This window comes from Pithys albifrons, chromosome 12 (genome assembly GCF_047495875.1).
Source record: "Pithys albifrons albifrons isolate INPA30051 chromosome 12, PitAlb_v1, whole genome shotgun sequence".
NCBI lineage: Eukaryota > Metazoa > Chordata > Aves > Passeriformes > Thamnophilidae > Pithys > Pithys albifrons.
In genome coordinates this window covers 21,963,768-22,239,440 of record NC_092469.1, presented here as the reverse complement: position 1 = coordinate 22,239,440, position 275,673 = coordinate 21,963,768, and the positions used below count along the sequence as shown (strand labels likewise).

General features: G+C 48.4%; 18 protein-coding genes, 4 long non-coding RNA genes and 1 other non-coding gene across 44 annotated transcripts in view; 7 read left to right on the top strand and 16 right to left on the bottom strand.

Annotated features, from left to right (window-relative positions):
- The window catches only part of LOC139677351 (uncharacterized), a 3,099-nt gene extending 2,588 nt beyond the window's left edge, over positions 1–511 (bottom strand). Inside the window, exon 1 of the mRNA XM_071567225.1 lies at positions 1–511. This exon is cut by the window's left edge and continues 167 nt beyond it. Coding sequence (XP_071423326.1) covers positions 1–511 — 511 coding nt within the window.
- Positions 512–6,620: 6,109 nt separating this feature from the next.
- On the bottom strand, positions 6,621–8,028 carry LOC139677713 (uncharacterized). Its single transcript, XR_011698913.1, has 2 exons — positions 7,760–8,028; positions 6,621–6,974 (listed from the first exon to the last, which is right to left on the bottom strand). It is a non-coding gene; the product is annotated as an uncharacterized lncRNA (long non-coding RNA).
- Positions 8,029–9,233: 1,205 nt separating this feature from the next.
- LOC139677712 (uncharacterized) lies at positions 9,234–10,313 on the bottom strand. The gene is made up of 3 exons (XR_011698912.1): positions 10,079–10,313; positions 9,493–9,590; positions 9,234–9,313 (listed from the first exon to the last, which is right to left on the bottom strand). It is a non-coding gene; the product is annotated as an uncharacterized lncRNA (long non-coding RNA).
- Positions 10,314–15,893: 5,580 nt separating this feature from the next.
- On the bottom strand, positions 15,894–19,605 carry LOC139677711 (uncharacterized). Of its 2 annotated transcripts, XR_011698911.1 has the most exons (5): positions 19,396–19,605; positions 18,802–18,899; positions 18,506–18,591; positions 17,039–17,186; positions 15,894–16,247 (listed from the first exon to the last, which is right to left on the bottom strand). It is a non-coding gene; the product is annotated as an uncharacterized lncRNA (long non-coding RNA). The 2 variants fall into 2 exon arrangements; XR_011698910.1 differs by lacking the exon at positions 15,894–16,247 and having other exon boundaries at positions 16,930–17,186.
- Positions 19,606–20,196: 591 nt separating this feature from the next.
- LOC139677708 (carbohydrate sulfotransferase 5-like) lies at positions 20,197–31,373 on the bottom strand. Of its 3 annotated transcripts, none has more exons than XM_071567912.1 (2): positions 31,283–31,373; positions 20,197–21,853 (listed from the first exon to the last, which is right to left on the bottom strand). In XM_071567912.1, the coding sequence occupies exon 2, from the start codon at positions 21,828–21,830 to the stop codon at positions 20,721–20,723; it is 1,110 nt and encodes a 369-aa protein (XP_071424013.1). In that variant the 5' UTR covers positions 21,831–21,853; positions 31,283–31,373; the 3' UTR covers positions 20,197–20,720. The 3 variants fall into 3 exon arrangements, with proteins under 3 accessions (XP_071424013.1, XP_071424009.1, XP_071424012.1); XM_071567908.1 differs by having other exon boundaries at positions 20,197–21,930; positions 31,283–31,371; XM_071567911.1 differs by lacking the exon at positions 31,283–31,373 and adding an exon at positions 28,583–28,683 and having other exon boundaries at positions 20,197–21,930.
- TMEM231 (transmembrane protein 231) lies at positions 31,372–36,065 on the bottom strand. Of its 3 annotated transcripts, none has more exons than XM_071567913.1 (7): positions 35,869–36,065; positions 35,623–35,792; positions 34,481–34,609; positions 33,034–33,177; positions 32,667–32,748; positions 32,431–32,536; positions 31,372–31,561 (listed from the first exon to the last, which is right to left on the bottom strand). In XM_071567913.1, the coding sequence occupies exons 1-7, from the start codon at positions 36,008–36,010 to the stop codon at positions 31,372–31,374; spliced, it is 963 nt and encodes a 320-aa protein (XP_071424014.1). In that variant the 5' UTR covers positions 36,011–36,065. The 3 variants fall into 3 exon arrangements, 2 of the variants coding, with proteins under 2 accessions (XP_071424014.1, XP_071424015.1); XR_011698909.1 differs by having other exon boundaries at positions 31,472–31,901; positions 32,359–32,536; XM_071567914.1 differs by lacking the exon at positions 34,481–34,609.
- A 149-nt stretch (positions 36,066–36,214) lies between these two features.
- GABARAPL2 (GABA type A receptor associated protein like 2) lies at positions 36,215–43,331 on the top strand. Of its 2 annotated transcripts, XM_071567674.1 has the most exons (5): positions 36,215–36,544; positions 36,856–36,911; positions 38,776–38,948; positions 40,961–41,054; positions 43,153–43,331. In XM_071567674.1, the coding sequence occupies exons 1-4, from the start codon at positions 36,511–36,513 to the stop codon at positions 41,049–41,051; spliced, it is 354 nt and encodes a 117-aa protein (XP_071423775.1). In that variant the 5' UTR covers positions 36,215–36,510; the 3' UTR covers positions 41,052–41,054; positions 43,153–43,331. The 2 variants fall into 2 exon arrangements, with proteins under 2 accessions (XP_071423775.1, XP_071423774.1); XM_071567673.1 differs by lacking the exon at positions 43,153–43,331 and having other exon boundaries at positions 36,217–36,544; positions 40,961–41,551.
- ADAT1 (adenosine deaminase tRNA specific 1) lies at positions 42,986–67,181 on the bottom strand. 3 transcript variants are annotated; one of them, XM_071567670.1, is made up of 9 exons: positions 66,852–67,064; positions 66,021–66,089; positions 64,311–64,365; positions 63,319–63,449; positions 61,211–61,823; positions 58,610–58,755; positions 56,608–56,707; positions 53,041–53,127; positions 42,986–48,014 (listed from the first exon to the last, which is right to left on the bottom strand). In XM_071567670.1, exons 1-9 carry the CDS (start codon positions 67,018–67,020, stop codon positions 47,882–47,884), a joined length of 1,503 nt encoding a protein of 500 aa, XP_071423771.1. In that variant the 5' UTR covers positions 67,021–67,064; the 3' UTR covers positions 42,986–47,881. The 3 variants fall into 3 exon arrangements, with proteins under 3 accessions (XP_071423771.1, XP_071423773.1, XP_071423772.1); XM_071567672.1 differs by lacking the exon at positions 53,041–53,127 and having other exon boundaries at positions 66,852–67,181; XM_071567671.1 differs by lacking the exon at positions 66,021–66,089 and having other exon boundaries at positions 66,852–67,181.
- A 379-nt stretch (positions 67,182–67,560) lies between these two features.
- On the bottom strand, positions 67,561–77,545 carry KARS1 (lysyl-tRNA synthetase 1). 3 transcript variants are annotated; one of them, XM_071567952.1, is made up of 14 exons: positions 77,157–77,545; positions 75,453–75,597; positions 75,101–75,266; positions 74,617–74,710; positions 74,182–74,368; positions 73,802–73,927; positions 72,957–73,076; positions 72,582–72,744; positions 72,311–72,484; positions 71,561–71,646; positions 70,825–70,910; positions 70,380–70,506; positions 68,642–68,785; positions 67,561–68,399 (listed from the first exon to the last, which is right to left on the bottom strand). In XM_071567952.1, exons 1-14 carry the CDS (start codon positions 77,528–77,530, stop codon positions 68,313–68,315), a joined length of 2,079 nt encoding a protein of 692 aa, XP_071424053.1. In that variant the 5' UTR covers positions 77,531–77,545; the 3' UTR covers positions 67,561–68,312. The 3 variants fall into 3 exon arrangements, with proteins under 3 accessions (XP_071424053.1, XP_071424051.1, XP_071424052.1); XM_071567950.1 differs by lacking the exon at positions 77,157–77,545 and adding an exon at positions 76,276–76,391; XM_071567951.1 differs by lacking the exon at positions 77,157–77,545 and adding an exon at positions 76,081–76,253.
- A 4,607-nt stretch (positions 77,546–82,152) lies between these two features.
- On the bottom strand, positions 82,153–83,985 carry CHST4 (carbohydrate sulfotransferase 4). Its single transcript, XM_071567953.1, has one exon. The coding sequence runs from the start codon at positions 83,970–83,972 to the stop codon at positions 82,794–82,796; it is 1,179 nt and encodes a 392-aa protein (XP_071424054.1). The 5' UTR covers positions 83,973–83,985; the 3' UTR covers positions 82,153–82,793.
- An 8,310-nt stretch (positions 83,986–92,295) lies between these two features.
- TAT (tyrosine aminotransferase) lies at positions 92,296–101,952 on the bottom strand. The gene is made up of 12 exons (XM_071567396.1): positions 101,843–101,952; positions 99,973–100,215; positions 99,687–99,791; positions 98,829–98,896; positions 98,290–98,448; positions 97,976–98,114; positions 97,398–97,450; positions 96,879–97,031; positions 95,850–95,978; positions 95,357–95,440; positions 93,694–93,792; positions 92,296–92,955 (listed from the first exon to the last, which is right to left on the bottom strand). The coding sequence occupies exons 2-12, from the start codon at positions 100,205–100,207 to the stop codon at positions 92,812–92,814; spliced, it is 1,368 nt and encodes a 455-aa protein (XP_071423497.1). The 5' UTR covers positions 100,208–100,215; positions 101,843–101,952; the 3' UTR covers positions 92,296–92,811.
- Positions 101,953–108,974: 7,022 nt separating this feature from the next.
- MARVELD3 (MARVEL domain containing 3) lies at positions 108,975–112,626 on the top strand. The gene is made up of 3 exons (XM_071567223.1): positions 108,975–109,097; positions 109,145–109,314; positions 110,269–112,626. Exons 1-3 carry the CDS (start codon positions 108,975–108,977, stop codon positions 111,014–111,016), a joined length of 1,041 nt encoding a protein of 346 aa, XP_071423324.1. The 3' UTR covers positions 111,017–112,626.
- Positions 111,704–146,622, bottom strand: PHLPP2 (PH domain and leucine rich repeat protein phosphatase 2). Of its 4 annotated transcripts, none has more exons than XM_071567928.1 (19): positions 146,450–146,622; positions 146,023–146,264; positions 139,918–140,051; positions 134,936–135,126; positions 134,394–134,519; positions 133,012–133,166; positions 128,924–129,070; positions 127,286–127,516; positions 126,374–126,576; positions 125,808–125,868; positions 125,115–125,210; positions 123,705–123,860; positions 122,763–122,963; positions 122,145–122,307; positions 120,855–120,985; positions 120,211–120,321; positions 119,568–119,756; positions 119,206–119,437; positions 111,704–117,870 (listed from the first exon to the last, which is right to left on the bottom strand). In XM_071567928.1, exons 1-19 carry the CDS (start codon positions 146,567–146,569, stop codon positions 116,731–116,733), a joined length of 4,029 nt encoding a protein of 1,342 aa, XP_071424029.1. In that variant the 5' UTR covers positions 146,570–146,622; the 3' UTR covers positions 111,704–116,730. The 4 variants fall into 4 exon arrangements, 3 of the variants coding, with proteins under 3 accessions (XP_071424029.1, XP_071424030.1, XP_071424031.1); XM_071567929.1 differs by having other exon boundaries at positions 126,446–126,576; XR_011698914.1 differs by having other exon boundaries at positions 117,782–117,870; positions 119,206–119,339.
- A 3,802-nt stretch (positions 146,623–150,424) lies between these two features.
- AP1G1 (adaptor related protein complex 1 subunit gamma 1) lies at positions 150,425–187,966 on the bottom strand. Of its 2 annotated transcripts, none has more exons than XM_071567934.1 (23): positions 187,945–187,966; positions 178,854–179,057; positions 174,470–174,594; positions 172,138–172,279; positions 170,820–170,916; positions 169,902–169,978; positions 167,631–167,726; positions 167,090–167,170; positions 166,745–166,843; positions 166,295–166,350; positions 165,344–165,457; positions 162,098–162,238; positions 161,739–161,793; positions 161,110–161,232; positions 160,687–160,776; positions 160,057–160,184; positions 159,367–159,471; positions 156,525–156,666; positions 155,841–155,967; positions 155,297–155,392; positions 154,900–155,060; positions 153,817–153,915; positions 150,425–151,672 (listed from the first exon to the last, which is right to left on the bottom strand). In XM_071567934.1, exons 2-23 carry the CDS (start codon positions 179,052–179,054, stop codon positions 151,571–151,573), a joined length of 2,457 nt encoding a protein of 818 aa, XP_071424035.1. In that variant the 5' UTR covers positions 179,055–179,057; positions 187,945–187,966; the 3' UTR covers positions 150,425–151,570. The 2 variants fall into 2 exon arrangements, with proteins under 2 accessions (XP_071424035.1, XP_071424034.1); XM_071567933.1 differs by lacking the exon at positions 187,945–187,966 and adding an exon at positions 187,392–187,501.
- LOC139677739 (small nucleolar RNA SNORD71) lies at positions 163,687–163,777 on the bottom strand. Its single transcript, XR_011698920.1, has one exon. It is a non-coding gene; the product is annotated as a small nucleolar RNA SNORD71 (small nucleolar RNA).
- Positions 187,967–188,360: 394 nt separating the features above from the next.
- ATXN1L (ataxin 1 like) lies at positions 188,361–195,073 on the top strand. Its single transcript, XM_071567935.1, has 2 exons — positions 188,361–188,444; positions 188,642–195,073. The coding sequence occupies exon 2, from the start codon at positions 188,752–188,754 to the stop codon at positions 190,738–190,740; it is 1,989 nt and encodes a 662-aa protein (XP_071424036.1). The 5' UTR covers positions 188,361–188,444; positions 188,642–188,751; the 3' UTR covers positions 190,741–195,073.
- Positions 195,074–196,860: 1,787 nt separating this feature from the next.
- On the bottom strand, positions 196,861–208,697 carry ZNF821 (zinc finger protein 821). Of its 7 annotated transcripts, XM_071567942.1 has the most exons (9): positions 205,322–205,342; positions 204,047–204,087; positions 200,958–201,068; positions 200,737–200,862; positions 200,109–200,251; positions 199,479–199,577; positions 198,864–199,032; positions 198,467–198,633; positions 197,119–197,767 (listed from the first exon to the last, which is right to left on the bottom strand). In XM_071567942.1, the coding sequence occupies exons 4-9, from the start codon at positions 200,816–200,818 to the stop codon at positions 197,210–197,212; spliced, it is 1,218 nt and encodes a 405-aa protein (XP_071424043.1). In that variant the 5' UTR covers positions 200,819–200,862; positions 200,958–201,068; positions 204,047–204,087; positions 205,322–205,342; the 3' UTR covers positions 197,119–197,209. The 7 variants fall into 7 exon arrangements, with proteins under 7 accessions (XP_071424041.1, XP_071424043.1, XP_071424037.1 ...); XM_071567936.1 differs by lacking the exons at positions 200,958–201,068; positions 204,047–204,087; positions 205,322–205,342 and adding exons at positions 207,574–207,663; positions 208,610–208,697; XM_071567941.1 differs by having other exon boundaries at positions 204,047–205,400.
- Positions 208,698–209,129: 432 nt separating this feature from the next.
- IST1 (IST1 factor associated with ESCRT-III) lies at positions 209,130–215,780 on the top strand. Its single transcript, XM_071567947.1, has 10 exons — positions 209,130–209,410; positions 210,351–210,447; positions 211,046–211,226; positions 211,459–211,546; positions 211,847–211,930; positions 212,311–212,421; positions 212,730–212,936; positions 213,999–214,091; positions 215,245–215,290; positions 215,455–215,780. Exons 2-10 carry the CDS (start codon positions 210,357–210,359, stop codon positions 215,652–215,654), a joined length of 1,101 nt encoding a protein of 366 aa, XP_071424048.1. The 5' UTR covers positions 209,130–209,410; positions 210,351–210,356; the 3' UTR covers positions 215,655–215,780.
- Positions 215,781–216,843: 1,063 nt separating this feature from the next.
- Positions 216,844–220,499, top strand: DHODH (dihydroorotate dehydrogenase (quinone)). The gene is made up of 8 exons (XM_071567944.1): positions 216,844–217,189; positions 217,445–217,644; positions 217,952–218,034; positions 218,558–218,745; positions 219,196–219,309; positions 219,658–219,811; positions 219,885–220,044; positions 220,179–220,499. Exons 1-8 carry the CDS (start codon positions 216,917–216,919, stop codon positions 220,231–220,233), a joined length of 1,227 nt encoding a protein of 408 aa, XP_071424045.1. The 5' UTR covers positions 216,844–216,916; the 3' UTR covers positions 220,234–220,499.
- A 1,832-nt stretch (positions 220,500–222,331) lies between these two features.
- LOC139677724 (haptoglobin-like) lies at positions 222,332–224,277 on the top strand. 2 transcript variants are annotated; one of them, XM_071567946.1, is made up of 5 exons: positions 222,332–222,436; positions 222,755–222,816; positions 222,985–223,089; positions 223,243–223,317; positions 223,477–224,277. In XM_071567946.1, exons 1-5 carry the CDS (start codon positions 222,432–222,434, stop codon positions 224,238–224,240), a joined length of 1,011 nt encoding a protein of 336 aa, XP_071424047.1. In that variant the 5' UTR covers positions 222,332–222,431; the 3' UTR covers positions 224,241–224,277. The 2 variants fall into 2 exon arrangements, with proteins under 2 accessions (XP_071424047.1, XP_071424046.1); XM_071567945.1 differs by having other exon boundaries at positions 222,755–222,828.
- Positions 224,278–225,182: 905 nt separating this feature from the next.
- DHX38 (DEAH-box helicase 38) lies at positions 225,183–234,635 on the top strand. Its single transcript, XM_071567932.1, has 26 exons — positions 225,183–225,584; positions 225,792–225,979; positions 226,136–226,240; positions 226,643–226,808; positions 226,919–227,037; positions 227,155–227,231; positions 227,317–227,472; positions 228,094–228,255; positions 228,332–228,439; positions 229,280–229,392; positions 229,495–229,632; positions 229,841–230,027; positions 230,118–230,303; positions 230,727–230,867; positions 231,041–231,151; positions 231,224–231,340; positions 231,560–231,667; positions 231,763–231,875; positions 232,379–232,587; positions 232,673–232,827; positions 232,902–233,057; positions 233,133–233,267; positions 233,347–233,472; positions 233,868–233,963; positions 234,127–234,248; positions 234,369–234,635. The coding sequence occupies exons 1-26, from the start codon at positions 225,259–225,261 to the stop codon at positions 234,451–234,453; spliced, it is 3,705 nt and encodes a 1,234-aa protein (XP_071424033.1). The 5' UTR covers positions 225,183–225,258; the 3' UTR covers positions 234,454–234,635.
- A 17-nt stretch (positions 234,636–234,652) lies between these two features.
- PMFBP1 (polyamine modulated factor 1 binding protein 1) lies at positions 234,653–238,558 on the bottom strand. The gene is made up of 8 exons (XM_071567949.1): positions 238,475–238,558; positions 237,413–237,573; positions 236,697–236,945; positions 235,940–236,065; positions 235,495–235,659; positions 235,277–235,381; positions 234,939–235,199; positions 234,653–234,753 (listed from the first exon to the last, which is right to left on the bottom strand). Exons 3-7 carry the CDS (start codon positions 236,844–236,846, stop codon positions 234,969–234,971), a joined length of 777 nt encoding a protein of 258 aa, XP_071424050.1. The 5' UTR covers positions 236,847–236,945; positions 237,413–237,573; positions 238,475–238,558; the 3' UTR covers positions 234,653–234,753; positions 234,939–234,968.
- Positions 238,559–242,762: 4,204 nt separating this feature from the next.
- On the bottom strand, positions 242,763–261,463 carry LOC139677727 (uncharacterized). Its single transcript, XR_011698915.1, has 4 exons — positions 259,039–261,463; positions 256,257–256,412; positions 250,588–250,732; positions 242,763–243,959 (listed from the first exon to the last, which is right to left on the bottom strand). It is a non-coding gene; the product is annotated as an uncharacterized lncRNA (long non-coding RNA).
- Between the last annotated feature and the right edge of the window lie 14,210 nt (positions 261,464–275,673).

Sequence of the window (275,673 nt, the reverse complement as noted above, 5' to 3'; positions counted from 1 at the left end):
GGAGAGACAGAGAGGCGGACTCCGGGCGAGCACAGGAGGGACGGCGCGCTGTGCTCCGCGCATGCGCAATAGCGACGCCGCTCTGTACTCCGCGCGTGCGCAGTAGGGACGGCGCGCTGTACTCCGCGCATGCGCAGTAGCGACGGCGCGCTGCACTCCGCGCGTGCGCAGTAGCGACGGCGCTGTGTACTCCGCGCATGCGCAGCAGCGACACCGCTCTGTACTCCGCGCGTGCGCAGTTGGGACGGCGCGCTGTAGTCCGCGCGTGCGCAGTAGGGACGGCGCGCTGTACTCCGCGCGTGCGCAGTTGGGACGGCGCGCTGTACTCCGCGCATGAGCAGTACCGACGGCGCTCCGTACTCCGCGCTTGCGCAGTACCGCCGAAGCTCTCTAATCCGCACGTGCGCAGTAGCGATGCAGATACCGCTGCCCAAACGCCGGTTCGAATCCCGCCCTCGCCGGCCCTTCTCCCTCGCTGGCGCCGCCTGCCGGACATGTCCAAGAACTGCATCGTAGTCCAGCCCCCACCACCTCCAATGCCCGCCGGGGGTCCCCAAGGAGGGGCGTGACGAGGGGCGACACCTCGGTCGCTGGGGGTCCGCAAGGCGAGGTTGCCGAGGGCCGACACCTCGGGCGCCGAGAGTCATCGGGTTGAGGTTGCGGCGGGGCGACACCTCGGGCGCCGGGACTCCCCAAGGGGGGATGGCAGAGGGACGACAGTTTTGGGCACCGGGGGTCCCCAAGGGGGTTCCCGGAGGGACGACATTTTGGGCACCGGGGGTCCCCAAGGGGGTTCCCCGAGGGACGACATTTTGGGCACCGGGGGTCCCCAAGGGGGTTCCCCGACGGACGACATTTTGGGCACCGGGGGTCCCCAAGGGGGTTCCCCGACGGACGACATTTTGGGCACCGGGGGTCCCCAAGGGGGTTCCCCGACGGACGACATTTTGGGCACCGGGGGTCCCCAAGGGGGTTCCCCGACGGACGACATTTTGGGCACCGGGGGTCCCCAAGGGGGTTCCCCGACGGACGACATTTTGGGCACCGGGGGTCCCCAAGGGGGTTCCCCGAGGGACGACATTTCGGGCATCGGGGATCCCCAAGGGGGTTCTCCGAGGGACGACATTTTGGGCACCGGGGATCTCTGTGGGGGTCTCTGGGGTGTCTCTGGAGCATCTCTGGTGGTCTCTGGGATTCTCTGGAGGTCTCTGTGGGATCTATGGGGGTCTCTGGTGGATCTATGAGGGGTTCCTGTGGGTCCCTGGGGTCCTCTGGGGGTCCCAAGGTGGGTCCCTGGGGGTCTCTGGAGGTCCCTGGGGGTCTCGGAGGGGTTTCTCGTGATCCCTGGAGGGGTCTCTGGAGGTCCCTGGGGGGCATCTCGTGATCTCTGGGCGGTCTATGGGGGTCCCTGGGGGGTCCCTGAGGGTCTCTGGGGGTCTCTGGGAGTCTCTGGGGGTGTCTGGGGATTTCTGGGGGGTCCCAGGGGATCCCCAGGGGAGTTCTTTGGGGGTCACAGGGGGGGGTCTCTGGTGGATCTTTGAGGCGTTCCTGTGGGTCCCTGGGGGATCTCTGAGAGTCTCTGGGGGTCTCTATGAGTCTCTGGGGGTGTCTGAGGGTCCCTGGGGGGTCTCTGGGAGTCTCTGGGGGTGTCTGGGGGTTTCTGGGGGGTCCCAGGAGATCCCCAGGGTAGTTCTTTGGGGGTCACAGGGGGGGTCTCTGGGGATCTGTGGGGATCCCTAGGGGGTCCTTGGGGGTCCCTGGGGGATCTCTGAGAGTCTCTGGGGGTCTCTGGAGGGTCTGCAGGGGTCCCTGGGGGTCTCTGGGGGTGTCTGGGGGTCTCTGGGGATCTCTGGGGGTCTCTGGGGGCATCTGAGGGTCCCTGGCGAGTGTCTGGGGGTCTCTGGGGGTCCCTGGGGGGTCTCGGCGTGTGTCTGGGAGTCCCTGGAGGTCTCTGAGAGTCTCTGGGGGGTCTCTGGGGGTGCCTGGGGGTCCCTGCGGGTCTCTGGGGGTCCCTGGAGGGGTCTGGGGGTCTCTGGGGGCATCTGAGGGTTCCTGGCGGGTGTCTGGGAGTCTCTGGGGGTCCCTCAGGGGTCTCTGCGGGTCCCTCAGGGGTCTCTGGGAGTTTATGGGGGCCCCTGGGAGTCTCTGGGGGTGTCTGGGGGTCTGTGGGGGTCCTTGGGCGGTCCCTGGTGATCTATGGAGGGTCTCTGGGGGTCCCTGGGGGGTCTCGGCGGGTGTCTGGGAGTCCCTGGAGGTCTCTGAGAATCTCTGGGGGGTCTCTGGTGGTCCCTGGGGGGTCTCTGGGGCTTTCTGGTGGTCCCTGGGGGGTCCGTGGGGGTCTCTGGGGTTCTCTGGGGTGTCTGGGAGTCTCTGGGGGTCCCTGAGGGGTCTCTGCGGGTCCCTGAGGGAGCTCTGGGAGTTTCTGGGGGTCCCTGGGAGTCTCTGGGGGTGTCTGGGGGGTCTGCGGGGGTCCTTGGGTGGTCCCCGGTGATCTATGGGGAGTCTCTGGGGGTCCCTGGGGAGTCCCAGTGGGCTCTCTGGGGGTCCTTCGGGGGTCTCTGAGAGTCTCTGGGGGTCTCTGGGGGGTCCTTGGGGGGTCCGTGGGGGCGTCTGGGAGTCCCTGGGGGGTGTCTGGAGGTCTAGGGGGGTCCCTGGGGTGTCTGGGGGTCTCTGACAGTCTCTGGGGGGTCTCTGGGGGAAACTGGGGGTTCTCTGGGAGATTTCTGTAGCTTCCTGGGGGACCCTGGGGGTCCCTGGGAGTGTCTAGGAATCTCTGGGGTCTCTGGGGGTCCCTGGGGGGTCCCTGGGTGGGTCTCTGGGGGTCTCTGGGGTCCCCAAGGAGGTTGTCCATGGGGCAACACCTCGGGCGCCGGGGCTCCCCAAGGGCGTGCTGGCCAAGGTGCGACACCTCGGGCGCCGGGGCTCCCCAAGGGCGTGCTGGCCGAGGGGCGACACCTCGGGCGCCGGGGTTCCCCAAGGGGGTGTTGCCGAGGGGCGACACCTCGGGCGCTGGGGCTCCTCGAAGGGGGGGTTCCCGAGGGACGACATTTCGGGCACCCGGGGTCCCCAAGGGAGGTTCCCGAGGGCCGACATTGCTGGGCTGTGGGCAATGGGGGTCCCTGAGTTCCCCAGGCACCCCCTGACCACTCTTACCTCCCCTTACCTCCCTGTGACTCCTCTGAGACCCACGATCCACTGTGAGACCCCCCTCATTTCTCTCTGACTTCTCCTGGATCGCTTTGGACCCTCCTGAACTCCCCTGGATCCCCCTGAATCCCCCTTGGACTTTCCTCAACTCTCTTGGACCACCTTGCACCACCCCCCAGCCCCCCTTGACACTCTCAAAAACCTTGGACCCTCTTGAATCACACTTGGACTCCCCTGGACCCCTCCAAACCCCCTGAAGCCCCCTGGACCCCTCTCAAACCCGCCTGGGACCCCTTGGACCCTCCTTAGACCCTTCTGGACCCCTTCGAACCTTTCTGGACACCTCTGAGACTCCCCTGGACACTCCTGGACCCCCCCCAAAACCCCCTGGACTCTCCGAATCTCTCCTGGACCCCCCTTGGACCACTGTGAAATCCCCTTCCACTCCCTTAAAACCCCCTGAACCCTCCTGAACATTCCTGGACCACCTTGAATCCTCCTAGGGCCCCCATGGACCACCCCCTCATACCCCCAGGGAAAACCCCTGGACCCTCCTGGACCAACTTGAACTCTCCTGGACCCCCCAAAACGCTTTGGACCCCTCTGGACCCGCCTGGGCCCTCTCGGACTTCCCTGGACGTCCCATGTCCCCTGCATGTCCCCCCATAGCCTTCCCATGTCCCCAATGTTCCCCCCATGTTTCCTCCATGTCCCCTGCGTCCCCCATGTCCACCCCATCTCCCTCATGTCCTCCCCATGTCCCCTCGATGTACCCCCATGTCCCCCTGATGTCTTCCCATGTCCCCCTAATGTCCCCCCATGTCCTCCCCGTGTCCTCCCCCCGTGTCCCCCCAATGTATGTCACTCCATGGCCTCCCAAGACACGCAGCTGCCAGCACAGGACACACACAAATCCCTCCGAAATTCTGGAACACGACATTCCTCTGCAGGGCTGAAAACAAGACGGGGAGGCTTTTTTCCTTTCCGTAGGTGGACTAATGCCCCCAAAACCAGGGAGCTGGGACAGTGGCTGCTCCCTGCACTCTGCTGCACTTTCCACAGCTCCTTCGTTGACTTCCTGGTGGATTTGTGCATCCTCTGAAGGTGGCACTTCTCTGCAAAGCAACTCAGCAAATCCCTTCAGTTTGATTTGTTTCCAGATTTTTCTCCCTAGCACCACAGAGCTCAAAAAGGAAATCAGAAAACCAGGAAAAAAACCCAAAGAACAAAAAATCGCACCGTGCCAACCCCCAGCTCCTCCCACAAAGCTCAAGGGGTCCCATGTGTGTCCTCACCACCTCCAGCTGGCCACCAGGCCCCCAGAGCTGAGGGAAATCTGAGCAGATACTGAGAAACCTCCTTTGCTGAGCACACTCATCACTGCAGTCCTTCAGGCTTTGCAAGAGTCTGTAGGGATCAGACCCCAATTCCAATCCCTGACTACCTTTCTAACAGGTTTTGTTAGACACACACTGGGTGGTCACTCCAAGAACAGCACACAGAGACTGCACAAGGCATTACAGGATTGCCACGAAGAACAGAAGTACCTTTTCTATCGCATGGTTTTTCCTCTGCAATAACTATCGACTGGTCTGGTTCCTACTGGACATTTCCCTTGAGGATTCAGGGCCCTCTGGTGAGGTGGGGTTGTTTAGGGCTGATCCTCACAGGCCCAGACCAAACCCAGCCACCCCATCACTGCTGCACGTGGGAGCAGATGGAAATCTCAATACAGCATATAAATGCTCCCCTTCCCTACTACTCAGTCTTTCCTTACAGATGCAAGGAGCAGATTTACCCCATCCTTTGCAGGGACTTGCTTAACTCCTGGCACTGTCCCTGTCCCAGGGAAGCTGCACTAGGACTGTGGGTCTGGGTCCTCTCCAGGCACAATGCAGCTGCTCATATTAACAGCATCAGCAATGCCCTCATTTTAGCAGGTCAAACTGCCGAGATACAAACCCAAGAAAAGCAATTCTTTTCCAGACTGTCACTGCATTCAGGCTGGTGCTCACCATGCACAGAACCTGCAGCACAGACACAGCAGAGGGCTCAGGGACACTCAGCATGCACAGACAGAGCAGCACAGACACAGCAGAGGGCTCAGGGACACTCAGCATGCACAGACAGAGCAGCACAGACACAGCAGAGGGCTCAGGGACACTCAGCATGCACAGAACCTGCAGCACAGACACAGCAGAGGGCTCAGGGACACTCAGCATGCACAGAACCTGCAGCACAGACACAGCAGAGGGCTCAGGGACACTCAGCATGCACAGACAGAGCAGCACAGACACAGCAGAGGGCTCAGGGACACTCAGCATGCACAGAACCTGCAGCACAGACACAGCAGAGGGCTCAGGGACACTCAGCATGCACAGAACCTGCAGCACAGACACAGCAGAGGGCTCAGGGACACTCAGCATCCACAGAACCTGCAGCACAGACACAGCAGAGGGCTCAGGGACACTCAGCATGCACAGAACCTGCAGCACAGACACAGCAGAGGGCTCAGGGACACTCAGGAGGCACAGAACCTGCAGCACAGACACAGCAGAGGGCTCAGGGACACTCAGCATGCACAGAACCTGCAGCACAGACACAGCAGAGGGCTCAGGGACACTCAGGAGGCACAGAACCTGCAGCACAGACACAGCAGAGGGCTCAGGGACACTCAGCATGCACAGACAGAGCAGCACAGACACAGCAGAGGGCTCAGGGACACTCAGCATGCACAGAACCTGCAGCACAGACACAGCTGAGGGCTCAGGGACACTCAGCATGCACAGACAGAGCAGCACAGACACAGCAGAGGGCTCAGGGACACTCAGCATGCACAGAACCTGCAGCACAGACACAGCAGAGGGCTCAGGGACACTCAGCATGCACAGAACCTGCAGCACAGACACAGCAGAGGGCTCAGGGACACTCAGGAGGCACAGAACCTGCAGCACAGACACAGCAGAGGGCTCAGGGACACTCAGCATGCACAGACAGAGCAGCACAGACACAGCAGAGGGCTCAGGGACACTCAGCATCCACAGAACCTGCAGCACAGACACAGCAGAGGGCTCAGGGACACTCAGCCACTGCCATGGCTCTTCATGCACAGGACACAAGCTCAGACACTCTGAGAGCAGCAGTTATTGAGGGTGAAACAGCTCATCTCTCAGACAATCTTTACTTACCCAAATCTTGAACAAAACAAACACTATCTGGGGTAAGAGTTAGCTGTGCACTCAAAATGTCTAATTTTACATGAGCTGCCTGAATCTCCCAAGTCCATGCAACTGAACAGGAGACAACCATTACTTATAGGCCATCAAGGGGATAAATCTTCATCTTTAAAATAGCATATATTTGAGCTGATTGCTAAACTAAGTGCTGTGAAAAATAAGGCCTTTCTGAGGTTACCAGGAAAACCTTACAAAAGCCAAGTTCCAATGAACAATAAGACACAGCAAGATCTTGCCTTCTGCCTACAACACACTTCATTTTGCTGATTATCAAACCTTAGCAAGAGACCATTCTCACAGAGGCATTTCTTCTCTGCTGAATGCAGCCCAGGGATGCAGAGCCCAAGCCACCTACCCTGCCTGGGCACGCTGTGAACAGTTTGTGCAGAGACTGAGCCAGCTGGATCCTGGGATTGTTCACCATTTGCCCCACAGGATCATGTTCTTCCTTCCCAGCAAAGGCCAGCTGGGAGAATGCAGTCTGATAGCCTGGAGTATCCTCTGTGTCAATGAAGTGCTCCTTGTCAGGGGTCGTGTCATCCTCAGGCAGCTCGAACAAGCCAAGGAGGGAGGGCCTGCAGCAAAGGAATCCTGGGGGGAGAGGGGAGGGGAACAGTGAACAGGTGAGGACAGCCTGTGCTTCACAAGAACGCTCAGATTACCTGGAACCCCTTTGCAGGGACTTGCTTAACTCCTGGCACTGTCCCTGTCCCAGGGAAGCTGCACTAGGACTGTGGGTCTGGGTCCTTTCCAGGCACAATGCAGCTGCTCATATTAACAGCATCAGCAATGCCCTCATTTTTTAGCACCTCAAATTGCTGTGATACAAACCCAAGAATAGCAATTCTTTTCCAGATTACAGCTTTTCTCTAAGTACATTCAAAAAGAGTTCTAGTCCAGGACCCGGTTACTGTCATTCAGTTCAGGCTACCTGAGCCCCCAGACTGCTGGACTGCCTTTCAGTCTCCAGAGAGCTTTCCCCCAGATTCCACTTTCAGGCTCAGACACTACAGCCTGTCAGGTTGTGAGTATTCTCAGGCCTCCTGACTATGACAGTTACAAGTCAAAAGTGGGCCCAGCTTTCCAGAAGGAATGCAAGCTGACAGTAGCCTAATTCCCTTCAGTGGAGCTCTGCTCAGCCAAATCCAGGCTCAAACACATCTCAAACCAGCTCTGCCATTTGCTTTGAAAACACACTTCCCTTTGTGGACTGAAGGATGAAAAGGTATGAAAAGCCTCAAGCTGAGTCTCACCACAACAGTGGGCCTGAAGAAATGCCAAAGGAGTTTATTGGAGGGGCCTATTCTGGTGAAAGCTCCTACTTTCCAGACCTCCAACAGCATCACCAGCAGACCCTGAAGAAGTGTGGCACCTACCACAGCTTGGGGTACTCAGTGTCCATCACGGGAGGACATTCTGTTAATGTCTTGGTGATGCCAACAGCACGGATCTGCTTTTCAACTTCTCCAAGACGCTTTCTGGATTTCAGGAATCATCATTTTCTCCAAGCCCGTTTCAAACATCCTAGTATGACAGTTAGAGAAAAAGTATCAGAACGATTTATCACCCTATGGTGACCAAAGAAAAGCAGAAACCACACAAAGCACCAGGAAACAGAGAACACAAGACAATTTGTTAAGGTGCTGCCCTCTTACATAGATGTTTGCACATACAAACTTGTTACAAAGGATAAAAACCAGAGACAGCAATGATTCCCTTTTATGACCCGCTCAGGAGATCAGTAACTTGAACTATCAGTGAGGAACTGTGGGCAGAAAATCAGAAATGAACCCCAAAAGGAGAGGCACCCGGGCAGTCAGATTAGCGCCAAACCTCCTTTGCCATTTCAGCCAGAGAGACAACTCTTTCCTGCTTCAAAGGCAAAAACTGCACAGCAGCCTGAAATACAACCCAAGCCAACAGAACACACTCCCTTTGGCTGTATGCTGCCAAGTATTTCCTGCAGAGCTCATGCCCCATTTCCTGTGCCATACTAGTTAATGAAGAGGAGAAAGCAACGAGAAAAAGGATGAAGTAAAACTCCAGATGAAAACAAGAGAATTGCTTTAGAGTCAGCAGCAAAATGCATTCTAAGAAGGAGACAGAAAGGGCAGCCTTCATAAATGTTCCCTTTTACTGAAGGGCATTAACTTGCTGCTCCAAAGTTTGCCTAAAAACTGCTCATCTTCTCGGGCACCACAACACTGAAACGTGGAACGCTGGAAGCACCACTTCCATTTGGTTGGTGGAACACCACTGGAAGAACCCTGTAATTCTTGCTCCTCTACAGGAGGCATCAAGCAGATTTTAAAGGATTAATAACAGACCTTGTGTGATCTGTGTAGAGATAACATCACGAATTTCATCAGCATGGCCATCTGCCTGGGGATGATTTCAACAATGTGTCACAGCTTTGACAGAGGAACGTAAACCCTTCCTCATAACTTTATTCCCATGAAGGCCAAAATGACACAAAAGCATGGAATGTTTCCCAGCATGAACACAAACTGCAGAGAGCAGTGGTCAGAATGGCTGTGCTGTGTGGCAGGGCAAGTGTGTTGCTATTAGCTGGAGATTAAATGGAGACACTTTCAGACAAGTAACGACATCACACACACCAGGAAAGGAGGAGAACTACACAAGTCCTTTAGTTCCATTCCCTCAGTTTTCATGGAGTGTCACCTGCTGTGGCCACTGCCCTTTATGTCCCCTTGACTACAGAGCATTTGGAGCAAGTCCCTGGAGCCACCAGAGTCCCACCCATGTACAGGATGCCTGATCTGTGCAACTGCACACTCTGAACCACTCGTGTCACACTGGAGCTTTTCAGAGCAAGGAACTTACTTTTGGTAAGTTTTGTTGGTTTGGAACTTGGAAGTCTTTGGAATAGCAGAATGAAGACCTGTTTCCTGTACCAGTCAACTGATTCACTGGAAATTTAAAAGAACAGTTATTCAGTTCATAGTGGGCTTTGACTGGTGCTGTCACTTTACAGAAAACACAGATAAAGTTGTTTTGCTCCTGAAGTGTTAACCTTTGGCATGACTGCACACTGCAGAACCAAAGCCCACAGAAGTCAGTTTTGAATGCAATTTGAGCTCATACTCACGGGGGCATATGCTCCATGATGCTGTTTAGCAGGTCAAAGCCTTGGGGATCACTGGCTTTAGAGGCAATCAGCTTCAGGAATCCCCCCAACACTCCAGGCTGCAAGGAAAGCAAACATGAAGCTCCAGGCAACTGTTCTTCCTAAGTGGCCCAGCAGAAAGTTGGCTCTGACCATCGAAGACACACACCAGTGCAAAAGCATCCCTAACCTAAACCAGGATTCTGATCCTGCAGTGCAGGACAAGGAAGACACGGTGTGGCTCCTTCTCACTCACTCACTCACTCACTCACTCACTCACTCACTCACTCTCCTCAAGCCTGTTCTGAACACAAGCCCTGAGAGTTCTGCTGGTCCACATGTTCCACAGGAAGCAAACAAGGCAAGAAAATTCTGGGAAACTGCCACTTGCCAAAACCAAGTGCAGGAATTTTCCATCTCGGCTGACAAAAGCAGAGGAGCCCAGGATTCACCTCACCCCCAGGACGGGAAAGCACCCACCGAGCTGCATGCACAGTATTTGTCCGTGCATGGAGTGCCACTGAGGCCCAGCCCAGCCCAGCCCCTGCCCCGCGGCCCCGGCACTCACGATCTTGGCGGCGGCGCTGCGGGCGATGGTGCCGGCGCCGCGCTCCAGGAACGCATCTGCAGCAGCCGCACCGGCGGCGGGATGTTCCCCGCGCGCTCCCGCGGCACCGGCTGCGGCAGGTGCGGGAAAACAGCGCCATGAACGAACACGGGATGTGGCATCGAGCAGGAGAGACAGAGAGGCGGACTCCGGGCGAGCACAGGAGGGACGGCGCGCTGTGCTCCGCGCATGCGCAATAGCGACGCCGCTCTGTACTCCGCGCGTGCGCAGTAGGGACGGCGCGCTGTACTCCGCGCATGCGCAGTAGCGACGGCGCGCTGCACTCCGCGCGTGCGCAGTAGCGACGGCGCTCTGTACTCCGCGCATGCGCAGCAGCGACACCGCTCTGTACTCCGCGCGTGCGCAGTTGGGACGGCGCGCTGTAGTCCGCGCGTGCGCAGTAGGGACGGCGCGCTGTACTCCGCGCGTGCGCAGTTGGGACGGCGCGCTGTACTCCGCGCATGAGCAGTACCGACGGCGCTCCGTACTCCGCGCTTGCGCAGTACCGCCGAAGCTCTCTAATCCGCACGTGCGCAGTAGCGATGCAGATACCGCTGCCCAAACGCCGGTTCGAATCCCGCCCTCGCCGGCCCTTCTCCCTCGCTGGCGCCGCCTGCCGGACATGTCCAAGAACTGCATCGTAGTCCAGCCCCCACCACCTCCAATGCCCGCCGGGGGTCCCCAAGGAGGGGCGTGACGAGGGGCGACACCTCGGTCGCCGGGGGTCCGCAAGGCGAGGTTGCCGAGGGCCGACACCTCGGGCGCCGAGAGTCATCGGGTTGAGGTTGCGGCGGGGCGACACCTCGGGCGCCGGGACTCCCCAAGGGGGGATTGCCGAGGGACGACAGTTTTGGGCACCGGGGGTCCCCAAGGGGGTTCCCGGAGGGACGACATTTTGGGCACCGGGGGTCCCCAAGGGGGTTCCCCGACGGACGACATTTTGGGCACCGGGGGTCCCCAAGGGGGTTCCCCGACGGACGACATTTTGGGCACCGGGGGTCCCCAAGGGGGTTCCCCGACGGACGACATTTTGGGCACCGGGGGTCCCCAAGGGGGTTCCCCGAGGGACGATATTTTGGGCACCGGGGGTCCCCAAGGGGGTTCCCCGACGGACGACATTTCGGGCACCGGGGGTCCCCAAGGGGGTTCCCCGAGGGACGACATTTCGGGCATCGGGGATCCCCAAGGGGGTTCTCCGAGGGACGACATTTCGGGCACCGGGGATCTCTGTGGGGGTCTCTGGGGTGTCTCTGGAGCATCTCTGGTGGTCTCTGGGATTCTCTGGAGGTCTCTGTGGGATCTATGGGGGTCTCTGGTGGATCTATGAGGGGTTCCTGTGGGTCCCTGGGGTCCTCTGGGGGTCCCAAGGTGGGTCCCTGGGGGTCTCTGGAGGTCCCTGGGGATCTCGGAGGGGTTTCTCGTGATCCCTGGAGGGGTCTCTGGAGGTCCCTGGGGGGCATCTCGTGATCTCTGGGCGGTCTATGGGGGTCCCTGGGGGGTCCCTGAGGGTCTCTGGGGGTCTCTGGGAGTCTCTGGGGGTGTCTGGGGATTTCTGGGGGGTCCCAGGGGATCCCCAGGGGAGTTCTTTGGGGGTCACAGGGGGGGGTCTCTGGTGGATCTTTGAGGCGTTCCTGTGGGTCCCTGGGGGATCTCTGAGAGTCTCTGGGGGTCTCTATGAGTCTCTGGGGGTGTCTGAGGGTCCCTGGGGGGTCTCTGGGAGTCTCTGGGGGTGTCTGGGGGTTTCTGGGGGGTCCCAGGAGATCCCCAGGGTAGTTCTTTGGGGGTCACAGGGGGGGTCTCTGGGGATCTGTGGGGATCCCTAGGGGGTCCTTGGGGGTCCCTGGGGGATCTCTGAGAGTCTCTGGGGGTCTCTGGAGGGTCTGCAGGGGTCCCTGGGGGTCTCTGGGGGTGTCTGGGGGTCTCTGGGGATCTCTGGGGGTCTCTGGGGGCATCTGAGGGTCCCTGGCGAGTGTCTGGGGGTCTCTGGGGGTCCCTGGGGGGTCTCGGCGTGTGTCTGGGAGTCCCTGGAGGTCTCTGAGAGTCTCTGGGGGGTCTCTGGGGGTGCCTGGGGGTCCCTGCGGGTCTCTGGGGGTCCCTGGAGGGGTCTGGGGGTCTCTGGGGGCATCTGAGGGTTCCTGGCGGGTGTCTGGGAGTCTCTGGGGGTCCCTCAGGGGTCTCTGCGGGTCCCTCAGGGGTCTCTGGGAGTTTATGGGGGCCCCTGGGAGTCTCCGGGGGTGTCTGGGGGTCTGTGGGGGTCCTTGGGCGGTCCCTGGTGATCTATGGAGGGTCTCTGGGGGTCCCTGGGGGGTCTCGGCGGGTGTCTGGGAGTCCCTGGAGGTCTCTGAAAATCTCTGGGGGGTCTCTGGTGGTCCCTGGGGGGTCTCTGGGGCTTTCTGGTGGTCCCTGGGGGGTCCGTGGGGGTCTCTGGGGTTCTCTGGGGTGTCTGGGAGTCTCTGGGGGTCCCTGAGGGGTCTCTGCGGGTCCCTGAGGGAGCTCTGGGAGTTTCTGGGGGTCCCTGGGAGTCTCTGGGGGTGTCTGGGGGGTCTGCGGGGGTCCTTGGGTGGTCCCCGGTGATCTATGGGGAGTCTCTGGGGGTCCCTGGGGAGTCCCAGTGGGCTCTCTGGGGGTCCTTCGGGGGTCTCTGAGAGTCTCTGGGGGTCTCTGGGGGGTCCTTGGGGGGTCCGTGGGGGCGTCTGGGAGTCCCTGGGGGGTGTCTGGAGGTCTAGGGGGTCCCTGGGGTGTCTGGGGGTCTCTGACAGTCTCTGGGGGGTCTCTGGGGGAAACTGGGGGTTCTCTGGGAGATTTCTGTAGCTTCCTGGGGGACCCTGGGGGTCCCTGGGAGTGTCTGGGAATCTCTGGGGTCTCTGGGGGTCCCTGGGGGGTCCCTGGGTGGGTCTCTGGGGGTCTCTGGGGTCCCCAAGGAGGTTGTCCATGGGGCAACACCTCGGGCGCCGGGGCTCCCCAAGGGCGTGCTGGCCAAGGTGCGACACCTCGGGCGCCGGGGTTCCCCAAGGGCGTGCTGGCCGAGGGGCGACACCTCGGGCGCCGGGGTTCCCCAAGGGGGTGTTGCCGAGGGGCGACACCTCGGGCGCTGGGGCTCCTCGAAGGGGGGGTTCCCGAGGGACGACATTTCGGGCACCCGGGGTCCCCAAGGGAGGTTCCCGAGGGCCGACATTGCTGGGCTGTGGGCAATGGGGGTCCCTGAGTTCCCCAGGCACCCCCTGACCACTCTTACCTCCCTGTGACTCCTCTGAGACCCACGATCCACTGTGAGACCCCCCTCATTTCTCTCTGACTTCTCCTGGATCGCTTTGGACCCTCCTGAACTCCCCTGGATCCCCCTGAATCCCCCTTGGACTTTCCTCAACTCTCTTGGACCACCTTGCACCACCCCCCAGCCCCCCTTGACACTCTCAAAAACCTTGGACCCTCTTGAATCACACTTGGACTCCCCTGGACCCCTCCAAACCCCCTGAAGCCCCCTGGACCCCTCTCAAACCCGCCTGGGACCCCTTGGACCCTCCTTAGACCCTTCTGGACCCCTTCGAACCTTTCTGGACACCTCTGAGACTCCCCTGGACACTCCTGGACCCCCCCCAAAACCCCCTGGACTCTCCGAATCTCTCCTGGACCCCCCTTGGACCACTGTGAAATCCCCTTCCACTCCCTTAAAACCCCCTGAACCCTCCTGAACATTCCTGGACCACCTTGAATCCTCCTAGGGCCCCCATGGACCACCCCCTCATACCCCCAGGGAAAACCCCTGGACCCTCCTGGACCAACTTGAACTCTCCTGGACCCCCCAAAACGCTTTGGACCCCTCTGGACCCGCCTGGGCCCTCTCGGACTTCCCTGGACGTCCCATGTCCCCTGCATGTCCCCCCATAGCCTTCCCATGTCCCCAATGTTCCCCCCATGTTTCCTCCATGTCCCCTGCGTCCCCCATGTCCACCCCATCTCCCTCATGTCCTCCCCATGTCCCCTCGATGTACCCCCATGTCCCCCTGATGTCTTCCCATGTCCCCCTAATGTCCCCCCATGTCCTCCCCGTGTCCTCCCCCCGTGTCCCCCCAATGTATGTCACTCCATGGCCTCCCAAGACACGCAGCTGCCAGCACAGGACACACACAAATCCCTCCGAAATTCTGGAACACGACATTCCTCTGCAGGGCTGAAAACAAGACGGGGAGGCTTTTTTCCTTTCCGTAGGTGGACTAATGCCCCCAAAACCAGGGAGCTGGGACAGTGGCTGCTCCCTGCACTCTGCTGCACTTTCCACAGCTCCTTCGTTGACTTCCTGGTGGATTTGTGCATCCTCTGAAGGTGGCACTTCTCTGCAAAGCAACTCAGCAAATCCCTTCAGTTTGATTTGTTTCCAGATTTTTCTCCCTAGCACCACAGAGCTCAAAAAGGAAATCAGAAAACCAGGAAAAAAACCCAAAGAACAAAAAATCGCACCGTGCCAACCCCCAGCTCCTCCCACAAAGCTCAAGGGGTCCCATGTGTGTCCTCGCCACCTCCAGCTGGCCACCAGGCCCCCAGAGCTGAGGGAAATCTGAGCAGATACTGAGAAACCTCCTTTGCTGAGCACACTCATCACTGCAGTCCTTCAGGCTTTGCAAGAGTCTGTAGGGATCAGACCCCAATTCCAATCCCTGACTACCTTTCTAACAGGTTTTGTTAGACACGCACTGGGTGGTCACTCCAAGAACAGCACACAGAGACTGCACAAGGCATTACAGGATTGCCACGAAGAACAGAAGTACCTTTTCTTTCGCATGGTTTTTCCTCTGCAATAACTATCGACTGGTCTGGTTCCTACTGGACATTTCCCTTGAGGATTCAGGGCCCTCTGGTGAGGTGGGGTTGTTTAGGGCTGATCCTCACAGGCCCAGACCAAACCCAGCCACCCCATCACTGCTGCACGTGGGAGCAGATGGAAATCTCAATACAGCATATAAATGCTCCCCTTCCCTACTACTCAGTCTTTCCTTACAGATGCAAGGAGCAGATTTACTCCATCCTTTGCAGGGACTTGCTTAACTCCTGGCACTGTCCCTGTCCCAGGGAAGCTGCACTAGGACTGTGGGTCTGGGTCCTCTCCAGGCACAATGCAGCTGCTCATATTAACAGCATCAGCAATGCCCTCATTTTTTAGCAGGTCAAACTGCCGAGATACAAACCCAAGAAAAGCAATTCTTTTCCAGATTGTCACTGCGTTCAGGCTGGTGCTCACCATGCACATAATCTGCAGCACAGACACAGCAGAGGGCTCAGGGACACTCAGCATGCACAGACAGAGCAGCACAGACACAGCAGAGGGCTCAGGGACACTCAGCATGCACAGAACCTGCAGCACAGACACAGCAGAGGGCTCAGGGACACTCAGCCACTGCCATGGCTCTTCATGCACAGGACACAAGCTCAGACACTCTGAGAGCAGCAGTTATTGAGGGTGAAACAGCTCATCTCTCAGACAATCTTTACTTACCCAAATCTTGAACAAAACAAACACTATCTGGGGTAAGAGTTAGCTGTGCACTCAAAATGTCTAATTTTACATGAGCTGCCTGAATCTCCCAAGTCCATGCAACTGAACAGGAGACAACCATTACTTATAGGCCATCAAGGGGATAAATCTTCATCTTTAAAATAGCATATATTTGAGCTGATTGCTAAACTAAGTGCTGTGAAAAATAAGGCCTTTCTGAGGTTACCAGGAAAACCTTACAAAAGCCAAGTTCCAATGAACAATAAGACACAGCAAGATCTTGCCTTCTGCCTACAACACACTTCATTTTGCTGATTATCAAACCTTAGCAAGAGACCATTCTCACAGAGGCATTTCTTCTCTGCTGAATGCAGCCCAGGGATGCAGAGCCCAAGCCACCTACCCTGCCTGGGCACGCTGTGAACAGTTTGTGCAGAGACTGGGCCAGCTGGATCCTGGGATTGTTCACCATTTGCCCCACAGGATCATGTTCTTCCTTCCCAGCAAAGGCCAGCTGGGAGAATGCAGTCTGATAGCCTGGAGTATCCTCTGTGTCAATGAAGTGCTCCTTGTCAGGGGTCGTGTCATCCTCAGGCAGCTCGAACAAGCCAAGGAGGGAGGGCCTGCAGCAAAGGAATCCTGGGGGGAGAGGGGAGGGGAACAGTGAACAGGTGAGGACAGCCTGTGCTTCACAAGAACGCTCAGATTACCTGGAACCCCTTTGCAGGGACTTGCTTAACTCCTGGCACTGTCCCTGTCCCAGGGAAGCTGCACTAGGACTGTGGGTCTGGGTCCTTTCCAGGCACAATGCAGCTGCTCATATTAACAGCATCAGCAATGCCCTCATTTTTTAGCACCTCAAATTGCTGTGATACAAACCCAAGAATAGCAATTCTTTTCCAGATTACAGCTTTTCTCTAAGTACATTCAAAAAGAGTTCTAGTCCAGGACCCGGTTACTGTCATTCAGTTCAGGCTACCTGAGCCCCCAGACTGCTGGACTGCCTTTCAGTCTCCAGAGCTTTCCCCCAGATTCCACTTTCAGGCTAAGACACTACAGCCTGTCAGGTTGTGAGTATTCTCAGGCCTCCTGACTATGACAGTTACAAGTCAAAAGTGGGCCCAGCTTTCCAGAAGGAATGCAAGCTGACAGTAGCCTAATTCCCTTCAGTGGAGCTCTACTCAGCCAAATCCAGGCTACCCCCATAAAACACATCTCAAACCAGCTCTGCCATTTGCTTTGAAAACACACTTTCCTTTGTGGACTGAAGGATGAAAAGGTATGAAAAGCCTCAAGCTGAGTCTCACCACAACAGTGGGCCTGAAGAAATGCCAAAGGAGTTTATTGGAGGGGCCTATTCTGGTGAAAGCTCCTACTTTCCAGACCTCCAACAGCATCACCAGCAGACCCTGAAGAAGTGTGGCACCTACCACAGCTTGGGGTACTCAGTGTCCATCACGGGAGGACATTCTGTTAATGTCTTGGTGATGCCAACAGCACGGATCTGCTTTTCAACTTCTCCAAGACACTCTCTGGATTTCAGGAATCATCATTTTCTCCAAGCCCGTTTCAAACATCCTAGTATGACAGTTAGAGAAAAAGTATCAGAACGATTTATCACCCTATGGTGACCAAAGAAAAGGAGAAACCACACAAAGCACCAGGAAACAGAGAACACAAGACAATTTGTTAAGGTGCTGCCCTCTTACATAGATGTTTGCACATACAAACTTGTTACAAAGGATAAAAACCAGAGACAGCAATGATTCCCTTTTATGACCCGCTCAGGAGATCAGTAACTTGAACTATCAGTGAGGAACTGTGGGCAGAAAATCAGAAATGAACCCCAAAAGGAGAGGCACCCGGGCAGTCAGATTAGCGCCAAACCTCCTTTGCCATTTCAGCCAGAGAGACAACTCTTTCCTGCTTCAAAGGCAAAAACTGCACAGCAGCCTGAAATACAACCCAAGCCAACAGAACACACTCCCTTTGGCTGTATGCTGCCAAGTATTTCCTGCAGAGCTCATGCCCCATTTCCTGTGCCATACTAGTTAATGAAGAGGAGAAAGCAACGAGAAAAAGGATGAAGTAAAACTCCAGATGAAAACAAGAGAATTGCTTTAGAGTCAGCAGCAAAATGCATTCTAAGAAGGAGACAGGAAGGGCAGCCTTCATAAATGTTCCCTTTTACTGAAGGGCATTAACTTGCTGCTCCAAAGTTTGCCTAAAACTGCTCATCTTCTCGGGCACCACAACACTGAAACGTGGAACGCTGGAAGCACCACTTCCATTTGGTTGGTGGAACACCATTGGAAGAACCCTGTAATTCTTGCTCCTCTACAGGAGGCATCAAGCAGATTTTAAAGGATTAATAACAGACCTTGTGTGATCTGTGTAGAGATAACATCACGAATTTCATCAGCATGGCCATCTGCCTGGGGATGATTTCAACAATGTGTCACAGCTTTGACAGAGGAACGTAAACCCTTCCTCATAACTTTATTCCCATGAAGGCCAAAATGACACAAAAGCATGGAATGTTTCCCAGCATGAACACAAACTGCAGAGAGCAGTGGTCAGAATGGCTGTGCTGTGTGACAGGGCAAGTGTGTTGCTATTAGCTGGAGATTAAATGGAGACACTTTCAGACAAGTAACGACATCACACACACCAGGAAAGGAGGAGAACTACACAAGTCCTTTAGTTCCATTCCCTCAGTTTTCATGGAGTGTCACCTGCTGTGGCCACTGCCCTTTATGCCCCCTTGACTCCAGAGCATTTGGAGCAAGTCCCTGGAGCCACCAGAGTCCCACCCATGTACAGGATGCCTGATCTGTGCAACTGCACACTCTGAACCACTCGTGTCACACTGGAGCTTTTCAGAGCAAGGAACTTACTTTTGGTAAGTTTTGTTGGTTTGGAACTTGGAAGTCTTTGGAATAGCAGAATGAAGACCTGTTTCCTGTACCAGTCAACTGATTCACTGGAAATTTAAAAGAACAGTTATTCAGTTCACAGTGGGCTTTGACTGGTGCTGTCACTTTACAGAAAACACAGAGAAAGTTGTTCCCATCTCTTTAACTGATAAATGTGACATTTTTGCTCCTGAAGTGTTAACCTTTGGCATGACTGCACACTGCAGAACCAAAGCCCACAGAAGTCAGTTTTGAATGCAATTTGAGCTCATACTCACGGGGGCATATGCTCCATGATGCTGTTTAGCAGGTCAAAGCCTTGGGGATCACTGGCTTTCAAGGCAATCAGCTTCAGGAATCCCCCCAACACTCCAGGCTGCAAGGAAAGCAAACATGAAGCTCTAGGCAACTGTTCTTCCTAAGTGGCCCAGCAGAAAGTTGGCTCTGACCATCGAAGACACACACCAGTGCAAAAGCATCCCTAACCTAAACCAGGATTCTGATCCTGCAGTGCAGGACAAGGAAGACACGGTGTGGCTCCTTCTCACTCACTCACTCACTCACTCACTCACTCACTCACTCACTCACTCACTCTCCTCAAGCCTGTTCTGAACACAAGCCCTGAGAGTTCTGCTGGTCCACATGTTCCACAGGAAGCAAACAAGGCAAGAAAATTCTGGGAAACTGCCACTTGCCAAAACCAAGCGCAGGAATTTTCCATCTCGGCTGACAAAAGCAGAGGAGCCCAGGATTCACCTCACCCCCAGGACGGGAAAGCACCCACCGAGCTGCATGCAGAGTATTTATCCGTGCATGGAGTGCCACTGCGGCCCAGCCCAGCCCAGCCCCTGCCCCGCGGCCCCGGCACTCACGATCTTGGCGGCGGCAGTGCGGGGGCCGGCTCAGGGTCAGGCAAAAGGGTAAAGCCCCTATCAGAGGCGAAGGGGGTCTGCGGGGGCCTCCGAACGCCATCTTGAGTGTGGCTGTCATCATTTCCGTCCCGGGAGGCGGCCATCACGAATGAGTGGCGGCCACTTCCGGTCCGGGCGGCCGTCTTTAGTGTAGTCAGGAAGTGACGGCCAAGGCCTCCAAGACCATCGAGAGAAAACCGGAACCACCGAGTCCTGACCAGGAAGTGACGGCTTCGCGGGCCCCCGTACAAGTCCCTGAGCGGCTGCCTGTACTGCGCACGCGCGGTCCCTGAAAACATTGGAGGGGGAACGTTAATGGGATTCCCCCCGCCACACCCGCCCCCCCATTTTAGGGGTCACTACCCACTGGTTTTTGACAGGGTCCCCGAGCCTCTGTTTGCAGCGCGCCAGCGGCCGTGGCCGTGCCCGCGGGGCCCCCGCGCTGTCCCGGGCCGGGCCGCGCTGTCCCCCGCGCACGCGCACACCGGGGGCTGCCGCGCCCGTGCCTCGGCCCCTCTCCGGGCCTTGCGATTGCGCATGCGCGGCTGTCTCTGCTGCAGTAACTCACTTTGGTCAGCAGGAGTCACCCGCGAGTCCTGGCGCACGTGCAGTACCTCGTGCTCACCACCAGGCGGCAGCAGCGGCGAGCGGAACCTGTGCCCGGCGGAGATCCTCTCGCTAGTTTGGTTCTCTGGTTTTGGTTTTCATTTTCTATGTATTCTATTTATATTTTATTTTTCTTGTTTTTCTTTTTATTGTATTTTTTATTTAATGATTTTTAATTCTGCCGTTTTATTTATAATTCTGCTTTATTTTTTAATTTTTAACACATCTAAAGAAGTCTAAAAAAATACACAACTGCACAACAAAACTTTAAAGAAGAAAGTCAGGGGAAGGAATTTAGTATCTACTTTGTTCCATTTATACAAATAAAGAACTGTGATTCTTAAATATTTAAAGCATGAAAACAGAAGTGAACTATTATCAGTAAACAAAGACATCTTTGAGATTTCATCTTTTTACAGAAAGTACCTATATTTTTAAAACAACGCTATGAGCAGCACAGCTCAGCTGCATATTTGCAATCTGACCATTATCTTGCTGCCTTTTTTTTTAAGTGTAAGAAACTCAGGGGAAAAAAACTCCTTCCATTAATAATGGAAAAACAACACACAAATAGTTAAAGTCATGAGCCAAATATTTTCCAGCTCCTATATGCTGCACAGTAGAGAAACATTCAAACATCTACCCTGCCCCACCCCCCTAGACCTCTCAAAGATAATGTTTCAGTGCTTTGGATTAAATGATAACCAACTGAATTGATTTTGTCGTCTTGGCAACACTAAATCCAGTGTCAGATCTCTTTGTTCTTTTTCAGAATCTACCAGCTGATAGCCAAGCATGTCTATAGCACCTTTGCAAACTTCCTGTACTTTCTTAACTTTCTGAAAGGGAAGAACGTTTCTCCAGGCCTGTGAAACACTAACTGCATCTCGAGATGTGATTTTGAAGGCTTCTTTTTTTTTCCCCGGTCCCTGTCCATGAGTGATATTATAGATCCAGCTTTTGAGCCTAGGGGTCAAATTAAGATCTGCAAATTTATACATTTCTGAGATTTCTGATAATGGATCTCTTACCAGATCTTCAAAACGGATCATTAAATAGCGATCTTTAAGGAAATTTGGTGGTTTTAGAGTAGCTGTTTCATAAATCTGAACATGACTTCTACAAACTTCTTGCATTACTTTGTATTTGCTGTCTTCCACTTTAGTGCCATTGGTACTCAAGACAATTCCATTGTCACGGGCTAATGCTTTGACCGATTGTTCCCGTGACTTAACAACTGCCCTAGGGTCACGGACCAGGTGAATAATTTTGAGATTCAGAGATGGATCAGTGAGAAGAGGAAAGAGGACCTTCAGGTCAAAGAATCGAACTTCCTTGATGACAACGTGGCTGTAAGTTTTACAGGCTTCCTCCACCTTGCTGAACGGATACCGCCCACAAAGAGTCTTGCAAGCCATTTCACTGGTAATGTCAGTACGTTGAAAAGAGTCACAAGCAGGAGCTGAACACAAAGCCCGACTCGCTGCCCACTGGAAAAGATCAGATAAGTTTCTTTTCCAAGGCATGTAAGCATCAAACACAGACATGTCACACAGAAAGATCGACCTGACTAAGTCCCGCACTGCCATGTGTAAGACTTTGGCACTGTTGTGAGACATCGTAACCCACACATGCCACGCAGGCTCCATCAGGTAGAAGACACTGGGGTGCTGGCTGAAAAGCTGGCCGACGAAAGAAGATCCCGACCGCCATGAGGACAGAATGAGGACGTGGACTTGCGATGGTTTCTCCTCAGATTGAGGCATGAGGCTACTATACCGGGCATACATGAAGAGTAAGAATCCAGTCTGAACTGTAACAAAAAGTATAATGATTGTGCTAGGAATCCGAATCCTTGCCATTTTCACCGAGGAAGAGCAATAAGAAGAGCTGAAAAAGAGAAGGAAAATGCTGGTGAACCATTGCTCCTGTGGCACAATAATGATAAAACTTACACAATAGAAGCTTTTGCATTAGTAAAACCTTTCTTCAAATATGCAGGTATGTATGTGGCACTGTTTCCTTAACCTGTTACATTTGGAGATGATCATCTGCAGATGACAGCTGTCCCAAACAGCAGAGATAAGCAAGTAAGTAAATGTTTGATGTTGATGAAAACCTTGCGCTGATGCAGCTCAACACTCAGATTTTCAAAAAAAAATCTATAAAGTACACAAAGCCTTCATGTTGAATACCAGTAAATGCTGCCAAGGGGGACAAAAAGTCTTTCTGAATTGCTCCAGTGTATTTCTGTTTCAGTTTGACACTACAAGAACTTCTATCCCCTAAAAGAAGTAAACCGAAACATCAGTAACTGTGACTGCTGAAATAAAAATCATCTTATTTAATGTGAATGCTGTACCCTGCAGTGGTTACGTCAGTTGATACTTATGCACAACCCTCTATTTTCCAAACTGCAGAAGATGGGTGAAAAATCACAACCTGAAGCCACATCCGGCCACAGATGATAAAATGAAAAAGCAGCTGGACACGTGTCTTTGGTCTGGAGCACATATACCCCAAGACTGAATACCTGGAGTTTGCATTTAAGGAACTACCTATTTGGGAGTTATAAATGTCTGCATGTAACTCCTAGAAAATTTTAGGCATGTCAAACCCAAATGGAATTGTTTTACTCTGAAGTCAAAGTTCAAGCCATACGTGATCCTCACAGCTTTCTACGAAAGGTCTTTTGCACCTACCCCTTTGTGTCCTCACTCATGCAGATTCCACTTGTAAGCAATCAGTATATGTTAGCAGGCAAGGTATTAGAAAAGCACGAGTCCTTGTGTATGCAGATTATCTCCAAAGTTTCACATATTTGATATCTTGCATTTACAGATTTCTTTTCTTGTTACAGTGAGAGAGACATATACCAACACACTCTGGACTCTTAAAAAGAAACCATGAAGACTAGCAAATGTAGATACACATTCATTTGATATAATAAATGCATTAAGTTCTTAGAGCTGATGTGCCCACAAGAATTCTTCAAGACAATATAGCTGAATACAGTAAAGGTGTGAAGATCAAGCACAAGGACAGTCAATGACTTCTGTAAAAATGATACTGAAGTGACTATTGCTCCTCAACACAGAAAAGAGGCTTTCTAGTGAGGGAAATCACAACTGGCCTGGAGAGAACCACTGCAAAAACACCTTTCATGACTGCTCAAAACAGGAAAATTGGGAGAATTGAATTAATGGTCACTCATCACAAAACCTTTTAGTATGCTCCATCTTAAAAATATGAAACTCTGCCTCAAAATGCTGTGACAGCAAAAGTATGCAAGAGTTCAACAAACAAATACATTGTTTGAAACTAAGTAATGGAAGAAGAGCCTCTCAAGGTCTGTGAAAGACAAAGATGAGGCTACAGCCCATAGCTTAGCAATTCCCTAACCTCTGGGTCACCCATGGTATCTGCCTATATTCTGCAGTAGGAGAAGTCAAGTTTACTCTATTACTTAACTTTTCCTTAACAATCCACTCCTTTCCACTGCCAGGCATAAGAGCAGATAGATAAACCTTGAACTGAATTCAGCATGGCCATCCTTCACAGATAAAATCTGCCTTGTTCAAATACTGAATTTTTGCATATTGTGTCTCCAGAAGCATCAACAAGTTTCTCTATGCTGTGATGATCACCAGCAATCCAGCAGCCTGCACTGACACTTCACCAATCAGAGGTGATGGAAGAATCCAAGCCAAAGTCGAAATGCAGTTGCATTTGCTAGTCGAAGGATTTTTCCTGAAACAGATTCTATGCTTGAAAGTTAGACAGCCATAACTACCTCAGATCTTTTTCTTGAGTGCAAACCCTGAATCATTAGTTGCAATAAGACTGCATCCTACAGCTCCTCACAGTCTCACCCATTATGTTCTAGAGACTTGATGGTAATTTTTAAAGAATTAATGTTTCTATTCTAGCTACACAGAGCTTCTGCTCCACTCTAAGAACTGCAAACTCCACTAACTGGGTGGTGGAGTGAGGAATAAAACCCAAAAGCTGTTTTTTTAAAATTCACTTCTTCCTTGACTGTCTTTCAGATCCCTCCTCTCTCCAATTCTCACACAAGTACTGTTGCAGACAATATTGTGCCAACGAAAAAAGAGCTAACATGAGTATCAGTCCACAATTTGTCTCAACTAGTCTAACACAAGCACTACAAATACATAAAATTACTGCAGCTGAAGTATTTTCCTACTCTTCAGTATCATATAAACTGCAAGAAAAAGTGAAATATCACAGTAGAGCACTATGTAGATACCCATTTTCCATATTTCAGGTTAATCTTCTACCCTTTGGGGAAAGTTGGGGTGTTTCTAAGGAATATACACATATGCAGACACCACACACACAAAAAAAGCATAATTACACAACAAAATGTACCATCTGTAAGAGTATTCTCTTGGGTGGTTGCCTGTGCATGAGGCCAAATACAACACTTTCTCTGTCAACAGTGCTTTTAATTTCTGCACTTCTCATGTTGGGCATGTGTAATTCTATTGTCATGTAAACAGTCGTTTACCATTTGCAATTTCTTTCTGCAGTTAAGGTGATTTCAGCCCAGATTAAACTTGCATCTCTATAATATACAGTTTTTTTTAACCCACCAGCTCTTCTTTGGTTTTTGAGAAATGTTAGCTGAGGCAGAAAGCAGCTGTTGAATAACTTGAGGAATAACCTTCTCATAGGGTTGCTGAAGATCTAAGTATGTATTGACATATATACATATTTATAAATCTCCTGAACAGATTACATGATATTATTGCCTTAGTGGCAGACTTGGCAGTGCTGGATTAACAGTTGAACTTAATGATCTTAAAGGTCTTTTCCAACCTAAATGATACCATGATATCAATTGCGGAGGGCAGGACCTTGTGATCCAGCCACATCTGATCCTGTCTGTATTCCACTGCAGGACTCACCAGAGGGCGCTGTTAGGCCGGCTCTTTCTGTTCAGCACAGACAGGCAACACGCCAAACCGCACTGGTTACCAGGTGAACACTAGTCGGTGACTCGCCCTGCAGTGCCCCACCTTTCCTTCTGCCAGTGCCCTCCTCCTCCGACAACAGCTCAGCGGTACCACCTGCCCATCCCAAGCTCCCCTCAGGAGAGCTAAAGACGGTCGTTCTGCATACCTTTTTCCTTCTTTGCTTCACAGCGGTGCTTCCTCGGCTGCATCTGCCTGACCAGAGCAGGCCTGCTGAGCGCAGGGAAAGGGCAGCAGAGGGGCCAGATGTCCTTACCTGCCACTCGAGCTGCCACCTCAGTGACAAAACTCTAGCAAGCACCTCCTCATAGACTCATGCAATCACTGACCCTAAGTGGCAAAGGAGCTACAACAGGCAGAAAAACACTGTGACACACAAGCATATAGCACTCCAACACCTCTCACATCTCTCACCTGAGGTGCATGAAATATTGCAATACTTGGTGGCATCACATTACGTGCTTTTGTAAATAATGAATACTGCTAAGCATAAATTATTTTAATAAAAGGTACACTGTTATTCCTTTTCTGTGATAGCAGCAATAGTCCTTCTTTTGTGATACTGTTTCTTCAGGGAGAGCTCTGGCAAAGAGCAGAATAATCAGAAGTCTAACTCTCAGAAATCCCTGAGGCACAATCATCTCTTCACAGGCCAATGCAAATGTTCAAAATGTGATCTTAAAAGCATCTGCTCAAAGAGTTTAGTTGACAGTCCTAAGTCAAGCTCTGTCACTGGACTTGCCTGCTAACAGCTACTAATGAAAACAAGATCCTGGACTAGATGAACCCTGCCAGAGTCCCAGAATACAATTCTCACATATAGTCCAAAGGAAATTATACAAACTGTCCAACAGAGCAATCATTTTCTTCATAACTTAAAAAGCAGTCTCTGATAGACTGCTGAGCTGCAGGGCCACAAGCATCTGCCATTGCTTGCCAAGGAACTAGATACATTACAGAAAGCTATCCAGTTTTACCAGCAGGGTAAAAATACAGCCAGTGGTAGCACTGCTCCCAAAAGGCTTATTTTCTAAAGAGAGCATTTTTCACATCCCGAATGGTACAAAAGAAATAAAGAAATTGTATAGTGGATGATCACTTAGCTCTTGCATTCAGGGACTTTTATTCATTTGTCGCCTAAGTCATGTAATGTTGGATTTGAGTAATGAGATCTTTGCAGGTCAGCTATGAAAGGAGTACAGTTTCTAAGTAACTTCCTTCCAGCACAGAATTCAACAAGAAGAGACCTACTAAATTATCAACAATAAGCTCTATAGTAAAAAAAACCAAAAGACCCTAATATGACACTGCTCAATTTTTTTTTTCTGGGATACTAAAGACAGTAGAAATACAGAAAGTGCCCCACATTAGAGCTGTAAAAAACATGCTCTCTCTTTGAGCTTGGGACAAAAGGCTGGGAGGAAAGACTCCCTCAGAACAAACAGGTCTACGTCTGTTTTGGGAAGACTGAAAAACCTGGCTGTAATAAAGCAAAATATCTGAGTGAAGAATTATAAACAACTGCTCCCTTACAATAACTTCCAAGGAACTGAATTTTAACTGTCCTTGTCAAAGTCTTCCCTGGCCATTTTGGGTCTGAGAAAATGTCCAGCACACTTTAATTTAAAATGGTTTATGCATCACTTTTAAAACCAAAAACTTTACAGATTATACAGAAATTACTTCAAATAATGTTCTCAATTAACTTCCCAGATTGATCTCTTCCACTGAAAAATTAGTACCTAATGCTGCATTATGAGCTCAATCTTTTGTTAGCCAAAAATGATTGTCCTGTATGCTTGTCATAGGCTAAATGCTGACCTTTCAGACCAATCGTGTAAGATGAATGTAAGTATCACTTATGTACTTACAATTCACCAGACGCAGCAATACTGACTGTAAAAAGAATGATAATGGTAAATATCATCACAGATTTTATAGAATTAAAAGGAAAATGTTTGAGCATGGCATGATAAATACAGCAAAGATCACCTGAAGTTGTACTATCCCTCATGGAGAAGTTTACTCACTGCACACTTCACCTACAAGACATCACACCAATGCAATCACCAACAGAATTGCTTCTGTGGGCTAAACATTAGGAACACACTTTGCTGCTCAAAAAAGTGAAATGCAGGAACCTGACAAAACTGGTCAAAATCAAATGCACAACAATATTATTAGTAATTCTTGCTGTAAATCATCCAGCTGACGAAACATCACTTTCCAGTGTTGTTCTGCTGCTAGAAATCACACACCTTCATAAGGCAAAAGGTTACTGTATCGCCAACAATACGCAGACTAAGCATTGACTGGGGGAAAGAAAAAGTTTGTTTGGAGGGTGCCCTCTATAACCACCGGTTCCTAAAAAAGTTAAGTGTCTTTCTAACAGCTGGTCAATACTAAGTAGTCAAAATTCAAAACCCTGCTTATTTTTTAATAGAACAGTGAAACTGCAAATAATATGAGTACAGTAAATGTACTGTAATAATTCTGAATTACAACAATATATTAGAATTCCAGCTAATGTTAATTTAGCTTTTGGAATGTACTTCTTTTCACAATCCAGGGGAAAGTGAAATTGGAACAACAGCTTCCAAGAAATCGTTAGACTTAAATAATTTATAGCACAATGAAAGATACCATAGATTTAACTATATGACCATTAAAGTTCTATTTTTAAAAATGTACCGTTTCCTTTGGAGGTTTATTTAAAATTTTGGAGTCAGATAAAAGTTGTCCAGCCTGAACACAAGTCAGTGTTGAGGCACAGCCCTACACCATCTATTTCTGCATGCAATGCAGCTGAAGATCATAAACTGTTTACAGCTACTAGAATTACTGGTGTTCAAGAAATGAGGTTTGCTTAGCTGCAATATTTGTAAGTCAGTGGCAAAACTGGGCTGACAAAGAGACATCTGCACTGACTCAATGCCGTTCACTTACTTGAGACTCTCTCTGCAACAATACAGTAAGTGTCCTGAAATTCAAACAGTCCCAGGACGAACTGGCTGAGGTGTGCCCTGTGTGCCCCACTGAAGCAACTATTGCAACTAAGAAATAAAGACGAATCTTTCGACCAGTAGGACACCTTCACCTACAAAGACGGGCTAGACACAGGAGAAAAACGGGATTTCCCCTAATGACGGAAAATGCTCTCTAAAGCACCTTATTTAATGACCTAACTCTAGCAAACGAAACCACCTTAACGCGAATCAGCCATGTTCTCCAGGGAGAAGGAAAAATGAAGGAAAAAAACTCTAACAAAAAAACAAAGGTCCGATTTTTGACAGCTTTACCTCTCTCAACAACCGACTATACCTCAAGCAACGGCCGGCTCGGGACGTGCGACACCGGCTCCGCCGCACCCGCCGTTACCGCTACTTCACCGCCACGGGCAGGGGCGAGTGCGGACGGCTCGAAAACATCCCTCGAAACGTAGTGCGAGTGACTGTAAGCACCGTTCAGACCGGAAAAAAAGGTCTGACCGGGACGACGAGTCCTGTGAACACCCGCCACCCCCACCCGCACCAGCCCGCCCGTACCTTCCCGCCGCCTCCCGCCACCGCCGCGGCTCCGAGCTGCCGACAGAGACAATGAGCCGCTTTCAGACGTGGCTGAGGCGCCGGGGCAGCGGGAGGAGCCCGGGAAGGAGCCGATCCGCCCCGCTGCCGGAGCATCCCCGGGCAAAGGCGCAGCCTGGCAGAGGCGGCCCGCTCGCCCGCCCCGCCCCGGCTGCGCAACGCCCGACGGCTCGAGCGGCTCCGGCCGTGAGGGGCAGCGGCGCCCGCCTCCCATCTAGCCACGAGCGTTCTGCGAGCGCCCGGCCCCGGCCCCGGCCCCGGTTCGGGCGCTGCAGCAGCCAGAGGCGGCTCGGGACGGCGCCCCGCGTGCCTATGCACCCTCCTCTTCCTCTCCCTTTTCCTCCTCCTTTTCCTTCTGTCCCCCAGCCGGGCCAGCCTTAGACGCACAAGGCTCGACGCAGCCGTGTCCCGCTCCCCTCATGCGAGCAGAACCGGAGGGACCTGCTGCTGCAAACGGGCTGCTCGGCCAGTTAACGGGCACCGAAGGTAGCTCCTTTTATCCCAGCTCCAGCCGTTAAAAGACTCCTGAAGCATGGCTCTTACACGGCCACATTCCTACTTCAATTTATGCACAGGACCTTTAACCAGATGCTTACTTTTTCTTCTTATGAAAAACACAGAATTTGATTAATCCCAGTAAGCTGCCGTGTCCTTCCTCAGTGAACAGCATTTAGGTTGTTCTCTGGCATATGTGTACACAGAAGACCTGGGGGTGGATGGCAGTGGTTTCAGAGTTTTTCTGTCTTTTTGTGTCACTTAGAAAGCTAAAGGAAGAGTCAGCCTTCTAAGAAAGGCTTTGCCTTCCTAAATCTCCTTTAATGCCAGTTGCAGTGGACCATCGGGTTTATTTTCTCCCTGTAGTTCAATTTATTGCTACAGCCATAAAATCTTACCTTTTTTCTGTTGCTTGTTAACTTACTTTAAGCTTGAGAAGGGAGTCAGAACTATGAACCAAGAACCACTTTCAGTATGTAAGTGATTCAGGAAGTCACCACAGCAGAGGTATCACAAACAAGTGGGGTTTTTCCCCCCCTATGGTCACATTTGCCTTTACAGCCCCTTTTGCCCTGCATTCACTTATTAGTCACAGTCATGAAACACACCTCTTTGAAAAGAAATGGAGGGATTGTTTCAGGTCATACTAAACAGGTACATGCCACCTGCAAGCAAGTAACTTTTTGCTTTCCTCCTTTTAAATTATATAGTCTCTACTTAAATTACTGTAGAGGATTTTTTAAAGTTTTCTCTTTCTAAAGGAAAAGACAACTTAAGGATATTTTTCGCTGTATTTACCAAACCAGACCTATTCTCCATTTCTTATTTCACATGCATTCACTGAACTGTTGCTCTGAGCAGCATCACTTGTCATTACTTAATGTGAAAGGCTACAGTAGGAGAGAAAAGAGATAGGGATTAATGGAATTTCCCAGTACTGTTGTTTTCTGGCACTAGTCTCTTCCATGTTCCTGTTGCTACCTTAAACAGGTTTCTGTTCAGCTTGGAGAAAGACTGTTGCACATTCCATTTTTGTGAGAGTACAGCATTCAAACACTTAAAATCTAAGTCCTGTAGTATCTTCAGAGATTTCTACCCCTTGCTTATGCCCACCCTAATGCCTGGGCAGACACATACCAAGTTCATTCAGGGAACTGACTAATCTGAAGAAGTGATTATATTTGCTAAATATCTTCTTCAGCGTAATGAACTCCCTGAATTAACTCATGCAGTCATGTGATCATCACCACTGCAAGGGAAAAAAGCTGGGACTAGAGCATACCAAATGTACACTAGCTTGTGATAGTGGGAAACAAGCTCACAGACCCCTTCGATCATCCTGTGGAGTGCCTAGAAACACTACAAAGCAGTAGACGGTTGCTTTGACTCTGAAGATGCTGATATGAAGCCAATTACCCGTAGTTCTAGGCTGCCACATACAGAGTTCAGAGAGCAAACTGGAGATTTCTGGAAGAGGTAGGTCTTCCAACTGCCAGGATGCTGAATTGTAGAGGACAACATCCAAAAGGTGGAGTACTGTTAGTTTTCTTTCAATAATACCAGGCTTCTCTGTTTTACTAGTCACAATTCACAGTCAGTGGTCTAGTGCTACAGTTACAATGCCAATAGTAAATGGTTGTGCAAACCTTGCACACACTATCACCCACAACCTTGTTTCTCACATCAACCTTGAATTTATCCATGATCCAATCTAATAACTAAATTGCTGAGCATGTATAGCCACGCAGCTGTGGCTATACTGTGACAGAAGTGTATCTCTGACCTTAACTCATCCATACATTTTTTCCAATTCCTCATTTTTTTTCATTTCATAGTGCACATAAATGCATGTGCAAATTGCTCTGGACAGAACCCTAAGTCAGCAGTGAATTAATTTACAAGACAGCAAAAGCAGCTTATATTGTTACTTTTAGCATGTTATTTTCAGTCTTCCAGATAGAGCAAAATTAAGATCATGCAAAAACAAACTTACTACTTCTTACTGGCTTTTAAAGCATGTTTCAGTTGCAAAAAAGGCTCTTCTTTAACTGTTAACTGTCAAAAAGATTAAAATGTTCAGTTCCAAAGCAGTGTTCCCAGAGAAATTAGATGAAAGAACATACATTTAAAAAGGAAGAACAAACAGCATACTTGGAACATACTTACAAAATTCTGATCTTCGGTAAAAAGCACATAGAGACTAAAAAGAGGTAACTGGTTTTGAACTGCGTTTCTTTAAAGTGTTAGACATCTCCTCAAAACTGGTGCTGTTTGTAGGGTAGTCCTGAAGATACTGGCAGAACGGATGATACTGGAATTGTAGTCAACACCTGATTCTGGAACAAAAACATCTTAATCCTACCAAACACCCAAAGAAAGATAAGGAGGATGCTGACATACTGGATCCAGGCAAATTTAATAATTTCCCAAAATCCTGGCTGATATTTAAAGAAAGTCAAGGAGTGTTAATGAAGGAAGCTTCTGATGCTATAACTAAACAAAGGAATTCAGAGGCAGAAAGGCACAAAACCTGTTAAGGCATCAGTTTGTGTGGCAAAAACAAAGCCTGTGAGCCACAGAAACATCTAAAAGCCTTTTACCATAGTAGGTAACAAAAGCTGCAGGGAATGTCTGTCCTAGAAAGCATTGAAACTAATTCTGGGTAAAGTACCTATTTTGTGCCTGACTCACCAGAAAGTTGTTATTGATAATAGGCAGGCAGGTAAACAAACCTCATAAGTAGTATGCTCCATATAGATTCTTTTAAACACAGGCTTGTTCTTGTCTGAGAAGAGGAGCAAAAACATTAGGAACACAGAATTATTTTGCTAAAAATAAATTTTGAAGTCTCTCTGCACATGTAAGAGATGTAACCTCTCCACTGTGGGGGTTATTATTTGATGAGATCATCTTGCATATATATTTCTAATTATTTGCTTTAGGTCACAGATTACAGTATCCTGTTTTCCTAGTGGCATCCATGCCAGATTGGGACAGTAGGTGCTGCAAGAATAAAGCAAGATTCACTAAGAATATTCACTGAAAATGGCTAAGAAACTGCCTGTTTAGTAAAGCTGAAAAGCAACATGAGTTCCCAGTAGAGAAAACCAGAAAGTGGTCATTCAAGTAGAACCATCGGGAGGAATGGACAAATAGGTATTTCATTAACTCCAGAACTTAAGCATTTACTTAGCTAACAAAGAAAAAGTTTAGCAACAAATCTAGAAGAAAACAGTTCTCACTTGGCCTGTAGGTGAAAGCCCAAATAATGCAACCCCAATTATGTCACAGTTTATGCAGTTTTCAAAGGATATAAGATAACTTCCACTGGATAGTGAATAGTGGCATTAATGATGAATGGTGTATCTGTTGATCTTCCAGTCATCCAAACAGGGCTGGGATCTGAAAAGACTGTTGTCACTAAAATGGGGAAAGGAAACATCCAGGTTAAGAGGCTTTTAAGTCTTAATACAGAACCCAAATGCTTCACAAAACAGCTGCCAATATGCTACTACTTGCCCATAGTTGACAGCTCTACATTCAGGCTTACCATTTCTATCCCAGTATGCTGCAATGATGTTTGTTAGATCATAGTCACTTGCAAAAGGACTTGTGCCATTGACCACAGATACCTGTTACAACAAGGAGACACTTGCATTATTTGTCCAGTGGTCAGGACAGTAATTCTACTGAGTTTCTCACACAAAGTAACCATGTCCTTGAAGGAATGCACATAAACATGAGACTGAACATCTTGGCAGAATAACCTCTTCCCCCTTTTAGCCTAAGAATAAAACACAGTTCCAAAGTTTTACAGTTCACTCTGTGCAGGACTACAAATAATCAGGGTGTCAGGTATGATACCAGGAGGATAAACAGGGGGAGAATTGATGGGGAAGGGAAAAACATTTCCTCACATTGTATCTGGTATCCAGTCCACAATGGTTAAGTAACTGCCTCTGGTTCAATTTCAGGTCTCCATTCATGTAGAGCTGAGACCCTGGCACAGGAGAAAAAAACTGAAGAAAAGCCATGCTCTGCATCACAAATGTTGACATTCTCTGAAATGGTGAACACAAGAAAAGAGAATTTAGGCAGAGAAGGGGCATGGGGGGCAGGAGAAACACAAAATATTATTCTACCTCTTTTTATCACATGGATTTGATATTTTTCTGACTCTCAAGTTTCAGATCATTTCATTAGTCTAAACAAGGGAACACCAGATAAAAAGTATTACTTTTTTATAAAGTGAACTACCTTAGTTATACCATAACCAGTTCCACAGGAAATTCAATCCAGCAGTCTGTAGCTAATGACAGAATGACATGTAAAAAGCAAGATGACTAAACACATTCATTGTAGATACACTTCAAAAAACTCGGCAATCAAAATCAAGGACTCTCGCTCTGCAATAAGGACCAAATAAAAAAGTTCCTTAGCTCTTATCAACTACTTGACCTGAAGGAAAATTTTCGCATTTAAGTGGAATAGAAGTGTTGTGAAAATTGTAACTCTCTGTGATACTAAGCACTGGCCTAATAGTTCAGCCCAAATTTCGGAGTGTTGCACCTTTATTCTGGGCCTCACAGGCTTAAGAATGTTTTCTACACCACATGTTTATGCTTGCTAAGCTTGTCCATCTGCAATCAGAGAGAGTCTTTGGATAAACTAAGCCTAATTTCCCCAGTAAAACAACTTTGTGTGGTGGCACCAAACACAGCTCTATAATATTGCTCCTTTCAGATGTATCCATGGTTCTCTGTGCACTGGAGTTTTACTTCTGGCTTTAGGTATTAATTGCACTGCCACCCGAGATACAATGCCAGCAAAATTATATTGTCTTGTCTTCCTGTAACACTTTCTTTTTCCTCCCAGTTACAAGATACAGAAGATCCTGGCAGATGATTAGCAGTGCTTCAAGAGCTGTTAAGTAAGCAAACTCTCTGGAGTTCTAGGCTGCTGCAATAGCCTGCCTCTCCACCCCAGAAAACTAACTGGTTATGTCAAGACAAAGAAGAATGCACGTCCTTCTGCCTACTGCAAGACTCTCAGTTATTTCCTGGTGCCACCTGCACTGATACTCACTGTTGTGTATTTCTGTCCTATATGCTGCACTACAGCCCCAAAGAATATAGAGCTTAAAAAAATGTAAAAAAACCCAACTCTAACAAGTGTATCAAAATACGCAACAGAGCTACACTAGGAATGACTCAGCAGAGAAGGAGCAAATTAAGCAGGTTAGTAAAATAAATAGTTTAAATAGGAATTTCAAATGTGGAAAGTTTCTTTTCATCCTTTGTATAATCACTACTGGAATATTACACGGGGTCTATATGTCACAACAACATAACTGAAAATTCTCACATAAAGCTGGTAGGAAAAGAGTAGAATCAGCTGAATGCCAACTACATGCTCCGTAGGTTGTAGTGGAAGTTCCAATTCAAAATGCAACTGATCCATTTTGCCATCTTGATTTTTGTCTTCTTCTCTAGTCTAAAAAATATGGGGCTTTTTTAGACACAGTAATTTCTGTCAGAAAGAAAACCAGAAAATGCAAAATCCCAGGGGACCTCCACAATTACAGCATGCAGAATCAAAGGAAGAAAATAAGCTGCAGCATTAGGAAAGCAATACAAAGCTGCTTGATTTGATAGACAGAGGACTAGAGATAAGAAGCCTGCAATGTTGTCGATTATACAATGTCTCATATGCCCTCCTGGAAGGGGAAGCTCACTGGACCCTCCAAGGTCTTTTCTGCCCTACTCCATTCTGACCATCTCCCCTGCAGGCTACGAAGCATGCCTTAGCCCCGGATCTTCTGTCAGAGCCTATGCAAACATGACTGGAGGTCAGGCTTTTGTCTTCTGCCACTACAGCGTGCCTCTTACTGGCCTCTGTACCCCAACTCCTGGCTTGTCCACCTCTCTGCCACTAATGCCCTGTAAGTACCTCAGCTATGTGCAAACATAACAGAACTTGTAACAGAGGCAGACAGAAAAATAACTGCCACTATGGAATCCCAGAAAAAATTGTGACTGCAAGGCAAAGGCTATATGCTTTAGAAAGCTTGCATCTGCTTCCAAACCTAGGGGCTACCACACAACCCATGGTAAATCATGTGGGCAGGGGAGGAGGGCACAACTGATTTGAGAAAAGTAAACTTATGTGTTCATGCAAACCACCAGTGGTGCTTAGGGATATGGTTTAGTGGTGAAAGTGGTAGTATGGCTGATGTTAGAACTTCATGACCTTAAGGGTCTTTTCCAACCTAAAGAATTCTATGATTCAATAGCACTGAGAGGGAGGGAAACTGGACTCGTTAGAAATCACTTGTCCCAAGCGAATTATTCTGATGTGAGGCACGAGGTTATGCACGAAGCTGCTGCTGCTACTGGAAGGCAGCAGTGCCAGACAGTCTCCTGCCCTGAGCCGGCTGCCACCTCGCTGGCCCCACTGTGCAGCCCAGCTTCTCGCCCCTGCTGTCGGGCCGCCCCGGACAGGCCTACCGACAGAAGCGGGACTCGGAGCCGGTCCTCCTGGAGCCTGTTGAACGCTGGGAACGTGCTCCACGCCAAGAAGCTGCCCGGGCCGGGCCCGATGGTGGCGACGAGGAGAACCTCGTACCGGAACCGCACAGTGGGCTGCTCTAAGTACGTGCTCTGCTTCAGCCAGAAACCTAAGGGCAGAGACAGCACGAGGTTTCAGGCCTGCGCCGAGTCCGGCCGGGCCGCGTGGGGTCGAGTGGCGCTCACCGTGGGTCCGGTAGGCCACCAGCAGCGGCGGCACATAGGTAAGCGCGGTGATGAGCAACAGCGCAACTGCCGCAGCGGAGCAGAGCCCGGCCCGGTAGCGCGTGTAGAGCGCTGGATGGGAGAAGAGCTCCACGCCAGCCATGGTAAGCGCCCCTCAGCTCCCGCCGCCCTCCCCGGCCGGGATGGCCCGCCCGGGATGGCCCGCCCCCAGCGCAGCCCCGGCCTAGCGACGGACTGACGGGGCGGCGCGCCAATCAGCGCCGAAGGGACGGGCGTGCCAGCCAATGAGCGCGCAGCGCTGCGTCCCGCGGCCGCTGTGAGGCGGGACAGAGCGCGCAGCCGGGGGCACCCGCCGCTGCCCATGGCGCCGTTCCGAGCGCCCGGGAGCGCTGCGGGCAGGGCCGGCGGCGGCCTCGCACACGTCCGGTGACTCCGTGCCGGATGGCCCAGCCCCGCCCCGCGATCTCTGGCCGGAAGCGCGGCCGCTCGGGCCGTTGCCGGGGAACGGGCGAGCCGGAAGTCCCGCCTGCCGAGCCGCGGCTGTTGTTGTTGTGACAAGGGGCTGTGTCAGCGACAGGCCCGGCACGAGCCCCCGCACACGGGCCCCGCCGCTGCCGGCTCTGCTTCCCGCTCGCCCGCACCATGAAGTGGATGTTCAAGGAGGACCACGCGCTGGGTAAGGGTGGGCTCGGGCCAGGCGCTGCCCGCCCATGGCCCCGCCGCCCTCCGTCTGCTGTTTCGCCATCTGTCCCGGGCGGCTCCCCCAGCCGCTCGTCCTGTCTGTGCGCGGACAGGCGCGTGCGGCCCTCGCCGAAGGGCGGGGCGGTGCCCGGGGCGACCTCCCCGAAAAGCGGGAGGCCTCCTCGGAGGGTGGGGACGTGGCCGCGACCCTCGCAGGCTCTCGGCCCCGCGGGCGCTGCTCTCTCGGTCTAGGACACCGGCCGTGCTATTACTATGCAGTGACTAATTACGAGTGTTTGTTCACAGAGCACCGATGTGTCGAGTCGGCAAAAATCCGAGCCAAATACCCCGACCGTGTCCCGGTGAGTAACCGAGCCAGCTTCATCAGAGTACTTAAGAGGCAGAGGTGGATAAGCTGTTTCCATCCTGCACACTCTTTGATCAGTTCCTGCTAAGTAAATTCATGTTCCTTCTTGTGTTCTTAGATGTGTTTAAGAAGCCAGAAACACATCTAACTAATCCATCGTTCCGTGTTCTGCCCCAGTGCCTATTGACAAATAAGCAAGAGTGCCTAACGTTCTAAATACTTTCCAGGCATGTTTATGATTTATCAGGGTCCTGGTTTCTTCTAATGACAATTATATCCCAGCAAACATCTTCATTATCTTGAGGATTCATTCTGTGCCTAATCCTAAGAAAGATTATGAATTCTTTAAACCTTGACAATCTTCCATCCTGGCTGTGAGTTAGATGATGATATTCCCTCGTGTATCCCATGCCTATAACTAGTCACCATGGTGAATCTCTCCATGCAGACCCTGCTGTTTGAAGAGCAGATACAAGTGATGACCCCTCCTTTCTGGGTTAATACCTACCAATCTGCTAAGTAGTGAATGACCTCTCTTCTTCACAATCCCTTTAATAATCTTTCAGTCTGTGAAATGACCATAGTTTTCACATCCTTAGGTATCAGCTAGCAACATGTAATGTCCCACATCCCATCTGATCATGTGCCAGTTAGTGCCACTTGTGCCTCACCTTTTGGTAACTTCATTAGCACAGCCCAGAAAAGGACTCTGTTCCCATTGACTTTCTCTGCCAGTCAGTTGCACCCAGTCATCACGACATTTTTCTCCAGTTGCAATCTGGTAAACTGGTATGATCCTTGCCATTCTCTCTTGGCTAACTATCCCCTCATACATGGACTGCAGCATCCTTAATGACCAGACATCTCCACAGATACCCATTTGGCCATTTCACAAATATCCTTCTTAACCAGAGGGGAAAAGACATAGAAATTCATAGTGTGAGACAGAATTACATGCTGCTGTATCAGGAATGGACAAAAATGTATATGTAGATACAGGAATTAAATCTTGAATTGCATTGTAGTGCTTTGTCTGGACAGATACATGTTTTCTGCTTAATGATTCAGATTAAGCCATGTACCTTTCACAAAACAGTTGGTACCAATTTAATAGGCAAAGTGTTTGTCAAACAATGTTTTAAGGGACACTGGAAACTCTTGTAAACCTTATTTCCCCACCTGCTGCATTTTTCCTTCAAAAACTAGCCTGTGTGGAGTAATAAGCTTCAGCTCTTCACCACAAGTAAGGCTTAATTCTCTTTTCCCCTTGTATCTGCTGCTTTTTGTTTCATTTTATTTGTGGCCATCTTGGTGTCTTTCCTTCCTGTAGTCAATTTGTGATTTCCCAAGGTATGATGAAAGATGTTCTAATGTCAGTTCAGCATAATACAAAGGTACCCTCCCCAGTACCAGTACAGGGGAAGGATCATCTCCCAGTACTTTGACTAATGCGGCCCAGGACACCATTAGCCTTATTTGCTGTCAGGGCACCCTGCTGGCTTATTTTCAGCTTTGGGTCCACATTGCAACGATTTCATATCATCAGGGTACAGTTAAATGACATGTGTACTTCCCTTTCATGGGATTCTTTTGGGCATAATGCAGCTTTTTACCTCATGACTGTCAATCTCAGATACAGGAAGTTTTGAGCCATTGTTTTTATGAATGTAAGTTTCAGTGTAGCTGTAAAACCAGGTTTTACAATGCTGAGCCAGTTCTACCTCATTTGGTTGCAGTCAAGAAAGCTTTTTGTTTCTCCTCTCTGCTCGCTGTTGCAAGCCTCTACCAGGAAGAGATTACCCAAGCTGTCTGTTCTTACCAGTCCTGAACAGCCTGACCTTCACATCTGCACTTTACAGGTCATAGTGGAGAAGGTCTCAGGATCTCAGATTGTTGATATTGACAAGAGGAAGTACTTAGTCCCATCTGACATCACCGTGGCCCAATTCATGTGGATCATCAGGAAGAGGATTCAACTGCCATCTGAGAAAGCAATATTCCTCTTTGTAGACAAGACTGTCCCACAATCCAGGTGAGAGGCTATTCACTTGGTATTCAGAACCATTTCAGCAATCCTGTGCATATCAGAGGGTCAGAAACACCATTTTTGAGGCTCACTTGGTGATTTTAGGAGGTGTTTGGTTACATCTTAATCTCCCTGTGAAAAGCTTTTTTCCTCATGAGTTTGATAAACATCTTACTTCTTGCACTAGACTTAAAGGAAAGGTGACTGACTGTATTGTAACTTACTTCCATGGCAAAAGGGTGAGCTTTGCAGTTATGATATCCTTGGTTGAGTGCAAGTACACATACATCATAAATCTCAAAAAAAAGTAATTCTCAATGTAACAAAAAAGTTGCATATTAAATATTTAATAGCAAATTTAATAAATTATTCTAAAAAAATCAGTAACTTGTCAGTTTATAAAGAAATTATGATGTTACAGGCTAATTGTGGTTACTGTCTTTTAAAATTACTTTCATCTATAAACAAAAAAAAATGCACAATTGCTATAGAAAGGTTTTTATACAGGAGTAAGTTTCGCTGTTGTCTGCTACATACACAATATAGCAGAAACAGCTACTGCAACTGCTTTCTACACAAGATTCTTTAATAACATTTGAAGAAACAGTATGTCATGTTGTTACATGGTTTAGATGTGGTATTAGTCTCATTACTTACTTGTTGTAAGAGTAACAGTCCCTCCAGGTAAGGCATCCAGACTCAGTCAGGAATGGTTTCATTTACTTTGTGATACACAGTAGCGAGAACCGTGAGAACCATATTTTTCTTCTTGTTTTCTTTTAAGAGTAATAGGAATGCCTGTATGTCGTCTTCATAATAGCACTGTAGAACTGCTATGAATATGACAGACAGACACATTGTTTCATCTCACATGTTCGCCATGAAGTGTCACATCTAAACTGGAAAAACAGGGCCTTGAACCTTCAATATTAATGTAAAATGTGTGACTTCTTAACCGATAAAATATTCTGTTAATGGCTCTGCTCATCTCATAGGCTGGGTTTATTACATAAACTTCTGGACAAGGAGAGAAGGATGTCAAGGGTTAGTGATCTATCTGCTACTCACCAATTCTTTTCCATTTCAAGTCCTGCCTACAAATCCTCCCAGCTCCTCTCCTGTGTAGAACGACACGGTCGTTCTCCCTGTCACTCCCATCCGATAGTCTCCATCTTTCAGTTTGTGAGCCTCTTCTCAGTCTTGGGAAGGCAGAAAAAGGGGAGCTGAGGAGGAATCATTTGTGCACCTGACTGATGTCAACTGCCTGTTCCATCTGTAGAGAAATGGTTCGAACAGTTGTACTGGCCAAGTAATTGCTTGGGTTTCTTTTTGTTTTCAAAATATAGACACTGCCCGAAAGACTACAACTGCTTAGACTGTGAAGGGCCATCTGCCTATTAAGTTTTAAGAAATTTTTTTATTTGATCAAATGTTCAAAACCCCAGCCATTGAAAAAGCACTAGTTTCCAGCTGAATTGTAATTTATTGCCCACATATTTTGGTGTTAGCACTATCTGAAGTCATCACTTTTTGACAATACAGAAAACAAAGCTTTTGCTGCCCAAAACAACCTGGACCCCAAAGAAACAGTCCAAAAAAAGACCAGCTGAACATTCACAACTATGCCAGGTGGAGGGAGAAATGAAGTTCCTTACACAAGAAGCAAGATATTAATGCAGCTGCATTCAAGGTGCTACTAGGTGATTGTTCCTGGTATTAGTTAGGGCACCTAATGCCTGATTCAGAACCTGAAATACATTCAGTGACTTATTTCCAATAAAATGAGGAAGTATTCTGACAAACACATTTGTGAAGAATTATGAAAAATTTATTCTGCAGAGCACCCAGGATCATTGCTAACTCAGGAGTCAACTACTTTTCATATAGCCTCATTTTTGTATTTTATATATACAAGTTCCAGCTTTTATTAATCCTTGTTTATGTAAGGTTCTTCTAACTGTTAACATTTGCAACTGTCATGAGCCAAGCAAACCACTTATCTTTTTTTCCCCTTCAAGCTTAACTATGGGACAACTTTACGAAAAGGAAAAGGATGAGGATGGATTCCTGTATGTTGCCTACAGTGGAGAGAACACATTTGGGTTCTGAATGGTGGGTCTTGGATATTATATGATCCTGCTGTGTATCTTGTAAATAGCTGATCATTTTCTGTTCTGACATCCACAAAAGTTCCTTCTATATACATGCATTTGTAACTGGATTTATTTCTTAATATATTGATAGGTCTTGTTCTATTAGACTCTTAAATTATACAAAAAAAGTTTTGTTGGTTTTTGTGCATATTTGTTTTTTTCTCATGGCTATGAATTCCCAGAGCCTCATTTTTTTGGGGGAGATACATCTGATGACATTGATAAAATAATAAAGCAAAGTAGTTGGGCTACTGAAACATGAAGAGAACAACACACATTTATTCTGGTTTGAGGTGTTGGTTTAATTAAAATAAACCCAATAAATTAGTATTGGCAACACTGGATTTGCTGGCACATCCTAAGCAGGAGCAAGATGCTGTTTGTGTTGAATTGAGCTAGTATGTTCCTCTTTCTCAATTAACAAGTACAATAAAAATTCCTGTCACAAACAGGCAATGCTGTAATTTCTTTACCTTAATTTTGGCCAGAACGTTACACATCACCTTTGCTAGATGCTATACAGCTGCTTGTATCACTTACTAGACACTGTACAGCTTCTCAGACTTTAGTGTAGCTGTTGGCGCAAGAAGAAACAAGGAGCTCTTTGTAGGTTTCAAAACCAAGAGCTTCAGATCTGCTACATCTCATCAGAAAAAGAGCTGTGCTGGCCCACAGGCTATCAATGGATGAGTAAATACCATTGACTTTGGAGAACAGGACCCAGGTGTCAAAAGCACAGCACATAAGGAAGGGGCACCTAGTAGAAGGAACTATATAAACAGGAGACTCAGAGAGCTGAAGAAGTGGAAGGTAAAATTTTTACATGAGTTATTGGAGAACAAGAAATAATTGCGACAGAGTTCAGATTAAAGCAGCTGCTGAAGCAGCCCTTAAAAACAAAAACAAAACCAAACTCACCCTCATGCTAAAAAGTAGTTGTGTTACAGATAGTTATATAAATACACATCCTTTCAAAGTCAGAATTCTGTGGATATTTTAAGGACATTACAGAACCAATATGTGAAAGAACAGCTTTACTGTACAGCTGAGTGGTTCGGGGGACACCAGAGTGAGGGCTCCATTCAGAAGGACTTGGACAAGCTCAAGAGGTGGGCCCATGTGAACCTTGTGAGGTTCAACACGGTCAAGTGCAAGGTGCTGCAGCTGAGCCAGGGCAACCCCAGTATCAGTACAGGCTGGGACTGAAGGGAATGACAGCAGCCTTGAGAAGGACTTCGGCGTACTGGAAGATGAAAAACTGGACATGAGCTGGCAATGTGGACTCACAGGTCAGAAAACCAGCTGCAGCCTGGGCTGCATCGAAAAAAGCATGGCCAACAGGTTAAAGGAGAGGATTCTGTCCCTCTCCTCTGCTCAGGTGAGACTGAAGCACAGCTCAGGGGTCCTCAGCACAGGAAAGACACAGTGCTGTTGGAGTAGGTCACAAAAATTACCAGAGGGCTGTACCAATTCTCCTATGAAGACAGGCTAAGAGAGCTGAGGTTGCCCAGAAAAGGCTCCAGAGAGACATTGCAGCCTTTCAGCGCTTAAAAAGAGGACCTGTAAGAAAGATGGGGCAGATGTTTCAATGGTTTTAAACTGTGAGGGTAGACTCTGACTAGATTTAAGGAAGAATTTTTTTTTATGAGGATGATAAAAACACTGAACAGGGTGCCCAGTGAGGTTCTACATGCCCCATCCCCGGAAACATTCAAGGTTAGATTGAATGAGGCTCTGGGCACCCTGTTCTAGTGAAAGGTGTCCCTGCTTATTGCAGGAGGGTTGGACTAGATGACCTTTAGAGGTCCCTAACTATCCAAACCATTCTATGATTCTGCTTTGTTGAGACACACAGCTAAGAATTAGAAATGCTACATGCACAATGAAGAATTCAAAATCAGTTCCTCCAGTTTATTGAGCGCTGTTGCCAAAGCATATACACAGTACAGCAAAAGTGAAGAGGCTTAGTCAGAAACCAAAAAAAGTTGTTACTCACGATGCTGTCAACCTCTCTTCAAGTGGGCTTTGCAGAGTTACACAGCTGCTTGTACTTGCAGGCAAAGAAGCAAACCCGTGGATCGCCCAGGAGAGGAGGGTGGAAAACCCACCTTATTGACCCGATTGTACTGAAGTTCATGCCTTGATATGAAAGGATACTACTGGCTCGTAAAAGTAGCATCATTTTGACCTTCCTAAGCCAGCAAGGAAACACTAAATACAGTTTAAATTCCTAATAAAAATTTTACTTCATTTTGACACTACATGGTGCGTAAGAATTTAATTTTTAAAATGTTTCCATTTACAATGGGAATTTATCACTTTCCAAACTTAAATCAAGTTCATACTAACTCAAAGTTCCACGAGGAAACAATATGCCTAGAATTATGTTTGGTTACACATTCATTCACAAGTACTGGCAGAAAGACTCCAAAATGTGAAGGCAGGAGCCCTGTGAAATGTTGCCACTATTATTAGAGCCTTGTCACAGTAACTGTGCTCCATGCGCTGGCTGCACCTGAAAATGCTCTGTTCTTCTCAGTAAGCCTTTCATTATTCACAAAAGCACTGCACTGCATAGCACTACTTTAGTAAACATTCCATCACTGCTTCTGCCCTGAATTCCTTCTAACTTCCTTTCCATGCATTAATTACTCTTTACAGAATTCTTGGTTCAGAATGAAGAAAAGTGGTTTCATCTGTCTTTTTTTTAATTTTTACTGGAAAGTCTTTTTTCCTTTTTCTATAGTTATCAAGTAGTATTTTTTCTTAGCTGTTAATAGGAGAGTAAGAAACAAAACTGCTAGATAAAAGTAATTACATGCTAGCAAACATATATCTAAAAGCAAGGGAAGATTATGACTGAGGTGACCTTTTGATTACCCTTCATAACCCTCTTAGAATGCCACACTGACTGCTCTCTTTAGCATCTCCGTATTTATTAGTTCAGGTTTAGGAATCCAGATATGCAAGTAATTCCCGAGACTGCAAGGATAAAAGTTCTACTGCAGTAACTTTACTTTTCAGCTGCAGATGCACTTAAAATGGCAGTAAAACATCACAAGGTTTCCTTTTGAAATGCATAGATGAAATGCATCCCTTCAGATAGTACAGTCACTCTTGTAAAAGTATTAAAAGCATTTGGGTCCCATATGATCTTCACTTGCTGTTAACCCTTTAGGACTGGAAAGGCATTTCAATTTACAGACTGAATAGAAAACTAAGAAATACCTCATTACTGTGATGGCAACGCTTCTGTATCACCTGTCTATGCTAAATTGAAATGTCACCTCTGGTATAAATAGACCAGTACTGGATGAATTTAGTATTGAGTAAATATTTAGTATTCAGACCATTTAGATGGTCTGCTCCCCAAAATTATCTTGGTTCTACCTGTAAATCATTACTGCACAAACCACTTACACCATTATTGGATACTATGAGAGAAAGAACACCAAAACCTTTCCTTCCTTCTTACCAATAGATTTCTGCCCTCAGCAGGGCAGCCCAATATCTTTCCTCTAGTGCTTACTGGATATATTGCAAAGCTCATTTAACTCCTCCCAGTGAAAGGCTACACCTTGCTTTGGATTCATGGTTTGTTTTTCTACAAATACAGTAATTTAAATAGTCTTCAATTTACTCTGGATGTACTAAGATCAGTAAGCCTTCCAGCCTGTGTAAGGTGAACAGTGGAAGCATGCTGTGAAGGTCAAGGTCTTGCTTTTTCAAAGTTAGTGGGATGAGAGCATCTTGTCTCATGGAACCACAGCCTCAAGGTCAAACAGATTGGTTATCCCTACCCTTGGACAAAACCACTTGCTTCTTTCTGTGCTCTGGTTCTGACTTCCTTAAAGATGAGCAGGCAGTCTGCCCTGCCTTCTTACTGTAATTGAAAACAGAATGATGTCTCCAATAGTGAGGCTGGTAAAGACATCCCACTCAATGATTACAGTTTCTTTGTTCTGGCAATTAGGGACCATTGGTTCCCATACTAGTTTGAGAAAGTCAAGGACCTACCTGAGTAATAAACATATGCTCTGTAGAGCATTTTACACATACTGTGGGAGTCTTGGCATACTCCTACGCTCTGCTGCTCCCTCTAGGAATTGTTTGGTTGTCTTCATTAACCATGAACTGTAAGCAGTTCATTCCTGCCACTTCACTGCCCCCAGCTCTGCTCCCCCGTGGCAGAGCCTGCATTGCACTGTCCACCCTGTGCCTTGCCTGTTTCTCAGGGTGTCAGCAACCCCAGCGTAAAGCTGTGATACAAGCCTGGAACACATGAACTACTTTCCAGGAGCAATTCTTCCAAAGATCTGCTGACAAGGATCAAAGTTTAGTTTGCTACCTCTTAAAACAGCAGAGACTGTATTCTCTCCTATCTCTGCATCTCTCTCTTCTGAGTTTTAGAGCAGTTTCACAGGACTGCCTACAGCATTTCCTGACGTTTTGGAATTAAACAAATGGTGCATTTGAATACTTATTTTCCATCACTGAAATGCCATCCAGTTGAGTGTAAGATCCCACGCAGAGAGCCCCTCAGCCTTCTAAATGCTGTTTTGTTTTAGCTCTTTCCCTCTCTTTGTATATTCATTGACCTGCTCTAGCTCAAGTCCTCAACTCCACCCAAAAAGTGAGGTTAGTATCAGTGTTCAGCACCCCCAGAACTGCTTTTAAATCTGACAAGTAACAGAAAAGTAGCAGTCTACAGTTCAGAAGTATTTTACAAATGCACAGCAATATCTTACCAGGAATAATCCTAACAGCCAGGGTCAAATTTTTGAAGAGCTGTAAGAATTTAAATCATGTAACTACTCATCCGAAAACTAGTCTGACGCCAAGACTACAGAACTAGTCTTACATAACCCATTTTAATACTGCAGCTGGATAGGAAATGGGAACATTCCAGTCTGGTCAGCAGGTTCACTACAGACATTGTTGATTAACAAAGGGAAACCAGGTATGGTAAGTTAATAGTTTCCACAAGGGATTTCAGGGATTTCAAGATTTCAGGGAAAGACAAAGGTAAATTTCAGGAACCTGGAAATTTACTGGTAGCTCTTTAGGTACACTCCAGGACTCTGCCTTTGGAATGCTATTTGCTCAGCTACAGTAACTGCTACCATTTATCTTCAGCACTTCACCCTGTAGCCCATGTGCAATGGCATCTGGCCATTTTTTATCCTCTGATGACTAAAGCAAGTCACCCATCTCCATAATCCCTGCCCTCTACAAACATGTACAATGACTTCCCCCTCACCAGTACAACTGGTCTTTCTGCATTTTAGTGCGGGATTTGAGAGAACAGGCTTATACACACAGAATTCAAGTTATTTGTTATTTCTTTGACAAGAGAGAACTATTCTTACTTGACAAATCAATCTAAGTGTGAAGTGAAAGGATTTGCTGAAATCATTCTCAGAATGTGATGTGATGTGGACTGTTCGGTCCTGTACCCAGCTCAGCAAGTTGACAGCAAGGCTGTTTTGAGAACTGCTGTGCCTGTTTTTCAAATCCAAAACTGTAAAATACCGAAGAACATAAATTCAGATCACTGAAGAATTCTGAAGTTCTAAATTACCCATTTCTTTCATCCTGCCATTGCCTTGTCCAAATATTTTTATGATTTGTGGTTTACAAGAGAAAAAATATGAAGGGGGAGTGTGCTGCATAGCAGTTACACAGTCCTGAACTTGGTCATAGGAGGCAACTGGGACAGAAAGTTTTGGAAGGATTATCCACTGCTTCCCCCACAACTGCTTTCAGTGTTGACTGCTTTCCCATGCAGATGTTGGTTGGTAATAAAGCATGATGATGAGAGACTGCAAGAGAAGTGCTAGAAACTATTTTCAGTTCCCCCCCCAAAGCATCTCCATCTTTGCCAGGCTATTAATGAACACTTGCCAGGAAATAGTGACATAAATGGTTATGGCATTTCTGCTTTTAATTAACCATGTTCCATGGGTGGATGGGGATGCACAGTGCTTGAAACACTGAAAAGTAGGTAAATGTTTGCCTGTAGTTACACAGGATTGACAGATTTCAACCAAGTAATCCAGATTTCCTTCCTTCCTACAGAAGCAATGCAGTTGAAGGGTTATCTGTCAAAGTCCTGAAATTAAGAGAGATGCATGGGATATGCTAAGTGGTATTATTTGACACAGACTCCCCTCGTGCTCTTTTGCTTCTGCTGGGGCTATATTTAGTATACAGCAGTATATATGACAGATTCCTAGAAAAAATGATGCTTTAACAGAACTAGAATTTCCAGTTAGAAGCAATGGGGCTGGGGGACATGGAAAATTCTTCCAAGCACCAGACAAGGAGAGCCAAGAGTTATAAAAATATTACTTACTATACATTTGTGTTGTCCCAGCAACAGAAAAACAACCTTAACATTATGAGGAGTGGAAGAAAAAAGCAGCGCTAAAATTTTACAGTGACAGTCCTTCTTCCATAGCACTGCTTCAATTTCACTGCAATAATTATGGCAGACTGATCATGTCCTCATATAACAGGGGACAGCACATCACTGCTTCCTTTCTTTTGGAGGCATATTGTTTCATGCAGCTCAGAACTTTAAGTCAGCAATGATCCTTTTCTGTATTTCAATAAAAAGGGGGCTTCAACTCAATCAAAATAAAAACTTCTCTAAACTGCTTTCCTTTTCACTCCTGTCTCTTTACGGCACATGAACTAGAGGACGTCTTTTCTTGGCCCTTGAACTACAGAGGTATCTGCTACGGGGCAGAGCTTATTGCTGGATTTACACAGCCACATGGATTCTCATGTGAAGTGCAGATACTCCTTGGCATTCTTGACCCAACCAAGCAGGGCTTGGTTACGCAGCACTTTCCAGGCTTCTTGATAATTTAATGCAGCTTCCTTGTAGTCCCAGTAGGTTTTTAGAGTCTTCATCCTGACAGGAAATGCACAAAATTTGAAACAATTCTATGATCCTATTGAATGTGATGTCACAAAATGAAAAAAAGCAATCAAGTGTCTAAGAACATGATGATGCCCTAAGAGTTCTTTCATGCTACTAGGTGAAATTCTCTTCTAGGAAAACTTGGAGAGGCCCAGGCCCTGAAGCCAGACATTTTCAGCAGTCTTATAAAAGGAAGCAAAACAACTCTTCCACCATGCTTCATACACACTCTCCAGAAACAGAAGGGTCAGTGTCTGGCTGTGACCACAGGTTACAGAAAATTTCCATGATAGCAAAAAATGCTGAAAGCAAGCTAAAAAGGTGGCTAGAGTTGCTTTGAACTGGGTAGAGGTAACCTTAGCTTGCTACAAGAATAGATATGCTTGCTGGCCGAAAGGTAAAGGGACAGAACAAACAGAACAGCTCTTTTCCAGCATAAAACTAATGAGGAAGTGAGAAAAAAAAGGAATTTTTTTTTCTTCCCCTAAAGCAAAAGAGACTCAGTGGTTTTGATGCTCTGTTTCCCTTCCTGGAGTAGCACCTACTTCCCACAGTCTCAACAGAACTATTGGTTACTCTGCTGAGCACATAATACCATTGATTTTCAAAACACTGAAATTCAGGTCAGGAGTATGTGAACACAAGTGCCTCTAAGACAATTTTATCCAGATTTGTTTCCTTTCTTTGCATTCCTTTCCCAGTCTCTTTCATCTCTCTCTGCAAAAAAGTCAGTCAGACACATGGTATGCAATGTTTTTACACATTAAACCCAGTATGAAGGCAAGATGATAGGCAACCTTCACCAAGAAAGAGGAAGAGCCAAACTACTACAGGACCCCTGATCTAAAAACTCTGAGAACCACTGCACTAACTTCTAAAACAGGCTTTAATGCTCAAAGGCAATAATGCTCACCCATCACCCCCCAGAAACAACCCCACAACCCCTGCATAGCTGCAGATATCAGAAGTGTTTCAGCCATACAGCATTCTGCTATAAATTTATTTCTAAAACATTGTGACATGCCTACCAAGCCACATTATCTGTCCTACAGACCTTATGTTCCAAAGTGCAAGAGTGGAGAACCTACCTATGCCTTAGATAGGGCAAGTTTCAATAGTAGTATGAGGTTCTGCAGCATTTGGAAGATTGTTACTCCATTTCTGCGTTCTAGCTTGGGAGACTAGATTTTCAAAACATTATTGAAAAATTGGGAAATGAGCTTTGTGTGGCTTTTTCCAGTGTCATCTGAGATGTGGAAAAACTGAATCGCACAGTATAATAGAAAAAAAATCAAATCTTGGGGTAATTATGATGGCTAATCATGGGCAGAATATGCTACTTAATAACAGGCTCTTCATCTGGCAAGGACCTAACAAATATCTGTGACCTGCGATACATAAAAGACTTTCTTAGATGAGAGGACCTCACTGTCTCACAGGCCTCTATGCAGGACCACTGCAGGAATTATATAATGTGCAAGCTTTACAGACAAAACTGAAAAGGAATTAGAAAATTGCAACAAAATTCTTGCCAAATGTGTTTGCGTTGTATTGTAGTTGCTTTTAATTGGAGAACAGCAGTGCCACCAGTGACAGTTACTTTCATTAGGCTGACACTTCCTTACAATCATCCTTAGTCACTCCATCAGAAAATATTTAGCAGACACCTTTTGTTTCTCACTGGCAAAAACTTTCAAATATGAAGCCCAAGCAAAGGTTCTATACTTTAGCCTATTTAAAATCTCGGAGGCATCTGAAAGTCCTTGCACTCCTCTGGACAACAGCCCACCCTCCTTCCAATCATGTATCACTGGAACTGGAATCATCTATCCTGCAGAATGAACAGGAAGAAGGAGTAATAGCACAGTCTTAATTGTGATGGCTTCTGTCTATAATTTCAGAGAAAAGCAGATTAGTCATCCATTTAACCAGCCCAGCAAGAAAGGCAGGGCAGGTTTATTTTACAAAGTCTCCCTTAGATTTAGACAAAGGGTCACACAGCCAGACACAACTTGTTCAAACACCAGTGCCTGATGACTCTGTATGGTGGGAGCCACTTGACAAAAGAAGGCTTTCACTTCCTCAGGTGATGAACAAGGTATGTTTTTTTCTCTAGGAGTGGGAAAAAAAAACCCAATAATGCAAAAAACTTGCTTTGCTATATTACTACTAAATAAACCACAAAAAATACTACAGAAGATTTCACATAACAATTCAGATTAGCAAAGGCACAACACTGTCCAACTGTGTGTCATCATTCCCTGGACAGTGAGAGTAGAAAACATGAAAAGGGGGGGGGGGGGAATAGATGGATTTATGCATCAGTTGTTTCAAAACACTAACGTGAGAGGGAGTCAACTGAGAAGAATGAAGTATGGCAGGTGGAGGTAAGAGGAAATAAAGAAACAACATTTTAGTTAGTCTAGCTAGAGAGGTGAGTGAGAATTTAAGTAAGGCACAGAAGGCAGATCACATAAATTAGCAGAAAGGAAGAAAGAAAGTGAGACAACATAATACAGCACTATCTGGCTCCCGGTGAAGAAGTAGCACACGCCAGCCAAACACCACCTCCTTCTCAGTCTCAGCTAAAAGCAAATAAACCAAATCCTGAAAAAAAAAATATTGCTGAATGATGCTTAACATCTTAGATAAACCACACTACTACAAATACCTAACCTTGCCTTCTAGGAGAGCCAGCAAAGTTCTGGCCAAAGTGGCCTCTCTACCTATTCCAATTTAACAGTGTCCACACCGATCCTCTGGACAGAAGCAAAGAATGAAAGAGAAAGGAAGATGCAAAAAGCAGGAGAAGCAGCTTTAAATACACAAAAAACCCAACAAAACATCAGAATCAGTATAAAGCTTTAACTTTCCTGGTTCCTAGGCTTAACAGTAGACAACAGTGAAGCTGGAAGGAAGGGTTAAGTGAAGAATGATCCTTGTCCTAATATACCCTGCAACTACAAAACAAGCTGTTCAGCAAATTTCAAAGTAGTACAGAGCGAGTTTCTCCTGATGGAGCAGAAAGGATGGGAGGCAAGAGACCAAAAAGTAGACTAGAAGAGGCAGGGCAGGAACTTAGGGTCAAAGTGTGAAAAGGAAAATGGGTGACAGCACAGCATTAGAGTCAACAATTTGTAGGAAGCGGTAACAGGATATATTTAAATGGAAAGAAAATACAAAACTGGGTAACTGTTAAAAACACAGAAGTTTACAGGATACAATTTGAGATTGTGGGGTTTCTTATTGGAAGTTCAGATTTCTTATCAGAAGTTCACTCAAACTCAGACTCCAAGGAAGAAAAACGAAACTATGTCAGAATATTGTGTAGAAAAGGAAAGGGAAGACAAAGGAAACAGCAACATTAAGACATTTTTTATTTTGCTTTTTAAGTGAAGAGAAGGAAAAACAAGACTTCAAAAGGGAATCAGCTGCACAAGCTTACTGGTGAGCTAGCACCTCTACTGTATAAATAGAGTTTGTGCAGCCTGAAAACAGTGTCACATCTGCGAATCAGCTGGACTTTGTCAGGAGCAGTCCAGACAGGAAAAAAACAGTAGAGGACAAAAAAGTCAAAGGAAATGACAAAGCCACTAAAGTCTAGAAAAGCCCTGAGGTAAAGTGACTTTATGTAAGCAGCACATGATCAGCACAATGAGTCATCTACCCAACAGTGCAACAGTTCACAGTCTGTTTTGAGGATGTTATGATGGCTAAACAAGTGAGGACAAACTCCCATGCAAAAGAGGCTAATACTTATATATTTAAAACTGGTTTAAGAAGAAAGTGCATCTCTACTTTAGAATGAATTGAAAGCATCTCAACAATAGCATGGTTTATGCTCACATCAGAACTTTGAAATAGATACACACTAGGAGACACTTCTACAGAACACAGAAGGTAACTGCAATCTTTAATTCAACAAAACTCAAAACCAAGCAGGATGTAGCAATTAAAGATCCAAAGTGGACTTACTTTGGCTAAGTTCACTGCATCTACTGTCATGGTATCATGAAAGGCTGACATTGGCTATCTTCTCTGCTTCCAGCCACACATGAGCCAATTCAGCTCATTTGTCCAAGAGAAAACACCGAAGATGACAAAATTGTTTTCAGCCACATTAACTAGTTGAACTGACTCACCATGAGAAGTGCTACTGATACAAGAGAGAAAACAGGAATCTACAGCCAGTAGCAGCAGAGACTGCAGTGGGACCATCCCAATCAGCAGCTACAAGCAGTTAAATTGGCTCAAGAGCTGGTCTAACTGCATCCTAGAGCTGGTGAAATCATACCTAGAAATAAGTCTAAAATAAAATAAACCTTCCATAGCAATGGATTTGGAACCTTCTATATCTCTCAGAATCTCTAAGCCAAAGAGAGAGCTTTCTGTGCATGTGAAACTGTGCCTTACTTTATGGCAGCTATTTGGGCTGGAATACCAACAAATACATAATGAATGTAATGCTATGCCAGAGTGGATGATTACTGCAAGGAATTAACTCCAGTTTGATAAATCAAACTTGATTCTAATAATGTCAAGGAAAATTCCAAGTATGGCCTTCTCAGTTCTTTCCAGAAAGTCTCCACCCATGTAACATAAGCACTGCATCGTGAGCCCTACGCACTATCGCACCCTACTAGTTCTTACTCCACCATACACTGAGAAAAGATTTTAGCCTAGACTTATCAAAAAAAAAAAGCTGAAACACTTTCTTGTTGTGAAACAAAGAAATGCATTTGATAGAATTACTAAACACCAACTAGATATCAATAACCTCGCAATTTTGGGAAGGGCGATTTGAGCAACACGAAGGGCAGGCAGCTGATCTAATAGTGCATGTTTTCAGAGGAGATACTGCTGCCTCATCTCGTGTCTCTTCGCATTTTTTAAGTATCAAATTTTAACAATGTACGTATCTGAAGTGAGATTCATGAGCAGATTTGGTATCATCACAGTATTCTTCAGTTTCATTAAGATAAACTCACTCTTCTAAATGCAACAATATTATCTTTACCGGAGAGTGTCTGGTAGATCCTCTTGTTTAATACTTGCCACCAGCTTTTGGAATTTATGGAAGAGTTCCACTTTACAGATCTTGGATCTGGTATTAAAAGAAATACATTAGAAATTCTGCTGGAAAAAAGAAATCAGAAGTTTCACTTCCCTGTACAGCTCAAGTAGCACATCTCAGCTAAATATTTTTTATAAAAAGGATTATGTTCACTTCTCAAAGAATGTAAAAAGTTCTCCACCATTTAACTTTTCCTACCCCATCCAAGCTGCCTACTTGCCTTTTCCCTTTGTTTTGAATGTTATATTGACAAGGAGCTGCATTGCCTTCATTGTCCCAGCCAGCACTCCTCAGTTTGCAGAGAGAACATTTTAGTATCACCACATTGTTATCAGCATGAGACTGCACTGTCATCAGCCCACAACTGCAGCAACATTTAGCCAGAAGGACCAGTCCCAGAACAGATTAGGCAAGCACAGAAAGGCTTGTTCAAACTGGCAAATTTTGTGTTATTGAGAACAAATACAAGAAGTAGCAGAAATATCTGGAACAATGCTGTCCTTTTCACAATGGTGATGAGGACACATTCAGCAACAGCTGCAGGGTAGTTAAATATAAAGAGACTCATCAAAAAATAAAGGGAGTCAAAGTTTAAAGGGTCTTTAGAAGACATCATATGCATCTGTCAGCTTTAAGCACTTCTATTTCCCCAAAAGATGGCAAGAAACACTGTTTATAAAGCACAGTTTGTTCTTCAAAGCCCAAGCTATTTTCTCAATTAAATTATCTTTATACACTTGTCTTCACAATGATTCAGTTCTCTAAAAAGTGCAAGCTAATTTTCCAGAAGCACTAAAAGAAACACCAATCAAAAAAACCCTTCCTACATTGCTAGAATGTATTTTAAGAACCCTCAAAATGGCAAAGAATCACAGAATCTCCACAAGGATCATTGAGTCCAACTCCTGCCCAAGAAAACCCCAGGAATCCTGTCATGTACCTGCAAGAGTTATCCAAATGCACTTTTGAGCTCTACAGGCTTGGTGCTGTGACCACGGCCCTGGGAAGCCTGTTCCAGTACCTGACCACTCTCAGGGGGAAGAACCTTTTTCTAATATTCAGCCTAAACCTCCCCTGACACAGTTCCAGCCGTTCCCTCAGACTCTGTCACTGGTCACAGAGAGCAGAGATCAGTGTCTGCCCCTCCACATCCCCTCATGAAGAAGTTGTAGACAAGGATGAGGTCTCCCCTCATTCTCTGCTTTTCCAGGCTAAACAAACCAAGTGACCTCAACCACTCCTCATATGGCTTCTCCTGCAGACCGTTCATTATCTTGATGGCCCTTCCTTTGGATGCTAATACCTTTATCACAGGTGAGGCCACCCCAGTGCAGGACAATCCCCTCCCTCCTCCCCCAGGACAGGGATGGCCCTCTTGGCTGCCAGGGCACTGCTGACTCATGTCAAACTGGCCATCGACCAGGATCCCTATGTCCCTTTTCACAGCACTGCTCTCTGGCTTCCCATTTCCCAGTCTGTACATTCATCCAGGTTTGCCCCATCCCAGGTGCAGAACCAGCACTTCTCTTGTTTAAACTTCATAGTGGTTGGCGATTGCCCAGTCCTCTAAGCTGTCGAGGTCTCTGCAGGGCCTCTCTGCCTTCCCCAACTCCTCCCAGTTTAGTATCATTGGCAAGCTTACTTAGTGTACCTTTGAGTCCTACATCCAAGGCACTTATGAAGATACTGAAAAGCACTGGCCCTAAAACAGAGCCCTGTTGAAGCCCACTGGTGACTGGGGCATGCAAAGACACTATAAAATCTAATCTTCAACTTAATCTGTCAAAGGTTCATATTGTAGTTTTTGGTGGTGTAGTTAATTAAGCATTAACAGAAGCACATACCAGACATTTACCTACAAATTCCTTTCAGTCAGTCATCTTTACCTTCCTTGATAGTGTTATCTAGCATATTGAAGATGGGGAAAAAACCCTCAAACAACACTCCCCAGCAATCACCATGACATTCCTTGAGAGAAAAAAAGGTGTAGAAATACTTGTCATGTTTATTATTAACCACCAATAAGGCTGTAAATTCCTTGTTTTCATCATAAAAGGTCCTTTTGTGACTGTTTCTCACAAAAGTGTAACAGTTTACTTGCTCCTTGACATTGTTTTTAATCCTGATTTCCTAAGGAAATGAGATGTTTGTAATCACAGTCTTGTAGGCTCTCTCTAATAACTTTTGAATGTTTTAGTGAATTTTGAGCACATATTGAGAGGAGGCTCTCTCAACACTAATTAAGTTCTAACACTTCTGGGATAACTGGCAGCTTAGCAGATGGCTCTCAAGTTTTAGAGCTGATACACAAACACTGTGTAACAAATTTAAGCCTAGTGAGATAAAGGGGTTGATTTGTTGCTTTGATCTTTCACATCTTCTGGAATACCTTACACACCACATAGTGAAAACTACTATTCTACAGTGCACACAAACCCTGTCTCAAAAGACACGCTAAATGATCCAGGTCACTCCTGTTAGCAATACTCCAGACACCAATGCTGGTCACAAAACACAAAGTTCCCAGTTCTCTTCTTTCCATAGAAAATTTGAAAATGCCAGGATATACCAGTATAAACTTCAGTCAAGTCAGGCCTAACTTCAAGAAGCTTAGAATATGCAACTTAGAGGCATGTGAATAAATTATGCACAAGAATTGTCTAGAATTGTCTAGGCTCCACTTATTATGCTATTCACTACTGAGGATTATTGTCATTCTCCCAGAAAGTCTGAGAAAAATTAACATAAGAATATGATAAATTGGTAGTATAAGCAGCCAACAACTAAAACACAAACCCTAATGCTCAGGCTGAATTTCTACAGAGCACTGAAAATTTTGGTCACCTCACCTAAAGAGAAGATAATACAGAGATGGAGAAATTTGTCTGCAGATGTTACAAGTCATTGCTCTCAACCACAAGAAAAATACGCAACTGTTTTCTTAAGCATTAACTGTTGATAGACGATTATGACATTTTTAAAGAGCACAGTGCCAAAACCTCAGTTGGAAAGGTGATATGTTTCATATTAGGAATGTACTGCAAGCTTTTCAATACATTTTCAAACTTGAAGGCCGAAAGTCATGTTTCAAAGCAACACTTCACACAATCACACACCTAACTCAGATGGCTTGACTCTTAAAGAAAAAGAAATCTGCAAAAAGAGAATCTGCTATGCACACATTTCTATCATCAACCCCCCAAAAATATAAAGCAAAAATTCTATTAATTTAACCAGTAAATATCTTGTTAATAAAAATTTATCATAGTCACCTACCATTATCTATCATGCTCTCAACAGTGACAAAGAAATAGGACAAACTTGTTAACTCTCATTTAACTTTCATTATTCCAAGTGCCCTCTCCCCTTTCCACCACTCCCTACCTTCCCTCTTTTTCCCCACTCCCTAGATTTCCTTCTGCTGACAATGCACTACACATCATGTGAGCTGACAGAGGCATGTATGCTAACAAATAAAACATGTGTTCAGGTATTCCAACATTCTCACACCTGCTCTGATGGCTTCCAATCCCCTTCTTTGTTGTTCCCTGGCGGAAGCCATTTGAGGTGACATCCAACGGTTGCTCAGGGACTGCACTCCAACTGATAGCTGTAGAAGAAAGGATTAGGAACAAGGGAGATGCTCTTATCACAAAAAATATCTGGCCTCCAACTTTGTAATTCTCCCTTTCTTAGGAGGATTCTACTTTCTTTTGTGCATCCTGTTTGGACAAAGCATGAAGAGATTTCCAAGTCAGATGACTTATTTTCACATCAGGTAGTGAAATACTCCCTCACGCTACTTGCTCCAGTCACTCTGCGTTTTCCTTATTAACTTATTGTATACTTGAAATAGCTCTGTTTGCTAACTGATGTACATCAAATGTCTGTAGACTTTACTTGAAAAATAGTACTAGCTAGGAGTCAAAAGTAGTTTGTTGAAAGAGATAGCAAATGCCAAAAACCTTATCCTTTACCCCAATTCTGGGAACTTTGTAATCATCTTAGACTGTAAACTTCTTAATTCTGAAACTCTGCATAGGATACCTTCTCTGTGTTCCTAACAGGCAAAACACCTGCATGTTCATCAACTCTAAATACCATCTTGCCATTCAAGATGCTCAGAGACCAATGATTATGTTGCTCACCCTTGTGTTATGATTCAGCTGCAAGTGGCATACTCCGCTGTCAGTTGTACTTGCACTGTGATTTAAGTACAATGTTGTATCACTCTATTCAATTACAGTCTTGTGTAACATGGAATAACATTAAATACATATGATTGGTATTAAACCCTCCACATGTACAGTGTCTAAAAATCACCTGGTTAGAAGGTACCAGATTCTGACAAGCAGATATAAAGTTACGTTAAAATGAAAACACTTTCTGTTATTTCTCTTCTTTGTAATTATCTCAAACTTCAAAATATTAAACAGAACGCGTTTTTCTTTCTTAACAATACCAGCTGGAATGTTCCTATCAAGCATATTTCAATGTTCAGGGTTAACAGACCAGAATTTAGAGTTTATTCTGATTTTCACTCCTTCAAGAAAACAATCAACCCAGCATAATTAATATGTGCAAAAAACCTGTGACAAAGCATCATTCATCTTCATTTAACAGAATGACATGAAAAGTGTACAGAAAGACAGACATACACTGAATTTAGTCACAGGTGGTTTCAGACCTTTTTTGCTAACTGAAGCAACACTATTTTTCAACGATGAATTTTGCTTCCTATCTCACAAAATCAAAATAGTTTCCTTCCTGGCACTTATAAATAACCCCAATGTAATGAAACTGAATTCCATTAAGGAACCCTTTGTTTCCATTCTATTTTATCATCAGCTCTACTGTAACAGAAAAACTTCCAGTTCTGGTTCAGACAGAAAAGTATACAACTGCAGAAGGCAGGCATGTCCAAGTTGAAAAAAACTGCTTAACCACATACATTGGCAGCTCCATCTTTTCCCCCCCAAATGAGACCAAGTGGCTAAATCATGATGAGATTTGCATATTCATTCATCACCATGACAAAAATGCCAAGTCCAAAATCTCTATCAATTAAACCTTTACACTATAGTACTCTGTATTCCTTCTTCGTTCACAGAATTCTGGAGCAGTTACAAGCATAACCCAGCATGGCAATTCTTCTTTTTATTACCAAGGAGAATGCAAAATTAACTGAAACAAGACGTCTTTTGAAATTTTTGCTTTCTTCTTGACCTAGGAACTTTTGTTTTCCCCAGTTATTTTCTGTCTGTGTTTAGATTAGAAATAATGTCACCACTAAGTGTTTATTCAATCTGAAAACTCCCTACAGGAAACTAGAACCTGAGTGGAGTAATATTAATTATTAACAATTAAATTATGACCTGCAATTAATTTTCTGCTGTTCATACTTTGCCTCTAGCACTGGAAATGAGTGATGTTCTGTTCCAAACAACCAAAACCGCCTCATTTCTATTTGGAGTTTTGCAGACAGTTATGCAACTGGCCCAAGTTAACTCACCTGCACTACACGGAACAAGTTTTGTCTTGCTCTTAATTTGAACTTCCTGAACTGCCTCACGACTGTGTTCAAATCGAAGATCTGACTGCAGCAGCTTAACTTCCTGAGCCAGAAAACCATCTGGTAAAGATGAGATGTGCTGACACCTAAAGTAAACATGGGAAAATGCAAACAATTTTCAGTCTTTTCTTCCCAAACAAGCATACTTTGTATAATTTTCATTATTTAAAATATGTTCCTTTTACAATAAAACTGAATTGAACATGAGTTATAAAGGAGAGACAAGGAGGCTTGGAGGCATTTTTCCCTTCAAAAATTATTTGTTAAAAAAACAGAAAACAAACAAAGCTACCTTAGTTTATTAAGACCTTGGCCATCCTAGAAAAAACTGCGGTGAATAGATTTTTAAAAAGGTCTAGTTAAAAGCTAGTATGATCGATGAAGTATCAGGATAAAAACTGCAATGCACTTCTGCAATCACAAATAAAAATAATAATCATAAAGTATTTATATAGTCAACCACATTACATTAGCAATTGCTTTATGAACCTAAATGTCCATAATCAAAGCCTAAACAGACACAAAATAAACCTACAGTTCTATGTATAATCCCATCTTTGTTACTTTAAATTAGCATTGCGTACTGGATGAGATTAGGGTCATATGACCAAAAAAGGACATTTAACATCATAATAGTTACAAAGAGTAGGAGCAAATGAACACTGAAGCTCATATTGTCAGATGCAACAGTCTGAAAAAGTGCCCGACTTTGCAACCTAAGAATAATAAGCCAAGGCAAATTCGTGTCACGTGTGTTCCAGAGCGCACCACTGGACAGGTTGTTAAGAGCTTTCCCATTAACAGACTACGGCCTCTTTTATAATCACCCTAGAAGGATGCAAGGCTATAGAGAAAAGTCACTAAAGAAAGTTAAACCTTTCATATGCACTGGTCCAGCAACTGCCTCTTAAAGAGAATGGTTCAGCTCCCTGGTTTCTTACTTGCTCTCCTTGCCCTCCACTCTGTTTGGATCCATTTACTCTTCTCTACTACTTGCAGATTCCTTTGTTGCACTCATTTAGCATCCCAAGTAAGAAAAATATCCACTTCCTATCCTTTTATTGCTGAGATAGTTTTCATCAACTTAAGAATCTGAGGAGAAACTAAGTCAGTGCACAACAGATGATTTGCCTCATTTAGCAGCACTGTATTTCATCTCCCACAGAAATTTCCATTAGGGAGAAAAATCAAATCTTTGATGTAATTCAAATTAAAGAAGCAGACAAATTTTTACCACCATGGAAATTCATATAAGCTTTGTCTTTCCAGTGTAACACACCTCTCTCTTCTTCCAGCTGACCAGTACAAGCTGTCACATGCTAGTCCTGAACCATTTCAGTAAATCAGAGAACAGCTGAGGGGGGAAGAGTCCTCTTGTAGGTCATCTGGTCCAACCGCCCCTGCTCCAGAAGAGCCACCTACTGCTCAGGACAGTGTCCAGATGGCTTTTGAATTACTCTAAGATGAGAAACTCCACAACCTCTCTGGGCAGTGTCTGCCAGTGCTCCATCACACTACAGTAAAAAAGCATTTCCTGATGTTCCAAGGGAACCTCCTGTGCTTCAGTTTGTGCCCCATTGCCTTTTGTCCTATCACTGCCTAGTTCCATCTTCTCTGCACTCTCTCTCTTCAGGTATGTATAAAAATTGATAAGATCCCCACAGCCTTCTTTTCTCCAGGCTGAAGAGTTCCAGCTCTCCCAGCCTTTCCCTACATGAGAAGTGCTCCAAATCCCTTACACGTCTTCAAGGTCCTTTGTTGGACTCTCTCCAGCATGTCCATGTCTATCTTGTACTGAGAGGCCCTGAACTAGACACAGCCCTCCAGCTGTGGCCTCACCTGTGCCAGAGTACAGGGGAAGGATCTTTCTCCCTGGACCTGCTGCAATACTTTACCTAATGTGGCCCAGGTCTCCGTTAGTCTTGATCCCAGAGCACAGTGCGTGCTCATTTTCAACTTCAGGTCTAGCAGGACCCCCTAGTCCTTTTCTGTGAAGCTTTTTTCCAGCTAGGCAGCCCCCAGCACATATTGGGGCATGGGGCTGTTCTTTCCCATGTGCAGGAGGTGCACTTTTCCTTGCTGAACTTCAGGAGGTTCCTACCTTTCTCCTGCCTGCTAAGGTCCCTCTGGATGGCAGCAAAACATCCTGGCATATCAGCCACTTTTCTTCATTTTGAGTCTTCAGCAAACTTGCTGGCATACACTCTGCACCATGATCCAGATGATTAATGAAGACATTAGACAGGACTGAACCTCGTATTGACTCCTCAGGTACACACTTACTTAGGACCTTCAACGACACTTTGCCCAGTGATCACTACCCTCTGGCTCTGATTCTGAATGACTCTGGGCCCAGTCATTCAGACAGTTTTCAATCCAAATGTTTGCTCATCCAGCTCATACTTTAACAGATTCTTAATGAGAATCTTACAAAACAGTGTCAAAAGCTTACTGAAGTTCTGGTGTTTGTGTGACCCACGTTGTCTTTCGAAACCCACTGTCTCCATACACATCATGTGATTTCCAGAAGAGAGCACTTACCTTTCAATAATTGCTCTCCGCATAGCTTCATGGCTATATGGGCACTTCCCCACTACAACTGCGAACAGATACACTGGGTACTGCAGAAAATGCATCAGAAGAGCTCCTTGACACCCTAACACATTCCACCGAGCCAGTTTATCACTGCAGGACATAGAACATGTTCTGTCTCCACGACCTGGCTTCACTCGTAATAATCCCACACAGTGGTACCCCAGCCCAGGTGCTCGGGCATCATCCAGCTCTCCAGGTACGCATTTTGCTCCAGTTCTGTGAACATCTACTACCTTTGGCCTAACTAAGCCAGTTTCCTTTTTAGCTGTTTGCACCTCTGCAGAACATTCACAGCACCTCTGACTCGTGTCTTCTTCTCGTTTTACAGATTCTTGCTGAACAGGCAGGTCTTCAGTGATTGTGGAAAAAACCCCATCATCTTCAGTTTTCATTTTCTTGATTATATAATTACTTGCCACATTCTCTGCTTTCCTTTTGTCTTCTGGACACCAATGATAGTGGTTACTTCTGCACTCTTCAGATTGTGCAGCTGCATCACTTCCAGTCACTGGCTTAGAAAGCTCTGGTTCACTGATTGGAATAATGGAAGCATCTCCACCTAGAACAAAAGAAATAACATACAACTGCCAAAAACACATGTCATGACTGGAACACATCAGACCAGTAGTATTACAACTACTATTAGCTTTCACAGAGTTGCACTCAGGAAAATTTAACTGTGAGAACACATTTTTAAAACAACATTTTCCTGTGCAACAAGGAATCAGATTTCACCTAAATTTTAGCCAATATATGCTTCATTTTGAGTTTTGCACTCTGCATAAGAAACAAGCAAATAAGACAAATTAAAAAAAATCTATAAAGCAAAAGGTAACAAAGGCATTTGACAGACTACAAGCAGTGCTGAAGACTCACAGGAAAACCAATCTGATCTAACCAAACAACATGAACCTCGAAAGAGTAACTGACGAATAATCTGACAGATAAGGGTGAAAACTTTAATCTGTACCACTGAAACAAACTCAAAACCAAAATTCTGAAGCTCGGTTCACAGCAAAGCAGGCCTGACAGACCTGGTTGATGAATGTGAGAAATTTCTCACATGTGAGAAAAAGGAAGCAGAAAATTATTCTTGCTAATAAATTTGAAGATTCTATTCTCAAATGCATTGATGAAGAAAATAATATTGCATATTCCAGCAATGACATCAAAATCCTGAAAATATATGAGCAACTAACCCACTGGACAAAGCAGTGGTGAGGCACATTTTGAGAGACTCCTTTGCTCTGTGACAGAGGAACAGTTGAAGAATACAGTCCTGAGAGAGCACAGTACCATTGAGACACCTGGTATGCTGGTATGACAAGAGGCTGCATTCTTTTATTTTGCCAACAGATCTTCATCTTTGTGGTGCTGGTTTTTTTAAAACACAGAGTGTTTTCCATGACAGAAGTCACATTGCATTATGCAAGAAGTTTTGGGTTGGGAAGCTGGTGATGTTTTGTCAGTGGAGCTTTTTTTGTTGTTTTTCAGGAGTCTGGGTTTGGCTGAGGCGGAGGGAGGGCGGTTTGTGGGTTGTTTCTGTTTAGCGTTTTTTTGTTTGATTTTGGTTTGTTTGTTGGTTGGAGGGTTTTTTGTGTTTGGGTTTTTTTGTTTGTTTGTTTCACTGGGGTGGGGGGGATATTTTTTGTTTGGTTGTTTTTAGTAACTGTGGTAAATGTCAGTACTTTCTATTAATGTGTTAAGCCAGGGAGATTGTTTAAAGCAAAGCAATGGCAATATGACAGAACTTCTGACAAGTATGCTAGTTTCTGGAAGAGAAAATAGTATCTATCGTTGTTTAAAGTGAAACATTCAATTATATAACATGAGGAGTATATTGGATTTACTGAGTTTTCATCCATCACATCCAGTGAGACAAAATTCCAAATCTATCGGTAAAGGACCAGTCAAGTACATCTTCAGGCACATACTGGGAACAACAATTACTGCCACACTTTCACTTCAGATCAAAGAGAGACCAAAAAAAAGCAAGGGGCAGAAAAGATTCTACAAGTGGAAGCAATGTGATTGGTTCAATAGAGCATACTCACATGGGGTATGACTGCAGAAGAAAACAAATAAAATATTTGGTCTGAGTTTCCATTTTCCAGTTTCAGTTCCTGGACTAAAGATACTACACTGCTGATGGGAAGCTGCCAGCCACATCTGATGGAGAAGGTATCTGTCAGGCAGAAGGTTTTCATGAAACATTTACTTCATTTTCAATGCATGGAAAAACAGCAAAACTTGGATGCCCTCTAGTGCCTGTTCTTTCCTGATGGAGTCTATGAGGAGCCAATCAGTTATGCTTCCACAGATAGACAGGATCCAACATACTCCATAAACAAAAACACATCACTGGAACTTCAATAACAGACCTCAAAGGGCTGGATTGAGTGGAGTTACCTATCTCTTCAAATTGTATATATAAGCCACTCTCCTCCCACTGTGTTTGTTTACCAGCACTGGTACTCATCTGATTCTCTAAGACTCATATTAGCGACATCAAACTGCCAGGAATGTACTTATTTCTTCAGAATTACTATTCTCCTGGCTCAGTTCCCTGCACCAGCGTATCATATGTTGTAAATAAGAGGACTGTACATGGGAAACAGCAAAAATTCTACCCTTGACCAGTAGTCATCAGACCTGAAATGATGTCACATGAAATCAGATCTTAATACTTCATAAAGAGGCTCTAAAAGAACACAAATGAAAGAGGCTCTAAAAGAACACAAATGAAAGAGGCTCTAAAAGAACACAAATGAAAGAGGCTCTAAAAGAACACAAATGAAAGAGGCTCTAAAAGAACACAAAAGAAACAAGCTTTTGTGAAAGGGTATTAACACCATCTAGAAGTGTAGAAATTAGGCTAAAATCCTGCTAACAGTGAGAAAAAGTGTTGCCTACAGAGAAGTAATGCAGAGTACATTCTCCTATCTGAAGCTGCAAACTATGGCTATTTCAGGAATAGATCAAAACCATTTGTATCACAAGCACTTCAAGGGGCATTGAGTAACAGAACATGAACTTCATGCCTCACCTCTGGAAACTCCTCTTGGCCACAACTTCAGCATGACTGTCATTCAGAACGTCTCCTAAAGCAAAAACCGAGTGAGAATACAAATCATGACTGAAAAGGAGACAAACAAAGCAAACAGAACTTCACACCCGACAGTTCTCCAGATTTCTTAGCATTTGAAGGTTTAACATTAGTATTAGGTTAAAGCAAGGTATTTAAACTTCCAATCACCACTAAAGGAGGCCAATAGCCTACGCAAATGAAGGATAAAAGTCTTCAACTGCAGCAACTCAGAGACTTGTTTGAACACCAAATTTTAACTCTTCCCATACTGGAAATCTTTGAGTAGAAAAAACCTTAAAAACCTTCCTGACTTTCATTCTTAAATCTTGATACTCTCAGACTAAGCATGACATCCAGAAAATTTCAAGTGTTTAAGCTTTTGGTTGAAGTTCTTTTTTGCACTGTGTCCTACAATTTAAATGAGTTTTCTTGTAAATAATTCTGATATTTACGAAGTTTACACATCTCATCTTCCACCTTGTTGCAGTATCTGCCTACTGCAGTATCTTATTTCAGGAATAAAAGGCCAGGTGATGAGTCCTCTTTAACAGTTCCGAAAGTTTAGAAGGGATCTAATAGAGAACAATTAACGTGACCTACCACCAAGTTAATCTAAAAATAAATTAGGGTCATCTTAAGAGGAAAATATGTTCTAAACTTAAGATCACTGAAGACAGACAACAGCAAGACAAACTAGTTTTAATTCTTCCAAATCAACTTTCTATTTTGACCCATAATACCTGAATTGTAAATAGTACCACAGTTTAACCAGAAATCATTTTTTCCCTAAACTGATCAGAAAAATGTCTGTATTAATACTCTTCTAAAATGGCTAAATCAGAAGAAACATTCACAAAAACCTAAGATAAATTTAGTTTCTTCTCTTTTGATCCACTAATTCATTTCAAAATGAAAGACATTACACAGAACATGAAGCAGCCTAAAGCTGATACATGCAAACCCCGTATCTTAATCTATTCCTCCTCTGAAGTCTAAAGATGACAGAAAGACCTGTACCTACATACTCATGATCCCTTTTCCCTTAGCCACTTTTTAGCATTCATCATCACTATGGCTCCTCCTCTCTCCTAGCAGCAGAGACAGATACGTTACGACTTAAAAAATGGACATGCAGAGCAAGGAAAGCTCTACAATAAACAGTAGGAAATGGTAGTCATGAGAAGTCATGTATCTAACCCATAGATTTTTTGTACAAACACTTAAAACTATCTAGTTGCAGAATATGCAGTGAGGGAGAAAAAGCCTTTTAGAGCCTTCCTGGTATCGCCCCTATCCAAACTCAGGAATGGCATCTTTTGCATCAGACCACAACAAAACTAGACTGTAACAGGTAACCAAAATACAATTATTTTGGTTATGTTTTGCTTTGCTTTCAGTTATAATGTCTTTGAGTATGCAGACTCGGGGCCTAAGCCATACATTTCTACACATAAAAAGTTCATTCATCTTTAAGGCAGCAAGTGCAGCAAACCTTCAGGGCTGCCTAAGCTCCTCTCTCCTTGGGAAGGTGAGGCCTGCCTTACACTTCTGGCTTCAATCCATAGTAAGTCTGAGCAGAATGCCTTGGACATTCTTATTAATTCTATAACACTAGCAAGAGAGAAGTTAGCATAGGTAGTCTGTTCTTGAATTTTACACCAGACTTACCAGTTTTTCTCATTTTGTTGTGGCCAATACATTTTGTTCCAGTTCCCATAGCAACAACTTCCTTAGTTACTGAAAAAGAAATGTTGGCTGAACAAATTATCACCAACTATTGCCAGAAGCATTGCTCCTCAAACAGTCAGTCTTGTACAACAACACACAGAATGGTGTGCAGAAGGGACTTAGAGAGAGACAAGCCATGCAACAACCTTACAGAAAGGAAACGGCATCAGATCCAGAAGCGAATACAGAAGGCAAGAACCACCAGCGTGAAGGAAAGTCTATGACAGCATAGCAGGGAAGACCAACACAGGCCTGAGGTGCCAGGCAGCACAACAGAAACTGGCACAGCATTCCCCAAACACATAATAAATCAACATGGGATACAATATGCCTGACAACACTAAAGTGCCAGTAAGGGACAGGAAGATGAGCACAAATGCAAAATGCAGTAAGACAGTTTGTTAAAGGAGAGCAAACTGAGATCTGCGATCTACGAGTCTTTCAAATAGTAGCTAAACACTTTTGCAAGCGTTTGCATCAGGAATGAGGATTCTGCCTAGACTTTCACGACCTACTGAACAGCCAAATGCAGGCTTTCATCTTCCTGATTACAGTCTGTGAAGAGCAGCATTTCGCTATAACCATCTCCTTTCAGACAGAAGTTGTAAAAGCTTTTATAATCACAAAGGATAAAGAATTTGGGTGAAGATAGAAATGCGGCAGGAAGAGGTGTATGTTTAAGTCACCCTCGGGGGAAGTAAAAAAAAAGGCAAGCATCAAGGACTGCCACCTCCACTCCCCTTCACCCTCATCCCCACAACTCGTTCTTACCCTGGAGGTTCCCTGGACTAGCACGAACCTCCCTCTGGGCTGCAAACTCCACTTTGACAACAGCTGCCAGTGAAGTCCATTCCCTGTTTGGATCTGGTTTTCCCTGCTTAGGGAGTCTCGTCCTATAATGAAGGTAACACAACTCAGCGATTTCATCAGCCGACCACATGGCTGCTGATGCAAGTGCGGGTTCCACACGGAAAGGGGATGCCATCACAACACTTGAATAACAACCCTCATCTCTTCAAACACCACCATCTTGCTCTGCATGACGCGTTCCTGCATCAGATTCCAACATCCACGGCCTGTCTTCATCACCCCTTCCACGATTACTTATAGCAAACAACTTTTTCCGAATGGCTAGAAAGACAGAACTAGAACCCTGAAGTGCAGCAGCGGGTTGGGCCGTTGGGTTCCCGCGGCTCCCGCTGTGCAGTCACCCGCATGCCTCACGCTGCCGCTCCGGTGTGGCGGGGCCAGCGCCGCACCCCTGAGGCGCCCGACACTGCCCGCGCCTCCCGAAGCTCACGGGCCCCGCTCCTGCCGAGCTCCGCAGGCCGCGCTCGGGCCGCGCCCGCCGCCCCAGGCCCCGCCCCGGACACGCACGGCGGCCGGTACGTCCCCGCCGCGCACGCGCAGCTGCTGCTCGGGAGCCCCGTCCGCCGGGAGGGGCGGCTGCTGCGCAGGCGCACAGAGACACAGACAGGGGTGCGAACAGCGCTGCCTTTATTATGTCCGGCGCCATCCCGTGCTCGCACCGAGGTGCTGAAAAAGCTGATAAATCGTGTACATTCCAAATTAACCCTGGATGTATTAGTATGGATAAATTTTTAAAAGTTTTAATTTTTAATAATTTGATATACTAACAAAAAGTTAATAGAATTATTTTAGGCTAAAGTTATATGTGCTTCTAATAGAACAATCTTGTATTTTTGCTTAACTTGCGGAGAATTTTCTAACCTTTAAGCTAAGGGATATAGATTTTCTAAGTAAGGAGGGACTGGGAAAAGAACTTAACTTTTGCACATAGGTATCTTCAAACTGACAAGTAACCACTCAAGTATCCAACATTCAAGGTTGTGAAACAAGACATCCGAAGCGAAAAGGATACAGCAATACAAAGGCCCAACTTATGGACTGAGAACAAAAGATTTTAAAAGTTTTTTAAAGCCCTGAAAGAGGATTGTAATTGTAATAAAGGGACGCTAGATGGCAGCAAAGACCGCGAAGTAATTACTGTGGCCCTACATAGCCCGAAGGCGCAGACAGGCAGGACTGACCATGAATGTTGTAACTCTTGAAAACACATAGTTTGCTTTTGAAATTTCATCGGACGCACCTAGGGAGGACTTGTCCACTGCTCCCCAGAGCCCTCAATAAAAAGGAGTGCAACTTAACATTGATCAAATTTAAGTGTTGAGCAGAATTTCTTTGAATCAGTGCCCACGGCGGTCTGGGGCCTCACACAGAGGTGCCCTCGGCAGGGGGCTCGGGCTGCGCCTCCTTCTTGCTGTCCTCCGGTTTCATGGCAGGGAAGAGCAGCACCTCCTGTGGACAGCAACAGCATCAGCACCCTGCCCAGGGCTTGCCAGAGCTGCCCCAGCCCCAGCACAGCCTCCCCAGAGCTGAGCAGGTGCAGCCAAGGAGCTCTTTCTAGTGGGACTGTGCAGCTCCAGGACCCTCAAACAAGCTGCACTGTGTGCCACTGCTGAGATGGCCAGCTTTGCAGAATCCCATTCCCTGCTCCCTGACAAAGCCAGCAGCAGTCCCTTACCACTGCCACCGCTTACCTTGATGTTATTGGAGTCTGTAAGGAACATGGTCAAGCGATCAATGCCCATGCCCCAGCCGGCTGTAGGAGGAAGACCATACTCCAGTGCAGTGCAGAAGTTTTCATCAATAAACATGGCTTCATCATCACCTGCAGCTTTTGCCTAAATGAGGAAATTAATAGTAAAAAGTGGGTTGTACAGAGCTGGTTAGCACCACTTCTGCTACCAAAAAGGAGGAATACCAGCATTTGTAGCAGCCATGTAGCTGATGAAACCAAAGCCCTGTACAGCTGTGGAACAAATGAAGGAGAACCTCAGCACTGGGCCAACTGTGGAGGTCACTTGCACAGGTGCTCCCAAAACAGCTCTAGGCTCAGTTCCTTTCTGACCTGTCAGTTTCCTTTCTTGGCAAAGGCCCAGGCTCTTCACTTCAGCAGCTAATGACAGCAGAATTAATTGCTTTTAAAAGCTTCTCAGATTCTTTATTGCTTGCAGCCCACCCTTTAATGTTTGCAGAAAGAACTAAGAAGCATAACTGTTTGAATCATCAGTAGCTGCTCCACAAAACTAAGTTTACGTACTGCATTTTTCCTTTCAAAAAGAAAGATTAAAAAGCCCTACACTGAGACAGTAACTAATGCACGTGACCCTCTCTAAGTGACAAAAGTCATAATAATAAAAACGCAGACTAGCCACCTCAAATTTAGAAAATGCCAAATGTCCAAACAACAGCAAACATTTTTGCCCCCAGTTTCAAGGAAGACTTAGCAAAAGACTTCTAGCAACCTTTTCTACCAGAAATCTGGAAATGCCAACTGCCATCCTTCATCTCAGTCTCCACCTTAACATTTAATTTTCAGGCAAATTTTTGTTCAATATATACAATTCTATTTCTGCCAAGTCTGGCTATAATCATGAGACAACTGCAGTAAATGTATATACAACAGACTAAAGATAAAAGACATCTGTAATACTATTCATTCGGACTTAACATTTTGAAATTTACTGACAGGTAAATTAGTTAATATTGTCCTGACTTTGACAATTGTTTAATTCTCTCAGGTACTGTGAAGTGATTAGAAAGGGTATGAAGAACAGGAGGTTTGTTTCTGCAGACCAAATCATCTGACCTCAATCACTTGTGGACAAGCATGCATTCATGGATGTGTATACCTAACTAATAACAGTGAGTTTCAGTCCCTTCATTACAAGGCTTATTTAGAGGAACCTAGTACCATAGATTTGCATGCTAATAATTTCCAATCTGCAGCTCTATTCTGTGAGTTGACTTAATATATTAATAACTCAGTTCAGGACATTAAGCTATTTCTTACACAGCATTTAAACTCTTACTGGACATGAAAATTCATTTAAGAACTTAAAGTATAATGTTGTATGAGTACATAAATACTTAGTTGAGGAAAAGTAACTTCCAACCTAGGCAAGACACAGAAAACACTTTGCACATTTGCTTTTTTCCAGTTTAGTACTTTGGGTAGAATAAAAGGAAGATACTCCAAAACAAAGTTGCACTAAAAATACCTAACCAACAGCAGTGTTTGGACTTGTTTATCTTAGAAAGCAAGATCTTAAAGAGTAATTAAATTTTAATGACAGGCTTTCACCTAAAAAAGAAACACTCCTTCAAAGTATTAACAACTCTTTTCAGCAGTAGGTACCCATGACAGATTTGGAAGAGCCATACTCTTTGTTTACATGTCTGTATCACTAATTCACTATCGGCAGGACATCATACCTTGGCCTGATCCTCAAAGAGCTGCCGCTGTCGGAAGGGGTCGTTGAGCTCTGTGTATGCATTGCACACTTCCTTCTTCATCACAAAGAGTTCAAAGCGTTCAGTCAGTCCCGGATGGGAGCGATGCCTGTGTGAAGAAGGCAAAACAGCCATATCTTAAAATAAACGTATTTATAAAAGCAAAGAGCACATATATTAGTCTGGGCAATCGTGCACCCTTAGCACTAAGAGTGGTCAAAACTTCAAACTAGTAAGCATGGACACACTTTTCCCCTGGATGATAGGTTTCACAACTCAGGAACCAATGTCCATCTCTATTTGTGTCAGAATTCAAAAACCAGTACCCAACATAAAAATCTCTATTTTCACATACTTGACTTTTGTTTTTTTTTAGTAAGTAAAAGATTTAAAAGAATTACATACTGACCGTGTCTCATAATCTTACCATTTGGCAAGAGGACTCATGACTTGTGGGTGATCACAGATGAATGTAGGGTTGATACAAGTGACTTCCAGGAATTCACCAACTAACTGGAAAAACAAAAGCGAAACAATTATATAGAGTACAATAACAGTATCACTTTCCTAGCACTGCCTTCACTAATCACCCTGATTTCCTCTCTTCGCTACTGAAGAAGGAACCATAAATCTGAAGTTTCCCAAGTAATAATTTCTGATCATGGTAATGTCTTCAGTAAGAGAGAATGTCTGTCCTAATCAGGTAAGAAAAATGACATAGCAAAAACTGTATAATTCACTTTGTACATTACAGCAAAGACCAAAAGGAAAAGCCTTAGAAGAACAGCCATGAGACAACGTTTGGGTACAAAGGAATACAGCTTGATGGAATTACGTGGTAAGCCAACCTGTTTGGTAAGGTACATAGAGATACACAGATCTTGCAGACAAAACTGACATAAGATAAAGCTGATCTCCTTTAACAAGAGGCCAGTTATCAAACTAAGATTCTCTAGCACTCAAGCAGATGTAACTAAGCTATTAGTGTAGACAACACAAAAAAGGATTTTGACACAGCAAGTTTTCTCACTCTAATACAGCAATAGCTGAAATGCACTTCAGCCTGTTTCCACAGGTGCAGCTAAACTTCTCTCAAGACACTTCTGTTGATACAGAGAGGGCCTCAAAGACATTAGTATTATAAAATCAGCAACCTTACTTACCTTGTCAAGAAGCCTGGCTGTTGTCCTGGGAGGTGGACATTCAATGTCCCTCTCTACACAAAGGTTATCAAAGAACTTGCGAGTTTCTGAAATTGTAGACAAAAAATTAGAAAAGTCACCCCAGCAACCATTTTTTGTTCTTACTAGACCCTTCAACATGTCATAGAGCGATTTAGAAGATCTTAATGGTAGACATCATGGAAAACATGAACTTAAACGTCAATCTACAAAAATAGTGTTTGGTTTTAATAATTTATAGTAAAATATAAGTTATGTTATACTTCAGAAATTTGACAACACTGAAGTACAACACCAAATAACTGCTAGGCATTATTATTTAGGGAAGGGTGTAATAGCACATACATGCATTTTGAAGAAAGCCCCTAATAATCATTCGCCTAAGTAATGATTGCAGGCATGGAAACTCAACAGCACAGAAGAAATAAGAAGTGAAAAGTTGGACCTCTTCAACAGATAAGGAACTCCCCACATCACACACCTCTTGAGTACATTCTTTCACAAATACTCAACAAAGGAAGAGGCAAAAGAGTCAGATCCCGCCAAAGACTGCAGGACATGAAGGCTTCTTTCTGGACAGTTGGATAAACTGACAAAACCACAGAAAAGTACTCCCATGCATTACTACTACCTCAAAAAATGCAGCTGACAAACTGCAGGCTGAGAACTTGATACCTTTTGCACACTTACTCTTAAGGATGAATTACAGGACATTCATACTCAGCATCTAACCTTCAGTTTCAAAATCCTCAGTTGATGGAAATTTCACTCCCAGGGCCTTTTCCAGATCATATACCATGCTGATTCGACGGAAGGGAGGGGTAAAATCTATCTCATAGGCCTGTCCATCTGGACCATCTGGATGATAAGTGATCTTGTAACTCCCAGTAATATGTTTCACCATCCCTACAAAAGGAACCTTAAGTTTAGAAGAAGCGTATGCCACATAATAAGCAATTCTTCCAGAGATTCTTACTCTTTTGTTATTAATTGCATACATCACCTGAAAGCAACTTCTCTGTAATGTCCATCAAGTCATGGTAGTCTGCATAAGCCATATAGAATTCACAAGTTGTGAACTCGGGATTGTGAGTCAGATCAATTCCTTCATTCCGGAACTGACGCCCAATTTCATATACTCTGTCCAGACCTCCAACCACCAACATCTGAACAAAATGGAATTTTAGTAAATACACTAACTTTTTCAAAAGAACTGAAAGAGAGCTCAAACACACACAACTGCAACACAACCTTACAAATCTCATTCAAAGTGAGACATGTCCACCTTTCTTCAATAACTACTCTAATTTGAGCTACATTTACTTTTTTAAAACTGTTTGAAGAATATAGGCTTAGCCCTGAGAGGGTTGCATTCTACCTTATGGTAAAGCTCTGGAGCAATTCTCATATATAAATTCATTTCGAGTTCATTGTGGTAGGTGATAAAAGGTTTTGCCACAGCTCCACCCGGAATTACATTCATCATAGGAGTTTCAATCTGTAAAACAAAACAAAAATTGTCCTGTTTGCATCAAATCTGTTTCTAAAACAGAACTGTGTAGATCAAGCAAACAAATCACACCTAGTTTTGATGAAAAATCTCTGTATTTCACTTACTGACATTTCAGTAAATGAAAGCAATTCTGAAGTGCATGTCTTTCATACAGTCAGTCAAAACAAATTACATCATTTATATGATGCTATCACGAGTCATTCGTATTTACTACAAACACCAACTTTCTGGGTTCATGTTACCAAAGCCAGGAACGGCGGCATGATGTTATCACAAATCCTCTCTCTACACTGCAGAAAAGGAAGTTCAACAAGGCCAAGTGCAAGCTCCTGCACCTGGGTCAGGGCAATCCAATTTTACCTACAGGAAGTAAAACCTGCTTTTATCTCCAGATGCAAAACACCGTTTCAGAGATGCTGTTTCCATTTAATTTACTGAAATAAGGAAAAAATAGCATTAGTTTGGAGTACTGCCTTGGTAAAAGTTTCCTGAGTCATAACCTCACCAACTGATGAATAGTCAAAACTTTTTTAAAAAGAGAGGAAAGGAATGGCTCCCATTACATTAAACTGGTAAAACTAACCATGCTAAGGTAATTATTGTCACTTCTGTAAGTACTTTGCATATGAGCCTGAATATAAAGCACCCTTGAACCTGAGAAGTTCTAAACACTCTCAGTATGGGGAGAGAAATCAACACTGAAACCTTACCTCAAGGAAGCCCAACTCATCTAGAAAGCTCCGAAGGTAAGTGATGATCTTTGCACGGGTTATAAATTTTTGCCTCACATAATCATTAAGAATTAAATCCAAGTATCTCTGACGATATCTGGTTTCCTGAAAAGAACATATATCTTTAGAACAAGCTAGACAAAATGTGACACGAAAGGAAAAAAGCATCAAACAAAACTAATGTTTCTCTGTTCATTGATAACACCAGCAGGTACCAAAGGTCATCCATTCAGACTTATCTGTGACACTCCTGCCCATGGCAGGGGTGTTGGAACTAAATGATCTGTAAGGTCCCTTCCAACCCAAATCCTTCTATCATCTGTCAAATTGCCTCCAAGACTGACAAGTATGACAAGTACCTTATCTTTGAGGCCAAAATGAAGATGAGGCAACATGTGAAGGCATGGAGACAGCAGTGTGATTTCACGAGGAATAATGCTCAGTTCCCCTTTCTTTGTTTTCCCAGGATTCCCCTCTACACCAATAATGTCCCCACGACGCAACTTGTTGTTAACATGGAAATAGTCTTCCTCAGATTTGTAGAAGCTGTAATTACAAAACAAATGTACGAACATTTGTTTAAAATTAAATCTTCCCAGCTGTCCTCGAGTCTCCCCAAGACCAAATCCTTAAAAAAGGATTACTCTAACAGGGAAGACAACCACAACATCGTAAGCATAACATTATCTGCCTGCCTAAGCCAACCCATAGACCAAAAATACTACTCAAATACAGATTTCTAGGCCCCAAAATATAGTGCACTTTAGAATGCTACTGGGAATACCTTTCCTTACCTGGAGTTTGCCATGACTTGCAACTTGACTCCTTCTCCACGAAGATCATAGAAAATCAGTTTCCCTCCAGAGGCACGCTTTGCATGGATCCGACCTAAAAATCAAAGTATGCAGGACATCAGAAAAGACTTCAGCAGAAAGGATACAGGGACAAAAGCCACGTTATTATCACTTAGACAAAGAATCATCATCTCTGAACTAACCACTAACTGTTGAAAGAGAAGAAGTTAAGTCTCACAGTTAATACCAGAGCACAAAAGACCATCTGCATTTTGGGTCCTGGAGCCCACATTATAATCTAATCTTCCAGTTGTAAGGGCTGTTGCACAGGTGCACTCAGTCTGAAGGGACACGTTCCAAACAGTTTAACACCGGTACAGACTTCACGACAGAGTAACAGGTGATCAGCAAAATCCAAACAGAGACCCATCAATAAAAGCAGCTAAGACTTTAACATCTTTCTGTATCTCATGTAAGGTTTTACCTGCCACTCTCACTGTAATGTCTGTCAGATGATCTCCTGGCTGCAGGTGACCGTATTTGTCTATAAAATCTGAGAGAGATAAGTCTACATGGAACTTGTGGGGATAGGGATCTTCATTGGTGCCCTTCAGCTGCTGGATTGCATGGCTACGAATCTTGTAGTATTGCTGTCACCAGAAACAAAAGAACCAAATAACTTTATTAGAATCTGAAAATACATTACAGGCTGTAAATTAAGCTGCAGCTGCCCTTATGTAAGAAAAACCGTTTCATTACCCATGAATTAAAAAATAAAATGTAAGTCAGTAAGATTTATTCACAGAACAGCAATAAGGATGAGGCCAGATGCTCACATTTGGATCCAAGCTCTCCTCATCAGCTCCAGCATTATTCTCGGAAGTCAAGGAAGGCTTATTTGACTGCTTTTCACTCTGCTCTTTCTGCTTTGCCTCTTTCTCAGCTATTTTTCTCTCAGCCTTTAAACGTCTCTTCAGCTCACTACAAAAGAGAAACCAGATGTAGCAGGTACTCTGATACTTCGTCAGGGAAACGATTGGTAGGGTTCTACCAAAATCTTCCAGTACAAATAACCCTGTCACTTCTCTTAGTCTGCACAAAAGTCAAGATACTCCTTAAGCACGTTTAAACATTTTCTGCTTTGAACTCTTTCTTAGTTAATCTCCTAAGATACAAATACTGAGAGAAAGCGAAAGCGAAATTGAACAGTGTAGACAGCGTCTGCTTTCCTAGGGACTTTCCGCACTCCATTTTATTCCAAGAGTCTGGCAACCCCACGCAGTGTGCAAGTGAAACAACGCAAACTCCTCACTGCAAAAAGTCAGGCAAACGCAGGGTTCTCGAAGCTACTTTCCCGGCCCGGCCCGTTGCGCTCCGGCACTCCGGCTCCTGCCGCCCTCCCAACCCCGCCGTCCGGGACTCCGTGCGTACAGAAACGGGCCAAGCCAGACGCAAAGCACCGACCTGCTTTGGTCATGAAGCGCCTGCCGCCACCGGAGCGCTGGCGCGGCCCTCCAGACCCAGCCGCGGAGCCGCGCGGCGCCGGGGCTCAGCATGGGTGTCCGCCAGGTGCCTTGGCAGAGACACGCACCGGGGCAGCCGGACACTCGTCTCACCTTCACCTCCCCGGCCCGGCCCCGCCTGCCCGCCCACCCTCACTTTTTGCTGAGGTGCGGCTCGTTCTCCGCCGCTTCGCACGCGTGCTCCGCCGCTGGTGCCGCCATCTCCCGCCGCCGCCGCCCTTCCGGCCTGCCGCGCATGCGCGCGGGCCGAGGGCAGGGCCGATGGCGGGGCCGGTGGCGGGCGGTGCGGCAGGGGCGGGGCCGAGGGCAGGGCCGATGGCGGGGCCGGTGGCGGGCGGCGCGGCAAGGGAGGCAGGCGCGGCAGGGGCGGGGCCGGGGGCGGGGCCGGGGGCGGGCGGTGCGGCAGGGGCGGGGCCGGTGGCGGGGCCGGTGGCGGGGCCGGTGGCGGACGGTGCGGCAGGGGCGGGGCCGGGGGCGGGGCCGGGGGCGGACGGTGCTGCAGGGGCGGGGCCGGGGGCGGGGCAGGGGGCGGGGCCGATGGCGGGCGGCGCGGCAGGGGCGGGGCCGGTGGCGGGCGGCGCGGCAGGGGCGGGGCCGATGGCGGGCGGTGCGGCAGGGGCGGGGCCGGGGGCGGGCGGTGCGGCAGGGGCGGGGCCGGTGGCGGGGCCGGTGGCGGGGCCGATGGCGGGGCCGGTGGCGGGCGGTGCGGCAGGGGCGGGGCCGGTGGCGGGCGGTGCGGCAGGGGCGGGGCCGGGGGCGGGCGGTGCGGCAGGGGCGGGGCCGGGGGCGGGGCCGATGGCGGGGCCGGTGGCGGGGCCGGTGGCGGGCGGTGCGGCAGGGGCGGGGCCGGTGGCGGGGCCGATGGCGGGGCCGGTGGCGGGGCCGGTGGCGGGGCCGGTGGCGGGCGGTGCGGCAGGGGCGGGGCCGGTGGCGGGGCCGATGGCGGGCGGTGCGGCAGGCGCGGTGCGGTCCCGGTCGCTGTTTCTGTGGGACGACGGGCGCCCAATGCGGTTCTACGTGAGGCCCGGGCAGGCCAAGTTGCGCATAGCGCCGCTGGTGCTGGCGGGCGGCGGGCGGCTGTGCCGCGTGCAGGAGCCGGGGGCAGTGCTCCTGGCGGAGCCCGGCGAGGCGGCTGCCGCCAGGGCCGTGTCCACCGAGTACGTGACCGAGTGCGTGCAGCGCAACCAGCGGCTGCCGCTGGAGCCCTTCGTGCTGCCCGCGCCGCCCGCCGCGCCGCCCGCCTCCCCGTGCGGCCTCCGGGGCTTCACGGAGGCGGAGGACGAGGCGCTGCTGCGGGCGGTGCGCGAGCGGGGCCCGGAGCGGGCGGCCGGCCGCGCGATGTGGGTAAAGCTGGAGCGGAGGGCCCTGACCCGACACAGCTGGCGGGCCATGCGCCAGCGCTACCTGCTCCACCTGCGGCCGCAGATCGAGGGTGAGCGGGGCGGAGGGCGGGGGTGGCGGCGGCGGGCCCCGCTGAGGCCCGGCTGACGGTGCCCGCGTGTTTCCGCAGAGCCGCCGCAGACCGAGGAGGCCGCGCTCAGGGGTCTTTTCGCGGCCGCCAGGCGGGAGTTCGAGAGCTCGGAGGTGAGTGGTGGGGCAGACCCTCCCCGGTGTCCGGCGGCACAAGCAATACTCGTTAAATGGAATGACTTTGCGCCGCGACATCTCTTCTGTGGCCGAACGGGAGATGCCCGCGAGCTGTCAGCTACGTGGGCTTGTGATGAGTGGGGCCTCGCTGCAGCACGTTACTGATTCCCTGCCCAAGTCAACATGAGGTTTCTGTGATGGGGTTGTGTTCAAACGTGAATTGGCAAATAGAAATCATCCTTTCGCTTCAGGCGTAAAACGTGCCTGCAGCTCCATCAACACTTTTGCCTTTTATGCTTAGTTTGTTCAAAATCTCCCTTGTATTTAATGCTTTTCTATGATCGAATATATCTTCTTTAACACAGTTTGACTTCAGTCATTGAATTTTATTATACCTAGTACTTTCTGAGGTTTTTATATACTGTAGAGTCACAGTGGAAGGTAGTTGGTAGCTGTGGTAAAAGAAGCTTGCCGGAAAATACCATGTTTAATTGGAGACTCCACTTCTCTTACTTTTAGTCAGAAAGTGACACTTCAGACATTTCAGAAGAGCTTTCTACAAAAGATGGAGCAGGAAGTTCCCCAGGAGAAACAGCATCTGATTTGAAAACTGGACTGGAGGACTCTGCTTTCCGTGACACTCAGTTACAAAGGGAAGAAAGACCAAGTTCTTCCAGTGTGGTGGGAGAAGTAGTAAAAACTATGCAGCAGTTCATGGAGAAGTTCAATGTGGACCTGCTCACTGTTACACAGGCCTTTCTGAAAAACAGTGGTGAAGTGGAGGCTACTTTGTACTTTCTGCAGACGGGGCAGCGCTTGGATGGGTACCCTGTATGGAGCAGAGAGGATGATTTAGAATTGCAAAAGGATGATGAACATGTCAGAAATAAATTGATAGCAAAATTTGGAGCTGAAAATGTAGCAAAGCGGATAGCATTTAGGAAGAGTTAGCAAGAGGAGGACGACTGATCTAGGACTGTGGCAGGAACTTTATAGTCTTTTCAGAAATATGATGGAAAATTGGATCAATATTATGAAGTTTCAGAAATGTTCTAAAGTAATTACTTTAATAAAAGGCCCATTTTGCATCTCTACAGGTGAAAGTGTTGCAGCTTTAATCCAGGCAAATTAGCACATGTACCAAACCGTATGTTCTAGTTGGAAAAAGCACACCAGCGTCCAGGGCCACGTGTGATGGTTGAAGTAGGAAAGACAAGAAAGAGTGCTCAAAGTTAAGGTATCACCTAAGTTGTGTTTAAGAGAGAACACCATTGCTAGTATACAGTCACAATCTGAAAAACTTGGTACTTTTAGCATGTTGTGCTCTAGTCACTTATTTTAATGTTATTTGAAGTGATTCCTACAAATCTGGAGTTTATGGTGAAATAAATGGGCTGGTAAAAGCAGATCTTTTTTTTTCTTAAAGAGTTATCTTTGGTGTTTTTTGTTTATTGCACTTTGGCACTCAAAAAAATAAAGGTGGATTAGGAAATTGCTGATTTTAAGGCAAATTCAAATTATATCGAAAGTAAGTAACACCTTGATGTAATGAAACTGCTATTTCAGAAACACCAACTGATTGTTAGGGGGGTTAACCAGTGTAACCAAATAAATGCTAAAACTGCACTGTGCATTGTTTCACTGGACAGGTCATTCCTGCTGAAAAGTGAGAATTATTTGGCACATTTGTACTGTTCACACTGGTAATTGGAGACTTGTGTGGAAGGCCAGGCAAGCACTTAAAAAGGGAGTGCAAGACAACACAGCAAACAAAATAGGTTGTTTTTTTAAATTAGAAACTTTACCAGTTGGATTTGAAATCCAAGTACTTCTGATGCCAGGTTCATGAACAGGAGACCTGTCACCTCTCACAGCAAAAAACTCCTGTTCTAGCCTGGGTGGTGTACACATCTCAGCAGCACCATAATGTTGCAATTCAATGGTCTCGTTTAACAAAACTGCTCTAGAATTCAAAATTAGAGGCAGAACACAATCAGTAGCTGCAATATAAAATGATCAGACTTACTATATCTTTTTATAATTGTAATTTTAATTCTTATTTTAAAAGCGAGTTTGTCTTTTTCAGGGCAATTAGTGGAAAATGCAGTGCAAACTTCCAAGTCCACATACAGTGCTTTTGCTTTTGCAGAACCACACAAGCACATTGTCTAACACCAAGAATCTTTCCATATGCACTTCATGCAATCCAGTGTAGGAACTAAGACACACAGAGCACAGCTTACTCCAGGTTATCCTTTTTCATCTGTTCAGAACTCCTGAAAGGCACTGATTGTCCACAGGGACACTTGCTTGTACAGACACATGGGTCTAGGTCTCCTTTCACTTCCCCATTAAAACCTGAAGATGTCACCATACCTTATGGTTCTGCCTCAGGGCATTTTGGTTCTGCCTTCTTCCATTATAAAAAACCTTGTTCTCTGTGCTTTGTCTTATGACACAGTTACACTCCTTCCATTACGCTGGAGACAGTTTGGTTTTCCATGTTTCTATCAGGTTCCTGTACTGTCAAGGAGGGTCAAGAAGGCTCTTTTTGTAGCACAAAGGTGAATACAAGTTTCTTCTTTGTATTATTGCCAGGAGCAGCAATATTCATATACCTGGAAAAGAGGGCAAAGTGGCAATACACATGCCAGAGCTTTGAGTTAAAGACGATTCCAGAGGCAGAAATTCTGCAAGCTATTATCTGGAATTTGGGTATTTCCTATTTGCTTTCTTTTAGAGTTAGCCAGCATTCATCAATGTCAATGAACTTCTGCCCTTTCATAAGTAAAGTTACCAGTGAAAAACTGATCACATGCATCACGTTGAAGAGCAACCAACAGGAATACCAGAATCAGCTTTTAAAAGTTGTTTTGATTGGAAACTTCACCATCTTAATCACTTTTATTGATATAAAAATAGTTTGTTTTTCTAAACTTGTACAATGTAATCTTGATGTTTGTTTCTAAACAGACTTGCATGACCTTTACTTTATGCGTGTGCCAAAGGGTGTAATCATAGTTTTACACATTATCATCACTATCTTGAAAGCTGGGGCTTTTTTGTTCTTTTCTTCCTCCTCTGAAAAGTATTTTAAGTCATCTTTTGTTGCATTAAGACAACTTTAAATTTGCGTGTGGCCATACTGTGTGGCTTTGTTGCTTCCAGAAAAAAAAGAAGGTCTTACAATTGTGGTATTGAGAAAACTTACCTAAAGGACTGTAGTAAAGATACAATGAAATCACTGATCCTGCTTTTTCTCTGATGAGGCTTAGGAAGCAGAAGTTAAAGTAATTTTCAAAAAAGTACATTAAGAAAATGCATTATGTATTACTTTTATATAAGTCATTTGTTTACTGACTGGAAACACTATGAAGGTTTTTGTTCAGGTAAACATTTGATACACAGCATTGAGTCCACTGAAAACAAGTATTCATAATAAAACTTAGGCCACTCAAGCTGATATTGGTTAATGTAGAGATATAATTAGCAATGTATTGAAAACACTCAGAATCAGGCTTCTTGGCACTTCAAGTAGGAAGCTCTTTACTATAATTTCACTAAGAAGGGGCTTCTGAGACCCCCTGCTTTTAGCTGAATGTGTTTAGCTCTATTTTAAAGGGACTTGCAAAGAAAAACTGGCTGCGTGCTTCTCTGGCATGGTGCAAGTCCCATTTCTCTCTGTTAGCCTGCCTGCCCAAGTTTGCATAAACACTGTGTAAAGGAAGATATCTTGCTTTCAGTGCTGCCTTCTCAGCATGGATTTTGTCATTCAACAAGATCCCTAGTAATAAAGTTATTATTTCCATAATACAACATCCTGCCCTTTGCAGGGATTAGGGGTGCAGCTGTAGGGATAGAGGTATCCACGTTGCTAAGGTAGCAAGCTCTCCATAGATGTGTGTTAAAGGGCCTCTGCAATTTCCATGGGAAAGAGATGCTTAGAAAGAAGTATTTGTAGGCGTTTCACTCCTCCCCAACTCTCGTAACAACTTTTTCTCCTTGTCTTCTGGAACACTGTTAAAACCAGGTAAAAATAATTCTGTTCTGGTTTGAGCTACGTATTCCCATTGGAGGTGGGAGAATGGCATGTCCAATTGAGATGGTGGAGAATGACATAGTCCATTAAACATCTGTTTTTTATGCTCTAAGACAAGAAATACTCTCACCAAATGGTTCAATAGGATAACTTCCTGTTTTTGTTTCTTCAGTCTGTTCCCATAAACCTATCTTCCCAGTTCCAGTATTTATACCAGTGCCATCTGTGTCCTTACCTTGTCTTTAGGATCTCAACCTTAGCATGAATTCTACTGTCACACATGTGGACTGTGAGAACTCCCAAGGATACAACTATACTTGGGTTTGAAATCTAGAAGACAGAACTATTTCAGCTAAAAACATAAATGCATTCATATAATCCCAGAAATGGATCCCAACATGCAAATCCAAGAGTTTTTATTTTCAACAACAGCAGCTTTATTCCATTTTCCCCTTATACAGTAAGTGAACACAAACATCTCCCCAACATTGCCAGCAACGCTGGATACCCAGGCACGGGAATGGAACAAAAGGAAAATTGGCCTTGAAAACTCAACCATTCAGAAAAAAATCATCTTTCCAGAAACCAAATGTCTTGTCATCCTTGCATCTTTTCTGACATTACATATCCTGTGTGGCAGCATGACAAATAATGTTCTCTCTATTCAGCTTCCTTTTCTATTTTCTTTTGCAGTGCAATTGCTCCATGTGGTTTCCCTGGTACTTAACTGTGATTTGTGGTGGAGGTTGAGCTCTGCTGTCTGGTCCCAACTCCTTTGGTATTCTGTATGCTCCAATCTCAACATACTTTATTCAGAAAACAAACTTGCATTACTTCAGCCTCCATTGTGGCTGAGTCTCCAGGGGCCTTAGAGAGCGACCCTGTGCTGGTTAGAGCTCTCATGAATGCAGTTGGGGTTCTGTTACTTGTCCTTGCATCCATGTGCATCCATGCACACTCTCTTACACTTCTATGCCTGCTCCTCTGTCCTCTTTGGTTCTAGGGAACAGTTCTGCACTCTGCAATGTTCAGAGAGTAGGTGCAGACATCAGTTTTTCTGCCTTAAGTGTTTGATACTCCGAGGAGTTCTGGGCAAACAAAAGATCCAGTGACGGATTTTTTTGCTCTTCTTCAGACTGAACGAGCCGGTAGCCCAGCAAGTCCATCGCATCCTTGCACACTTTTTGCACTTTTTCTATTTTCTGGAAGGGCAGTGTCTTCCTCCAGGCCTGGGATACTCTCAGTGCATCTCTGGACCCAATATCAAAGGCCTGTGCTCCGTGACCCTTCCCGTGGGTGATGTTGTGCACCCACTTTTGAAGTTCTGGTGTGAAATGGAGTTCTGCAAACCTGTACATCTGAGCAGCCCTTGCCAGCGGGTCTCTGACAATGTCTTCATAGCGAACCAACAGGTAACGGTCTTTCAGGAAGCTGGGAATGGCCTGACTTCCTGCCTTGTAAATCTCAACATGACTTTTGCAGATTACTTGCATTGTGTTATAGGGCCCCATTTCACCCTTTGCCCTCTGAGACCCCATAACAATGTTACTGTCACGTTTTAGGTCTGCCATTGTATTCTCTCGGGACCTGAACACAGCCCGGGGATCACGGACCAAGTGAATAATTTTGAGGTTCAGGGATGGATCAGTGAGAAGGGGGTAAAGAACTTTCAGGTCAAAGAACCGAACCTCCTTGATGGCAACATGGCTGTAGGTTTTACAAGCTTCCTCCACCTTGCTGAATGGATACTTGCTACAGATTGTTTTGCAATTGCCTGCAGTGATTATGTCAGTGCGACTGAATGAGTCACAGGCAGGTGGGGAGCATAAGGCTCGGCTTGTCTCCCATTGAAATAAATCAGACTTTTTCTTCTGGCTAGACATGTAAGCATCAAACACAGACATGTCACACAGAAAGACTGACCTGACTAAGTCCCGCACTGCCATGTGTAAGACTTTGGCACTGTTCTGGTACATCTTAACCCAGACATGCCACGCAGGCTCCATCAGGTAGAAGACGCTGGGGTGCTGGCTGAAGATTTGTCCAGTGAAGGAAGATCCTGAGCGCCAGGAGGAGAGAATGAGAATGTGGACTGGAGAAGGTTTTTCTTCCATGCGGGCATTGTTGTTGCAGGGTAGGAAGTGGATCAGGAAGAAGGACAGAACTACCAGAATCAGGAGCACGTGCACTCTTCTAGACTTCACCATGGTTGCAAGGGACCTACAGAGACAGAGGTAGTACTCTAATACTGATGTTTTATATTTTCAGGTACAGTCACTACTGCTCACCAACTAGGAATGGTACTTATCTGTCCCTCCAAGATATGTGCATAAATTGACTTGTTTATCTAAGCTATCTGCTGTGCACCGTTGTGAGCTTAGGGTTTATAAGGCAGCAATTGTAATTTCTCAGAGACAGGACAATACCCAGCCCAATGGGTAAGCCTGGTTGTTGACACTAAGTGTTACCACAATATGAATTTTCCTTTAGTAATGTCTTGCAAGGTTGGAGTTGTGCATTTTGTGAGGGACCACATACTTCTGGTCTGGACAAGAAGCCCACTGACTTATTTGGTTACACAAATGGCCTGTAGTGTTCAGGTCTGATGAGAAAGTGAAACAGGTCTCTATTTGGACCAACCCAGGAAGAGCTGCAAACAAAGCCTGTTGTAAAAATAAGTAATTTATCACTTCCTCCTTGCAAATACAATGCAAGGAATACAGTAGTGTTTACCAAAAGTCCTGGCTTCCAAATGAACTTTGATGATATCACTTCCATCTGGCACAATTAATAGTGTTATTCTAACTCCTCACAGAGCTCTTGAATTGTAGCCAGAAGCTATTAATCGAGAAATCTCTGCTGAGCAGACATGAACACTGGCATGAAAATGCCCAGAAATATTTAAAACCACAGAAATAATTATTTCTTTGGAAACCTGCATGTAAATGAGTATGAGAATGTATACAGTTTTTTTCTTGAAGCAAGGATTTGTTTTTATCTTGAATCAAATCTGGGTGGGATAGCTGCATGTTTTGGACGTTTGACAGAGTATGCAGGCCATCCCTGTGACCGTTCTTGGTAGAAATCATAGAATCATAGAATCAGGTGGGTTGGAAGAGACCTCTGAGATCATCAAGTCCAACCCTTGATCCACCCCCACTGTGATTACCAGATCATGGCACTGAGTCTCATCTTAAAAACCTCCAGGGACAGTGAGTCCACCCCCTCTCTGGGCAGCCATTCCAATGTCTGATCACTCTCTCTGTAAAGAATTTTTTTCTGATATCCAACCTAAACCTCCCCTGGCAGAGATTAAACCCGTGCCCGTGCTACTGCTGGTTGCCTCACTTGACTTCGTATGAGGCCACAGCCTGAACAGCTTCTTCGCTCTTACACAGGAAATAGTGATGCTTGTTGCCTGTTACAGTTTCATGGAATTTTTTTTCTGTCCCTTAGCAACACCGTGGTTTGGGAGTTGGGGGCCAGAACAGATGGCTTGTTGAAGCCCAGCCCACCCAGAGCCAGCTGACTGTCTAAAGGCTAAACAAAGGGATGGCTGATAGCTTTGCATTCCAACGCAATGGCTGGGGAGAGGACTGGGGGGAGGTGTGGGGGAGAGACGTTTCCAGGTTTTTGCCACACTACTCTCCTCCGGCTGCTTTGTGTGCCAGCTGCTATTTGCTGGGCTGGTGGAAGCACTTGGAGGGGGTTCGCCTGGCTTGTCCCTGGTGGCCGCCATTCCCACGTGAGTTTTCGGAAGGAGCACCAATCCCTACCCCTCTGTCTTTGCCTCTCTGGAGCCTGTGGGTCACCCCAGGCGCTGCTTCACAAGGCGCAGCAGCGCCTCCCGGTGTCTGGAAATACAACTGCACCGAAGGGGCAGAGAGAGGACTTGATTTGTTTCAAAGTTTTGGTTACAGTGTTACTATTTGTTCTGGGGGTTTTTTTCTTTCTTTTGGTTATAAATATATATATTTGTAGTAAGGAACTGTTATCCTTTATCTCTGCATTTTCTGATTAAAATCTATTAACATCAAAGGTTGTGGTGGTTTTTGGGGAGAGCCCCCCCCCCATCCTAGTCCAGAAGGGTTCTTCACTTTCCTTCATAGACATCTTGGTTTTCTTTTAAAATGAGACTTTGCCCTGACAAGTCTGTTCCACAGAGGGTAGAAGGACTGAAATGAGTTGTGTGCCTGGTGAAGTGGAATAGAGGAGCAGCAAAGAACAGTAGAGGTTCTATTATATGTTCCCTACTATGAAAGAAATACTAATTATAACCTTGCTTTCCAGCACTGCATCTCTCAATCACTGCAGCTGGGATGTTTCTAAACTAAGGTCTCAAGCTTAATCCCATTTTCCCTACAGCAAACATCCTGAGTCACCAGGGAATCAATTAATTTCATACTGCAAAAATGAAAATATGAAGCCCTCACAGAGTTGCTGGGTAAAGATCAACCCAGAAGGACTGAGACAATTTCAGCTGCAGAACAAAAACCAGCACACTGTTATTGTGTGCTGCCAGAGACATGAGCCAGGATCTGGCTGAGAGCAGAAAGAACAAGAAGAATCTCAGGGCACAAAGGATGAAGTATAGGAACTACTGAAAAATATGACAATCCAGTGTCACCATGTTAGAGTCTCCCACAGCAAATGTATGAGAACACAAAAAACTAGGATCTGTCTGCCTGACCAGCTAGAGGTTCCAAAAAAAAAAAAAAAGGCGCAGAATCTTAAGCTTTTCCAGAAATACACAGGGACTTTGGAAAGTCTTGATCCTGGCAAAGAGCATGCATTGTGCATTACAGAAAGCAACAAGCAACCCAAGGAAAATGTACCCATCAAACACACTCTGAGCATTGGGCAGCATGTCCCCAGAGTACACGCTTGTCGAACCTGTGCATGTCTGGCGCAGGTGTGAGACAGTTCCAGCACAAAACACCTTGTGCTGTGCACTCTGCTGTCGAGTGCTCTGCCAGTCTGGGGGAGCTCTCCAGACCTGTAGGCATTTCCCACTGCTGTAGTGGCAGCAGTATAGTAAAGAGGATCTGGTGCCAGGGAAACCCCAGGCAACTGTCTTTGATGGCACTGATGGTTACTTATAGCTTTTTCAAATGCTTCTTCAGTTTTTGCCCCTATCAGCTTCTGCAGAATTGGAAGTCATCTGCCCATTCAGAGGAGAGCAGCTGGCATGACAGTCACTAGTGAGAAAACCTGAGCAAGGGCACTGAGAAGACAGCCTGGAGAAGCAGGAATTGCCCTTTAAGGCAGGCCAACGGCTTCTGTCTGCAGTAAGAATCATAGCAATTTGCTGGCATCAATATGTTTGCAGTGCTTTACAAAAACGATTTCCCAGTTCAGCCTGCTGAGCATGGGCAGTTCTGGGCACAAGAGCATCCACACCAGATACCAAGAAATGGTTGAAAATCTCACCTTAGTAAGTCCTCTTGAAGCACCACCAGACCTGATTCAAGCAAAGTTGCCCTCACACTTTCACTGCTGTCGTACACAGTTCTCTAGGCAGTCACACGAACACGCTGCCTTCATGCTGGGCTCTCATCTACACAGGTTCTCAGGTCTTACCTACACCTGTGCCTGCTCCCTCCTGAGCCCTTCATTTGTGCACATCCCAGCTAACTGCTCTGCACTGCCCGCCTACTTTGACCAACTGCAAACTGGAAAAACTCCACCCTGCACTAGGTACAAAGCACGGGATGGAAGTTTCCTGCAGGGGCACAAATGCCCAGGTGCTGCTAATAAGCAGAGCCAGTAAGTTTGTGAAGGAGACTGAGAGGTGTTTTTAAGTCCTGTTTCAAGGTCCAAAAGAGATTGCCTTCTGTAAAAGGAGGAACAGGGATGTCTGTGGAGTGTCAAAGCAAAGGATAAAGAAGAACCCTTGTTGCAAGGAGGACCAGCTTGCCCACCAGGAGTGCAGATAAGGCTTACTTTCCTACTATTGCTCTGACTGCTTGTCATTTTCTCAGCAGAAGCAAATTCACATAAAATCTTTTTGACTCTTCTCTGTTCATGCCTTGCTTGATTAAACATTTAGAGGCTGGGAAAGAAAATTACGTGAGAAGGAGAAGCTGTGAAAGGAGCAGCTAGACTTGGCCTGTTAATGATTCACAAAGGTGCTGGAGCTGCAGTGGGGCTGTGCCAGGTAAGGGAGTGAAGCAGGGCAGCACTGGGTTTAAGAGAAACTCTACTATGCAGAGGCAATTGCTGTTCCTATTCCAGATCTCATAATTTCTGTCACACAGTCTGGAAAGATGTAGACCTTCTCTTAATGGTGTCCCTTGTCCCCAAGGACCTCACTGAGCTGCTCACAGGGCAAGTGGAATATAGGAGAGAGCAGAAGCAAGAAATCTGGGCAAGGGTGGTTCTTCCAGCAGGAGGGACAACCTGAATAGAGCAGATCATGTTCCCTTTCACTTGCTGCCCTGCCAACACAAATGGTCAAGCCCTGGTAACCCTGGAGTTCGGAAACCAGGTGAGAAACTGGCAGGGGCCCAGGTAGGGCTCTGTAGAGAACCATGCAATGTTCTGTGAAACCTGGGTTTCCCATGCCCTGCATGTGTTCCCATGCCCTGCACTGACACCATCTGTAGGAAGGATTTGCCTGTAGGTCATTAAGTGTTAGAAAACCTTTTTATTTACAAAGGTCACACCACTTGAGTGGCTCTCCCTGAAGCATTGTTCCTCCCTGGCCAACAATTGCACAGAGATGTATCAAAATATCTGTTCCAGCTGTATGTAGTTTGCCTGAGGGCATGTCTTTGATAGCTGATGAGAGAACAAAGCATACTCAGAGCAGTGAAACTGGCTCAGCTGTGAGGTTTGACTAACCCCATGCCCTGCCTTCTGCCATCATCAAAAGCAGATACCTAGGGAAGAGAACAAGAAACATTTCCTCCTCACATGCTCTCTTGACCTGAAGCCAGGGATCTGGAGTACAAGATTCATCTCTCTTAATGGAGATATCCAAAACAAGCTAGTGAATGATGCCCTGAAAGTGCCTGTTTCTTTCTGTTGGCTGTGATGAGAGTGGAGGGTAATGCTTGTGAGTAAACACAGAAGCTCTCTAAACTCAGTTCAGATCGAGCTTGTCTTTCCATTTGACAGCACTTACATTTTTTTATGTTCGCTTCTCCAGTCATGTTTTGAACTCAGATACTTTTGGCATCCACAAGATTTCCTGGCTGTATGGGTATGTTTGGCTGCATGTTGTGAGAACTACTTGCCTCTGGTTCGATCCTACATATAAAAGCTGTATTTGATATTATCACAATTTTTTTAATCAAGAGAGACAGAGAGTAATTTCTCCCTACTTGCAATCTTCAAGCTATCCAAGATTTTAATATCTGCTCTTGTATGCCCTGCAGAGCACAAATCATTGACATCTAAAGCAGCTCATGGGATTCATGCTGTGGAAATCTCTCTCTCTTTCGGATGTGTGATGGGATGGTTCACATTTTCTGCACCCCAAAGGTTATGACTCCAGAGAGCTGCTGGAAGAGTCAATGCTATGATTGCACTGGTGAATGCCTGGGTAAACCAGGTGAAATGCCAGCCCTCACGTCCAAAGAAGTCTTGCACAGACACCTTCCCCTTCCCCTGGGGTCTCATTGCCATGCGATGCTCATGCCTCACCTGAGCTCCCAGGCAGGCTGGGCTGTGCTTCACCACAGCCTCCAGTCATCCCCAGACTGACTCCCTGCAACCATCCTGGGTCCAGATCAGTGCAAACCACATCTTGCCACTGCAGGTAGAGAGCAGGCCAGTGCAGACAAGCTCTTGCAGCCAAAAGCCATGGCCCCAAGGCATGCAGACCCTCAAGGACTCCTGCTCTACAGCCCTGCTGGAGGCAGCCAGGGTTGCTAGAAGAGGGAATGGGGGCCCTTGGGCTGGGCTGCATTCAGGTTCCTAAGGCACCTGGAGAAGCTGATGGCCTCACTGCTGGAAGGTGTGATTTGGCCCCACTTGGCAGCAGTGCCGGTTTGCCTGTCTGGGTTGAACCCTGTTGCCAGTGCCTTTGGAAGCTGAGGACAAGTACATTTCGCTTACACTGGCTGAGAAGTTCCCTCCTTTCCCAAGAAGAGCATTAGGCACAAGGTTGCCTCCCTGCCTAGGTTCCCATGTCTGGGGTAGGTCGCCCTCCTCCTAAACATGGCCAGTTCAGGCAGCAGAGAAAAGAGCAGAAGCACACTGCAAGCCTGTGCCAGGGTGTTCTACAGGTGTTCCCCAGCTAAGACAGGGAAGATGGCTGTGGATCAGTGCGTGAGGTGGTACAAGGAGGATGTAGGAACAAGCACAAAACCGCAGATGAAATGCAGAGTAAATTTATTTCTATTTCCTCACTGACCAGGAGATCCTCAAAGCAGTATGCAGGCAGACACACACTAACAGGGATGCCAGCACTGCAGAGCCTGGTTCTTGCTCAAGGATCACCAAACCCGCTGTTTTCACCTGTCTATTAGGGATTGTTGCAGGCATAGTTTACCACTAAGATTTGATCTTTACCACAGTAGAGCAAGAATTTCAAGCATGTTCAGTGGGGTGCTTCTATCAGAGGCCTATATTATCTAAACACAGATGTACTACACACAAGGCCAAACAACAGTATAATATACATGTTTTTCTACACCTCACCTCAGCTGCGAGTCACTTTAGAGTGTTTACAATCCTCCTCACCAATCTTCTACTATTTCCCCACAATCAGGCATAAGGCCACTGAGGAAGTTCTACTAAAGCCCTGCAGACCTTGTCTGAGCATCTGCAAAGAGCAGCTTCAGGCCTGTCCCTTGAATTCTTCCTTGGTCTCCTTCCTGAAAGGGTTTTCTTTGGCACAAAGCGTGTCCAAACACCAGCTTTGGTTAGTTTGTATGGCTGGCAGGGTGCTCTAGGCTACACCCACATATGACGCAAAACATCTGTGAGTATAATACCTGAAAAATGATACCAGCGTGTTTGTGGTTTAATGCTAGTTTGCTATTGCATCAGGGAAAACCTAGGTGTGGTCAAAAGGCAGTGTTAATGTTTGCAAAAGATGGCAATAGAGGATGTGGCCTTGAGAAATCTGAATATAGTGATATTTATGAGGTGTATATATGCCTGTGTCTCTGGCTCCCTAAGTGTCCCCAGCCAAATTCTGCTGGGTCAAGAAAAAACAGAATGTGTTAATTACTGCAGAATATTTGCATGTTAACAGACATCTCTGAGGGGACTCTGAAAGGAAAGGGGTTCCTGAAGAGAGAGTGATCTCAAAGGAGCAGCTTTCTCTACAAGCCAGATCTGTTTATTACTAGTGGGGTATTAAAGCCACAGAACCTAAGATGCATGGACAAGAGCTCAAAAAACCAGATCAAACATGACAGCTGTAGTAGGTGCAAGACGGTGTAACAATGCAGAAACATCATGCTGCAAAGCTCTCCTGGTCTAACAGACCCTTCACACACCACCCTACTTATTATTTTTCAAAGTTTAGTTTAAGGCAGCTCAGGTTATTTGGCTCTGTTTGGAGGTCTAATGGCATGAAATCTCTGCTGCCGTGTACCATTCACCCACAGGCCTGGCTTCCCTCTCTTTTTGTTCTGGGATTGCTTTCTTTGAAGGGGAAAGATGTAGCATGGACACTCAACTGACATGTCAAAGACCTTTTCATACACTGGTATCTTTCTCATATAGATGCCTCTCCTCTAATGGAATACTGCCCAGATTTTGTACTGGACAAGGTAAGGGGAGACAGTGAGCTGCCTATAGAACCTGGCAGGTCTGGCAGTGTGTAATCTAGAGCTAGCTCACTTTGGTGAGGCAGGGTTGACCCATGGATTCCAGTTCTGCAGGAGGTGAGCAGAGCTGAAGGGGAGACATCAGGCACTCTGCCGCTTGCCTCTCTGTCAGTTCCAGAAATGGCTCCCGAGCAGCTCCCCAGCACCTGTGGTCTGATGGGCATTATCACCTTCTCTCATTTCCGCTGAATGAACAGATACCAGGCCACCAGTTCTTTACTGCATTATGGAGCTGATGTGTTCAGCAATCAGTAACCCTGGCCCCAGTGGCATGTCACAAACACCCTGTACAATGTGAGCCATGGGGTGCCGCCCCATGATTCACAGTTACAGCAGGAAATGTGTGATTGCCCCAGCCCTGAGTACTTAGGCACTAGCACCCAGCACAGCTGGCTCTGGGCCCAGGGGCAGTTGCCTCCCCACATCAGTTGGCACCAGCACCTTCTGCTCTGTTGGGGTCCGTGGCAGGGGCATTGTGAGGGCCAGATAGGACCATTCTGTGGGGGAGCTGCCTTGGCTCCAGTTTGTGCCAAGCTTGCAGGGCCCATCCTGCACTCAGGGCTGATGGGTTCCTTTGGGGGTCTGAGGCACTCTCACCATGTCCATGCTGGCACACCAGATGGCCCTGGGCAGCCAGTCACAATCTGGGGACAGGCCCTGAGGCACTGCAACACCATGGGACGAGTAAGAGTGACCCACACAGTGCCCAATCTTGACCTGCCACAACAGGAGCACAGTGAAGGACTGACGTGTCAGAATCTTTATTAATAAAAAAGTTACAATAACTTACTCCCTTTGTCACACAAAGGGCTCAGTATAAAGAGCTCTGGCCTCCCAAGGTAACACAAGTAAGTGAGAGGTGGGTACTTTTATCCTCTGAGACACTGACCATGAGGGGAAGTATGGCCAGCACAGGAGCCACAGGTCAGTGGAGCCTTTGCCACAGAGCCCTGCCCAGGAACAGCCTTCTGCCCCTGTCTGTAGCTGGTTCACAGGCAGCACAGACCAACACAGGGTACAGATACTAACTATATGGAGACCAGGGGGACTGGATGTAACAGGGTGTGCAGGCTGCAGTGGAGGAGGAGAGAGAAGTAGCATCTTCCCATAGTGCTGAGGGGTCTGTGGAGCACAGAAATTGAAGCAGCAAGACAGTGACTGCTTGAAGGCAGGGGGATGTGGCTGACTGGAAGCAGCCCTGCCTGCCTGGCTGCTGCCTCATGCAAGATCTAGCCTGACAGAGGCAGGAGGCCAGCTGTGGCTACTTGTCACACTCCAGATCCTGGGCCCCTTCAGCACCTTGGTAGTGCATCTCACAGAACTCCTGAATGCGACTGCAGGCCTCCAAGATCATCTCTTCAGACACGGTGATCACCACTCGGAAGAAGTTTGGGTACTCAAAGCACTGAGAGGAGAAAAGGTGAAGATGGCAGATTACCTGGGATAGTGCTATAGTTTCAGAGCCCTGCCTTGGGACCATGTGCTGCATCAGCAAGTGAAAATGGTCAGTGTAGGACAGCAGGGCTGGGCTCTTGCTCTCTTAGACTGTTTTTTCTGTTCCAAGCAAATCTCCCATCTCCATCTGTGTATACATTATGCTGTGAGGATGATAGCCCAAGAACTCTGTGTGGACTATGCAGACCCAGGCAATGAACTGAGAGGAATTAGTGAAGGAATATTTAAAAGAATATTTAAGGCCCTGTCCATATCCAGTGTTGGAAATGGAGCTGGAAGAAGGTGAACACAGGGCACAGATCTTTCAGCTTTTCTTGTGCCTACAGGGGCAGGGGTCTGGAAACAGGCTGAGGAAAGGAACACAGGCCTGGGAGCAGTTCCAGGCCTCTGTGGGAGCACCTTCAGCAAGAAGGTGTGGGGGTACACAGAGAGCTCTGCCAACTTGAACAATACAGAGCAAGCCTGGAGCTGGGAAGATCCTGGCAGCCTGATTGAGGCTATTAGTGAGCCAGAGACTGCCACACACAGCACCTGGAGCAGAAAGTCGGCTCATACACACTATTACAGACCATGAACACTGCATGCACAACTCCCAGCCTGTCCTCAGAGCTCAGGGATGCAATCCCTGCTGCTTCTCCTGCCATGCTTTGGCCCTGGAGGTCCCTGGGGCTCTCAGTGTGAGGCTCACCGTGGCTGGCAGGCAGAACACGGACTGCTCCGAGATGAGTCGCTCAGTGAACTCCACATCATTTTCAAACTCTGGGAAATGCTCCATCTCAATCTCAACCTGCAGCAGAGGGATGTAACACGGCATTCAAGGGCACCAAAACTATCTTGTTTACGCACATGGCCCAAGAACTTCCCAGTCAAGTGCAGCTGTCTGCCCTCGCTTTTTTAGGCTGACATGAATGTAAGATACAGAAACAAAGGAATGAAAATTGGGCTTCTCAAGAAGCCTTCATTAACTATCTAAAGCCGGAATTTCAGTCAAGCACAACTTCAGTAAAAAACACCTGATGGCAAAGATACAGTAACCCATTAGAAGTGAAAAGGAATAAATAAGACACTGAAAAGGAGCTTGGCAGAGAACTTAATATGCATTAATAATTCTGTCATACAAGAAATCTATATGGTAAGAAAAAGACAAACGCTTTGGTTTAAAAAAAAAAGATAGCAAAGGTCTACAATATCATGAACAAAATAAATCCCTGTAGAATGATATGAAAAATCTAAAATGACATGAAATGCTAAAATCATCAATAAATATTTTTGTTCTGTATTTGGAAAGAAGGTGGCTGTCCATCTTTCATATAAACACAGTGCTATTCTGGCCATTTGTTTATAGAATTCTAGAGTGGTTTGGATTGGAAGGGACCTTGAAACTCATCTAGTTTCAACCCCTCCACTATGGGCAGGGCTGCCACCCACTAGATCAGGTTACTCAGGGCCCCCTCCAGGCTGGCGTTTATAAGCAAAGTTTATTTTAAGCATGTCATGAAAATATTGTTAAACAGATAATTTGAGAAATAATTTGCATGCAAAAGTTCTGTATGAGCTAGTAGGAAAAAACCCCAGATGATCTAGTTGGAAATAAATGTCCAACTGCTGAAGAAATATAATAGGTGTGAAAGAATCTTAGAGCTGTGCATCTAAACAAAGAGCATGAGCAGAATGACCTGTGTAGCTCTGGGTAAAATTGGAAACAGGGTCAGCTGATAAAGATTTGTCTATAGAATATGAGTGAGACTGATATTGCAATATTCTCCAGTTCTGAGGCCTGGAGGTTCAGATTTTAAGAGCTGATGGAAAACTGGAGACACTGTGAGACAAACAAAAAAGATTAAAGATGTGTTAAAGTGTCATAAATGTCTCAATAGATCTTGATGATATGAAAAAGGAAATTTCAGCACAATATAAAAAGTTAAAACAAACAGGCATGGGAAAAGGCAGAAAAAGAGGCAATACCATAGGCAGAAGAGAAGACCAGCTAGTATGAAGAAGGCTACATCTTCTACAGGAGGTAAGATAATCTGTCTTGTCCTGTTTGGGCTTCCCATTACCAGCTAGCTTCAAATTCAGGTAAACAACATTGTCTTGCAAAGTACAAGTCTGGAGTTCTGTACAGGAGCAAGTGGGTGATCTGTGCTGGCCTCTGCTCTGTGAGCAGTGAACAGCAAATTGTGGCCTTCTAAAGTGACCAAGGGATGCATCTACTGCAGAGGGCAATGTGGAAATGCACAGTAAGGGAGACCTGGTGCCAACTACCAATCTGAAACATTGACAAGCACTGGAAATGAGACCCATTGTGACTGCTGGTGGTTTGGAAAAGGCACAGTACTCTCCTTGCTTACCATGAGGTACATGGCTCCGGCGGGCCGGACAGGCTGAAGGCCAGGGATGGCTGATAAGGCAGCATAACAAAGGTCAGCATTGGACTGAAAAGCAAAAAGGAGAAATTACAAAACAGAAATTACAGGAAGCAGCTCAGCAAATGGAAGCCAAGCTCTGGACTGAGTCTATATACAGGTTTGCCTACTGCAAATAAAGGCACAACAAATGCAAACAGCATGGGAGATCATGGCCTTGAGTACAGCAGATGTTACTGAGCTGAGCTCAGCAAGTCAATGCCAAACACTCCATCCCCTGGGTCAGCAGCTCCAGCTGCAGGGCTGGGCTGCCTGAAACTTATGCCAGCCAGTATTTCTGTCCCAGTTACAATGGGCTCTCCTAGTCACAGACAAAATTGCACCTCAAAGTGGGATGGGAAAGGATGATGAGCTAAAGATACAAATCCCTCCAAACAACCTGTGAACAAATCTTGCTGATCTGTTATAGCCTGTTTACCTTGAGGATGCTTAGGGTGTTGTGGTAGAACTCGGGTGGTGTTCGGCACAAGATACGCTCCAGTGCTCCTTGCACAAGTGTACAGGGTCCCAGGATCCTTTGACTCAGTCTTACAAGGCCATCCCTGATCTGAGAAAACATCATGATATGGCACTCAGATGATGGTTTCCTTACGGAAAGGAACAGCTCCAAGGCCACTTTATTTCTACATCTGTTCACATCCCTTTCTTCAGTGAGCACACAGAGTACTAAAGAACATTTGCTTGACTATTTTACCAGGTTCTGCAGACTATTTACAGTGCCATTCTCTGTTCCTCAGTTGCAAATTGTAATGCCAACAGAGACAATGTTTGGAGCATCCCAACCTGACTCAAACTAGGCTGGAATAAAAACAATACAAATAAAGTCAGAGCTGTTCCAAATACCACTTTGCATTTCCCTTTGGTTTGGGCCCACAATCCACACTTTCAAAGCCAGATAAGGACAATCAACATTAGCTTTTCTGCTCACTCATTTGGTCCTCTCTTCTCCCTCTTCCTCTGCAGAGAGCCTTCTAGGTGGAAAGGTCACTGCAGTAGATGGTTGTTCTTGTAACACAGCTGAAAAATAGCCAGATAAGGCACTGGCAGCACTGCAAGGTGCTTTGTTCTTACTCTTAAGAGAAACTATGTTAAGATCACATAGACACCACACATGGATGCCACATGCTGGATAAGCCATGCAATACTTTCAGTGCACATTGGAACTATTTGAGAAGAGAATTTAGAAGGACACAAAAAGAACAAGGTACATACTAAGGAGCAGCAGAGATAGTATATTACAGTGTAGATGTGGGTAGAAGGCCATATCTGGGAGCACTTGGAGTAAGGAAGGGAAATGAAGAGCCTAGAGCTGCAGAAAAGCATGTAAGCACAATTCAGTTTACACCCATGTGAGAGCAAAAGAGCAGTACCTGCCAAGACCTGGTGATCCACACACTGAAGACTGTGCGAGTATGTTGCCATGACAGCAACACTCAGCAGTTCTTACCTCATTGCCAAAGATGTCTCTCCTGTCATGAATTAGGATCCAGCCCATCCGCCAGCCAGGGACTAGCCATCGCTTTGCCAAGCCACCACAGGATAAGATTGGCACATTGGTGCTGAGAGTTGCAATGGGCTCATACTTGCAGTCAGTAAACACCTGTGACAGCAGACTGTGTTAGGGCTGTCCCTGCCTCTTATTGTGAGAACTGTTGGGGTGTGCATGAGGCTTAACAAGAAAGGATGCAGGGAAGCGATGGGAAATTGATGGTGAAGGCTCACGCCTTCAAGGTATGAATAGGGTATGTGCACTCACATAAAAGCAGGCAGTTTGGGAAGAGGAAAGAAGCTGGAGAGGAACAATAGCCTCAGCACTGTATATCAAAGGACTGGGAGCTCCAGGCATGGACCCAGGCATAGGGGAGTGGAGATGTCCCTCACCTCTGGACACCTGGCTGTCATGGCCAAGGTGGATCAAAAAGGACAGGCAGCATTGGGGGTGCAAAGGTCTGCAACTGACACTCACCATGTCTCCGTAGATCTCATCAGCAAGGATGGGCACGCACTGTCTTGATGCAACTGTGGGAGAGAGGACATTCAGCCTGGCCAACCTGCATCCTCCATGGGAACAGACTTGCCCGTTGCTGCAGGGCCTGGCAGGGCTCTGAGGGAAGCTCTGTCCCAGGGTAGAGGGTCCAGGTCTTCCTCGTACAGACTGTTCATTCAGAAAGCCCAAGTATAGGAGATCCCTGCCCTGACTGAGCCTACTACTGCTCCAGTCTGTGGAGACTGGCAGCACAGACCTCCCTCTGTCAGACCAGGCCTCAGGAAGTACCGGGATCCTGTGAACACACTCTGCAGTGCCACACTGGAGAAACGAGCAGTCCAAGCCACACATGGCTTTTGAGGAAGTCACACGCTGTGCATGCTCTTGACTGGGTAAGACAGCACCCTTACACTGAGCAGGCCCTGATTTCTGAGGTAGAGTCGGTCATGAGGAGAGAAGCAAAGTCCTGGGCCATGGTACTGCAGTGATCAAGACATGGACAATGTGGGCAGGCACTAGACTGTAACCACACCCCAGATACACACAGGCAGGCTCACCTGCCAAAATCTCCTGGAGGTGGCTCTTGCTGAACACAGATCCACAGGGGTTTGATGGGTTGTTCACAATGAGGCAAGCTGTTTTCTCATCCACCAGAGACTCCAAGTGCTCCAAATCAACTTCCCAGGCCTTCTCTGGCTAGTGAAGTGAAGGGGAAATAACTGTTGAGGAACGAGACTTGCCACATAGGGTGAGGTGTGCCAGGGCACCCAGGGTTATTTGCATCCCCTTCACCCACTTCCCAGGCAGGGCCAGGGTATTTCTGAGAGGCAGAAATTTCAGGGCTGCCCCTGCCAGGCCTGCCACCACTTACCAAGAGGTTGTAGAGTTTGACCTCAATCCCCATAGACAATGCCAGAGTCTTGTAGAGGGAGAAGCCGGGCCGTGGCACGAGGATGTTCTGGCCTGGGTTGGCCAGCACTGCCAAGGCAAGCTCTATGGCCTGGCTGCAGCCACTTGTTAAGATGACATCCTGCAAAAAGCACAGAGAGGTCTATGAGGAGGAAGCACAGTCACTCTGAAGTACTCCAGACATGTGGGAGGGATGTAACACCCAGGCTTGGCTTTGACAGGTAGAGCTTCTAAGCTAAACAGGCAGCATCAGAGCCTGACTGACAGCATGAAACCTCCAACATCTGGAAAGCCCAGCCTCCTCCTGAGGAGGGTGGAGGTGAAGGGCTCAGGGCAGGGATGAAAGCAGGAGGAGGCCACCCTGGGGCAAAGGCCATCGGTGAGCCTTCAGTCCCACAGCTGGGAGAGCTGGGGCAGGGCTCCCATGCCCTGTGATCTGGACACAGGCAGCAGCACGCTGCCTGCACTGTGGTGGGAGCACCATGACTGGGCACCAAGTACCTGGGCCTCCAGTGGTGCCTCTGGGCAGTTGTAGTATGCAGCCACAGCTTCCCGACAGGACTGGTAGCCTGAGGAAAGAGAAGTCAAACATGGAAGGGAGGTTTTTACAGACTGTTTGCTGCTTCTTACAAGTACAAGGCTTGCAGCTGCTGCCCAGAGTGGGGGAGCCCATTTGGTGGTGTCCCAGGGTGGGAGAGATTGTCCTGCTTCAGGCCAAGCAGAATGCAGTCCCAAGGCTGGGCCAGGATGGCCAAGAGCAGGGACAGACCTTGGGCAGGGAAGCAGACTCTGGCTCCAGCATGTCCTGGGAACAGAACTGACAGGAGGAGGGTGGAGGGAAGCCAGGAGTTTTCTGAGCCAGAGGGAAGATAGGTGTGATGGCATGGCCTCCACTGTTTAGTGATAGCACTGGGACAGCCCTCCCTGTCACCACATGTAGGGTGAGGCAGGCATGATCGATGCTCTGTGGACACTTTTGGCATGAGCTGCAAACAAGGTTCATGTTGTTGGTGAAGTCAGGGAGCCCAAAGGGTTAAGGCAGATCAGAAAGGAGCTTGGTTGCAACCCATGGCAGGAACACACAGTGCTATCCTCTTCTGGGTGCTTGAAATCCTGCTTGCTTTGGTGACTGTGGCAGCAGAGCTTCTGCAGGAGCTCTGGGCCTCAAACAGCCCACGTGGCAAAGGGCACCCAGGTGTATCTGCAGGACACACATACTTGGTGTGTTCATGTGACTGCTGGTGAGGACAGCTACAGAGTGCCAGTGGAAATATGTCTGTGGGCTCTGATACCTGCTGTGGGGTAAGGGCTGGCACATGCCTTCATCCAGTTTTCACAGGATGAGCTTTGTCAGCTTACCAACCGATGGAGCATAGCCATTGCACTGTCCTGAGTCCAAAACCTCCTTCACAGCCCGTGTAACCTCATCGTTTGTGGGAAGGTTTCCAAAGACTGTTGGGTCTCCTTTACAAAGATTGAAAAAATAGTACAGTTTTCACTGACTGTGATAGACACAGAACTGTGTGGTTGTCTGGCCTATCCCTTGGTGCTTGCACCACAAACTTGGTGCTTCAGAGCCCTGCAATCTGCCAGCCACACAGTTGACCCCAATACCCAGAGGCTTCAGCCACAGGACTACGCTCACCTAAGGACAAGGAGATCATAGCTTTCTTTGGGTTGGGTTCCACCTTCATGCTGTCTACAATGGCTCGGACAGGATTGAAAGTCTTCTTTGACATTTCAGAAGCCCTGACAGCCCATCTTGGCTTCCGGCCCTTTGCCTTCCCCAGTGATATGGTGTTTCCAGTGTTCTTGAGATGAACATCTCGCATAGGGGCATGGTCTCCACGGCCATTCACTTGGATCAGGTAAGAGTCCATCCTGAGAGCTGTCAGTGCAAAGTGAATTTCCTGGGCTTAGTTAACCCGTGTCGAACAAGGAATATGTTCATTTGGTGATGCAGATCAAAAGTAAAACTTCTAAAAGCCATAAACCCTACCTACCACCTATGGACAAAGCAGCAATAGCCAGTAGGGCTGTACTTGGTGCCACGATGCAGTGAAACCCCACACATAAGTGAGAGCACAATACAGTGGGGAAGATAAATGCAATTCTCTGTGCTAGTTGCACCACTGCCCACCATAGACCTACTCTGCTGAGGAGGAGCAGGCCCCACTAAAGCCAGCAGCAAAGAGTTAGCAGCATGTTGCAGTCACTGCTTGACTACAGATTCAATATTCCACTGACAGAAGAACCAGGTCACCCCCTTCCTCCTCTCAGCTATCAATATGCACACCTCAAGCTGTAACCACCTCAAGGACTGGCCCACTATGTGTGCTCACATCCAGAATGTTCCTCCAGTCTACAGACAGAAATGCAGCATTGTAAATCAATCTCAGATGCCAAAAAGGTCATTCTTGTCCAATGCTATCAGGATGCACTTCATTGTGGCAAGGTAGAGGTTAGACACTGGCCTCTCTTAGCAGAGAACAGTCCAGCCCAGAGAGCCTAGATCAAAAGTCAATGCTTAGAAAATGGAGCAAGACTGGTATGGCCAAGAAGGAAATCCAGAAGGCAGCACTGTCCCAAAGCAAAGGGCCTGTAGTCCCACCTGAGGCTGAGCAATAAGCAAGGCACAGCAGAGGAACAAACAGCTGCCTTCAAGGCCCTAAAATGGACACAAAAGTAACTTGCACACCCCAGTATGTATACTCAGAGCGCAAGCTAGACCCAGGTAGGAAAAGCCTTACTTACAAACTGCTGATGAGTCAGAGCTTTCCACCTGCATGTGGGGACAGGACACAGAGCAGGTAGAGACCTGCTGAGACACCAAGTCCATTCTTGCTGATACTAGTACACTACCTCATAAACCTGCCACAAAATGCATATGCTTTCTGTACTGTCCTTTTTCTCTGCTCCACTGAAAGGCAATTCAGTGAATAGTGGCCCTTTCCTGAGGGTAGTTACTTAGTCCCACACTTGTAAATAAACACAACGCAGTTTTCCCTTCCTGGCTGCAGAGACTGAGCCAGAAGGGTTGTAGTGTTGCCTGGTTCAGGCAGGATTTGCTATCTGAACAAATGTCTCACTGTTTCAGTCAAGTTTACACCTAGAGATGCCCTGTTCTACTGCAGTTACTCTATCAGGAGTGCCTTACTAGGCAGCTTATAGCAACTCAGATTGATCTAACAGGGTCACAAAGCAAGACTTGAGCTCTTCTGCAGCTTATGCCTTCTAGGTTTCTTTTCTACCGGAAGAAGGCAGCAGAAGAAATATACAGCAGGTCTGCACAAAAAATGAGCTTATAAATGTCATACATCTCACTTCAGCAGCAGGGCTGAGTCCCAAATGTACAGTCTATCCCAGCAGAGCCCTCACACCATCCTGCAATGTGGTTCTCCCAAAAAGGTAAGCCGCAGACACAGGCACAATGGATACCTTCAGTGTAGGCAGCCAAGGAAGATCTCCCAGCATCTTCCCTGAAAGAAGCAAGGTACCAGAGCATAGCATTTTACCTTCTACAGCACAGACAGGGAGACACCAACAAGCTTGAGGGTCCAGTCCCTAGTTTTCATGCAGGACAAATCCCCTTGAGAGGAAAGTCCTGCAAATTCTTGCCCATGAAATAATCCCCCAAACTGGGCGTTGGGACTGAATCGTTTAGCCATTGGCTCACAGAGAGGGCTGCTCTCCCCACCCAGAAATGACCTCTCCTCCCCTTTGCAATTGTCCTCACTCCAGACACCTGGAACATGCCACAGCATTATTAACTCTTTCTGAGGGTTGTTTACAGGACACAACTTTGCTTTCTGGAGTACCTGGGCTGCCACCCTTTGGCACCACTTCCCTCAGTCTACAAAGACTGCTGGGGGCAAATCTATGGAGTCCAGGTATTCCAGTGCTAGTATCTTGTAATTCACTGAGAGTGGATTGATGGCCCATAAAGCCCGAGGAAGCCATCAGTCTGTCCTGACCTCAAAGGCTCTGAGCTCCAAATGCACCAGCTGAGATGGGCCTGTTTGTGGCTTCATTGCAAGCAGGAGACATCTTCCTCTATAGGCTGAAGGGAGGAGGGCACTTCCCCAGCCAGTGTTTGGAGACAGCAGTACCTGAAGAATTTAAGAAAATTCAAGTTGTCACTGGTTTGGGGGGTTTTAGCCTTTTCCTTTTGTTTGGTTGCTGCAAGACCTAAGCAAACTCATAATTCTGGCAGACAGCAGAAATCATGCAATTCTTTTCTCTCTGATGGTATTGCAAAGTACAGATGACACCATTCCAAGAAGGCCCTATTTTGCCAAGTGATGTGAAGCTATGCCTTCCTGTCTCGATTCCTGCAGGCTTGGGATAAATGATGGGCATCTGCACCTTCCCTGTCTTCCAAGGGCTGCTCCATGTCTTTCCTTATTTCTGTGGCAGCAAATGAACAGAAACAGAACTGCTGCTCAGGGACAAGAGAGACCTGCCAATCTTTGAGCAAACAGACTGCTGATGCCTTCACTGCAGAGGCCAATACTCACTGTGATTTTTTTCCTGTTTACACTGGAACTTGAGTGGGAGAAGGAAGGACCACTTGCACTCAACCCATGCTCACTACACCACCAGCAGTAAGGCTTCACCTTCCCAGGTGCAAAGCAATGGCCCCTTCCCTCAGTGCTGGGGCTGGGCTGACAGTTGCAGAGCCATGACCTGCCGTTGGCCACAGTGCTGCAATGGGCACTGCTGAGGCCACAGTGGGGGCCACGGATTCAGGGATGGAGGCTGGCAGGTGGTAGGGTGCAGCCAGCAGGCCCTGCCAGGGTCCCCAGCCCCAGACTGGAGGGCAGGTTTCCCACAGCAGCCACCCCTGAGGCCTTTGGGTAAGGAACAGCACATCCTTCACAGAGAAATATCTTGTACTGAAGCCATTTGGGCTGTCTTCTGCTGAGGGCTACAGTTTCTCTCTTCTTTTGACTGACACCTGACCAGCAACCTTCAGAAATTCATGCAGACTCTCTCCAAGCACCTATGGGTTATTTTCTTGCCTCCTTCAGCTGACCCCATCTCTTGCTATGCTGCAGCCCTGGCAGGGTTAAACATGGCATTGGGCTACCTCAAGGACAGTGCTGCATGTTCTGCCTAGAAACAATCCCCAAACTGACGCAATCGGAGCTCTACCTGTCATACTGCACAGAGCAGTGGGGTTCAGGGGAGGGCATAGTGGAAGCTTGCTGCCAAGAGGGGAAAAAAATGTGGCTCTGGAGACAGTGGCAGACCCAGTTACGTAAGTTTAAGGACCTGGCCAAAAGCAGGTTGAAGAGTGGTGTACAATGGCATCAGCAAGTTTCTCCTGCTATTACTATGCCCTTCTCCTCTCTCTGCACGACTCCAGTCCTTCTCAAGATGCCCTCATGGGGTCTGCAGCTCTCTCCCTGCCTTGTTGTGCACAGGTCCTTCCAGAACTGAAGCATGAACACACAACCCAGCACTTTGTATTCTAGAAATATGGCCCAAGCCATCCTGGTATGGTGCAGTTAAAGACGTATAGTGCAGGATGCATTTCTGCCAGCAAGGCTGCTGGCTGTCTTGACTGTCATGCCCTCTGCACTTCACTAGTTTCGACTAGCCCCTTCTCTGTAGTTTGCTCCCTGGTGTCTCAGCAGCTCACCTCGACAGCTGTCCTGTTGCTTACCTCTTCAGCTCTTTCTTTCTTGTGTAGCTTGAGCAACTGATTGTCTTTTCCCAGTGGAAGGAGAAACTAGTGATGGCTTCAATGTTTTCTATGGTATTGCCTTGCTCTGGTACCAGGACTGCCCGGAGTTCCATTTCTGTGGACAGAGACCAAGCCAGTAAGAGTAAGCAGTTCCCCCTCCAGGCCCAGCTGCAGCTACAAAGCAGGACTGACAAAGGGCTGCTTTGAGGGAGCACAGGCTCACTGCACTGACAGGTCATACACCAGGAGAGTTTTGTCTGTGCACCCATTCAGGGTGGGCTGCTGCAGGAACAGGCTGCAAACTGGTACTCTGCATAAAAATCCACTGGCATCAGTAACAACTCCTTTTACTAGTTACCCCATCATATTTTGCTTTCATTTCCAGCAGTTCATGTTTACTCCTTTCAGACAGTGATACAGACCCAACCAGTTCAGGATTTGTGTGTAACCTAATTTCTGTTTGGTCTCTGGGTCCCTGCATCTCTACTTGAATCAGCTTTTAATAACCAAATACGTGATTTTCCCCGTTTTTTTTGTCAATTTATTATTAGCGTCTCATTTAATGAGCAAACAGCAATAAAGCCTCCATGTCTCTCATGAATGTTGTGGCTGTCTATTGATTCTGACAGCATCTTTATAACACTGCAGCAGGTTTTCTGAAATGCAAGGGGCAAACCTTGTCTCTTACAGGTCAGGTCACATAGGCACTCTGAAAATGTACATAGTCACAATTAAAGCTGTCTGGCAATGTGGGCAGGGTTGTTGTGCCAAACCTACATGTATCTGCATGAGTCTCCATTAAACAACGATGATGGTTGTGCCTTCAGCAATCTTAATTGCTGAAATGGAGCATAGTACCTGTTACCTCTTTGCATAATCAGAGTAGAAAATCAGCTCAAAAAACAGAACAACAGAATAACAGAATGACCAAAAATACACAGCAGCTACAGTTTTTCTATCTGCTTGTATTTAGGATCAATTTTGATTTGATTTCAGAAATAAAAATCTGAAAGACATTGAAATTGTACAGTCTAGTAGAGAAGCCTCATTCTGGAAAAGTACTCTGTGTACAGCAAGTGTTATGCAGGATGCTCTTGCCACCTGTGTGAACTGAGCTTTGGAAAGCAGAATACTGGCATCCGGGAGCTGTCTGATCTCAGCACTTGTTTGGAAGGAGAACAAGGTGGCTCCCACTGCACACAAGCACAAGGCATTGCAGCAGGGACAGGGACGCTGTCTGCCTAGGCTCCTGGTAGAGCTCTCCTCTGCAAGCCCTGGGAAAACAACTTCATTAATACATTTGACTTAATGAGCACCATCTCCCATTATTTGCAATTTCCCTCTGTCAAGAAAACTAGGGAATGTAAAAAACAAATCCTTTCATGGCCTCCCACAGCACCAGTACCTGAAAATGCACTGCAACAACTGTGCTGGGCAAGGCGGACTGCTCTACCCAGCCACCAACCACTGTGGCCTGGGGAGAGGACAGAGTCCAGCAGCTATGGGGGCTCTTCCTCACTCAGCCTGGGCACTGAGTCCATTGCAGGCATGTGAAACACACAGAGTGCACTCCAGCTGCTTGGGGAATTGGAAGCACTGATGAGATACAGGCCTGACAGCCACAATGATAGACTTGCACGATCTGTTATGGATGCTGAGGAGAATGTTCCACAAAGTGTGAGTGTTACTGGTTCCTGGCTACAGGCACAGTGAAGAGAAACACCTTGTCCAGACTTGCACTTGTTTACATCCAGGTAAACATTATCCAGTTAAGTGCATATCCTGTGTTTGAGTTATGACTTCAGAGATGAGCTGTTGCATGATATGTCATGGCAGCTGTTCCCCAGTGGCCTTGGAGCCACTGGGACAGTGACCAGATGGTGGGGGTGAGGTGGAAAAGGGCACAGTGGCTTTGTGAGGTGAGATGACACTGTGAGCTTGCAGTGGGTGCATGGGCAGCACCAGCAACTCCTTCTTTCGAGAACACAGGCCAGCCCCTCATATGACTGAATTTGAGCCTCAGTGATGGCAACCCACCATCTGCCTGACCAATCTGCTCCTGCAACAACTGCTTGTCTCTTTACAAAGTCAGGTAGTTGGTGTGTGAGGAAGAAATATTGTATTTTTTTGTGGGTGCTTGAAACACATCCCTTTTGCTTTAAGCTAAGCTCACTGTTTTCTGACCAGCAGATAGAGAGAACAAAATATTTCCCTGCTCTTGACAGCAGCTTTTGACAAATTGCAAGACATTCAGACACCTCTTTATTAACAAGCTTGCAAGTTGTTAACAGATACCTGTTATTTCAAATGAGATCACTGCAATCAGTCTTTTCCTCATAGGCTATAATTCTAGAGCTTTCTTTTGCTTTCCTCTGGATCCTCTCCAGCTGATCCACTTGCCTCTGGAAACATAGTGTGCAAGACTGGAGGCCAAAGCAGTACTGAAGGGGGGGCAGAATTTCTTCATGCGTCCTACATGTGACATTCCTGTTCATTCACCCTAGCAATGTTAGCTTTTTGTGCAACAGGATGACATTGTGGACTTCAGTTCAGTTTGTCACTCACAATAACCTCTGGTTCTTTTTTTGCAGTACTGCTGTATCGTCATCATGCTGCAGTCATTGTCCCTGTGATTATTTATTTATGTGGGACAGTCAATAAATCTGGCTGTGGTGTTCAGCAGCGATTGTGCTGCAGCTTCCAGCTGCCTCACACTGGAGAAATATGAAGCAGTTCATGACTTGCTCCTTCCACTTCACCCTCCAAGTTCCCAGGGAGGGCATTGAACCAGGTCAGAGCTCTTGGTCCATGGCAAGCCAGGCCAGGCCCTTCCTTCCCTTAGTGCAGCAATGACATCAGGAGCAGCTAGAAACAAAAGAGCCAAAAATAAAATTTAAAAAATTAAAAAGAGAAGCCATAACGGTGATGAAGATCAATACTGCTATCCGTGGCTTCCTCTTGCTCTCTTCTGCTGACTACTCTTTGTTGCAGTAAGAATGCAAACTCAGAAGATGATGCTGACCAAGCTCAGCTGTGTTATTTTGAGTAAGAGTGAAGTGACACAAAGCATTTTTTAATGATTTCTCATTATAGAAAAGAAGTGGAATAAGATTGTCTCAATTCCATGATACCCCACTTGTTAGCCACAAACACTCTAGTAAAACACTGAACGTATCTCCAAATCAACAGAGTGGTACCTCCCAGCTCTGTCTTTGAACAAGTAATTCCAGCCCAACACAAATCCAAAGAAAGCTTCTACTCAGGTTGTTGGATGACCAGCAGCAACACTCTGCATAAGAAATACTTATTTCATCCCTTCTTGTCACTTATGATTATTCAGCTTAATTCTTCCTGCCCCTTTCATGTCAGTTAAAAGCTCTACTAAACCAAATGGCCCTGTGCATCATCCTGAAAGTTTACAAAGGGTTGCTAAAGCTTTGAAACTTATCCTGTGCATGGCAGCAAGGAGGACTGGGTTCTGGCACCAAACATGAATGATGCAGAATACGCAGATGAAAAGGTGCACGCAACAGCTTCATGGCTGAGCATCTGCACTACCTCCAGAGTCCTTGTCCTAAGCCTCCTAGAGCTTTCCCATTTCCTAACAGCACACAACTCCTATACCCTTTATCAGAACTGAGTGTTGAAACAAGGGTTCTTTTTTTTTTCATTCTCCCTTATCCTCTAAGTAAATTTTAAGATGACTTTTCAGATCTCCATTCCATTGTGGAATCAGGTGAAATGTTGAGGAGAATGTTATCCTACAGTGCTGCAGTGCAGAAGTATTGCAGTTTATAGGCTTCTCATCCTATCAGTCTATAGGATTGCTGCTGTTGCTGCTGCAAGGACAGAAGACTGAAACAATCCTACTGTTGTCACCAGTGAGGAAATGTATTTCTGCATCTTAGTGACAAATTTGGACCGCTTGGGGCACATATTCAGGCACTATGTCTGAGACCTTATAGTGTAACTTTTGCCCTGAAAATATCTGTTTTCCTAAATGCAACAAAAGTACTTTTCAGTGCTAGAGCTTTTACAGGGAGTGTTTGACCATACTCTTGAATAAAAATATTTTCTCTGGATGTGGAGTTTTCATTGCTTCCCTTTGTGTTTCCAAATTGTTCTTCTGTTTACTTTTCTCCTTTTTCTGAATCAGCTCTGTCGTTACCAGCCCAGAGAAATGCTGACATTAGTGCACGGGTGAGATCTTGGACACTCGCTTTCACTCCAGCCAGCACCAATAACCAAAACAGTAACTCACCGCTTCCTCTGCTGGCAGATGAGGCTGCTGTGCTCAGGTGTCTGCTGGGACAGGAGGACAGATTGGCAGCAGGACATTATTGCCAGCAAAAAGGTCACATCATACTCTCTGAAGTGGCCTTCAGCAAACCGACACAGAGGAGGTCTATTTGGTTCTGTATGGATAAATATAAGGTAATGTATCTAAAGAAAATTACCTGAATGTTGTTTTCCAAGTGCTTAACAGGAAACTGACAGCTGCACTGCAGGACAGATCGCAAGGCGTTAGTGACTGTACCTGGAGACACAGGCTCTGTGCTGGGGCATCTGAAGAAGCAACAAAATGCAGCACATTGCCAGGACAGGGCAGAGGCACTGGTTCTGCTGTGATGTAAACCCTGGCTGCACTCATGTCTTGAGTGCTGCACGGAGGTGCAGACACCACATCCATCACAGGACAGGTTTAGGGGAGTTAGGGCAGGTTAAGAAAAATGCAGCGGATACAACGCCAGGATGGTGACATTGCTATGTGCGGAGAGACAAAGAAGGCTGGGCCTGGGGTTTCATAAAGGAATAGAGCAGCAGGACCGAAGTCTAGAGGCATGAGGTGGCAGACAAGCTGAATGAAGAACACTTCCACCAAAACTCCCAGCACAGGAAAAAGTAGAACTTGTAAAATTGTGACATTTTATCAGTTTCCAAGGGGTACTAACAAGCACATGGTCACTGGCAGGTGGGAAGCCTCAAGGGGCTGCGTTGTGGCCTCAAGGGGCTGCGGGGACAGTGCCCGTGCGAGCGAAGGGGAGGGGCATACCTGCGAGCAGCAGGTGAACCGTGAGCAGGTGCGGGAAGGCCGCGCACACTCGGGCGAGGCCGGGCCGGACCGTAGCTTCCACCGCCCTCGGCAGGACTCGGCGCGACCGAGGCGAGCACCGGGCGGGCAGGACGGAGGTCGCCACGCTGGCACTACCCTGAGGCGGGCGGTGTCCAGCGCCGGGCCATGGCGGAGCGGGGCTGCCTCGGGGCCGCGCGGGAGGGACGCGCCGGGTCGGGCGGCCGGTGAGGGCAGTGGGCGGTGAGGGTGGTGAGGGCAGCGGGCAGTGAGGGCCGCAGGGAGTGAGGGCAGCGGGCGGTGAGGGCAGCGGGGAGTGAGGGCGGTGAGGGCAGCGCGGAGTGAGGGCGGTGAGGGCAGTGGGCGGTGAGGGCAGCGCGGAGTGAGGGCGGTGAGGGCAGCGGGCGGTGAGGGCAGCGCGGAGTGAGGGCGGTGAGGGCAGCGGGGAGTGAGGGCGGTGAGGGCAGCGGGCGGTGAGGGCAGCGCGGAGTGAGGGCGGTGAGGGCAGCGCGGAGTGAGGGCGGTGAGGGCAGCGCGGAGTGAGGGCGGTGAGGGCAGCGCGGAGTGAGGGCGGTGAGGGCAGTGGGCGGTGAGGGCAGCGCGGAGTGAGGGCGGTGAGGGCAGCGCGGAGTGAGGGCGGTGAGGGCAGCGGGCGGTGAGGGCAGCGGGGAGTGAGGGCGGTGAGGGCAGTGGGCGGTGAGGGCAGCGCGGAGTGAGGGCGGTGAGGGCAGCGGGGAGTGAGGGCGGTGAGGGCAGCGGGCGGTGAGGGCAGCGCGGAGTGAGGGCGGTGAGGGCAGCGGGCGGTGAGGGCAGCGCGGAGTGAGGGCGGTGAGGGCAGCGGGCGGTGAGGGCAGCGGGGAGTGAGGGGGGTGAGGGCAGTGGGCGGTGAGGGCAGCGCGGAGTGAGGGCGGTGAGGGCAGCGGGGAGTGAGGGCGGTGAGGGCAGCGGGCGGTGAGGGCAGCGCGGAGTGAGGGGGGTGAGGGCAGTGGGCGGTGAGGGCAGCGCGGAGTGAGGGCGGTGAGGGCAGCGCGGAGTGAGGGCGGTGAGGGCGGCGGGGGGGTGAGGGTCCCGGGCGGGCGGCCGCGAGGGGCCGGGGAGGAAGGGCCGCGGCGAACAGGGCGGGCAGTGGCCGCGAGGGGCCCGCGCGGGTCGCCGCCATCCCCTCTCTCCGCTGCCCTCAGCGCCGTGCCCGGAGCAGCGCCGGAGGGGCCACGGGAGCGCCGCCGCTGCCGGTACCTGTGCACGGCCCGCGGTGAGTGCGGCGGGGCGGGGGCCGCGCCCAGCGCCTCGCGGAGCGGCCGCCGACCGGCCTTGGCCTTCTCTGCAGGCTGCTGCCACATGGTGCAGGTGCTGCTCGCTGCGCTGCTCCTCGTGTGCAGCTCTGTGTCCGGCGGCCCGGCGGGGGGATACACGGGCCTCCCCGCCCTGGGGGGCATCTACTACTACCACTACGGCGGGGCCTACAGCGGCTTCAGCGGAGCGGAGGGGGAGCGAGCCCAGCAGCTTGACCAGCATTTCTACCTCCTGAAGCTGCCCATTGCAAGGGCAGCGATGGCCGTGGGAGGGTGTTTCCTGGTCTTCCCTTGTATTCTTATTTTGGTTGGTGTTCTACGGGTGTCATGGCATTTCCCAGCATGGCTGCTAATTGAATGCACCCTGGACATAGCGATTGCAGTTGGCACAGTGCCTGCTCTGTATTATTTCTTCCATTCTCTCATGGGGGTTTATAATTCATCAGTGTGCAAAGAGAGAGAGCAGCTATATCAAAGCAAAGGCTATCAGGGCTTCTGGTGCAGCCTGCATGGGGCAGAGGTTGCTGCCGGCCTCTTAGGCTGCATGGCCACCATAGCATACCTGTTCAGTGCTGTCCTGGCTGTCAGAGGGTACAGGACAGTTCACCAACAGAAAGAGAAGCCAGGAAAATTATAAGAGCTTTCCAATAATTGCTCCACTCCAGTAATGGCCATGATTTTTGCCAGTCTCTTGAGATGAAGCAGTATGCTTTCCTTGCTTCTGGGCAGTGCAGCCTTAATGCTGCAGTAGAACACACACCAAGTGCGCATAGCTCTAAATATGGAAGAGTGAGGCTATTCCAAACTTGAATTTGCATTATTGAATTATTAATACATCAAAGCTAATCCAATGGCTTGTCTCCTGCCTCCCAGGCAGCCCTGCCATCCCACCGTCTAGTGTCCCATTCTCATCCAGTGAGGACTTCTACAAGTCTTGACACTATATGCTTCTGCTGATAAACAGCTTTGTGTACCCAGAACTGTCTTTACAAAAGGCACATGACTTCTTAAATACGAGTGATTGAGGCCTGTGGTTGTGGCAGCTAAATACTGCTTCTTGTAGGTCTCGGAATTAACAGGACAGCACAAACATGGCATTTATAAGGCCATCAAAAAATCCTGAAAAAAACTTGCAAAATGATGGATACACTCAGTATAACTTGTGACACAACACCTTTTCAAACTCCTGGAGAGGGCTCATTTTGTATGAAATGGTCTTCTATGTAACTTGCATACAACAGTTTTGCTGAAAAAGATGCCCTGAATTGGGATAACCAGACAAAATCTTTAAGAGATCAAAGGAGTGGCTTAATGTACAAGTATATCGCTTTCAAAATACATTTTTAATGTAGAAGTCGGGGAAATGAGATGCTGGTCTTATGCTTTTGGGTTTTTTTAGAAAGACTATTATAGGAAATTTAACTAGGAAAAGTAACACTAGAGTCACCAAGTTATACCTCAAAATAAAATGTCACTTGAGAGCAGTACCCACTATGAGTTGTTCATATAAAGATGGAACCATCACGGTCTCACAGACCAGTTCTGCCCATATTAGAAAAAACTTAGCACACCAGAAACATGCTTTACCTTGGACATATCGCCACTTTCACTGGCACCAAGTGACTAAATCCTCACAATTACCAAAACCACGGAACATGGTTGGAACTAGAGACAGGAGAGTAAAACAGATGCCAAACAGGAACATGCCAGGTGCTCTGCAGTTTGATTTCCCCCACTTCTTAGTACCTAGATGCATCAAGTGTCTCAGCACAGGGATTTATGTGGACAACCCACTGTAGTCCTATTCCTGTTAACATTTCTGTATTTTCCCTTGCTGCAGTTACTTCTAAAGAGATGTACAGTGCTATTTAGAGCAAGTTCACAGGGCAGGATTCCTCTAGCAGGCAACAGAAAGCTGCCTTACTAATTGGTATTATGAATTCCACCCTCAGTGTTCTGCAAGTAGCTTTTGTATGGAAGGCTGATGAGGGAAGTAGCACACAGAGCTCAGTAAAGGAGAACTTGCAGCACAGCTGCTGTTAGACACAGCTACTTTGACTGGGATATGGCACAAAGTCTCTCCAGCACAGTAATAGAATCAGAATAAACTGTTAGATAAAAGTAAAAATTTTTATTGCTAAGTCAGATGAAAATTTGATGCAAAAATATTCTTCCTTTCTGAACTGCTCTATACATTTGAATAAAGAATCAATGGACTAGTGTTTTTCAGCAATCTGACGTTATTTGCCTCTCCAAAGAAATATGAACATAGGCCACAGTGCTGAAGGTGCATTCACTGGACAACCTACTCCACACACAATAAAAACAGGGATTGTTATAGGTGCATACTAGAGTGGGATACAGAAAATACTCTCCTTTTTAAAAACAAAAACAACAACAAAAAAAACCAACATGAAAAAAGATAGTAATTGTTGATTGCAAGTTGGTGCACTGCAATATTTAATTAATGTGCTGGGTCATATGAATCAAGTTTAACAAAAGGCAACATTTTAAATATGGAAAAAGAGGAAAAATACAGTTGAGTCTTCAGAGATCAATAGAACAGCATATGCCTGCACAGAACCAAGGAGGTGATGCTAGTGCTTGAAGGCTTTTGGCATGGGACATGAAAGCCATCACCATCTGGAAGGAGTGCAGAAGCTCTGCAGGTCCAAGGCCTTAGGTGTGGCTGAAGGCCCTGTGCACTAGGGGAAGGATCTCAGACTGCACAGCAGCCTGTCCTCGAGAGGGAGAAATGCTTGCTTCTCCTTGGAACACGATTTCATCCTCCCACCTAACTGAGGATTCTGGTCTGGTATGAACAGTCTGTGATGCTGCCTTCACTGGGCCTGTTCATGGTGCTTGGGGCAACTTGGAGGATATCCCGCATCCTGAACACCCCAACTCCGCATCACTGAATATAACCTTTATGGGTTGCATTTGCAGAAGCCTCTTTTGGACAGGACAGCGCAGGTAGGTACCTTCAGGGTACCTTTGTAGGTGAGGGCACTCATCAGCAGAGCCAGAATTACTGAAGGGATGGACCAACCAGCTTCCCATCCTCACGTGGCTGTGGCTGTGTGAGCGTGGCAGGGCTGGCACTGCTCAGCCGGCATGACAGCCAAGCTGAGAACCTCCCTCTAACAGCAAGTCTGAATGAGTGGGGCGTTCCCAGGGATGTGGCTACGTGGAGATGACATATCTGTGCAAGACCCACTAAAAAAAGGGGAAAGGGACTGGAGAACAGAAGACAACTGAGAAAACACTTTATATCCCTTGCTGTGAGTCCTTCAGTAGACTCACCTATTTGTACCCATTCCACCTACAGCAGTGCTCCTCAGGAGCTTGAAATCTAGGGTGATGTTACTAAGTAAGGTAGGGAAAACACAGAGGGAGGCAGGAAAACAAAAGGTGGTGGAGGAAAGCAACTATGACTTGTCCTCACCAGACAGATGAAGATAACCCAGCCATACCAGTGTCTGACCAATGTCAGAAAAAACCCCATTTTTTTGGATGACAGTGACCTCAAAGCATGTCTCAACACTTCAAATCTTGTGTTAGAAAAAACAAGACATTTGCATGAAAAAATCATGCCAGTGTCTTTACTGACACCCAAAACTGGGAAAAAGTAGCACTTTTCGTGATAAACAGGCACCATTTTTAATGCATGAAAAAGATTTTGGATGAGTGGAGAAAAAGCTTCACAATGCTATGGCTGAAGTGGAAAAGGAAAAGCTCAATCTTCAAAGCACATGAAAGATATGCAGAAGCTGCTTGAGGACACCAATACTCGTCTTAGCCAAATAGAGGAAGATTATGTCGAACAGGTAAAGTCAACTCAGGCTGTGCTGCCCAGTGTGAGACAAACAGTTCATACCAGCTTAAGCAGAGAAATCTGTAGACTCTACCTAGTAAGGAAGAAAACAAACCATGTCTTCCATGATAATTCACAGCCATAGAAAATAGGAGCTGCCTGTATTAAAACTGCCACCACCATGAAGAAGAGCAGTTCAGAAATCCGGATGCTTCATTGCAAAGCTGTTTTCCTTAGTCCTTCAACACTGAACTAGGTAGAGCCATTCATTACTGACTCCTTATGGAAACTCCACACAGTGCTACTGGTTCAGACTGGCAAGGACACACTGGAGTTTCCACATCAGTGCAAGAAATAGAGACCTGATTTGCGTTAACATCTGCCACTCTCAGAGTGCAAGGTTTGTCACAGTCTTACTCAGAAAGAAGGGTTTCTGCATCAGTCCCATACTGGACAGAGGCTGTTCTGCAGCCCTTTCGAGTACCAGAAAGTGTTGGGCTATGCACAGACATTTGGTATAGTTATTACCAGTGATGGAATCAAAAGTTGTAGTTAAATACATTGAGATGAGCCTTTTCTGCATACTTACATGATGAGAATGTGAAAGAAATTTGGAGTTTAGCATTTGAATCTTTTCTGCTGTTGTTTCTCTGCCTAAGGGATTCAAATGCTGTTGTTTTTGTGATTCTAAGAATTAGCTTCAATCTCCAATTCCAAATGAAATGGGCATTTAAACAACAAAAAACTGTGAGTATAAACTTTGGAAAAAATGGGTTGTTTCATGATTACATCACAAGTAGCACAAAGTGTATCTTTAAATACTGTTCCTCATGCCTGGTAAAAATACATGTTTTTCCCAGTGAGAAGAAATTCAAGGTGCTTTGAAATTTTCAGTAAAATCCGTTAGATTTTGTCAAAAGATCTACATTTATATTGACAGCATCCCACAAGTAGTCTGCACGGTATTTCCATCTTGAGTAAGGCCCAAATTTGATCCTAAAATAGACAACTCAAGCCCCTCAGATCTCTTCAGAAGAAACTCTTTTCTTCATAGATATAATTAACAAAGAAGAAAGAGCACTAGCCCACATTACAGTCACGATTATTGCACCACTGACATGACTCGGGCAGCTGCAGTCCAACTCTGTTAGAAAGGAAGACAGATCCGCATGTTACAGGGGCAATGGTCTCCACAACCCTTACAAAGGTGACAACACAGGCAGCCAACTTACACCCTGTACCAAAAATCCTCCTGGAAACACAACGCATCTGAGTGCAGACTGGCCTTTTCACCATTAGTGGGACTATTTTAAATATCTTTTTCGGTGCTGATAAAGACATTACTAAGATGAAAAGTTCTATTTTAACTTTTGTACTGAAAGCTAAGCAGGAACAAGTATGCTTTCACCTTGTTTGTGGCCAAATTGGGCACGTACCATGAAATGCTGGTTGCGGGAAATTTGGAATATGATTCCTGTTTTCAAAGGCAAGCAAAGACGCTGTAGCTGACAGTGCAGATGTTTGTGTTGGTGGAACAGAGCACTAGATGCTGCAGGGCAGCCCCACTGCTTGCCAGCCCTGGAGCAGCACAGTGCTGCTTCCAGCTTGGCTCCCCTGACTGGGCACTGAGACAAGCACAAGCTCCTGGGCTTATCCCATATCTTCTGGATACAGGAAGCCTCTACTCTGAAGCATCCATGCTAGAGGTGGCCAAGCTGCTGATGAATTGGGTCTGTGCTATGCAGCGAGAAGCACTAGCTCTACACTTACCTTAATCAACCAGTCCAGAGCTGATCTTTCCTATGCTCGATATAAAATGCATAGTTGGCACCTGCTTATCACTCAGCTATGTATTTTCTCATCCTGCACAAAATGATCCCATCATAACCCTCACTCTTCCTGCACTAGTTCTGACCAGAAGACTGGTACCCCCAGTCCTCCACTGCCCTAACAATATCCATTGGGAAAAGCCCCCAGCCTATCTGCTGTGGAGTGCTTTCTCCCCTACCCCTAAATAATAAAGTGCTGGGCTGAAGGGGAGAACAGCTTAAGTGCAATCAATAAAAGTGCTTGCAATTAATGTAGGAAACCATTTTTAGGTCAGCTTCATTGCAACTGGCTGTATTCTTTCAAGGAATAACAAAGTCAGGTGTTGCGGGAAGGGCAGGACACTGCATCAGAAATATTCACAGGACTCTTAACACTGAACATCTCCCCCTCAGCAGCCTCCTCACCCCAACCACACATGTACACCAGCCCCTTTCCTGCAGAGCTGGCAGAATTTCGGGGTTTAAGGAGTTACATACAGTCCCAATCACAGAGCTCAGCTGCTGGTCTGAGTGCTCCTAGAACAACTGAGACTCTGCAGTGAAGAGTGGAAAGCCCAGACTGTGGCACTCCTGATTCTTCCTCGACTCCATTAAGGAAGCAGCAGGTGCCTGTACTCCTTGCAGATCCCAGTTCTGCCTGGAGGGCAATACAGCCCTTATGAAACAGAGCTTCCTGGGACAGACACCATGGGAGTGGTATTCATAGGGTTACAAAGCTGTGTCAAACTCATCTGGCAGGGATGGTGCATGTTCCTCTTTTGGCTCCTGATGTGCTCCATTCTCCTGGTGCTGCTTCATTTGTTCCTTCACTTCCTCTTCCAGATCAGGTGGCACCACAAATTGATCTTCTGGCTCCATTTGGGATGGAGCAGCAAAATAGCCTGTCTTCTTCTTGGGTGCCTCCGTGGCTACTTCAATGAGGTTGAGGCTCTCCTCCAAGGGCACTATCGAGCCATTGGAAAGCTTCTTTCCATAAAGACAACATGTGGAAAGAGATTTTTGCAGTTCACACTTTTCCTTGACCCCTCTCTGCACAGTGTTGCTGTTTACGCTGTTCTGTCTCCGAATGATGAAGATGAGCCCAGAGTCATCCTCTGGCCCTGGAGCAGAGGAGCTGTACTCTGCAGTAAGACATTCAAACTCCAGGCCCTTTCCTTTACAGCAGTGGATGTCCACTTCTACCTCCACTTTACTGCCATTCGTCATAACACCTTCCACAGGCTGCTCATCATCGCTATCCAGACCGTTGTCAGACTGGTTGCTGGAGAAGGTGGCACTGGAAGGTTGGCGCTGAAATATGCTTGAGGGTGGCACAGGATGTAGGCTGCAACGTCGCTCTTGTCGTGGTAGCAAACTGCTATCAAGACCAACAGCACTGTGTTCATCTGAAGCAGTAGAGCCCACCTCACTGCTGACCTCAGAAGCAGACAGTTCACTGCTGAACTCTGAAGCAATTCCACTGCTAGATGAAGGGGTTGCTGGCTTGGTGGTGGCTGAGCTAAATCCGCCAGGACCTGTCAGAGTGAGGCCATGCATCTCACACGTGCAGTTGTCCTCACTGATGTTCAGACACACCACCATTGCACCTACATTGTCTTGGCAACCATAGCTTTGGGCTAAAGTGCAGAGTTTCTTTGCAGCAGCTAGTGGGTCATGTAGGTGCCGCACGGCTGAGATGGCCTCTTCATAAGAAAGGTGTTCCCAGAGAGCTTTGTTCCCTAGAAGTAGCAGCTCATCTTGTACAGTCAGTGGTATCGAATTGACATGTGGTTTGGGCAGGATCCAAGGATGCAAGTACGTGCAGCCCAGCATCCGAGTACAGCAAGTCACACCATTGACCTTATTGTCCTGCAGACAAGAGAAACAAGGCAGTAGCACTGGATGTGCTATTAGATCATTTGGAGAGCAACCTTTCCCCTGCCCATATGCTGGTTTGGAGCCTTGAGAAATGCCAGTTAGACAGCTCCACTATAGGAGAAAGGGACTTAGGTGCAAGTACTACAGCACAGACATTCACTACCTGATCAGAAGGTACAGTAACTCCCATCACTCATGCTGGCAATAACACACTTTTACCCTACAAGACTTCCTGTGACACTGAAGAATTGTAGCAGAATCCTCTGAAATGTGCAGACTACCTGCAGCACACTGATCAGAGAGTCTCACTCAGAAGTCTTACACAAAATGTATTTTTTTCAGTATGAGTGAGATAGTGACTTGTGACTTTTGACTTTCTCAGTGCAAGGCAGATTATTCAGGCATTAAATAACTTCTGTGTATTACCTGAACTATTTCCCTCTTTATTAACACGTAACTGCATTTTGAAGTGTGGACACTACATTCTGAGGAAGAAGAGTAGTAGGTAACTCACACTGTTTCTGTAATCTGAATGTATGACCCCAGTCTGCTAGACAGTCTCCTGGACAGCCTGGCAGTGATCTCTTGGATAGAAAAGCACCCACAGCCCACAGTCCCTTTTCCAAGTCAGTGTATACAGCTTCTCCAGTGTTTTGAATTTAATTTCAGTGTTCTTAATTTCCATATACTCTGGGTGTTCATGTTGCTGCTGCCATCAAGCATTAAAACCCAGCAGAGGACACATGCAGGAAGGTCTCAGACCTTTCACCTTTATTTTTCAAAATCCATTAATGAGCCAGTTTCTAAAGCATTTAATGTGCTACACTGATCCCACAGTTATTTTGAGTGCTATGGTGCAATGTTACAGCACCTTGCAGAGCTATAATACAGTGACAGATAAGAAACACTTCTAACAACTTGGTACTTTTTAAAAAGACTCACATAGCATAAAACTGAGGTGATTGGCGGTGATTTATCAAGATCCTTACTGATGCTGTATTTTTTCAGTTCTTTGGAACTTCCCTGTTACTTCCACGTTTTTAGAAAGTTAACCTTTACAGAGTTCTCTAGAAATAATTTTAATACTTTTGCATAAAACCAGTCATCCTGTACCTGTAGTTCTCAGGCCATAATGGGTGTTTTAGGAACAGCTAATTTTGAAAAGCTAATCAGCAAAAGAAGCAGAGCAGGAAGCACCAGACAAGTCACTCAGACACCTGCATGTCACCCTTTCCCCTGCAGTGTTGTGCTGGCAGCAGAGCTCATGTATTTGTACCAAGCTTTTATGGGAGGGTGAAAGCTAAAGTGAAAAGCGTCCAAACCAACCTCTGTTATAATGGCTTTTTGCTCCTTGACCCTCCTGGCTTCTTCTGGACATTGTTCAAGGCTGAAGACTTTGGAAAGAGGCAGTGGTTTTCCACTTCGGCACAGAATGGCTTGGCACGTCCCCACATTGGCCACTGTTAGAGAAAAGTTGCTGGCTGGATCAGCCACCTCATGATGAATATAGCACAGGACAGCAGAGGAACCCAGCTTCTGCCCAGCCATGCCCAGCTTCCTGTGGGAGGAGAAGGTGTAGGGAGGCTCCAGACTCCAGTGACAGGCATTCTGGAAGGCTGCCTCACCCCACCTAATACACTGAGATACCAATGCAGGTCCCACCAGGACCAGCTTGCTCACTGTCCTACCTGTGGGAGACGAAGAAGGTGTTGGACATGAACATGGTGTCTGACTGCTGTACCTCCTCCAGGAGCACATCGGCCATAGTGCATTGCAGCAAGCGGGGCAGTTCTTCGTTCTTGTCCCCATCGAACATGCCATACACAGCCTCCAGCCCCTCTGCAAAGCTCCCCAGGGCCAGGGATGACACACACAGCCTGTTAGAAAAGCATACAAGCAAAGTTAGTATGTCTCTAAAGATTACATGGTGCCCAAAACTACAGCCATCAAGCACCTTGCTGTGAGCGCCATTCTCACAGGGTAGCAAAGCAACTGTCCCTACAGTTGCTGCCCCGAGAGATGTACAGCTAGAGTTTATTACTGGAACTCCCAAGCCCTCCTTGACCACATGCAAGAGAGGGCAACAGGCACAGCCAGAAAAAGAAAAAGCATCTCTGCTGGAATGGGAAGGAAAGTCCAAGTGTCCCAGAATAAGTGTGAAAATTGAGAGAAAAGACAGTGTGGAGGCTTGAGTTACCAAGACTTAATAAGAGATCTGGAGACACAAAGGGATGGATGAGCTCTTGAGCAAAACAGGTCTGCATGGGTGAGCACTCTGCCCAGCATCCTGATAAGACAAAGTGTCAGCATCCAGCAGACCACAATACTCACTTATTTCTTTGGCCTGCCATCTCAGCTACTCCGTGACTCCAGAAGGAAGAAGTGAGTGCCGAGTCTGCCGTGAGGGAGGGCTTAGCATCAATCTTCAGTGTAGTAATGTGACTACAGAGAGAAGAGAAGTCATGCACTTCTAGAACCTGCTGAACAGTTTGTGGCCATAGGACCTTGTCCATTCTAGAGTTTTAGATAGCAGTTTGTGGAAAGAACTGCATTAAGGAGAGGAATTTAAGGTCTTGGCCTTCTGGAGATGTCTGGCTGCTCATGCTGATGCCTTCAGATTTTTATATATTTGTAGATTTTAATACAGCTGTATAGTTTCTCACACTTAGGTAGAAGCTGACAGTTTCTAGACCCCTTTCTCACAGTTTGTGCCATATTGTTAAATTCTGTTTCACGTTCTTTTCAAGGGAAGAGACAGCTGGCAGAACCTCATACCATCTGAAAAATTGCTTGCTCTGATGTTTTGGACCGAGACATTTTCCCACCTACAGACAAGTCTCAGCCGCCTCAGGTAGGGAACATTATAACACTATGCAGTGTTGTGATGCACACTTTACTATCCCATTTCTTCTCCTGGGAAGGGTTACCCATCTCCCTGTGCAGGTCACTACTGGGTTGACATCCCAGTGGCTCACCTGAAGATATCCAGTATCTTGTGTTCTAGCACCAGGTTTGTGTTTCCGCTCAGGTCCAGCTCTTGCAAGGCACCTGGCAGTGCCTCAGGGATTAGGATTTCAGTTAACTCATTGCAGCTCAAGTCCACAAACTGCAGTAGAAACAAACAGCACAATGACAAAGAAAATACCCTTTATTGTGTCATGTCATCAGTTACTCCAGTGCTCCTTACACAAACATCATACAGCCCTGTTACTGATTGTTTCCCACATACAGGTCATGAAAATGGGGCTGGCTTGTCAGGAGAAGAAGGATTTATAAGCAATAACGACTTGTAACTTGCAATAGTCAGGACTCCAACACCGAAAGACTAGGTCACACTAAAGATAAAAGAAGGCCTCTATATTCAAACCTGCCTAGCTATAACAACACTGTCCACTGTGTCAAATGCCAGAAACCAGAAATTCCGAGTCAGAGATGGGTTAAAGGTGAACGAGAGATAATCTTTGATCAACTCAGACAACAGATCTAGAATGCATATTCTGTGCCCTGTTCTTGGGTTGATCACGAAAAATCACAGAACCACAGAATGGTTTGTGTTGGAAGGGATCTTAGAGCTCATTTCCTTCCACCCCCTGCCGTGGGCAAAGACATCTTCCTCTAGACCAGGTTGCTCCAAGCCCCATCCAACCTCACCTTGACCACCTCCAGGGATGGGGCAGCCAGTTTCTCTGGGCAACCTGTGCCAGGGCCTCACCACCCTCAGAGGGAAGTGTTTCTTAATACCCAATCTAACCCTGCTGTCTTTCAGTTTAAAGCCATTCCCCTTGTCCTGTCACTCCATGCCCTTGTCTAAAGTCTCTCTCCAGCTCTCTTGTAGACATTTTAAGTACTGGATGGGGCTCCAAGGTCTCCCTGGAGCCTTCTCTTTTCCAGGCTGAACACCCCCAGACTGTCTCCATAGGAGAGGTTTCCCAGCCCTGTGATCACCTTTATGGCCTCCTCTGGACTCACTTGTAACAGATCCATGTCCTTCCTGTGCTAGGGACCCCAGAGCCGCAGGCAGCACTGCAGGTGGGGTCTCACCTGAGTGGGGCAGAGTCCTCACCTGCCCTGCTGCCCGTGCTGTGGGATCAGCCCAGGACACAGGGAGTTTCAGGGTGCCAGAGCACATGGCTGGAGCATGTAACCCCAACGCAGGTACAGCATCTGCACTTGGCCTTGCTGGGATCTTCAGTTTCTCTCCTAGCAGTTACTCTTCATTTTCCAAATATTCCTCTGGTATGTCTTTATATTCTCCATATGAATACCTGAATACGGGGCAAATGCAAGATCTCTGGAAAGATGCTGATTTCATTAGAGTGTGCAATAAGTGTGTGAAGTAGCTTGCAGTTTGCAACTGTTGTAGGAATTGTTTTCAGTTTGTTGCCACTCAGATTCAGTTCTTCCAAGTGTTCCAGCTTACTAAGTTTGCTGAAAGGGAAACACAAAAACAGTGTCTTACAGATAAGTCACTTTCTGAAGCTGCAGATGAGCTATCCATAGACACTGCCCTTTATGAGCTACTTCTCTAATTTATTGACAGGAGAACAAAAGTCCTAAGAGATGCTTTAGTTTGCACACAGGGTCCCCAAGCCTGGCTTGGATTTCTACAACAGACAGGCCCCCTCGTTACCACTGCTGAAGCTGCACCATCCCCAGGACTAGGTGTGTATCCCTTGGTCCCTCTGGATAGCACAACCAGAAGGACAGGAACACCTACAGACAATAGTACCCTATGCCAATCTCCCTGGACAAGCTTCTCCTCACTTTGTGTGTAGCAATGTCAGGCTTTTGTCATTAAGCTACAAAGACAACATCTCGCTCTGCCTCTGGCTCCCATACACACCTGGGGAGCACTGTCTTGCCCAGAAGCCTTGCTGACTCACCTTGCAGGGAAAGTGTGCAGGTTGTTGTTTGCCAGATGCAGGATCCGTAGGTTTGGGTGTCCCACCAAGACAGGGATGCACTGGTCTGTGAGGTTGTTATTGGTCAGGTACAGCAGCTGCAGCATGCTCAGACTCTCCTCCCCAACACATGCGGAGGGCAAGGACTCCAGACTGTTTGCAGATGCATTCAGGTACCGGAGGCTAACCACAGCAAATGCAAAAATCAGACTTCACATCACCCAAACCACTCCATTAACAACAGGAAAAGATGCTATAAAAATGCCAGTTTAGGCGGCAGCATTAGACAGAAGGCCAGACAACACTGTAACATCCCTACTCACATGAAGATTTATGAGTTTCCTAGTGACTTATTAGCTAAATAGCACTGTGGATGCACACAGCATTTCACAGTAAACAGCAAGTACTGAAGAGCCTGTGGGTAATACCGGTGGAAGCAGACAACATAAACCTTTAGTCAGACTCTTTAAAAGCCAGTCTGACTCCTGCCTGAATAGACAGTTATGAAGGGCTGTTAATTTGTAAAGGTCTCTCTTGTTGTTCTCCAGTGACCTGACGTACTTTCTGCTGCAATATCTGAAAATTTGTCTGGCTTCTTTCCTTTGCATCTGAATTTATGACTACTTTTAAAGATAAAGCTCTCCAGGTAGTAACATGATCTTAGAAACAGCTGCAACTGAAGCTAATTCTTCATCTGGCCGTTGGGTTAGGCAGGCCTCTGTGTTCCTCTAGTTAAACAGTAACATGGATTGATTCCTTCCAAACAGCTTGATAGCTTTCCTAACGGCACCTGAATTACCTCCTCATAAAGGGTGCACCTTGTCATCTCTTATGCCTCTTATGCAAGGACAGTCAGGTGCCACTTTAAGCCTTTATAGCTACAAAGGATAATGCAGACAAAAGATGTTTGCTACTGACACTCACTTCAGAGCCTTGAGAAAGAGTGTCTCTGGGAGTTTAGTCAACAGGTTGTGCTGAAGGTCCAGCACCTCCAGTGGAATGTGTTCTAGAAGAGGTGGAAGGCTGTGCAGATGATTGTGCCCCACCATCAATTTCCGAAGGCTCAAGCTGCTGAGGATCCTAGAAAGACACAGGGTTTTCTATTTAACTTCGTTCATTCCGCTTGACATCCACAGAGTGGGAAAGGTGGTATTTAATCCACTTAATCTGACTGTACAGCAGAGAAAAAATAAAATACACTGATCCATAAAATATAAACAATTACAAAGCAGAACAACACACAGGGTAAGATGCCTCAGTCACTCAGAATGTTTGGAAGCATATCTACATTTCCCTCTATGCTACTGCAGGTTGGTATCTTGTGATGCAGGTCTGTTGGTGTGCCCTAACCCCCAACCCTGTTTTCAGTTGCAGGCAGAAGTGCTTCGTGGTACCAACCTAAATTCAGAGCTTTAACTAGCTGCTTAGCACTCCTGTATTATTTTTGAGGCAGTAAATTATTCTTTGCATAACATACTTAAAATTTGGTCTCTTTCATCCATTGATATGGCTGAAATTCTCTTCTAACTTCTCATTATCATGTCCTTGTTACATCTTTTTCTTACTTTTGATGTGTATCATTTTTCTGTGACAATCATTAGAATGTTAATGCTGATCAGTTCCTATGCCTCTTACTTTAACTTCTTCAACCCCTGGTCTGCATTTCTTCCCTGTCACCCACTCCTCCATTCAATTTTAATACAGCTTACCCTAGACACTGTCATTCATCACACTCTCGCCCCCACCAAACACCTTTGTTAGGGATGAGAACATTCGTGCTTTGCATCTTCCCAGGATATGCTCCATACCTTGGAGAAGTCGTAAGTATCTGCAAAATTGTATTAGTTCCTGGCTCTCTTTTACCACATTTCTGCAGAAACTGAAAGCGAAATGGGGAGAAAGGAGCTGGCTGATGGTGTGCTGTGAAAGCTACTTTTGAGATCAGCTGTATTGTATTGTCCCTTTGTGGTAACTCCCTGTCAAAGGTAAAAGACGCAATTTCTGTAGATATTAAGATCTCACCTATGACCTGTGTTCACAGACACAATGGTAATACAAATAAATCATAGCAATGTGTTCTATGTCAGGTGCAAACAGCTGCAGTAGCAGCCAAAAGCACAGGATGAAATTACCTAGCCCCTGTTGTTCAAGAGGCTGACTGAGAAGTTGCTTCTTTCCAACAGGTGAATAAAGTATTTTTGATGCTGCGTAGATAAAGTGGATTATATCTCTGTACAACAAGGAATAGAGCAACTGGAATAGCACTGCTTCTCTTTGTTCCCAGACAGCCCACTTGGGAGGAAAGCTCAGCTCTGTTTAGGAAGGTTTGCTGACCTCAGTGGAAGCTCCACAAGGAGGTTGTAGCTCACATCCAAAACTTCCAGTTTCTTTGCTTCACAGGCCCAGTCTGGGATACACTGTAGTTGATTGCTGAGAAAAGCAAGTGGGAAAAGCTAGGCACCAGCATTCCATATGGAACAGACCTTGTTTGAATGCTGCATGTCTAGTGACAACCAAACCAAAAACAACAGGCAAAAAATGAACACCAGCATCCAAGTTAGTCATGTGGAATTTATCTCATGGCTGAGCCTTGTAATACAAACTGAGCTGGTGCACGACTTAGGAGGGCATCCTGTCTTACAGGTCCCACCATGCTGCTCTAAGGGCAGACACAGGCAATGAAACCAACAGCAGAGATCAGTGGCAGCTACTCTAAATGTCTGCCCCACAGATCTCCAACACTGAACCCAGTAAGCTGCCACAAGTTCAGTGGTCTCTGCTTGGCGATTTTTGTCTGATCACAGCCTACAGCTGAAGGACAGCCAGTCACATGGACAGGGCATACTGTTTCAGAGGAGCTTCTGGTCTGGGAAACTTTCATAATTCTTTAGTGCTGGGCTTTGAAGTTTTATTGTGTTTAATTGCTCTCAACTCTTCTAAAAAGCTTAAAACTTCCAGAAAATTTTGCAGGAAACAACAAAGATGTCCAGATACTTGCTTTAAATTCTGTGCTGTATGGTCACTTACTGAGAGAGTTCTAGACATGTCAGTTGACCAGGAACCGGATAAATATTGACAGCTGTTAGACCTGATGAAGTAAAGCAAATAAGTATGATTGCAGAGCTTCAGAGAGAAAACAGCACAGAGAAGCAGCTTAGCTATCAAATGAGGCTCTGTCTTTCTTTATGGAGACTCCAGGTCTCTGTTGATCCTTCCTAACACGGAATTCACACTTCATACATCTGCCATATGGCACTACAGCATCTTACTATCCTGTTTCTCCATCTGTCACGTGGGGCACCAGAACAAGGGAGAACTGTACTTTTCTTTGTGGCCTCCCTAATAGGTCTCACTGGAAATGAATTCCTTGGACAGTAACTCAACACCACAACCTCCCCGCTGTTCCACAGCCTGTGCCCACACATGCACATGCAATCCCTAGGGGGTAACCTCAGAGGACCCAGCACATACGGCCTCACCACAATAACATCAGTGTAAGTATTTTTTTTTATGTGTGGGAGAGGTCAAAAGGCTGTTTTTCTTTGTTCCCAGGACTTAAAGGGAGAAGGCAGGTGAAGAAGGCAGAGACATACAGTTGCTGTTGGCATAGAGAGCCCGAAGGGAAAAGCCACTCAGCGTCAGCTCTTTCAGCTTATTCCGCTCACAGTGCAGCTGCTCCAGGCTGCTCAAGGAGCTCAGATCCAGATCTGTCATCTGATTGTCTCGTAAATCCATGTAAGTCACAGATTTGTTCCCCTCCAGAGTGTCAGCTGCTGCTCTCTTCAGGTTGTTCAGCCTAAACACTCAGAGATGAGTTAAAAAGTCAGAAAATAGAACACTGAACACTGGACATCAGTACGGAGTGGAAAAGAAGAGTTGTGGTGAAAGCTAAAACCAAAGGTGAGCACAGTGAAATGTGTGAGGAGCAATGGTGAATTGCAGGCAGTCACTACAAATAAAGACATTTCCTTTGTCTCCATTACCATATGTAACCATTTTACTAATTCCCCAGTTTTGAAGAGATTCTGAAGAAAGATTCAGATTAGGAAACAGAAGCCAGGCCAAGGGACAGCTACTTTGCACTGACATCTGAAGCTAATGCAGGGAACAGATACTAGTCTGCCTTGTCACAGCAAAAAGCTCTTTGTCCCCTTCTGAGAGCACTGCAGTTGGCAGCCCGGAGAATAAAGATCACATCTCTAGGGCAGGGAGGCAAGAAAGGCAAGGAGAGATCAAAGAGCGGCCAAACTCAGGGTAACAACATATCACAAGAGGAAACTGGAGGGCTGGGTCACATTCAGTGTCAGGCACTGTTCAGTTAGCCCTGCTTTTCCAAGTGGCTTCTGCACACCCTCAGAAACAGAACTCTCTAAAAGCTGAAGAATCAGTAAGACAAAAAACTGCACCAAGTTTATTGCAAAATGTACTAGAAGCTACACAGCTCCTCTGCTGCAACTGGGAAGCAGCAATCTGGTTTACAGACACCTGCAAGCTTTCTCCCTTACCTCAGGTCCACACTTTTGATGTGACTCATATGGTTCAGCACTGCCAGGTCCAGAGTCTCCAGCAAGTTCCCTGCCAGGGCTAGTTTGTCTAAGGCAACGAGTTTCTCACAAATTGCTGGCAGTTCACAGAAGTTATTGAAGGAAAGCCCAAGACAGCTGAGCTGCTGCAGGTTTCCCAGCTCTTCTGGTAAGGATGTAAGGAAATTGCCATCAAGCCAGAAGGTCTGGAGACTGCAGCAGTGAAAAAGAGAAAGAAAATTATTACACAAACAGTAGTGAACATCACATTTAGTATTTTCAGTGCGTTTTCTTGTACAGCTAGCTGGTCTCATTGTGGCTGTTTTTTAAAGACACCTAACAGCTAATTTTATTCTTATATACAAAAAGTTACTGAAGTGCTTCTATCATGCATGTAATAGACTTGGAACTGCATATATGGAATACGAAATAGTTCTTAAATTATTTTGGAGGTAAACTTTTAATTGTGCCAAACACTGTAAGTTAACACAAGCAAAATACAAAACAGTGCTTATGTTTAATCACAATACCTATCACAATACCACACTGGTGGCAGATTTTTACATTCTAGCTGTCTGTTCCAACACTGGGAAAAGAACAGGGAGGCATTCTGTTGTAAGATGAATTGTTTCAAAGTCTGCATGGCTTTTGAGACTCAGATCCCAAATATACAATTTCCCTTGTTATGATTATGTTCCAACAGAGAACTTCCTGAACAGTATTTAGTGGTGGTAGAAATGCAATCTGAGGCCACAAAATCTTATTAATAAGGGCTCACGTGATCATCAAGATAACTGGACCCATAACTAAGCTGTAAACCTTCCAAAAGTGTAAGCCTACACACAGCTTTTTCCTCAGTTTACATATGGCTAAAAGATCATTCTGGAAATTACTTACATTCACTGTGGCTCCAGACACTCATATTTTAAAAATACAAGCTGGAGGAAAAGCAGGCCACAATGAACCAACAGCTTGATATTGATGTTTATCTAAACAAATGTAATAATAGTCCTGCAATTATATTTACCTAAACTTAAGCTTTTGTACATTTGGGGTAGCTACTGGGGAAAATGGACTAGGCTTTTACTCCAGCAAACACTTTAAGACAAAATTTTCAGAGGGGATTGGCCATGTAGATCCATATTAAAATCCGCTAAACCAAAAAGCAGCCAGTTCTGCAGAACACTGTTAGAACACACCAGTGCTGACAGAAATCACTCGACCCCTGTGAGGTGTCACTACAGAAAAGTTTTCTGTAATAAAGCTTCAATAGAAACTGCATCAGTACTGAAAATATTAAATACAAATAATAAGTTCAGAAAGTCACACAACTCTGCAGCTGCAGAAAAATGCACATGGACTGATTTGAGAAACAATACAATTGCCTTCAATGCTTCAACTGCATCAAATTTCCTCACCTTTTCTACACCAGCAACCGTGATTGAGGGATTGCACATCTTGGTTCTTCACCTTCTCCTGGAGTCAAATCAATCATTCAGCCTTCATATGCCGAACAGGCTGCCCTACACTCACACTTTCAGAAGCAGCACCTGCACATCAGTGGTGCTCAGCTGAGGCATCAAAGATGGTTATGATCACAGGTTAAAAGAACATACTCACTTCAGCAGTTTGCCAATCTGACTTGGCAGGTAACGAAGTCCATTACAGGAAATATTGAGCTCTGTCAGAGTAGAGATCTCACACAAAGATACAGGAAACTCTCCCAGTCGATTATTGGACAGGTTCAGACTCTTCAACTGAGAAAACCTATTGGCAAGAACACCAGTTAATTCACAAACCTACATGGTATCAAAAGCAGAAACATACAAAACCAGTCATAAAGAATTCTTACATCTTTGTACACTGGTGATACAGTCAGCTAACTCATTACAGTAGTTCCTGCAAATTTCATTTTAAGGCACTGATATTTTTCTCAGTGGTCATGCTGGAAGTGATCAGATACCATGGTTTTACTGCAGAAACTGGTAACAACCTTCTACCCTGACTTGACAGGCTTCCTCCTAGTGACTTAAGATTAAGGAGACTAAAATACTCAGTTCAAAAAATTTACCTTCAAAGAATTAACTAGAGTAAAAGTCTACAATTAGGCAGCTTGGGAAAAGAGCTGAAAACATTCACTATGACTACTCTGAAAATAAAACAGAAGAGGAGAATCCCTTTTTCAAGCTGAGCCCAACAGAAAGCTGAGCAGAGGTCTGAAAGGGAAAACTAGGAAAGTGCTCACTTCGTGCTGGGAAGTCCCAGGACCTGCACCCAGAGGTCTCTGAACAGGATTCCATGTCTACAGTGCCCCTGGCTCCACAGACTGTCCCAGGTACTGCTCCAAGTACTGACACAGCCCCACAGTCACCACGGTCCCATCTGCACTTAACAAAAGGATTGTCTATTCCATCCCCTTCCATCACTGTGCAAGGTCCAGATAGAGAGAAGGGGTTTGCATGGGCTGGGGTGACATACAGGATATTCTTCTCCAAGAGTTCCTACCTCCTTCCACAGGAAAAAAAAGTGTTTTTCCCCAAGTAATAACCTCTTCACCCCAAACTCTAACCACCAGAAATTAATTCAGTGGGGTATCTCACTTTTATGAGATAACTGCAAATTTCATGTACCACAGAACTGCTTCTTGGAAACATGCAGTTCATTCACCTGCCCCACTTATCCGAGTTATCGCCAGGCATTGGTGAGTAGCTCTTGTTTTAATAAGGTTAATTAGCTGGAGCGAGAACATTGCTTCTAGCTTGAGATGTTTTGAAATATAAGACTGAAAGGTTCTGAAGTATTCTTATTTTTTATAGTGACCCTTTATCAGATCCATATTTGGAATGATCTGAGTAAGAAGTACGCATTACATTTCTCCATTTTGCTTTATAATCTTTGGGGGTGGTTGTTCTTTTGAAAGACAAAGCAAAGCTGAAACTTGGACATGGAGTGTTTGCTTGGAGCACCCTGTCATATCAGGGCACAGGCATTTCATGTTTGCTGCAGCCACAGACTCTCCAGTACTGCAACGGAAAACCAAAGAGAAAGATGCTGTGTTGGTAAAAGCCTTACTCAAGGGAACACATTGCATAATGCAAAGACCTAACAATGATACAAACCCCAGAAACTTGCACATAGACCTTCACCACAATATTGGAGAAGAATAAAACAATGAGAATAAACCTAAAGATTTGAATTTTCTCATTATCCAGTTCAACTTGAAGAGATTTAGGACAGGTCACAGCATTCTGGTTTTTAAAGCAGCAAGCACCTTAATGAAACTGTTCAGCAATAACTATAGCACCTGTCCTTAACACCAAGCAGTATTTCTCTCTCATTAGCAAAGTGTGGTGAGAAGCTGCCCCAAGAGACACAGCACTACACACAACAGCACAACCAATGTTTAGAATTCATCCCTCTGCAACAATATCAAAACAAACACAAAAGGGGCATTAAAGTTTCCAAAAGCTGAAGGGAAACTGGCACATGGGACAACTTGGCCTGAGATTACTTGAGCAGTGTTCCATACTCAGTGAGGAAGACAATATTTAAAGCTTTTTGAGTTCTCCTTCTGTTCCTTCTCCTTTGCCCCAATAAGCTCATGTAGGGATGTAGAAATGGAATGCAAATGCCAACTGTCCTTCGAGCTGTACAGATGAACCAGGTATTATAGGGAATAAACATCCTGATATTGTTGTGGCTCCTCAAGTTTTGGCCTGTGCTTTCACAGGGCATACTGACATAACAGCAGAAAGGTATGGAAACAGCAACAAGGCTTCCATGGGATGACCATCCTCTGCTCAGCAGCCCGAACTGGTGATGCCCTAAAACATTCCCAGTTTAACACAACAATCTGTTCTGCCACCAAAGCAGCCCAGCAGAACTCTTTATCAGCTGGCTCAAATGGTGGTAAGAGACATGCACATGTATAACACGTGCGTGTGTACACACATCAATGAAGATCAGATCTGACAGTGTTTCTCAGAAAGGTAGTATGTTAGGTAAAAAATAAGCTAACACATAACAAAACAGACAGGGTAATTTAATGCCCTTTGCTTAACGTTTTCCCTTTAGTTAATTATATTTGTTCCATTTTTATAGTTAGAACTAATTAGACTTAGAGATTTAGAGAGATGCTGAGAGGAAGAGATCTGATCATTGCTAAAAATTCTGCTGTTAGAAACTGACAGTCTCAAGGCACTGATGGCACCTACTGCAAGTGAGCAAGGGTCTTCTTGCGGGCTATGACCTGAGAAACATCCTAAAAACCCGAGAAATGAAATACTTTCAAAAGGCAATGAGCAGCCTTATGTGGGCTACCTAATGCTACCTGTTTATTCAAGATTGTGTGAAGTGAGGGCTTCTTTTATGGCTTTTGTTTGTTTGAGGATTTCAGCTTCATCAGACATAGTCACTGCCAGGAAAAGAGGAGAGTTTCTGACATGTCAGATTTCTTGTTGACTACATGCAAGGTCAAAAGAAATTTCAAGCCCCTTTGCTGATCCTGTGAACCAAGGATACCGCATTTTAGAAAATAAAGCTCTGGTGTGGTTTTCAACATCATACAATGTATTTAAAGAGAGAAGTAGAAAGCAAAACCTGAAATTATTTTAAGCCGCTTTTTCAATAACAGAATCTATTACAATTCAGCAGTTTGAAAACACTTAAACAAGTCTGGAATTAAAAAAAAATAGACTAGACTTGGCTCTCAGTGAAACTGCAAAGAATTCCCATAGGTGAGCAATTTTTTCCCTGTATACCCATATGGATACCTGGGTAGCTCATGACTCTGTGAGAAGAAAAAATGAAGTAACACAGTAATAGGCCCCTAGAGACAAACAAAACAAAACCACCACCACTCACCACTCCCACTTTGCACCCACCCCTGAAAAAAAAAATCCAAACCTCAAAACCCCAAACAAAAATAATAACAACAAAAAGGCAGTGTTGCAAAGTTTATCCAAATGCAATTTTCTTAAGGCATAATGTGTTCAAACAGTGCCATTGGACAATATTACTCCAGGCTTCCTATTGGCTTTCGAAATCCACAGAGCAACTCCTTGAATTCTGCTTAGCATGGCTAGTATAGTTATCAACAGGCTAATCTTCCTTTAAATTTTTATGGGTTTGGGGAATTAATTTAAAAATATTTTTGTAAGACACCTTTGCTTACCTAAGATGACTACATCATGCTTCCATACCATCACACAACTGCCACTCTCTTAAAAGCATTTCATCACAAGCTTCCAAAGCAAAGCTGGAGTCTCACAGGCCCTCTGCCCATTTCAAATGCACATTAAGATCTTGCCTAAACAACTTTTTTCAGATCTAAATTTCTTCTTACCAGCACTTACTCACAATAGCAGCATTATGCTTTCTCTCACCTTCACTTTATACCCCAAGATGTTCTGTTTAACAAGCAGCCTTATATTACTATTGCATCATGTCCAAATAAATGGCATGTCACCCTACAAGGCTCATCTCAGATCAGAATTAGCACAGAATCTGTGGAAAGAGCTCATGAATACTCTGAGTCGTTGGAAGCTTATGCCTGCCTGTGCTGTCCAGTTCTGCTTCCAACCACCTCACTTGTTACGGCTTCCTGAAGATCAGTCTTTTTATTAACGCCGAGAGAACTGGCAATACTTTATCCCTGGATCCACATGTCAAGGACTCCAAATGTAGAAGAAAAATAATTCTTTGCAGACCTGCAAAGAGAGTCAAGACTCCCTGTTCCACTTGATCTCATAAAATTGTGTCGTAGGTTGAGGTAGGCGATATCTTGACTGTAGAAGAGGTGCTCAGGTACTTCCTCAAGGCTGTAGCATGAAAGATCAACCATGCTAAGTCGCATAGACACAACCTGAAAAGGAGTAGAAAGAGCTGCAGCTGTGCAACAATTTTTCTCTGAAGTCTAATGGAAGGCTGAAGAATGCAACTAGCAAACAGTTTGCAAGAACATGAAAGAACCCCTTGTACCCACCAGGCAGAGCCATGGAGTACAAATCTATGCCATTTGCTCCATCCCTGACAAGGATGCATAGCTGGATACCAACCAGAACTCATACAAAACCTTTCTCTGTATGCACACTGGGCACTGCCTAAAGTTTAGGCTGTAAGAGAGCCAGTCTAATAGAGAAAAACAGATTTTTGGCTTGGGAAACTCTATTGAGAAAGGATGATTTCTGAGTGCCTTCCAAAGGTACAAGTAGCAAAAGAAAGCAGTAGATTTTCCAGTTCAGTTCTTTGAGGTTTACAGATCCTCTGCTTGGCCCAGCTGCATCTTCTGGAACTCTGCCTACTTCTTTCTTTTGCTAGTTTGTTGAGGGTATAAAATGTATTAAGCCTTTTCATAACAGGTTATGGTTTTGCCAACACTTTATAAAGTCTTTGCAAATATCAGATTTCCTTTCATTAAGTATGTTTTGTTTCAAGGTCTTTGATGCTTCATTTGACATTTTATCACCAGGTATATCCTGAACTTCGTATTTCATTCTCTCTCTCTCTCTCTCCCCCTGTATATATATCTATCTATAATGAAATCTATACACACCCATATATACATGAGTTATACATATACCCACATCTATGAGGCTAAAGTGTGGTTCAGCATTAAGTTATCCCCATCTAAGCACACTCTACTGTGAAATAAAGCAGTTCTGATGCACATGTTCCCCCACTGACCCACAATCTCTGTGTGACACAAAACTCTCAGGGCTGCCCTGTGGATGCCCAGTTCACACTTCAGGCAAATTGAAGTATGGCAACAAGTGCAATTTGTAGGTTTCTGTGGCTGTAAAGTCAGCCAGTCCCTGGGGTTTGCTCTAGTGACCTGTGATAAAGTTATTCTCATAGATGCTGCAGGGGTTAAAATAATGCAGAACTACTACTCAACATTGTTGCATAGGTAGAAAAAAACAAAAGGCTAAAAGAAAGCCAGTGTGTCCAGAGCACAAAGGAAATAAAGAAAGCTGGAAAGTATCCTATGTACTTTCTCCAGCATCCCAGCTTTATGTCTGCCTGCAGACCAAGCCTGCATCAGAAAACCCTTCCCATGCCTGCACCCCGCCCGAAGCACAGGGCCCCTCACCGTGGATGCCCTGCGGTGCCACCGCTGGCACTCTGCCAGCGAGTCAAAGGAAACATGGTACGTTTGAGCCTGTGCTCCAGCCGAGGTGAAAGCCAGGGTGTACTGCCGACGCTTCAGTTCTTCCACCTGCAAATGGGAATGGACAACAGTCTGCTTAAGCTCCAGCAACCACAATCGACCTGGAGTCTAGGGTGAGGTATTAACAACCACTAGTAATATTCTATTTTGCTGAAAACACAGCTGTAAAGTCACTGGAGAAAAACTCTGTAGTAAATCCTGCTTAACACTTTTCTGCTGAAGTAGATCCAAGAAGTAGTAATTTCCAGGGTGCCCATTTGCAACTACCGTGAGAGCAGAACTAGTGTCTCTTCATTTTACTGGCCTTCAGACTACTACTTAAGCAAAACAAGCAGAAAGGGGTTGTGTGTGTTAACACAGCAATCTGTAGCAAAAGCCTACGTTAGCCTCCTGTGGACGACTCCTGACACTACAATCTCTTCTTCCTCCCCACGCTACAAGGAGCTAACCAAAAAAAGCCTCACCTTCCCTCCAATGAGAGGCAAGATGTGCATCTTCCCTGCATGGCTGTCCTTCACCGAGGACACAATGAGGCACGTGCCACAGAGAGTGACTGAGCGTTCTGCCCACTTGTGCAGCTGCGTTTTTCCTTTGCGTACGTTGTAGACTCCAGAGAGCAGGATGCGATCCAATTGTTCCACTTGACATGGTTTTTCTGAAGAAAAAGGGATCATTAACATTTACTTTACACATGTTCTTTGTTCTCATCTGCATGTACAAATAATACAGATTTAACATGCAAAACCAGTTATTGTTAAGAACAAGTAGACAAGTTGCACTTTAAAAAAAAAGTCTCACCAACAGGACAAGCAACTTCCTCAGTCAGTGCAGGAACAGCTGAGCAGCACCACTGTGTGCCTCCCAAACAATGTTAGAATGGTTGCCATGAAGTGTGTTTTTAAACTACAAGTAACAGACTTAGCAAACCTACATGCTTGCCAAGTATCCTTCATTCAGATGCAACAGGAAAGCAATTTCAAACTCTCATTCAGTCAGCTAAAGTCACAGAAACCATCAAATAAGTGCCTTCTGCTGGGCTTTCTGGGAAGGCCTGGAAAATCAGCTGTAGAAGGAAGTTCTTTCCCTGAAGATGACTGCTGTGGTTTTGCCTGGGATACAATTAATTTTCTTCCTAGCAGACAACGCAGGGCTGTGTTGTGGATTCTGTGGGAGAATAGTGTTGATATAACACTCTGCTGTTTTGGTTGTTGCTCAGCAGTGCTCACCCCAAGTCAAGGACTTTTCAGTGTCCCATTCACTGCAGCAGGTGCACAAGAAGATGGAAAGAAGCATGGCTGGGACAGCTGTTCCAAACTTGAAAAAGGGATATTCCACATCATGCCCAGTGTAGAAACTGGGAGAAGTGGGCTCAGGAAGGGGCACTGGTCAGCATGTGATGAGAAACTGTATTGTGCATCACTTGTGTTTTATTCTTCTCTGTTATTTTCTTTCTCATTACAATTACTGTTATTATTTTACTTCATTTCAATTATTAAACTGTTCTCAGCCCACAGGTTTTACCTTTTTCCAATTACCCTTCCATTCCATGGGGGAAGCAGTGTGTGGGTGAGCAACTGGTGTTAAACCCCAACAGGTCTTTTTTGTGCCACACCTGGGGCACAAAGGGCAGAGACAAACAGATCTGACCAAAGCATGTTAAAACAGAATTGCTATAAGCATTTATTGTATTGGCTTAATAGTGGCTAGTCACAATGTTGATTTATTTGCTCTGTTTTGTTGCACTTGTTCTCAGGGTTGCATTATGCAACACCTTACCTGCCATAAGGGCTGGGTTAAGGTTATCATGCTGTACCTTGTAATCTGGTCTATGTGCTCAGCACAGCCCTCAACTCTGTGCTCTGGTGCCATATAGTGGAAAATACCCATAATGACACTGTTTGCCTTTTCCCCTTGGAGACTCTGCCTAGAGCACATCCTCCTTTTCTCCTCGTGGCTAATTACAAGATCATTTGGGAATTCTGAATATCCTTGGGATGTTGAAACCAGTATGGTCCTATGGCTAAGAATCATGAATGTGGTTCAAGTCCCATTTAGGGTGAAGCAATGATTTGCAGCTACTCTCATCCTGTGACAAGCTCTGTGGCTACTCAGACCTGACTGGAGTCCTGCTGCCGCTGAGTGCTGCTGTAATGGACATGCTGGAACTCCAACAGGCAGGGGAGTAAAGGCAGACCAGTGGTGTCGCAGTTGATACTGCTAATGCATTCTTCTCCATCTCTTTGACAGCAGAGTACAGTTCACTTTCACTTGGAGGAATGTCCAGTACACCTGGGATCAACTGTCCTAGGCATGGAAATGCAGCCCCACCATCTGCCATGGCCTGATCCAGACTGCACTGGAACAGAGGGAAGCTCCAGAATACATGCAATGATATCAGCAATACATGGCTGATCTCACGTGGGGCAACACAGCAGAAGAGGTTTTTGAAATGGAATAGAATAGTCCAAATCCTTCTGAAAGTTGGTTTTGCCATAAAACAAAGGTCGGGTGACCTGCACAGGAGATCCAGCTTTTTAGGAATAAAATGGCAAGATGGATGTTATCAGATTGCAGTGGATGTGATTAACAAGATAATAGCAATGGCTCCACCAACTAAGCAAGAGACACAACCTTTTTTAGGCATTGTGGGATTTTGGAGAATGCATATTCCAGATTACAGTCTGATTGTCAGACCTCTTCATCAAGTGACCTGGAAGAACGATTTCAAGTGGAGCCCTATGCAACAAGCCTTTGAACACATCAAGCAGGAGATTGTTCATGCAGTAGGCTTTGGGCCAGTCCAGACAGAAGAAGATGGAAAACATGTACTGTTTAGTACAGCTGGGAAGAACAGCCCAATCTGGAGCCTCTTGCACAAAGCACCAGGTGCTCTCAAGCTCAACCCTTTAGATTCTGGAGTCAAGGATACAGAGAATTTGAAGCCCACTATACTCTAACTGAAAAAGAGATACTGTCAGCACATGACAGGGTTTTGAGTTGCTTTGGAAGTGACTGGCACTGAAGCCCAGCTGTTCCTGGAACCTTGCTGGGGTGCTGGGCTGGATGTTCAAAGGGAGAGTCTCCTCTATGCAACTGATGCTTCATGGAGTAAGTGGGTCACACAGATCATACAACAAGCTCAAACACGGAACTTCAGTCATCCAGGAATCTTGGAAGTGATCATAGACTAGCCAGAAAGCAAAGATTTCTGAATGTCACCACAGGAGGAGGTGCCATGTGCTGAAGAGGCCCCACATAAGGACCAGAAACTGAAAGCAATATGCCTTGTTCACTGATGGGTCCTGCTGCACTGTTGCCCAGCCGTGCCTATCTCAAGCCAAGGACTTTTTAATGTCTCCCAGATGCTTTTTAAGATTCTGTCCACTGTTTACACTATCTTACTGCCCAGGAATATTTTCCAAATAGTCACTTAATTGAACACTTTAAAGAATAGGAATAAGCCTGACCTGACAGAGGAATAAGTTTCAAGTGTTAAGAATTTCCTCATCTAAAATTTGTATTTCATTTTATCCTAAATAATCCCCAAGACAGATGCTGGCAACTGGTACTCTGTTCTACCTAGGAAAGGATACTTCTTTTTGAAGTTGCTGCTGACATGCCACTGCTCTCTTGAAATGTCCTGCAAGTGTCCTGATACCCAGAAGCAGCAGGAAGCTGCAGGGATTCATATTCCACTCCTCCCTTCCCCCCAAAGTCAGACAGAGGAACTGAGTAGCCAACACATATGTCAGACAATGACAAAAAAACTCACTAGATGGGCTGGAAAAATATTCTCACTGTTGGTTATACATGCCCCACTTCCAGACACAAACCATACTGCAAACATTTATTAGGAGCAAAAAATTAACTAGCAATTAAAGCTATTATACTGTTTCTCAGTTAGACAGCAGATCTTCAGCTTGCCAAATCTAAAGCATTGTCTTGATGTTCATACCTGGCTGAAAGTAGCTGAAACATTTAGTTGTTTATTTACAACAGTAGTTTTGTTTCAGGGACATGAAGTTTGACATAGATGTCCTTTATTAGTGAGAAACTGTAAGCATCTACAGAAGAAAATTGCTTTGATTTCACCAAGCTGAAAGACTAGCCCCAGACTTTTAAGAGACCAGTATTATGGGACCAAAAGTGGTATCCTACTGACTGCCACAGCAGCACTGTTCCAAGAATTACTAAGCAGCTGCACCAGTCCTCCACTTCCCTAACTTCTCCAAAACCATGACACTTGTGTCCTAGAGCAGGTCCAGGGGAGGCCACGGAAACAGTCAGGGGGCTGAAGCACCTCTCTTAAGGAGACAGGCTGAGAGAGCTGGAGTTGTTCAGTCTGAAGAAGGCTCTGGGAAGATCTTCTTGCAGCTTTTCCATATATAAAGACAGCTTATAAGAAAGGCACAAAAAGACTTTTTACCAAGGCCTGTAGTGACTGAACAAGGGGCAATAGTTTTAACCTGAAAGAGGGCAGATTTAGATAGGATATAAGGAATAAATGTTTTACAATGAGGGTGGGCAGGCCCTGGCACAGGTTGCCCAGAGAAGCTGTGGCTGCCCCATCCCTGGGAGTGTCCAAGGCCTGACAGGGCTTGAAGCAACCTGGGCTGGTGGGAGGTGTCCCTGCCCATGGAAGGGGGTGAACTGGGTGATTTTATGGCCCCTTCCAACCCAACCCATTCTGTGACACCATAATTCTACGTACTGTTTCTCTGGGTAAAATCCATACTTCCTCTCTTATGTTCTCAGCTGCAGGCTTTGCAAAATTATCATATACTACTCCATAGCTTTCCTTCTAATTCCTCCGTTAACTCTGAGAATCACTTTGTCAGCACTTGCTTCTACTTTCTGAAAACAGGTCTTCTGAATACTCTTCAACTCTTATACTTCTTCCCTTACAGCCTCTTTCTAACAAGGACCAGCCTCCTATGCTGATTGAAACTACTCAATTCCATTTTCTACTCCCAAGTTTCACTTCTGCAATCCAATGCTTTGAGTGTCTGATGGCAACGTGCACTATTACTAACCAGCTGGCACCTACACTCTCTAGTTACAGGCTGTGGAGGTATTTGACCAGGACCTTCCTCACCCATATCCACACATTTTTTATAAATACAATCACCAGGCACATCTAGGCAGAACTGCAATATGTTTCTGATCCCACTGGGAGCTCCAAACCATCAGCTGCAATACTAGAAACTCGAGACAACAGAGCAATCCCATAGACCTATCTTCACCTCAAGTCATAGGACCAAGAGAACTACAGAACTGTGAGTTTACTCTATTAATCTTGAAAGTGTTTTACTTTAAGAAATGCTTCCTGGTTCTTTGGGTGCTTGATGCAGCCCTCTATAAAGGCTGATGACTGGCTTCAGCTGAGTTCCAGCTCACAGTTACAGCTACAGGAACAGTGACAGTGTGCACACACACAGTTTCTTACCACTGTAAAAGCGAATCATACAGCTGAGATCAGAATTTGCTGCCTCTTCCTGCATTCTGAGAGGATCATCAAAACCCAACCCAGCCAAGTAGTCATACACAATCTGAAGGGGTTTTTCTGTGGGCTCCAGCCTCCTGTTAAAACATACAAGAAAATGGTTTGAGAACAAGAGAAACATTAAACAAGTCTCAATGCAGCTGAAATGTGAGGAATACTGACACTCTGGTTGCTGTGCTCCTCTGAAGAGGTCTTCTAAGCATGCACCCTCGGGGCATCAGCACCTTCACATCCTGCCCGAGGGGTCTGCTAATGGGCCATCAAAGGTTACAAAAAATACCCCATGACTCACAGTTAAATCACCCATTGTGGAACTCCCCGCCCTGGGGAAGGTACTGGGCATTCCCACCTGAACCTGGGTTTATATAATCTTGGGGTTTGGGGACTTCTGGGACCACTCATTGGATCCAGAGGAAGACCAGGACCTCAACAGACTGTGACCATCATCCTTCTCAACAGGTTCTCCTTTCCTTTTACTTTGTACTCAGGGGGACCACGGGGGGCTCAGCACAGGGGCCAATGAGAACACCATTCTGTTCGTGCCCCAGGGTGCTGGGTTATACATCTGGGTTTTGTGGGTTAAAACCAGGTTTTTCTCTGTATAATTGTATTTATTGCAATCTTTTTTATGAAATTGTAACTCTGACTTGTAATCTCTTTTTGAGTTGGGTTCACTTCTCCTGCCAGTTTACCTTTAAATCAGCACAACCGGTATGACTGGTCCCTGTACCCACACACTGCACAGATCTATTGGTTCTGCTCAACAGTGTTCATAATCCTCGATCAAACCTGCTCCTGGCTGTTTGGCAGGAACCATATCCCTTCAATCCACGCGTCCTCCTGAACCACAGTTTTGGTAAGTTACAGCATCCTTCCTCTCCTCTGCAGAATTTAGTACACTTGTATTTTTCATCAATAAATGCAGTGCTACTGGAAGGCAGCGCTTTCCAGGGAATACTGTTATGCTAAACCATTTACCTGCAGCACTGACCTCTCAGCACCCATCCCTCCCTCCAACCACGCCCTCCCGAGCATGACCTTTTTTTAACCACAGGTTATTAACAGAACAACTGAACAGTGCAAGTTTACATTTCTTCATTCAAACATTCCTAACTGCACATCCAAAACAGGATGCTTACACTGAGTAACAGTTTCCAGTTTGTAAGGTATCAGCCAATGAGTTTTACTAGTTTGTGCATTGCTTTTCTCCCCAGGACATCAGAACACAGAACCACAGGACACTTTGGGCTGGAAAAGACATTTAAGTCATCTACTCCCACTTCCCACCATGGACAGGGTCATCTGCAACTAGACCAGCTTGCTCAGAGACTCGTCCAACATCTCTTTGCAATAAATGATTAATGCCTTTGGCAAGCAAGCTTGAAATTTCAAAGCATCAAGATCCTGTTTGTTCGGTAGGACTTGTTTTCCACTAAATTTTGTTGACTTGCACACATCGTTTATACTGCAAGTCTTAACGTGAAATATTTTGTTGCTGTATGTACCAAAACTTTCTGCTTCTTCTAACATCTTTTCAAGAAAAACAACATTTCTGATTCTTTTGAGTGATTATATCAGAGTATTTACACTGTTACTGACAGCTTTACAAATGTCATCTCATTAAGGCAGAACCGATTTCTTACAACCTGCACCATTTACATGTGCCCAGGCTCCCTTTGTAGTCACCAGGATACATCTCAAGAAGAGGTAAAATCACAACCTCAGGTATTTCAAGCAGATACATTGCAACTCTTTCACTTCACACACAGGACCTCTGGATGACTCTCAAAGTTCTGGTGCAAAATAAAGTTTCTAGCCTGAAAAGACAATGTGGTTGATATGCAGCTGACCCAGAAAACCAGTTCTTACTGCTCAGTGCTTGCTAAGCCTGCTTAGGGCAACTTTGGCTCACCTCTTTTGTTTTTCCACAGAAATACATCACTTACTAGCCATAAGGCTGTATTTGAAATAACCCCTTTCTTCTCACTTCAGAAATTGTCTCTTGGAGCTTCTATTTCTATTCACTGATAAGCTGATGTCAGCTAAGATGAAGTTCTTGAATAATCAGCATGAAAAGCTAAATTAATAAGTGCTGTTTCTCTCCTTGTTTTGTGAGATGGACACAGGACAAGAGATTGGTTCAAGAGAGTGTAATGCCATCAATTCTTCTTTCTTTGCTGAGATTTCAGGCTCTCAGCCTTCTTCAGAACCATCTGTCAAAATTTACAAGCTCAGAGCCAAAGGCTTCTACAAATCTGTAACTGACATTTATAATTTACTTTTTTTGCTACAGAAACAGATAGCAGTGAACACAATACCAAACTTCCAAAAAAGAGCTTTCTGAGGTAATCTTGGAAATGGCAAACCTGTATCTCTGCCTCCTGTAACAGCCAAGAAATTGGAATAAATAACAGATTGCACCGAACAGTGCTGACTTCCAATGCAGTCCACTCAATGTATTCTATACCCTTCAGCAGAGAATCCAAGAATAGGAGGGATCTCCAAATACCTCGCCCAAGTTTTCATTGGGCATAGATTCCTATTCCTATTGCTTTCCTGAAACAGCTTTTCCAGCACGTGACCCATGGCTCAGGAACGACAAATGTCACTCGCAAAAAGAACACTTCAAGTAATCTGCATCGACTTCTCAGGGGAAAAACCAAACCCCCAAACTTTACTATTTGGTTGCTGAATGTTAAGTTCTGTGAGTACACACTGAGATCTGCATATCAGAAGTCAGCAAGAACAGCAATACAGTAGAGGGATAAGTGCTTTTAATAAAACACAAATTAAGTCACAGTTGTACAGGTTGCTCAGTGCTCGCTTGAGGTACTGTGGCTTACCCTCCTGAAAAAGCTGGATACTCTATCCCATCATACTTGTCCCTTCTGGAGATGAGATCTGCTTTTTTCTAATTTTTATTCTTCTCATCTTACACTTCAGCTAGAATTAATGCTGCAAAGTTCCAAAATGCTAATTTGAAAATCCTTTAATTTTCTTTCTTGTCCACATAAATCAAACTGATGTGTTCTATGAAAACATCAAACACAATGCCCTTGGTTTTATTTCTTTTCTATGAAAGCCATGTACAAAGGAAACATTGGTAGCAAGATCTATTCAGGACTGATCCCCTACAAATGCAATAGCACTCATTTCTATCTGAAAACCAACCAAAAGACCAGCCTGTACTACTGCACCAACTGGGCTTGCTGGCCACAAGCTGCAGGATAAAAGCCTTGCCAGAAAGTTAAGTCTTCTGAATTCTGGAAGCTCTCTGTAAAACACAAGTTCTTCAAAGCTCACTACCAGGCAAGAGTTTTGAGTTCAGAAAAAAATCTATACCCAAAAAGTGTCAGGAAGCAATGACTGGCCACTCCACAGAGGAAGTAGGGCCTGGGGTTGGGTGTTTCAGCTGTGAAGACACAGCACGAAGGGTGTCTGATCCCCGCTGGCACCGGCTGAGTGCTGGACCCGAGACCAGCTCAGCTGTCTGGCTAACAACATACACAGGGTTCTAGAAATAAAGCCATGAACAAAGCAGCTCACTGCCTATGTACCATGCCCACAGCAGGAAAGGGAGCAGTTCACTGAATGCTTCTGGAGACATTCTGGAGACCTTGTGGAATGGATTACCTGTCCAGGTTCTCATCACAAACCACGTGTTTCACTAGCAAAATACTGGGCAGGAAAAACCAGACAGAATGGCAGTTTCTGTACTGGTTTTGTTCACTAACATGATTGAGGCTGACAGGCTCTAGAAGTAACAGTAAAGTGAGGTAGAAAAATATTCTCTCCTTTCCAGAGAAAGCAACGTAGTGTGAAACCCAAACTGGCATGAGATCACCTTCGAACTGCTCACGCTCATCCTGTGCCCAGTGCAGTCACCTCCAAATGCTGGCACAGCAGCACAGACAGCCCGTGACACCCACAGCACTATCACACATCAGGGACTGGACACCTCCACTGCTCAGAGTGCTCTGCTGAGCACAGATGTAAAGGCTTATCAGGCAGAAAAGCCAACAAGAAGTAGCAAGAGTTTCACAACTCCTATTGCAAATGTAGCTCTCCATAAGCAACAGGCAAGTTTTCAAATCTTTGCAGTTTAAATTTTTGTTGTGAGGGGTATCCAGACCAAAGAAGTTATCTGTGCTATTCTGGTTTATCCCTTCCCTCTCCAGGAAGGTATGTTTTCTGGATATGAAGGGATGCAAACATAAGGAAAGATTCTATCTAGGAGAAAGCTAAAGATCCTCGAGGTGCATTGTGGAGAAGAAAAAATTGACAGAAACTGACTTGAATTCACAAAATTGAAGTGGAAACACAAGATGATCACAAGGACACTGCTGAATATCAGAGTGAAGACACAAGAAAGATTTCCCTATTCTTCCATCCAGCTTTCAGTCTTGCAAGTCAGATGCCAAACTGACCTTTGCAACACTCAGCTTCAGAAAGAAAGTCACATGCTGATACTGAAAGGGCAAAGAATTCAGAAGCTTTTTGGGAGACACACGTATTTATAGTAAGATACGATCAGATACTTTACAGAGCAATAAGTATTTGTGGACACATTATTAAAGTAATCAGCAAACTTTGTCCAAGGAAGGAATTATCTCAACAGGGCACGGGGATTCCGCCACCTTCCCGTGGATGTGCATGCAGGTACCACTCAGGCCTCCTTCCTGTTCCTAACGCAAGTGTTACTGAAGCAACTGTGGTAAATCCCATTTCCCTCCCCAGAACAGCAATTCAAGGATTTCTGTGGCAAACACATTCTAAGGATTACAAGGAACAGACACACCGTAACCAAGAACTCTTCACAAAATTTAAGACAAGTCTTAACCAATTTATAGAGACACCAAGTGGCAAACAGAGTGGGAAGCAGTAATTTACAGCTCAGTACTCCCTTGCAACACAACAGCAACAGATCCAATTTGCTAATCCAGTGCAAAGCCTGCCCCAAATCAAAGACAGACACAGCTAAGTAGCATGTAAAAACATAGAGAGGCTGAAATGAATTCAAACACAAAAGCCATTTCAAAAGCTGAAAAAGTCAAAACCTGCCTCTCTGAACACATCCACAACCTTTACTTAAGCTTCTTCATGACCTGCAGTGATGGGTCTGCTCTTACTTTAAATGCTGGAAAATCTGATCATTCTTAGGGTCCCAAACAAGCCAACTTCCTTACAAATTCTTCAAGCAACAAATAGAGGTTTTCAGCTGCCTCAATGGCTGTCCTCAGGTGTCCAGCTCTCCTCCTACAGTGTTTCTAACTAACCCACTTCTGGTTCCAGTAACACCCGGACTGGACAAGGCAAATGCATTTAAATAGCCCTCACATAAGGAGACCACAAAAATTATTTGCTCTTGAGGAGTGGCACTTTTACAACTGAATCTTAAGTCAAGAAGAATTAGTGCAAAGTCTACATCCTAACAAAATTAATGGCAGCTTGTAAACTGGGAGTCCATAACACACCCACAGCATAAAGGTCATGCCCATTAAACTCTGAGATGTCTATTCTGAGCTTAAATCAACTTCAGGCATAAAACATACAATCTGATGCTTATGCCTTCTTTATATAACCCTTGCTACACTTTCTGTCTGCCTTTAATTGTTTACCTGACAACTCTTCTTAGCAAAAAAATGACTAACATGTAAATATTACATGACATAATTGTGAAAGTACCTGACACGTTTTGCTGACTCAGAACAACTGTTTACAGCCTCTTAAATAGCTCGGGTTGTCTGGACACTAAAACGCCCTTAACACAGAACATACCAAAGGAATATATGAACAGAAATCTCTACCTAGAACATGAGGACATATTTCTAGCTGGAGCACCAGGCAAACACTCCCAGTTAAAACACTTAACTAAGAGCTGTGTAAAAGGTACAATACTTCTTCATTTGTATGAACTGCACGACTCAAGGCTGCCACCTCTACCTGTTCTCTACCTGCCCTGTCAACAGGCACAGGTACATGGCAAACGGAGCCCTACAAACTCTTACAAAACGTTTCTCAGTCAGGGTTATCCTTCGCAGCCCTCACCTGACCAGATCTCCATGAAGCTGCAAAAAGAGGTTTTTCCTCCCTTCATCACAGATCTCCGACGCTGGGGTGTCCACTGTGCACAGGACCAGGCGCAAGTCCGAAGAGGCCACAGCTGCAGAGTCTCTTCCATAAACATACACGCAGCCTCGTCCGACGTCCCCTTTCAACCAGGTCCTCTCACGGGACCCAACGCGGCTCCTGCTCAGGCAGCTCCTGCTCCCGGGGCGCTTCGCGTTCCTCTGCAAGGCAGCCAAGACCCGAGAGCTTCAGCATCGCCTCCGGCAGCGGCCCCGCTCCGACCCAGCCCCTCCGCACAGGCCGCGCGGGGCACGGACAGCGCCCGGCCCGGCCCGGCCCGACCCCGCCAAGGTCGCGGCGCGAAGCGACCCCAGCGCCCCGCCCGAGGCCCCGGCCCCCTCCTCACCTTCAGCACCCGGATGGCACCGCGGGGCCCGGCGCGGCCTTCCCGGGCGCCGCCCGACGCCGCCGTTTCGTCCTCCTCGGGTCCCGGAGCCTCCCTGGGCCCCGGCCCGGCCTCCCCCATCGCGGCCGCGCTCCCACCCGGCGCTGGCGGCGGCCCCACCCCGGAAGCGCGCGCGGCCCCGGCTCAGGTCCCGCCCCCGGCGCGGGAGCGCGCGGCGCGGCCACGTGTCCCGAGCGCCGTGCGCGCCGCGGGGCGGGAGCGCGGAAGGGCAGAGCGGCCCGGGCGCTGCAAACGCACCGGCCCTGCCCCAGCTCCGCTCACCCCTCCCGTCCGTCACCGGCCCTGCCCCAGCTCCGCTCACCCCTCCCGTCCGTCACCGGCCCTGCCCCAGCTCCGCTCACCCCTCCCGTCCGTCACCGGCCCTGCCCCAGCTCCGCTCACCCCTCCCGTCCGTCACCGGCCCTGCCCCAGCTCCGCTCACCCCTCCCGTCCGTCACCGGCCCTGCCCCAGCTCCGCTCACCCCTCCCGTCCGTCACCGGCCCTGCCCCAGCTCCGCTCACCCCTCCCGTCCGTCACCGGCCCTGCCCCAGCTCCGCTCACCTCCCGGCCGCAGGAACGCGGCGCAGCAGCCGAGCAGTACCTTACCTTCCCGCTGCTGCCCTGCAGGCCCCACCGGGCAAGCTCTGCACTCTGAAACAGAGGCTGCTACTAACGATAGAATTATCTACTAACGACATCATCATCACGGTGCAGTTTGCAAGACTGATTAATACTTTAGGGCAGCTACTGCTTATGCCCCAACAGGATCAAGCATATTAAAAAAAGGCCTCCCACCCTCTTCCACAGTGCAATTACGTGTTAGAAAAGATGTGAAAAGGTATGTAAATGAAATGTGACTGTGACGAGATGACACAAGGCAGAACCTCCCCGCAGGCACAGATGCTGCTCTGACACAGAGGCACATGGAGTATGAAAGAGGCTTTTTAAGCAACAATGGAATCACGACCAACTCTCACAGCACCCTGCAAATACTGGGGAAAAAACATTCCTCGTGTTCAGATCCCAGCACACCTTTCTAGCACCTGGACAAGCACAGCTGATAGTATTTAACTGACACACTCTCTCTCTCCGGGTGGTATTCTGAACTGCCAAAGTGTTCATTCATTTTGCTCTCCAAAATGTCCCATAAAGTTTTTCAAATTCTGCCCTTTTTTTTTTTGCATCATCTGAACTACCTCTGGCCAAACATCAAGCAACGAAACATCATATCCCACTGTACTGCAAAAAGCAACAAGGCACAGTTTTAAATCATTGAATATTGACTCGTTTTATTAGTCACTTCATAATTTGTTTCAACCAAAAGACAATACACACAGCAGAAGTCTAATGCATCCCATGTAAATGTTTACATCCGTTAAGCTCCTCACTCACCTATGACTCAGCACTTATTTAAATTTTTTACATCTCAAAAATAGGTCTCCAGAATTTTGAATGCCACCAGGCTCCCTACTCAAATAGCATGTTTTTACTTTAAGTTTGGTTGGGTTGGTTGGGGGTTTGTATTTTTGTGGGGTTTTTTGTTTGCTTATTTTTTTCTCTGCACTGTCAAAAAGGTGGGATGGGGCTCTATGTAAAATTTAAATTACAGCATCAGGAAAGAAAAAGAAATATACAGGAATAGAGTGAAAGTTCAGAGGGAAGCAGTCCAGCAGCTCCTTCCCTCACAGCCTTCAAGTAGAAAATGAACACATAAAAGTGCACCAGTGTTGTTGCTGCCACGGCTCACAGCTGGGACCAGCCTCAAGGAAGGTGCTGGCACCTTTCCCAGCTGTTTCGGCATCTTCCAAGTTAGAGATCCAAGGTACTGTAAAGGTGGCAGTCCCCTCACTGCTATTGCTTCAATGGATTGTTCAAGGCCATATTTAGTCCCACCAAAACCTGGACAAAGTCGATTTTAGGACTTCCTATATCTCCTCCTCCTTCAGGCCCATTATGGCCACAATTATTTCTGTCATGTTTTGACTTGAAAGACATTCACTTGAAAAAAACAGACATTCAGTATCTCCCAGCTCTGAAGTCTCCCATGCAGATTAGTAAGATTACCAGTGAAGTCTGTATCTTGCTGCCTTTATAGTCCCCTAACACCGAAGCAAGGAAAATGTTGACCAAGTCTTGTCAGAATTGTTGCATTCAGCTGGTGGGAAGAGGACTCAGCCTGGGATTGCCTCAGATGTGCAAGGACTCTCCAGAGGGACACCCCAGCAGCAGCACAGAGTTTGAGGTGCACACAGGGGTAAAGGAGCAAGCAACGTTATCTGGGGCTGGAGGTACAGGAAGGTGGGAAGCCTGGCCTTCCTTCTGGTGAAACATCAGCACCCACCCCTCAGCGAGGAGGGCATCGAGCTCCAGGGACAGCTGGAATTTTTTCCTGCTACAAACGAGTTCTTCAAAGGCCAGGGATGGCTTCAGGCAACACACATTTCAGGGACATGCGCCGCCTCCTCCAGCCTCCACGTGATGAAGTGGCCATTTCCCCAAGCACGGATACAGTGCAAGGGTGAAGGAGCCAAGAACACAAATGGAATTCATCCTACAAGCTTACCAGAGATCAACAGCAAAATCCAGCTGCTCTAGGGACAGAAAACAAGCACGACAAGAGGGACAAGATACACTGTTGCCAACCCTGCTGCAACAAACTGGCCAGGTGAGACGCTATTTCCTTCTTCCTTCCCATCTAATCTCCCACACCAGTGCTCTTTCCCAGCAAAACCGAACGGAGAGTGAGGTATTCTGGCTTTCAGCATGAGTGACTGTGCAGAATTCTGTGAAGAGAGTAGGAGAGCTCACGAGGAGTTCAGGAGCCAAGGCAAAGACTTTCCATCAGCTTTCCGTCTGGGACACCCTCAGAGCTCACCGAAGTATGAGTGTAACATGCTCAGTCTTCAACACTGAGTTTGAGCTAGTGGGGTGGTAAATACCCACAACTGCAGTGAAAGCAGCAAAGCTAAATGCTCAGCACCAGAAATGCACCTTCATTCAGCCATTTCCTGCAAGACTGCCTGTTTCATGATGCTTCTGGCTAGAAGCACAGGATCTATCTCACCGCTGATAGCCAAGGCATGATCCTACCACAACCCAAAAAGTTACTCTTAAGAAAATCATACATTGTTCTTCTAGACTTTATAACCCCATGCTGATGCCAGTTCCAGTAGAACAAAGCTCTTTGCTAATTCAAAGGCCTAAACCTGTTTAATCAATAAGGTAACAAAAATGGTCTCCAAGAGAAGATAAACTTACACCACTAACACATGACTGGCACTTATGTCAGTGACAGTCAGTCCTACCTTACATTACTTAATGCAGTTAAAACCAAAGCACACTGAACAACCTTTAGTGGTCTCCTGTTGCAAATTCAAGGGCAGAATAGCCTTTTCCTTAATTTTTCCTAAGGATACTGTGCACCACTCTTGCAATACTTTTAGCAAGGACTAGAGCCCTGTGTTAGCACTTCTGCAGACAGAAAAAGCTGTGTCTAAGCTTGTCATGAGAACACTCAATGATCACTGTCTGGAATACCCTAGAACAGAACTGAAGCAGACATGCTCTACCTTCAGCTTACCAGCACACTCAGAGATGAAGATCTAAGATCTATCCTCTGCTCTTGCTCCCTGAAGAGCAGTGAACACCTGAACAGTTTGTCATGCTGTGCTTTATGTCCTACACGTGGCCACTGAGAGACCACCCAGAACTGCAGCACCTCCCAGCAGTTCCACAGGAACATCCTGAACACAGCTCTCTCTGAGCTCAGAGAGGCACTGGACTTCACCTCTTTGGATCCAAATACTCAAACAACTGACTTTTGTTCAAAACACAGTAAAGTTACTTTCAGTCTGAACCTTAACTGGCACATTAGTCTGAAAGGGAAGCAAGGAGCAAACTACAAGGATAATTAAGTAACAAAATGGGAAAAGGTCTCTTTAAACCGCATGGTCTTTATTTCAGTGCCAATATTACAGATACAACACAAATATCCCAGTCAGAAGTAACTCAAATGGAACCCAGGGGGTCTACAACAGGCTCTGGAAATTAAATTGGGGAGAAGGTCTGGAATAACCATGAAGAGCAACTTTGCAGCATAGTCTCTGATGGTCTCCCAGCAGGAGCGGAGCCCCTTGCCCAAAGACTGATCTACAAAATTAAATTTGTCTTTTCTACCCATAAACCAGAACTAACAGGCTGAAAGACTTTGAAACCGTCTGTGGTAGGACACCAGCTGTTCCTTGGATCCCTACGTCTCTCGTATCTCACTACGCTTTCTGGGGAAGCTACAGAAGACTTGCTGAATCTGCGTGGCTGTAGCTTCTAATAGAAAGAAAGAAAAAATTCAAGTGTAAGGTCTTCATTTCCAAGTACAGCACCAAAGCAATTTTACCAACTCTTACCAGCACCTCTTTTCCTGCACTGTCCCAGGTTTGCATATGAACTCCCAAGGCCTCACTTGCTCTTGGTATGCCATCACATAACTAGGAGGTGGGTGTACACAGTAATGCACTGAGTAGGTCATAAGAAGCCTCCAGCCCCTCAGACCTACGGGATACAAGAAGAAAGAGGCAGGGCAGCCTGGCATTCCCCAAGTCCCCATCTGAGTCCCAGATGAAAGTGCCTGAAGGAATCCAGCTAGAAATGAATGACAACACACCTTGCTCACCCCACGGAAAAAAAGACAGCAGAAAGAAGGGGCAACTGCTCACTTGTTGCAGAGAACAAAGTTTCCCTGCTAGAAATTCCAGACTTCTCTTCCAACCAGGCTGCATTTCTTTTGGGGGGGCTGAGGGAAGGCAGGAAAAGGGGAGAAGGGAATGTTGCTTCTGGCTGTGAATGCATGTGTGAGGGAGTGCACAGTAGACTCCACAAGCCACCAGCCTCATCAGCGGAGGAGAGATTAGTCTTAACAGATATGCTTCAAAGTCAGCAATCACTTCAGGAAAATTCCTCCTCATCAGCAGGTCTCATCTGTTCCCCATGCCCATGGTGCAGTTTGGGGGATTGCCAAGGATCACAACCTTCTTCCCAGAGTTCTTTTGATTGGGTGGGATGAGAATAAGAATGGTGGCAGAGCCTCACTGCCAGGACTGAGGGGGGAAGTTGTTGACTTCTGCTAGGTCCTGCATTGCTGAGCCCTTGTGATTATATGTCAACTTGATCCGCATACGTAGTTGTTGCTAGAAGAGAAAAGGGGGAAACAAACAAACACACATACAAAACAAATTCAGATCTTCATTAAAGGTCAGCAACTCCCACAACATCCATTTCCCCTCCCTCACCCAAGAAATACTCAACACAGACCATTCCTGACTACAAGAGCTTGCTGGAAGGACGTGCAGGGTGAACTGACACTGCAGATAAATACTCAACCTAGTACAACATTGATTGGTCTCTGTAGTTCTCAGATCAGGTACAAGCTCTTAGAAAAGCAACAGCACAGCTTCTACCCACATCTCTCTGCATTGGCCCTGTTCTTGCAAGCACTGAAGTCCTTAAATACAGAAATAGCTGCCTTAAAATTCCAGTTAACAGAAGAAAGCAGGAGGCAGATCTGTACTCCACTGCTCTGCACTTGGGCTTGTAGGGAAAGATCACATTTCCCAAACTGGCTGTCCACTTCACGCAGCAACCTGGAAACCTCAAGTTCTGCACAGCTCAGCAGCACTGTGAAGGAAAAACTGGAAAGAGAGTCTCTAAGAACATTGTCTTCTGCTGGGAGTAAATGATGGAATAGCTCAGAAGCTGCTTTACACTGTCAGGTGGCTGTCGTCCAGATACTATGTGGCACTTCAAAACAACTAAAACACAGCATGCTCCAGTCAACTTCCCTATTCTCCTCACTCTCAAAAAGCCCTAAAAGTAAAAGCAAGAAGTCGACAATTTCTGTCTCTCTTCTCCATCTACAGACAAATACACAAAAGGGATAGCAGAGGGAGGAAAGGAGGACAAGGACTGCTCCAACCAGGTTCAGGATAAAGAAGCTATACTTTATCACTAGTAGATCAACATCAGTGTCAGGTTTTTTGTTTATTTGGTGTTGTTTTGGAAACCCTGCCATCAGTTTCAAATCCAGCATGATGACACTATTCTGCACCTCTGTCCTCTGAAGTGTTGCTGGGAGCTGTGGTGTTCCAACAAGGAAGCAAGCCACTACCCAGCTGCATTTCACCTTGTGGGTCCCATTTGAGGGGGGTGTATTGTGACTTCTGGCACATTTCAGGAAAAATCCTAAATCCTTCAAAGTTCAGAAAATAACTTTCAAGGTGATCTTTGAAAGGTGCTCTACAGCACCACAGAGAAACTCTTACCAGATGTATATAAGGCAGAGAATAATCAATAATCAGTCTAGTGACTTAATATAAACAGAAGCGAGCAGCCCCCAGGGCAATAAGAGGGGACGCACGGAAAACCCACAGACACCGCGCGCTGCCATCCACTGGAATCCTGGGCTGACATTTGTGGGCTTTTTTCTCACTTGCATAGCAGTCTAGCAGCAATGCTTTACATCTAGACCAGCATCTAAGTGTTAACCAATGAAAAACTTCAGATGCTTTAAGTTCTTACAAGTCATTTAAGATCTTAAGGCTGTCCCTCAAAGGAAGAAACAAGCAATCTCAATTTTTATTTTTCTTTCTGATGACATCTGAGTACTTGTAAAGCCTCTTAAGGAGGCTATGTGGGCCACATTCCTCCCTCCCCTCAAGTCTCTTATATATTCCAATCTTGAAGCCTGTCTCTGAAGGCTATAAAACAAATGGGATTATGATTACATCACACCTAAAGATTCTTTCAATCAACTGTTTAAAATTACACTCATCACATCAAAACCAAATTACACCAGTTAAGAAAAACTGTTTTGTTAAGAATATGAATCAAGCTACTTTTTTCTGTACCAACACATCAAGCAATGTTGCTGCAGACAGAATGAACAAATGTTGAATATCTTCACAGGGCAAGATGCTTGCCTTCCAGACAGCACTTTTACAACCCATATAAACACCAGGTTTAGCTCCTCTGGAAAGGCCACCTGAAAACATAACCACTCTTATGTAAAATGTGAATGAATTCAAGATAGCAAAGCTGTGAATCTGCTTTAGCAGTATAACCAAATAGAAGACCCAACCAGTGTCCAAAACCTCCTTTTTTTCCCAGTCTTTGTTTTTCATAACCTTCTCCTAACCCTAATCAAAATGACTGTCAGGAAAAGCACATCATTCACTGCCATCACTCCCTATGTCTCATCACTGATGCATCCCTAACTGACTGCCACTAAACGAACAATTTCAAGACACTATCTTTAATAATTCTTGGAATCACTCACCTTTTGTGGATTCAGGACTTTAATGACCTGTGTGATGGTCCCCGAGTTAAATGCAGGGATGACACTGCTACTGGGAGACAGGAGCTGCAGCTGGAATGTCTGAAGAAAGGCAAAGAGAAAACAATTTGATGCTTAATCAAGTAAGAAAATACAGTGACTTGTTTGTACTGGGAGAAAGCATGGAAAATTAAAAGTTCAGTTCCTGGCCCTCAATAATCAGTTCTTCCATTCTCTATCTTGTTGTTCCCTAAGCAAACATATTTGCTGGCCCACCTGCTTTCTGTGCAAGTAGGATCCAGGTAGCACAAGCACTGAGAGGTGAGGGCTTACTGCAGTGGACCAAGATCAGCACGGATGTTTTAAGTGTTGCATGCAGAGAACAGTCAGCACGCCTGTAACCCCTAATGCCTTCCTATGGCAGGTATGAAACCAGCCCAAAACCAAGGTAGGGGAATACTAATTCCTAGAAGTGAAACTCTCAGAAGTGAATGTACTTTCTGAAATTTGGAGAGCATTCCAGTCACATCTCACTTCAGTAGTCTGCTCCACTATACACCAGACAATATCTGTTTCCCGTATTTTGTGCTGCAGCCGAGTGCGAGGGCTGAATTCACTCGTTTAAATGAGGACTGCCACTAATCACCATATGGTGACTCATTTAAATTTTTATAAGCAGCTAATAGCTTCAAAAGACTTTTTCTTTCATGCATTCATAGCTGCAAAGAACATGGCATTATGTCTTAGAAAATAAGATTAAGGGATTGATTAGTGTCTCCAAAATACCTTTTCTGACTCGACATTCTTTTGCACATGGTTTAGAAACTTTCCTGAAAAGTGATGATTTTAAAACACAATTTTGTCCAAGTAGAAGTAGTCCAACCTGATAGAAACCTGTGTTCTATTGCATTCACATTTACATTTAGTTTCAGACTAGAAAGAGATGACCTAACTGAGCATGAAGACACCCTTTTAACGGCTCTCAGCCTGTTTACCTTGCAAGTTTTTGTCTACATGAAAGCACAGCTCAGAGAGTGTTTGCAGCTGGCCCTCAACCCCTCACTGTAGCTGACCTAGTGGCTCTACCTTTGGTACTGCAGCTTGGAAAACAAAATCTGTCATATCCAGCTCTGTGCTGTTGGAGGCCTGTATCGTGATTACAGTGACACTGGGATTGGTGTTTGACCTCTCAAAGGTGAAGTCAATCTTCAGCCCATTCTTGTTGTATGCAGTAATGGAGGGGATTCCTGCAGAAAACAAAAAGCAGCAGACCTACAGAATCTGGAGATCATTCTCAACATTATAGTATGCATTTACTTTACCCAGATATGAACTCCTCTGAAAATTAAACACAGCCCCTTCTACTCCACTGTCTATGCCACCTTTTCAAAGCCTCTCCCTTTTCTTTTTTTTTACTACCCTTTGTTTCCTCTTCTAGTTGAGTGCTGGGGCACTTTAGGCAAAGGATTTACATGTCCCTAACCTGCAGCAACATCATTGAAGAGAGGCTGTGATGTAAGTCCATCGAGCAGGAATGGAGGCTGTGCTGTTTGGGGTGCAGGAGCAGATACTGGAGAACCTACAAGAAATGTTGAATGATTATTACTCAGCTGTCATTAAATGAAGAATAATTACACCTTCACCGAAGACTAACCGCTGCATATTGTATTTCTTTACATGAAGCTCTACAAAAAAAAAATCGTGTTGTCATCCTCCCGTTATCTGCTTTCAAGAACTGGCTCCTCTTGAGCTAGCAGGCATTCAAATGGAATTAGGAATTAATTCCTCACATCTCCTAGTCCTCTCTGGGAAAGACTCACAGCATTCCCAAACTGAAGTGCAAAAATCCTCAAGTCTTGCCAGCTCATCATGCAGCATCAACCTGGGACTTCATTCCCCAAGTCCCATCTGTAGGCTAATATGGATCTTGGTAAGACTAAATGTGAAAACTAGGACTACATAGACAATGAAGAACATCACACCCCAGGGCTGAGGATGTGGACTTAAAAGAAATGCAGCCTGCTCACCTGTTAAGTTGAGGTCTCCCAGGAGGTCAAGGAGCTCCCCACCAGCAGAGGCTGGCTTGCTTGTAGGTGCAGTAGGGATTACAGGTGTTATATCACTTCCCCCCAATAAGTCCAATAAATCATTTGCCTAATAAAGAGAGTTGATGTAATAGTTACATATATTTAACGTTCTGCTACTTTCTCTTCAAATGCAGTGGTTTCTACTTGTTCTGAGACTGAAGATCAACAGAGCTGCTGGCCAGTCAGAGGGTTTCTTAGTTTCACTGTGATCCCAGGCCCCACAAGAGATCTAGTTACCATGCTTGTGGGACCACAGAGCTAGAGAAGGACAGAGTTTGTGCATACTGAGACAGGCTGGGGAATTGCAGAATATTCTGAGTTTAAAGGGACCCACAAGGATCATCAAGTCAAACACTTAAGTGAATGGTCTGTACGGGGATCACACCCCCAACCTTGGCATTATCAGCACCATAACCAACAGAGCTAATCCCACCCTCTCCTGGGAGGCCCACAATGACCTGTCCCACACATCTGTTCCTAGAGACATCTGAGCAGAGCCATGACCCATCATCACCAGTTAGAACTAGCAGAGAGGGGAAGGGAGATGGTCTCAGCTTACTGTTGGCAGTGCCCAGAGCATGGTCTAACGGCAGTGGAAGCTGATCCCAGCTCAGTTCCTGTTACCTGGCTAGCAGGCTGCAATCCAGACGGTGGGGGTTTGGTTTCCAGGACTGCTGACTCTGTCTCTCCGTTGGTCTGTACAATCTCAGTAGGACCATTTGTGGTGACTTTCTCCATTACTGGCATTCTCTCAAGCAGTGCCGACCTGAAAGAAGCTGACATAGTTACACTGTGCCATCTTCTGGGATTCCAATCCAAATACTTAGACATTCAAGAGACGACATACACAGGGCAACCCGCCTTTTCCTTTGAGCTGCAGTGCAGGGGAACTCTAAGACTGCATGACAGCTTGAGGGGGTCAGAAGCAATCTCTGGCATTCTATGCCAGTGTAAATAGCTGACAGCTTAAAACCAAAGAAGCCCTCCTATCTCCTGTTTTCCCCCAGTACCTGAGACCTGAGCCCCGCTGTGGGGCTAGGAAAACAAATCCAAAACAAAGATTCCATAACTGAGCAATGGTGGATTAGCTGCAGATCTGGGACACTTGACTGCTCTGTCCCATATGCAGGTGAGTTAGAGGCAGCTCATTTGAGTTCTCTTTGCAGAAGGGGTTAACCACTTAAAATAGGTGGAAAAGCTGGAAAAGCAACCACCACACTCTCATTTAGCCACAAAGAGATGGAGGTTCAGCCCTGAGAGTACCCTCCTGAAATGACAGAGAGACTGAAGAAGAGATATGGGATCCTGAACCCTGACTAGGGAGAACTAGTCTGTAAATATAAGAAACCCCTTGTGGGTTGAGCCACAAAGCACTGCATGGAACAGGCGTAAGCCACACTATCTACACATCTCTTGGGCTGAAAAATTGCTCCAGTGCCAATAAACCCAACAGTGGGCCACACTTTTGACCATGAACAGTCTTAACAGGCAGAAACTATTAAACGCTGACCTTTACACTTGTTATGGGTTTAGCCAGGCGGGCCTAAACTTAGGTTTTAAAGTTCAGCTAGGCCTAGGATTGTCAGCTGATTTAAGCTGGGCTGAGCTAGCTAACAGCTGACTTCTTCCAGCCAATAATATTGTATTCCATACCATACTACATCATCTCAAAGGGTGTAAAATCCAGTGTGTGGGAGTGGCTTGGTTAGTTCCATCATGGCTGCACTAAGAGGAGGACATTTGGCAGCTCCTCTACTGTGCTAGACCCTGCTACTGTTGCCTCTGCTTGCATTTTGTTTGCATTCAGGGAAGTAGAACTATTTTGTTGTTATACTTTCTCTTTCTTGCTGAGTGTCTTTTGGAGTGCTTATGAATTTAGAGTAATGGGCTTTGTATTAATTGGGGAGTGGGAAGTTATTCCTTGTTATATATGCATAACTTGTGTAAGTGTGTGTTATATTGTAGTTCTCTCTTAGTTTTCTCTTCTCTGTTTAAATACATGTAGTTAGTTTCAGCATAAACCTGGTTTTGAGGTTTCTTTTTTTTCCCTCTCCCTCTTCTCTTCCCTTGGCTGGTTGGGGGGAGGAGGAACCCTTTTCACCCTGTCCTGGACACTTGGCGTTTTTCCAGCTCAACCCAGGACAACACTGTAATGAGCAGTAGAGTACACTGGGAGGAAAAATACAAATGCTGTCTTGTAAAACTGAATGAAGATCACATATATATTCCTGAAGTGCAACACCTCCCAAAACTGGGAACAGCAAACACTGCCAAGCTGATTGCCAGATACTGTCTGCTGAAATGGTCAACTCAAATCAAAAGGCCCTCATTCATAAGGCTCCATGGAATACCCAGGCAGTTCACACACTCTTGCTCCTTAACATGACTTTTCTAAGAACAATTTGAGTTGCTACATGGATCCCACAGTGGGAGAAAAAAGAGGAAGTCACAAGGATGTTGTGTCCTACACACAGTGAATAAGATGAGACCTATGGAAAAATGTGATTAAGAAGAGCATTTCAAACAAGGTTTACAAGCCCCTACAAACACAAGCAGTATTTAATCCAGTGGCACCTGTGTTATCTCTCATTTAAATTCTAAAATGGATGCTTCTTCATCTAATCAAATCTTATGGGAAGTTTTCATGGGTGGATGGAATTAATCCCCAGAAAATCTCCTTCAATCTTATGATCCTCACTGAATAGAATAATCTGTGGTGCTCCAGTGCATCAACAATTAACTATTGCACATAGCAGATTAATGACTATTCTCCAAACAATTACAGTTTCAGTTACTGCAACAAAGCAGGGGTTTAACTGCTTCACAGAGAAACAATCACTCGTGCAAAGCAATTATGAATGGGGACCTCTGAATGATAAAGCGTTAGGAGGTTACCATGCTCACCAATTGTACAACAGGGATGCTGAGTGGTGTAGTGAAACAACATGCCTTTCCAAGCAGAGTCTGAGACTCTAAACAGATACTACAAGAAGATACAGTAAATAAAAACGATGTTCTGAAAAACTGAAATGTATTGATAGTTGGAAAAATTGCTTCCAGCTCAGAACACGGCTTAGGAGAGCAGGTCAATGCATCTCTCCATGTTTATTCCAAAGGCATTTAAAATCAGTTTGAACCTAGTAATGCTGGCACAGTAAAAGCTACCTGCAGGTATTTACTCACCTAGAAAATTTAAGCGTCAACACCTGGAAGTAAAAATTGGTCAAGCTCAGGCTCAAAGCAGGACAAATGTTTTAGCAGAGGAAGTCTCTGATTCACAGAACAATATCCCAGGATACATTAAGTCTTTAAAACACTAACTCCATAGATGGGTAAGGAATTCTAGTTCCTCTGTAAACCTACCAAAATCACCAGACATAGCTCTCAAAGCACAGAGTGTCAATGACAGGAGAGCGGTGCAAATTATAAAGCTCCTTTTCAAACACCACAACTCATCAATACTTACCTCATGTGATCATATTTCTTGAAAAGTGCATTATATTCCACGGCTCTCTGCTGCAGCTCCACATCAATGCTGCTGCCGTAGATGGAAACTACCTTCTTAATGCGACTGTTGGGGCAGGGGGAACAAACAAACACACCATGGAATTAGCAGCAAGAAGCAAGGGATTAGCATGTGCCATTCTGAAGATGCTACCTGGGGCTCTGTTCAACAGGAGTCCCATGCAACACAGCGGTCCCTGCAGTATCCATGCAACATCCATTTCTGAACTGTCCTCTCACAACAGCATCAGCAGGTGATTAATGCACCACCTTAAGGTACAGCATAAAATTTCAACCACCAATACCAAGAAGCCTCCAATAGGAAACAAGGCTCTTTTTCTCTCCATCATCCAAAAAAGGAACAGGAAAGAACAGCCCACTGGAAGTAAGGACTTCCCTTTCCCAGAAGGAGTTTTCAAGAAATGGCCATGTATGTCCCATACAACAGAGAACATCCATACAGAAAACAGTACAGACAGCAGACACGTTCCGCCCAGTGAGCAAAAGAGGACTGTTAAAGCCAACAAATAACAGGATGACTCTTGCAGCCCACAGAAGCAGAACATGTTCAAGGAATACCCCTACTGAAGACAACCGATGCCAGCATATTTACAACGAAGCCCTGTGCAGTACACCACCAATGAGAACTCACTTGACAGTGCAGGTGAACCTGGTGGAAAGCTTCATGATGGCAGTGAGAGCATAGCCCCGTGTCACAGATGCAGACATATTAGATATCAGGACGCTTTCTAAAATATCGAGAACTTCATCCTCTGTTACCTGAAAAGGTACAGAGAAGTTAGGCTGAGACAGAGTAGCTTTGCAGCAAGCCTGCCAGAGCATACTGTAAAAACCTGTCTCTTGCTAAATGGCCATGTCACACCTCCTCTGCAACTCTGAGCCTGCAGCATTATGTTCAGAGCATGTGAGACAGATGCCGCCAGGTGAAGATCTCACGGTACGAGTTTTAAAATACAGTTCCTGTTCCACACATTGAAGAACAGGTTTATCACCAAAATACACAGCTAAGACCCTGGCAGGCTCCTTGCAAGGCAGGTTAGCACTGAAACCACACCGCTCTGCCAACTGCAGTGGCACTCCACACAGCCAGTGTTGACACAGTCCATCCCTGCAGCAGGGGAAGGACATTTCTGCCCAGGGTCCATCACCATCATGGACATCACTTCTACGGAACTATTGAAAGCATTCCCCTCACACAGCCAGCATCAAGCAGCTCCAGTCTCAGCCAAGTATACCATTGCTGACCTTTCCCAAGCTATACCTGTATTGGTTCCTCCTCTTCACATTGGCCGGACACCAGAAGATCTCCATACTCTCCTATGCACCAGGAGGCCACTTGCACTAGGGGCTGCTGTTGGATGAAAAACCAGAGAAGCCTCAGAGGTAAATGGATGCCTTCATGAAAAATTAAACCAACCTCACTTCCAAGAGCAAGCATAGCCTTCCTCCCAGCCAAGCAAATTCTCCCCAGCAGAAAAAAATGAGGAATGTTTGATTTGATCAAGAATCCATAATCAAATTGAAGAAACCAAAAAGAACACAAACTTACAGAATCTATGCCTTCTCTCCAATCTGTCCCTTGGAGCCAGACAGTGTGATGTTGGCTTACCTTGAGATGTTTAGTAAACATGCGTATTTATTGCAGTACAACAAGGAAACTGAAGCTGGCCATGTTTGGTTTTACCTGGGAATAATCTCCAAGGATGGCTTTGTAGAGCCTCTGCACAGTGTAGGCATGCATCTCTACACTATTAGTTATGAGCTGGATCAGATTGGGAACAGCATCATCACGAACGTAACTTCCTGCCTGAAAGAACAATTGTTAGGTTTTACTACCCACCTTCTCAGTAACACCCAGCAGCTGCCAATATCTTTCACAAAATGGAAACTTAAAAAAAAAAATCAGCCTTCTGATCAATGAGCACTTTACGGTTGATTTTGAGCAGGCTCAGAGTGGTAGAAGTACAGGACAGCACATTTACCAATAAACAAAACTATACCCAGAGAAATCCATACTATGGATACCCTGAAATTGCAAAAGGTTGTAAGTGGTTTCTCTAACAGTCAAGAAAAGGAAGTTATTTTATTGAATGAGAGCAATTCTCATAGCCAACCCTCTAATGGAAATCAATTCTCAGTTCAGAGGAATCTACTTTTCTCTGTTTCAGGGTGGCAAAATAGCTCACGAGCCAGACTCACTACTTGATGAGCTTCTCAAATTTGAACATGCATACTCCAACTTGATGATGAGTAAACTCCTAGAGAATTAAGAAAATTCTACTAGTCAAATACAAGAGAGGCAATTTCACTTACCGTTGTTAAGACTCTCATAATTGTATCTATGTGCCAGCGCTTGGAAGGAGCATACCTGACAAAATTAAGAGAACAAGTTGGAGCAGTAACTGCCAGCCTTCAACACCATCAAGAAACACATCACTGTCAGAACACCCCCCCTCAGTTATTTACTGCCCCACTGCTTCCTGAGGAGGGACACCAACACTGGTGCATCCTGTTCTTCAGAGTGGGCTACAACTTATAGACCACACACAGATCAGCAAACGGAGAAGAGATGATCAACACTTTCTCTCTTGGGGAGTGGGAGAAACAACAAACAAGATGCTCACAATTCCAAGGGATGTATCAAAAATTAACAGCAAGTAAAATGACCATACTTTTCAGCTGCAAGAAATATTCCAGATGCACAGTCTGCTTTGAACTCTGGTTCACAGGAATCTAGAAAATACAGCAACTCCTTCATCATTCCACGGACATTGTTCCCGTTAACAAGAGCAAAACTCAGTTCCATCGCACGCCTAGGGCAAGAGACAGAAAACCAATCAAGTATCTTCACCTAGTGAAGGAAGAAAAAACCCCACAAACCACAGGTACAGCTACAAAAATGCAGTTACCTTTTAATTAAGAAGAAAGCAGTATTCATTAATCCCATGAGAATAGCCTTTCACATTAAATATGCCAGTATTTTTCTGTTCATAGGCAGACAATAAACACCAACCCTTCCAAAAAATAAGGCAAAGTGAGGGTGCAGAATGTTCTAGAAACATCTACCCATGTGTCCCTATGGCTGGCAATATGTTTGAGCAACAATTAATCCATGTTACAATGTGCCTTCTCCAGATTCAAGGATCCAGAAGAGACCAGCTTCCAACTCCATATATTATAGATTCAGATACAGTAGAGATTTAAAGTATTAACTTATATGCTTTAATGTCTTCTGTCAGATAGACTACATAAGATTTCTGGAATTAAAAGCTACCCTGGTGCTCCATCCATTCATTTCTCCTCCCTACAGACAGGCTGACAACACAACTGGTCAAGAATACCAGCTCCCTGCCATTCCTTCTGGTGCACATCCAGAGCTCAGAAGCCCTTCTACTTGAAGCTTCTGTAGTTGACTCTAGCACAGGTCTCTCATTCTTTCGACATTTTGTGAATGAAGACTACTAACTTCAAATGTGATTAATTTCTGCAACACTTTGCAATAGTTATATTAAAATGCATCAAAGCAGGCTCACTAAACAACCCTGACTCATCTTTAAAATGGTAATGGAGACAAGCTGTGTGTTCTCACGGATCTGAGAACTCATAAGGCAGCACTGCTTCTCAACATCTTCCTAGTTATTGTAATAATTGTTATTATTGTAATAAGAATTTCTACAGAATGGTGAATTACATGCTACTTTGCCTTTTACCCAACTAATATCCAGGGACTGAGAAAACACAGAGGTGTTCAGAAATTAGGGTAGAAATACCTAACTAAATTGTTACCTTTTAACATTTAAATCTGTGTCTAGTTGATGACCTAGACCATTATTAGTATTATTTCCAAATCTCCAACTAGTTCCCAACTCTTTGGATCTGACCATACTGGGTTACATGTTTCTGTTTAAATTTTAAGTCACATTATAGCAGATATAGCAACATTGTAATCTTAATACCAGGCATTTATCTCAGGACACTTTTCTTACCTTCAGTCATATTACATGTTTCATTTCTGTCATGAAGCTCTTAATCACGCTGTTTGATCAATTAAGCAGATGGAAAGACTTGAATTAAATGGCAAAGCTATCCTAAATAATACTTCACAGACCAAAGACACACTGTGACAGTTACATGATGAGAAGTGGCCATGATTTGGATGACCAAAACCAGGTATTATGTCTTTCCCTCAAGTCCCAGCCCTTGCAACTTGCTACCTGGGGACTCTGACACACATTCAGCCAATATATTGCTTCAGTGAAGAAGTGCCATGTCAGCAGCACGAGTGTCAGCACGGCACGCACCATCGTGCTCTGCTGATGGATCACTCAGAGGCTTCATCCTTCAACAGCACTCACACATGAAGCTCAGCTGTGTTTTGCTAGCAGGCACCAATAAAATGCTTCTGTTGCCTTCTATCCAAAACCTACATGGGGCTTTGCTCTTCCACAGCCAAGCCCTGTGCTGGGTCTGGCACCAAACAGCAACGGCAGCCTGACGTGCTCAGCACTTACGATACAAATTTGTGTTTTGGGGTAGATTGCAACTGTAAAAAGAGATTACATGATACCCATTGCACAACAGTTAAAAGTAAGTTTCAGAAGCAAGACAAATCCAATTTCTTTTCTATTCTTTACATATTAGACGGAGCAGTGCTGTTAAAAAAAATCTAGATCTGATTCAAAGGGCATAAATTTGAAGAATGCCTACAAGAATGAGTATCTACAGGGTATCTGATCAGTCTGAGTTGATGGAAATAAGAGGTGAGGATTTTGAAGGTATATTCATGATGTGATGAAAGCTCACTGGAATTTTGGCCTGTAACAGAGATTCCACAAAACGCAACAGGGATGCCACTGTCCCCATCACTGCATGTTGTATATTGCACAGAGCTCAGACCCTTCTTTGTAACGCAGTTACAGAAAGAGTAATGATGAGGAAGAGAGTTCTGAAAGAAAGAACAAGGAACTGACAGGCTGAAAGATTCAATTTAGAAGAGAAGCATTCCACAACAGGCTAGGCCAAAGTTTCCATGAGTGACTCACAGAAATGGTAGAAACTTAGTATCATGAATAAAAGGAACATAACTGAAGTAATGAGAATCATAGAATTAGAAAATATGCAGAGTTGGAAGTGACCCACAATGATCATCAAGTCCAACTCCTGGCCCTGCACAGGCCCATCCCCAAGAGTCACACCAGGTGCCTGAGAGTATCATCCCAACGCTTACTGAGCTCTGTCAGCCTTGGTGCTGTGACCACTCCCCTGAGAAGCCTGTTCCAGTGCCCAAACATCCTCTGGGTGAAGAAACAGAGGAAAAGCTAAGACTGAGTCAACAACAAAAAGTATTTTTGTAGTGAGAAGTAAGGTTGCAAGCTTTCCCACTGTCCAGAGAAGCAGCAACACACCACTACTTAAATGTCAAACGAACACCAAAAATGATAAAAGGACATGGCAATCGTAAGCAATTTGTAAGCAAACTGAAGTTTAGTCTCAATTCTACCTAATCATTGCCTAATCAGTTTCATCTAGAATACATTATTTGGATGACTTAACAGTGTTTCATGACAACATGAGCATGCCTGTTCATCTGGGAAAGAAAAGCAACATGGAACACAGAGTACATTTGATCAGGATCATGCTCACAGAGGCTTTCCATCTCTCTAAGAGCACACAAATCTGACCTCCATTGAGATTTCACTTTGGAAAAATTCAGGCAAACAGAAAAATTTTTTTCCCTGTGAAATATAAAAGCAGCTTTCCAAAGAAGGTGGCTGCACATCTTCATTACCTTTTTTGAATTATGAACCACATTATACCTTCATACTGGTCTCACTGACAGTTCCCCGGAATTGTCATTGTCCCCTATGGGAAAATAGGCTGTCAACCTCGAGAGTCTATTTCAATGATACTTCAATCACCTTTTAATGGAGACATCCAGATCCTTCAGGCAGTCCACAATGGTGCTTCTGTGTCGCTGAACTGCATTATGGTCTGTCTGCACAGTTTTCAACAATGATGTCAGAGCTACATATCTGTGACAAGGACACACAGTTACAGTAGCCATTTAATTTCTCTGCACAGACACTGCCCCCACCCCAAACTTGGTCTTACTTTACATCAGAATAGAAGACTCTCATGCTCACTAACGAATGGAAATCCCCCAGGGGACTGCCTGGCCTGTCTTCACAGGTGAGTTACCACACTAAGCTGTAACTTACCTAACAACACCCTGCTGCCCAGACAAGCACCTGCCCCAATTCCTGGGCTCAGGTCAGCTGTCCAGTCTTCACAAAGGTTTTGAAAAGATAGGTCAATTAAAGATTCACAGATCCGTCACTCAGACTAGCACGAGCAACAATTCCCACAGCCAGAGTCTGCAACCCATACCATGATGTGCCATCCAACTGCCTAACTGTAGCTGTTGTAGCAATTACACATCCAGATTAATAGTGACCAAAGCACAAGCAGACTCCCTTGTTGCCACCAGCACACAATCAGAAAAATCAATCTCTGCCTAATGTGTTAGATCCCTAATGCCAATTCTGATTTGGACAGCCCCACAGACCACTTGGGACAACACAGGGGCTCCACAGGTTATTGGAAAAAAACATGGATCTGATCAAAAAACACACTTTAAGAATTGGACCATACACCCAGGCTTATCAACTAAGAAGGGCAGGGCCACATTTAAGATTTGCATGGAGAAAGGAACACATCAAGAAAGCCTCAAGCTCGAATACCACACTAACCCCAAGAGCAGTTATCCCAACAGGGTCTCCTGGAAAGCTCTACCTCAGCATCATCTTTATGTCATTGCTTCTCATGCATTTTAACCTGGGTGCTGTCAAAACATGCTTTGTACAACTTACCTAATATTTTTGTCGTTGTTTAATAAGAAACGGCCTAGGATGTTAATGGCCAAGACCTGCAGAAAGAGTTTGGGAGTCAGTGATCAAAAAAGCCTGCTGGTCATCTTCATTGTTTCATGATGATTTTAAAGGCAACATGTCAAAACTTGGTTCTTAGCCAAAAAAGAACTCCAGGAGCTGTCTCAGCAGAGAAAAAGCTAAGACATGCAGCACAGGCTTTCACTTGTACTCAAGGAAACAGCCTGCAGCAAGTTTTGCTTTTTAATATTTTTGTTATTAAAAACCCCCTGGAAGAAAAACAAGCACCACTTTATGAAAAGGCTGAAGTCTTATCTAGAGTCAACTGCAGAAGTGTGTTTGGGTTAAACAACCTTGCTTCACGTCCTCCAAACAAATGACTCTAGTACAATCCTAGGAAAAAAAACAAAGGCCATAGCAAAGGCAACTTACTCTCAGGCCACTCTCAGATTTTATGTCCATAATAGTCAGTACAGTTTCATAGAGAATGGCATTTCCCACATTTTTACTTGTTTCTGTATTAGTGGCAACCTGAGGAAAGGAAACAAAATAAACAACTCCAACAAATGCAAAACAGATCCTCTTTGTGCTGCTCTGCAGAACAGGCAGTCAGAGTAACTAATCCCCAGCAAACAGCACCACACTTGAGAACATGCATCCCTTTCAGCAAAATTCCACCCAGAACGACAAGCAGCTCTATCCTCACCAGTGCTGCTGAATCCAAATTATTAAAAAAATTACAGAGTTTAAACCACTCATCAACCTTTCAGACCTCACCTGTGCAAGTATATCATTCATTGCTTCACTAGAATCATCATCATTTCTCCCTAAAATTCTTAGTAACCGCAGGATTCGTACCTATTTAACAAAATAAAGCAAAGAAAAGCTCACTGGATAGCAGTGATTTGACATGGGGTCACAAAATGCCCAGTACATTTCCCCAGGAGTGGCAAAAAAAGCAAAACAAGCTGCTGAATTCCATTCTTAAGCAAAATGCTTATCCTGAGTAAGACCTTTATCAAAAAGAACATGCAATGCTGTGCTCATTTGCTTCCCACGAGCCAGAACTGTTCAGTCCCCTCACTACCAGGCACAGCCCTGCAAGGCCAATACTTGCTGCTGCTTCTCGCTTTGGTCACATGGCATGGTAAGGCATGTTGGTTAAACTAAGGCAGGTGTCTTGCACTAGGGCAGATGAACAGCATTTTCACAATCAGTTCTAATGAAGACACAAAAATCTTGAAGTCAACACAGCTGCCCTAAAGCTCAAAACACAGTGCTAGAATTAAAGCTGTCACTGTTTTACATCAGTTCTTACCTGCAAAAAGGGGTCACTGATCCCAGACACATCATGCTCTGGTGAATATCCAGACATGATAAGGTTCTTCAGAATACGAACTAATTGGGGAACAAGCTGTGAAAACAGTTGTCCTATTAGAGTGTTGTTCTTTCCCCCACCCCAGCTTTGAAGAACAGGTCCAGGAAGAAATCTGATATTTGAAAGCAAGTCAGACTGGATTCTTCCACATAGTTCAACCTGCAAACCTAGAGCTCATGCTGTGTTAATACTTACAGCTTAGCTAGGGCACAACTAGAAACAGGCTGGGACTGGAGCACCATATTGGATCCTTTTAGTACTAAATCTACATTTGTGGTACAGTGCAAGAAGAAATTCCCCAGTATCTGAGATTCCCCAATATCTGTTTTTGTTCCTACCTTTGCTCTTCAGGAGTTACACATTAGCATGAAAAGGTGCATTTAACTAAACAACAAACAAAAGGATCCCTGAATTTCCTAAATCTGCCTTAAAGAGGAAGCCAAAGGGTGCTACATCATCTTCCCTCGAGACAGAGTAAAAGACAAGTGGAGCATTTCAGGAACCCTGATTAACATTTTCTTTGCCTTCCAACATGCAAGAGTTATCAAGACTGAGGACAGAATGAAGAAAGAGAAACATTGTAGCCATGGAGATCAGTTGAGTGCTACCCCCCAATCTTCTGGAATACAAATTACACCCATGAAGAACATCAGCACTGCAGCTGGACTTGGTAGCTCTTTCCAGCAGAGTAAGGCTTTACAGCCTCTTACAGGGAGCTAAATAACTATCTGTCCTGCTGCCTTTTGGGAATCACCCAAAGTTGTCCCATGATTCAGGCAAAACACAAAGCCAAGTTCATGGTAAGAAGAAAGCCCAGGGCTACAGCTTGTACAGGCACAAAAAAAATCCCTTAAGTATTCCTCAAACAAGAGAGAGCTTGAGGAAAACAGGCTGATGTTTGGAGAAGGCCACAACTGAGATTCAAGGCTGCATTGGGTCTAGAGGTTTAGTGACAAGATCAGCATACAGGCAGCATTAAGACAAGTACAGTTGATCTAAGCATATGGCATCAATCACAAATGTGTCATTAAGAGGCATTGCCTCACAAGGGGCAAACATCTACAGATTTAAGGAAAACATGCACCATCTAGAAGAATTAACTCTTACCTTTTCATTCTAACTCAGCAGGATTCCGAACAGACAAAAGAGACAAAACAGACCAAGCAAGCATTAGGGACAGGTCAATGTTATACCACTCACAGCACGAACAATTACAAGAAATAGCTAGAAACAATGTATCCAGTAACTAAATTTTGTGGACTCAGCTCTTCCTTCTTTTCCCACAACTATTATCTTAACTGAGCATTAGTAGCAGGGATGGCACCTGCAAAATGAGCCTCATCTGACTTTCATTCCTGTTTTGACATATGCAACCAGGGCAAAGGAAAATGAACCAAAGTATGCACAGTTTGAAATCCCTAATGATATAGACAAGCCAAGAAGAGCAGTAAACTGGGCATGCAAATAAACCAACACCATTAAGACTTTTCAGAGCAGCAAACAGCCAGTTCTGTTCTACTCGCTTTGTTCAGTTTCTCTTTCTTTAACAAGAAGTCAAAATGACAATCATGGCAATTTTCAGATGCTCTTCTATTGGTAGTCTTTCACATGGCAATAATAATCTCAACAAATTATAGCAAAGGGCATAAGGCAGTCAGGAGGGTGTGGGAAGCAAACATTGCTACAATGAGGAGGAACAGTGACACTGACTCTCAAACCCTAAAGTTAAAATGCAAAGTGATGTAGTGCATCATGAACCAGGCATAAGGTATCCATACAACTAGAACTTCCATGGGTGTTTTTGGCCTGAGTTTATACAACTGTGTGGCTGTGGCTAAGGCATTCACGTCTTGGCACAACCTTCAGTTTTTCATCTTTGTCTCTTTATTACATTTGTGATTACAGTGTCACTATGCAATTAGATACGAAGAGTGGGAAAAACCCTAAGTGACCATCAGAGACAATTTACATTGAACTTTAGGATGTTTTATACTGTACAATCTTAAGACTGATGCTTTGTAACTTACCCACTTACTGAAGGGGATTAAGCCTAGATATGCACAAGATTTCTGCACTTAGTGATTTTTTTTAAAAAATAATAAGCAGACAGTATCATTAATTTCTTCACCCAAAGAGTTGTAAGGATTTATCAAAAGGCCATGAATATTGGCCATGAACATTAAGTCTGCAATATTACCAACTCACACTTACCTTTCTAAAGTGTGCAAGCATGTCTGGGCTTCTCTCACACATCTCTGTGAGAAGCACAACTGATGTGTGAAGAACACCTAAATGTGAGGAGGGGGAAAAAGAAAAACGCATCTGCATTTAATGTCATTCCACTGGCTCCAGACATGTGACAAAAATCATAAGAAAACAACAGAAAATCATTAAAAAATACTATTCTTGAATTCAACACATCTGCCACTAAAGATATTTGTGATTGCAGCTGTGCCCAAGGGGAAGCAGATAGCAATGTGCTCATGTCTTAAATCTGTAACTAAAGGCCAAAGGAGGAGAGAAATTGGACTTGGTCTGCAACAACTTGCATAAACTGCACATACAGTAACAGATACAGTTGGGCTACGTTACCTCTAAGGTCCCTTCTAAATCCAACCACTCTGTGATTCTATACAAACAAAAGACAGTACATGGTACTGGCATTCTGGATGTTGGGTTCCTCACACTTCCTGATTTTCTACTTTGATTTAAGTAGCCTACCAGACCTTATGTGACCTGAACTGGGCCTTCCTCAAACAGTCTCAGAACTCCATCTAGAGAAAGATTACACAAAAAAACCCCAAACCTCAAAAGTGTGCTTCAGAGTCACTTTAGGCAGTGTATTAGATAAAAATCAAACTTTCCCATTTCACCCACTTCTCTGAAGTGTATCAAAACACAGGGAGAGAGTTCCTTCTGTCACCTATGCCATGTAAAACTCCTACTGACTAGCAGTGTCCTACACATCCCTTCCTTCTGAAAGACATTTGCTTTCACTGCATTGAAATGGGAAGAAACAAATCATACAAATACATCTCATAAGTTCCCTCCAAATAAAAGGCTTGGGTAGTGAGCGCGCCATCCCACAGAGAATGGTCTCGCCTTGCTAAGTACTGTCTCAGCTCTCACCGTGGTTCTTCTCATTTAGCAAGTTTTTGGTGGCTGGCAGGAACATCTCCATGAGTTCAGGCACCTTTCTGATGACATGAACAGCACACAGGGCTGCCTGGATAGGAAAAATATCCCTGTTAGTACACACTGCAATGACAAGGATCCCCGTTTTGAGAACGTTCCTGCTATGGTAGACAATCATAGACTTTGTGATACACAAAGGCTTGGTAAGTTTATAGTACATTTTTTCATCTCTCTGTTACAAGTGTGACCAAACAGCATCACAGAGTGCAATAAAACTACCATGAATTGGGGCATGGGAGCACTGACCTACAAACTAATACTCCCACTAGCAATGGTTCACCTTTACATGATTCCTATCAGAAGTTCTATTATCTGCAAAGCATTTCTGCCTTTAACATGGCTACTTCAGCCTGTCTCCCTGTTGCTAGGGAGGAGATAATGCATTGGAAGCAAATAATTAAAGGTATGTCAAATTGTGGCTCATTTATTTTCCCTTGTGTAGCATCTCCTTCCCCACAAAGTAACTTAACTTCCTTCTGAAGGTGATGGGTGTTAGGAGAAACAAAAGCATACTTTGAGGGTCTTTTGAAAAAAACCTGCCTATTTCTTTTAGGATGCAGAAGTAACAGGAAAAGCAGTTGCTTGAGAACTGCACTAAAGGCCTCTTCCTAGAATACAGAAATACCTCTTAGCTTTGATTTCTCTCCTATCTCTCTCTAGATCCAGTACTAGACAAAGAAGTAACAATGCATCTCTTCCTAAATCTTACTGCTCACACTCTTCCCAAGACTTATCAACACATCACTCTAGAAGAATGGGGATGATCACACTCCGCAGATGCCATGGCACACTTGCTGCAGAAATCAGGTATTTTGTGTTTGCCCACTTGGAGACCTTACTCTGTCTAGCTTTCATACTACTGTTGCCATCATCAACAAGACAACAAGTAGGTCCAAATCTTCAGCTATCAGTCTGCACTGCTAATTAATTCTGGATCTATCCGAGAAGATAAAGAAACATAACTGATGACCATGAGTTTGGTTGTGGTGGGGCAAGTGTTCACATTACCATCAATAACCTTAGGGTAGAGATTACAAAAATACAACTGCCTCCCCCACTGGAGGCTTGTCTTTTAGAGGCTTAGACACATTCCTGCTATCAACACACAGGGAGTTTTGAGCTCTATCTTGCACAATGGGAAAATATTCAGCCAATGTGATAGGAATCATCTAGTATTCCAGGTATTAGCAAGGTTTTCAATCAATCTCGCCTTTTCATCCATACCAAAGTATTCAAAAGCTCTCTGAAGTACCTTCTTCCTAAGATAGGAGTTGGAAGTTTTGAGGAGCTTCTCCACCTCTCCTGCAAGGTCTCTGCACATTTCAGAGGAACCCATGCAGCCAAGAGTACAGAGTGCCAGCCCCTGCACATACTGCGTGCTGTGATTAAGGTCACTGTAAAGGAGAACAAAAAAAAAGGTCAATTAGCATGCACACAGGGAAACTGAACACACAAATCAGGCATCTATAGCCACAGTCATCTAACCAGCTGCACACGTGGCCCAGACGAACCTTTCAGATTCTCAGCTATGTGGGAGCACAGCTTGGGAGCAACAGAAGCTTTGAGTGCACGTACCACAGGGTTTGCTAGAATTGAGAATTCCATTTAGAATTCTCAATTAAAAAGATAAAATACTTGGTTCAACTATCAGGTGGGTATCCAGGGACTGAGCTGAGAAGAAGGAAAACCACACGGAACTCTATTAAAACTTCTAAAGACAAAATGTTGTATTTTGGAACTTGCATGTAGAAAAGAAGTTAACATGAAGTACAGACCTGCAGTGGCTCTGAGGGCTGTCCCAGTTGAAACATGTTCTAAGACAGGCTTTAGCTTCTGCATTTACAAACCAAAGAGCATGGAAAAATCTACAAAAAAGTATCCTCTATCCTGACCAAAACCCACAAACCCCACCACTCGCACACCTTGAAAATAATCAATACAGGAATTTTGTTTAGCAATTCTTTCTATTCATATGCTTAAGGAAGTCGCAAAAAGTGGTCAATAAGAAGTTAAACCACCTCACAGAAGATACTCTTCATGAGGCCAGGTACCAATGTCACACTAAGCACAAGACAACACAGGTTCCACATGGCAATCCCAAGATCCTTGGAAACCTGCTTGTACACTACTTTTCCATCTGTGTTTGGTACTCATGTTGCCACAGCACCCAGGATTCAATGCTGAAGAAAGTGAAAAGATATGGCTTCTGGTCTGAGAGGCAAGGGGAACTGGGGACTGCACGATGGAAGAGCCAGTGGTATGTAACCCAACGTGCATGAGGTGCAGAACAGAGAGAGAACAGTATCCTGGTTGTAACATCAAGCAGTTACAGCAACATGCAGATGAAGAAACAGGTAGCACATGCTACTAAATGGGTTGGGTTTTTTGTTTCCTTCCTTTAACAAATTTTTGGCAGCTATATAAAACTGTCTGAATACAAGTTCCTGCTTCAGGATGGTGCTCATCTTTGTGTATCAAAACTCTATGTCTAGCTATAAAATAACAAAAAACAATAACAGAAATCAAATCCCTTAATGTCTAGATAAAAGCAAGACAAAGTGGTAGATATAGAAGCCAAAGGAGAAATCAATAAACAACCCAGGGAGGTGGTGGGAAGCTGTTCTACATTTTTGCCCAGCTTCAGTCTGACCCATTTCCTGTTCAAACTCATGACACCTTTACCAAATTCACTGTAGTATAAACAATCAAAAGAGGTGTCAACCTGCAGCCTGGTTGTAATGAAGAGCCTCATAGGTATGGCATTTCAATGAAAGATCTTTAGAAAAACATCTGTCTCCTGAACACTAGGTCCAGTGTTAGGGGATCCTCAGGCCCCAGTTTTGTGAAGTTTTTTGCCAAGCACTTGGAGGCTGCAGGCTAAGTGAAGAGCAATGCTTTACTTGCTCATATCTGAGAGGCTTAGGCACTGAATGTGAACTGTAATAAAAACAGAAACAGCACACACAACCAAAGCAGGCCTCTGGGTAAGCCAACTGCAACGCAGCTGTTCCACTCCTACTCCCATCCATCTTGAAAGGAACATTACTGGAAACACACTAATTGTCTAAACTATGATGTAGAAAAGTCCCAGTATAAAATAGCTTTTCTGAGAGGAAAAAAAAAGTGTTAAAAAATAAATTCCCATCCCTTCTTGTCTCATTTCAGCAAAATGACACACAGACACCACATCCCAAGTTGCTGCTCTGCTTCCAAGGAAAACCATTCATCAAGACCGTCAGGGCAACCTTGAAAAGACAGCAAGATACACAGTCTTGCTCCCTGAGGACTCTTCAGAGCTTGTCAGCAGAAGCAAACACAGGACTGTGTGTGTTGCTTGCTACATATGCCTCTTCCAAACCAATGCAATTTTATATTCCCTTCCCACTAAGGAAGCAGGACCATCCAATACAGTGCAATACTACAGCAGCCTTATTAAGGTCAACAGCATACAACAAATTGAAGATACAGTTTTCTAACACAAGGGGAAAAAAACTGAAGTACTCAAAATATCACTGTCAGGAATGTATTTTCTGATCCTGAAACCTCAGAGCATGTGTTGATGGAGAGAGAGGTGGTACCCTTACTTCTTGATGCAATTGGTCATAAGAAGATGGACATCCTGTCTCTCATCCAGCAGCAACATGGCACCTAAATACCCAATTCGCTTGTCTGTGAATTTCTGAGAGGCAATGAGCTTGAGGCACTCCAACTGGAAAAAAAAAGGGAAAAAGAAGGAAAAAAAAAGACAATTAGCTTAAAACTACTTCTTAGCTAGAGGAGAAACAGTTTGAATTTTGATGCACACTAATTTAGATCTCTCAGAATACATTTTTAAAAGTGCATTTGATTCCCATTTTGGTGATGTGGCAAACCAAGAATGGTCAAATGACCTGCCCAAAGTTCCCAGCAAGCCAGCAGGAAGGTCATTAGCAGCCCTGGCATCATGAAGTGAACCGACACGGTTGGCCTTTCGTGGCCTCAGACACCCCAGATAGGTGGGTTTATGTCAGATCACAAAAGTAAACAGTAACATATTGATAGAGATGAGAGATCCATCATTAAAAACAAAACAGTAAAGATCTAGAAATTCAGATCATGTGTCTCGTTGATTATACACCAGAAACTTCTGAACCAGGCTTAAAAGGCTCTATTTGTCTACCATGGAGAGGATCAACCCTCTGTAAGTTGGCAAAACAACAACATGCAGTGATAGGACACGGGGCAATGGCTTCAAAAGGAAAAAATGGTAGGTTTAGGTTAGTTCTTAGAAAGAAATTCTTGACTGTGAGGGTGGGCAGGCCCTGGCACAGGTTGCCAAGAGAAGCTGTGGCTGCCCCATCCTTGGAAGTGTCCAAGGCCAGGTTGGACAGGGCTTGGAGTAACCTGGGATAGTGGAAGGTGTTCCTGCTCACAGCAGTTGAAATTAGATGACCTTTAAGGTCCTTTTCAACTCAGACCATTCTAGGATTCTATGACTCTAAAAACAAGTTTTGTTTATTATATCTGTAACTAAGTTGCTACCTAGGTAAACCTTAGATTGTCAGAAACAGTTGCTTCTGCACTGCTCTGTAATCTCTACTGGAATACCTTAAGTCTACTAAAATCATCTGCATTGTAGCCACCATAAACTTCCCTTCCACCGTGTGAGAACGACAGCTGTGTCCAATAGCACAGAAGAAATCCCCAAGACAACACACACAGCTGCCACTTGCACTCTGCCGATTAAGAATTTAATTGCTAATCCATTTTTAAACCTAAGACTTTCTTAATGCAAAAACAACAAACAAATCAAACCAAACCATCAACCACAAAGATATTCTGACTATGCACTAAAGTATTTTTCTGTAACAGAAAACTAATCAAGGATAATCAACGTCTACTTTCCAGACAAGAAAGTAGAGCTCTCTCCCTCCTAACCACTTTCTGTAAGTCTGCTTTACAAACTCTCTGGGGCAGCAAGCAGGTGTACATGACAGTCTGAGGAGGGGTCAGACAGAGCTGGTAACAGATCCACTGTACACAAGTACAGGGGGCATGCACAGGTGGAGGAGGTACGGGGTGCTGGGAAAACGGATTCACAGCCTCGGCTGGACAGAAGCTTGAAGAGGGTAATGGACACAGGTGAGATGCAAGAAGCACACACATCACAGGGGTAAAGTTGCACAGGGTACTGGTAGGAAAATTAAAGTGGAAGTGCCAGAGAAAGAAAGTGCTATGGGCTAGTCACGGGTAACTTTTCACAACCACATGGCACCAGAACACACGCTCAGCTGGGCAAGCTGTTGTCACACATGAACACCCACAGCTAGTGCAGAGTGACAAACTGGTAAGAAAAAGTTTGAAAGAAAGTCAGTTCAGTTTGCTAGGTCGAAGGGGATGAAAACCCAGAATAAACATCTCTGAACAGTAAGACTCGTCACCCACAATGATAATTGAATTTGCACAAATGGGCAAGATCAACCAGGGATAAGGTACAGAACACTGGATATGAAGCTCTCATCTTTCCAGTGCTTTCTGTAAGAGAATAATGTGTTTCTGAACAAACTTTCTTTCCTGGGTTTACAAGATACTTTCTTATAGAATCCTCTGCAAAAATGCAATATAAAATTGATGACATCTAAGCTACAGCATGATAACCAACAAAGGCAGAAGATGAATGACTGAGGAAGAGCATAAGGAAACTGATGACTGCAACAGATACTCTAAGATATATTTTTTGTACTTTTGAATTTAAAAGACGCTAGTGAAGTTTACATGAAAGGCTGATGAGTTCTTGTTTCATTGGTATATAAATACATGCAAACTAGATACATGCACAGAAATACTAAGAAACATGATCAGTTGAAGCTCTTACTTGTTTAATTAGTGTAAAAAGCTTGATATTCTCATATCCATTCCATTCAAAGCAACAATCAAAATCTGCTCCTTCAGTACCCTAACAGATACATTAGCAAAGCTGGATACAATACTGGCATGTAACAAGACTACAACTTACCCAGCTTTTACTGACATAACCCCTTTTCCAACTGCAATTTCTTTTGCAAATAGAAACAATGGCAATAGTAACGTTACTTGACCATTTGTCTGCGCTGAGTGACAGCCTGGCCTTCGCACACGCTGCAGAGACTGCGCTCATAGTCGTGTACAAGATATCCCAGGGCCAAACTGAGGAGCCCTGGCTTGGAAAGAACAATATTGACCATTCACTCCTGGTCACCCCACCCACAGTTAGCTGCAGGCTGCTTACAGCTTTAAGACAGATTGTCTAACACCACTTCTGGCTCTCCTGTTTTGCACCAACACATCTTTCCTGCGTATTTATCTTGTCACTCGCAGAAGCTCCCTGTCTACAATGCAGGACTGTATCTGCAAGACTCCACTGCTGAAACAGCATTTGCCCTCAACAGGTCCCCAGCTCACACAAACTACACTCTTCCGACACAACAACAGCATCTTGAAAGATTCCTTCTACCAGTAAGCACTGAGGACATGGAAAGGTCTCTAACTCACTCACAGAAAACCTCTTCTCAGCACTGGGCCCTGTGCCTTCCTGAGAGTGCAGCTGATAAACTGCATGAGAACCAAGGGCATCAAATGAAGTACCCTGCTCCCAAAATAGTCAGAATAGATGCTTCTTCTTGAGATGCAGCAGCCCTGGCAATAACAGGTATTGAGTAATCTGCTTTATCCTTCTTTCACTGAGAGTGAATTTAGCACTACTGACCAAGCAGAAACTGCAAGTTATTACATAGCTGATCTAACCTTCCCTGTATCACAGAATCACAAAATATTCTGAGTTGGAAGGGACTCATAAGGATCGAGTCCAACTTTTAGGTGAATGGGATGAAATACTTCAGTAACAACATGAAAAAATGAAATTTAAACACATTCTTAACATAGGCCAAACATACCAGTTTTCAATGACACTTACGGATAACATTTATCACTATTCCTACAGCTCTAAGATACTTAAGCCTTAATTTTCGTGACAGGAAGTTTCTCTCCTGGACCAGAGAGCCTGGCTAAAAAGTGTTAAGGACAGAATAATACACAAATTCACTTGCTCTTGTGCAACAACTTGTTACCCTGAGAGAAGAATCCAATGAAACAGAAGTAACCATGAGGTACTTTGTATGCAACAGTACAGCCCACACTCACTCCCTAACACTATTTGCAATTTGATTTCATTGGGCTGAGCTTACTGTTTCAGTGATACATAATCAGGATGGGTAAATCCAAACATGAAGACTCACAAGACATGAAACTACTTGAAGGAATATAACAATCTGACTGACTTTAGCTTTACTGCAGATCTAAGTTAGGTTACTACTAACAGGACGCTTACTGATTTCTGAGCAAAACAGACTGTGAGCCAAAGACTAACCAAAGCTAACCCCAAGAACACTTTGCAGATCAAGAACTTCCATCTCCCTGTCTCCCTTTTCTACAATCTGTGTCAAAAATAGCACATCAAAAATAAGCCAAGAGATGGAAAACTCGTACCTGCATCCCTCATGCCACCTCACTAAGATGGGGATAAAGAACACCAGCTTCTGACTGCTGGGAGCACACCAGCTTCTTGTCTGCCTCAAAAACATTCTTTAAAAGGAAAGGGGTATAGAAACTCCTTTGAAGTATCTGGTATTTTGCACCAGAGACAAAACTCCAGAGTGCTGTTCTGAACCCATCTGAAAACTTCTCTGTCTTGGACTGTGGTTTATAAACTACTGCTCAGCAGAAACACAGGGGGTGAGGTGGAGACAGTATGGCAAAAGCAGACCAAGTTTCAAAACAAACTATGTAAGTCAAAACCAACTAATGAAAGTTCAGATCACACCTGAAAAAACACCTCAAAACATCCCAAAGGAGCAGCAAAACTGCACCTAAGAATGCTCCAAACAGGTCAACGTGCCCAAAACACAGAAGGCAGCCTGGCTTATGCACAGAGGGCACTGAATTCTGACCTACCTGTCCAAAATGTGCAGGATATCCCAGCATGTGCATATACAGCAGCTTTGCCACGTTTCTGCATCGGTAGGTGTTATCCTCCTCTCGGAAGGACGACCGGATAGCAGCACATTCCTTCTGGATCATCTCACGCTCCTCTGCCTGGGTTCTTGCTGTCCGGATGGTCCGGATCAACTCCCGCAGTCTGATGGGGGCTGGCATCCTCTGGGAGAAGAAAGAGGTCTGTGAAACTTGTGCTGTACCTAAAGGCTTCACAATGCCCTCATACTGCCGCGTAATTTTTTTTCTTTCTTACCCTAAAAATATGTAAGTAAAAGAATGAAGAAACTGTAGGCTGCCTCAGAGCATGCTTAGAAGTAAACTTGAGGAAATAATTTGCTTTTCCAGAACATTAGAAATGGGAATTGATGTGATTTGAGCTACCTGACAAGTGAACATAACATGACTCCCCTCCTGAAACAGGCAGAAACAGCACTCTGCAAGGTACTCTCACGTTCATATCACCTGCCTCTCTCCTGAAAAGCCAGATTGCAGAGACAGTTGATCACAGAATCATGACAACTTGGGACAGAAATTCTTTAAAAAAGACAACTCTGTTGAATAACTCACAAGACTTCATGCAAGTGCTTCAGATGGCCATGCTTCAAAAACTTGTAAAAAGTTGCCATGGCATGCTACAGATTTTGTCCAGGTCCCCATCCTCCCAGAACTGTGTGTCACACATTTTAAACATGACCATATCAGAAAAAGATGGACATTCAGATGGTGCACTAACCAGCCTGCATGACAGCACAGACAGGCTGTGACATGCACAGAGCCAACAGGAGCCTTGTTTGCTTTCAGAAAAGCAGAGAGATGCATGTTCAACAAGCATAGGTGGCCTCACAGTAAGCCAGCCAAAGCCAGCTCTGTAAATCTTGATTATAAACTCACACATAACTCTAAGTCTCTTCAGTCAGACCATGTAGACTCCTCATATTTCAATTCTCCATCTTTATACTTAGAAAGTTTGAATTTACAGAAACACAAAGCATTCAGTTTTGAAAATGGAAGAGATGTTCTTCCTGCAAAAGGAAAGTGTCCCAAACTGTGGCCACGCATGGGATCGAGATTATTGGACATATTAATCCTTAGTCTTGCCTTGTCTCTTCATGTGAATTCGTAACATTCCCTCACATCGCTGTCATATGAATAAATTAACCGTTGCTATGCACTCAAGCTGCATGAACAAGCATTACAGAAATAATCACAGGGAAGGAAGAATCTCCAGGAAAAGCCCTTTCACAGCCATGCTGCTGTGCCTGCTCGTTCTACTGCATCCTTTCTGAAGAGAAAGGAAGGCAAAATGCTGCACTCAGTGCTGCAGAGCTAGATGTGCTATTGATTTATTTATATAAAATACTTCCTATTTTGCTCCCTAGTATTTTCTTAATAATTGGTAACACTCAGTTTGGAGTTCTTATTGCTACAAAGTGCTCAGCTTGTGTTTTTCACATAACAGCATCTGAGACCCAGAAATACCTTTACTGGGCAACAACTGTCTGTTTGAAGTCCCCAGTTCCAAAGCCTGGACTCGCCTACTGTCCGTGCATATCACATGGTTCTAAACTAATTTTGGTAAGACACACTCTTGTCTGAAAATTGAGCAGAAGTTACAAAAATAAAAGCACCACTATAGGAATATTCCTCTGCAGTCTACAGGCGATAATTTCATAACCAGTAAGACCAGCCACACGGGGCTGGACCAGCCATGTGGAGTCCTACTGTGCTAACCCTGGCGTTCTGGGGACAGTGCACCACATGAGGCACTGCATGTCCGAGAAGAGCCTTCCCCTTCCCTCCCAAGTGCAGTGCTCAGACACACCTGTCTGACTCGAGCAGCAAAGGCAGCAGCGAGGACATGCAGCCTGGGGAGACCTGAGACAAAGGGGGAAGGAGGCAAAGGGTTCCCTCCAACAGGAACCCACACTCACACTATGGCTCTGAACCCCAGTTAAGCTGATCTACAACTCTGCTGTTTCTGAGAGGACTGGCAGTGGCTATAGCAAGTTAAAACTGTTATTTTAAAGGAAGATTTCTTTAGAAAGTCTTTGGAACACAAATACATAATCTGCAAACAAACTGAAGTTTCACAGCAAGTCACTTTAATACCCCAAGCCATTTTGCTCCCACCCTGTATCTGAAGAGTTTAAACAGCTGAACACTGACATGTGCAGCCTGTGCCTTCGACAAGCCCAGTGTTTTCCTCCCCATGGATGGAAAACTTTTTGTAGGTATCCCCATGGAAGGCTCCAGCATCTTAAGTTTGGCCCTGAACAACAGAAAGTAAAAGGACAGGCTGCCTAAACAGTTCCAGTCAATGGAAAAAGAGAATTGAACAACGTTCCCATATATGCTAAAAGCAACTTTCTGTGACTCTATTTTCACATCCTTCCCCAGGGTTTAGGTAGGGCTTCCCACCTCCCTGGCAAGGCAAGTACAGTGAAAACAAACACTGAAGATCTGATAGAACTTAACTCGAACATCACCCAGGTGCTGAACAAAATGAATAGTCAGTATTCACAAAAACCCTTGCACAAATAAACAATCAGCAAGGCACAACGTAAAGATGACTTTTTCTCCTCACCTGTCAAGCACAGGAGAGCAATCAGAAACCAGCAATTCTGAAAGCAGAGGACTGAAGAATAAGACTCACCAGCCACATCCTGAAGCTCCGTGAAGGCACTGCCACAGCTCCACAGACACAGTCCCACCCCAGCCTGCCTAAGAGCACCTGAGCTTCACACACCCCCTCCTGCCTGATGGGAACAGAACAATTCAGAACTGCTCTGATGGAGGACAATGTCAAGGACAAAAGACAAAGCCAGGGTTTATTTTCCCACATTGAGAACTTCGCTCTTCTTGTTGCACCTACATACTCTATTTTTTTAATATTGTTTTGAATGCTTCCCATAAAAAGGTTTGTCTATGTAAACAGTGTCCCCACCTCACAAATCACCACATGCTTGTCTTCACTTGGAATGCCAGTTCCATTCTCGTGCACACACTCTTGCAGCATTTCAAAAAAAGATAACCCAATGTGCTACATTGCAGGGGAATTTTCTTCCCTCCACAGGCATTCTCTTAATAGCAAGAAATTCTTGCAGCAGGTTCTGTTCTCTGCCTTCATCAACTTTCAGATTCTATTGCATGTTAATACATTAGAAACCTCATCTCAGTTTGCAGTTTCAGACATTCCAAACACGTGCAACCAGTAGATATTGCACATGAGAAGAAACTTTGGACACGAGAACACCTAAATTCAGAAATATTCCAGAAGAGATTTGCATTTCCCTACTCTCAACAAATCCAAGGCCTATTTAATGCCGATAGACCTTTAATGCAACAACAGGACAAGAGTATCATCTGCCAAGAGCAGACCTGGAGTTTTAATTCAGCTGCTGCTGCTTACAACTTCCTCCAAAGTCACGGATCTTGTTCCTGGGGATTAGTTAACATTTTTCACCCGTACAGGCACATGTTTTTATTCTTTGCACATGGACATAAATGACAAGGCAGTTTTTAGAAGCCCTTGCCTATTTCCTCCTTTGGCTTACAGCAGGAGTTTCCCTTGGCCATTGCTTTGCTAACTACAAGCTCCAGAAACCAGGCCCTGAAAAGAGCCTAACAGTGAATATTTACAATATCTGGTAGGATTGGACGCAGAATTCCTCTCAGGTCTGTTTCCCCCTTCTCATTGTGAAGGTTTGCTTCTCAGAAGAGCCAACTACCAAGATCAAAACTTCTGCCAGAGTCAGACACCTAACTCTGATTAGTTCAAGTAAGTGATGGCTGGTGGCTAAGTTCCTATGAAAAAAGAATTCCAGCTTTTTTCTTCATCTCTGGATTGCATGAAAGGTGCAACCTCAGTGTTTCTCCTCCCTCTACTATTCAGGAATCCTTCTCCTGAAACAATGAAAAGGCATCCTCTCTTTATGCAACCCATTCCTACTAAACTAAACTAAGTGAGAAAAAAATTAAGATAACAAAAATTGTAATGCATTAATACATTAATTGTCATCAAAATTATGCTGGTAAATCAGTATTTTCTGCTCTTCTGTGGTCTTTCACTAGTTAGTCTGTCACATTTCAGAGTTAAAGATTTTATTCAACATGCCATGATAACCAAAAATATTTGAGTACAGAACTTTACCAGAAGTCTCCCTTAGAACACAGGAACATTCAAACATGGTGTGTCACCTTTTATATTTACAAGAAGCACCAAGGATTACCAAAACCCACTTTGAAAATGCTCAAGTGCTTTAGCCAAGCTACACTCCTCTGTTAGGAACTGGAGTGCAAAGACAAAGGACAGACTATCCTTAAACATTGTGTTGTGATCTTCTTGTCTGGAAACTAGTCAGGAATGTCAGCTTATGTTTAAAATGTCTAATGTGCCTCTGTGGTAATGAAATTTAAACAATAAACAGTTGCTTTAAAACTCCTTTAGGACAAATTATCAGATATTTAACATTCTAACATTCCATTATTATTTGGCCTTGAATTCTGCAGATTTTAAGACATAAAGGCTATCAAAGCTCATTAAATTATTGACACAAGAGCTGTGCTCTTTGGGGAAATAGTCTGAATTTCCAATTCTAGCGGGACACACACCAAGTTACAGCTTTTCCTGCAAACAGTATTTCTGCAGTTGGTCTGTGTAGGAAGCACCCCAAGCTTGAACAGCACCCACTTCAAACCCCTGTAAAACACCCAACTCTGGCTGCTCCACGCCAGCACATCCCTCAGCAGTCACAGTGCTCAGGCACACACAGACCAGGAAGTTACACAATTAAAGCCTGACCGAACTCAGCAGCAGCAGCAGAACCCCCTCCCTTGCTTTGGTCTGACTGAATCCAGGCTCCTGCAGCAAGAGCAGGGGGTTTGTCTGCACCTCATGGGGCAGTAACTGCAATGTGCATACACAGCACTGAGGGACTCAACTCCATACAGTTACTGGTGGGCTCCACACTTCCACCAGATACTTTAAAACCAGGAATATACACTGCAAGCAGAGAGGAGGCTGCGAACAGAAGCAGAGATATTGGCACATGGTCTCGTATTATCAGTATTTATACAGCACACAGGGAACACCAAAGTAAGGAGCATCATCCTCATCAAGTGCAAAGGCAACAAAAAAGAGTTGAGAGAAAGGACAGCCAACCATGTAACCTGCTGGGTGCAACCATCTCTCTGAGAGAAAGCTTCAGTACAAGAGAATTAGACAGTAAGGTCAGGAAATCACGAAGACATTAAGGCAGCAGGGGGGGCTTCCAATGCACTCTCATAATGAAAGGTTATGCTTTGCTTTATACAAAAACAGCTGGGGCAGAGGGATGAGGTCAAGCAAGGAAAAAATGGCCCCAAAACAAGAGCTAAAAAGTAGTCTCGGAAGAAGTGATGGTCCCATTTCCAGTTACATGGAAGAAAAAAAACAAGAAACACAGCACAGAAATGTTGAAGAGGCGAAGCAGGTGCTGCTCGGAGGCCGAGGGGAAGGGCAGAGCCAGGGCAGGACCCAGGACACCCCAGGGCTGCTCTCCCGGCCCCCCACAGACACCCCAGGGCTGCTCTCCTGGCCCTCCAGAGACACCCCAGGGCTGCTCTCCCGGCCCCCCACAGACACGCCAGGGCTGCTCTCCTGGCCCTCCACAGACACCCCAGGGCTGCTCTCACGGCCCCCCACAGACACCCCAGGGCTGCTCTCCCGGCCCCCCACAGACACCCCAGGGCTGCTCTCCCGGCCCCCCACAGACACCCCAGGGCTGCTCTCCCGGCCCTCCACAGACACCCCAGGGCTGCTCTCCCGGCCCCCCACAGACACCCCAGGGCTGCTCTCCCGGCCCCCCACAGACACCCCAGGGCTGCTCTCCCGGCCCTCCAGAGACACCCCAGGGCTGCTCTCACGGCCCCCCACAGACACCCCAGGGCTGCTCTCCCGGCCCCCCAGCCCTGCTGCCCCTGCTCCCTCTCTGTGTCCGAGCACAGCCCCACAGCACAGCCCGGGTGAGGTGCCCACCTCTGCACACACCCCAACAAACAACTCCTCAACTGCCTTCAAAAGATGTGCTGAGCTCCAACCACCACAAACATCAACCTCAACAGCTGCCCAAAACGAAAGTATTTTCTTTCTTTTAGATGGTAACAAATGTAGAACAATTAGTACATCTACACAGCTGATCTGCATGAGATTTGCAAGCAGAATTCCAGATTTCCTGACTTCTCTTCCTATACTTCAATCACCACTGACCTAACATTACCTTTGTATTTATTACCTACTTCTAGTTTCCTCACTACTGTGATCTGTAATCTATTTTACTTCCTGTTCACTTCCCTGTAGAGTTAAACTTTAAATAAAAAAATTGAACTCCCACTTTGTGACAAACCCCCCCCCACCCTTCTTCACTCTGGTTAACGCCAGACAAAAGACACGACACCCTATTCTTACATTCATTAATATAAACTTTATAACAGGCCAGGTACCTTCAGCTATGCCCTAGGCAGTTCTAATCTTAAATTTTATCTGCAGCATCTCTGCCAAACAGCAGGTACAGGCTGCACTAATACCTGTGATATCAGCAGATTCACTTGTTTTTCGAGTTACAGCCTCATCGTGGATTTACTCATTAACTTCAAAACTTTCCTCTAGTACTGCAATGCTGGTACCAAGGCAGGGCAGACCCTGTTCCCTGGAAAACAGCTGATTATCACGTAGAACAAATTAACATCACCTTCAGTCAGAAGAGTTTGCCCTGTCACCAAAAAACATGAAGAGGCCAAACAACCCATCTGCCCCAGTGCCCCAGTGCCCCCTGCCAACTACCAACACTCACAGAGGGGCAGGGGCAGCCCTGCTGAGGGAGGGCCATCACTCTGGCAGCACCTCAGCCTTCCAGCAGCCTGCCCAGGCCAGGCTCCAAACCTGAGCTGCACACACGGGGCAGGCTGGGAGTGCCTGAGAACGGCCTGAGCCTCTCTGCTGCCGCCACAACCCCCTCACACCCTCACTCACCCTGCTGGACACGAGGCCACCAAACCCTCTGCACACAGAGGAGCTACCCAGAGTCAGAACAGTCTGTGCCCCTCACTCTCCACAGCACGACAAAGGCACTGCAGGATCCCCAGTCCTGCCACTCCAGGAAAACAGATCAGCAGAAGGAAGATAATGGGGGGGTTTATCATAAAAGAGGGAAATGTGAAACTTACCTTACACACTGGAAACCAGTACTGAAGTTGGATCCCTTCACAAAACAATTACCCCAGACCTTCCCCTTCTCAAGTCACAGGCATCTGAATATCTTTCCCCTGAAGCAATTTAAATACCTTTCCCTTCCTTTTCCCAGCCCAGAAGAATGAAGGGGTTCACTCTGAATCCCTCAAAAAACCCACAAACTCTCTTGCCTTTACTGAGCTCTCGAGGACACAGTAAGTTTTCAAATCCTGTGCACAGGAATGTATGTGAGTAGGCAAAAAAAATGGGCAACAGAATGGGCCATGCAAATAAACAAAGGGAAAAATACCCGAGTGTAGTTTAGAGGAGCAGTGGTGGGGAAACAGGGGTATAAGAACGTGCTGTGCTCTATCACTCAGAAGTCGAACAGAAAAAAAAGAGAAACAGAACACAACACAAAATTCTCTGCCATTTTAAATGTGGGATGCTGGGGCACTGTCTGAGGGAAAATTCACACATATTAGGTGGCTCTGTGTAAGCCACTAGGGACCAAACACCTTCCAGCCACACGTGTGACATGTCACCCTTCCAAAGGGGCTCCGCTGGGATTCTGGGCTGTCCCGCTAACATTTCAAACATTTCAGCATTTTACACACCACTTACAACATAAAAACGGCACACCTGTTCCATCTGCTAACTCCTTAAAAATATAGTTTGTCTTACAGTTCTTGCAAGAAGAGAACCCAACCAGCCTCGAACAGAGCTCTGAAGCGGCGCTGACAGAGCGGCCGTCGGGCAGCGGCTCCCCGAGCGCGCCCGGCCGGACCGGGCCCGTCCCGCGGGCCCGAGGGCAGGAACGGGAACCGGCCCGGCCGGCACCGCGCGGGCCGCGGGACAGCGGGGAAGGACGGGCACGGGGCCCGGCACGGGCACCGGAACAGCGGGGGCAGAACGGGCACAGGGCCCGGCTCGGAACGGCCCCGGTGAGCGCTCCCCACGGGCACAAGGCCCGCTGCTCCCGGACGGCACCGGGCCCCGGCGGGAGCAGCTCCCGGGGAGCGCTCCCCATGGCACAGCCCGCCCCGGCGCCTGCCCGGTGGGGACGGAGCGCCCGCAGCGCCCCCGCAGCCGCCCCGGGACGCGAGGCACAGTCCAGGCCGAGCTGCCGGGCGGAGGCGGCGGCGCCGGCAGCGGGAGGGCAGCGGGCAGCCCCGCGGGCAGAGCGGCCGCGAAGCTCGGGCGCGCAGAGACCCCCGAGGCTCGGGGGCCCCGGGCAGCGGCACCGCGCGCGCGGCGGAGCCCCGGGCTGGGCGGCCGGTGCCACTCACCGGGCCGGTCCCTGCAGCGGCACGGGCGGACGGAGCCGGGCATTCAAAATGGCGGCGGCGCGGCCGCAGCACCGATACCGCAGGCGGAGGAATCCGCGCGCCCGCCCGCTCGCTCGCCGCGGTCCCCGAGCTGTCTCGACCGCGGGCGGGGCCGGCGCCGTGGCCGGGGCCGCGCTGGGCTCGGCGAGAAGGGAGCGGGGGCTCGGCGGCAGCGCCGGCGGCAGGACGGACAAGTCCCCTCGCACTACTTTTCCTGGCGGAAGCACCCGCGATGAAGGCCCGGCGGGCGCGGTGAGTCTGCACCGTGGCAGTCCCTGATGACGTCACGGGGCGGTCCCGGAGGCGCGCGCTCCCCGCGGAGGGGCCGGGCAGGTCCCGCCGCCCGCGCCCGACGTTCCGGGCCGCTCCGGGACCGCCCCCGGCCCGCTTCGGTGTCCGCCGGCGGCGGGAGGGACTCGGAGCGCGGCACTGAACGGGGCGTCTCGGAAAGGGGGCGCAGAGCCGCCCTCGCCCCGGGCGCTCTTCTGTCCGCCCTTCCAGGACCTTTTGTTACCTCAACAATCACCAGATGCCGAGACCCTGCTCTCCGCGGGGGTGCGGGCGGCGGCGCGGGCCCGGCCCGACGTTGCGGGGCTGCGCGAGAGAGAGCGGGAACGTTCAGACCGCGGGTTCCCGCAGGTGAGCCGGGCCCACCGCCGCGGGGCCTGCGCTCCCGTCCGGCCGCCGGGAGGGCCCGTGTGGGGCGCGGGACCGACAAACACCGCGCGGCGCTGCCGTGGGTGACCCGCGCTGTGCGGCCGGGCCCGTGCACGTCCCGCGGCGGGGCCGGGCCGGGCCTGGACGGACGCGGCCGGTTGCCACGGCAACGACGCTGCGTGTGCGCCGTGACGTCATCCGGGCGCGGCGGCGTCACGGCCCCTGCCTAAGGTGAGACACTTCCGGTGGGTGGCGCGGCGTCATCGCCGTGCGCGGCGTCATCGCCGTGCGCCGCGGGCGGGGAGGAGCCGGTGTGGGCACCGGGCGGGCCCGCAGGGCCGGGCCGGGCCATGGCGGGTGAGCCGCGGGCACCGGGCGGGCACCGGGAGGGGCCGCGGGGCACAGCGGGCCGGGGCGCCGGCGCCGGGGCCGGGGCCGGGGCGGGGACGGCGAGCGGGGCCGGGCGTCTGCCGTCCCCGGGGTTCCGGCTCCGGTCCGCGGGCCGTCGCCGTGCCCGAGGTGGGCACTCACGGCTCCCTCTGTTCCTGGCGCAGGTGAGGCGGCGGCCGGCGGCGCGGATCTGGGCGCCCGCGCGGGGCAGCCCCGGCAGGTGCCCCCATGACCGAGCGAGGCGGCCGGGGCGGCCGGGACACCGCGGGGCGCCATGAGAGCGGGCCACGAGCGCAGCCAGGAGTGCCTCCCGCCGAAGAAGCGGGACCTTCCCGCCGCCAGCGCGGGCACCGAGGCAGGACGAGCGGGGGGCGCCCAGGGCGAGGGCCCCGAGTGGGCCCGGACGGCCGTGCCGGGTCCCGCCGCCCCGCGCTACGGCCCCGGTGAGGCCCCCGAGGCGGCGGCGGGGCTGACGGTGGACCAGTACGGGATGCTCTACAAAGTGTCTGCACCGCCTGCCACCTTCTCCCCCACGGGCCTGCACCCCGTGGTGAACGTGAGCCCCCTGTCTCCCGCCTTCGGCATGACCTCGCCCATCATCCAGCACCCAGCGGTGCCCTTCTCCTCCATCCACTACGCCCAGATCCCCCCGGCCTCCCTGCAGCTCATCGGCTCCCACTACACAGTGCCCTACGCCGTCCCTCCTGCCTTCCTGCCTGGGCCTCTCCTGTCACCCTCCACCAACCTCACGGCCCCCCACGGCCCCCACTTTGTGCCATTTGCCTCCCTGTTCACGGAAGAAGCTGCTCCTTCCCCCCAGACTACCTCTCCCACCCACAACTTCAACAAAACTGCCTCTGCAGCCTCTCCGGGGCAGATACAGCACCAGGCTGTGCCCCAGCAGCTGGACATGGCCCCAGGCAGGATCCCCGTGTATTACCAGGTGTCTCGCCTGCCCCCGGGGTACGCAGCCTGCGGGGCACCCGCGCTGTCCCCCCGGCAGGACGCGCCCAACGGTGGGCAGAGGCGCCCGGAGCAGGGCGGGGCCTCGGGGCCCAGCGAGCCCCTGGACTCTGCCAGCAGTGCAGCCCAGGAGTGCCAGCCCCTGGGGGCAGCACCAGGGGGTGCGGGGGACGGACAGTTCCTGCCAAGTTACCAGATGCTGGGAAGAGAGGTCTCTGTGCCAGCTCACAGGAGCACCCCAGACACTGATCTGGAGGTTCAGAGAGTGGTGGGAGTGTTGGCATCTCAGGATTACCATGTGCTGGCGGCCCAGAGGAAAGATGACCCAAGCCCTTTGAACCTTTGCCATAATATCCCTGATGGACAGGAAGACGTGCTGAGGAACACCATGGATAGGGCTGGGAACAGCCAGTACCAGAGCCCGTGTGGAATGTCCCCCGAGCAGACTGTGAGACAGTTAACCAAAGGAATGGTGATAGCCAACGGCAAGCCAGTCCTTGCTCCCCCTGGGTCTGAGCCCATCAGCTCTTCCGCTGCAGAAGCGCCGGTGAGACAGAGCCCAGATGCACAGGCTCGAGGAACTGTGCTTGAAAAGGAGCTGGCCCAGCTGCAGCCCCCCAGCTCCTCACAGCTGCCCTCCCACTTCATGAAAGGAGCCATCATCCAGCTGGCGACGGGCGAGCTGAAGCGCGTGGAGGACCTGCAGACTCAAGACTTTGTTCGCAGTGCGGAGGTGAGCGGTGGCTTGAAGATTGACTCCAGCACTGTGGTGGATATTCAGGAAAGCCAGTGGCCTGGGTTTGTCACACTGCATTTTGTGGTTGGGGAGCAACAAAGTAAAGTGAGCATTGATGTCCCCCCAGAGCATCCCTTCTTTGTGTATGGCCAGGGCTGGTCCTCTTGCAGCCCGGGGCGGACTGCTCAGCTGTTTGCTTTGCCCTGTCACCGGCTGCAAGTGGGGGATGTCTGCATATCAATCAGTTTACAGAGCATGAATGGCAACTCTGCCTCTCAGGCCAGCTCCCCCCTCACAGATCAGCTGGCACCTGCCAGGGAGAGGTCGGACCGAACTGCTCAGGGGCCCCGAGAGCCGCCCGACAGAGCCGCTGAAAGGAAGAGCCACCCGGAGCGGGACGGCGCGGCCCAGCCCGAGGCTGCCAGTCAGCACTGCTGGGCAGCCCCAGGCTTCCAAAGATACAGTGTGCAGGCAGAGAAGCCTCGGCCCTCTCTGCTCCGTCCCTCGTTCATTCCCCAGGAGGTGAAGCTGTCTATCGAAGGGCGTTCCAACGCGGGCAAGTGATCCCTGGGAGGCGTGAGCTGGGGCAGCGCCGGCAGGTGAGCCTCACCCTCGGGTGGAGGAATTGCACAGACTCTGTGACAGGTTCACCAGCAAGGCTGCTCTCTGCCCTGCAGGACTGGCTCCATTCCAGTTCTGTGGCCGACCAGTCCCTCTTGGGGAGTCAGGAAGGCTCCAGTGCCTCAGGGAGCGGTGACAGGCTTCGCTGGGGTGGGGAGCAGGGACATGCCCGTGAGCTGCAGTGAGAGCATTCCAGAGGCTGGAGGCTGGGGCTTTCCCCCACCTCTGGGGATAACTGAATCCCTGCGGGGCAGGGGCCGAGCATTCAGGACAGGTGGGGAGATGAGGAGGGCAGACACGGACTAAGGTAGCAGATAAAATTGCTGAAGATGTTATTCCTCCTTTCTCATGGGGAGAGGTGGGTCCCCACTGGAGTTCGGGGGCTCTACTCCCAGTATCCCCTTTCTTCACACATGCACTTTAAAAGGACCGTTCACTGACGGAGCTCTCGAGGGCAGGACGGAGGTGCTTCTCTGGTGGTTCTGATTAATGTCTCTTCCACTGAATCCAACTACTCTTTCTTCTTGCAAAGAATGTACAGATTTGAATGATTCACAAAAATTCAAGAGGAAGGACCAAAAGGGTGGGTTTGGGTGTAGGTGAACAGGGAACTTGACCACTTGGGATGGGACACAAGTTGGGATGGAAGGCATTTTGTTTCCTGCTATAAAATACATTTAATTGTTTGCCACGAAATCAAGTCTTTCTTCCCATATTAGTAACTTATAAAAAAAATCCTGGGCTTATAAATTTGCAGAGGCTTAACCTAGGAATGACTGGGGTTGGGGTTTTTTGTTTGGTTGGATTTGGGGTTTTGTTATTTTGTTGGTTTGTATTTTTTTAAAGCTGGCGTAAAATAGATTCAGATTTTCTAGGGAAGGATGAAAACATCCTTGTTCTTTGAGAAGACCAAGGCTATTTTGTAATTAAGTCAGAAAAAAAACACTTTGGATGGCTATTTCTTCCCTGCAGGCAGTTTCTCGAATAAGCTCTAGACAAAAGACAAGTATTTGTGCATGTGCAGGCAAGGAACAAAGTTTCTGCTAAGTACTATTCTAAGATCAATGTAGAGACTCTAAAAATATCACAGCATCACAGGGCATTTTGGGGTGGTTTTGTTAGTTTTTCTGATGCTTCACTTTGAAGTTCCTCTGTAGAACAACATGATAAAATCAAGAGTAGTCCTTTTCATGGTGAGATTTAATACAATTGTGTATGAATACCTCATTGTGCTGATAACACTCTTACTGAGTGAAGGTGGTTGTAGTTACACTAATCTGCCCTCTCTGATGGTGTGTTATGACACCAGCTCCCACTGCTGAGCTGGGATAAAGGATGGTCACTGTTCTGGGGAGGAAAGAGTTTTCACTGACTTAACCTGGGTTAAGTATTCCTTGTGTTCAGGTGCCCATCTCTGTACTAGGACCAGGCTTTGGAGAAAGCTTTTCTCAGTGTTCAGAGCCCTGATGTCCAGCATGCTGTTTCTGTCTCCCTGCTCTCATCTTCTGAAGTTGCTGTCGGGTGTGCCTGACTCCTCCCTGTTACACCATGGTGTGTCAGCCCCTCTCCCTGCAGCGATGCTGTCTGAGCTGTTCTGCACTCAGCAGTGTGTCCTGTAACTTGTTGGCTTCTGTGTGATAGGCAGGTGCTCTGCCTGGATATTAGGCAAGTTAGAGAATCTCCAGAATGTCCCTTCCATCCCAGTCCTGTTTTCCTAGCACATTGTTGCCTTTGAAATGCCAGCACCAGGACAGACTCTTCAGGCCTTAGGTGAGATATGTGCTAATCATGCCTTCAATGTTTGTGCCTCATGGGGCTCTCCAGAATGAGAGTGCTGCTTGTATCACGTGTAGCTGCTCCCAAATGATGCACTTCTGATCTCATCAGCTGTATTTGAGATGTGTGAGGTCTCGGTGGTGCTGTCATATGAAGATTCTGCCTCCTCTGGTGCAGCATCTGCGGGAACAGATGCTGTTTTCACAGCCCTGTTTGTCAGCAAAGTGTCTGCCTGGGCCCCCTTGTCACCTGGAGGTGTCATAGCTCCTGGTCACTGGACTCTCCTACGCAAAGACCTCGATTAATGTTGGTAATCAGTACTTAAGGCTCAGGATATCTGAAGTGTCTGTGGCCAAAGGCAGGAGGCAGAGTTGCTCAGGTTCTTGTGCCTGTTGGTTGCTCAGTGCACGCAGAGGAATTCAGAGCTGTGACAGGCAGCTGAGAAAGGGATCTCGTGTATGTGTGGCATGTGAATGTAGCGGGGCTGGTTACACCATGGAGGGAATGTCTGAGCAGCTGAGGGTGCAGAGCCCCTCACGTGTGTGAACACAGGGGCCTGTCTTGGACTGAGGAGTTGGAGAGCCTGCCTTATCCCCTGTGTGTTGTTGTGACTCCTCCCTGGCCTCACTGCACTGTGCCATGGTCTGAACGGACAGCACGGAGGACTGGGGCAAGATGCTGTGTGGCTGGAACAGCTTTGTGCTGTAGGCAGCTGAAGGGCTGTGAAGGTGCTCCCCCTTGTTGTTTGCCTGGCTTCTGACCTGGACTTTGGCTTGCTGCACCTCTGCTGAGCACAGTGCTGAGCTCTGTGGGACACACCAGGTTGAGCTGCATCTCGGTCCTTCTGTCCAGACTCCCTGTCAGTCCCACCGCTGTGCACGTTTCAGCTGCCAGCTCCTCCCTGGAACCAACGCTCTGGGGCTCAGCTCCAGGCAGGGCTGAGATGAAGGATAGGTATGTCTGGCTGCTTGCCCCAAACAGTGGGGAGGAGGAGGGGACCACTGGAGGTCCTCCAGCCCAGCTCAGCAGTACTGGTGTCACTGGAACCTGTCCTTACTGGACTGGGCTATGTGGCCTGGCACTGTAGTGGTGGTTGTGCTGAGCGTTGAGACTCTTCTGGGACAGGGAGTGTGCGAGACAGGCTCTGCTGCAGGCAGAAAGGCTGGGACTGAGCCCATGGAGGAGACTTCTTGAGTTTACAGGGAAAGGAGGAGATATAGCCAGGAAGACATTGTGGAGTGGGATGGTTACCTGGGCTTTTCTGCTGGTAGAGATGCGACAGACTTCTCAGAGAAATATGTTCCTGCTGCTATTGTGAAGGGAGGAGAGCTGTCGTGTGTCCTGCCTGGAGGAGGAGAAGGCCTCCTGGTACTGGTCTTACCCAGCTCACACTCTGTAGCAGGAATCTGTGGGATGCAATAACGAGTGTCTGTAGCCATCCCTTGGAAAATTTTTTGGGTCAGCTGCCCAGCTGAGCCAGGCCTGTTGTTCACAGCAATGAGTGCTCATGACTATGCAGAGGAGGCTCTGTCTGGAGGGGAGGGAAGTTGCAGAGCCTCTGCCAGCTGCTGAGCAGGTATAATGCACTTTTCACATTGTGTCCCTGTCCCCACCCCACGCCTGAAGTCACTTTGCCCCATATAGAACTAACAATCCTTGTTACTCGTAAAATATTGCAAAAGAAACTACAGCAGCTGGAGAAGCCCAGCTGGTCGTTCCTGCCCGCAGCAGCACATGTGCCTTTCCCCAGCATCGCTCCCAACTGCTTCTTGTCTTTCAGGCTGTCCTAGGGCCTGACACTTTGCAGAAGCTGCTAAGATGGCCAAAAATGCACACTCTGTACAGTTTGGCCTAGGGTGTTCCCTATATGGCTTAAAAGGTTGATGGTCCAGGCCCTTGCATGGCCTTCATGCCTGTCTTTGGACAACAGGAGTGCCCCTAAGGTCCTTCCAGGCTGCTGCTGCCAACGTGCCCCTGCACACTCAAGTTGTTTCCAGCTTTCATGGCACCTTAGTGCCGGGGAGGGTCTGCCCAGAGGCAGACAGACATGGGGGGGCTGGCTGGGCTGCCCAGAGGCAGGGAGGCGTTTGTAGATAAGTGCTGACCCCTCACTATAACCCCAGTGTATGGCTGTATTAACATGTAACCCACGCAGTGTATCTAAAGCCTTAGAACTAGTCAGGTGCTCCTCTCCAACCTTGTCCCTGCCCCTTTCCTCCTACCTGATCTTTAACAAAGCATTAATAATTCTAAGGATAATCTCTATTTTGTTGTGCTTTTTTTGTAACTGTTTTAAATAAATCAATTTGTACTGTATATTTGTACTTTTGGTGAGATCCTTTTTCCTGTTTTACCATTTTAAGTCTGTACTTGGCTACACACAGATTGTATTTTTATTGTTAATGCTCTTATGAATATTGCATTTAACTTGTTGACTCTGTAAACACAGTATCTATCTATATATCTATATATATATATATATATAAACCAATAGCTTTTCCTTTGGTGTTTGAGACTTTTTCTCATCTGTAGACTCAGTGATCATCAGGATGGGGCTTCTCTGGTCTTATACAGTGATCTGGAGACTCATGACAAGGGCAAGGTACAGGGTGTCTGACAGATGGATTATAAGCCATAACTTTTTCAAATACTTTTGTTTTATGTGGTCTCTCTTGAACCCCTTAACATAAAGTTCAGGTGCCAGTGATGCTGCAGGGACAGTTTCAGCTGCAGGTTGCAGAGTGAGGGTACATCTCTGCTGGGCAAGCAGAACATACGAGGTAGAGCAAAAGCAAACATTGCCACAAGCAAACTGTGGGTTTGGGTATGAAAATAAGGATAAGGTAAAATAACGTAAGGATAAAAGTGAGACATCAGAGAACAAAGGAAGAGATGAACAAAGGAACGTGGAACTGAACAGCTCCTTCACAGATCTGGTGCCTTTTTCCAAAGTGAGAGAGGCAGGGATGGCTCCTGGGTGTCAGTTCTACGTGATGAATGTCATGGTAAAACAGCCTTTGTACAGGGAGGAAACAAGATGTTGCAGTGGCATGTGGAGGGAACCAGCACTGAAAAGGTTGGCTGCTCTTTCCCAGCAGAGTCCCCAGGACTGGCAGTAAGGGGAGTTCATTATCGCCAGAAAAAGGCAACATTATGCAATTTGAAGGCAACTATTCTAAGTTTAACTAGGGCTTTAAGGGACTGCAATCAAATATTTTTCAAACTGAAAAATGAGGGGGAAATCAGGGATTCTAAATAGTCTGCTCAAAAGCTTTTGCTCTTGTTTCAACTTTTCTGATCTCAAATAGGAGTCTTGTGGTCACCACTTCTGACTTAAAGCAGAGAAACAGCCATCAGAGAGATGGCTGTACCTCCCAGGGTATTTGAACCATGCAGTGACTCCAGACCTTAACTGGAAATGCAATGAGGGTAGTAGGGGTCTTCAGGCTACAAAACAGAGGTGTGGCACACTGGCCTGTGCTGGACTGATGTTTGGAAACCACAAAGCTACACCGTGCATGCTACAGGTGCTCACTCCTTAAAAAAAACAAGTATCAGAGAGTGTACACTTTGCCCCTCATGAGTCCTTCTGTGCCACTGCTTTGCCTTTTCCACTTTCAAGATGCCTAGATTTCATTTCCATTGTTGCACAGTTTAATAGTGGGACCCTTTTCCTCTAGGCATAGGCTATGATAACACTTTGCCTCCAGTACCACTGTGTGCTCTTACAGTGCAGACCCCAGCACTGGACACAGGTGTGGCCTCACTAGTGCTGAATAAAGGAGAAAGCAAACCTATACAGTCCTACAAACTGACCTGCTCTATTATTTAGCATTCAACTCTTTCACTTGCAAACCTGAAATGCTGTTTAGGTGAAAATTAACTGGTGAGTAGAAGCAGCAAACTTGTCTGCTACTTGCTTTCCTCAGCCAGCCTTTCTTCTATGAGGTATCTTAGAACAGGAGCTCAGTTTCCTCTTAATTTTTCCATGGCTGCTATTGCAAATAAGCACATAATAATAGTGTTAAGAAAAAGGGTGTGCACAACCATTTCCAGCGACACATCCTCCTTTCTTTCCTTTTTATGGGCACAAATGGCAAAGGATTATTCCTGGAGGACTTGTGGACTACCAAAGTCTTCAGCTCCATAATTCATGCTGTAGTAAACAAGATCCCTTTTTAGTGAGGTGGGTTTCACCTACAGCAGAACTGCAGCAACCCAGACTGATCTGTGGGGCGAAGGTCCAAGAACAGGACAAAGCACAAGAGGTAAAGAAGGGGACTGATGAATGTGAACATTAATTTATTTTCCTTCTGTCACAGGCTGTGACTTGGCCCCCAGAGCAGACTGTATCCTCAGAATCTGCTCCCACCAGAGCTGCTTTGGCAGATATCTCAGCTTTGTTCTCGTCCTGGGTTCAGAGGAGACCCAGAACTGCCTGTCAGGGAAGATCAGGCCGAGACCCCGAGCAGCCTCCTGAGTGCAGCAGCCTGTTAGTGCACCTGGGGCAGGGGCAGCAGCATTCGTGGCTGTGGGTTACTGCAGTGCACTGCTGCTCTGCTCCTCAAAGGTCATTTTGCCCAGCAGCTGGCTCTCCAGCTCCACATTGCTCACCGGCAGCTGGAAAAAGTTCATCTCAGCTGCCAAAGCAGCCATGGCAGAGGGGTCCTGGCCAAACTGAGCCCGGAGCATCATGTCCATTTTCTCCAAGCGCCGCTTGAGCCTCTTGGCCTCGCGCTCCCGGATGAGCCGGGCCTGCCGCTTCTCGGGGGTCTCGTTGGCGCGTTTCAGGCGCATGGCCTCGCGGTCCCTCTGCAGCCGCCGCGCCCGCTGCTCGTCCGTCTCCTGCATGCGCTGCAGCCGCTTGGCCTCCCGGTCCCGCATGCGCCGCACTTCTCGCTCCTCGGGCGTCTCGTTGTCCCGCCGGCTCTTCTTGGCCGTGCGCTCCCGCTCCAGGCGCTGCAGCCGCACCTCCAGGGGCTCGTTCTGCCGCCGCAGGGCCCACCTGCGCACGCCGGGGCTCTGCGCCTCCAGCAGCTTGCGGTACGCGGCGCAGTTGTTGCACACCAGGAGGATGCCCGCGGGATACACCGCGGGGGTGCGAAAGGCAACGTCCTTCCCCTCGGCACCGGAGGGGCCCTGGCTCTGCGGTGCCGGCAGCCGATCCGCGCTGAGCACCTCCGGCAGCTTCTCGCTGCGAAGCATAAGAAGCAGAGTCAGCGACTTGGGGCTGTTGGCAGAGTCCCCATCTCAGAGTACTCTGGGGCTGCCAGGAACAGTGCCCCCATTACAGCCCATGGCAGAGGCCTCTGCTAAACCATCTGCCCACAGTTATGTGTGAGTATCTAAAGTAAAGCACCATCCTATCCAGGGTGGGAAGTGAGTTAGCCCAGAGCAGTATCTGGGTTGGAAGAGCACAAGAGCAGGAATTAACCAGTGAGCTGCTCCTCCCCATCATGTCTGGATTTCTTCTTTCAGCTCCTTTCCAGTGGTCAGTGGATAATCTCCCACCAGGGAGGGCACAAAGAAAGAACCTTTTGGGGTCTGCCTGTTGGTCTGCTCTGGAAACAATAAACCTACCTAGGCAGTGCAACTCTATGCTGATGGATTGCTGGGCAAGGGAAGCAGTGCACTGTTTTCCAGTGTCTGGAGACCCCAGTGTTTCCTGCTCTAGCTCTGCACAGAGCTAAGGAACACCCCTTTAGCAACACAGCCCATGGAGGCAGTCTTGGCAGCGGATGCAGATCTGCAGACAGGAAGGGATTGAGGGAATCACTCACTGGGGATGTTTAGCACTGTCCTACAGGCCTTCGTGTGACCAGAGCCATGACTTCTGACTCATTTAAGGCAATCCTCCTCATCTTTAATGTGATGCTCTAGCCCACTCACCAACCTGTTGAAGGTGGAGTGGCTGGTGAAGCGTGTTCCACACACTGCACAGTTGGACAGCTGGTCCTCTGAGTGGATCAAGAGGTGCCTCCCAAGGGACCCCGGTGAGCTGAGGGCTCTGCCACACACAGGACACAGGTAGCTCTTGGCACTCACCACTGCTGCCGTGTGCTGCAAAACAACCACTCAAGTGTTAGTTACACATTGCCCCGCTCCCTGCCCAGTCCAAGGCACACTCAAACCACTCTGTTCAGCCTCCTAGAATGGGAACCCTTTACCACTAAACCTCTGTCTGACAGCCACTAGACCAAGCTCAAGACATTTGGTGTGTCACAGGTCAAATAAGGAGGAAACCTTTCTACATCTCCACAGTGCAGGAGAAACAATTAAAGCCAACGCACTTGGGTCGTAAGACTTGACCTTCATTTTCAAAAATGCATCTGAGGAGCAGCTGGTGCCGGACAAAGCGTGACTGGATGCTGGTGAGGAAGTGCCTGGATGGAGGCAGCTGGTGCAGGTAAGTGGCCAATTCAGTTCTGCTTCATTCCTTCTGTTACAGACTTTGATGTGCTATGAAGAGAGCACTGACAACAAAATCTGAGATTCCACCACAGGTTTCCTGCAAAACTGGAATCATTTAGAGGAAGAACAGCTATTCTCATGGGTAATTACAGGAACTGTAATGAAGTACAAAATAAATGAGTGATTAGGAAGAAGGTTTCTTATCTCAGTGAATAACGTAAAAACTGCTTCCCTGTTTAATCTGAAGGAACAGCCTGGTTTTAGCCTGCAATACTTGCAGAGACTGCCATGGGATAAAACTGTGTTTTTCAGATCTGCAGACTATTGCCTTGCTAATCTTTCCCCAGGACACTCTCTGGACACAGTTTACAGCTGTAAAATTCAGTTACATTCTAGCTAGAAGCTCAGTTCTGTGATTGGAAAGACCAGAACAAAGTTACTCTATGCCTTGTGTTGTTTCTGGATTTGGGCCTTCAGGCCAGAGGCATCCCTACCTGGTACACATGAGCAATAAGCTGATCTCTGCTTCCACACTCCAGCTGGCAGAGGGGGCACTGTGACAGTCCCAGCGTGGCGTCAGCGTTCTGAGGCTCCTACAGGGAGGAACAGTCACTCTGGTGTAAGGCACACAGACCCCCCACAGCACCCCACCCCCGAGTTCCTCCCAGCACTGCTGCAGATCCAGTGCTGTGTGCCAGTCCCACTGGGGCTGCTTTGGGTTCTCAACATCTGAAAGCTCCTTCGTGTAGCCCCTTGAGCAAAACTCCTGCATCTCAGGGAGAAGAGGCAAAGGCCTCTTGGCCTCCACTTGCACCCAGGCTCTTGCCAGCACAGTGGCACTGGAAGGCAAGGGCCTGCTCTGTGGCAGGGGGGAAAGTCATTTGGAGAAAGGCACCAAAACTGAGGACACACTCCATAAACATTTTGGCTAGTTCGTGCCTGCTGTCTCATATTCCTGGCAGTCCAAGACCTGTTCATATCCTTTCCTCCTGCCAGGAGATGTTGTTTGGAGGAGGTGAGAGGGAGAGAAAGATAAAGAACCACGATGAGGAGAGGAGGTGTTTAGACACTACCTTTCTTCCTCCCTGGAGGCTCCAGTGAGTGCAGAGCTAGTAAACACTTGCCTCGTTTTCTCTCATCAGTGGGGTTCCAGCCACAGGTCGTTCTGCATTCTCCAATTCCTTCTTCACTTTCACCATTGAGCCATCTTCCTCAGATGTATGGGAAGAAACTTCATCCTGGGTGGTTTCCTCATCATCGCTGCCACCTGAAACATGCAGAACAGTTATGCCAAGGGTCAGGACCCTGAGGGCACCCACATGCCTTAAGTGTATTGACCAGCATCACACCGTGCCTCTACCCACCCCCTCCAGCCAGGGGGAGTTTAAACTCAGTCTGGCACACTTCAGTCCTTGAGCTGCTCTGTAGAGTCCCTGGGCATGGCCTCTTACCCTGCCTTGCTCAGCAATTGCCAGACTGTCAGTTGGACCTGCTGCTGTTCCCTCCCTGCTCTGGTGGGATGGGACTGTGTCCTGGTGGTGAGGGCATTGCCCAGTCTGTGCTGTGCTGGTCCTCGGCTCTGGGCTTGCCTTCCCTCAGGACAAAGTCCTGCACAGGAGCCAAGGGCTGATATGGAGGAGGAGCTGAGTAAGAGGGACCTCAGAGGACGCCCACACACCGTCACAACCAGCCTCACCCCTGTCAGTGTCCCCAGGCCACTACCTTGCCATTATTGGAAGGGGCAGAACTCACTGCTGCTGGAGTCAGGGTCTTGCAGTGGATGAATGGCTGGCCTTTGGTCCCCAAGAACTCCAGGAAAGTTGTTTTTCATCATGGCTTGGCGGGCTTGCTCCTCCAGCCCTGCAAAGACTTGCTCCCCTGGCAGCCACAAGGACAAAGAGTCAGATCAGTGCTGTTCCACTGTGCTCAACACCACGGCTTGCCAAAACCACAACAGGCAAAGGGCTGCTCACCTGCACTGTGCAGAACCTCTGGAGTCACCTCTTGGAAAGCACTTAGGTAACTTCTCTGCTTGCCTACCCTGCCACACCAGCCTCTGGCACCCACTGATGCAAGTCCAGTGCCTGGGTGGAGAACAGTCTCACTAGGGCAATGTGCAGCATTAGGCTGCCCTCTTCATACTCTGTATGTGCCACTCCAGCCATAAAAAACCTGTAAGCCCCCATATACCCGCCTTAAATAGCCTTTGCTGCTGCCAAACTATCCACCAATACCCTACAGCACAGTTCTGGGCTGAGGGAAGCCACTGAGGAGTATGATGGTATCCCAAATCAGGGATAGTACTGTATAGGTCTCCTAAATTATTACATCCTATTCCCTGCTCTAGCAGGCATCTTGCATGAAAATAGCACCTCCCTAAGTGCCTGGTACATCACCTACCCTCCACAGTGACAGCAAAACTAGGGGCTGTCCTTGGCATGCTGTCACCTCCTTCTGTCCCAGGAGGGATGATGACAAGCTCTTCCTGCAGGTGGTGTCTGTGCTGGTGTTGTTCTGTGCACATGATGGGTAACTTGCTCCACTAACTTTCCTTGCCCAGGAATGATTCTCAATGAAATAAATCTCAGTGGCACTTCATGTGCTCCAAACAGAAACTTAAAGAAATGAACCCAAAGAGGGCACGTTTAGGACAAAACAGTCTGTTTTGTTGAAAGCACTGACCACTAGTATCTCAACTCCAACAGGAGATAGCAAACACCTTGAAAGAAAGGAGTTATTTGTGCTTCTTGGAAAGAAAACTTCTTATAGCAATCCCCACTCGAGAGAACTTTTGGTTTGAGAGAACAACAATAAAAGGTAACTGAAAACTTTTGTATTCAAGCAAACAAATTACTTTGTTCCAGGTGTAGTTGTGATTTACCTTTTTCAGTGGATGAGCTGGGAGGCCTGGAAAAGGTGCTGAGGTTCCCAGTGGGCCTGGTTTTGGGTTGCATTTATCAACTGATCTGTAAGTGCTTAAGGACCACTCAAAGCACAAATGCGAAAATGCCAAGGAAGACTCTGCATTTTTCACATCAAATCAAAACAGCTTTCAGAAGAAAATGCTGCCTATTAGTACTGGGCCACAGCTGGCATCAGTATAACCAGGGAATTGAATTCTTGAGAGAGCACCAGTCCTGTTACAAGGACAGGCACCTTTCCACATGATGAACTGTTCCAGCCAAAGCTGCTCTGTGTTCCCACTCCCTGTCTTTCCTGGGGCTTACCTCACCATTTTGGCAGGGCTTTAAAAAGCTGTACTTTATGGAAGACTTCAAAGACCTTCAGAAGTTTCACAGAGACTGTGGGAGAAGAGTTTTAGTTCCCAATGTCCCCATGGAGGTTTCCAAAAGCATTTGAAGGCTTTTATCATTTTGTTTCAGACATGTGAGAAAGGTTTCTGTAAAGACAACCTGAGTACACAGTCCATGCATCTGAAGGGAGGTGCTGAGAAGCACCCCAAGACTCTTTGTCACTGAAAGCAGCAGGTATTGTCATGACTGCTGTGATATACGTACCCCCTTCAGAGCCCACTGGAGCACCAAATGGTTTTCATGACCTGGAGGGGTGGTTTATGTCTGGACCACAGCCTCATGTTGGTAGGACTGAGATACAGACTGTAGGAACAGACCCCACAGAATCCCAGTGCCTCTCCAGGAAGCAGATACACACAAACCACCGGGATAAAGGCCCAGAGACCAAAAAAAGCATTGCAAGAGAAGGAGAAAGCATGGTGAAATGAGGAAACCTGCAGAACACAGGACAGATATAAAACTACAGAGGGAGATGTGCTACCTGTGACAGAGCTCCAAAACAGGATTCCCAAATGCCACTGCAGCTGCTGATGGAAGCAGTTTCTTCCCCCTTTTCCCTTCCAGACAGATTACATTCTGACTGAGCAGCAGCCTGGAGTCCAAAGGCAGGCAGGTACCTGCTCAGTTATACAAGCCATGCAGATAATCTGCAGGATTTAAGAGCCAGGATCTCTATCCAGGTGACAGAGGAGGGAACACCTCCCTAGGCTTTCTGCACAGCACTCCTAGGGCCCAGTGAGCACTGACTCAGCACAGTGCAGAGAAAAAACAGTTTACAGCCAGCAAGGTGAGCTGTTAACCAGACTCATGCTGTTAGCAGGGACATCCTGTGCATCCTCTACAGCCTGAATCCACAAACATCATGGGACTGGGAATGGCAAACATGTAAAAATGCTGTCTTCAGCTCGTAAAGAATTTCTTATGTGTTATAGTAACAGTGTCCAAAAGAACTTAGCGAAGAGTGTCCAGTTCACCTACTGATGGACTAAGCCCTACTCTGATGAAACTTTAGAGCTTTAATGTTTGATAGGTACAGAGTTGTACTTCTGTTGTTTCTGCACACACACGCTCCCAACACACACACAGCGCCCTCTGCCCCACTCTGAGTTCACTTCCATTCATTTTGAAGGGGAGTAAGACAGGCAACAGTTCTAGGACCACTGCCATAAGTAAAGGATGTTAATGCTCAAGAGTGAATTCACAGACTCTCCTCCAGAAGTTTCTTTATTAAATACAAAGCGGGCTGCAGACTGACCACAACACCAAAACAAGTCACCGTAGTTGCTTACAAGCAGCTAGAGATGCAGGACATGAGAGATCACACAAATGCCTCTGCTTTGCATTCCATTCTCCTCTCCGTACTCCTGTGAATGAGTGGGATGCCAGGTGAGCAGCGGTGGAGGTGGGGGACAGCCCTGTGGTACTGTGCAACAGGGACAGGCATGAATGTTTTAGGGTCTGCTGGGTTACCAGCCCTGAGCCCTTCCCTTCTCCAACTGTATGAATGCAGGATAACTCTCAGGTGTTCTGGAAAATAAACACACAAACAAACAACCCCCACCCCAAAATCCACAAAACAAAATTCAAGGGAACTGCCTTCCTTCCTAAACAGAAAGGTTTCTCAGAGATGAGTCACTTTTTTCCCCCCTCGTACATCAATTTAAAGTCCCTGTTTGTGTAGGTCTTCTCTGTGTTCCTGGACCTGAAATTTGCAAGTCTTTCCACAACTGTGGATCTATTCCACCTACCCCATGGCTATTCTGGGTTGTCCACACTGCTGTAGTGGTTACTGAAATGAAAAACAACACAATTGAAAGGGTTAACAATGGCAGCCCACGGAGCCCTTCAGAACCAAGGGTTTTGATGTAAGTAACATTTCTGCTCAGTTGAGAATACTGGGTGCTATTTCTTGCAAGATATTTTCTCTTCAAACTAGTAATATTATAGACAGTAGAATCTAAGGAACACCAAAGAGCACAGAACGTGTGCGTGTCAGAGGGAGAGGGAAGCAAATAGAGGATTAATGGGATATCAGGGACCATGATAAATAGAGCTCGGAAGCAGGAATTAATCTGACTAACAGAAGCTATCCTCCAGAATTCTAAAGTAAGCATGAGTTGCAGAGGGCACAAGCAATAGTAAGCAAAGCAGCTCATGGACAGCAGGGAGAGAGAAGTGCACACTAACACCTGCAGCAAATTTTGGCAAGCACAAAGACAGCGAGTGGTCCACGATTGATGGGGCGACAGCACAGCAACGGATGGGCTTGAATGCAAGAGCAGATGAACTGCTTAGAGAGTTCTTTTCTACTTCAGACTCCAGGAGACAAAAAAGGCCAAATTGGATCAATTGAGGTATGTCCACAGAAACAATCTAACTATATTGTATTTTTCATTAAGTATATCCCACTGTTACTGTTCTGTTCGTTAGCACTTTGTCAAGTGTGTTTTTCATGCACCACATGGCAAAACAAAATTAAATTATTAAGAGCCAATTATGTGCTGCAGGGGAAATGACTACGACTAAACCTGTAGGTCAGACCATCATGCACAATGAGACTTCTGTAGTAACTGTTACCATTGTTTTATCATTGCTTCAGTATTATTTTGGATTTTCTTACACATCAACTTCCATTTAAAACTATTTTGACTTGTAACACAATCTCCTAGCTAGTCACTCTGCATGCCAAACAAAATGATTCTGTGCTAAGTGAGGACAGCAAACCATGTTGTTGTGAGAGCAAGGTGAAATGAGGGCCATGCCAAGCCTGGAAAGTAACCCTGGAAAGAGGAGGCACCAAGCAAGCCAGGGAGAGGAGATCTGCAGCTGTCATTTGCCCTGGTGAGTCCCAGAAGAGAACATGGAGTAGCCATGCAAGGAAGAAGTAGGCACCATCCTCCCATTAAATTTGTCCAGTCAGATATTCACAGTTGTATTTATTCAAATCCAAAAAGCACTTCCCCAGCCCCAGAGCCTGCCAAATCAGACCCCAGCTGCAGACAACTGTGTAAAAAGCTGCATACCTGCTGTCCCTTTCATTCCTCTCCTCCCAACCACTGCAGTCCCTGTGAAGAAGTCCCAGTAACGTGTCTGCTATGTCTCAGCCTGACTCCTCATTCTGCTGGCTCACCCCGTTCTTGGAGCCGATGCTCTCTCCGATTATCCTCGTCAGGGCACTGCACGGCATTTCTGGGCCCTCCAGACACACAGCAGGCTAGGTAGACAGAGAAGTCCCAACGATTTCGTGGTGTTCATCATAAGACAGACAAGATTTTCCATCCCAAGGTGGAGACATCATCATTGATATGTTTCTGGTATCTTTCGGTCCCTTTATTTTCTTGTGGTCCTACTTGCTGATCCTGATGGCTCGTGCTGAATAGTTGCTCTGTAGCAACGTACTGCACGTAAAGGAGGTGAACAGGTCCCAGAATCCCTCTCCATGGCATACCTGATGCCATAACCTCAATCTCATGCCCACTGGTAGAGCACTTGCCAGACAGCTTCCCCTGAGACCAAGACTGGAGATAAAATCACTTGTATTGCAGATAAAAAAGCAATGTTCACTGTGAAAACAGTGCACAGCTGAACACTGTGACATACAGAGTTCTGCATATGCTAGTAGAAGTTTCTGAAGAACATCACCCTTACACTGTGGAGTGCAGAAAAGCGCCCACCTAAACATCACAGCAGCTGTACCCACACCATTAGAGGTGCTGTAGCCCCTGGCCTTCATACTTGAGAGAAACCCCAACTCTGCCCCCAGGGAGACAGCTGAAGTGCATGCCTGACAGAAACCTGAGCTCAATGGCAGCACTAATACCTGGGCACTTTTAGAAGCGGGAGAGGACACAAGGCGTATCACTGGCATCTTAGGGAAACATACAGGACATACCAAACTTCTCTAAGGAAGACAACTCCAAAGTCATTAATGTAGTATCAGGCAAATCACAACTACACTTTGCCCACTGTGGGACCCAGCACCCAGAAGCAAGAATCAGAGAGCACAGGGCAGTGCAGATGCCACAAGCCACACCTCGAGACCCTCACGCTGACCACCAAGGCCAGCTCAGTCAGCTCTCCCGAGCTGAGAGGCCAGTGGGGCTGCGAGTCCCAGAGAGAGGCCGTTCTTTCCCATGCACTCACTGAGTTTGCAAGGTGTCAGGCTCCAGCACAGCTTTCTCACACAGAGAGCAGCATGCAGACCCCTGTTGCATACCCGTGCATGGAGGCAGCACACAGACACACAGACATGCAAGCCAGCAGCACCAGCAGTGAGGCAGTGTTAGGGCTGCAGCACTCAGCTCTGTCTCATACTCCTGAGAGCTACTGCAGTGTGCAATATCCAGGGCCCTCTCAACAGCCTTGCTCTCATGGGTCCACAGAAGTAGAAACTTGTTTTCCTCATTGCACCCCAAATTCCAAGCATGTCTCCAGCCACAAACCTGGGTATGAACAATGGCAATAGCTTCAGGCCCCTCAACTTCACTCTGCTACCACCTGTCAAAAAAGTGCCATACATGTGCAGCTTCCCCTTCTGCAGACAAACCTCCATCCATGCCTCCCAGCTGCACTGATGCCTGGCAGTAGCCTCCCCACAAGAAGTGCTGATGTACAGCATCTTCAGCCCTTCCACCGTCAAACAAATGCTCAGGTCTTGGCAAGGTTGTAAAAACAGAGATCTGTCCTACCAGCTCAGCTCAAGAATGATCTGGCAGACAGTATTTATCTGTCCTGTACATTATTTGACCACCACTCATTCCCTGAAAGGAAAGAGCAAATGGCTTTATTTAACTATCTGGTAGGAAATCGGGGTACAGTGAGCTTAAGTAACATGCCCAAGGCCAGTCAACCGAGTCTGACAGAAGAAAGATCAAAACCCAAGACTTGCTGGCTCTCAGCCACATGCTTCAACCACCTTGCCTAGAGCTTCCTTTGCTACACCAGAGAGGCCAGAGTCCTAAGTCACATTTCCTAGTGTCCCACCTTGCACTTAGGACAGCGTGAATGCAAAGCTCAGCTACAGACCCTGCACATACACACTCACCTCTACAGCATCAGTTGCTTGTTCAAGCCTATCCGTGTCCTGTGCCACGCCAGGGCACAGCCAGCTACCCTGACACACAGAACTCAATTTCTCTTTGTACACTCCCTAAGACAAAAACTGAGTAACCAGTTTCCCACAACCTGTATCTTCCTGCCACTCCCATCCTCCCCATCTCACTCCACAATCCAGACCGAATAAGGATTCTACAATGCTGCGTAACATCGTACTCACAGTGAACTTTGTTAGGAGTGGTCTGTTTCCGACGGGACATGTTTCCCCGACCTGGGAGCAGAGTGTTCCTCCCGTCAGCAGAGGGCTCACCTGAGAAGAGAAGAGCCTGTCACACACTTCACTGGAACCTTCCGAGTCTCTGGCCAAGCTCAGCTGCCTGTCCCAGGGTCATTCCCCACCCTTCTGCCTCGTTCTGCAGCACCACATCTGAATTCCATGCCAGCATCCAACACGATCCACAAGCATTTCACAAATCACCATGCACGGGCAGTCCTATCCAGTTCTAAGGCAAAGATTTAAGCAATCCTTCCCCCCATACCAAAAACTGAATGCTCCCTTCAGGAGTGACTGCAACCTGTCCCAACACCCTTCTCCCTCCTGTCCATTCCTGCAACCTCATCATCGACTCCTTGTCCTCAGACTGACAAAAAACGTGTCAGTCCCAGCAGTCCCCCCAGACAGACAGACGAAAGGAGGACCCAAACCCATTTCCCACAAGACAGATGATCACAGGAATCCCATCAGCCTCCTCAGAGAGGTGGACACAGAGAGCCCGTCAACCTCTTGCTGACAGACTGACGCGGGGCTCCCATGAGGGATCCCGTCAGTTCCTACCGCCAGTCGGACACGGGGATCCCGTCAGCTTCCCCAGACAGCGGCATCCAGACGGCAGTCCCAGAACACGGGAGGCAGGAGAACCGGGCCCGCAAGCGGCCAGACACACAGACAAAGGCTCCCCGCTACCCCGGCAGCGGGACGGACCGACAGACGGACCGGCCACGGCAGTGCAAGGGCCGCCGCGGGGCCCGGCCCGGCTCGAGCCGCCTTACCCAGTCCCGCCGCAGCCGCCAGGAGCCACGGACAGACAAAGGGCAGCGGACAGACAGACAGCCAAGATGGCGGCGCCGCCGAGGCGCGCGGCCACGGGCACGGGAGCGACCGCTCGGCACCGGGAGAGCCCGGCCCCGGCGTCCTCTCTGTCACCGATCCGCCCGTGGACCTCAGTGCCGGTTTTTCACTACCTGAAGCGTCTCACCTGTTTGCCATTGATCCGCCCCAGCCCGTGGCTCCCGGCCGCCCGAGGGAGCTCATTGGTGCCCACGGCGGGGCTCGCCTGCCCCGGCCGCCTCCGCTGGCAGCTCACCGGGAGCGCCCGTACCCGGCTCACCGGGATCTCGCGTACCCTGCAAGGCCAAAACCCACCGCTTTAGTGTTAACTTAGACCCATCGCGCGCACTGTGAACTCGCGCACCCACTGAGAGACGGACCGCCGGGGCCGCCGAGCGCCGCCACCGCTGGGTCTGCGGGCCCGCTCGGACCGCCCGCCGGGCCCGCTTACCCTGCGGCTGCGGCACCGGGCCCGCGATCCGGAAGGACCTCGGTCCGACCCTCCCTTACGGTGGCGCCAGCGCCGTGTGAGCCCCCGAGAGCGGAGGACGCCTCGGACGCGGCACGGCGGCCACAGCGAAGGCCGCGCCGCCGGAACCGCCGCGCCGGGGGCGGACACAGCGGGGGGGGCGGCGGGACACGCAGCGCCGCGCGCCGGATCCCTCCGCCGAACCATGTAGTCCCTCCGCGCTGCTCTCCCTGGGCCGTGCGTGCACCTTCGTGTCGCTCCCCGGCCGCCGCCGTGCCCGGGCGGCACCTGCGGGCCAAGGGCGGGAGAAAGCCCTGCTCGCCGGCTCGGCCCTGCCCGGGCGGCACCTGCTGGGCCAGGCCGGGAGAGAGACCTGCCCGCCGGCTCGGCCGTGCCCGGGCGGGGGATCCCTCCGCACGCGGTGAGGCGCCGTCACCGGCGCGCCATTTTGGGAGACTGAGAGGCGCGGAGCGGTGCGAGGTGAGCGGGGCCGGGGCCGAGGCCGAGGGCGAGCGGGGCCGGGGGTCGCGCTCTGCGGCCGAGGAGACGGCGGTGGTGGCCGGGACGCCCTTCCCCAGGGTCTCCCGTAGTCCCGGGATCTGCCCCGACCGCTCTGTGGGACGTTCCCTCGGTGCCACCTCGCTGGGGACGGAGAGGAAACTCCCCCCGCGGCTCCTCGGGTGTAGCTGCGCCCACCCAGGGCCTGCTGCGCGCTGTCCGGGCTGTGCCTGTGCGCGGGGCCGGGGCTGCCCTGGCAGCCGGGCCGGGCTCGGCTCGCTGGCGCTGGGCAGAGCCGCCGCCGGCACGGAGGGATGGCGAAGCGACATACAAACCAAGGTCTTGCTATGTGATATCTTTTAAGGAAAGCCTTTTTTTTAATGAACGGTTCTTGGCAAAACAAAATCCTGTCATTAAATCCCTTCAGAGTTAGTTTTCTGTAGGGTTAATGATTTGAAGAATAACTCCTGGGAGACCGAGGGAGTGCCAGGGCGTGTAAGTAAGCAGGAAGAGTGTGGGGAATGTGGAATGGCAGCTTCTTCCTTCTTGTGGCAAGACTATTACAACCTTAGTTTGTACAGTTCTTGAGTTAATTATCTAGCTGGTTTATAACTTGCATATTGATAGCACAGAGATAGATTTTGTTCTTCCAGTTGACTTTCCCATTTCTTTAAAAATATCCAGGAAGTTTCCTCATAGTTTCCTGGAAGTTTCCAAGGCCTAACCTGTTGGGCCTGCAGGATTGTGAAGTGGAAGAGGTAATGATGTGTGCTGGAGGTCCAGGTATTTATAAATAGATTCAGGAAAGGCAGGCCTGGGCGTGTTTGAGGGATTCGTGGCCTTCCTCCATCCCCCCGTAAAACAGTGACTGGTGTACTGATGCACAGTTCTTGGTTCCAGTGACCTTCCCTCCTTTCCACAGGTGTTTATGATGCTGGGCTCTGGGTTCAAGGCGGAGCGCCTGCGAGTCAACCTGCGCCTTGTTATCAATCGCCTCAAGCTGCTGGAGAAGAAGAAGAGTGAGTATTTGAGGGGGCAGATGGGATCCAGGATGCTTTTGGAGCTCAGGAAACTTAAAGAGGTTTTTTCTGGGGTCAGTGTGCTTTCATGGGACGAGTATTCAGTAGCTTTTTGCTCTTCCTTGCTGGACCCAGGCCTTGCAGCCTGCCCCAGTGTGTGAGGGCCCAGAGGAACAGGCTGGCCACAGTGTAGCCTCTGTCCACCTTCCTGGCAGGTGTTGGAGTGCAATGTGTGGAGTGGTACCTGTGGGCTCTCTGTGCTCACAGCTTAGTAGGAAATTCCCTGGTTGCTGTGGGGGGCTCTCCCCACTGCCCAGCCCTGACACAGATAAGATCTGTGGTCCTGCTTGACTCTGTGGGGAGATTGTAAGTGCAGGAGTGTTTCCAGCAGCTAAAGCCCACTCTCCTTTGTCCTGTGAGTTACTGTGCTTGGACCTGGACACACGGGCTCTGCCAAACCATGGCCAAGTGTCTCATGCTGCAGAGGCTCAATGGGGAGAGAAGCTGCTGGTGGCTTTGCATGTGGTGGGGCCTGGGGTGGGTGGAGAGGCAGCAGTCCTGGCCAGCACGGTGACAGGCTCGGGGATGTGTGCTGCAGCTGAGTTGGCCCAGAAGGCAAGGAAGGAGATTGCAGATTACCTGGCAGCTGGAAAAGATGAGCGAGCCAGGATTCGTGTGGAGCACATCATCCGTGAAGATTACCTTGTGGAGGCCATGGAGATCCTGGAGCTGTACTGTGATCTGCTGCTTGCCCGCTTTGGCTTGATCCAGTCCATGAAGTAAGCTCTGGCTGAGAGGGTCCTGGATGCAGGGAGGGGGCACTGCTGGGGGCAGGTCTGGGGTACAGAAGGGCACCTGTGTTTGTCTCGGTGTCCTAAGGCCCCCAGAGACCTTTTCTTCCCCAGGTAGGGAAGATTCTGGTGCCCAGCGTGGAGGATGGGAACTCTGAGGCTCAGCAGATTGAGAGCAGCAAAGGCTGGGTACATGAGAGAATTGGGTTTTGTGTCCTAGGGAGCTTGACTCTGGCCTTGCAGAGGCAGTATCAACGCTGATTTGGGCCGCACCACGTCTCCAGTCGGAAGTGGCTGAGTTGAAGATTGTAAGTAAGGGTTGCTTGAAGGGTGATACATGTGCAGAGTGGGGATCATGCTGCCAGAAGCTGGTGGAAGCCCTTGTCTGGGACTTCATGTCATATAAACAGAGGATGTGTTTCCTTGGGCTCTGCAGATGGAGACCGGGTGTCCTTGGAGCATCCAGGGTGGCTGCAGCTGCTGAAAGGGGATGCTCAGTGGCAGAAACAAGAAGGAGGGCGGTGGCTGTGGGGGCTACAGCAGGTGTGCAGTGTGTGGTGGGGGAAACCAAGGGCCTGCACGTTCCCAGAGTTTCTCTTCTCTTGCAGGTTGCTGACCAGCTGTGTGCCAAGTACAGCAAGGAGTATGGGAAGCTGTGCCGGACAAACCAGATTGGGACAGTCAATGACAGGGTAATGAACCAATGGAACAGCTGGAGCTGGTGGAGCAGCCATGCCTGCCAAGGCTTGCTCTGCCTCAGGCCTGTGGCCAGTGGCTGAGGAACAGAGTCACTGCAGAGCAGGGTGGGTGCTGTACACGTGGAGCCCACCTGTGTTGGAGCACAGTGCTGAGAGCCTGGGCAGGGGGACCCTGCTGTGCTGGTTGTGGATGGAGAACACATGGAGCCCTGGCCTGTGGCTGCCCACAGCATGTGGTACTGGGCAGAGAGGCTTCCCTGGGGCTACCCAGTGCTCCCTGCAGCTGGTGGCCCTGGCTGGGATGATGCTGGGACAGAGCTGTGGGGTGCTGCACTGCCCAGGCCCCACTGAGTCTCTCCACCCATGTGTTCCAGCTGATGCACAAGCTGAGTGTGGAGGCACCACCCAAGATCTTGGTGGAGAGATACCTCATTGAGATTGCTAAGAACTACAACGTGCCCTATGAACCTGACTCAGTGGTGATGGTGAGTGAGCACTGAGATGTGGCGTATCAGTGAACTTGGTGATGGTTATGCTTTGGTATCTTCTATACAGCCCCAGCACAGCATGATCCTTATTCCTTCCAGCAGCCCTAGGGCATGTGGCTGTAGTTACTCATGCTAGAGCCTAGTTCCTGTTCTGTTTTCCATTAATGCCACTGTATAGCTGCTCTCTGTTCTGTCCTCATTTATTCCTGTCTTGTCCAGTGTCAAAGGCTGCATCTAAAGCTGTTCAGGGGGCTGTGTCCAGATCTGAGATGTGATGGTGAGCAGAATTCTTCTACCCTTTCCAGGCTGAAGCCCCTGCAGGTGGAGAAGGAGATCTAATTGATGTGGGGTTCACGGATGATGTGAAGAAGGGTGGTCACGGAGGGGGTGGAGGTGGTGGATTTACAGCCCCAATGATTGGCCATGATGGGTTAGTGCCCATGCCCGTGATGATGCCCATGCCCATGCCGACACCCAATCCGCCCTTCTCCTATCCACCTCCAAAGGGACCGGTAAGTTCCTTGGCTTTTTGTGTTTCATTTTTCTGTGAAGGATCTGATTGTGCTTTGCACTGTACCTGCTGACTGGGAAGTGTCTGTACCTAAGAGCTCAATGTGTCAGAAGGCCACTGTGTTGGTGTGAGACTACACGGGATGGAGACCGTTGGCAGTTCAGCTGAAGCTTTGTGTTGCTTCTTGACTGTGGAGGTTCCTACCCCTGTTCTCCAGCCAGCCCTCTTTGCCCTCAGGGAACAGAGGAGTCCAGACTTAACTCCTGAGGCAGTCTTCTGACTGCCAGGCTTTTGTCCAGGAGTTGGAGCTGCACTTCGAAGTTGGTAGGCTGGTAGTGTGCCAAGATTCAGTCAAGGAAATCACCAGGTGAGTTTTTTTGGGTGGAAACAGCAGAGAGAAATATGGAAGAGCCCTGCCTTCAGACCTGCAAGGGGAGGAGACTCAGCAGATGGCTCTTGCAGGTGACTTGTGAGGGTGGAATGTGGGAGCTGAAAAGAGCCCCATTCTTTGAATTCAGTTGTTTACATGATATCTGTGTAGATGGGAGAGTGTCAGAATAGAGGGATGGCTTGGAGTCTTAATATGGTCATAATAGTGCTGCAGTGGTTTTTGTGGAAAATCTAGGCCAGGTATTACCAGCTGGCTGTTGGCCCAGGCATAAATACACTGAGGACTTTTGCCAAGTCTGGGTCCTGGAGGCACAATTGTGTTACAAGTGAGGATAATACAGGGCCTTGTGTGAGACAGAAACTGCCTTCCTGTTCTGTGATACTGCACAGAGGGCCAGAAATGGCAGAGTATTCGCTTTTTGTCATAGTACTTTTGATGCCTTGAAAGTGGTTATTTGTGCTGGTTATTTAGAATAGTCCACAGTCCTCTTAGCTGGGTCTGCCTGCTCTAGGTGACTACACTGGATTAATGCTTGAGAATTTTTTACTTGTAAGCATAAACTCCATCCAGTTGGATGCTTGCCTGCCTTTATCTAAGACTCTACCTCCTGTGGCAGCTGTAGGTGTGCAGTGTCCCAGGTGAGTATGTTGCATGACTGCTCTCTCTGTACAGGAGAACTTCAGTGGCCTGCCAGTGGGGACCTACCAGCCTTTCAGTAACATCCACCCACCACCAATTCCGGCGAACCCACCCACATATGAGTCTGTAAGTGTGTGAGCTGAACGGCCATTGCAGGCAGCAGAGGGACTGTCAGAGAAAGTGCAGTGGTAGCCACAGAGAAGGGAAATGTTCATTAAGGACGCTGCTGCCACCCTTTGTTGGTTTTCGGGTGGTGCTGGCATTGCTTATGGGTGTGGTGAATCACTGTGCATCCTGGGAGGATGACTTGTGGGGAGAAGTTCCTTGTTCAACTCTCGGCTGCACAGGAAAGCCAAGACTTCTCTTGCTGCATCATTTAAGTAGCAATGAACAGTTAACAAGCAGCAGCAGAGTCTACAAATTCTGGTTTTTGCAATGGGAAGGGTTTATCACCTTGAGTCTGTTTAGTTATGGCTTTTGAACTAATTAATAGTTAGCCTGGATGACAATTTTGGCCGCCCCAGATGCTGTATGTTTAAACATTCTTCCTTTTCCAACTTTGCTCAGTCCTTTGGCAACAACAGAGCAGAGGCTGGAGACTTCCCTCCTTTGCTTTGTCTGTGGTTTTGTTGCTGTAATTCATGGTCATGCCTCTCCCACTCTGCTTTTGGTGACTTGCTGCTTGTTTTTGCGTTGTCCTGAGTAGGGAGGAGCACAGCCAATGTGTGCTGAACTTGGGGCTCCCTGCACAGCAGCCGGAGTCTGGGAGGGGCAGGCACAGGTGCACAGTGCAGGTGAGCTGGGTGGGGGTGGATGTCGCTGGCTGCAGCTTGCAGGGAATGAGGAGCTTTGGCAGCACAGCCGAGTGTCCTGGGGGCCTTCGCCCCAGCCAGACCAGGACCTGAGATGGGTCATTTCATACCCTGCTGATAGTCACAAGGGCCTGTCAGTGGTTTATGAGGAAAGGCATGACACATGAAGAACAGTCTTTTCCCACTCATGCCCTTGAATGTTTTGGACCTGATAGTGGATATGCTCTGTTGATTCAGTTCCAGAATATGGTCAGTGAAGCTTTAATTGAAAGGGAGGGAGAGGAAAGCTGAAGTGCTGCCTCCGTTTCTTGGGAAGAGAGGCAGATTGTTCCAAAGTCAGGGCTGCCTGCTTGGGGCAGGGAGGAGTGTGCACTGCTGTGCTGGGCCCTCTCCCCTGAGCTCTGCCTGCATGCCAGACTGACTGTGCCTGCTGGGACAGAACTGTACTAATGGAGAGTCTTTTTCAGATTGATGAGCCGAATGCTGACAAGGACATCACTGCACCAGTGCCTGGTGAGTATGCCCAGAGGTCTGGGAAACCACGGGTGTTGGGGCCTGTTCAGAAAAACCCACTGGTGCTGCCTGTTTGCTGGAACCACCTTTCCTTTGTGCAGCTGTTTGGCTCCCTGAGTGTGTGCTGATGGTGAGGTGCAGTCATACTTCTTGTTTTTAAACAGGGTCTGAGCCCAAGCCAGAAGCTTCTCCTAAAGCAAGAGCTGGAGCTGCTAATACCTTGGATAACTTTGTGCTGCCTGAATTACCGTCTGTGCCAGACACGCTGCCAACAGCATCTGCTGGCGCCAACTCCTCTGCTTCAGAAGACATTGATTTCGATGATCTTTCTCGGAGATTTGAGGAGCTAAAGAAGAAGACATAAAACTTCCTGGGTTGTAGGAGCTGTGACATCTTCTCTCTGGAAAGGACTCCCCTTGAAATTGGTTTCCTGTATTAACCTCAAATGAACGTGCTCTTCTTTTTGAGTTCTCTTCCTGCTATACTTAGACCAAGTGCTGCCACTTTCCTGATCTTTGTTGCTCCAGGAGGTGAACTGTGGGGAATCGGGCGAGACTGGGCCCCTGTCAGTCTAGACAACTGTCTGGGGAAGCTGCACCTGACACTCTGGATGCCATTCCTGTCTTGCCACCATGCTGGCTCTGTGCTCGCAGAGGAGGCTCCCTCTGGGGGAGACCTTGCCGGCGTTCATGGTGCTCTCAAGGGTTCTGTTCCCAGGGCGTCACGTTCTGCCAGGACCCAGTGGGAGTGTCAGTGGCCGTGCAGAGGGCAGGGCTGAGGGGGATGTGCTCCCACCTGGGGGTCCCATGGCTGCTTTCCTGCTGAGCGCTGAGCTCAGGGGACTCTGACTGGATACACAGCAGGACTCTGAATTTCCCCAAGCCGGGGTGGGGCCTCCCAGGGTTGTACCTTCCCTGTCCGTGCCTGTCCCGCGCCTGTCCCGCCTCCCCCCCGCGGGCTCCGTTTGTACCCGGGCGGTTCCAATAAAGCCCCGTGTGGGGCGGGGCCTGCGCTTCCTCCTGCCGCCGCGTCGCTATTGGCTGGGAGGGTCCGGGCTCCGCCAATCACCGAAGGGGTTCCCGGAAGTGTTCTCCGCGTGTCGGGCTGCGCCGATGGCGGGATCGCTGCGCGTGAGCGGCGGAGGGGCCGGAGGGACGGCGGGGGCTGGGGATGGGGATGGGAATGGGAATGGGGATGGGAATGGGAATGGGAATGGGAATGGGGCTGGGCTGGGAATGGGAATGGGAATGGGCTGGGAATGGGAATGGGAATGGGGCTGGGCTGGGAATGGGAATGGGAATGGGCTGGGAATGGGAATGGGAATGGGAATGGGAATGGGGCTGGGCTGGGAATGGGCCTGGGGCTGGGGCGGGGGTCGGGGCCGGCACGTGAGGGCACGGCGTGGGGGGGGGGGGGGGGATGCTGGGGCGGGCCGGGTGGTGGTTGATGCTCGATGCGATGGGTGCTGGGGCGGGCCGGGTGGCGGTCGGTGCCGGGGTGGGATGGGTGCTGGGGCGGGCCGGGTGGCGGTCGGTGCTCGATGCGATGGGTGCTGGGGCGGGCCGGGTGGCGGTCGGTGCTCGATGCGATGGGTGCTGGGGCGGGCCGGGTGGCGGTTGATGCTCGATGCGATGGGTGCTGGGGCGGGCCGGGTGGCGGTCGGTGCCCGATGCGATGGGTGCCGGTTCGCTGCTCACTGCCCCGGCGCAGGGCCGGCTGCTGGCGCTCGGAGGCTGCGGGCTGCTGCTCGGTGCGGCGCTGGCGGCGGGACACGAGCGACTGTACGCGGCGGCGATGCCCGCGCTCCGGGCGCTGCCCCCCGAGGCCGCCCACGGCCTAGCCCTGCGCGCCGTCGCCCTCGGGCTGCTGCCCTCCGCCCGTCCCGACGGCCCCGCGCTGGTGCGGCTCTGGCAGGGGGAGTTCGGGGTTGCGGGGGGGTCGCGGCGGGGCACGGGGGCCGGGGTGGAGGTGGTGGGTGGCCGGGTCCCCGTGGGAATCTGTCACAGTCCGCGGGAGGCGACGAGGGTCTCTGGGCCAGGCAGCCCATGAGGACACGCCGTGGGCAGAGAGGGGAGGTCGGGGGAGGCAGACGGGTCTGCTCGGGAGAGGGGTCTGGAGCAGGGCCCCGGCTGTGACCCAGCCCCGGCCCTGCAGGAGGTGCGAGTCCTCGGGCAGCGATTCCGCAACCCGCTGGGCCTGGCCGCTGGCTTTGACAAGCAGGGGGAGGCTGTCGACGGGCTGTACAAGATGGGCTTTGGCTTTGTGGAAGTGGGGACTGTCACACCCAAGCCCCAGGAAGGGAACCCCAAGCCCAGGGTCTTCCGGCTGGCAGAGGACAAGGCGGTCATCAACAGGTGGGATCCGAGGGCAGCTGCTCTGCCATATCCTGCCATCTGCCACCCCGAGGCTGGTTATTTGGGTGAGGTCGGGGCAACCTTCAGCAGCATGGCTGGCTGGCAGTCACAGGGCACCTGCAGGTCCACGTGGCAGCACAGGGTTATTTGAGTGGTCCCAGCTCTGTAGTTGGTGCTGTGGTGACTTTTGTGTTGGATGTACTGAGCAGAGCTGCAGAGTCTACATGTCTGCCTTGTGGTTCTCCCATGTCCTATTTGTGGCTTGTGGATACCAGCCCAGCCCTGAACCCTCTCTGTCCTGGTGCAGGTATGGATTCAACAGCCATGGCCATGTTGCAGTGGCACGTAGGCTGCGGGCCCGCCAGGAGATTCAGATCAGGCTCACTGGTGGTGAGACCAACTTGCAAGACTTTGCTCGTGGGGTCTGCAGGGTGGGATTGGGGGTCTCCCAGATAGCTGTAGGCCAGGAAAGGTGTGTGACAGCAGTGTCCAGGCACAGGAGTGCCCTGGCCAGAACTAGGTATGCTTGGACATCAGGACTCTCTTGGCCTGTAGCCTCTCCTTCTTGGGATTGCGATCAGGCACCTTTCTCCTGCCATTTTCTCTGGGATAAAGCTCTGCTAAGTGCTCCAGGCAGAACATGTTAAAGCCAAAGCCAAGAGGATCTCAGCTGGGCAGATCCTGAGGGCAACCTCTGCCAGGCTGGAGGCTGTGGTGCTGGGAGGTGCTGAGTGGGACGGCTGTGGAGGTACTCCTGTGGCTGTGGGAGAGTGCCAGGCCCACTTTCATGAAACACGTGGGCTGCATATCCCTGAACTGATTTTAGCTGGTCCTGGGGCCTCCCTTTTTGGTGCTCTGACCCTCAGGTGGTGGTTGGTCCTGCTGCCCTAGTTCAGCTGTCTCTGTGTTCCAGCGGGGATGCCCCTTGGAATTAACCTGGGCAAGAACAAGAGCTCCATCGACGCTGCAGCTGACTACGTGGCTGGGGTCCGGACACTGGGCCCTTTGGCTGACTACCTGGTTGTGAATGTGTCCAGCCCGAACACACCAGGGCTGCGGGAACTGCAGGGCAAGGCTGAGCTGTATGACCTGCTGAGCAAGGTGGGTGACTGCCCTCTAGCCAGCCAAAATGTAGCTGCAGCACTGGAGGCATCCTGTCCTCTGGCAGTGTCTGCTCTGCTCCAGCCAGAGAGTTTGCCCTGGCACAGGGAGAAGTCAGGTGGCTCCCAGGAGTGGCAGGCAGGGCTGCTGAGATGTCCTCTGGTCAGCTACTGCCATGGGGTGCATCAGGGCACCGTACCCCAGCAAAGGGCTTGGGAGCAGTGAGGTATTGCCCTTCAGTCTGCTCTTGCCTGAGGCAGCAAGACACACACCCCACAGCTTTGGGCATTGTTGGGGTCCTGTGCTGTCTGTGTGCCCCAGGCCCTGTACTGAGGGCGCCTCTCATGTTGGCATTGCCATGTATAGGAGCAGGGTCAGTCTCTGTGCTGCCTGTGCTCATGCTCAGGGCACGAGACTTCTCCCTGCCACACACTGGCATGTGATCTGCAGGTGCTGGCAGAGAGGGACCTGCTGCCCTGCGACCACAAGCCAGCCGTGCTGGTGAAGATTGCACCTGATCTCACTGCACAGGACAAGCGTGACATTGCCAGCATTGTCTGCGAGGTGAGATGGGGAGGCTGGTGTACCTGGTGCCTGACCTTACACAATGCAGGAGCAGGACCATGGTGCTTCTGACAAGCCTCTCCAAAGGACAGGTGCAGCTGCAGCTCTGGCTGCCATAGGGATGGTATCGTGGGTAGCTCAGAGTCTGTGAGGGCCTAGATCTGTCAACGAGAACCTGAGTGACCCAGACAGTCCAGGCAGTGAGGAGCAGCTGCTTTGTCCCCAGGCATGTTTCTGGGTCATGTGCTGAGGGAGTCCTGACCTGGCAGCGATGGGATGGGATGGGATGGGATGGGATGGTGGGAGCTGCTGGTTGCAGTTGTGTCCTCATGCTGCTGCTCCCCTCAGCTAGGTGTGGATGGGCTGATTGTCAGCAACACCACTGTGAGCCGCCCCAGCAGCCTCCGGAGCAGGCAGCGCACAGAGCCCGGTGGTCTCAGCGGGCAGCCCCTGCGGGAGCTCTCCACACAGGCCATCAGGGAGATGTACCACCTCACCCAAGGTGGGGACAGAGCAGGGCTTGGGGGCACGTGCCAGCATCACCTGTGCTGTCCTGACCCTGCACCTGCTCACAGGCCGGGTGCCCATCATCGGGGTGGGTGGGGTGAGCAGCGGGCGGGATGCCCTGGAGAAGATCCGCGCTGGAGCCTCACTCGTGCAGCTGTACACAGCACTTGTGTACCACGGGCCGCCCATCGTGGGGACAGTGAAGCGAGAACTGGAGGAGCTGCTGAGGTGAGGGGGGACCAGGCACCTCCCCAGGGAGCCCCTGGGCCCAGGATGGTTCCAAACACTGCCCGGGCAGTGGCACCGTGGGACTGAGCTGCAGTACTAGGCTGCTCCAGCTGTCACACACTGTCTCTGGTTAGGGAGCAGGGCTTCAAGAATGTCATGGAGGCAGTTGGAGCGGATCACCGGTGCTGACACATTGCAGAATGAATGTCTAGCCAGAAGGAGCCATGGCTGAGCAGGGATGGACCTGATAATTCCAGTCCTGGGCAGGCTGGGGCTGAGCCGAAGTCCTGGTCCCAGCCTCTGAGAAGAGTCTGTGATGGGTAAAGCAAGGGCTGCACTGGTGGGAAGCAGGGGAGGGGACCTCCATGGCTGTGCCACCATCCAGGGCTGTGTTTTGGCTTCTCTGTGGGCAGCAGAACCCAGCCTGACTGTCAATAAACATTTGGCTCACCTGGTCCTGTGTGCTGCTCTGGGCATACCCCATGGGCTGGAGGGATGCAGCCCAGCTCTTCTGAGCCAAGCAGGATCAGCTCTTTCTATGTTGCTCCCACTATTTCCAGTGGGAGAAGCTGCAGGGTGGCTGAGCTCTGGGATGCACCAACAGAAGCTCCCCAGGCATTCCCTGGCAGAGACCGAGGCCCAGCACTTCAGGGTACTGGGTGCCAGTTCTTCCCTTTGCTGCCAGTACACAGCTGTTCAGAGACATCTGCAGTTATGCCCTGTTATTGTTGAGCAAAGGGTCTGACCAGTACTGCTTTTGCCTGTTGGTTTTGTCTCTGGGGCCTTCAGTGCTGACCGTTCTTTCACCCTGAACTCCCTGCAGTTATCTTGGCCTTTCCTTGCACAAGAGCTTGCCCTGGACACAGCATTCCCTCAGCAGCCTCTTGCAGTCCACCCTGCAGAGCAGGATTGCACCATAGCCCTTCCCCAAAGTTGTTTACAACTGTCAACCCTGCTCTGAGTGGCCCTCAGCTCATGTCGGGCCACTGTCCAGCTGCTCCCCCCTTCTGCAGCCCATGGCACCAGCCTCATTTCCCAGTCCTTGCTGTGGGAAGGTGATACTTATCAGTGCTCTTAACAGAAAGTCACCTGATCAGTGGCTGAGGTGTTGATGTGCTTTGGAGAGGGCCTGGGAGACTCTTGCTCTCCCAGGCTAAGGGTCATGCAGCACCTTCCTAATGTGCTGGTGTGGTTCACAGATCAGAGCTGCTGAGTCCTGATGCATCAAGTGCTGGACTCAGGCCTAAATGTGTGGTGGCACAAGTATGGCTGGTGCTGGATCAGGGATGTCAAACTCTGCATTGTTTGGGGACACAAATACCCCATGAGATGGGAAGAAGCTCACAGAGGATGGGAAAGCTACCTGGGGTGTCTGGGACCAGGCAGAGATCTCTCTCCTGAGCCTGAAGGGCTGGAGCATCTGAGGGGCAGAGAGGCACTGGCAAGACCCTTGGCAGGCCAAGCTTCAATGGCTCAGGGTTGGGATTAGCCCCACAAGCAAAGAATGGTTTTGGGGTGGCTTTCCTCCCCTCCTGCTGCCCCTCAGCTGTGCTCCAGCTGGAGGCTCATGGGGACAGGCTGCTGTGACCTGCCCTGTGCCCCTGCTGCTGGCCAGCCACATCCAACTGGAAACTGGCCTGCAATTGCTACTGTAAGTTCCTGTAAGTTGGGGTTGGGCCCTCAGTGCTGCTGACAAACAACCTGCACCCCAGGGGTCAGGGGCTGCCAGGACACGGGGCTGTGGCCCCACTGTGTGGGAAGGGGTGAGTATTGCTTGGAAGCTGGCTTGGCTGTGGTCCCTTGGAGGCTGTCCCTGGCATGGGACGTGCTGCATCCCTTGGCCAGCAGGGCTGGCACTGTCCAGGGCACTGGCACACAGCTCCGGGTGGGTGCGCTCCGACTGTGGGCAGAAGGATGGGATGGGACCTGGTTCCTGGGTGCCAACTTCACCTGCCAGCACTGGGGTGGCCGCCTGTGCCCCGCAGAGACTGTGGTGGGTGTGGGTACAGGGCAGGTTTGGTGAGGGCAGGGGCTGGTCTGCTCTGTGTGAGCCTCAGCTGCTGTCACAGTGCCAGGGCACCAGAGTCTGCAGCCAGACACCTCCCTCATAATCGCAGCTGCAAAATCCGGGAAACTCTTGGCACTCTGGCTGCCCATGGGGGCTTGGCAGCTTCCCCAGCACCTCTGCCAGGCCGGTGCAAAGCCAGGTGGGGATTTTTGCTGTTCTCCTGCTGGGAAGGGTGCTGGCTGCAGGCAACAAGGTCAGGAGGTCTGGAGCTCTTGGACTGCAACAGCAGGATGGAAGTGGCAATAAAAGGGGTGAGGAGGGAGCCCCAAGCAGCAGTGACCTGCAGGAGGGAGGCTGCTGTGAGCAGGGAGCTGCGAGCATGGGGTGAGCAACACCGACGTGTCCCTCCATGTGCTCGGTGCTCTCTGTCCTGTCTGCCTGGCTGGGGCCATGGCCCTGCTGAGGGCCGTGGCAGGACCAGTGTTGGGCCTGGAAGCACCACAGGTCCCAGCACTGCAGCCTTGTCCTTTGCAGCAGCAGGGTCTGGGTCTGCCTCCTGGCTGTCTAATGGGCAGCCCCAGGGGGCCAGAGTTGCTCCTCTGAACAGGGCATGAGCCTGGCCAGGTCCTGGTCCTGGTGAAACCCATGGCTGGGAGCAAGGGGTAGGAGCTCTCTGCTAAGGCTGCTCTTTCCTCCCTGCAGACCTGCAGAGCTGCTGATTGCTGGTCTGGCCTGGAGCGTGCTGGGGACTGCAGCTGCCACCGGTACCTCCCAGGGTAGGCAGGGAGCACTGGGGTTCAGACAGACCAGGGAGGGGGCTTGGCAGGGAGGAGGCAGGGGCAGGGAAGATGGAACTGGGGAGGGGCCCAGTGGAAGTGGGACCGTGTGCTGGGCTGGGCACTCTGGGCCAGCTGTGTGGTCTCGGCCTGCAGAGTGGAGCTGTGCAAAGCCTGCAGAGATTGAACATGGCCACGTGGAGCACCTGGTGGTCAGGTACCACTGCGACCCCTACTACCAGCTGCGCGGCTCCGGTGACGGTGAGGCACAGGCACAGCCCCAGGGCCAGGGGATGCAGCCCCCACCCCACCCCACTTCCTACACCTGCTCACACAAGCCCCGGGGGAGGTACAAGCACCTCTGTGCCTCCCTGGCTGCAAGGCAGAGATGCTGACTATGGTTTCCTTCCAAAGGGACATACAGATGTGGTGAGAAGCAGGTGTGGGTGAACCCTGAGGCTGGTAAGGAGGTGCCTGTCTGTGAGCCAGGTAAGAGCAGAGCGACCAGGGCAGCTGAGAGGCTGTGAGCAGTTTGTCTAGACAGGTGAAGGCCTGTAGGGGCTGCTCCCTGGGGCTGCTGAGCACCAGGAGCCAGCTGGTCCCTGCTGGGCTCAGAGGGCTCCCCTGGCCCCTCTCTGCCCTCTGCAGTGTGTGGGAAGCCGACGAACCCCCCGCGGCAGCTGCAGCGCATCATCGGGGGCCTGCTGGCTCAGAGGGGCAGCTTCCCCTGGCAGGCCCGGATGGTGACTCGCCACAACCTCACCGTGGGGGCCACACTCATCAGTGACCAGTGGCTGCTGACCACGGGCAGGAACGTCTACCTGAACCACAGTGCGGACACCAAGCCAGAGGAGATTGCCCCGACGCTGCAGCTGTTCCTGGGCAGGCGGGGCCAGCCCGCCCTCAGCATCGAGCGCGTCGTGCTGCACCCCGACTACCCGCAGGCCGTGGACCTGGCCCTGCTGAAGCTCAGGCAGAAGGTGCCCGTTGGAGAGGAGGTGATGCCCATCTGCCTGCCCCACAAGGACTACGTGCAGCCGGGGCAGGTGGGCTACGTCTCAGGCTGGGGCCGTGGTGCCACCTGGGCCTTTCCCGACATGCTGAAGTTTGTGATGCTGCCGGTGGCTGAGGACGAGCAGTGCCGCGAGTACTACGGGGCCCGGAGTGCATCCTCCTGGGTCCAGCCCATCCTCAGCAACAGCACCTTCTGCGTGGGCATGAGTGAGCTGCGGGAGGACACCTGCTATGGGGACGCTGGCGGGGCCTTTGCGGTGCAGGACCCTGACGATGACACCTGGTACGCAGTCGGCATCCTCAGCTACGACAAGACCTGCTCGGCCGCCAAGTACGGCGTGTACGTGGACGTGCAGCGAGTCCTGGCCTGGGTGAAGAAGATCGTGGGAGATGGCTGAGGCAGGGCCACGTGGGAATAAAACCGACCTGCCCCAGGCTGTGTCTGTCTGTCTGCCTGTCTGTCTGTCTGTCTGTGCAGGCTCCGTGTCCCTGCTCGGTGCTGCTCGGGCGTGTCTGCGCCGGGCTGAGCTGTGCCTGTCCTGGCCCCGCCACATGCGGGGGGTCCCTGCCAGCCTTCGCCGGGGTTTGGCTGGAACTCCCGGGGCTCGGAGGGGCTCTCCCCCCGCTCCGCGGTGTGCGCGTGTCCGCCGGGGCCTCTCCCCGCCGCTGTCCCCGCCACTGTCCCCATCGCTGTCCCCGCCGCTGTCCCCATCGCTGTCCCCGCCACTGTCCCCATCACTGTCCCCGCCGCTGTCCCCATCGCTGTCCCCGCCACGTGACCCCGCCACTGTCCCCATCACTGTCCCCATCGCTGTCCCCATCACTGTCCCCATCGCTGTCCCCGCCACTGTCCCCATCACTGTCCTCGCCACTGTCCCCATCGCTGTCCCCATCACTGTCCCCATCGCTGTCCCCATCCCTGTCCCCGCCACTGTCCCCATCGCTGTCCCCGCCGCTGTCCCCATCGCTGTCCCCATCGCTGTCCCCATCGCTGTCCCCATCGCTGTCCCCGCCACTGTCCCCATCCCTGTCCCCATCGCTGTCCCCATCACTGTCCCCATCGCTGTCCCCGCCACTGTCCCCATCGCTGTCCCCATCGCTGTCCCCATCGCTGTCCCCATCGCTGTCCCCATCGCTGTCCCCATCGCTGTCCCCATCGCTGTCCCCCCCGTCCCTTCCGGCCGGGACTCCCCCGCTGCCTCCGCGGCCACGTGATCCCGCGGGCGTTCCCCACGCCGGAAGTCCGCCAGGCGCGACAGGGCGCTCTGTCCGGCGGTGTTCGCACTCTATGGTGGCGGCGCTCCCATAGGCTGTGGCCTCTGTGTCGATGGTGGGCGCGGCCAGAGCGCCTCCTGCCGCGGAGCACTGTGGGGCGGCCATGGCGGCGCCGGGGCCCGGGCGCTGAGGAAAGTGGCGATGGCGGCGGCGAGCGAGGAGTCGCTGCACCGGCTGTCGGGGACGAGCCCGGGCGGCGAGGCGGGCGGGCTGGTGCTGCGGGCGGCGGGCGCCGAGCAGCACGTCTTCAAGGCGCCGGCCCCGCGCGCCTCGCTGCTGGGGCTGGACGTGCTGGCGGCGCAGAAGCGGCGGGAGCGCCAGGAGGACGCGGCGGGCGGGAAGCGATCCCGGGTCGCGTCCTACAGAGACTGGGAGGAGGGTCGTGACGAGGCGGGCAGCGCCGAGGAGGACGAGGAAGAGGCCGAGGCCGAGGCCGACCGGAGCAGCCGCAAAGCTCGCAGGAACCGGTAGGGGCTGCGGGGGCTCCGAGTGCCGCTCCCGGCGGGCACGGGCCGGGGCACGGACCGCAGCCTCGGGCGCAGCGGGGACGGAGGCCCGAGGGGTCCTGTGGGCCACTGCGGCAGAGGCAGGAACTGGAGCTGTACGAGACCAGCCTAAGAGCAGCTGCTGCTCAACACTTACGAGCGTTTCTGCTCCCTGCACTGCTCGCCTAGGCATTACCGCTCCGTGCACGTGGAGACGCCTTCATACACGGGGGGTGTCAGTGAGGAGTTCTGGGAACGCAGCCGGCAGCGGGAGAGGGAGCGTCGGGAACATGGAGTCTTTGCCTCATCTAAGGAGGAGAAGGAAAGGAAGAAGGAACGCAGTAGGGATCGGGACCATGCTCATAAACGAGACCGTGGTAACTGCTCAGAGACCTTTCTGGTTCTTCTTGCACTGGGTCTGGGCTTGTCCCTTTGCCTGTTCATAGTCATGGGCTAATGTTTGTGGCGATTCCTGCAGTGACTCGGGAAGCTCGTTTGTGCAATAGGCACCTGATCCTGCCTTCTTTTCACAGAGGAGCGAGACAGGAGTCATCACAGCAGCAGATCAGAGAGGGATGGCTCGTCAGAACGGAACAGCAGGAGGAGCGAACCCGAGAGCCCCCGACATCGGCCCAAAGGTGGGAGTGGGACCCGGGAGAGCTCTTGTGTGAGAACTAACAGGGAGGAGCTCGGAGGTTTGTTTTGCTTCCTGCTGGTTGTCTCAGGACGGAGGTGGTAATAAAACTTGTACTTTTTAATGTTTGTGGTTAAGGCAAGTATTAAAATCCCAGCTCGACTTGTGTCTGAGAGCAGTGTGCTACCTTTGCATGTTTGAAAATCTGGCAGTTCTCTGCACAGTGGGGTCTGTTCTGGGTCTGTGTGATGGAAATGTAGCCCTTTGGCAATTCCTCGGAATCACTGGGTCGGGCCCTGCTCTTAGAGGGAGGGCAAACAGCTCCTTGCTAGAAGGTGTTAGGTGGATCCAGGTGCTCGGGGCCACTGTTTGAACATCAGCTGTCACACCCCACCTGTTCTGCCAGATGCAGCCACACCATCTCGCTCCAGCTGGGAGGAAGACGACAGTGGCTGCAGCAGTGCCCGTCGCTCACAGTGGGAATCTCCGTCACCCACACCTTCCTATCGAGACTCGGAGCGCGGCCACCGGCCCTCGTCCCTGCGGGACTCGGAGCGGCGGGAACGGGACAGGTACCGGTGGCGGGGCTGAGCTGTGAGCTGTGGAGCTGCAGAAGGGAGACTGTGCTTACGAGCAGTGCCTGGCTGTGGGCACCAGTTCTTCCCTCCCGCTGTGTTTTCAGGTCTGTGAGGAGCAGGTCCTCGGATAAGACGCCGTTGCCCACCCCGTCGTACAAATACAACGAGTGGGCTGACGAGAGGAAGCACCTGGGGGCCACACCGCGGCTGTCCCGAGGGAGAGGTGAGGAGTCTGATCTGGGCTGCCCAGGGCAGGCAGCGCGGAATCCCTTCCCTGCAGCACAGGGTCGGCTCCATGGGGTTTCCTCTGGAGCATTCTGGAGCAGCTGGCTCCCCCCAGGGCGGCGCGCAGACGGGGAGGAGGGCATCGCCTTCGAGACAGAGGAGGAGCGGCAGCAGTGGGAGGATGACCAGCGGGTGAGAGCCGGGGGTGGCTGAGGGGCCTGGGCTGCCGGGCTGTGGGGGACAGGCAGAGCTCAGTGCCACACCTCTGCCTTCCCAGCAAGCTGACCGGGACTGGTACATGATGGACGAGGGCTACGACGAGTTTCACAACCCCTTGGCCTACTCCTCTGACGAGTACGTGAAAAAGCGTGAGCAGCACTTGCACAAGCAGAGGCAGAAACGGATCTCAGCACAGCGCCGGCAGATCAATGAGGTAGGGCCAAGACGTGGGGTTGGCTGCTCTGCTCTGAACGTGTGGAGTTTGCTGCCCCTTGAGAGACCCACGGGTTCAGCCCTTGCTCTCGAGTGGAGAAGGACACTCTTGGTCCTGGCCCAGGCTGAGGGAGGGCTGTTTTCGAGTTTCCCTGGAAATTCCAGCTCTGTTTCTCCTGAATGGGCAGAAATCACCATCGATGTGGCTACTGGGTCACAGTGTCCCGGGCTGCAGGAGTGCAGAGGACGTGCTCCTGCTGTTCTGGGTATGAGGTACATTTACTGGGGTTGTTCACTGTTGGCCCAGTGGATGCAGCTGCCCTCAGGAGATGAGCAGGACTTCCTGATGTATTCTGAGTGTCGTCGAGGCCCTCCGTGTCGATTTTGCATTTCCTTGGAGACAGACCTGTTGACCATGTGCCTTGCATGGCCAGTCTGTTTATTGTACCCTACTTCCAGCTACTGTTTCTTCCCTCATGCTTGCTTCTAGGCTCTCTAAGCTAGAAACATCATTTCCATCCTGTTGCCATTGTGGAGCCCAGGCCCGAGCCCAGTGTTCTAGTATGATCTCCGGGGCTTTCTGTGGGTCTTCTCTGTGTTCATGATGTTTTGTTTCCTGCAGGATAACGAGCGCTGGGAGACAAATCGCATGCTGACCAGCGGTGTGGTCCATCGGATTGAAGTGGACGAAGATTTTGAAGAGGATAACTCTGCTAAAGTTCATTTGTTGGTGCACAATCTGGTGCCCCCTTTCCTAGATGGAAGGATTGTCTTCACCAAGCAGGTAGAGGCTGCAGCTGAAGGTGCTGATGGTTGCGGGTGTCAGCCCTTTGTACTGAAGCAGTGCCTCCTCCCTCCAGCCAGAGCCCGTCATCCCTGTGAAGGATGCCACCTCGGATCTGGCCATCATAGCCCGGAAAGGCAGCCAGCTGGTGCGCAAGCACAGGGAGCAGAAGGAGCGTAAGAGGGTATGCTGTGACCTTTCAGCTTGCTGGCCACTGTGAACGTTAGGTAGTGCCTCACAGCCTTGTTTGGACTCTGCAGAATTCAGGCTTTGGCAGCAGTGGTGATAAAGAGTTCATATTTTTGTCGCCTGGGACATCCTGGCAGCCCAGCTCACTGCATTGCCTCATAGCAGCTGCTGTGATTGCCTCAGATATCTGCCTGAGACATGAATCACTGTGTACTTGTGCAGAGGAGGCTGATCTAAAGAACATTCAGATCATGGGAGAAGAAAGCAGGTGGAAAAATGCTGGTTAGCTTAGGGACAGTCAGCAGGCAGTATGGCAGTGGGATGTATCTTGTCACCTCTCAGCAGAAGAGTTGTGAGGAGGAGCATGTGGAAAGGTAGGAGATTAGTTTTCAGGGGTACTTTCTAGGGCCTTTCTTTGATGCTCACATGATGGTTCAGGGGAAAGCACAGCTGTGTTCGTTGTACATTGAAACTGGACTGGATTTGAATGAAGGTGGAAGCTAAACTGATAGCAGAGGTGGGAGAGAGGCCTGTGAGTGCCTGTCAAGGGCAGGAAGATTATTTCTGGTTCAGATTTGTGTAGGTTTAAGTTCAAATTTAATGGAAGGGTCAGCAGCTGGAACTATTTTCTTAGGAAGCAGTTGCTCATCCTGTGCCTGTGTCCATACCAGTGTCTTAAAACTCTGCTCCAGTTCATTTGGAAGAAGGAGACCTGATGTAGGAGTGGAGTGTGCATTCAGCATTGCAAAATTGTGGGACTAATACGCTTTCCTAGTTATGAGTAGGATTGTCTGTGCTTTTTATGGTAAAGTTATGCTGCTCTCTGTCCTTCCAGGCTCAGCACAAGCACTGGGAGCTGGCAGGCACCAAACTGGGAGACATTATGGGGATCAAGAAAGAGGAGGAGAAGGACGAGATGGTGATGGAAGATGGCAAAGTGGATTACAAGTAGGGGCTTGCTCTGAAATACTCCACTCAGATGGTGATGGGGGCTGTGGGTATAACAAAGCGTGTGGAGAGGCAGCTTCAGGACTTGTGGTGTTTCTTTAGGACTGAGCAGAAGTTTGCTGAACATATGAAAGAAAAAAGTGAAGCCAGCAGTGAGTTTGCTAAGAAGAAATCGATCCTGGAGCAGAGACAGTACCTGCCCATCTTTGCTGTGCAGCAGGAACTGCTCTCCATCCTCAGGTACAGCTGCCAGGGCATCCCCAGGGCATTGACCTGTTTGGGAACCCAGGTCAAGAATTCTAGAATCGTGGCTGTTCGGAAGCTGTACTCCTGTGAAACAAATCCCATTGCTTTCTGTGGGTGGTGGCAGCTCCTGCCTCTGCAGAATGACACGTGGCTGGCCAACACAAAAGCCTTTCTACAAAGAAACACTTTTCCCTTTACTCAGAGACAACAGCATTGTGGTTGTGGTGGGGGAGACGGGGAGTGGGAAGACGACTCAGCTGACGCAGTACCTGCACGAGGATGGCTACACTGACTACGGCATGATCGGCTGCACCCAGCCCCGCAGAGTGGCCGCCATGTCGGTGGCGAAGCGCGTCAGCGAGGAGATGGGGGTGCGTCTGGGGGAGGAGGTGAGTCTGGCAGGGGGTGCAGGGGTACCACCTGTTGACAGGGAGTGCATGGGGCTGTTGGAAGACTTGCTGGTATCTCTGCCCTCCCAGGTGGGCTATGCCATCCGTTTTGAGGACTGCACATCCGAGAACACAGTGATCAAGTACATGACAGATGGGATCCTTCTCCGTGAGTCCCTGAGGGAGGCTGACCTGGACAACTACAGCGCCATCATCATGGATGAGGCACATGAGCGCTCGCTCAACACTGATGTGCTCTTTGGGCTGCTTCGGGAGGTGTGTGTGAACCCAGGCTAGAGGACAGCAGCATGGGGCACTTTGAGCAGAGTATTGGCAGGGACAGCCTTTCTCTGCCAGGTGTGGGAGCGGGAAGAAGAGCTGCCTTGTCTCTGTCTGCACTTCCTTCTCCAGCATCCTGGCTCCTAGTTCTTGGGGGGTTAAGTCTTCCCTAGTGTTGCCAGAATCTCACTGGCTAACTGTCAGAACTCTCAGTACAGAGATCTTTGCTGGCTTAAGGCTTCCTGGACCGAGGTCAGTGTTTTTTTTTTTTAACTGAACAGATCATACAGCATGTGTGCTCCCTGGCCTTTGGAGTACAGCAGAAGCTCTGTCCCGTGCCATTGTCTCAGTAAGAACGGAAACAGCCCACAGCCATGCACGAATGCCCCTTCCTTATTGTTCCTCTCATCTACTTTCTAGGTGGTGGCCCGACGCTCTGATCTGAAGCTTGTTGTCACCTCGGCCACCATGGATGCAGATAAGTTTGCCTCCTTCTTTGGGAATGTTCCCATTTTCCACATTCCTGGGCGCACATTTCCTGTGGATATTCTTTTCAGCAAGGTAAGATCAGTGTTGCAAAGGGAACTTCTGTTGTGACAGAAGGGATTTGTGACCTGGGTGTGCTGTACTCTGAGGTGGACACTCAGGACAGGGAGGAGTGGTCATGGTCTGCTGCACACAGGACAGAGCAGGTGAGGTTATTGGCCCAGGTTAACGATGGCGGTGCCTTTCAGACCCCACAGGAGGATTATGTGGAGGCTGCAGTGAAACAAGCCCTGCAGGTCCATTTATCTGGTGTTCCTGGAGACATCCTCGTCTTCATGCCTGGTCAGGAGGACATCGAGGTGAGCTGGAAGGGCAGGCACTGTCCTACAGCTTTGTTTCAATCTGATCTTTACACCTGTCTTTGTGTGCAGGTGACCTCAGAGCAAATTGTGGAGCACCTTGAGGAGCTGGAGAAGGCACCTGCTCTTGCTGTACTGCCAATCTATTCTCAGCTGCCCTCGGACTTGCAGGCTAAGATCTTCCAGAAGGTGCTGATGTGTGCTCTGTGATGGGGTGGGGACAGGGAAAACAAGGCAATACAGAGCAGGAGTGAGAGGTGCAGACATGTCTCTGTATTGAATGTGGAGAGTGAGAGAAAGCATGTGCCCCCCTCCACCTGTCACCTGGGGCTCTGTGTTGCTCCACACTCCTCCCTATGGAAGCAGAGCCTTGCCCAGGGATGTGACTGATGTGTCATGTGCTTGCAGGCTCCTGATGGCGTCAGGAAGTGCATTGTTGCCACTAATATTGCAGAGACCTCACTGACAGTGGATGGCATCATGTTTGTGATTGACTCAGGCTACTGCAAGCTGAAGGTCAGCCAGGAGTTTCTGTACTGTCTCTGTAATCTCTGCTGCAATTGTGATCCAGCCTTCCTCTTACTTCCATCTGATCTTCTTTTGCCCTGCAGGTTTTCAACCCCCGCATAGGCATGGATGCGCTGCAGATCTACCCCATCAGTCAGGCCAATGCCAATCAGAGGGCAGGCCGAGCTGGCCGGACAGGCCCAGGCCACTGCTTCAGGTAGGCACATCACTGGTCTTTGTGTTGTATCCCCAGCTTGGCATCAGGTTACGTAAATTTTTATTTCTCACTGGAGCTGTTCATTGTCTTGAACTTCGGGGGGATGTGGGCAGCAGGCAGGCCTGAAGGTCCTTTGGACCCAGTGCCTCTGCAGAGAAAAGGATGCGCTCCAGCTTTTTCTCATGCCTGTCTTCACTTGTGGCTGTTCCACCCTGGATGCTCTCAGGATAATAGCCAAGCCAGAGGCCTTTCCTACGCTTTGCTCTGAGACCAGAGAAGGGCTGTGCTTGGGCGGGTGCTGTGCTGCAGCCCAGACACCCCGATGTGCTCGGGAGGCAGCGCTTTGGCTGCGGTAGAGGTGCCTCCCCAGGGTCCCACTGTCTGGGTGTGGGGTTGCTGCCTTGTGCCATGCCAGGCTGGGCTGGGCTGGGCAGAGGCTAGCAAGTCTGTAAGGAACACAGTGGCTGGAACAGAGGGAGCATGGTCTTGGCATCTGTTCCCAGGCTCTACACCCAGAGTGCCTACAAGAATGAGCTGCTGACGACCACAGTGCCCGAGATCCAGCGCACTAACCTTGCTAATGTAGTGCTCTTGCTCAAGTCCCTGGGTGTGCAGGACCTGCTACAGTTCCACTTCATGGATCCACCCCCTGAGGACAACATGCTGAATTCCATGTACCAGCTGTGGATACTGGGGGCCCTGGATAACACAGGTATTGGCTACTGGGGCAAGCTGCCAGCACATGGAACTGGGACCTGCCCAGCTGCTGACCAGTGATCCCTGTGCTGTTCCTACAGGTGGTTTGACCTCAACGGGACGTCTTATGGTGGAGTTCCCACTGGACCCTGCACTCTCCAAAATGCTCATTGTCTCCTGTGACATGGGTTGCAGCTCTGAGATCTTGCTTGTTGTCTCCATGTTGTCTGTGCCCGCCATCTTTTATCGGCCTAAGGTACCTGTTCCATTCCAGCAGCTTGGGGCCTTTCCCTGCCCTTTGACTAACCATGTTCTTTGCTCACCCTTCAGGGCCGAGAGGAGGAGAGTGACCAAGTGCGTGAGAAATTTGCTGTTCCAGAGAGTGATCACTTGACTTACTTGAATGTTTACCTGCAGTGGAAGAACAACAGCTATTCTACCCTGTGGTGCAATCAGCACTTCATCCATGCCAAGGCCATGCGGAAGGTGAGACTGTGGCCATGAGGCTGGGGCAGGGAGCCTTGTGCAGGAGATCCATCTGACCAGCACGTACCTTTGCAGGTGCGGGAGGTGCGTGCCCAGCTCAAGGACATAATGGTGCAGCAGCGGATGAGCCTGGCGTCCTGTGGTACAGACTGGGATGTGGTCAGGAAGTGCATCTGTGCTGCATATTTCCATCAGGCTGCAAAGCTGAAGGTGAGAGGTTGTCAGAGTTGCCTGGGGGCTGTGAGGTCCTGCCTGGGAACAGGTGGGCTAAGCACACTTGTTTTTGCAGGGCATTGGGGAGTATGTGAACATCCGCACAGGCATGCCCTGCCACCTGCACCCTACGAGCTCTCTGTTTGGCATGGGCTACACGCCAGACTACATCGTGTATCATGAATTGGTTATGACCACGAAGGTGAGCTTGTGCTTAGGGCTGGCAGGAAGGGTGACATGCTCCAAGGGAGATGGGAGGGCTTTGCTGTGAGACTGGGATCTGTCTGAATGGCAGTTCTCAGCCTTTCCCATCTATACCAGTTGGCATGTCTGTGTCATCTGCAGGGTCCTGTTTGTCCCTTTCCCAGTATTTTTCTCTGGCCTTGGTGGGACATGTTTGAACCTTCTTGTGGTCTCACCAAATCCAACCCATAGCAGCTTCTGAGGCCAGAAGGAATTGTCTGGAAGGGGTATGGTCCCAGTCTGAGAAGTGCCATCAGCAAATAGGGGAAGAAGGGAGCTGCCATGGCTCTGGGAATGGTGCCCAGGCCTCAAGAGTACCATCCTGCTGCCCTGGTCTTCCTTCTGTCCCTGCAGGAATATATGCAGTGTGTCACAGCTGTGGATGGAGAGTGGCTGGCAGAGCTGGGTCCCATGTTCTACAGTATCAAACATGCTGGCAAGTCACGCCAGGTAAGTCTCCTGTCTAAGATGAGCTGGCAGATGGCAGACCCACTGTGTGGCTATTCTGCCGGTGCGTGTGTTTTGACATGGAGGGAACAGGGCTGTGGGCCTGCAGAGAGTCTGCTGCTGGCTGTCTCTCTCCTGTCCCTGACCTGCTGCTGCCTTGCTCCAGGAGAACCGCCGCCGTGCCAAGGAGGAGGTGTCTGCCATGGAGGAGGAGATGGCTTTGGCCGAGGAGCAGCTGCGTGCCCGCCGAGAGGAGCAGGAGCGCCGTAACCCACTGGGCAGTGCAAGGTGGGTGCTGGCCTTGCCTGGCTGTGGCTTGCCTGAATGGAGGATCCCAGCTTCCCTGTGGGCATTCTGGCACAGCAAAAGGTTGCATTTTCCATTAATCACCCTTGTCATCTCTGACAGATCTACTAAAATCTACACCCCAGGGCGGAAGGAGCAGGGGGAGCCCCTGACGCCACGACGCACCCCAGCCCGCTTTGGCCTCTAGGAAGGCAGTACCTGTTACTTTGAGGCATAAGGATTTCCAGGAGCAACTGAGGCTCAGGAGAGTTCCCAGCTCCCCTGATTACTGCATTTTGTGAGATCTCTACAGCTTGTGGCCCAGGAAGGCTTTGGTGCTTGGCACTAATTTTGCTACAGAACAGAAAGAATTTTATTTGTTTAAAAGTTGTCAATCTAATCCTTGCTTTATTTTGCACTGCTTCTTGTCCCAGAGGTGGGTGTTGAGTGGAGGCAGCTCTGCAGAGTTGTGCAGGGGTGGTGCTGTCAGGTTGTTGCCATGTAGAACCTGGAGCAAGGCACAGAATTGCAGTGACCTGGAGGACAAATGCAGCCTGTCCCTATTTCAGCCCTGGCCCATACTCCTGCAAAGGCAGTTTTCCCACAGCCCATGCTCTGGGCAGGCAGCTGGTGTCCAGCTGTCCGTTGGCCCAGCCCTGTTTCAGGCCAGGCTGTGCCTGGAATTCTGCTCACTTTTTCAGCTGGTGATACTTGTGGGGCTGCTCAGGTGTTCTGGCTGTGAGATGTTGGTTCTCCTTCATCCTGCCTGGTGTGTCTCCAATGCCTGTTTGTATCCTGCACCTGCTCTGTTACCTTGCTGAGCTCTTCCTTAAGGAAAGCCAGCTCCACCTTGCAGACAACCAGCTCATCTTCTCGCAGAGCCAGGGTTCTCTCGCTGTTGACATGCAGCTGCTGCCAGTGTTGGGCTTGTCTGCTCAGCTCCTGCAGCCTCTCCTGGAGGGAGCACAGTGAGGGACATGGGCTGAGGACAGACTCCTGGTGCCCCATGGGAAGTCTTAAGACATCCTTACCTCCTGCTTGCTCTGCTCCTGGAAGCTCTGCATCCTCCTCAGCTTTGGATGGAGCTGCTGCCGTTGTGTTGCATAGGCAGCACTCTTTCGCACCTGCCCACAAAGCTGAGGGGCAGGGAGGGTGGTTGGCTGTGCCATGGGCAGGCTGAGCCTCTCCTAGAGGCAGGAGAGCGCTTTGGCACTGAGCCTGCATCCCTGTCCTGCCTTGCCCTCCTCACCTGTTGCTGCAGTTCTGCCACTTCTTGGTGTAGGCCTTGGATGGTCTCCTTGGCTCTGCCCAGCTGCTGCAGACTCTGCTGCTTCTGGGCCTGGGTGGCTCCTGACTGCTCCTGCAGCTGAGCTGAGCTGTGCTGCAGGCCCTGGCTCTGCTCCTGTGTCCCCAGCTGCAGAGAAGGCAGTTGTGTTGCATGCCCTTGCCTGAGCAGGGACACAGCTGCTCTCCTTGTGCTGCGGGAAGCTCTGGGCCAGCCAGTGCCCAGCTGTGTGAGGTGGTGAGGGCAGGCTGGCATTGCTGCCACCTGCCTTGTCCCAGTGTTTCTGGGGGAAGTGGAACAGTGCTCAACTCTGCACATGTTTTGGAACACTGACTGTAGTGGCTCCTGTGCCCCCCTGGCTGCTTCCCCCCAGGCTTAGTGCAGGAGCTGGGGGGTTGCTGGCACTGACCTGCTCGAGCTGCTGTCTGGTCTCCACTGGGATATTATGGCTGGTGTCAGAATGGCTCTGGGCAGCGTTGGAGATGAATTCTGTCTGCACTGCTTGGTCCTTCAGCTGGAGGGATGCATCACTGACCTGTGAGTACCCAGTAGGATGTGAGATCACCCTGTGCCCCTGCTGTACAGAGCTGGGGCTGGAGACAGAGCCACTTTGTGTCAACCCATTGACAATGAGCAGTGGGGGAGGGCCTGTGGCAGAGGAATGTGGCCTGCACCAGGTGGGAGGCAGGAAGTCTGCTGGCTCCTGGCCCTGTCATCTCTGTGCAGCCTCCTCCAGTGCCCTCTCTGTTGTAGCAGTGTCTGCTGGACACCCAACAGCCCTAGAAAGCCATCCCTGAGATCCCTGTGACAGAGCAGTGGCACAGGGAGAGTGGCAATCCCAGCTTGCAAGGTTGCAGCCTGAGCAGTGCCACCAGCCCTGGGACGGTGCCCATGGTATCGGTGGGGCCACTGGGGGCTGCATTCTTCCAGCTCTGCTGAACTGGGTAGACTGGGTTGTGCGAGCCATGCTTGTCCTGTGGATGTGCTGCTCCATACAGGGTGTGGAGCTAGAACCCTGTCCTGTGGCAGGACATCCCCTGCCCTCCCACGGAGGTCACCAGCTGTTTGCACAGGCTGTGGGACAGGCATGGTACCTGGCCTCTGATGGAATGGCAGTGGGGAACACAGGCAGCCTGGCCTGTGGCTGTTCTGCCCAGCAATGGTACCTTGTCCTTCAGTGCCTGGAACTGCTGCATCAGAAGGACCAAGTCCTGGTGCTCCTGCTCCACTGCACACTCCTGCTGCTGCAGCTCGGCCAATTGCTTGTGGTTTACGTCCCTGCAGAAGTCCAGGTCCCGCTTAAGTGCCTCTGTCATGGCCAGTACCTCAGGTGGCTCCAGCTCCTGCTGCTTTGTGTCCTGGCACACTCTGGGCTCCCCATGCGGTGGCTCCAGCACCAATGCTTGCCTTTGGCCCTAGGACATGGTGTGAGCAGCATCTGTCCAGCTGGCCACTGTGGCCAGCCCCCATTTTGCAGCTCCTGCCTGGGCAGACACCAGGGCTGGGCAACACTGGCAGTCCTGGTTTTGTTCAGAGCAGCAAGAGAGCATGTTGCTGATGAGTGGATACAACTGTATCCTGCCCCAGGCAGCACCACCCTGTGGTGGTGTGTGTGTTTCTGACAGCACCCCTGGGCTCACAAAAGCCCCTAACACTGCTGGCCCTTGGCACTGCAGTGACACCAGTATGAACTGTGGCACTATGGAAAGTGGTGGCCACCGGTACCAGTGCAGTCTCTGCAGGACTGGATGCCCCGGAGCCCTTGTGCTCTTCCCAGCCCTGGGGACAAGCAAGGCTGGCCAGAGTCTCCTGTACCCCCTGAGCACCAGCCTGTGGCCACACAACCAGCACCCGGGTTGAGGACGGGGTTGGCACTGCTCACCTGGGCCTGCCAGGCCTCTGTCTCCTGCTGAAGCTGCTGGATGGAGTTGCTCAGCTCTGGTGTTGTCTCCTCTGCCCCTGGCAGCCTTCTGCAGGAACCCTCAGGCTGGCCCTGGGGTGCAGGAACCTCCCTGGGTGTGTCACGTTTTGGCCAATCCCTCACTGCAGGAAGGACCACAACAGGGGACAGGCCTTTCCTGTGGTGCCAGGCAATCTTCAGTCCCGGGGATATCACCCAGCCCTGCCTGGAGCAGCCCTGCCATCCCATGGCATTGGCACTGCCACTCCCCACAGCAGGAGCACCTGGTGGCAGCAGGAGAGGCTGAGCCTGGGACTCCAGCAAAAGCAGCTGGAGCTGTGCAGGACCACAGCCCTTCCCTCAGCAGCACCTCACCCACCACTGCCTTCAGTCCTCACCGCAGCCTTCCTGGGCCATGATCCTTCTCACCGCCCTGTGTCCCTGGCACACCGTGACACCTCCCTGTCTGCCGTGAGGTCACCAGGATCTGGGCATCATCCTCAGAACTGGGCCAGGGCACAGCAACACCCCGGGCCCGGGCAGGCCTCGCCACCCTCACGCTGTCCTGCACTGTCCTCAGGCCGTGCTCAGCCTGCGCTGGCCCCAGGACAGGTCACAGGCCTGTGGTCACAGCGAGGTGACAGCAGGGCCAGCACAGCTTGGGGCTGTGTCCTGGGACAGCCAGGCACTGCTGCCTCCCCGCTGAGGCCCCTCTGCTCCGCACCCCACGCAGGGGCAGGGCTGGGACACCCACTGCAGGCCCAGGCCCCGGGGCAGCGAGAGCGTGTGTGGCCGGTAGGGCTGCCCTGCTGGGGCCTCTCGGCAGTGCGGGGCGCTCAGGGCAGTGAACGGGGCTCCTGAGTGCCAGCAGCACCTTGGCTGTGGCTTGAGTGTGGGCAGACCTGCCACTGACCTGTGTTGGTGCCCAGGGCTCCCTCTGCGGTGTGCCGGCCCTCACCGGCACTCCCTGCGGGTTCACGGGTAAGTCTTTTAACCGGAAATTTCCAAGGCCCGGCTGGGCCTAGAAGGTGAAGGCAGACGTACCATAATAAAAATCAGCCGTTGCTATGACGACCTGCTCCACCAGCGGGTTGCAGCCACAGGCACTGGGAGCAGGCGCAGCACCAACTGTCCTGCAAATGGCTGCTGAGCCCTCCCCTCCACCACGACACAACCGAGTGCGGCCCCAATTCCTGCCAGTGCAAGGAAAGGAAATTTCCCTGCAGATTTCAGTCTTGCTCAGGCAGCGATAGCTGGGACACAGAGGCTCCATGGTGTGCACAGAGCACCTGTGGGGCACAGAGCCTCAAGCCATGTGTGCTGTGCCATGTCACGCTGTGCCACCCTGTGCTGAGCTGTGGGTAGCACCTGTCTGGAAGGGCTTGATCCTGCTCCAGGTCCCTGTGAGCCCATGGGGCAGCCCCACAGCCCTGACCCACAGCTGTCCACCTGTGCTTGGCTGGTGCTGAGGGGATGGGGCGGCCAAACTGGCCCCTCTGCTGGGTGAGACACAGTCCTGGGGGTAGGAGTTGTCTCACTTTAATTACTGCCGTAATGTTATTCTTTTCAGTGCCATGTTAATTGAAATTAAACAGCTGCTGCGTTCAGGCTGGGACAAAAGTGAATCCTTTTTCATTCCCCTCTGGTTTAATGAAGATTGACATGCTGGGAGAAAACAAAGGCTATCCTGCTGCTGCCTCTTGCTGGAACACACACCAGCAATTACTGGGGGCCCTGTGGACCCGCAGAGACACCCTGGAGCACCCCACAGCCACCAGCCTCAGGCAGCCCAGTCCTGTGTCCCAGGGCGCTCCCACCCAAAGGGTGTGGCCAGGGAGGTGCAGGGGATGGGACACCCACGACACAGGGGCTGCCAGCACTGGTGTCTCAGTGCCCAGGTGCTAAGTCCAGGCTTTCATTCTGTCTGTTAAGAAGCTTGTGGCCACCAGTCATGCCCCAGTATGGCCCTTTAGTCCTGCTATGCTGCCAAAGTCCTGCGATCCCTGCAGGCTCAGCCAGCTTCAGCTTCACAGTCACCAACTGGCCCATGGAGCCCCTCAGCCTCAGCCAGGACAGCAGTGTCAGCCCAGGTGGGTCCCTCTCTCCAGCCTTAATCTTTTTTTCTGTTTTAGGACCAGGAGTTTGCTTGTGATGCCATTCAGAACTTTAAAATATGCATAATGAGGCATTGGTACAAACCTCATTAACACCCGCCTCCAACATCATTAAGATGTTTCCAAGAAAATTAATTGAGAGACTCATTAAAAATAAATTAAGAAAAATGTGTTGCAGAGCGCCTGCTCCAAGCTCGTAAATCACGGCTCAGAGCTCCAGGCCGCTGCACAGGCAATTAATGCCAGCCAATTTGTTTTATCCCGGCTGTGAAAATTAGAAAGCAGACATGGAGATTAGATTAGGGCTGTCTGTCAAGCGGAACTTGGAGTGAATATTTTAGGATACAAAATGGAAATCAGGAAAACAAAGCTAGGACTTCATTCGAGAGAGCTGGCAGGCAGAGGTGGGAGGGAGGAGGGAGATCTGGATGTTCTCTGTTCCAAGGATGGTGCCATGGCTGTGTGTCAATGACACCAACCTCACGCTTCTGCTGCCACCAGCTCCATCCTCGCTGCTCCTTGCCCGTCCTCAGTGGCTTCAGAGATGCCAACAGCCCTACCTGGGGAGCATGAGCTTGCAGTGAGAGTGCTCTGAGCTGCTGTGTGTAACACAGCCCCAGCCAACATGTCTCCTGCGTGTGCAGATTACACACTTGGCTTAGCAAGCACAGTGCAGCTGGGTGAGAGTACTGCCTGGGGCTCTGTAAGCTTTGGCCATTGGACCCCTTTGTCCATCCCCAGCATCTTCCACGACAGCAGCTCAAACCATTTTAAATGTGTGCACAGAACTGCAGGGCCCCTCTGCAAAACGAGTGCTGTGATCCCCATTTCACACAAGGGAGCCAAAGGAGACATGAATTAAGGTCTTGCTTGTACCTATGTGAATGCACAAGCAGCTCATGTAGCAGCAGCCACTGCACTGGCACATCCCAGCAGTGTGTGGGACACACCACTGGCTGCTTGTGCAGCCAAATGTCCAGCCACTGCAGCGACATGGCCCCTGATGGCAGTGGAGGGCCTGCGTGCTCCCCTTGCTCATGGTGCAGCGGAACTTGTGAGCCCTGGGAAAGGCTCTAGGAGGAGACATGGGCACTGTGTCACCCTGCATGACTCAAGTGATGCTTCATGAGTGGGTCAGTGCAGAGCAAGGGGTAATCTGGTCACGCATCAAAATGTAAGCAGAAAGTGGGAACGGAGCCATCAGCTGGAGGCTCTTGGGTTAGCAGGTAAAAGTGCCCCCCAACTCGATGACTGAGAGATGAGACAAGCCAAACTGAAACTGGAGTACAGCACACACAGGAGTGATTACCTCTGGGCAGAACAAGCTGAACACTGTGAACAGGCCATCAATGGCCACTTGGAACCAAGACTGGATGGCTCATTTCCAGCTCTGCCCACCTGTGCCTGATCCCAAAGGAGACACTGATGCAGGTGGTCCCATGGTGGGGTGGGACACACCAAGTAAGGTCTTCACTGCCTCCCTAGTGCCCTGAGGAAGGGTCCCTGACCCTGGGCATCTCACGGGTGCCCCACGCTCCAGGTGAGCTATCTGACCTCGGGCTGGAGGCTGTGAGCAGGCCCTGAGCCTGCTCAGGGGGCTCTGCCTGAGTGGCAGGGGACCCCATCCTCCAGCAGCCCAGTTTCAACGTCAGGGTCAAACACCAGTACACCAAACATGTTTTGGGCCCCCTCTATCAGCCTTTTCTGTGAAGAGGAAAAGAAAAATGAAAAAAACTAAAGCCCAGCCAAGTGTCCCAGGATTTAGGTGGGGAAGGTGAGTGCAGAGCTCTGGAGGGCTGCAGGAGTGGCACCATGGAGAGCTGCATGTGCATTTCAGTGACAAAATTGACCAAAAGCAGGGCCTGCTGTGGGATTGAGGGATCATGGAAGGGTTTGGGTTGGAAGGACTTTAAAGCTCATCTCGTTCCACCCCGTGCCATGTGCAGGGACACCTCCCACCAGCCCAGGTTGCCCCAAGCCCTGCCCAGCCTGGCCTGGGATGCTGAAGGGATGGGGCAGCCACAGCTGCTCTGTGCACCTGTGGCTATAAGGGCAGTGGCTGGGCGGGGACCGGGCGTGAAAGGAGGGAGTGAAAAAGCCCAGGAGGCCCCGGGCCAGGGCGGGCGGACATTGGGGTGTGTGGGTTGTGTGTTCTGGGGGTCCGAGGGGCTTGGGGGGCACCCGGCGGTGCGGGGTGTGTGTTCTGGGGGTCCGAGGGGCTCGGGGGTGCCCGGGGGTGCCGGGTGGACCCCTCGGTGCGGGGTGTGTGTTCTGGGGGTCCGAGGGGCTCGGGGGTGCCCGGGGGTGCCGGGTGGACCCCTCGGTGCGGGGTGTGTGTTCTGGGGGTCCGAGGGGCTCGGGGGTGCCCGGGGGTGCCGGGTGGACCCCTCGGTGCGGGGTGTGTGTTCTGGGGGTCCGAGGGGCTCGGGGGTGCCCGGGGGTACCGGGCGGACCCCTCGGTGCGGGGTGTGTGTTCTGGGCGGTCTGAGGGGCTCGGGGGTACCGGGCGGACCCCTCGGTGCGGGGTGTGTGTTCTGGGCGGTCCGAGGGGCTCGGGGGTGCCCGGGGCGGACCCCCCGTACGGGGGCGGGCACCCCCCAGGCGCAGGCGCGGACAGGCCGCGCTCCGCCGCGTTGCAGCGCCCTCCCGGCAGGGGTCGCTCTCGGCCCGCGCTGCGCCGCTCGCGCTGGAGGCGGCTCCGCCCCCGCGGCCCCGAGTGCGGCTCCGTCAGTGCCCGTCAGTGCCCTGGGCACTGCTCACTGCCCCTCCCTGCCCTGAGTGCGGCTCCGTCAGTGCCCTCACTGCCCCTCCCTGCCCTGAGTGCGGCTCCGTCAGTGCCCTCACTGTCCCTCCCTGCCCTGAGTGCGGCTCCGTCACTGCCCTGGGCACTGCTCACTGTCCCTCCCTGCCCTCAGTGCGGCTCCGTCAGTGCCCTCCCTGCCCCTCCCTGCCCTGAGTGCGGCTCCGTCAGTGCCCGTCAGTGCCCTCACTGCCCCTCCCTGCCCTGAGTGCGGCTCAGTGCTCGTCACTGCACTTGGTGCCCCTCACAGACCTCACTGCCCTGAGCGCGATTCAGTCACTGCCCGTCACTGCCCGTCACTGCCCCCGGTACCACCGGGCACTGCTCCCTGCCCGTGGCAGGTGGAGGGTCGGTGAGTCCTGAATGGGGAATGGGATTCATGAACGAGAAAGCGGGATCAGCGTTTGCGTTGGTGGAATTTTAATGAGTCTTAAAGGTTATTTCTGAGCGGTTCCAGTGACAATTCCCGGTGTTCGTGCTGGCAGGGAGCCGTACCCAGCCCGATCCCGTCAGGTGCTGCCCAGGGCGCGCTGCTGTGTCTGGGATGAAGAACAGCCACAGCAACACCGGCAGTGTGGGCAGCGTCCACCGGAGCGACAGCAACCGGGAGAGGCTTTGCATTCCGCAGTGGGAATGATCTCATTATCCTTCCCGGGGTCTCGGCCAGTTCCTTGAAAAATACTTATTGAAAAACCACGGCAGCTCTCAGGAGAGGGTCCTCGCCAGGAAATGGAGAAAGAACAACCTGGATGTGTAAAAACAGCAGGGGGAAACAGCCACAGTGGCAAAAATGGGTCACGATCTGCCCTGCTTTGTTCCTGGTGCAGACCGAGAGCCCAGACCACATTGGAGAGTGGACAGCAGGGCTTTGTGTCTCCTTGTCCCTTCATCCACCACTTGTTCCCATGAAACCCTGACGAGGAGAGTGTTGATCCATGTGGGGGCCCACCGAGCCCAGTGACACAGGAGCCAGCATGTGACATTCCATTGCTCCAACACCAGGTCACCCGGCTCATCCCCGTGTCCTGCCCAGGTAGGGTCAGCCGGAGCGGCTGCCCAGTGCTGTGCTGGTTGGGTTTGAATGCCTCCCCCCAGGGCCAGGGAAAGGTGTGGACAGGAATGGCAGTGACCTGGGTGTCTCTGGGCCACCAGTGCTCCTGCACCTGCACCACAATAGCCTTAGTGCTCCTTGTGATGGCGAAGGTGGAATCTCAGAGACAGAGGGAGGCCAGACTCCACAGGCACAGGCGTTTTGCCTAAGGAGGCTTCGTGTCTGAGTGCAGGGCAAATGTAGGCCCTTCCTGGCTGTTCTGCCTGGCTCCAGTGAAGAGCTGGCTCCTGGGCTTTCCCCACAGGGTGACTCAGCCCCTCAGGTGGCCAAATGCTGGGATGGACCTGCCTGGAAGAGGCCAGGTCTGCAGTGTGGTCAGGCTGACCTTGTATCATTATTTCTTCCTTTTTTCAATGTTTAGCAGCTGTCCCCAGTCTCCAAGGTCTGACATGGCCAGATGGTCCTAACCTTGCAGAAGGTCTGAGGCACTTGCACCGTCCTTCTCACTGTAGTCCCAACAGCTGTAGCTCTGTTCCTCCTCAGGAGTGAGGGCCTGGAGCTGCACTAGATAAAAGCAGATGTGGATGGATGGAGCTGTGGAAATGTTTGCTTAGTGCCCAGGAGCAGCCCAAAAGGCAAAACTGACTGTTAGCAATTATCAGGAAAATAATGCAGAGCAGATCACAGTTCTGCCCCTGAACAGATCTATGTTGGAAGCTGCACTGTGATTTCCATATGCAGCTGCCTGCCTCTCTCAAGAAAAAGAGTTGGAAGAGTTTCAGAGAGGAGCAACAAGGATAATCAAATGCAAAGGGTATTTTCCATGTGAAGAAAAGGTGGATAGTCTCTTTAGCCTGGAAAAGAAATGACTGAAGAGGATTATAATATCAAGTTTGGCAAATAGAGGTTGTCTACAGTATGATTTCTCATTGTCACTTCAATATAAGAACTAGCAGTACCCCATAAATTAACAGGTAATAACCACAAAGCAAAAAACAGATCTGTTTTTAAACATCATGTACTATGTCAGACTGTTTCACACAGGGTATGGTGGGCCCCCAAAGTTCATGTGCCTTCAGAAAGAAATCAAACATTTTAATGGGAGAAAAATATCCACTGACATTGATGGAATGCAAGACTCTGCTTCTGCTCCTGGAGTTGTGAGCTGTGGATGGCTGATGCTGGCAGAGTGTTTTGGCAGCACCACAGAGTCTGTGCCCTCCATACCCCAGCACAGGTGCACCAGGAGACTCCAGGAATCAATCACCAAATTGCACCATCTCCTCGTGGAACAAGCTACCAGAGGAGAAACAGAAAACAGGGGGTTTGTAGCTATACTGAAACTTCACGGTTGGTTTTAAGCCTCTTAGACAGTATAGTACTGACTGCAGGTTCCAGCTGAGGGCTGTCAACTGCAGCCTGTGCCAAGGTGCATGGAACACCCCATGCCATGCCTGCAGTGTGACTGACTCAGATCAGAAACCAGCTTCCCAGGATTTCCCACCAGCATCCTTTCAGATCCAGCAACAGAGATCTGTGCAGCCAGGAGGTGACAGGCAGTGGGAGACAGCATTGTCTTCATATCACACAGAGGAATTAGTGCATGCTGGAAGCAGCCCCCCACTGCCCTCTGTCCAGGGTGGGACATGCTGCCTGCTGGGCTGTGGGCAAGAAGGGGGCTTGCCCTTCAGTTGTGGCTTTCCTGGCTCAGAGTGCTTGTAAGCAGACAGTGTGGCAAACAGCTTGCATGTTCTTGCAGTGTAAATCCTAACCTGATTCTCTCAAAGCACCTGCTGTTGTGCTGCTGTGGTGCCAAGGAATGTCTGCATGGAGGAATGCAAGGCTGTTCCTTAAATGCTTGGAAATAATTGACACAGTGAATTTTTTGTGCTGTGGGACCACCGATTATTTACAGTCCTGTAAGTTAGAGCAGCAAGGCAACTACATGAGTTGTCTGGGCAGGATGGACAGTTTGACCAGTATGGGCCATATGGCCAGGTCACCAGAGCAGCTTCTAGAGGTCAGTTGCTTGGTGCTGTTCCTGTTGTTACTTCAAGCAGTGCCTCTGCTTTGTCACACACTTCCTATTCTGTGGCACACTGCTCTCTGCAGTCATCCAGCAATCACAAATCCTCCATCTTTTTATCAAGGAGGTTTCCTATTGCCATTATTTTTGCATACCTTCTACCACAAGAAAGAAGAGACCAATACTGAGCTGCAGCGAATGCTCAGCCAGCACAGTCACCAGCCAAATTCTGTACAAGCAGCATGGTTTAAATGCCCAGCCTGCTTCTATGCAGTGACTAAGAACACAGTGAGTGGAAGGGGCCCCTGCTCTAATTTGGTAATGCTCACCTATTTTTGGTGTTCATTAGTATAATATTAAAATTACAGACTACAACACTTTCCATTTCTTTCTTTCATTCTGAATTAAAGATCTTCTACTGAAGACTCTCACTTCAAAAACCAGCCAGGCACTTTCTAATATCAAGCAAAATGCCTGAAGAATAAATTGCTCCTATCAGAAAAAAAGCATTTTAGTTCTGCCACAAGCAGAGAGATCTGTGTTTATAAGTCCCTCCAAAGGCAACTCCATCTTTCCTGCTTTCCTCCCATTTTCTTTTGATGCACAAAGCCTGCACACTGCAGTGTTGTGATTGGATTCAGCTTTGGAGCAGAGTAATTGTAAATATTCATTGGAATCCAAGCTAGTTTTCCCAAGTCTCTCTTAAAGGCTCTGCAGCTATACAAACAGCCATGGCTCTGCATTAGCCTCCCAGCCTGGAGACTGCCTATTCCTCCCCAGCCCCAAAGTCTGCTTCTTCAGAGGCTGCATGGAGAGAAATCAGCCTTGCTGACTTTTAGTCAATGCTCTATTATTTTCTTTTTTCCCTCTTTAATGCCTGTGTTGTAGAACTGGCTCTCAGATCCAGGTACCCGGTGGGGTTCTTCACTGGTGTATACACAAATAACGTCTCACTTTTGCTCACAGTTCCCCCAGCTGTTGTGGCCATGTGTTTCTGTCCCTGTCTCTCTGTTGATGGTGATGGAATGCCTGTGAGTGGCTCTGCATCCTGATGTATGGTACATGGCATAGGGTATTGTACCCTCCTCTGAGGATACTTCATGACTGCCCTCACACAGTGGGGCAAGACAAAGGGCAGCAGACTCCTACAGCTGCCAAGGAGCTGAGCCCTGTACGCCAGCCAGACCCTGCCCTAGTGGTGGCTGAGCCCACTCTGCATAGCTGAGCTGTGAGCCTGTCATAGGTTCTCCTAGCTGGGCCTAAATTTGGCCTAACCCAAACCAACCACGATCCCCAGGTGGTCTCTGATTGCAGCCATGTCCTGCACAACTCATCTGCAGAGCAGGCTATGTAAGAAACTGCACACTGCTATTCTGATGAGAAGGGAAATTGAATCCAAAAGTTCTGATAGCAAATCTATGCTTCCATCTCTGCCTTATCCAGTCCTGTGTTCCCCACCATGGGTGGGACTGCTGTGCTCTGGCCAAAGCCTGCAGCATGGTAGCACATGTCATGCATATGGTGGTATTGGAGCCTTCATCACCCGCTGACATCCTCCAGGCTCTGCTTGCTCCTTTCAGCATATTACAGCACATGTTCTGCCTCCTGGGGAACCTGGCACCAGGCAGGTTGGCAGTAGAAGGAGGCACACTGAGGGACACTGCTGTGGGGGCCTGGGAAAGGCAGAGCTGTGTTTCAAGGTGTGAGCAGAGGAAATGAGCAAGGCTGGCATGAACCTCGAGAGGCTGATAGTCCATCTTTCAGTTCTGAGACAGGGTAACCTACAAGTGCCCCATGTATTGTGTATCTGTCCCTGAAGTTCTCCTGTGATGTGTGATCCTCAGGGCCTGGCAGTCTGTCCACCTGCTGTTCTCCTCCCTTTAGAAAACTGTTCCTAACCTGAATCTTTCCAGGTGTTGGCTCTGGCCATTAGTTCTTGTGTGTCCCTCCATGGACATGGAGAACAGATGGATTTGTTCTTCCTTCCAGGAGTTTCTCACATACAGCTGGTGTTGTGATTTTCCTCAGTCATGCGGAAAAAAAAAAAGAAAACAAACACAACCCCAACCCCCAACAAAACAGACACATCATGAATAACAGAAGAAACCCTGTCTAGTGGAACTCCCTACTACAAAAAGCAGCAGCTATGAGTGCCCTGTGAGAGCAGATGAAGCAACAAGGCCTTTATAAAGATAACAGCTCCCAGAGTAAAACCAGTTCATGGAGAGAAATGCCCTTCTCCTGTAGATCCATATCTTCTGCTGGCAGCCACCAAACTGTCATCATCTCCTTTCCTACCCCAGAGCTCAAAGCTAGCTGCCTTCAAATGTGGTGAAGGAGACATCCCTGGGGAAATCCAGTCTGCAGCTGAAGGGAAGGAACATGGACAACCGGATGGTCATGAAGAGGGTCTGGATGGTGAAATATGCCTGGTGACAGGGGAAGAAGGAACCAGTGCCTTGGGTCCCTGTGGGAATCCGTGCTCTCCAGATACAACACATTGTGGCTCCTCAGTGGCTGCCAGGGGAGTGAGCATGTGTCTTCAGGACCTGACACGCAGCCTGGGGTCCCTAGGATGAGAACACAGAGGTCCTTTTGCTGCACAGTCCTAGTGCATGAGCTGGCATGAGCTGAAAGCACAGTCCTTCCCTTCTAGCTCCATTTTCCAAAGCAGCCAGAGCAGTGTTCTTCAGTGCTCCTGCTTGGATGATTTATCCAGGTCACAGTGAGGACAGCTGGCTAACTGAGGTTAACAGCTTTCACGATTTCATTTCAAAAAGACATTAGCATGGGGGCTGTATTAAGGAACGATTTGCCAAATCCTGATTCATTCACCAGGCAAGCTCGTGACCAGGTGGGGGACTGAGCTGACAGGCAGGGCTGTGCTGCCAGCCTTTTTGTAAAGGGCAGGACCATAACTCATACTCCCACTGCTAAATTACACCTGGCACTCCTTGCAGAGGACTCCTGGTATGTGCTGCCTGCTGCAGGTACCTGGGACCACCAGCCTTGGGAGCCAGGAGCTTCCCCACCAGGAGACGTATCAGCAACTGGGGCTGCCTCAGAACAATATATTGGAGCCCTTCTGTCTGGAAGAACAATAATGGAAAGGAAATATGATAGGGGTTTATAAAATCAGGAGTGTCACAGGAAGGTGACTAAGGAGTGACTGTTCGTGGCCTCGTCAAATAAAACAGTGGAAATTGTCAGGGAACAAGTTCAAAACAAGCCAAAGGAGGTGGCTGCTCATCTCATGTGTGGTCAAGCAGGGAGACTTGCTGCTACAGGAATCGCAGAAGTTGGGTAAGATCTAAGTTACAAAATGAGTTTGACAAGTTATAGATGAAAATTCCTGAAGGACTGTTAAACACAAAGGCTCCTGCTTGGTCTTGGGAAGCCCTTTCACCACAGAAGGTAGGCGAGTGTTTTGGGGTGATATCACAAACTTCCCCTGCTCTTCCCAGGGGAAAAGAGCTCTTCTACAGGCAGGGACATAAGCTGCTGCCAGACACAGAGCCAGGTAGAACACTGATCTGCCACAGGATAGTGTTATGTTTTTATGTACCAGGGCTTGAGGCTTTAATTGGGAGTTTTGTAAGAGAAAGTTGAGCGCTGGGCTTTTTTTATCTGCCACTTTCATATCGAAACCAAGAGTGAAGCTCAGCTGAATTTGGTATCAATGATGGGGAGATGGGAAGAGAAGGGAATAAGAAGAAACAGTGTGATTCCCACCCTGCCATGCTGTTCTTGCACAAAACAACACACGGTCACCCACATGCATGTGCAGAACAAAACGAAGGCGCGTGCCGAGCCCCTCCCAGATCTGTCCATCCTCCTCCATCCATGCACACAGACAAAGGCACACGGGTCCCGTTCCCGCCGCGGGCTCGCACTGCGCAGCTCAGCCCGCACTGTGGGCTGGCTCCTCACACACAGAACAATGGATGATGTGGTAGTAAATGGAACAACATCTCGTTACCTTCCTTCAAATGCAACTAATGTAATCAGTGTATTAGGTTCATATATGATGCAATATATGTATTATTCTGTATATATGAACATATTCATATGAATATATCCATCATCACCACATTAAATGAAACAAAATGTTTCCCCTTTGACTAATAAGGGGGACTCTCCTGCCCATGTTTAAATGCTGCCCCGTGAGCTGCTGCTCAGACAAACCAGCAGTGCTGAACTCACCCTGCCTGGTGCTCCAATCTCAAAAGCACCTGGTTTATTCTAGTAGAATCCTGAGCATATTTACCTGGAAGTTATTAAAATAGGCACATTGTTTTTATGTCTTATGAGGTGCTGAAGGAGCTGACAAGTGGGTACCAGGTTAAGCAAGCAGTGCTGCAGTGTGTGACAGCAGCAGCTGTCCAGGTTTCCAGGACCAGCTCTCCTCACCCCTGTTCTCCATGTGGATCTGAATGAGAGCTTGTGGACAGAATCCACTGGGGAATGCTGAGGAATGCCGGTGCCCCAGCGGTCATCAGGCAGACAGACAGGTGGCTGTGGAGGTGGGAGTGACTGTGCTCTCCCAAGCCAGGCTCAGACACAGGAGGGATACACTGAGTAAAGGATCTGGCTCCTACAGCTTCTGAAATACAGGGATAGAAGAGGGGAGCTGTGGCAGCATCGAGGCAGACAGACCCAGCACAGAGCAGACTGGCACAGGCTGACCAGCAGCCTTCCAGCAGGAAATGAGGGTGCTCCTACCCTGATGTCCAGGAGCAAACTGAGGGTTTCATCCATGGCAGTGTGGCTGAACAGGTCTGAGCAAACCTCACTCCTGGCTCACCGCACGTCACTGTTACTGCCAGCCAGGACAGCGCTGTCCTGAGGCAGGATCTTTGTGGCCACCCTGTTCCTGCCTCTCCAAGGTCAGCAGCAGGAGCAACACCAAGGACATCTGTGCATCACAGCCATCACACCCCCACACCAACTGTAGTCCCAGCACCCATTTTCAGCCAGCAGAGCTGTGGCCATCTCCCTGCTGCCCTCAGCCCCAGGTGACAGACCCTACTCTTGCATCTTCAGCCCTTCCTTATGCTACCATGTAAATGAGAGTAGCAGATTATCACTATTGCTTTGAATGCATCAAATAGAGTTCCCATCCCAGCCTGGGCTGCCAAGCTAGAGCAGACTGGCATCTTCTCCTACCTGCTCCGAGCTCCCTCCTGCAGCTGGTGGCTGTCCCCCAGGTCCTGGCTGAGCTGCTTCTCTGGCTGCATTTCTGCTCCAGTTCTGCCTGCCTCTCCCTCTGCTTGGTCTGCAGTTGATAGATCCTCTGCTCTTGAGCATCCAGCTATTGACCCGCCCAGGGAAAGAAAGAAAAAATGGAAAAAAAATCAATTAATACTAAACGGCTTAACAAAACCCTGAACAGCACAGGACTGATGCTGCTGGGGGTGGGGATTGGTGGGAGTAGACACCCCCCCACATATTAGCTGCAAAAATCTGATGTTCTGGGGACAGGAAGCCAATATGGTGGGTGTGATTTGATGTGCTCACCCACAGCAACCAGACATGTCCACCTCAGGGAAGGCAGAGACTGCTGCACTGGGGCACCTGCCTCTGCTCACAGAGGGGGTGTCAGACTGCCTGCGTGAGGGAAGCAATGAGCAAGCTGAGCAAGACCAAAGTTTTTCTACTCAGTAACCAAATACCCAGCTCCTGTTGTGGCTGTGTGCTCAGCTCTTCTGGAATTTCCCCTGTGCTGCCCTCCAAGCAGAGGGGAAGTGGCTCGAGTGTCCCACAGCTTGGCCATCCCCTGTCCTGCCTGAACCGGAGCTGCTCTGAGGACTCGGTTTTCTCTTCTTGGTGTCCCAGCTGCAAGGAGTTTACGCAGGGCAGGAGCAGGGAAGGATCGTGAATGTCAGCTAAGGAGCATTAGCACAAGTCCCGAATATCAACCTAGTGCAGCAACAGTCCTGAGGCAGAGCCACTGTCCCCGATTCCTTGGCAATGGGTATCTCAGGGATGCCACAGCCAGCTGGCTCTGCGTGGCTCCTGCCCTGCCCAGAATGGGGAGGCAAGAGGAAATGCTGGCCATGCAGCTCAGGAATTGGTCTGCGTGGTGGTTTAATTCAGCAGAAGAACTCCTGTGCACTGCTGGCTGGGCACTGTGCCATGTCCTGCCATAACCAAGGGTCCTACATGCAGCGACACTGCCACTTGCAGCTGTGAACAGCATCTCACTTCTGCTGCTCAGGTGTGCCTGGAAGCAGCACTGTGTCCTGGGGAAAGCAGCCTCCAGAGTTTCCTGTGGCAACACTGCTTGGCCACCACCACCTTGCCTCCTGCTGGCAGTGCTCCTGCCCTTGGGAGGGCCATGCTGTGTGTGTGGGCTCTTCCACGAGCGGTGTCTCCCAGAGGCTTCTTCAGAGCATGTGTCTGTCCTGCTGGCAGTGCCAATGTCTGTGGCCCCTCTGTGCCCACCTGTGCCCCACATCACTGCTGGGCACAGTGCTGCTGACATCCAGTAACACTGGCAGCAACAGAGCAGCCTCATCAATGTGCACTGACTCTTGCTAAAGCTAGAGAGGATTTCAATATTAATTGGATGCTAAATGATTAGTAAAACATATTTACTGAAGACTGTCACCCAGCTGTCAACATTCAATAAATACATTAATAATCAATTTGCATGTAATTAACATAAAATGATGTAAATGTCTACATTAAAGATGTGTTGTGGTACACAGGGATGGTGTGTGGCCTGTGGGGCCAGCATGGCATCAGGATGGCTGCCAGGTCCTGGTGCCTGTGGATGGGGAGACAGAGGGTTGTGCTGGGCAGCTCACAGAGTGGGCATTGGGAGGTCCTGGGCAGAAGGCTGGGCATCCACCAGCAGCAGCAGGCTGGAGAGATTCCAAAACCATGGGCTCACAAAGCTTTGTCAACAGGGGTAATGAGAGACAGATGAGAGATGGAGAGGAGTTGATGTCTCCTCCCCATCCCCCTTCCCCCGGCTGCCAGGCAGGTGGGTGGGTTTGGGAGGCACAGCGATTCTAGGATTGTCAGGGCAATGAAGCTCCCTGCCAGCTCCTGAGCACCAGGAGCTCCTGTGACAGCAGGGGATGTCACAAGGCTCCATGGAGCAGCATCTGCCTGCAGAGCCGAGCTTGCTGAGGGGTGATCCTGCCCAAAGCAGCACTGCCTGCCTGAGCAACCCTCCTTCCCCATGTGCCATCGAGACAAGCCTACCCTTCCTCTGTCCCCGCACAGCCACATGCAGTGATGTGCTTGCACCAGGAGAGAAGGTGGCATGTTTAGGGTGAGCACACCCCACCCCCACTCCTTCTCCTCTCATTTAAGTGGAATCAATTGTGCCATTTCTGCTTTGCTTTTCAAAAGCAATTACTTTCATGTCATTTCTACAGACATTCACAGAGAGCGAGGGCTTGATTATCCCCCCTCCCATCCCCATCCTGTGGCTTCCGCAGTGGCGGTGAAGTATTAAATTAAATGAGGTGTCTATGGAGCAGCGATGGTTTCAGGTCAGAGGCGCTATGGAAAGCTGTATGCTGCACTGCTCCTGTATATGTAAATGGATATATTAAAACCACTGATGTCAACTTGCAGCACTCATCTCCTCTGCTCTCGGGTGATCAAAGCTGATTGCAGAGGCAATTACTGCGAAGGAAAAGAAAATCACGGCCTCTTGCTCATCCCTGAGCTACCGGAGTTTAATTGCTTAGTGTAGCTGAAGCTGCCTCTCCATCTCCCTGGTGTGCACACACACATGTGGGAGCGGTGCACGCCTGGAGACAGATAGGAATGGACATTTTTTGGGATGGGCAGTGAGAAGCACCCCAAGCAGGGGAAGACCACAACATGAAAAATAATGATGCTTAAAAATGAATTAAACCACTACAGCAGGCAGGGCTGTATCTTAGCAAACCGCTGGATCGATAGCACAGGGAGAAAACCAGGGCAGCATAAATAGATGCCTGTGAGACAGGCTCTTGTGTTCTCTGCTCTCTGGTCCAGGATTCACAGTAAGGCAGCTTGTCTTTTACAGGCTGTGGCTAATCAGGTTCCCAAATCCTAGTGACACAGGTAAGAGTCATGACACCTGTTTTACAGCTGAAGTGACTTGAAGGGCTGTCCTGAGGAGTCCCAGCTCCTCAGCCGGGTCTCACCTTTGTGTTTCACATGGGGTTCCACAGGTGCAGTGAGGCAGGGGACATTTTAAGGCAGGGGACATTGTAACAGAACACTTGGCCAAGTCACAATCAACCCTGTGTCACACACCTACCTGGGCTGCCCAGCTGCACCATGGAGTCCCAGTGTTGGTCAGGCTGCAGCTGTGGAGTCCGACCTGTTGTGTAGCAGGGCTGAGCAGGTGTTCTCTCCACCCACACACCTGCCTGGCCTGAAACAGGACTGAGCACAAGGCATCAGATCTGTCACTAAGGTGTTACAAGGGAGCAGGGGGCAATAAAGAAGATGGGGACAGGGCCTTCCCACCTGAGGGTGGCCACAGTCAGCCCCACAGTACCAATGAGGTGTTGCCATCACACTCACACGAGGCAGCAGAAACCCCAAAGATGTATTTTCTGCTGTAACCCAATTCTCTCTGATGTCTGCTGCTCTCCTCCCACCCTTGGCTGGGCTGAGTGCTCCTGTGAAAGTGTCCTCACCTGACACCTGGGGAATGGGGCAAACCCAGAGAAATGCAATGCTGCAGCACACAGACAGAACAGCCACCAGCAACAATTCCCTCAAAGGCAGAGGGACGGAAACACCTCATGGTGAGGACAGTTCTGCCATCCCATAGCTGTGCTTGGGAATGATGAGTCTGGCCCCCAAGAGCAGGCGTTTACAAAATTATAAGTGCTAAGTTACTTGTTCTTCTGTATTTTTTACTTTTGAGGGATTTAGTTTTTGTGCTTTTCTCCTGAAGCACTGGAAAGTGAATATAAGTTGTTTTTTTTTAATTGCAACCAAAGCCTGGGACTCTGTTCTTCCTGCTTGATTCTACTATGGGAGCTTCAAAAATCCATAGAAAATCAGGAAACCCAGAAGTAAGCCCTGTGATCTGCTCTTGCTGTGGGAGCACCAGAAGCCTTTGGCAGCACTGCCTGGCCCCTGGCCACCGGTGGGCTCTGCTACGTGCCCTCCCCCCTGCCCTGTGAATCCAGATTTTCAGCCCAAGGATGCAATTCCTTTTTTATGAGCTGCCTGTCTCTTTTTGTTTAGCTGAGAGTGCTTGAAGCCCTTCCCCCATCTCCTTTTCCACTGCTGCTGCTGGTTTTATTCAATTCAACACTTGAGGGAACTGCAGATGAAATGTCTCTGAATCTAAATTGCCAGCGATAGATCTAACAGCCTTTTTCTCCCTCCCCTCCCTGAACTCCCCTCAGACAGAATGCTCCAGCACATTGTCTCTGCCACACTTGGCTCCAGCTGCAGAATGGCAGCACCAGGATGGGAACATGGCAGTGAGTGCCTGGGGCACACAGCCCTCTCCTGCCTGTGTGCCAGCACGTGAAGGGAGAGGAGGTTCTCCAGTGTCGCTCTGGCATCAGCCTGAGGAGATGGGAAAATTGCTCTTCCTCTGGGTGGCAATCAGGGAGAAAGTCCTCACTACTGGTAGTGCCTCCATGCCCAAGCACTGCCAGGCTTAGTGTGGGTCATGTGGTGCCAAGTGGGGAAATGGCACAAGAAAGGCCAAACTTTTTCTTTCCATAGGGAAAACCCTTGACCTTAGAGTACAGAAAAGTGGTCAAAAGGAAAAATAACAAGGCAAAGAGGAAGGATGAGTCAAAGCTGGGAGACACAGAGGACTTAAGAGCCTGAAGAATGCCCCTGTCTGGGGAAGAAGCTCTTGAGTAGTCCTGCCAAGCAGCTCCCTCTGTGGAGCTGGGACTCATGGCATTATCTTCATGTTGGGGAAATTAAAAGCTTTTTGCCCTTTGGCTGCTGAGAATTACAAAATATTGGCAGAATATTACTGAAAAAACAAATACTTTTTTCTGAGTGTAGAGACTGAAAGTGAAACATTAACTGTATGAGGGATGAAATACTTCACTGGACTCTTAAAACCTTTGTAACTCTGAAACCTAAAACAACAGCTTAAAAATGTCAACTTTGCAATTTCAATATTGTTTTAAAGAAAAGACCAGTTGGTGTGTTTATTCCACAACTGTAAACTATGCCCATTTCCACTCAGATAATAAAAACCACAACTGACCTCTGTCCCACTCCCCCAGCCCTTCAGTCCCATTCAATCCTCATATAGAGATGGTCAGTATGGAAACTTCCCTCCCAAAGAAAGAACATGTTAAGAACAAAACAAATAGTGGGGTATAAAAACAAACATCACAAAAGGCATAATGCTGACTGCATTATAGATTTTCATATTTAATTAAAAGAAAATCTGCCTTTGGGTATCTGACAGGAGAACACAGCCCTGCTGTTGAACCTGTGGCCTGTCCAGGGTCTGGAACAGTGCAGGCTTCCACAGAAATCTGGCTCGTTATCTGCAACGAGAGCTCCCTCTCCACAGGTTTTCCACAGCAGGGCTGCCATGGATCCAGGCATTTTTACACCCACCATGAGGAGTAAATCAGACAGCCCTTGGTATGAAGTACTGGAAAGGGAACTGCTGGGTGTGGAAAGGAGTGGAAAAGGGATCATAAGGCAACAGCTGAACACCACCAAGAGTCGCTCTGGCAGGGCTCCGGATTGCCTCCTCAATGGAATAGTTGGGGATTTCTGATGAAACAAGAAAACTACAACTAGGCAGCTCAGAAAATACGTATCTCCCTGCCCAACAACCTTGTGTCCTGACTTGCTGTGTGAAGGAGACATGTTCCTCCTACCACTCATCCCATCTCTCTGCAGCATCCTCATCTCCAGCTGGCGTGTCACACAAATCACAGGTCACTGGGCACTCTCTGAAATGACAGGCACAGGGTCTGGTTTCCAGGAGTGATGGGTCTGTGCAGTTCCCATGAGCACCACATGAGTGCTGGATGCTGAGGAAGGTAAAGCAGAAGCTGTAAAATGACTACACTCATCATTGACACATGCATGAACTCTCATGTAAGTGAGGGGAAGCCCAGAAAAAGAAGATAAAAGCTGTGCCGAATACGCAGACGAGCACAGACACAGGACTAAAGCAAAGACTTTAAAAATGTAAGATGTTATTGTGAGGTCCTGGTGGCTACAGTGATGTTACTGCTGAGCTGCAAAACAGAACAGTTTCTACTGGAAGATCACGGACACGGAAATCTACCCAGTTGTTTAGTGTCTGGGTGAAGAGCAGTATCAAAAAGGGCCTTCAATGCCAGTTGGGTTTCATCTCTTCACCAGTGCTGAGACAGTCCTGATGCTCACAACAATTGCACCTTCACTGCAGCAGCTGTGAGCGCCCACCTGCTCCTCTGACTGACCATGGCTGCAGGCAAGTGTGCAGATACTGGATTATAACCAGGAACTTTGCTGGAAAACCTTCAAGGAAATTCTTATCAATCTACCTCGAGATTTCCTGAGGACACAAATTCCCCAGCTCTTCTCCAAGGAAACATCTGAGATGCAAATATGAGGATTTGATACACATGGCTGTATCACCCTGCTGTTCACTGTAAAGTTAGTCTGATGTGTCCACTGGAGATTAAGAACATGCAGAAAAAACCACAAGTGACTGCTGTGGCTTTAGGAGCTGCTGCCAATGCATCTGTGGTTGCTCTCGGGACAGCTGAGGCACATCTGTCAATACCGAGGGCCCCTTGGATACTGAAGAAATACACAGCACTTATAAACACTGTAAGAGAAACCTGTTCTGTGAAGACCTTGCAGCCATGATGCAGAGCCCCCCTTCATCCACTCCCATGGCTGAGCCTTTAGCAAGGAAACAACCCTCAGCTCCAGCCTCCTGTCCAGCTCTGTGAGCTGTCGCCCCCAAATCGCCCACCACACCCCAGACACCCCTGATTCTGCAGCTCAGGAGGGGAAGCCCTCATGAAAGCAGCTCTTCTGAGGGGACAAGGATTTCCAGCACGGGCTGTCACTCACTGAACACCCCTCTCAACTCCTACTCCTGCACTCGAGAGAGATTGCTTGTCGAGATGTACTGCCGAGAGAACGTGGCTCGAGCTGAAGGGAACACATGGGCCCTGTGAGGGCAGAGACAGGCAAAGGGCTCCAGGGCAGCACAGCAGGGAGGGGACAGGTCAGCCCCGCTGTGCCAGCCAGCGCTGGGAGGGGATCCACTGCGGGGGCAGCACCGTGGGCAGGCCAAGGCTGAAGGGAGACCCTGCCTTGCTCTTGGCATCGTGGGCTCCAAAGAGCTCCCAGTGGCAGCGAGGCTCTCCCAGAACCTCATCAGCCATTGCTGACAGGAGGTTTTGAGGTGAGACAAGAAAATATCACACAGATAAAAGGAAAAGATAGGAAGAAAACCCTCACCTCACTTTGCAATCATACTAGCTTTGTCAAAATAAAAGTCAGAGTCAAATCCTGCTGCCACACACCTTCCTGCTCCAGAAATCTCTCGGGCACAGACATCTTCCATTGGCTGCCCATTGCAGGCACAAGGGAGACACTTCAACATTATGTCTGCACAGCAGCACCAACAGCAAACGCTGCAGCAGTAATGGGAGGCTGTCCTGGTGAAAATCAGGAAGGTCACACAGTGTGTCCAGGAGCCCTCAGAAAGGCAGAGGCTCTCCAGATATTGCAGAGGGAAGCTCAGAATTGGTCTTGGTTCATTAGGCTTTGCCTGAGGGCTTTTCTTCCACTATTAACTACAAAAAAGGTTCAGGTTTCGTGCATGCAATGCAAAAAGGTGAAGGGGAAGGTTTATCAAGAGCCATTTGTAAATATGCTAAGGCAGTTCAGATCTGTTTTTAAAACCCATCAGACATTCTGTGTACTGAGTCACCTTAAACAAGAACGTTGAAAAAGATCTGTCAATACAGCAGCATCTTTTTCTGCATAGAAATTTTACATCAATGCTGGCAAAGAGTTTGTGCATAAATTACACATTGCAGAACACACAGTGCAATTTCCTCCCCTCCAGGCACCGACACTGTGTTCCCCTGCAGCCTGCCTATTCCTCCCAGCTTTATGACCCTGGTGAGATGAGCTCTCGCTGTTTTTTTCCTTGTTACATTCTGATATTTCAAAGCATGGCCTGCTTCTCACTCCCATCTCCCTGCTCCACATTATTAATGAATTGGAAAGCAGACATCATTAGTTTTTGGAGACCATCTCTTTTAAAATTTACAGAACCCTTCATCTGAATCCCCAGAGTCAGTCTGCTGTTCTCATCTTGGAATCTTATTAGCATCATATCTCCTGGATCCTGCCATGCAAACTGCATTGCTATGCACTTTCCAGCACTTGACCCTTTTGCGGACGGAATTAATTTTCTCTTTGAAGCAGGAGCAGCATGCTGTTGTGCTTGTTAAGGGAAGAAAACTCACAGTGGAACAGAGGAAACAAGCAGAGGATATTCTCAGTTAAATATAGGCCACTATAAGGTTTTATTTAGGTGGGCTGAGAAGTAGAAAGTTTGGCCAAAAGAAATAATAGATTGATGATGCTTTATTACCAGAAACATCTCCCAAAATAGCACACAAAATGATGGACAATACTCACTGAGAATTTCTCGGCTTACAGCATGTCCTGTTCATCAGCATCACCTTCTCTGCAACCGTCTGCATCCTCCACTTGCTTCTGTATCCAAAATATCCCCAGATTTTGGTTGTGGAATTAATGTGAAACATACAAAAATACCAGATTTTGGCCCCCGCTTGGGCCAATGGAAAGGTGCCTAAGCTCCACCTGAAGTGCATAAATTAAAGCCCAGGTTCAAAGAGCTCATTCTCTAAAAGACAGTAATATCTCGCATCCCCAGAACATCAGTATCATTGCTACTATCCCCTCAAAACGCACAACCTTCCTAACATATGAAGTAAACTACAAAATGTAACGTGTTTGTTGCTCAGTTTGGGCTATTTCTAGTTCCACAGGACTCCTGGAAGTGAAAACCTTCCCTCATCTGCATTGTTTTTATAATATTGATCCTACTGTCTGGTTTTAGCATCAGTTTTTACTGTGACTGCTGTAGAGGAAATGCTTTAGATGAAGACTTCATCCTTTCCAAAATCTCATCAGGAATATGTTAGTAAAGAACTGCGAAAGTCTATTTCTAAGTAACTTCCTGCAAAAAAACATGAAGCCAAAGAGCCCAGAAGAGCAGAGCAAGGCTTACACCTTTACTGTCAGCAGTGACCAGGTTGGACTTGGGAACTGAAGCGAGTTCTGGATGGCTCACACAACAAGAGATGGGATGGGAGGCCAGTTTAAATTGATAGCTGACTGAATTGGTCTTTTCTCATGGCTGGGCAGTGGCCCAAGAGAAAGAACCAGAGAAGGATCCACCTTGTCTCAATCACACCAGGGAGCCACAATCCTGGAGTTTTACTCAAGTCTGAAGGCAGGGAAAGGCTCCCGAGCCAGGCAGGATTGGAAGCACCTCATTCCTCTCTGCACATACCTGCCCTGTCCACCAAAGCCAGCCCAGAAGTCAGATCTGGAGATGGTCTTTGCTGTGAAGGTTGGTTCTACCTAATCTAGTTCACAAACAGCCAAATCTTGCCAGCGCCATCCAGGCACCACTTACAGCTCCCCAGAGGCCATGTCAGAGACTTATTCAGCACCTCAATCACCTCTTTCTCCCCTTTCTATCTTGCCACAGCCTGTAACTGGTCTACCGGGGAAGGCAAGGATCCCAGGTGCAGGTTCCTCAGGCAGTGAGAAGATGGTGCCTTGTGGTGTGCAGAAACCCTGGATGGATTTTGCAAGCTACTGTGCTGGTAATTCTGGGGGAGTGAGTATCATGTCTATCACCTTATCCTTTACCCCATCCTCCAAAGAGCAAGAGCTGGAGAACAGGGACTCATTCTTTTCTCCTTGTTTACTCCTTGCCTTCTGAAAGCATGGGGGATGTTGGCGCAGAATTCGTCAGGCAAATGGTGTTACAGCGGCAGCACAAGTGCCAGAGACAGACTGGCAAGAGCTTATGAATAGCACGATGGATGATCTATAGCTAAAGCCATGGGCAAGCACTAGCCATTAGTCTGGGCGCTGGTAATGCACTCCCCAAGTCCATTACTCACCAATCCATCAGGCAGCCTGCTACAGCCAGAGAGATTCCAGCACTTCTAAATCTGTAACGCGATGGCTGGCAGCCGGCACTACATGCCCTGGGTTACAAGGGCACGGAGGAAGACAATTCATTTTGTGTCATAGCCAGTATTTCTTCTTCTCCTTTGCTGTGTGTACTTAAGAAATGGACCTTCTATTATCTGCAGATTGATAGCCAGGAGAATGCTCTGGTGTCTCCGATCACATTTACTACTGAGGAAGCTTTCAAAGGATGTCAAACCTCTCAGTTCTCATTAGCTGGACTAAGTATGGAAACATGCACCCAAGTACATGCAGAATTCCTTAACTTATGAACAGTGCCTACAGTTATTTTAGAAAAACACTACAATTATGAGACACTATTGTAACACTGGCAATGACAGAGTCAAGGTTGCCAGCATAATCTGGGCCTTTCTGCATAAGCCTGTGATAAAGGCTCCAATGCACATCTCACACTATCCTGGACTCACCCACATGGAGGATAATATGCACAGAAGAGGCATCAGTCAGTACTTCCTGGTCTCTGCCACAGCTCAGTGTGCGGCTCCAGCTCCAACTTGCATTTAGTGCCCACTTTTCAAGCCTCTCACAGAACTTTGTTATTAATCTGCTTGTGGCATTCCTGTGACATTCATCACTCTCAATTCTCCAGAAGAATTCCCTGATCTCAGCACCCCTGTGACGAAGAAGTTTTATCATCTGCACTTAAATACCAAACAGAGGAAGAAAGAGACCCAAGCACCAAATCTGTCCTCTGCTTTTAGGTTCTTGATTTGAGGTGTCTAGTTCTGCTTTGTGAAGCACTGAACAACTTTATAGCATCTCATCTGTTTCAAACAAAACTGTACGTGTTCAGCAATTCTACGAAGAAATACCTTCCTGTTCCAGGCTGAAAACATGGAAGACAAGGACAATTAGAGCTGTCTGCAAGGGTCCTGGCTCATCCACTGCCTCCAGTAACATAATGGCTGTATCTGCCACTGAGGCAGCTCCCAAGCCACTGCCTGCCATCCATCTGACACTTCCAGGTTTCACAACAGAAGGGTGAGGATTCCCACACACAGGAACCACCTGTGCCACATGCTGATCCATTCCCACTGCAGGATCCGTGCACAGAGCAAGTCACCAAAGAACAGCACTTGCACCTGGGGCTGGGCTGAATCACACTAGAGTGACAGGTTCTGCAGTTTGGAACGTGGGTCAAGAGGTGCCAAGCAGCCAAAAAGAGAATCTTTCCATGGAAAATGTCAATACTTTATATGACAATATGAGTCAACGTTTACGTGGAAATTAAACACAGGAACTTCACACATTAAAATTTAAATAGCAAATCAACTTTGAATGCGTAGTTCTAGCACACTTTTAACTTTCCCTTGCCACAGCCAAAATCTGTAATGATGAACACACCAAACTCTACCTGTTCTCCCTGACCCTTTTTTCCCCACCTATAGCTGCCCTGACGTCTATTTCAACCAAGCTTTATATCCAGGACTCTGAGCAGAAATAGGAAATGCTGCTCATGTCCAACATGGATGGATTCATGTTACAGTAAGCACCTGAAATTTCTCATTTCATGGCTTTTGAACACCCAGATTTGCAATTCAAAACCACTGACATATTTTGGTTTCTTTTCCTTTTTTGGAACCACTCTGGCCATAAGAGAAAAGGGGCAACCTGAAGCGTGGGGCACGGCCAGTGCAACCCATAGGAGCTCCCACTCCCTGCCCTGGCCAGAATGAGAACTGGGAAGCAAGGAAATGGAAGAATGAACAACAAACGGAAAAACAATGCAAGGAAAAGCATATAAGCCTGGCAGAACTGAAATCAGAGCTTTGTCATTATAAGGAACATCACCCTCCCACAAAAGGAGGAAGGGGCGCACAGCGATGACATGGGAGCAGCAGGAATTCATTTGCCTTGGAGGCATCCCCGTGCATGAACTCACACAGGCACAGAGCAAACTCAGCTCCAGCTATTCCTTCAGGGAACCCTTACCCTCAGGCTAATCCTAAAACAAGCATTAACCTACTTACTGCACCCTGGGGCACTTTGCAAGGTGAAGAAACTGCCTGTTTGGGAGGAAGAGGAGCAGATCTCAGCATCTGAGTACAATAACCTGAGAGGGACAGCAGGAACCTGTTGCCATTTTGGCAGAGCTGGGCTAAGGCTGGGCACCCTCCTGTCCTTGTTTTGAGCCATCTCCTCAAGTGATTAGACATGTGTAACACATGTAACTTTATTTGAACAGAAGTGTCACTACGTTAGGAGCCCTTTCCTGGGGCAGCTTTGGAACCTTCAGCTTCTTCCTTCTGCCAGCAAACCTCTGCCTGCACAATGAGTGCCCAGGCTGAGTCACCTGTGCCAGGTCTGTTCTGCCTGTCTCCCTGGATGGGGGAGGGAAAAGGGAGGTGATGATCTCCTGCTCACAAAGCACTGCCAAATCTCAACTGCTCTCAAAGAGCCAAACACTACCTGCCAAAGTGAGGGAGTGCCAAGAGCTCCTTTCTTCTGGGCCCAAACTCACCAGGCTTGGCTGGTTGAGCAGTGCTGATCACTTCAGCAGATTTATCCTGCATCACCTATTGCCCCTGGCTCACCACCAAACCCTGAGACCCTGCTGTTCACCTGTCACCCTGGATCTTCAGGAGCCAACACCAGTGGTTCCATTCGTATGACCACAGCAGCTGGAGATACTGCTGCAGTTTTCAGCATGAGTCACCGTGGTGCCACCTTTGAGACACAGATGTGTAGGTGGCAAAGCAAGAGGGCACCACTGGGATGGGCAAAACATGAGAAAGGGTGACAGTGTCTGGGGGAGCATGAGCCACAGGCACTGTGTGAGCAGGGAAAGAGGAGGGCCAAGGAGGAGCAGAAGGGAGGCACCAGCTGGCAGCAAGATCTGAGTGACCATGGGGACAACACTACTGGCCTTTGCTGAAGGGCTTTCACCTGTCCTGTGACAGCTACGGCCAGTGGTGTCCCTGTACTTTGCACCTTGGAATGTACACTTAGGAAAGGAACACATTGTTCTAAGGAAGGGAACTCCCAAACCTCTCCAGCTAAGAACCTAATCCTAAAAAATCTGCTTGTTTGGTTACTGAAGCAAAGTCTAAGTGGCTAAATTTCACTGTGCCAAGATATTTAACCATTGCCAACCAGAGCTATCTCTACAAACTCAGATCAGCTCCAGTGACCACTGTGGAGAGAGTACCACAGCCACAAACAGGCTGGGCTGATGCTCGGGACCTTAACATCAGGCTGAACCTTGAGAAGGATCCTGATTTCCATCTGGGAATTCAGCAGCCTGTCCTGTTTTGCTGAGGATGCCATCCACACAGCACTGCCTCATCCCCCGGGTCTGCAGCACACGGACAAAGATGCCTGTAGCATCTTTGATACTTTTGAGTCATGCTGTACAGAATTGTGCTGTACTACCTCTTATCACTGAATCTTTGGCTCCACTGAGCCCAGGACCTGTAGTCTGGCTACCATCCTGCCACCTTAATTTTATCTACACTAAGAACACAGGAGCTGCACTTTTACAGTCTGACTGTTTTAATTGCATATATTTTCTCTGTTCTGCAAGTGAGCAGCTTGGTTCTTTTTAGAGCCTGCAGTCAGCTTTAATCTGCTTAGCTGGGATTAATGAGAGATTTGTTAAAGATTTAAAGATTTTATACACTTTGCTTACAACTGTTGTTATCTACAATCATCAGGCAAAAAGCCCCATGCAGACAAGCTGTTCCTAATGCCAGGCACATCTGTCAGGTGTGCCAAGGCTGATAAATGTGATGCTGATGACCAATGGCTATTGCTGGCAGACTGGTGCCATCATGGACCTGGTCAGAGAGCAGTGCTCAGACTCTGCTTGCACTTTGCCTTTCTTCTGAAAAACTGAGCAAGGGAGGGACAGAGCTGCCAGCTTAGAATGGGAGCAACTCACACTGTCACAGAGTTCAGCACTGATAGGAATGGAAAATCGGGACTGTCCATCCAGCTGAGGCTGGCATTGCCTGAGGGTGCATGTCTTACCCAGGAGAGATGAGGAGGGAACTGGAGGTCCTGGGGGTTACCTGTAACTGTATCCCACTGCTCAAACCAGCACAGGTACTGGAGGAATGGCAGGAGACAATGGTTGTTTAAAACAGGGACTCTGTGGCAACTCTTCCTGGTGGAAATGGTAACAACAGGTAATGCCAGTAGGCAAATGGCTGACCTGTGCCCTGCTGGAGCGGGCCTCAGGCACAGAGGAGACCCATTTCACAGGTCTCTGGATCAGTGTTTCAGATGACTTATCTCATCAAGGGACAGAGAGCAAGTCCTGGAGGCAAAGGTCAGGGCTGCACGGACTTCTTAAAATGCCACAGGTGAGGAACCACAGGATAACACTGGAGCAGAGCAACATGGATCTGTCAGGCACACTGTTCATCAGACAAAAGGCACCACCTCAACAGAAACCCAGACGATGAATGAGCAGCTCTGTGTGATGGATTCCCCTGCACTGTCCCTTGTTGCTGACCTACACAGACTAGATATCTTGTCTGGTAGTCACAGAGGTTTCAGTGCCTGCTCAAGATAAGCTTTCCTTCTCTGGCCCCAAAGACGCTGTTTCATCCCTAAATACAAAGCTCAGGACATTTTCCAGTCCTCAGGGAAGTATCAAAACTTCGAGAGAAAGTTCATGCATTTTGGTGGTTTTATAAAAATATCAGAAAACAGCCAGAGTGTGAGGAGGGGGAGCAGGACCAGCACACCACACGGATCAGAGCATAAGGGACACTCCCCAGGGCTGCCATCCCACTCCCTACCCCTGCCCTTGGCCCTTCCTGCTCTCCACAAAGCACACTGCTTCCAGCAAGACACACTGGTTGTTCCCAGTGGCCCTTGTCCTGCACTGTCTCCAGGTCAGACTCAGCTACTTTGTGCCAGCAAGGACCAGGACAGGGACAGTCACCCCTTGTGCTTGGGACATGGTCACCTCTCGGTGCGGGGGCAGGCACCAAACCTGAGCAGCAACAAGCAAAAGATGCTTCAGAGCCTGGGCGTGCTGCTGCCTCTCACTGGTGTCACATGGAGCATGTGCCAGTTTGCCTTGTACCTGATGCAGAGGCTCTCTTCATATTCCCACGACAGGAATCCCCAGTCACAGGTAAAAGCACAGTCTATGAACTCACTTCTTTGTCCTGGGGATGCTCAGTGTGACTGACACTGTCACAGCCTGGACCTGCATCTTCTAAACAAACCACATGCACAGTCACAGTGTTTAGAAAGTGAAGGAAAGTGTGAGATTTGTCACTTTAGAGGTAACTAACATCAAAATTGATTTAGAACCAGCAAGATAAACACATCTGGGTTTTATAATTGAAATGCAGACTCTCAAAAACAGCAAGTCACACTTTGTTGCCCAAAAGCCCTTTCAGGGACCTCCCAGAGCTGAGGAAGGCCAACGCTGAGCTGCCCTGACACTTGGGCTCTGCTGTCCCACTGCTCCTTGCTGGATGCTGCCCGGAGCAGGCAGGCTATGACCCACACAGCTTTTCACAGGCGAGTGAATTATTATTTACCCTCTCCCCATGCAGGCAGTTCAGGGCAGTGGCGTTCCCAGGTGCAAGAGCCCACCTGCATCCTCCTGGTGCCCCCCAGATCATCAGACACACAGAGAAGAAGTTAAAAAAAAGACAAAGTCTTGATACCTGTCCTGCATGTCCAGATATTCCGGAGACCTTTCCAGTGCTGGTGCCGAGTGCTGCGGCACTGGCCAGGGCGCTCAGGGTCCTTCCGCTGGCAGTGCTGACCTCACAGCTCCCCCAAAGGTCAGGGGGCTCGGATGAGAGCAGGGGCCAGACCTGACACATGGCAAGCTGGCAGGAACCCCACCATGTGGGTCAATAGAGGCAGAGGCAGATCTCCAATGCACCACGTCCACAGGATTGCTTACCTGAGTGGTGCAGGGGCTCTGCAGCTCGGGAGAGCCCTGAGGGACCTGAGGGAGCCCTGGTGAGCCCCCCATGGGGCTGCCCAGCCGTCCAGCCCTGCGTCCTGGACACACACCCTCAGACAAGCGTGAGGGGAGCAGGTGGGGACTTGGCAGAGAGAGAAACAGAAAATAAAGCAAGACGACAGGGTGGGAAGGGGGGTCAGTTCTCATTCCTGAGTGTTTGGGCTGGTGGGTTCGGGCAGACTTTGCAAAGCAAGTGAGGACCCTCCTGGCAGGGCAGCCGGCAGCTGCCTCCCCATGCTGCAGTTTTTATAAATTCTGGGAAACACTTTTAGACAGACACTGGCACTCATAAATTATACAACTCATTTGCATACCCCAGTCATGAGACATTATGCAAATGTGACCTGATTTGCATAATGGATTCCTTTCGTCGCTTCACTTGCTTTATGCTTTTAAAAAACAAAATGAAATAAAATGAAAGCACGGGAAGGTGAAAGCAGCAAGTTCCTGGCATCGCTGCGCCTCCTCCAGCCAACTGCCACCCTCACCGGCGGCACACTGGGGCGAGGGAGGGCGAAGAAACAAAGCCAGAACCCTCACAGGCGTTGTTTCCCTCGCAATTACAACAAGCCAACTTTCCTGTGGTTGCGATGCTTCATCCCAAGCGACACTTTGGAGCCAATAAGGGCAACTGAGCCCGGGCAGGCAGGACAAGCCCATGACTGTCAAGGGCCCTACGATGCCCAACGCTGCCATGCAGGGAGCTTGGGCTGGGCAGTTCTGTGGTGAGAGACGTTCCTGGACTGTGATGGGACTTTGGGGGGAAAGAGTCCCTGCTGAAACTTCAACAGCACTCATCCTGAAAGGAGTGGGTGGGAGAGGGGAGGGGTCATGTTGTTTATAGCAAAATACAGAGGTGACATGTCCAGAGGATGAGGCAGGAGCGCCAGCTGCCCCAGCCACACTCCTACAGGCGCCGCCGCCCACCCATCCCATCCCTCTGCAGAGGCTGGTCTGGCTGTGGGCTGTCCCTGCCCCCCGGCACCCGCGCAGGCACAGCCGTGCCAGGCGGCTGGGTCTGTACCCTGTGGGAAAAGTTAACTGTAATTCTTCAGCTTTTAAAATCAATTAACCCGTGTGTTAATTAACATCAAGTCGACGGGAGGAGGAGAAGGAGGGGAGAGCGGGAGGGAGGAGGGAGGAAAAGAGCTGCAAGGGCGGATGGCAGCGGAGTTGGCACAGTGCCATCCATTCAGTGGCAACGCCACAGCTCCCTGTGATCGCGGCAGCGGGTATATGTTACGGGGGCCCCGTGTGCGGGCCAGACAGTGCCGTAGAGCCAAGGGAGATTATCCAGACCCCCAGGAGCAAGCGGCAGGCAGAGACCGGAGGCACGAGTGCCAGGATTACAGCCCAGGCTGCTCCGCCGCGAGCCCTTCCTCGGATGCACACTGTGGGGATGGGGCTCCCCCACCAGCACCACACAACTCGGACTTCCAGCACTTTTCCCCCCTTTAGACGTCATTCTGCCGCAGTGGAGCCAGCACAACGGATGCTTTCACACCCTGCGAGACAAAGGCCGTCGTCTCCGCCATGACACCGCGCCGTTCCAAGCCGAGGCCGGCATCTTGGAGTCTTTAAAAATAAATGGAAAAGGGAAATACAAACAATAAACACAGCAACTGAAAAAACCTCATCAACAAACCCCTTGTGCCCGCTCTCCATGCCAGGGGCAACATGGGCATCTGTCGCAGCAGAAGGCATTTGTGTGGGGCTGGCTTTTTTTTTGCTTTTTTTTTCCCGCAAGCTGTTGGTGTGTTTTGCCATTCAGGTTCGTTTACAATTAATGCCAAAAAAACCCAACCACACCCAGCCCAGTAAACAACAAACAAAAGGGAGTAGCCGACAGGAAGGAGGAAATGCCATGAGAAGCTACAAGAATGCGAGCTCCAGCCGGTGCCATTTGCCATTGGGACAACCTCGGGGAAAGGTGCCAGTTCTGCAGCTTGGGAGAGACCCCGAGGAGGGAGCGCAGAGGTCTCCAAACAGCACGCCGAGGCAAGGAGGGGAAGAAGGAATACCGCTCTTACAGGGCAGGATCAGAGCTGCACACAGCCTCTGCTGGGAGGAGAGGGAGTGTTTGATGGTGTAGCGAGATGCTGTGTATGCACACACACACGGAACAGTGCGTACGGACACACAGACACACATGCACACACCACCTTGGGTTGGTGCAGAGGGGCAGTGTGAGTGGGGGGGAAGGAGGTGTGTGTGTGCCTCTGTGCATGCACAGACATATCTGTGTGGGGGTACTTATTTGTGGGGACGCGTGTAACACACACACGCAGGGAGAAATATGTTCGTGTGCCTCGGTGAGAGAGAACAACAGGGAGTGAGGAAGAGACAGACACAGACACACACACACTCACCCACCGTCAGTATACATCCCACTTTTTGACCTAGGTATACACAGAAGACAAAATAAAAATCATACTGGAGCAGCAAGCAGGCAGGCAGAGATTTATCTACATTCACTGCTATCACCAGGGAGATGAATGGGGCCGATCTGAAGCCCTTCACGAGATCCACTATGGGAGTGAAGGAGGAGGAGGGATGCCACACAGACATGCACAAACTTGAAGACAGAGAGATTTGGAAGGTGCTACTTGTGAAACCCAGGTGGCACTCGGAGGGTGAGCGAGGGAAGGAGCCGCTCGGGCACTCCACAGGGTCTGGAGGGCACAGGGCTTCTGGACGAGGGCGTCAAGGGACAGCTGGCTACTTACGTTGTCTGCGCTGCTGAGGATCCTGCAAGGTGTTCTGTTGGCACCGGGCGCTGAGCCAGGGAAGGGCACTGGAGACAAAAGGGAGAGACAAAAAATAAAGTCATACAACAGGAATATTAATTGCCTCTCTTGCGGATTTTACAAAACACACAAAATGTTTTCTTTTTGCTTGGTGTTTTTTTTTGTGGATTGGCGCACTTCCCTTCTGCATGGAAAATACTAACATGGGATTTACAGCCCAGCTACAAGGGCTCGGGATTAACAGCGCTGGCATCTTTTGGGCATATTTTTTCTTTTAATGAATGAGCTTTCGCTGTTAATGAGGAATAATCGTTTGGCTAATGAGCTTTGAAACATTAAGAGAAAAGAGGTTTTTTTTCCCGTTAATCGCCCTGGTGTGACCGCATGGATGGATTACAAAAGACAGCAGTAGGAACGCAGTACAAAGCGGGGGAAACGTCTCCTGGAATGGGATAAATGCAGAGATGGGTGATGTGTCCCCGCACGTCTCCTTCCTTCGCTCTCTCTTACTCCCTCTCTGCCAACTGCTATGGGTTTCCATAACTCTGCAATCAAAGTGGATGCTCGGGAAAGATTATTATAGTCAAACAGCGAAGCGTCGGCGGTTAATGTCTCCAGTGTTTAATCATCATACAGTAGAATGGTTTTATGCATATTTCATTTGCATATCATTAAACCGCGCTAGCGCGGGACATTCAGAGCTGGAGAGGTACAAAGTTGGGGGGAGAGAGTGTGAGAGTGAGAACAAGACAGAGGGAGGAAGGTCCCTATGATGCCTATCTTCAAAAGCCAGGGACTTGTTCCATGATCCGTCTTCTACTTTTATTAAAATCATGATGACTTGGAAACCTTTGAAGTTGGATATAACCTTGGATTCTTCTAATTCCAGCAGAGTGATGTATTAAAAGGGGGAAATGATGCTGTGCTAGACATTTAAAGGAATATAAGCTCCACTGGAATGGAAATAGGAGCTCTTTGGGGAACGAACTGGCAAAGCCAGCCACAGCTTCGACAAACACCACACTTCTGGGTTCATAATGGTAAAGGATACTAGAGTAATAGAAAAGAAATGAAGACAACATATATATTAAGACGGGGATTATATTTCTCTACTCTTTCTCTTTTCCTTTTTAAAGGCACAAAGAAGGATGGAACCAGCGGTAATTTACACACTAATTAGTGAACAGTTGCCTCTTTTTGTGTTTGTTTTTCTTCTTTCTTTATTTTGGAGAGGGGCGTTGTCACCACTGAAGTGATTAATCAGTTATTTGGTAGCACAGATCCTTCTCCACTGGCTCTGGTCAGGAAGGGAAGGTGGTGGCTGTGGGGGGAGGAACACAGTGGGTTCTTTGTAGATCTTATACATGCACAACATATTAATTGGCGTCTTTATAAAGCTCCCTCAATAGACTATTTCTTTCCTGGAGACCAGCAGCTGGTTAGCCACTGTTGGCGACTCTTCAAACATCCTTTTCGCTGGAAGCTGTTCTGCCACTGTTTGTTGCTGCATTTTATTTTCTGTCTTCATGGTGGGGGCTGTGGGTGCAGCGCTCCCACCACTGCCCACGCTTCCGCATGGGAGACAGACAGACAGACCGACCGACCGACCGAATCGGTACCAAGACAACCTCTTGAGCTGAACATGAACTTTGCTTCCAAACGAAATGCTGGTTTATATTTAAATTATCTTCCTTTCCCTCCCCCACTTCTCCAAGTCTTTGTCTCGGTTATGAATATTCAGATGAGCCGTGATGTGATTACACTGTACAATTACTTGTGTCCATGGTAGAAGCAAAGGCACCGAGGAAAGACAGAGCCAGATGAGCTTGGAGCTCATTTGGGGTTTGTTTTCTCTATTCTCCCCCATCTCTGTGGCGCTGCGGCACATGCAGATGTCGCTGTTGTTCTTTATAAAGCCCTAATGATATGCAAAAGCATAATGACCCCATTTGGGTTCACAGCATCAACGAAATATTATGGAGGGGGGGGAAATCCTGACTGAAGGAATGTCCACATAAATTATTTTTATTTAAATGAGTCAAAGAGGTGGTGGTGAGGCAGAGGAAGTCACATGAATGCATGCATAATGTGAGCACGCAGAAAGGTTATCGCCAAGGAGAAGAGGGTTTTGCACTGCGCCTGGGACAAACAGGCTTGTGGGGGAATCGCTCAGCTCACCGCGTGATTTACTTATTTATCGTCACTCATCCTCAGCCAGGGCTCTGGGCATGCTCACTGCTGGAAACTCAGAGCACCGGGAGCTGCACGCCTGGAGGATTCCTGGTTTTAATTCAGAAGTATGTGGTGGGATTGGGGCAGGAGAAAAGGAACAAAAAGAGAACATGCTAAGTGTCACAGCTTGGTGACAAAGGAGGGGTGCCATGACAGCTTGAAGGTGGTGTGACAGCAACATGCTGCCAGGCTCATGCACTTCTCAAGGGATGCAGTGCTGTGCCCAGTGGGCACAGGCCAGTGGGCAGAGCAGTTCTGGCTGCTGTGTCATGGAGAAGCCTGCCAGGGACAGGGAGCCCAGAACTGGACAGATCTGTCCTCACCCATTTTCCTCAGAGTAGTGGCACCTGGATATTATGAGTATGAAAATATGTGCATGGGAACCCTTAGCTGCTCTGTCCTGCTGCTCTTCTAGGCTGGGATCCGCACTCATGTCCATCAGCAAAGGGTGAACAAAGAGACATAAAGTGGTCTGGTAGCCAACAGCAACACCCTGACCTGAGCTGTGTGACATCAGCTCGGGAGTCTGTGCCTTGTGTGCCTGTCCTGTGCACATACACACACCTCCCTTCCTCAAGGGGACCCAGCAGACCAAGCACAGACAACAGACTGCCAGGTCTGATCAAACCCAGAACACAGGACCACCTCTGGGCAGCAATCCCGAACCTGGGCTCTGCTTGCCATTCCAAACTGCCTGCAAAAATCCAGGACAGGTGGAATAACCCAACTGGCCACCTGACTCACCAGCTGGGTGTGAATGTGCCATCCTTGCAGCCTCTCAGGGGCATGGCTAAGGCATGGTGCCACCCTGACAACGAGGAACCTGTGCTCAAACCAGCCTGAACCCAAGTTAGCAGCCCAAAGCCACCTATAAGGAACAGACCAGCCATGACCAAATGGAGTGGTCTGTGAAGATCATAGAATCATATAATGGAATGGTTTGCATTGGAAGGAACCTTAATGAACATCCAGTTCCAAGGTCCATCCCACTCACCTCAGTCGATGGCTTCCTGACCCCAGCACGGCTGGTCTGGACCCTGTGGAACAGCAACTCCAAAGGTGCTGCCTGGCCTCGCCCCATCGTTTTAGTCTTCAGCGTCAAAGCAGCTCAGTGCCAAGGTGTCTGTCCAGACCAAATGGAGCCTGGGAATAGAGAATAACTGAAACCAACACCAAGCAACTCCACAGAAAGGCCATCCTGCACCATGCTGCTGTCATTCCAGGTGCTGAATCCTTCCCCCACCTAGTTTTGCTCTGGTAGCAAAGCACATGCCCAGTCCCAAATGGTGCCTTGGCAGGCCATGAACCTTAGGGAAGGCACTAAAAGGGCAGAGCCTGAGAAGAAACATGCCCCAAGGTGGAGGGTAAGACAAAGACTGACAGGCTGGGAGGCACAGAGATGGCAGCACAACGGCACGGTCCCTTCCTGTGTCCATGCTGACGGAAAGCCCTCCCTGTCAGCTCCACTCTGCCCATGGGTCCTGGTGCAGCCAAGGCAGCCTGTCACCCTGACCACAGCTGGCTGCCACTTTCAGAGGGTCTTCTGACCGAGACATGGATCTGCAGAGCCGTGCCCTCGGTTAGCTGACACTTCTCCTGCAGTCCTCAAGGTTCCTGCTCCCATTGCAGGTTGGAGAGGGTCTGGCATGCCAGGAGGAGCCCAAAGGCTGGGAACTGACAGAGGAGTCCAACAGTCTGCTGCCTGCTCCCAGGATAGAGATCTCCCCAGGGAAGATGGAGCCAAACCCACTCAGAGTTACTCTTTCCACAAGTACTACTGAGGAGGAGCAGGAAGGAGACTGTGCTGGGAAAACAGGCATGGAGCATGCAGTGGGAGAGGCAGAGGAGGTGGGGATGCAGCACAGGTGAGAGTCAGGATGCTCACCCCATGACACCACCATTCCACTCCACACAGCCCCCAGCGTGCTCACATGGCTCCTGCAGCTCCCTGACAAGCACTAGTGGAAAATATTACCAGAAATATCACTTCAGTCTCCCAGACACTCTGATTTCAGCATATGGCCTTTTGGAAGCAGGAGACATTAGGAAGGAGCAGTTTCTGGAGCACTGCAGGAGCCATTGCACTGCTTGTCAATTCACCAAATACCCTGAAGAAATTGCTATTTAGGAAAAGGAAATTCAAGCATTTATAGAACATATTGCTATTCAAAACACCAAAAGAATTGTTTTGCAAATAGTAGCATTGCTGAAGAGGGGAGAGAAGTACATCACTCATTTGATATTACGTATAAGCAGTTTATTAAAGAATTAAATATTTATAGACTATAAAGCAAGCAGGGCGATGAGTTACAAACAGCTTGCCAAGGAGAATGTTATAAACAATGAGTCTGTCAGGGACTAATAAAGTATTGGGAAGGCAAATGTTTTTTATAAAATCACCAGGCCAGTGGTGTCTCCCCAGCCGAGATGCTGCAGAACCCGTGGTGGCTCTTACTGCACTGTGAGCCCAGAGCCAGCACAGGAGGGATGGTGTAGGATGTGGCTGTGTGAGTGCAGACACGCTGAGCACTCGTGGGAATGCACATGATTCAATGCTTGGAGAGACTCAATTTTTCATATTATTCTAAACACAGATCTATTAATAGGAAGTTCAGGAATTTTCAGAGAGTTCAAGGCACTTCCCTCTTCAGTTTTTTATTGCAGCTAGTCTTTAATTTCCAGCAAAACTAGAGTTTGTGATTCAGACTGAAGCTCCCCTCCCTGCAAAGCCTTTCCTTCACCTACACTCCCCAGAAGAGATGGGACAGCCAGCCCAGCCAGCAGCATCCCTGTCCCCAGCCATCCTCTGCAGCATCTGGGCTCATGTTTGGAGAGCAGCAGCTTTCTCCATCACAGACACAGCACATTTACAATGGACAACTAAGATTTTCAGAGACTGTACAAGAGGAACAAGGTGGTGGCAGCCCCCGAGGACAGAAATAACTTTTTGTTGGCAACACTGGGTGAAATGGTGACTGAGAGTTAAAATGGGCATTTTTGCCTGCACGAAATGGGCAGGTGTTGTTTTCCAATAGAGCAGAGACAACTGTTAAAGCAATTGTGAGGACATTGCTGTTCTGTTACCAATAGAGATTAAAGACACTCCAGGTTACTTTACATTTTTTTGAAGCCAAGCCCAGGCTCAGAAATTATTTTTAACCTTTGGTCCAAGCAGATCTCCGTAGCTGTCCCCACAATTTCAAGACTAGTGTAGCAGATGAAACTTCCAACAAGTCCAGGCATTCATGACCCTTTGGAATTCACTGTCTTTGCAAGCCACCAGGACTTAGACCCATCTGAAAGCCCCAGTCCTCACCAGTCCTATTCCTCATGCTGGCACTGCAGGGTCTGGCATGGGGGAAAGGGTGTGCACAGAGACGTGGAGGGAGCACTGCTGTTCCCTCCCTCCTGACACAGATAAGTCCTTATGAGGGGCCATGTTAATTAACACAGGAATAAGCAGGCTAGAACTGTCTGGGGTTGGTTGAGACAGATTTCATTTAGCAGGCAGACAGAAACCTCCCTTTGTCAGCTGCTCTTTATGCACTCAGACAAGGTGGGAGATTTTCATCTCTGAGATGTAATTAAGACAGATTTTTTTTCCTGTTCAAATGCAGTAATTATCAAGCTTATTTGCCAGGGAGGATATATCAGACTAAATTTTGGGTTAAATAGCAACCTTTGTTGTCCTGTGTGGAAATGATCACAGTGAGGTTCAGGTCTCATCAGACTCCCAGGCTGACACAGAAGGTGTATTGAAAAGCACAGCCCTATCAAAGGCCCAAACCCCATTAGCTCCAGATTAATTGCTTGAATGGTTCCTCTCTCTGGAGCCCAGAGCCTGTGAACTTCAGGGGTCTCTACAGGAAAATGTGGTACCTCCTAGAGTACACCATAACCAAATTCTGCTGTTCCCATGCTGCTGGAGCCTCTGCTATTGGCACCAGCTCCACCAGGGTCTGAGTGCTGCAAGGATCCTGAAGCACAATCCCAAACCAGGACAACATGCATTGAATGTCACTGTTCCATTCTCCATAATCTCCCTTCCTGCAGCCCAGCTCTCACCTCTCCCCACACTAGCACACCATGGCACTTTTTTACCCT

What these genes read in the sequence shown, in the direction of transcription:
- LOC139677708 (XM_071567908.1), bottom strand. Translation starts at nt 31,311, where the DNA reads ATGTGCTTTTTACCGAAGATCAGAATTTT. An exon ending in TTACCGAAGATCAGAATTTT is followed by an intron (nt 21,931 to 31,282) that starts GTAAGTATGTTC and finishes TCTCTTTTTCAG; the next exon opens with CTCTTCTTATTGCTCTTCCT.
- TMEM231 (XM_071567913.1), bottom strand. Translation starts at nt 36,010, where the DNA reads ATGGCTGGCGTGGAGCTCTTCTCCCATCCAGCGCTCTACACGCGCTAC. An exon ending in TCTTTTCCTACCAGCTTTAT is followed by an intron (nt 33,178 to 34,480) that starts GTGAGAATTTTC and finishes TCACCATTTCAG; the next exon opens with AGAATGTCAACATTTGTGAT. An exon ending in AGCATACTGGGATAGAAATG is followed by an intron (nt 32,537 to 32,666) that starts GTAAGCCTGAAT and finishes TCCCCATTTTAG; the next exon opens with TGACAACAGTCTTTTCAGAT.
- GABARAPL2 (XM_071567674.1), top strand. Translation starts at nt 36,511, where the DNA reads ATGAAGTGGATGTTCAAGGAGGACCACGCGCTGG. An exon ending in CAAGGAGGACCACGCGCTGG is followed by an intron (nt 36,545 to 36,855) that starts GTAAGGGTGGGC and finishes GTTTGTTCACAG; the next exon opens with AGCACCGATGTGTCGAGTCG. An exon ending in AATACCCCGACCGTGTCCCG is followed by an intron (nt 36,912 to 38,775) that starts GTGAGTAACCGA and finishes TGCACTTTACAG; the next exon opens with GTCATAGTGGAGAAGGTCTC.
- ADAT1 (XM_071567670.1), bottom strand. Translation starts at nt 67,020, where the DNA reads ATGTGGTCGGCTGATGAAATCGCTGAGTTGTGTTACCTTCATTATAGG. An exon ending in CAACAAAATGAGAAAAACTG is followed by an intron (nt 64,366 to 66,020) that starts GTAAGTCTGGTG and finishes TTTTTGCTTTAG; the next exon opens with GAGACGTTCTGAATGACAGT. An exon ending in ACTTGTTCCGTGTAGTGCAG is followed by an intron (nt 56,708 to 58,609) that starts GTGAGTTAACTT and finishes TTTCTTCTACAG; the next exon opens with CTATCAGTTGGAGTGCAGTC.
- KARS1 (XM_071567952.1), bottom strand. Translation starts at nt 77,530, where the DNA reads ATGGCCCGCCAGCTGTGTCGGGTCAGGGCCCTCCGCTCCAGCTTTACC. An exon ending in CAGCCAGGCTTCTTGACAAG is followed by an intron (nt 70,911 to 71,560) that starts GTAAGTAAGGTT and finishes TTGTTTTTCCAG; the next exon opens with TTAGTTGGTGAATTCCTGGA. An exon ending in ATGAGTCCTCTTGCCAAATG is followed by an intron (nt 70,507 to 70,824) that starts GTAAGATTATGA and finishes TTCTTCACACAG; the next exon opens with GCATCGCTCCCATCCGGGAC.
- CHST4 (XM_071567953.1), bottom strand. Translation starts at nt 83,972, where the DNA reads ATGGTGAAGTCTAGAAGAGTGCACGTGCTCCTGATTCTGGTAGTTCTG.
- TAT (XM_071567396.1), bottom strand. Translation starts at nt 100,207, where the DNA reads ATGGACTCTTACCTGATCCAAGTGAATGGCCGTGGAGACCATGCCCCT. An exon ending in ACACCCTAAGCATCCTCAAG is followed by an intron (nt 95,441 to 95,849) that starts GTAAACAGGCTA and finishes TTTGCTTTTCAG; the next exon opens with TCCAATGCTGACCTTTGTTA. An exon ending in TGTTCTGCCTGCCAGCCACG is followed by an intron (nt 92,956 to 93,693) that starts GTGAGCCTCACA and finishes TTCTCCTCTCAG; the next exon opens with TGCTTTGAGTACCCAAACTT.
- MARVELD3 (XM_071567223.1), top strand. Translation starts at nt 108,975, where the DNA reads ATGGTCACTGGCAGGTGGGAAGCCTCAAGGGGCTGCGTTGTGGCCTCA. An exon ending in AGCAGGTGAACCGTGAGCAG is followed by an intron (nt 109,098 to 109,144) that starts GTGCGGGAAGGC and finishes GCCGGACCGTAG; the next exon opens with CTTCCACCGCCCTCGGCAGG. An exon ending in CGCGCCGGGTCGGGCGGCCG is followed by an intron (nt 109,315 to 110,268) that starts GTGAGGGCAGTG and finishes CGCTGCCCTCAG; the next exon opens with CGCCGTGCCCGGAGCAGCGC.
- PHLPP2 (XM_071567928.1), bottom strand. Translation starts at nt 146,569, where the DNA reads ATGGGGGAGGCCGGGCCGGGGCCCAGGGAGGCTCCGGGACCCGAGGAG. An exon ending in TGCCTCTCATTGGAGGGAAG is followed by an intron (nt 134,520 to 134,935) that starts GTGAGGCTTTTT and finishes TCCCATTTGCAG; the next exon opens with GTGGAAGAACTGAAGCGTCG. An exon ending in AAGATACTGGATATCTTCAG is followed by an intron (nt 120,322 to 120,854) that starts GTGAGCCACTGG and finishes TTCTCTCTGTAG; the next exon opens with TCACATTACTACACTGAAGA.
- AP1G1 (XM_071567934.1), bottom strand. Translation starts at nt 179,054, where the DNA reads ATGCCAGCCCCCATCAGACTGCGGGAGTTGATCCGGACCATCCGGACA. An exon ending in ACTCCTATCTTAGGAAGAAG is followed by an intron (nt 170,917 to 172,137) that starts GTACTTCAGAGA and finishes TTTCCTATCCAG; the next exon opens with GCAGCCCTGTGTGCTGTTCA. An exon ending in TCCAAGCTGCAGTACCAAAG is followed by an intron (nt 153,916 to 154,899) that starts GTAGAGCCACTA and finishes GCCTTTCTTCAG; the next exon opens with ACATTCCAGCTGCAGCTCCT.
- ATXN1L (XM_071567935.1), top strand. Translation starts at nt 188,752, where the DNA reads ATGAGAGCGGGCCACGAGCGCAGCCAGGAGTGCCTCCCGCCGAAGAAG.
- ZNF821 (XM_071567936.1), bottom strand. Translation starts at nt 207,613, where the DNA reads ATGTCCCGTCGGAAACAGACCACTCCTAACAAAGTTCACT. An exon ending in CACTCCTAACAAAGTTCACT is followed by an intron (nt 200,863 to 207,573) that starts GTGAGTACGATG and finishes TGTGGCTGCCAG; the next exon opens with GGGAGCAAGTCTTTGCAGGG. An exon ending in GGTCAAGTCTTACGACCCAA is followed by an intron (nt 198,634 to 198,863) that starts GTGCGTTGGCTT and finishes GTTGTTTTGCAG; the next exon opens with CACACGGCAGCAGTGGTGAG.
- IST1 (XM_071567947.1), top strand. Translation starts at nt 210,357, where the DNA reads ATGATGCTGGGCTCTGGGTTCAAGGCGGAGCGCCTGCGAGTCAACCTG. An exon ending in GGCTTGATCCAGTCCATGAA is followed by an intron (nt 211,227 to 211,458) that starts GTAAGCTCTGGC and finishes TTTGTGTCCTAG; the next exon opens with GGAGCTTGACTCTGGCCTTG. An exon ending in ACCCACCCACATATGAGTCT is followed by an intron (nt 214,092 to 215,244) that starts GTAAGTGTGTGA and finishes AGTCTTTTTCAG; the next exon opens with ATTGATGAGCCGAATGCTGA.
- DHODH (XM_071567944.1), top strand. Translation starts at nt 216,917, where the DNA reads ATGCGATGGGTGCTGGGGCGGGCCGGGTGGCGGTCGGTGCCCGATGCG. An exon ending in GACAAGGCGGTCATCAACAG is followed by an intron (nt 217,645 to 217,951) that starts GTGGGATCCGAG and finishes GTCCTGGTGCAG; the next exon opens with GTATGGATTCAACAGCCATG. An exon ending in TCAGATCAGGCTCACTGGTG is followed by an intron (nt 218,035 to 218,557) that starts GTGAGACCAACT and finishes TCTGTGTTCCAG; the next exon opens with CGGGGATGCCCCTTGGAATT.
- LOC139677724 (XM_071567945.1), top strand. An exon ending in GCTGCGCGGCTCCGGTGACG is followed by an intron (nt 223,090 to 223,242) that starts GTGAGGCACAGG and finishes TTCCTTCCAAAG; the next exon opens with GGACATACAGATGTGGTGAG. An exon ending in GGTGCCTGTCTGTGAGCCAG is followed by an intron (nt 223,318 to 223,476) that starts GTAAGAGCAGAG and finishes TGCCCTCTGCAG; the next exon opens with TGTGTGGGAAGCCGACGAAC.
- DHX38 (XM_071567932.1), top strand. Translation starts at nt 225,259, where the DNA reads ATGGCGGCGGCGAGCGAGGAGTCGCTGCACCGGCTGTCGGGGACGAGC. An exon ending in AATTGGTTATGACCACGAAG is followed by an intron (nt 233,473 to 233,867) that starts GTGAGCTTGTGC and finishes CTGTCCCTGCAG; the next exon opens with GAATATATGCAGTGTGTCAC. An exon ending in AACCCACTGGGCAGTGCAAG is followed by an intron (nt 234,249 to 234,368) that starts GTGGGTGCTGGC and finishes CATCTCTGACAG; the next exon opens with ATCTACTAAAATCTACACCC.
- PMFBP1 (XM_071567949.1), bottom strand. Translation starts at nt 236,846, where the DNA reads ATGACAGAGGCACTTAAGCGGGACCTGGACTTCTGCAGGGACGTAAAC. An exon ending in TGGCAGAACTGCAGCAACAG is followed by an intron (nt 235,382 to 235,494) that starts GTGAGGAGGGCA and finishes CCTGCCCCTCAG; the next exon opens with CTTTGTGGGCAGGTGCGAAA. An exon ending in AGGAGCAGAGCAAGCAGGAG is followed by an intron (nt 235,200 to 235,276) that starts GTAAGGATGTCT and finishes TGCTCCCTCCAG; the next exon opens with GAGAGGCTGCAGGAGCTGAG.